The following is a 270,959-nucleotide window of genomic DNA, read 5'->3' as shown; positions in this document are numbered from 1 at the left end:
AGTAGGGACTGTCTCTGCCCCTTAAAACTGCTACAAATCTGTTAGACTGTACACATCATGGATCTAAATATACATTTAGGTAAAATATATAACACAGCTGCTAGGCAGTTTATTTTCACCAGTGGAAAGACTATATTTCAAGAGAGTGGTGAAATCTCAAGTGAATTATGGGGTTTGTCTCCTTACTTGTAAAAATAAATTGTATATTCTATAATCTGAACCAGACTAGGTTTTAATTATGCACTGTTTTGCTTTGATTTACTAGGCAGGTTATCTAGAGGCCAAAACACTAGCAGATATATTGTAGTAAGTCTGGAATGACTTAAAGGGCAAACATTAGACTGAGTAATTCATTTTCAACAAGCTACCATAGGGTTTTTTGCTAGGCTTTCTTTCATCTTTTGCCTCCAAATTTAACCCTTTTGTGGATTACTGTAACTTAATTTCTGCTTTGTGTTTTGGTTGTTGGTTCTGCATATGGTTTATCCCCATAGGGTTCTGGAGACATAGATGTAATTGAACTTGTCCCTGCAGGACTTTTAGCTAATTGACTGCTTTTTCTTGTGGGAAGGTAAGCCACAGGCACTGGTGTTTCAGTGAAACGTGCAGCACACAATGGGAGATGCTCACTGAAGTCTCATGTTACCGGTTGCAACACTGATGTCTAATCTTCCTAGATATGTGATACTCTAGCCCAACTTCAGAGATTTTATCATCTCGTTTTTGTATCATGCTTGAATTTTGGGTTCAAATCAAATGCCAGAAGGTTCTGCAGAGCAGGATGGATTTTTGAGTCAGACGAGCATTTCTTACCAGTGGATTTAGTGCCTGTGGTCAGTGATGAACAATTGAGTTTGACACTCTCCTGCATGCTGGTCATGGGTTCTGACAGCACACTGAGAGATGCTGTCTGTAGGATTTCAATGTTGCAGCAACATGTCAGCCTTTAAAATGGCAATGGAAAGGCTTCCTTTGGATTAGTAAAGATAAGAGCTGAGAAATGTTGAATACAAAAATCACCTGTTAACATCCCAAATCTGGACATCAAATCTAGTGGATTTGATGAAATCTATTAAACACAAGGGCTGAAAAACTGGTATTGGACCAGAATCTCTGTGTAAGGAACCCAGTAAACTTACCTAGTGTAAAGCAAAACAACAGCAACATGAGGATGGTCTGGGCTGATGTCTTGGAGGGTTTTTTGATGGCAGATATTTCAAACAAAAGCAAGGAGGTGCTAACCTTCAGTAAAAGCATTTTAGAGGAAATATTCCCTCAATAACTGGGCAGCAGTGGTTCAAACTGCAGACAGACCAGTTGTCCAAAGTCAGTGAGCACTGATACTGTGCTGGAAGAATGACTGTCTTCATATCAAGTGATGTTCTAGCCTGACCCTGCTTCTTTCTGGGATCCTAAGTATTTTTAGTCTGTTTGATGCCTCAGACAACTCAGTTGTAAAATGGACATATGGGCTTTCAGCTTGTGTACTGCAAAGTGGCTCCTGACATGAGATCAGGTGCTGCAAAGCAAGCTGGCATTTGTCAGCAAGCAGTGGGACTGGGTTTGTTCACTTGGATTTGTAATATTACTTACCTAAGTTAGATCTTTTTGGAGTTGCTTTTGGACTTTTCTTAGATCAGTGCAAAGTTTATAAAAAGATCAGATCTATCAGAAGAATTATGTAAGTAGAAAGCCAATTACTCAGGAGTAGTGCTCTGTACCCTAAGTGATGCCAAAGTATTTAGTGCCCATTATTAGTTGTTTGCAGTACTGGAGCAGAACAGCATCTGCCTCACACCAGACCCATGACTGTGCTTTCTAAATCAAGTTAGGGAAGAAAATTTGGCCCTACTCCTCAAATAGCCTTTTTGTATTTCACAGTCAAATATCCCCATTTTAAAGAAACCCCATAACTAGCAAAACTGGGTGGAACTCTTAATTTGCCCACTTTGCCTAGCAGTAAGTGCTGAATGTATGTACTGCCCCTGCTATAAACATCACCAGAGCCTACTCTGGCCAGCCCAAAGCACAGGCCATGCTTTTTTAATTTATTCCTGTAGTCAACATGCGCTGGCTAGGTTGTGGAGAGCTAGACAAATTAATAAAATTTAGCAGAGCCAGAGCTGAACTTTGTTATTTTTTAGCAGTAAGTTTTTTATTACCTTGTCACTTATACCAAATTTCTGACAGGCTTCAGTGATCCTGTGCATTGCAGTATAGCTACTGAATGTAGCACAACATGGTTGGTATGCTTTATCTTGTAGGTCTGCCAGAGAGGCTTTTACTCTTTGTATTAATATCAAGTTATTTGGAACCTTAGAATCATGCACTGCAAAAATTTTTCTCTTGTTAAAGTCATCTGTTGGAGAAAAAACACTACTGGTTGAGAAACATTTTACCATCAAGAGGCAATGCTGTGTTCATTGCCTCTTGTTGTCACAGGAGCTTCCCAGATTTTTTTAGGTTGTTTTTTTTTTTTCTGTTGTGGATGCTTGCTGTTAGAACCACATGATCAACTGCTGCTTAGGCAAATTATAGACAGGTACAGAAGGAATGGTTGCACTTCTCAGAAAAGGAGGAAATAGCAACAGGGTAGCTAGTTCAAGTGAATGCTAAGTAAAAGGGAGGGCTGATGAAAGATATTGAAAGCTGAAGTATAGAAAAATATTTATGGAAAATAGGAGGAGAGAAATACAGCCTTGTGCTCCATTTGGCCTCTGCCTGATGACTAAAAAATTAGCTGCAGTTGTCTGTGTAACACTACCCTGCCTGTGGCCTGACAATCACCATTTGTTACATGGCTATCTGTATCTCTCACAGAATTTCTTCTCCTGAAGGAAAACTGAGTGAATATTTATATCTGCCTGCATCATACATTTATTTTCTTGCTGTAAACAAGTATCTAAGTCAAACCTGTAACCTGTGTACAAGCACAACAATTAAACAGGAAGAAAAAGGAAGTCACTCTGTAGAGAATGCCATCTTGGAAAGAAGCAGTGGGCTTTTAACTTGCAAATGCTTCAGCAGTACATGGGAGGCTGCAATTTGCACCTCCTTTATTGCTTCACATGATTGTACCCACTCTGTTTTCCTGGGCATTAATTGTGTTCAACAAAAGAAATGGCATAAGGTTTTCACAGCCAACAGCATTACTTGACTGTGGTTTTGAACTTGCTTAACTTTAAAGTGAAGTTTCTCTGGGTTTCAGCAGATCCAGATGCTCCACAGTGCCCAGCCTGGTTTGCTTGACACTAAATATGAGCGAGTAAGGGGGTAATTCTGTGCTTCTGGAGAAAATCTGTACTGCTGGAATTTGGGAGGTCAGGTGGCATGATTGCATCTGTTTCTTGTAGATTTGAAATCAAGGAATCCATGAGTTGGAGGAAGTAAAAGTATCTTGCCTGTTTATCAAGACTGATATTTCAGATTTGCATATTCAAATGTAGCCATTGAAATTCTCAGTTTTGTGGTCATGGTTTCAGAGGCTGAAATATTTAACATCTGTTAACACGAATGCAGCTTAAGCATTTGCACAGCTGGGGATCATGCCATACATGAAACTTGGGTGTAACCTTGAAGAAAAGAAAGCTGACAATTTCCACTTAGCTGCATTAAAAAGAAAGTCCTGTTTTCAAGACTTGCAGTGTTTTTCTAAATACAAGTTACTGGGTTGTTGTTTGTGTGGTTGCTCTTTGTATCCTTTTATGAATGACTTATATGCTACCAAATATTAATCTGCATTTGATGGAATAACCAAATAAAGCTTAAGAAGCTGTATTACAAAGATTGATATCTATGTAGGTTGGTTGATTCATGTTCTGGTTTGCTTGAACACTGTTGGATAACAGACATGTGGTGTTACTTGTGGCTTATCTGAGTGGGATTATCAGGGTTTTCCAGCAATTATTTCCAGCTGTTTCAAAGATAAGTGTGAGAAATGGGAAGCTGTGGAGAAGGGCTGGATGCAGACATGCAAACTCTTCAGATCCTGTGTAATAAACACTAAGTGTGAATGTAAACAGTGCTGCTTTGAGGATATGCAACAGGGATTTTGAGGATGGTGCTGTGTGGCAAATGTACTGCGTGCAGGGAGAAGATTAATTATATCTGTAAAAGTAGTGATTGCAGTATCAGGGAAAAAAGTAGTTCTAGCTCTTCCTATTAGTGAGATTTCCTGACTATTTGGTAGAGTATGGTAGAATGACACTAAATCCAATTTGTCATTTGCTGCTACGATTCCTGAGGGTAGAAAACCTTTTTTTTTTTCCCCCCAAGTAATGCTTTCATATCTAAAGGAGTACATTGAGCTGAATGCTTCAGTGAGGCCCTGTTTTGATCCCAGATAGATGGGAAACAAACCACAGGTACCTCCAGAAATATTAAGTGAAAATGAGCAGCACTTAAACAACCAGGCACTGCATCTTAAACTGCAGAAGGGAGTCTAAGGATGGTGCAGTCTCCTGTGTCATGGTTCTCTGTTATGCAAGAATTAGAGGTGTGAAGTCCCAACTTGACTGCTGCTGGAGCCCCTGTAGGCAGGGAGCAGAGTTATTCTAGCTGAGCATCTGCCACATAGCCGAAAGAGAGAAGGAAAAGTGCTGTTCATGCATTTGCTGGTATTGATTACTGTTGATTTAGCATCCAGTACCTCAATAACTCAGTGACATGACCCACTTAAATTAATGACACCTTATTTACAGGCACTGCCTTTGCCAGTGGCCAAATGCAAATCATCCCTGGTCTTTTAGTCCCTTCAAAAGCTGGGCAAGTAATTCTCTCAATCTTCTGACTATCTAGGGAAATTTTCCAGAGCTGTCCAGACTGCAGTAGAAGCTGTTTCCAATCACACTGGAAAGAAGGCAAGTGCAAGGACATGTCCAAGATCAGCTGATATTCAACAGGCAGGTGTCAGGCTCATCTCACCTTCCACAGGCTTTATCTTGTGTCTAACTGCGTGGGAATATTCCTGCCAATATTAGAAATCTCAAGAATGGTTTTCTTTTTAATTGGCAAACAGGACAACATTCTTCAAGGTTTTTACAAGAGAGGATAACAGTTTGGTCTTAAATCGGAAACTTAGCCCCCATTAGTTGGTGTTTTCAGCTCCTGGAAAGGTTTCTAGAACAGAACCAAAACGGTTGAAGTACAAGTTGCAAATTTACTTTGAAAGAGAATAAATGTTCTATAAAAATGGTTTTTTTCACAATAGATTAAAAAAAAAACCCAAACAACAAACCCTAAGAAGTTCAGAGTAAATACATATTATTGATACACTGATAAGTAAGTTTTACCTCCTGTATGCTCATGTGCTAAATTTTATAAATGCTTTCACAAACAACTTAGCAGTAGAGACTTAAAATACCTCTTCTGCAGTCAGTCAAGTTCACAAAATGTGGTAAGCAGAGAAAGTTCTTAGTTCTTGGTTAAATTAAATGAAAAACATTTGATGTCTAACAGGGTCATGGCTAGAGTCTGTGCTTCAAATTATTTTTTTTTTAAACTTTTTTGTTCTGCTTGACTGAAATGCCTGAAGCACAATTATGGTTTCCCACATTAAAATGAAAGCTCTGAGCAGCCTTTCTAGTGGTGATTTTCTCTGGGATGCTATAGTATGACAAAAAGATGCACTGGTCTGTAATATCATCTGCAGTTCTGATGCAATTTCAGCTGTAAGCTATGGATTATAACTTGCTATGTTTATGTCCATGCTACTGATTCTAGGAAATGCTGATCAATATTTTCCCCTTCCCCAACAAGGCACCCAAACAAATATTTGAGCTTACCTTTCTTCTCCTAGAACACAAGGTAATTCCTGGGGTTTAAATGTCTGTAAGACCAGGTATGAATACATGGATTTTCCATCAGAATGATTTATCTGCTTCCACTGGAGTGGTCAGGTGATCTAATAAATTTTCATCTCTGCAATAGGAGAGTTAGAAAGGTACTACATTGCTGCCTCATTTTGAAAAGCAGTTGAAGAACAGCAAATAAGTGTTTTCATACTCTTTCATAGAATGATTTGGGTTGTAAGGGACCATAAAGATCTCATTTGTGCACATTGAGTGGTGGATTAAATGAATGCTGAAGCATTCGTATAATGGGCAGTCCTCAAGGATGTGCATGATTTCTCCTGCAGGATCCATGGGTCCTGTGCATTACCTCAGCTGAACTGCAGTCAGAAGGGCAAGGAGAAGGTGTTATTCATGAGAAGGGTTCATGGCCTGCTCACTGCTGGGGGCAGGTGAGTCAGATGATTTTGGCAATTCAAGGTGTTTGCAAAGAGAACGGATGAGAAAAGGAGTATATTTTAGAAGGGAACAGTCACAGAGTTCATGTTCCTGCTAGGACAAGTTTGTATTGTTCTGTTACTATAAATCATTCCTGAAGAGGTCTTGGGAATGCAAACAGGCAAAAATGTTGACACCTTAGGATATTTGCCCTGGATTTTTTCCTCAGAGGCTCTATATTATGAGACTGATCCTGATAAGGGAAAATCTTTCAAAGTAGAAAATTATCTTGCAGTTAAATGAACTTTGACTTTCATTATTCACTCAGCTCTGTGTTGCAAAGTTTAGTATTTTAGGAAGTTCCTTTAGAAAGATCAGCTGTGAATACTTATGTAAGCTTGCTTTTTCCCTTTTCAGCTGTTTCTTCTGCTTGGAGGAACTTGTCATTTTCTCACTAAGTTTTGTCAGGAATACCCTTCAAGGGCTTCATTGTTCATAAAGGAGTTTAATCCATTTGGAACAAGACATCTATGTGACGTGATTATATCCAACAGGAAGAGTAGCAAAAGTGTCTTGTGTGTATGTTCACAGCAACGCTCTGTGTGTGTCAGTTTAGCTGTTGGCATAATTGTGTATGGGACAGGGCTCCAGAGATCTAAGTTAATTTGACACACTCTCATAGCTTAGGAGAGATTATTTTACATGGAAATAGTGCTTCAAACCTAAGGTTTTTCCTTTCAGCATGAACAGGAAAAGGAAGTTTCTCAGGTGGTTGATATACACATATATATAGCATTTCTCTAAGATGGTGTGGTCTGGTGACAGTGCCAGCTCTGCTACATGTCTGCTACATCACCCAAAGAAAGTTGTGGGCCAGGCTTGTCTCAGTTCTGCTACCTGGAAAAGAGGGAGAGCCACTGACTGCCTTCTCCTGATCCTTTCTGCCCTGGTCCACCCCATGCTGGGAGGAGGAGGAGAGGGCTCCAACTCCTCAGGGAATTCTTGAGGAACAAGCAGCTGTGTTGCACTTAGCTGCCAGCTTGGGTAAAAACACAACATTTCCACATCTGTTGAGGAGAACACAGCATAAATAGGAGCAAGAAATATTTTTTCTTCAGTCCCGCAACTGCTGTTGTCACAATCCTCACTTGAAAGTGCCATCTGTGGAAATGTGCAGATCTGCACTCAGATTAAGGTTCTGGCCTATGCAAAGTAAAGGCTATCACTAATCCTGTTTTTTCTTGGGGAGAAATTTTCTCATGGTAACAGGAGAAAACACGTTTTTCTGTGTAGCAGGCTGCGTTCACTTTTGGAGACAACGGACAATAAAGGCTTTACTGTGGTGCTAAAGCAAATTTGAAGTTTCAAATTATTTCCTTTCAGAGTTGGTATCTATTATTCATCTAAGTGTAGCAGTTCTGAAATCAGAGACCTTCTCAGGGAGCACCTGGCTTTGGCTCAAGAAATAATCGAAAAGGAAGAATAAGAAGAATGGTTTCTACAATATATGGAGCAATGACACTTTGAGATGCTTCAGCAGACTTCTGTATCTTGAGTGCAGCCTTTTATGTTACCTCTGGCTGCACTCACTTATCTGCAACCTCTCCCTCTTTGTCCTGGTTTGCTATTCTTCTCTTTGAAAGGACTTTTTTGCTTTTTTTTTCCTGTATGAATTGTCTGGAATCCACTTCAAGGGCTTATTGATCTTGATGGAGTTTACTTGCTTTGGAACAAGCCTCTGAAGAGGCATGATCTTAAGGTGCTTCCTACACTTGATCTATATGGTCTATAGATCATATTCTTTCATCTGCTTCCTCTGTAAACTTGCTGTGGCCAGGTGTTCCCCAGTCTCAGCTTGCTCCTACACCTCCAGTGAAATGAGAGGGTGCAGTGACCCCCATCTCTGTCAAAGGTGACTGGAGAGCAAGGCTTGTTTTAAAAGGAGTCGTGCCAAGTTCCCCTAGATATGTGAGTTTTGGAAACTATGCAAAAATGCCTCTTGCCTCCTAGTACTGTGCCAGTAATAAACTCAAATAAGTTTAAGCTTTTTTTTCTGCTAAAGAAAGACAAGTTCTTTTTCATCTGTTGCTTCTTACTGAATTTTCCAGAGATTTCTCTAACTTCACAATTAAGAGGGAATTATCAAAGATTTAAAGAAATGTGACATGCAGTGGCAGATCCCAAACTTGGAGTCATGCAATTTCTTGTTAGAAGGAAAACAGGTTTTGCAGTAAATATTCAGAAACCAATACATCCCAAATGGAAACCTCAGAACTGCAGCTCAAAATCATCCTTTGGCTGGGCTGTGGCAGGACCTTGGTGCCATGTGGTGGGTAGGCAGGACTGAGGGCAGTGGAGCAGAAATGCTGAAGAAAATTTCACAGCACAGAGCTGGATGTGGACAGTGTGGCCTCTTAGGAAGAGTTCTGTGGCTGCTTTGCTGACAGCGAACATGTATTTTATATGTTCAATGTTAGTATTAAACTTCTTTTGGAAGGTAAAATCAAATAATGTGTATGATGAACAGGTAGTTAAGCAAGAGATAATAACACTATTATTGTGTCCAGATTTCAATTTTACTATAGAATAAGCAGTTACTTGGGATTTTTTAATTAATCAGAATTTCCTTATAGCAATACATAAGATGTATAGTAGTGAAGCACACATAACTGTGGGCATGCTGACTGACCTTGCAGCAATTCCATCAGCTGAAGATCCTACTTAAACTTCTGTTCTTTGGAAGTAACGAAGTTTGTCTCTTTGAGGTGAAAATAATCAGTTCTTTGGTTGTGATTTGCAGTGGATGACTCATTTGTGATGAGTGAAGAAGGCATGTGCAAATGTGTACTCTGCTGTGTTGCACTGCTGAGATCTTATCTGACATGTGATGTGCCCAAGTGGCAGACACTGGATGGAAAAATGTGGTGCTGTTAGAGATGAGCTCATCCTTTACTTGCTGTGGCTCACATCTTGTTGCTGAAATGGAATATTCAGTGTTTTTCTCATCTACATTTCTTTCCTTCCATCACTTTACAAATTGAAGACAGATACCTGAAAAATGTCTTTTCACTATCTCTGCTTCCTAAATACTTGAGTTTTTGTTTACTTTTTCTCTGGTACTGAGCCTCTTCAGTTGGAATTCAATAATTTCTGGACCATTCTTAAAATTAAATGTCTATGGTTAACCAGAACTGAGCTTTGAGGAGAAACTTTAATGTTAGTCTGCAACTCCCTGAAAGGAGGGTATAGTAAGGAGGGTGTAAGTAATTTCTCCTAGGTAACAAATGAGAGGAAGTGGCCTCAATCTGCATCACAGGGGGTTTAAATTGGATATTAGGAAAAATGCCATTGCTGAAAGGGTGGCCAGGCATTGGAACAGGCTGCCCAGGGAAGCGGTGGAGTTTTAGACATTTACATTAACATCAGAGCTAGAAATATGCAAGTTATTAACTGTGCTTTTTACAGTAAACAGACTGTTAATTTCATAGTTACTTTATAGATTATTTCATCGATGAAAAATGCAGCTATTGTCTAGTTCACAGAGCAAGACAAGTGTTTAAAGCCTTCCTGTTTTTCACACAGCAGAATGCCAAGTTACATCTAAGCTGACCAGTGAGAGGCTCCAAATCCCACTGAGCTTTGAGAGGTTTCATGTGTGCCTTTCATGAGTGGTAGTGAGAGATCAAGCATAATCCTACAATTACACATTTCTTGTAGTGGGCAAGTTGATGCGGGGAGGATTCTTTTGTTTTGCTGATAATCAGTTCTTAAGTTTTTACAAATGCATGAAGTATGAGAAAAGTGTGGATTTAGAGTGGTGGGGATTTAGCTTCACTTAAATCTCCTTAGTGCCTGTGCAGTGGTCATATCAGCAGGAGGAAATCCCAAGAAGCAGAACTCCATGACATCTAGAATGTCCTTAAAGCCCCAACTTGGCCAGAGGGGCTCTGCTAAGTCTTTCACCTCCATGGAAAATGAGTTATCATATCAGTCAGGTGTTGTGAATGCAGAATCACAACTGAGCTGTTTTCAGGGGAAGTGCAGTTGTTGTGTCTCTAACATTTATGTGAGAGTTCAGGCTTCTCCAGTATAAATCTTTATTCATCCTCTAAAAGCAGGTATTTAGGTGGACATAAGGAATTTGATGCTAAAGCATCAGAACTGGATGTTTGCTTTGCACAAAGCAGTGCATTCATTTAATGCAGCTTTAAATTCTCACTGGGTTTTGTTGGGGTTTTTTTGCCACATGTTAATATACATTCAGTCTTCCTCTCAGAAAGTGCCCAGTAGCTTTGGGGCTACTGGGGCTTTGTATTTTAACAGGGTCACCAAGAAGAGGAAAGGATGTAGATGGAGAAGTGAAAGATTTAGTTCTAGAAGACAGTATGTGAAATAATATCTTTACGTATTTTAAGAGTGCATGAGAAGCTAGAGTATCCATAGATGTAGCAAATCCTCCGTAAGTGCTGGAAGTAAATGGACCTGGTTATGACTGCCTGCTCTAATATTTGGATGGATAAGAAAGCATTATAATCAAGTAAGTACTTTTAGATTCAGTTTGAAGTACTTTTAGAATTGCAACAAATATCTTAAATTGCAATATTCACATATTAACTGCAGCATTTGACTAGTTAGGATTGTGAGGACTGCTGAAATGCAAGTGTCATAAAGTTCAAGTGTGGAATTTTTGTGAGGAAAGAAGCCTTTTTCTTCACATTTAGAAAACAGGCTAAAAAACCCTGCTCCAACCAGTTTAAAGACAAATATGAATTTGGAGCATACCTACAGCTGAAAGTGCAGTTTTACTCAGTGCAGCATTTTATGAATTTATTAAGTGACAATTTTATTTCCCTTGATGTTTTGAAAGTTATCTTAACACTGTAATGTTACTAGGCTTGTTTGCTTGAAGGAATTAATTTTAATTGGAAAAGACCCAGCTGTATCCTGTGGGCCTTCTCCCTGGTGGAGACTCTGTGGATTGTTCTGTGCAGCTGCAGAGTGATACATCAGTTATTAACCTCTGAGAAATGGAGGTTATGATAAGGGAAAGGCTGGCACACAAAGTTTAGGGCCACAAGGAGCACTACTGTAATAACAAGGTCTTGTTTTGTTCTGTGAATATTGTGAAGGGACACCTTCAGCTGCTCTGCTCCTTTTGCAAAACAAATTAAATTCATCACAGAGAAACTTCGGGATGGACAGCCCTTGAAGTGAAATACTGGGTTTATACATAGAAGAGATGCAATGTGGACAATAGAGGTGTGGATTTAAGACTGGTAACTAAAAGCTGTGAATTTTTAAGGTTAGTTCCAGAGTATCACAGAATTACTTGGGCTGGGGAAGACTTTGTAGATCATAGCTCGTGTCATGTCATTTCTATAATGACATGGTTTTAAGCAAAAATTGTTGTATTTTCAATTAAAATGCAATGCAGCTTCTCACTAGAAATGCTGCTTATGATCTGGTGATTCAAAATGTAAAGTGAAAAACAAGATAAGTTGATGACAAAATAAAATAAGGTTCCATAACATAAGGGAGGACTGCAAAAACAGAAGGGAGTGTGGTACACTAAAATGCAGCACAAACAAGTTTAGTTTCAATTTTTGATGGTAATGGAACTTTCTTTTTTTGGGAATTATGAGTCTCCTTAAGGTATACTTACCGTGAAAATTCCATGATTGCTTTTAATAGCATGAATTCATATGGATGTATAAAACAGTCTATTGCTAATACCAAGAAAACCTTTCCATTTAACCTAACTCCATTAAGATTTTGTCATCATAGAGGAGCAATAAATGCCTTCTGAACCTGAACAAAAGACTTTTGTCTTTTGCTCTGAACAAGGTTGGAGTGAGCATGTGCTGGCAATCCCTTTGAATTTCTCCTCTATAAAGAAAGGAGGGTGTAGCTGTATTTATACAAGTTCACTAGAAGCAGAATGTGTGTGTTAGTGCCACAAAACTGTCTTGTGATAGTTCTGAGATGTGTCCCCATGTTTTAAATTAGCAGACTTTCATGGAATGTTTCTGTGATAAATGCAGCTTTTCAGCGCATCTTCTTTTCCCACCACTTTTTTCCTGCTGGATCAAAAGTAGATCAAAGAGGAGACTTCTGGGGAGAAATAACATGGAAATTTAAGACAGTAGAACAAGGATCAGAAAAAAAGAGGAGGGCTGGGAACTGCCTTGGGGATGATGTCTGGACAGCAAACTGTAGCAAATGTTTTGGGGTTAGAAGTGAATGTGAAGAATGGGGACCATGTTATTTTTGTCTTCCAGCTACTCCAGGCAGCAGAAGAGGAGGCATTTAGGGTGTACAATAGAGCAACCCCAAGCAGCAATCAAAGTGGCTCCAGGCAGAAACAAGACTGGAGATGGAGAAACTGCCTCTCCATGGACTCCCCCTTGCTGCTTGGGGAGCTCAGGCCTGGGAGATGACAGAAGGGCTTTTTTGGGGAAAGCAGTCTCTCCAGCACAAAGGGGAAGGGAGCCCTTCAACTTCACACTCAAAGAAACACCCCAGGAGGGCTTGGAGGAACCTGAGCCAGCCAACCCCAGAGCCCTGAGGTTTTATTTCTCACAGCACAGAACAGAGCTTGGGCTTGCATTTGGGGCAAAATGAGAGACTACTTCAGATGCCCTGTAGCTCATTCTATGCAATGAATAGGAGTCAGGAAAAGGAGCCTTCTGCTAGACCAGAATACCAGAGCCCTGGATATTAACCTGATGAAGTCAATCCTACAGCTAAAGCTTTAGCAAATTAGCAGTTTGAAACATTTTTATGCACCTAAAGGTGAAATATAATTTTCCTGATGCAAGTGGCAAACAGGAGTCAAAAAATAGGCTTGCAAGATTATCAGCAGTGTGGTAATTGCTTCAGTTGTCTGCTTTGTGGGGTGCAGGACACTGACAACTGAATTGCAGACATTCTCTGAAATGCACAGATTCTGGCTTAGTCTGAAAGAGCTTGTCACTTTAATAACGTGTGCTTGTAATGGTTATCAGCATAAATGGCATCAATTAGTTAAAAAAAAAATCCAAAATTTAAATGAGAGTCTGGCCTAAGGAAGGTAGTTTTCTATAACTTTTTAAATAACAACATTTTTAGCAGAAGTAAGGGTAAATTGCATTTCAGTCAAGTTCATGTACAGTAATTTCACGATTATAAGCCACATGTCTTGATATTGACAACATTTCGGTTTTTGTCCGTAAATAAGCCACAATGGATTATTAGCCGCACTTTTGTTCGCAACTTTCACAGAGTTGCCAATTAGTAGCAGAATCGCAAGATCGCAGGGTTTACTGGCTCAGGGTGGGCTTGGCAGGCTTGGGGCTGCCGACGGGGCCAAGTGAGCCAGCTCAGTGCTGCTGCTTGGCGGGGCTGCTCGGGGCTGGCCACCACTGCCGGGCTCACTCGCCCCCACCCGCACTGCCGGCGTTGGGCGGGCTGACCCTGGGCTGGCCCTGGCCCGGTGCCGGTCCTGCCACCGCTGTGTTCGCTCCGCCCGGCCCCAGCTGCATTTGTTCCCCCCCGGCCCGGTGCTGCCCCGCCAGGGCCAGGTGGGCTCGACTTGGGGCTGCCGCGTGCTCGCATTTCCGTTTGGCAAATTTCAGAATTTTTTATCACATATTAGCCGCTCCGGATTACAAGCTGCACTCTGGGTTTGGACCAAAACTTTAGTCAAAATGGTGCTGCTTATAATCATGAAATTACTGTAATTAATTTCACCTTGCTCTCTGTGGGCTATTTTGGAGTTGAGCTGAGGGTCCAAGCTGAATTTCATATCCTGCATGTCAGGGGGCCTAAAGTCTGAGACATGACTGCTCAGCAAATTGTAGACACCAGCTTCTCCTGTAATAATTCTTGGAATGGAACTCATGTTTCTGTCCAGTTTAATATTTTGGCCCTGACTTTTCCTTCACACTGATACTTCTGATGACTCTGTTAACTCCAGAAAGTTGTATGTGGACCATCTAAGGGTGAGGACCCAGGGCACTGTGTTCAAGGCTGTCTGGACTGAATGGAAGTCACTTAAAATCCCAGTGGGCACATGATCTCAACTCAGTGGTTCCATCCAACTGCTCACAAATGAAAGCTGGTCTGTCTTGTTTTAAAGTAGAGGAACAGTGTAGGGAAGAAGGAAAGAAACCTGTTAACTAAAAAATAGCTTGACTTTCATCTTCAAGGGGTACTGAGGCAAAGGCAGAATCTCCAGTACAGTAATTTCACGATTATGAGCCGCACGTCCGGGTGTCGGCAACTCTCTTGGCTCACAATATAGAGTGTGATAAAAGGTATCTATTCTATCACCATCTGTACAGGGTGGGGAAAGTAATCCTTATCTCCACGGCAGATATTCTGCTAATGGGCCATCCATTGAAACCAGTAGGGCATTGTTCTTTATATTTTCATAGCCCATCCTTCCTCCAGCGAGTCATTTTCTGCTAATGGTCAATTGAGTCCCACTGTGTGACTGATAAAATTACTGCATCCCATTGGAAGTTGCTCCAGCCAGGGGGAAGAGCCCAACATTTCTTACCAAGATAAAAACAGAGGTTTTGGGACACGAAGGGAGCCCCTTTCTCCACTGGACTAGAGAGGAAAACCGGATTTCTCCATATCACCACTGGACCTTTAGAGGGAAACTGCACCTTCTACAGGAGCACTGCTCCAACTGAATCACATATGCCACTGCAACAGAATGCAGCCACCATGGAATGGGACTGCTACCAACACCCTGCCTGATAGGGTGTCAGGTTGTACTCTGAATTTGTCAGGGTTTGGAGTTTGTTTCTTTGTAGTACTGCATTTCTATTTTAATTTCCCTAGTAAAGAGCTGTTATTCCAATTCCCATATCTTTGCCTGAGAGCCCCTTGATTTCAAAATTATAATAATTTGGAATTACATTGTCCATTTCAAAGAGAGGCTGCTGCCTTTCTTAGCAGACACCTGTCCTCCAAACTAAGACACAAAGTCAGAGCACAAGCTGACAGCCCGTCAGGGTGACACCCGTCAGTCAGGGTGTTGGTAGCAGTCCCATTCAATGGTGGCTGCAGTCCTCCTGCAGTGACAGATGTGGTTCAGTTGAAGCAGTGGTGTGGTAGAAGGGTGCAGCTTCGCTCCAAAGGTCCAGCGATGATATGGAAAAGAAGTCTGGTTTTCCTCTGGAGTCCAGGGAAAAGAGGGCGACTTGGTGTCCCAGAATTTAATTTTTTATCTAGGTAGGAAAGGCTGGGCTCTCCCCCCTGGCTGGAGCAACTCTCAATGGGATGAAGTAATTTTATCAGTCACACAGTGGGACTCAATGGGCCCTTAGCAGAAGAAAACTCCCTGGAGGAAGGATGGGGGTTGCAAAGATAAAGAACAATGCCCTTCTGGTTTCAGTGGATGGCCCATGAGCAGAACATCTCCCACAGAGATAAGGATCACTGCTCCAGCTGGTCACAACAGATAGTGATAGAATAGATACTTTGATCACATCCTGCATTGTAACCCAAAACAGTACGGCTGGCGTGATTGTTACTAATTCATTACTTTGTTGGGCGCAGATCCTCGCTGCAAAAATAAAAGTGCACCTTATAGTCCGGTGCACCTTACATATGGACAAAGTTTGGAAATTTACCGACTCCCGGAGGTGCGCCTCATAATCCGGTGCACCTTATAGTCGTGAAATTGCTGTGATTTCCTCCCCATTACCTGCTGCCAGACATGAGGCTGCTTTGGAGCACTGGAGAGGCTGCTCTTGCTGAAGGGCAGCCCTGGGCAGGTGCAAAGGCAGATCTCAACATGGATGTCCTGTCCCTGCTCTCACAGGGACCAGCAGCAGAGCATTTGTAGGAGCGGAGCAGGGCCGTGACTCTGTCCCTACAAAGCCTCCAAGCACTTGGGTGCATTTGCCAGCCCCATGGGCATCTCTGTCAGAAGGACGTCATAGGAAATGACAAAAATGCCTGTGAGGGTTGAAACTGATACTTGCTCAGCCCTAAGGAGAAACAGGACTTTAATCAAATCAAGTAGTTCAGAATTCCACAGCATTCCCAGCTGGAACCCAAATTCAGCATTGAGCCAGTTCCTGGGAAAAAGGAGTTCTCTCCCAGTCAAATGCAGAAAATCAAAAGCACTCAGACAGTTCTTTGAGGGAACGCTACTTTATTTAACATCTATCCTAACTTATTAAACACCTATCCTAATTTATGTCCCCCTATCACAGAAGGGCTCCCCCATGACGTTGAAGACCAGCTTGGAGCCTGGGGGCCGTCTCGGGCGAGCCTCCTGGAGACCGTGCAGCCTCCATGGTCTCCTGGACACCGTGTGTGCCACCGAGCTTGGGCTGTCCCCAGCTGGCTGCGGCACAGCATCCTGGGAGCCCTGTGGTGGACACTGGTGGCTGCAGGACACTTGTGGCTCTGCCACCTGCTCCTGGGAATGCTCCTCTGGTTGCAGCTTGGCTCCCATTTCTGCCTCCCGGCTTTCCCTGGCCGTGTCAACATTCTGGGTTGTGCCGGTGCTGTCGATGTCCGTGGGATGTTGCTGATCTTGAAGGGAGCAGGGAAAGCTGTCCAGGCGTTCCTCGGTGTCCATAAACTGGAAGGGCTTCCCGAGTGGCTGGGGGGGATCGAGGCCTCCAGGAGTGAAACTCTGGAAGGGAGACGGGAACTTGGAGAGAAGGACGGGTCTTGCCAGGTGGAGAATCTTGAAGCAGCGGGGGCTCTCAGCGGGAATAATGGGGGCTGTGGGAAGCGGCTCGCAGGGAGGTGGGGTCTCGGTGATGGGGAGGTTCTGCGATGGAGGGAGGCGGTCAACATCAGGGAGGGTCTTGAGGCCTTGGCGGCTGTCAGAGGCAGTGGAGGCTCCTGGAGTGGTGGATCTCTGACAGCCTGAGCTTCTTGGAAGGATGGTTGGCCCACGACGGAATGTCCTCAGAGGTCTGGAGGCTGTCCCAAGGATGGCCAGTCTGAGTGGGAGCAGCCTCTTGGAGGGACGGAGGCGCCTGGAGCAGCGGGCTGAGGCACAGCAGGGCAGGTGGCCTCGCTTCCACAGCTGCTGCAGCTGTACCCAGAGCGCCTGCCACATCCCGGAGAAAGGTGACGCTGATATCCCACACGGAACCCAGAGCAGCAGCAGCCTCTGCAGCTCCTTGGCCATGCTCAGACAGGGGCCGCAGCCGCACATGACACTCGAGGAACTCACAGGACCATCCAGATGCTTCCAAGGGGTCGCACGAGGCCTGCAGGCCCTGGGAGCCGCAGGGGCTCCAGGGCTCCTCCGTGGGCCCCTGGCTCGGACTCTGGGGCACTTGCGCAGCTTCGCATTCCTGGCCTGCTGCCCCCGTGGTGCCCGGTGGCCAGTGGCCCACCAGACAGCCGCGGTGGCCAGCAGCAGGACAAGTGCAGCCAGCAGCACACTGACGTCGCTCATGGCTCCGGCAAGTGCCATTGCAACTGCACTGGCGGCTGTGGGGCTGGCCCAGTGTTTATAGGGATGGCCCTGTGATGTCACAGTGCTGGGGCCACAACACCGGGTACATCACAGCTCAGCCTCACGCTGGTGTCACCCCCTTTGTGCTGTCACAGCCCCGCCCGCCTCCGGACAGCGGGACAGGCTCAGCCCTGAGGGTGCTCATGGCCAGGAAAGGCCTGGAAGTGGAAAGGGGAGCCCAGCCCATGGTAGTGAAGCATTCCTAGGAGCAAGGAGCACATCTGGAAGCAACCTGGTCCCACCACTGCCCACCCCATGGCTCCCAGGACACTGTGGCAGTGCCCGCTGGGAACAGCCTTTGCCCTGTGCCTGAGAAGATCCTGGAGACACCTTACATACTGGATTAAAGATTTGGGCCAGCAGCTAGCCCTTCCAGAGTTTGTCATATTGAATAGAAACCTGATTTATTGATAAAGTGAGGACCAGGCAGTCCCTGCCTGCAGCATGATACAGGCACGGTGACACAGACATGGTGACACGGGCATGCTGACTGGCGTGGCCCTGTGGCAACCCAAGTACGGTGGTATAAGGCGCACCCTTTTGTCTAAAATTTTGGTCCGAATCCGGTAGTGCGCCTTATTCTCCAGAACGCCTTATATATGGACAGAGTTCGGAAATTTGCCAACCTGGAAGTGCGAGCTGCGAGCCGAACCGCAGCCAAAACCAACCCCAAACACAGACCAAGTGTCTTGGGTTACAATACAATTCTATCACTATCTGTTGTGGCCAGCTGGGGGCAGTGATCCTTATCTCTGTGGGAGATACTCTGCTCATGGACCATCCATTGAAAGCAGTAGCGCATTGTTCTTTATCTTTGCAACCTCCATCCTTTGTGCAAGGAGTTTTCTTCTGCTAATGGCCCATTGAGTCCCACTGTGTGACTGATAAAATTACTTTATCCCATTGAGAGTTGCTCCAACCAGAGGGGAGAACCCAGCCTTTCTTACCTAGATAAAAACTGAAATTCTAGGACACAGAGTAGCCCTTTCTCTACTGGACTCTAGAAAAAAAAGAGATTTCTCCACATCACTACTAGACCTCTGGAAGGAAACTGCATCTTCTACAAGACCACTGCTTCAACTGAAGCACATCTGTCACGGCAAGAAGACCGCAGCCACCGTTTAATCAAACTGCTACCAACACCCTGCCTGACGGGGTGTCAGGTTGTACTCTGAATTTGTCAGGGTTTGGAGTTTGTTTCTTTGTAGTACTGTATTTCTATTTTAATTTCCCTAGTAAAGAGCTGTTATTCCAATTCCCATATCTTTACCTGAGAGTCCCTTGAGTTCAAAATTATAATAATTTGGAATTACATTCTCCATTTCAAAGAGAGGCTGCTGCCTTTCTCAGCAGACACCTGTCCTCCAAACTAAAATAGCAACTTTTCGTTCTTTGTCATATATAAGCTGCACCTGATTATAAGCCGCACTTCCGGGTTCGGACCGAAATTTTAGTCAAAATAGTGCAGCTTACAATCTTGAGATTACTGTAATTAATTTCTTGAGAACCTGAGTTCAATACATTCTTCTGTCTTGGTTACATAATTGGTTTTCATTGACTTTTTTCCTGAATCCTTGCTGGCTGTGTGCTGCTCTGAGATTTATGGAAATGTCCATTGTTTCCAAGTCAGATTCCGGGTGAAAGTTGAGGTAAAAGGGAGAACTTTTAATGCAGGTAGATTCTGTAGGCTCTATTTGCTCTATATTCATGTAAATGTGCTGCTTAAATACTAGATTTGCTGAAATAAACATCCAATTTTTGTATTGCAGGTACCAAATTACAGAAATATGGAAAATATTGAAGGGTATGATCAAGGGAGAGTAGTTTTCTTTGAAAATGTGAAAATAAATGTTCTGTCCAGTAGGGATTATTAATTATCTTAGAAGGAAGCAGAAACTACTCAGCAGGGCAGGGAGAAGGAATTTTGTTAGAAGGTGAAGAACATCAAGCCTAAGCTTTCTTAGGTCGCTACCTGTCCTACACAGTCATAACATCTGCAGGAAAACACTAACGTAATTAGGTGCTTTAATGGAGTTTCTATCTAATCCTTTCATCCTATCATGTCCTTCCCTTTGCCAGACCAGAAATGAGTGTTAGTCAATGTTTTCTTGAGCTTATTGAGTCTAGTTTTTAAATGCTCAAGGTGCAGGAGATTCTATGTGAACTTAACTGCAGGTAGCATTTGTTGAGTAAGAAAATAAGGTCCTTTATCTTCTCTAAGTCTTTATCTTCTTTTTTTTTTCTAAGTGGTATGGTAAAATAATTGTACTTGCTGAATATAAGCGCAGCTGAAACAGTTGGAATATACCAATTTTAGTATTTTTTTTTTAAGTGCTTTTCCTCTTTCTTGAGGGAAGAATTTGGATTTAGCAGTAGAGTAGGGAAGCTCTTAATTGAACATCGCCATCTCAAGTTTATCCTGTCTCCAGATCAGAGTAGTGGTTAGTTTTATTAGTGTGTCTAAGTAAAGACTATTCAAGCCTATAGTACAAGAAAGTTTGAAAAGAAACCCCAAACACTTCTGTGTTGCCTGGATAGCCTGTGAGGCAGACTGCCCTCCCCTGTGAATTCACTAAACTCAAGTTTGTTTCAAGGATTTTGGAGCTTCAGCCTCTTTTCATACCTGCTGCTCAGACTGTGCAGTTGTACATGCCTTTACCTTTGTATCAACTGAGTCAATTGTGCAGGTCTTGGAAAGAGGCTGGAAGTGTTTCTTTCTTACCTACTGTGGGAGCTGAGACTTTGAGGTTGAATCATCTCTTTTGTTCTGATGGTTTTTAATCTACAAGCTTCCTTACCAAGCTTGACTTCAAATTTAAGAGTAACTGTTTTGTATTTAGGTAATTCAACTTAGGTTTTACGGGATGTCTTCTGAGTAATAGAAAATGTCATCATTTATAGGCACTAAAGGTGACAGAGCTAAATTGCTCTGCCTTACACTAGTGAAAGGGCAAAAGACAATGGATAAGAAATCTTTCTCCTGTGAAAGTGGTCAAGAAGGATTAGAGGTTTCTGAAAGAGACTGTAAAATCTCCATTCTTGGGCTATTCAAACCCCATATGAACCTGTTCCAGGACAGTCTGTTGGAGATGCTATGTTACATAGGGACATTGGACCAGATTATCTCCAGAGGTCTCTTCCGCTCAGTCTCTGCTGTTTTGAGCAGACTGTAACCATTCCCACTGTAAGCAGCTCTGTGAGGTTGAAAGCTCATCATTTTGTTACAGTTACAGGAATTTTTTTGCTCAGCTGTGCAAGAAAAAACCCCCAAAAAACTCAGTAATGCTGTCCTTTTTTGCAGAAACTCTCAATAATTAATTTCCTGTTCTGGGTTATAAAATGTGTTGAGGAATTCTAGGCTTTATAGTATTACCTGTAAAAATAGGCTGATTTGGTAAGATGCTGTACCTGCATGAAAAAGCCTATTAAGCACTGTTGTGATTTGCCACAGCCTGGTGCATGACACATTTAACAGTTTTTAACTTGTGTATTTTCAGTATCTTCTTACGCTGACAGTCCTGTTAAAATATGTGCATAAAAGCAGGTGCAACACTTGTTTTGATAAAAGTGGCACTTTATATGTATTACCTTGAAATGGCAACCTCAGCTAAAACCATACCAGCAAAGCTTGCTGTGGAGTTGATGCCTTATTACCAGAAAATTCCCCTCATGGATTTAAAATTCCCTTAGTACTGACTTGCAGCTTGTTTAACTTGATCTATAGCTAGGCTTTAACTCTAGAGCTGAAAATTAGGGATGGGTCTTTTGCTTCACTTGCAACATGTGTTAGAGATTCTTCAAATTTTCTTTTTGAGTGCTAGCAGGAGATTGTGTTCTAACAATGATTTTTGTTCTGGAGGGGATGAGTTGGGGAGCATTAGTTTAGTTCAGCTTACAGCAGCATCAAGTTCACTGTGGCATTGAATTTAAAATACATTTGAATTCCATTAACCTCAAAATAGAAGCCACTCTGTCTTCTGCTATGTGCCACTATTACTGGATTAGTACAAGTGTGATGTTCCCATATCCTATGGACAGTTTTCCTTCTGTTAGGGCTTGAGAACAGTACAGGCAGAGAAATGAATGCTTTTAAGAGCTTGTAATTGTGCCTTTTGCATGAAAGACTAATATTGTCTATGGTGCTGAATGCAAGTCAAGGGTCTGTGTTTTTTTTAAAATAACTGAGAAGGACAAGGGGTTACTTTTACATCTCTAATGCCTCTCCAAGTGAGGTAGGGTGGAGGTTAAGGTTTGCATTTTTTACAGACTTGGTAAAACAATTCAATAAACAAGTGCAAGTAATTAATTTACTTTCTATTAAGGTATTTGTAAGAATGTTAGTGTTGAGGGTTGAATTTGATTCTTAGCTTGGTAAAAGAAAGCACCTTTTCAGAACAGTGCAGGGCTGTCCATTTCTACATCAATGCCTCTTGCTACGAGCTCTGCTTTGGCAGAGAACTTTTAATTTGTAGTGTTAATTGTAGTTAATATAAACAGTATCTCTGATTATGGCAGGGTTCAGTTAAAGCTGCTCTGGCAGCACTGGCACACAGCTATCTGTTTCTCTCAGTTCATTTTGTGACTTCATCCGAAAAGACCTCCAGAATCAAGCACAACCTTTTGACCAAAAATCACAGCACTGAGTGCCATATTCAGCTGTTTCCCCAACACCTCCAGGAATGGTGACCCCACCACTTCCCTGGGCAGCCCATTCCAATGCCCAATCACCCTTTCAGTGAGAAAATTCTTCCTGATTTCTGACCTGAACCTCCCCTGGCTCAGCTTCAGACCATTTCCTCTAATCCTGTTGCCGGTTGCCTTGGAGGAGAAGAGACTGACCCCCACCTTTCCACAACCTCTTTTCAGGCATGTGTAGAGGGTGATAGGGTGTCCCCTGAGCCTCCTCTTCTCCAGGCTAAACACCCCCAGCCCCCTGAGCTTCCCTCCCAAGACTTCTAGACATTTCTCCAGGTCCATTGCCCTCCTCTGGATTTGCTCCATAGTGATCCCTTCAAAATCTCTCTATCTTGTTATTTTAAAGCCTGTTGCCTTTGGTATTAAATTGCTATGTTAAAACTGAGTATTTGGGAACATTTTTTAGTAGCAAACTGCAAGGCCAAGTATTATGTCAAAAAGCACTCTTCAGTTACTTAGTTTTTACAAGTCAGTAGACAACTTTTTGGGGGAAATAGATGAGCTTTACTTTTCTTAGGAAAGCAGCAGAAAGTTGTCACAAACCTTGCTATAAACAGTGGGGCAGGTATGTGTACACAGCCAAGTTATCGTGAATTCCAAAGAAAAACCCTGTGGAATGATCTGTAAACAATTTTAAGAGAAACTCGGGACATGTAGAATTTTATTTTGAAATAAACTATAGTAAATTATCTTTAGAAAAATTTAATTCCTAATGGTGAGTAACTTCTGTATTGGCTCCAAATTGTAAACAGAATGTGCATGCAAGGAAGCTGACATTATGGCATGAGAGAGGTGGAACAAAATGCAAGTTAGGCAGGGGTAAGACGAGAAAACTGGAACCAGCTTTATACTTACTGCTGTTTTGTTTGTTATAGCTGCCTCATTCTGTGGTCTTCAAGGTATCTGGTCTGATGTTTCCAGTGCCACAGATGTTAGGAGGAAACATGCAGCTGATGGAGGCCTGGACTTCTGCAGAAGTTCCCCACAAAAGCAAACTGCAGGAAGCATCATGCTGTGTTGCAAAGGATGTGATCTGGATTAATTTTCTGAAGGTTGACATTTAAGTGTTTGTAGGTCCTTAAGATAAGACAGAAAGTGAAACTGGATCCCAGCTGTTGCAGCTGGTCTGTGCATTCCTAGGGCCTGTGTGACAAAACCCACCAGGACTGGCAGTGGAAGGAGCTGGAAGAAGGGTTCAAATGACATTTAGAATAACAAAATTCCCCAGTAAGCAGAACCATTACACTTTTTTCACTAAATGCAACAGTGACAATTGTAGTTAATGGGCTATAAAGGCATGTGCCTCTACAGTGTAAGTTCTGTTTTACTGATCTTTTGCTTCAGTGATATTTGAGTTTTGTGATGGATACAGAAGTTTCTGGCATTGGCTGAAATGAATTATCCTTTTAGCTTTCTCAATTACTTATTGATTTTGATACAGAGCCAGAAGATACAAGGTGTGTTTTGAGCTGATTATTAAAAAACAAGCACTGAGAAAATTGATAAATGCCTCTTTGTTTTTCTTAATCCATGATTACAGAGTTACTTACCTTTATATTGCATCATTAGGTAGAACATAGAATAATGCTGAGGTGGGAAGAAAATTTTGCAGGCTTTTTTAGTTCTGGTATTACTCACAACCTTTTAGGTCAGTAATGATCGAGAAGCCTTTTCATGTTATGAAGGTTTGTTTAGCAGCTTGTGCCAGGCACAGGTGAAGATGTCAGAGGATATCTTTGAACTTTTTGTGGGCAAAATAACCAGAGCTTACCTGAAGTGATACAACAAAGCAGACAGGACTTTGTTCCTTCTGTCAAGTATTCCTTCCCAAGCTGCTGTTGTGGAACATGTTTGTATTTCCATGTTTCCCTTTAGAAGGTAAGGTTAGTATCTTGCACATCTGCCCTCCCCTGGGATTAAAGTGGGAGAGTTAAGGAAACAGTGAGCCAGGGTTCACTGGTGCAGAGTGTGTGAGCAGCTGCCTGCTTTGAGTGACAGAAAATAAACAGGGCTTGTGTTTACAAACCAAACACATGCAGGTGCTCCAGAATTCATGGTGCCATGGATGATGGATTTCAAGGGGATGGAGAGGACTCTTAGGATTACAAGAAGGCTATATATCTATTTCTTGAGATATTGAAAAAAAACCCAAAACTTGAGAAGTGAAACCTGTGTACTGCTTACAGTGATGTACTCTCCCAGGAACATATTTCTCATTTTGGGAAGCTGTACTAATGTAAGAGTTTGGCATCTGTAGTTCTAGACTGATTTTGAGGCTCTAAAATTCACAAACACAACTTAATCCAAGCCCAGCTCCTAATCAGTTTCTGTTACGTTTATTGCATAAGATTCATTCAATTGAATGCCCAGGAAAATCAACAGTTCTGCATACAGTTATTTGCTCATTAAATGTGGTACTCAGTGGCCAGGGTTTTTGTTGTCTGCTTTTTGGGCTGATATTTTAGCCCTGATGGTACTGTAAAAAATGAAATATCAGGCTCCAGTAGTTCTAGCTGAGGACTAGTGGCAAGGTCTGCTTCATTCTGGGCTGCAGTGCAGGTGTTACCATGGTAACTTCTTAAATATCAAAGAACCATGTGGGTGTGATGCCTATTGATTTTTGCCTCTTTTTTGTCTTATATATTCTCTGCATTCTTTACACATACATTTGTAACTCTGTAGTGTATATATTTTTAATATTTTTTCCCCCAGGACTCCCAAAATCTATCCAGTACCCCTCAAAATCCATCCATCACCATCCAAAATCCCTCCAGAAGTCCCTGACCTCCCCTCAATCCCCCCAAAACTGCCTCAAGATGCTCCAACCACGAATTCCAAAATTTCAAAAAAGTTTGGGAAAGTGACACTGAGTGGGGGAATCCTTGGGAATTTGGGGCTTGCAGGGTGTGGGATTTGGGAATCCCAGTGGGGTCAAGGGAATGGGGACTCCATTTTTATTCCACTTGACCTCGAGAAACTCGGCCATGCTGGAGAAATATTTCTGGTTGCTTCAACCTCTTTCTTCTTGGCTGCCTGCACATTCACAATCTCTGACCCCTGTAGGGGAGTGAAGGTTGTGCTCGAGGCCGTGCCCGAGCTGTGCTCCCAAATAATGGATTTGCATCCATACACGACACTGCCTCTGCAGGGCCCTCTGCAGGGTTTTGCTGATCCAGGCCTTGGTGCCTCCTTGGCTTGGGTTTGGCACACATGGCCGCTGCAGGCCTTGCCCAGGAGGCCCAGGCTGAACCTGAGGTCCTCCTGGTAGGCATCCTCCTGGGTTTTCCCAAAGCTCATCTTTGTGGCCGGTTAGTGGATCTCCATCAGTCCCAAGCGTTCCTTCATCTTCCAGCACCCCTCTTCTCCCTCAGCCCATCCAGTGGCGCTGGCAGTGGCTTTACCTACTGCTTGTTGAACTCGAGCTCCATCTCCTTCAGCTCCTGGCCCACCTTCCTGTCCTGGCTCTCATGGAAGCTGTCCACCTTGCCCCCACGAGCTGCTTTCCTCCTCAAATCCAGCAGCAGGGACTGGACAATGTTGCTGTGGTAGGTGAAGATGGTGTGGGGCAGGACGGAGGTGGAGGAGGATGCGGACAGCGTCTGGCACTGGGGCCAGCAGGAGGAGGTGGCAGCAGCTTGGACGGGGGCCAGGCCCTCGCCACCCCCATGATCCTGGCAGCCTTGGAGGCCCTGAGGATGAGGGAGAGGTTGGGGGTGATGAAGGACATGTGGGACTCCATGTACTCATGGATGTGCAGCTTGGCCCTGCTCAGCCCCAGCGCCATGTCATACGTGTCCTCGATCCTGCCCAGCTCCTCCTCTGACAGCTGCTGCCATGCTGATCACCATGGTGGTGGTGTTGGTCGAGATCTGCTGCACACTCTCCTTCTTGCATTTATCCAGGGAATCCCCCAATTCCTTGACATTCAGATGCAATCCATCATGCTGGGCACCAGCAATTCCAGCTCTGGGAAATGTTTGGAATGTTTGTCCTGTATGAAGTTGTGGATGATGTTGAGCTCGTTCTCAATCTCCACCATGAGGCTGTTGGTGTCCATGAGCAGCTGGTACTCAGGGGCTGCCTACACTGGTCCCAAAACTTTGTCTGCCCTGGGCTGTAACCAACAGGAAACCAAATACTAAGAACTTGGAACCAATGAGCCCAATCTCATTGGGTTTTAACTGTATGAAGTTTGTGAAAAATGACGTAAAATTCATGTGTCATGGAATGATTTTCTCAGCACACCTGGGCTATGTGTGGATGAAACAATTTGTTGTGCATCCCAAAAAAGTAATGCCTTGATTCTCTAACACTAAAAATATTGTTGGAGGGTTTTTGTTTTTCTCACAGTTTTGGTGACACTAAGAAGGTAATAGCCTTCCTGAACTGCCTACCACATATTCCCCTTTATACCTATTATTTTACCCCGAAATTCAGAAGCTGAGGTTTTTACAGACCCGTTAAACCCATTAAGACCCATTTCAAAGGCATTAACACCTACATCTTCACCCATCAAATAGTTTGTAAAACATGACCTTCCTCTCACTTCAACTGCATCACCCCTTGTGCTACTAATTGGTGTTTTTTGACAATTATGTAATTTATTAAACTTGTCAGACTATGTGGGTGGACTTCCGTGGACATTTCTCCATAACTGCCTCTGGAGGCCTCCAATGAAGACCAGCTTTTATATTACTTCCTATGTTAATGTTGTCTTGGAAGTGCATGTTTCATTTTGGTTGAAAAAGGCATCAGGTGCAGAAACTTTCCCAGCAGAGACCTGGGAGACACTTGGTTGTGTCCATTCGAGATACAGGCTCTGAGATGTATCACAACTGGGCATCTTAATGAAACTCAGTGGAATTAGGAGCTAAATGAGCTTTTTACAAGTTAATTCATTGATAACAAGGTTTCTGAGTAGTTAATGCAAGTGGATTGAATAATATGTGTAAGGGTGGCAGGACTGGTTCTTAACTAAAATAGCAGCGGAGAAAAGAAGTATTTATAGCCATGATCTGAGGGTTTCATTGTCCAATCACCTCTGTATTCCAAGTTATTCCTTGAAGACCTTCTGAAGGCAGCTGTTGAGGGAAGGATGAATGTTTCCAAACCTGTGCTATGCAAGACATTCACAGGGTGCCTCAGCTGACTTCCAGTTAGTTGTCACTGTAGTCTCAAGCAGGCTTGGCACAGGATATGGGTGGCTGATGAGAAAAGGCAGCACATCAGTCTTCTGCTGACTTTAACCCCTAAAGCTGTTTGTTTTTGGTGGAATATGAGACCTCTGGCACATGGAATCTGTGTTTGCTTTCCCAGAACACAGGAAAACTGGCTCCCTGGCAACTGTTATGGTTTCATTAACATCTGAGATTTTTATGGGGCAGAACATTTTGTGCTGGTTTTGCTGTCACTTGACACCCTGGTGATGGGACTGAAAAAGCCCTGATCTGTTTGTGTGTACACATGTCCTGTCCTAAAAGGGGATCGCAAGGATTATCTCCTTCAATATGGTAACTGACTACTAAAAAACCTATCAAAAAGAGAACTGTAGATGTTCCCACACACCCTCTCAAACGCCCTACCTGTGCAGCTCTCTGAAGGTTCTCCTTAAAGCAGGCAGAGCTGCTGTTGGAATAACACCCAGGCTTCTCCCTGGTCCTTCAAGGGGATTTATTGTGGTGTCCCTCCTAGACAGAGGTCAGACAAGTGAAATCCACGAAAGGATTATTAATGGTACCTGCCAGGACAGAGCAGAAGAACACAACAGAGGAGACAAAAGGCCACAAAATCCCCTCACATGAACTTGTCAGGCTCATGAATGAAACAGCTCAGCCTCTTGACACTTTTGACCAAATATAAAGCTTTCAGTTGTTCCAGCTTTCTGGAATAGCTGTATGACACAGCTGCTATAGAAATGACTTCTGTCTGGACACCCAGAGACCCCACAGAAAAATTATCCACAAATCAGAGGCTACTTCTGCAGACCTAGTGGGGAGATGGTTTATAGGACTTGTGGCTGGTGAGCTCATCAGGTGAAGTGCTGGAGCATGGAGGTGGCTGCCACCCGCTGTTTGCTGGTCATTCTCCAGGCCTTCATTTTTCTTCTGAAGATTTCCACATCAGATATTGTGGGAGCACTCTAAAGCTCAGGGCTTGTTTTTGACTGTGCTAATGCAAAGTGGTTTGACCACTGTATGTTGTGTATTGAAAACTGATGTATATCAGTTCAGGGACTTGTGTTTTGGCTTGAGTTCCAGATCTGTTTGCTTGCAAGCAATACAAATTCTGAAACCATATGAAATTATGCTTAGTGCCCTTCAGGTACAGATACTTTTTTACTACAGGTAAGAGAAGGTTATAGAAGGGAAGGAGATTTAAGTCTGGGGTATTTCAGGTTATACAACCAGCTCTACGTTGTTTTACGCATGTTTCGGCAAAAAATTCAAGCATTGCTGCTCCTTTATTAACTAGTATCTGAGTTTTCTGTACCAGTTATGTGGATATTATTTCAAGTGTCAGTTCACAGATAGGGTTTGTTTGCATTCATTCTCAAACTTGCTCTGTGTCATAATTTTCATACAGTTATAGGAATGAACTTGTTTGAGCATTCCTAGTTGAGCGTAAAAAAATATTTTCCCATGAGTATCATCTTTTTGGCAAACACTTATGTGAAAAGAAGCTGCTGTGGAGACTGTTCTGTGTGCTTGGGAGGATTTTACTCTGAAACCCCTTCATAATGCAGAAAAAGAATTTTCACTATCAGTCATTACACAGAAGGTCTGCAGAAATACAAACTTCACCAACTGTCTGGGGTATTGATGAATAACGGTGGATTTTCAAGGATTCTTGTGAGTGAGGCTGAAGTTAAGGGCCATCTTTTTCAACAATATCTGAGGACACCTTGTGACACATTTGAACAACCAGAATATGCTCCTTGGTTTTGTATGGGCCAATTACATCTTGTTTTGTGATGATTAAGCAATCTGGAAAATTTGATGCTGGTTTCTTGGGATGGAAAGAGTTCTGCCAAGTTCAATTATTACATGCTAATTTTATTGATGTAAGCACTGTCTTAATGACACTGTCAGCTTGTGACACTGTGACTGTAGCTGAAATCTGGTGTGCTTTCAGTTTTGGTGTTGTCAGGTAACATCATACTGAGGAAAAGCTGCATTTTGTCTGGGATCCTGAATGCAGTTTGCCCAGCTTTGTTTTCGATCTGAGGTCTGTAGGAGGTCAGTGGGGATGATGGCTGGGAACAAATGAAAGTGTGCCAGTACAGAAAGCTGCAGTGCTGTAATTGAGCATCTGTTGCTGTAATGTGTGAATGCCTGGCATTCTGGGAGCTGGGACACAGACTAGCTCTTTCCCAAGGTTATTTCGGAAGTGCACAGAGCAGCTGGCAAGGTCTGGGGCAGGTTTAACTCTCTCCTGGCTTCCAAGTACATGCTGCATTAAAAGTTAAGTACACAAGAAGCAGTTTTTCTTAGCATGAGATTTTTTTTTTCTTCTCTAACTTATGTTTGACCTCAACACTAAATCCCTTGGTCACCATCTGAATGAATTACATAGTGTGAGACATGCAAAACCAGAAAATAGAAAACTGCAGTAAGTTTTGATGGGGTTGGGGGATTGTTTTTGAAAGGGGATTGTTGAGCACAACTGAGCAAAATAGTGAGATGTTTATTGGGAGCTAACATTGCAGTATAGTGAGACAATAGCTGCCCTGGAAAAAACCTGTAGGATGCAAGGAGAAAAGCTTTCATCAGTCACCACTGTGCTGTCCAGCCAGATAACCGAGGATACAGCTTGCCATTCTTCCTACAAAAGGCTTACTCCACACCTGCACACTGTCTGCTAATAAAATGTAGACCGTAACACCTTTCCTTTACATTTGATCTGCACTTTTTAGCCATTTGGTAAACAGACCTAATATAATGAAATATTAATAGCAGGAGAAAGTGTCATTTATATGGGAAATGAAGTGCCATTGCTACCTAACATGCTGTTAGACCTATCTTGTTCCTCTACAATTCAAATGTAGGATTAATTGTTGAAAAGCTACAATGTGAAGTCATGGAGACAGATGACTAAGTAAAGTGAAATACACAAGTTAATAGTGACAGCATTTTTCATGACCTCTGACTTTATACTTAGCACCTTTGAAACTTGAATTTTCCTTGAAAAAATTTGTGACATTTTTTTATTCAGGTAGAGAAAAATGGATGAGTGTGGTGAGTCACGATGGTTGCTTGCTGTGCTTAACAAAGAATTTAGAGATGAGCAAATCAAGGTGTCTAGGTGTATACAGAAGCTGAGTAACTGCATAAAAGAGGTGAGGCCATCTTTCAGCACTCATGTGCTGGGTGCTTTTTATTAGTTGCTCATTACACAGCATCTTCTGCTGCCAAGTTTGCTTTGAGGCACAGCTGCAGTATGCCATCTAATTCACAAAAGGCTATTCATGCTGCTCATCCTTTAATGTTGAATATGGTCTTATTTGCAATGAGGTTTTTTTTTTTTTTAAAATCCTTAGATGTTTCCTGTCTTCTGACAGTATCTGTCTGAAGTGGTGTTTGAGGGAAGGGAATGCATCTTGGCTGATAATTAGTCTACAGTAATCGAAAGTGATTTTCTCTGTAGCTGTTACATAAACACAACTCTGGCCATGGCAGAGCTCAGTTTCCCCATGACCTGTCCTGTAGGTGTTCCTGTATCTGATGGAAGGCCTTACATCCCACAGCTCTCCATTTCCCTGGTGTCTGTTGACATCTGTGCTGACTGATAAGAGGCATGAGAATAGTGTGGTGCTGCAAATACTTTTGCAGTAGAACAGTTTATTTTTCACTTTTTCTGTCTCTAGAAGAGAAAGTTCCTTTCAGTGCTGTACATAGAAACATCGTATGTTCATTTTATGCCAAGGGCTTATTCTCTCCCAGGTACTCATGTTTGACTTGAGACATGAGAACTGGATCCCCACATGAGGAAGAAGTTGAAAGTATAAACCCAATTGTTCAGTCAGTGCAGGCTATGGTTTCTAAACCAAACTGCAACAACATGGTGGTTGTTCTCTGGTGGTTGATGGAGCTTTGTTTGGTTTTTTTTTTGGTTTTTTTTTTTGTTTGTTTGTTTGGGTTTTTTTTGCTTTAGGCTCTATTTCTCCCTGCTCTCCTTGTTCCCTTGTTCTCAAACCTTACAAATTGCCCACAAGTGTTTTTCTATTAAGAAACTGTAGACTTTGGAAAAAGAAAAAACATGAAACACAGTTTTTTTCACCCTGCCTCTCCTGTAAGGGAAGTATAAGCAAAATACACATATTCAGAGCAGTAATAGTAATTGTCAGCATATGTTGTCCAGAACCTCCTATAATGAGCAACTCTACTTTGTCCATTCATTTTTCCCTCAGGGAGTCTCAGGTCTACCTTGCCCATTAGATACATGTGTGATGTGTAAACATTTTGTATTGATATTTTTCCATAAACCAGAACTAAAAGAAATGCTGAGGTATTGGCAAGTCTCAGAAAAAAAATCCTCTGTTGACTTAATGCCGTGCTCAGTGATATAAAAATGTTTCCAGTGTACTTTCCATGAAATTATGTACTGGATTTCTTTCTGTAGGAACATGACAGAAAAGAAGAGGTTTTGTTTGCTAAAGGTCAAATTATATAAAAAAGATGTACTGTTTTGGGGGGATTCTTCTTGCACATGTGCACTTTTATTGGGTCAGATGTGGGTGGCCTGCGTCGATAAAATCAAATATCTGAGTAGGCTGCTTGTGGACTGCTCAGTAAACAGCTCAAGTACTGTGTCTAGAAGTGCCTTAAAACATAGTCATGTAATATTTTTGGCTCAGTATATTGCAAAATCTTTGGTAGTTTCTTTACAATAGTCTGTTTGCCCTAACCATACTGTTAGATCTCTGTAACATTATTGGAAAAAAGTCTCTTTTAACACTCAAAGTAATTTATTCTCTCTTGATCAACTTTTCCTTTCATCTCGTGTATCAAAACATCTTAAAGGGCTGTAATGGACCAGATTATCAGCATATTAATGCAGTGCTCTTCTTCAGAACAGCCTTCATGTTATTTGCTTCGCTTACATTTTTTTCGTCTCCCCATTCCCTGTGTGTACACAGGATGTTGCAAACAACAAGCAGCTCTATTTTTAAGACACTGAAAAGTTTCATAGTTTACACATCTTGTTTTCATGATTGATGTGATTATAAATTGATAGTTCCAGGATAGGTCAAAATACAGGTAACTTGGCAAGCACCTTTTTTTGTGAGAGAGGAAAGTACAAAGATGGTGTTTCAGAAAACTGTGAGAACACCTGGAATTACTTTTATATGTATTGGGCATGTCTCTTCTATTTTTTGTTTTGGCTTTGTGGGTTGTTCTTTGTTTGGAGGGTTTTTGTGGTTTTAGTTGTTGTTGGTTGTCTGATTTCAGGCACATGGATTTTATAAGAGCAGGCTGAAATTTGACTTGGAGCTCTGTATTTGATGAGCTGCTCCTCAACGGTGATATTAACACATTGGTGATGAAAGGGAGCATAAATTTTCCTTCCTGGTATATCAGCCTAGTACACTGGGCTACCAAGTTAAATATTAAAAAAATTAACTTGACAGCTTACTTTTTTTTACTCCTACCTACAGTTGAAATGTTTGATTATCCACATCTGATTAGCACAACTAAATTATTCTTATATAATCAGTGAAGAATAATCTTATTGGGTCTTTCACTGCATGCTTCCTTGCCACTGCTTTTTTGGGGTGGGTATTCTGTCTGGCACAGTGGCAGAAACAGAAAGTCAGGACTGGAAACTAAGTTTGGTATTCCAGTAGTGTGAACCACGTGACAGAAGAAAGCAGGCACACTTTGTGTCTATTTAGTGGCACCAGCTGGAATTAGTTTTAAACTGATGCGGTTTAAACTGACCCTAAGTGGATTTAGGCACACTGATCTTAAGTGAAGATCAAAACTCCTTATGTCACACCATGGTAAAGCTGGAACCATTTATCTAGGTTCTTACTTGTTTTGTCAGCCTAATGTTTGCAGCTGTTCTCGTTTTTCTGTATTTTGTAATAGAGCTCATATTCAGCTGTAACAAACTCGATTCAGTGTGGTTGCTGTCTTTCAATTTTTCTTCCACTCACACCCATTCTTCGGCTGCCTCAGAAGCAAGCCTGGGTTAGCTGGGACTGTCTGCAAGGAAGGTATTGTGAGCTTGGACAGGCAGGGGGAGCCTCCAAGAGGCAGGTGAAAACCAAAAAATGATTTAAAAAAGCTCACAGAAGGCACAAGTTTGGGCTGAGCCAGTATAAAGCTCTGTCTGGACCAGGATCACATCACAAGAGTTCTGAACACATTTTAGCTTGTAATTTAATGAAAACTCAAAGAGTAAAAGGAAGTTTAAAAAAATAATAATTCTTTGTATTAATAAAGTGTTTTGGAAGACGTACCCTGGAGGTAGCAGCCATCAAGAATTAAAGAATTAAATTAAAAACAAAAACTCAAATCAGTTTACCATTACTTTTAGAATAAAAGCAATGAAACTAATCCAAAACCCATCCTCTTTGATGCAAAGCTGAGCCTCAGGTGTGACATGGCTTAGTGTCATCAATGGAAAAAATAAATAGGAAGTATACCTGTTTTCATCATTTGGAAAATGGATGTTATCAGCTTTGAGTTTTCAGATTTCTGTTCATCAAGCACTGAGGCAGGAGCCAGGATGAAAATCTAACTTACTGGTTAAAGCAGCAATAACCCTCCCCATAGCTGTAATAATAAACTTCTGATTTAAAAGAACAGCATGTTGAAGCATTAAATTTTCCAGATGAAGAAAAGACATGAAAATAGAAACTTCTGATTTAATAATATCAATGGATACAAAGCTTTAGAAGAATGTCTTGTTCAGAAGCTTAGAATTGGAGTATGAGTTTTATTGTGGGAAACTGTTTCTTTGTAAAATCAAAAAGACAAATTCCTTACTAGTTGTATCATCTATTTATTTTTCCTGTTATGATTCAGACAAACCAAAGGTTAAAAAGTCAGCCTTTCATATTTGACAAGCTGTGACTCGGCTCAATTAAAAAAAAAATCATACATTCAATGGGAAATAGCACTCTAGACTGCCTTTGTTACACACAAGTCTTAAGAATTGCTGGTTCTCTTAATGCACACATGTGAAAATTTATCAGCTGGTATTTACTGTGCTTTCCCTCCAGAGCTCATTCCCCTTCCTGTGGGTGCCAAGCAAGAGGACTCAGATTAACTTTTTCCACAAAAAAAAAAAAAGTTGTGGAGCAGTAAGGTCAGCTGGACTGCTTGGAAGGAGGAGGGTCATCAGTCTTCTGTGAAGTAAATGTGTCTTTAAACTTTACTGCCTTCACAAAGAGCTCCATAGGAAATGTACAGCACCAATTCATGGTATTTAGCAACTGCTGCTCTCTGAAGAAATGTCCTGATTTATTTTCCTCTCTAACCAGTTTCTCCATTGTACATTTTCAGTAGCATGTCTGATTGCTTTGAATGAAACAGTAAGCAGGTCTTCTTCCATTTACTATGCAGAGTTGAGAGTATTTTATGAGCATGTAATTTATTATTTCCCTGTCCCTTTATTTATGTGTATGTGCTACAATAAGAAAACCCAACAAAAATGATATATAATAAATTTAAATATATTGTGTGCTGGATTCATTGGCATACAAACTTCTGTGTAATGGAAATAGGGTCAAATATTTTCTTTAGTAAAGGACATCTGTGTAGTTGCATGTATTTTATAAGCACACCTATTCAATTCCACTGATGTAGGGATTATAGTGCTGCAGCAGAATTCTCCAGTGTTAAATGTTGCTGGCATTTAGCCTGTAGAGGTTTTAGTGTGATTTAAGACTCCACTTAAATGTATTTTTTCAGAATGCCAAAATAATGTGCAATTTTAAAGTCTAAAAACAGTAGTTAGGACCCAAAATGCCAGTTTTAATTTCTAAAAGGACTTACATCTCTGAGCTGTTTTGGTAATTTCTTATATTCCATAAAAAGTCTAATAAAAAAAAAATCTAAAGTTTTTGTTGTGTAAAGGTAAAGTGACTCTAGTGACTGGAAAACAGAAAAGAAATACTCTACCTAGTTTGTGATTAGCCCAAGCGTACATCTTAACTTTCTAAAGCTCAGTGTTACTTGATGACAGTGATGTGTATTTGCAATCTACATCTTAGAAATAATGTAGTAGTGCTCTTCATATCCTTTCTAAGTTGTTTCAGAAACTGAGCAGACTCTGGCATTACAGTATAACTCAGCTTGCACATTAGTATCTAGTCTAACTATAATTCAAATATTTCCCTGGATTAAGTAGAGCGTGAATATTGCCCCATATTGGCATACCCAGAGACTGTTCCTGAGTTGTGTGCTCCAGTACCTGAGGGCTGCTTGGTTAGGAGGTGCAGGAGAAGTTTTTCAGTAGAAATGCAAATTTTGGGCCTCTTACCAGCTTTATTTGTGACCCTTTATCTTCTGCACTCTGCTCTTTCTGTTCTTATACCTGGAGAGTGCTGTTTGTCTGTGCTCAGCTGGATGTCTGATTTGTTGCAGGTGCTTCATGCCTGAATTTTGTATAAAAGTTTGACTGAAAAAAGGGTTAAGGAGACACTTTTGAGTTTATGCCTGATTTAGGTCAGCTCACATTTGGGAGCACAAGTACCAGCCAAGGGGAACCTTTTGTGTGCAGTTAAAGTATTTTTTTGCTACCTTCCCACTCTGATAAGCTGAAGTAGCTCTGATTGAACTTAACTTTTGCATCTTGCTCACATGCCCCTGTAGTTTGGCTCAGTCAAGATGGCCCTTTTTCAAAGAGTTCATGATTTAAGCTCCAGATACTGCAGTAAAAAGAAAAACAACTGAACAAGCGAGTGATGGATCCTGAGATGAGATCATTGGGCAAGATAATGAACAACTCCTTTCAGAGATGAAATACTACTGTAATTCTGGCAATGTTCTGGCTATCAGAGTTGAGTTACTATTGCCTTGGAGGTTTTGTAATCAGCCTGCTGGAGTGCAGCCTCTGTGCAGCCTCTTGTCAGCTAAAACACTCGGGTTAAGTGACTCTCTTGGCGCAGTTATGCTCCTTTATCAGACACTTGCATTCACTGTAGGCAGAGACATGAGGGCAATGCTCTGTGAGGGGATAATAACAGCTGGACAGGCAAGTCAGCTTTCATAGAGAAGACCAGCAAATGTGGAAGGGTGAAAAACACTCTCATGAGTCTGGCTGAGTGGCCAGTTTGTTACCTGTCTTTGGACCTGTTCCAGACCCTCAGTTTTCCTTCCCAAACTGAGATGCTCAGAACTGGACACAGCACTCCAGGTGTGGCTTCATCAGTGCCCCGTACAGAGGGAAAATCACTGCCCTGGTCCTGCTGGCCACACTGTTGCTGATCCAGGCCAGGGTGCCAGTGCCTGTCTTGGCTACCTCAGCACAGCTGGCCAAGTTCAACTGGTGTCAACCAGCACCCCCAGGTCCTTTTCCACTGGACCATTTCCCAGCCACTCACCCCTCAGACTGTGGTGCTGCCTGGAGTTGTTGTGACCCAGCTGCAACCTGACACTTGGTCCTGGGTAACCTCATGCTGTTGGCCTCAACCCATTGATCCAGCCGCTCCAGATCCCTCTGCAAAGCCTTCCTACCCTCCAGCAGATCAACACTCCCACCCAGCTTGGCGTCATCTGTGAATTTGCTAATGGTAGACTCACTCAATCCCCTCATTCAGATCATCACTAAAGATATTAAACAGGACAAGAACCACTGGACCTCTCTAGTCTTGTGCAGTCTGTTGAAGCTGCAGGTTCATCAGTGAAAATCTGTGCTTGAAATGCTCATTTTTGCTCACCCAAAGAACCAGTGTTTTTCATACCTTATGTTTTGTGCTCATACTTTGGTGCTGTGGGCTGCTATAACTCTAGCTCTCATTAACTCTAAAGTAACAACCATTTTCTGTATCTGTGGTGAAGTAAGACTGAAAAAGTAATACTACTTATCTAGATAAGGCTGAGGAAAAAAAGGTTATTCTCAAATTGTTTGAACTAGTGAAGCTGCTGCTTTTTGTCTGTATGCTTTGCATGAAGGACAAACAGTAGTTAGTGGGGCCAGACCAGGCCTGCAACAGTCATGGAATATCTCAGGTCAGAAGGGTCCCATAAAGATCATAAAGTCCAATTCCCTGATCCTCACAGGACTATTTAAAACTAAAGCACATAACCAAGAGAATCACCCAGACACTCCTTAAACTCTGTCAAGCTTGGTACCATGACCACTTCTCTTGGGAGCCTGTTCCACTGACCACTCACTGGGCCACCCTGTCAGAATCTTTTCCTGATGTCCAATCTGAAACCCCAGGATGCAGGCTCAGCATATGTTTGGGCAAAACAGCTGTTAAGACATACATTTGACCTAATTTAAAACACTCCTGTGGGTAGCAGACACACCTGCTGGGTTTCAAAAATTTGTCTAGCTATACTTGTTCATGTCTGTCTTGTCTTCACCAAGTACTTCCATTTTCTGTATTTTCTTTTGAAACAAGCTTATTGGTAAATATTTCCTCTCTGATGAAATAGTTTAGTCGTGACTGGATGTTGTTTAGTTTTTCTTCTCAGTATGCCTTACCAAATGTTTCAGATCTATGTTGTTTCCACTGTATTCTACTCTTAATGTAGTTCTTTTGCAAGATGATATTTTTTTCACCAGCAAATTGCTGACCCTTTTTCCAGTATCTCCTAATTTTTCCCATGGACCATAGTTCAGAGACTGCAGGAAATTCCTAATTATGGTTAGACATAGAACTGAGTAGTTCCTTAGAAGCTTCCAGGGTCAGCTCAGATGATTTTCAACCACGCTCTGAAACATTTTTTACATTTTCAGGCTTCAATTTTTCAGCCAGTTACTTACACTTACTTTATTATATCGATTTAATCTAAATATTAGTGTGAATGCAAGAGGACAGATGATTTCTGTAATAGGGATGGGACAAGTAATTTTGAAAACAAAATTAAGTGAGCAGATCAGGTATCCATGATGCAGGTCTACCTAAAGCCATTTGCTTGTATGAATATCACTCTTAGTGTGGCACTTTGTAAAGGATAAATCAGAAGAAAACAATTCAACATACTTCAGTGAATTCTAATATCTATGTTTTATTACATCTTTTCAGAACTGTGGATGATCTGGCCTCTAGCTGGCTGAGGCACAAAGGTACTACTAATTACTGAGGAAAATGAATGTCAGCGTGGTGTTGTAAGATAGCAAGGCTTTCAGGAGGTAATGTCTGAACTGTAGGTTCTTTTAAAAATATTTAATTTACCCTTCTCTTTCTTTAAACGTAGAGGCTTACCTTGGAGACACTGATATGAAGCAGATTCAGGCCGTGGCTCTGATGTTGGTGTTTTGTCAGTTTTCTACAGTGAAAATTGCAGTAGAGATAACACTCAGTACGGATAAAAAGAGAATAACCAAAATTTTACATAGAAAGTCATCAAATGCTGCTTTTGCAGAGCACAGCTTATGATGTGTTTTGTAGTTCCCTCTCCATTTGTGTGAGTTTCCTGGTCTGTCTGACCCTTCTGAAGTCACACAGCTCAAAATGGCCAATGGATGGATTGTGCTGGTCAAGTCAAGGAGATGAATGGCACTATTGCATTCATATGTGTGCCAGCAGCTCAGCTGAACTACCAGGCATCTGTATCAGCCCTCAGTGCAGCTCTGGAGGTGCTCTGTGTGATGGTGCTGATGGAGGGAGCCTTTTGTGCTGTGGAAGAAGTAGATCATAAAAATTACATGTGACAGCCAGTATGGAAACTGGGCTATTGCAGAGGCCCTGAGTAATACAGAATAACACTGGTGAAATATTGCTGCTGATACAAACAAGAAGCCTGGAGGCTGATCTTGCAGATACTTTTCTGTATATTCTTTTTAACACACAGAATTAATTTATCTACAGGAGTAGCTTCAAATGTGGCTAGGAGAGCTTTGCAACAAATGGCCTAGAATCCATGTGTTGATGTGAATATGTGCATGGAGTTTGGTCTAATTAGCAAACACAGTGTAGCAAGTTAGGGCAATTATTGCCTGAAAAGGAAACCATGGCCATTGAATGGTTTTTTCTTTCACCATCTGGAAGGCGAGGACATAACTTGAGCTATTGTTTTGCTAATACCTGTGAAAACTAAAACAGAGCACATAACAAATGAAAAAGATTTTGTGGGAATCTTGCCAATGTTGTCTGTTCTTGGAAAATGGTAAAGGAGTATGGGACTTCGGGCTGGGAGGAAAATTAGTTATAATTTTCCATTAAATGTTGCTTGAAGCTGGAAGAGGAAAGAAAATGTAGAGTCCTGACATCAAGGAATGTCCAGATCACAACATGCAGATTGCAAAGTTCTTAGGTTATTCTAGGTTATAAAGGGTTATTAAAGCTACATAAAATTATGTTCTAGTTAAACCCCCTAAAATCAGCTATTGGAATAGGCTTACTGCTGTGTTACCACAGATAAGGCAATTTCCATTGTTGGAATTTGTTCTAATTAAAGGTTAAAGGTACTGAGCTTTTAGGGGGGCTTAAATGTGATAGAGATCCCTTACAGAAGAGCTTCAAATAAGATGGTAATGATGGATCTAGAAACATGGAGATGAGGAATAGGTAGAAACATTTTTGATGGATATCTGAAATATTAGGTCATTGTTGTAAGGAAAAAGAAGTGGGGAGGAGTGTCTGTGGGAGAAAAGTTTTCTGCATTAAAAAAATAATAATTTGTATGCACTCTGAGTATTGGGTTTTCATCTTTTAAATTGCTGTCAGTGCTGTCAGAAATGTGAATTTTTGGCTCCTTAGTGTAAAGTTATGTCAGATGTTCTTCCTGACCAGAACAGCCATGTTTTGGTGCTTGGCAGAGCAGAGCTTGTGTACTGCTCCAGCTGCACAGCAGCCCTGGGCTCCAAGATCCTGTTTTCATTTTCTTCAAGCAGCACTGGATGTTCATAGTGAGCAGGATGATGAACTCATTGTCATTTAGTAAATGGACAACCAAATTATGTCCAGAACATAATCACATTGCTGTAACACATGCTTTAAGAAGAGCCTTTTACCTGTGCTGCTCTTGTCATGATACAGACAGAAGAGAGCCTTATCTGAAAGCCTGCATGATGCACTGAATTGTTTAATTCATTTTAGACTAAGGGCAGAGCTGCTGTGCAGAGCAGTGTTTTAGCATGTGGCTCAGAATGTATGTATTGTCCTTACAGTTTCTGTTGTAAGCATTTTGCTTGTTTGTACATGGCCCCAGGGTGGCACGTGGCTAACAGGGCAATATACCTGTCTAGGAAATAACTGTTTCCTATTTCCCAAAGCCCAAAAGCAGAAAAATGAAGTTTTTACCAAAGAATCATGACTGCATTTGTATTGGCTTTTAAAGTTGACTTTTTTGTGTGTCTGTAGCAAAAGAATACACTGCCTGTCTTGACAGGGGGGCTATAGCATTCAGGAGGAATGCTGAGCTGTTAAGTTGTATAAATGAGTAATGTCTTGCAACAGTTGGCCTTGACAGCCTTACACTTTCTTAAGCGGATTTACAATCATCTAATATTTGCACACCTCCTTTCAACACTTAAAGCATCAGCTTCTCTTTAGTCACCATAAATCCAGGGCTATTCTTTCAGGAGGAAGTTCCCCCCCAGTGATTTCAATGACCTGAAATGCTAAGTGAGATGGCTGCACCTTTAATGAGAGGGATATTTCTTAGTTCATCACCAGCTCTGTCATAAGAGAACACTGGTGTTCTTATTTGGTCAACAAGAGTCTCATAATAGCAATTTCCACATAGAAAAGAGCTGAATGCTGAAGCTCAGCTTTAATTGAGTGTGCTACATCTAGCTAGCTCCTCTAACAGGCTTAGATGAAGAAATACCAAATAATTAAAGGGATAAAGTAGAGTAATGACTAGGAGTTATAACAAAGAACCAAGTCTAGTTTCTTTTCATCATGCAATTTTTTCTTTTTTTTATATGTGGAACATTTCAGTCCTTGTGGCTCAGTTCACTCAGCTGAAGAAAAAAAATTGCTATAATGCTTCTGAAGAAGTGAGAAACAGTTGACAGAAACCTTACAAGACCTTTTATTTTTTATCTTGCCGCAGAGGAAAACATGATATGGTGATGGGTATGGATGAATTTTTGAAAGGTTAGCACTTAGATGGTTGCTCCAAGGACAATTATAGTTGCTGTGGGTTTGATCACAAAGAAATCTGGAAATTTGTTATGGTTCTGTGACAGTGCAAATTGTGGTAATTTGTAACCAGAACTCTCTCATGCTGTAGTTTTCACATTCACTCCTTCATACTGGAGTTGAAAATTACAACAAAAAGAAGTCAAACAAAAAAACCTCCAAATTAATATCAGCTGTAGCTAAAAGCATCATTGAAATGCTACAATTCTCAAGAATTTAGAGACCATGGAGCAACACCATGATTTGATTCAAATATTTCCAGACTCTGGACAGTGGACTGCTTCCAATCTTTCCTCTTTGTTATCCAAATTTTAATTTCATGCTTTGTAAAGTTGCTGTGAGATGCTAATTATTACCTCATGGTCAGCTTTGGACTAGCTCCGATAGTGCTGTGGTCCCAATGGTTTGCAGGAGCACAAAACATACTCCAGTGCTTCTTTCCATCAAACTAAGCTCTTGAAAGGAGCACATCTTCATGCTAGTGCTCCCACTGTATTACTATATTCTAAGCAGAAAATTCCCAAAGGAAAGCCACACTTCAAAGAAGCTGAGCAAGGGGTCATGAAACACAGATGCTATTGCAGGGCAAGATTCCATTTAGCAAAAAGGAGAACACCACCATCAAGAGAAGTTCAGCAGCATGGATTCAGCCTTTTTCTTATTTTTTCCATTCTCCTGGTAGTCAGATAATTGCAGTAGCTATTTAAATATGTACTATGTCTTTCCATCATGTCCTGAGGAAATTGGAGAAGGCTAAAAAACAGAGAGGGATAGTCCAGAAGAAAATGAACAATGGAATAGCGTGGAGGGAAGTCACTGCCTACTTAATTTCATTCTACTGCAAACTATTGAGGGCTTTATAGTTTGACAACAATGACAGAGCTGTCATCAGTCCCCACTGTCAAACCTTAGACTTGTGCTTTAACTAGTTCACCAGTGGCAACACAAACAGGAGGTTGTGATCAAGTCATGTGTTATGTCTTGTGACAAAGCTGAGGTACACAGAACACCCTGCAGCTGTACAATCACTCATGAAAATATAAAGAAAAGCATCCCAGATGAAATTGAGGACATGTTTTTTTATTTGCTTAGGAGTTAATTGTAGTATTTTTTTTTTTTTTTGCCTTGTGTGTGGCTGAATTTAAATGACCTTATGCACCAGCAATTTGCTCAATTTATGGATCTGAAAAACTTAGTTATGTGTGGAGCTTGGTGTGGCCGATTTCTAGTGATAAAGGGGAAACTCTAGTGTGAGGTTTTTCAGCACCTCGGGCTGTAATTGTCACCGGTGTGTGTTCTCATTTAATGAGGCATTGAGAACTTAATCACAGAAATGGGAGACTCGTGCACAGTTTGTACCACTGAAATAATTGTCAAACACGTTCATGCTTGGCAGCTGAATGCTAACTAGTGGTGACCTGTCCTGATGAAGCAAACAGCTGTCTTTGCTTGACATGCTGAAAAAAAATACACATTTTATTTTTGTTAAGGTTCAGAAATATCATTTAAGTGTTGCAAATGTGCTTGAGGCTATGAAATGGCCACTTTGATCTAGGATTCCTTGTTGTTTGGACTTGTTCAAGTGGTGAAGTTTGATATGGCCCCTTGTGGGGATAGCCTGAATAGAAATAACTGTGGTTCAGACAACAATTATTGTTTTCATCAACACACCTGACCATTGAGGCATAGGTTTTCATTTAGGTCCATTTCAGTGCTCTTGTCCTTTTTGCTTGATCAGTGGATTTATTTCACAGGGAAGAAATGGTAAAATACTTATGGAAGTGATGTTACACACTGGAATTGTGAGTTGTGTGGGAAAAAGCAGGATTGGCCTGGGAATCTTGGGTTTGGTCAAAGGAGGGTGAGAAGAGTTGGCAAATTTTGAGTCTTAGAAAAAAGGGTGTGTGATTAAGGTTTTGAGAGACCATAGGTATGTAAGTTGTATCAGTGACTTAAGTGGTTTCCTGGGATTGCAGCTTTAATGCAGCAAATTTGTAATTTTAGGAAAGAAAAATTGGATCTACAGAGAAAGGGTTGAAGAGGGGTGTGAAGGGAAAAAACAAACCTTGAAAGGGTCCAGGTGACATTGTAAACCACCAGACCATGTCTAAGTGCTTTATCATGTCACTAAAAACTCTCTCTTTCTAGTTTAGTTTATATGCTTCATGGAAATTGAAAATCTGGCCTTGAAGTATATTTAGAAATCTCTCAGGATTTATGGTCTGATATTACTGTAATTTTTTTTCCCTGACCTTGACAAACACCTCCCAAAAAACCCAACCCCTCAACTGCTTTAAAGCTTTCCATCCTATTCTTGTCAGTGAAATAAAAATCTTTTTATTTGACAGAAAAGCTGCTAAGTAAAAGTTCCCAAAGCAAATCAATCCTTCCTTAAAAAATCTGGAAACAAAATGGAATTAGATATTGAATTGTGGCCATCCTTCCCATATTAGGAAATCAATTGCAGCTTTTCAGAAGCCAATCTATTTAAAAGTCAATTAAATTGTTTACTTTTCTATCCATGGCATTCTGTCACAGTTATCACTGGTTGCATCTCACCCCATGCTCATAACAAAATGTGTCATACATCATCTCATACACAAAATGTTTGGATTTTCCATTAAAACTGAACAGCCAATATAAAATAAATGCTTGCTTTCAGCCTGCAAATAATATAAACAGTTAATATTTGACAATAATATTCACAAAAACAACTCACAGAGTTACTGACGTCTCAGCTTGTACCATCAAGTATTTTATATTTTACAAGTATTTACAAAATACTTGTAAAATGAGACTGCAGACTAAAATTCTGTAACAGTATATTGCAAGGTAAAGACCTGGTGAGTTTGCCTTATGATCTCATAAAGTTTTCCTGTGGACTGCTCCTGGTAATGTGAATGCTAATGGCTGTCTTTTTAGCTTTGAGTGATGAAGGTTAAGCAAGGACAAAAAGCTCTTCGTTCTCCTAAAAAGATTTTCATGCTTTGTGATGTCACTGTAGTTTGTTTTGCTTTTTCTTCCCCAGGAAATGTTCAACTGATTAATGTAATTACATTTTATTAAAATCAACTGGGATTCACTTGTATTAGATTTTTGTTTTGCTCATTCATCTTATGAAGCCAAAGCTTATAATTCACTCTCCCAGTTCTTCTCTTTACCAGTCCTGTATTTCTTATCCTGATGATGACACATGTTCAGTGTAATTAATAGAAACGTTTCCTGGTACAGAGGAAGGACTGCAAGTGGTGTGCAAGAGCATTTAACCTTTGAGTTCATTGGAGACAGGGTGATGGATAAAGTGATTAAAAATATTTGTAAAGTAGTATTAAAGCAGCAATAGTGCAGTGCATTTTGGCAGGAGATACCAGGCCTATCTAGCAGTACATATCTGACTGAGCAGATATGATTCTGCTCGGTCTGTGATTCTGCTTTCTCCTTTAAACCCTGATCTGTGTTGTGGATATCTATTTCCTCTTTGGGAGCCTCTTCCTATGTCCCTTTTGCCAGTATAATTTCAATAATGAGGAAGTTGTTGTAGGTAGATGCTCAGAGATAGGTCAGTGAAGCACTCTGGTGTATTTTAGTGGGGTTTTTATTGCCCTCCTGTAGCATATAGCTGCTTCACAGGCTTTGAAGGAGTTTAGTTACTGAGTCCACTTCTCATTTGCTCTTTAGAGACTGTTCACCCCACAAAGTGGGACCAATACTGCATTACTTTTTGCTTCCCTCCAGGCCATCTACAAAACACCAAATATGGAAAAAAAATGAGTTGTTTCTGATTTTTATGGTCTGGGTAAGAGTTGGCAAGGCATTATTTACTTGTGCTCCATACAGTTACTTGAAGATGCATTTCCTGATCTGTCAAGATGGGATTCACAGTCCAAATTCCTCTTTACTTTGCTTCCAGTGCAATGAGTGGGTGACTTCATCCTGTTTCCCTGCAGCAGAAAACACAGAAAATAAAATCCTGTGCCAGAATCTTTGAGAACTAAGCCTGGGTATCCTACACGCATATAAGGTTTTCATTGCTTCCTAATGGAAACACAACATGATGGGCATTGTAGCAACAGAGAGTCATTGTCCTGGAGAGCTTAAGTTGAAACAGATGTGTTAGAAGTGGGGGAGGAAGAAGAAAGACACAGAATAGCAGCATGGGTTTCCCAGATTTGCTTGGCTGGCAGAAACTTGGACTAGAACTCAAATCTCAAGGCCCCTAGCTCATTGCTTTTTTTGGGCTGAATACTGCTCTCTGTTTATACCACTCATGACATCTGTCTCATTTTTGAGACTTGCCAGGTAGGTTGAAGAAATGAAATTAACGGGACGTTACCACTGCAGTATCCCTAAGTTCCCAAAACCACAATTACAATTTTTTTTTAAGGGGGAGAAGTAACAGTGTTTTTTGTTGGGTTTTTTTTTTTTTTGAGCATACAGTTTTGCTGAAATATTTCAGTTACAGGATTGACTATGCATGACTTGTAGGCAAGCATCAGGTAGGAATGGTTTTACAGTCTGGGATGCGTTTTCCTACTCTGATTTTTTTCAGCTCTGTTATCACATTAGCAGCGTAGCAACTTGCTGGGAGTGGCAGGGAAGCCAGTCACAAGAGTATTGCGTTTTCTGTTGCTTCTGGTCCCCAAGGTCTGGCAAGCAGGAAGTCTCTGGTTGCTACAAAGCCCTGGTCTGTGTTTGACAGCCTGGTTCTGGCTGAGAGCTGGCAAGGGTTTTGGCAGCCTCTCTGAAAGGGATTTGAATCCCACTGTGGGCTAAATGGTAGATGCAGTGTGATCCGGTTCCACAGAAAGTTTCTTTCCTTGTGTAACCCATTACATTTTCTTCCTGCTCCTCAGTCTGTATTGTTTGATCACAATTAGATGGGTGATGGGGCTTGGGTGGGCAAGGGAGCTTGGGTGAAATGGGGCTCAGTAAGGAATGGGGCTCATCACACAGCTCCTCTGTCACTTACAGGGGGCTGGGCTGTTGTTTTTTGGCTGACAGCAAAAGTTTTACCTCAGAGATTCACAAAATACAATCTCATGGGCATTTATTGTAACATCCTAGCCTGGGACAGGGGGAAAGTGACTTACCAGGAAAAAGGGTTAAAAAGAGGAGAAGCTTTTAACTTGTTAGTGCTTGGAATTTCCTGTGAAAGGCTTGGTGTAGATGAAGCATATGATGCTATTCCTCTACCAGTCATTGTTTGCATGGAAAACACTCCTTGCAGGTCTCCTTCTAAGTGGGTAATTTCTGTTTGCTGCTGCCTAAAAGTCTTTCAGAACTGCTTCTCCCTAAATGGAGGTAAACACATCTCTAGCAGCAAAGACAGAGGATTTGCAGAGATACATTGAGATTGCAGAGGTGGTCAGACACAAAATGGAAGGAAACCTGAGGGTACTTTCTGAAGTCTAATTTCTGCTTAGTGTTATTTATCTGGTTTAGTCTCACTCACTAGCTGTTGAGATTTAGTATGCATTCTTATCCATTAGTTTCTGTTCCCCCATACCTGATACAGACAGTGATGCACAGCGCAAGGCAAGTGTGAATCACTGGGAGCCTCTGCCAGATCACTCCCTTGTTTTCCACATTTCTTGTAGAGTCTAAATGCTGGAATTGTGTATTGGCTTAGAAATGCTCCTGTCTTCAAAGAGTGAAAGGTGTCAGCTTTCCTCACAATGAGAAAATCTGCATGACAAAGGCGTTCTGGGAGCAGGTGCGAGTTTCTTAATTTTGGAGTTACCTGGTGTGATCTCAGTTTTGCCTTCTTGGATCTGGATGTCTGCCACAGGAGCCTTCTTCCACAGCACTGCAGAAGCTGGGGAGCAGCAAGGGTTTGACTGTTGTAGCTTGCTTGTGAGGGGCAAGCAATAATCTTGGTGCTTGTGGTATATACTGCAAAAATGAGATTAAATTCAAAAGAAAAAAACCAACAACCCAAGAAAATCTGTATGCCAGGTCTTTTATATATGTATTTAATACAAAATTCACCAGCACTGGTTAAACTGCACGATGAATTAGTGGGGCCAAAAAATGAGGGGTCTGTTTGTCATCTGTCCTGGATTATAGTGCATTAAAGTAGTAATCTCCACTGTTTTTGTGACTCTAAAGCATTATTTTGAGTAGTTAAGGAAGGGAAGCATTTTTTTCTTCTAGAAGAAATAGCCTTAATTACCTCATTGTTACAAGAAGTGACCCGTTTCGTTTCTGTGGCTGCTTGCCTAGAGGAGGAGGTCGTTTGCCATGACACTTTGATAAAATCTCTGGAATTAAAAACTTTGAGTACACAGGTCATCAGGCATACATTAGGTTCTGGAAAATACTCATAAAATTAAATGAGGCATGTGGAGATGAGTGCAGCAGCCTGTATTGCCATGATTAGGTATCCAGCTATGTTGCTTCATTTGACTCTCTGATTTCATGTAGCCTCTGCTCATGGCATCACCTCCACTCTCGCTGCATCTATTTTGTGTCAAGTTGAGGAAATTGCGACAGGGGCTTAAGATAGACCTCTGTGGCAAGCAGAATATTAAACTTTAAAACATTCAAATGTAAAAATCCTGTTCTTGTTGGAAGGGTTATTCTTAGGGAAAAAGATCTTGATGAAGAGGGGAGTATCCATAGGGAGCTCTAAAGGGATAAAGAACAGATGACAATGGTATTGCAAGAGAAACCTAAGAGCTAGTTGAGGGTTTTTTTCCTGCTGAAAGGTTTTTATTAAGCACCTGGAAAGCATAAAATACATCTCAAGTACCCGGAGTCAATTGACTGGCCTTGAAAACAGCTTGCATGTGGGAGAAGAATGGACAGTTACTAGAATGGCTTTTATGTATAGGATAGCTGAAAGAGATTCCTATTTATGCTTGATCCAAAGGGAGTGTGCTGAGTGGCAAATGGGGCTTTTTGACTTGAAAGGTAAAAGCCTTACTGTTGCTATTAAAATCAAATGGTACAAGAACTCTCCCTAGTATTGTAAATGCCACTGTTTGAGATGGAAATCTATCAGTCATGCCTCAGGATGCATCCAAAAGAAAGGGAGAGAAATGACTTCGGATTGCTGTGTTTTCTGTTAATACTTAATCTGTTGCTTGAATCACCTGCTGGAATTTGAAGGCTTTAATTGGGAGATCTTCAGGCTTTCCTTACCTGTAGTTCCTGTGAAATGCATTATGAGGAATGGCAAACACTGCTGCAGTACTTCCAGTCCTTCCAGGGGTAACTAAGCTTACCATGAAAATGTCATGAAACTAATTAGGATCAGCAATCCACAAATAGGAATGGGATTGTATTCTGTATTTTTCCAATGAGATAGATCTCATCTTCTTGCTTTCCTCTAGTGAGACCAGATTCACAGTACTGCAAAACAATGCATTATGAAGTGCAGCAAGAACTGCTAGTGAGACTTAGAAAGCAAATAGCACACTAGCAAAAGGCATCTGGGCTGTAACCACTGGAACTTTTATTTCAGTTTCTTCTAGTCAAGACCATAGTGGAACAGAAGCAGTCGTTCACTAAATCCAAGTGACTCATATTTTGGTGACACTGAACAATTCTTAACCATTTTCCCCCCTGGATGCCTGACTTGACTAACTGCAGAGATATCCCTTAATACATGGTTTAAAGAACTCCAGACATTTACTGATTATCAGTTATCACCAATAAAATAAAACTTTTAAAAGTAAAATGAAAGCAAGCAACAGCAGCCTTAATAAAAGCATTTCCAGTGCTAGGGTAATAAGAATGCATCATAACACTAACAGAAAGATGATGAGTCTCCTGGAAGGACTGAGATGAAGTAAATACTGTGCACTGCAGATGTCAGTCAGTAATGTTAATACATCATGATGTATTAGTCAATGGCACACTGATGGGGTATGCTATTCAGAGGGGTAGGAAACGATAACTTATCTGGAAAGATTTGTTCCAATAGTAAGATGCTGGATGTTATTCAGCCACTGACGCAGCCTAATTGCATCTGTCCTTGAAGGAAGTGCTGATGGATATTCCAGGATCTTAGGATAATAAATTATTGCAGGATATAGGTATTGCAGGCAACATCCTGCAAGAAAATAATCTGTGGATTTACCAAAGAACTGAGGTTCCTCTGATGTACAATGTGCTGGTGACAGAAGGTTCAGATTTTGTGCAAGTACCATATATTCAAGACACCCAGTCTGTGACAACTGGTATCATGATGATGCTGTCATGCTAGGAAGGATACTTGTACTAGGAAGAATGTCTGAGAAAAGGTGATATTTCCATGATTTGGCAAATGGTACGCTCCATTTGTAAGGCATTGTGCAAGTCCTGATAGTAGCAATCTCAATACAGTAACTTTATTGGATGAATTAAAGATATTTTGGTGCTCCTTTTTGACTCACTCTTCAAAATAATCCTTTGGTAATACAGGACAGAGTAATTTGTTTCCATCACTCTTGATTTTGCTTACTGATGAAAGCTGACACAAAAAAGCATTTGTTGGTTTTGTAAAAAAACCTGCCTTATCCAAGTCTTCAAGAATAACATTTCTAATTTCTCCCTGGTGATTAAGCCTATTGTCTTGTGCAGGAGAGTGTTTCATGGTGAATTGGGTAACAATTGTCTTTAGTTTTGGTTGGTTTTTTCTTTGGTGTTATTGTTTGTTGCCTTTTTTTTTTCTTTTATTCTGTCATGTTCATCTTACCTTTGTTCTGCTTTGCACCTTAAATGATGTAGTTCCTGCAGTGGAGCTTGTCACCTCAGAGCTTAAGTCCACGAGGCTGGGACTGATCTCTGGGAATCTGTTGGGGTTAAACATGGGTTTTGTTAGACCCCTCCTCCTCACATGCCACCAAGATGAAATATAACACAACGGTTGTATTGGTTTTCTCAACTAAAAAAATAGACATTTCCTAGTGCAAATTGTTTGAGACACTGACTTCCTACCCATCTGTGCTTGTTCTTTACTGACCTAATGTAGCAGTGACTGACTCAGAGGGTGATGTCTGGCTGCAGGTGTCAGCAGAAGTAATTGCTGTGATAGATATGGACTTGAGCATTTTTAAGCAGACACAAATTATGCCTTGTTCAGTAACCGTACCTGTACATTTTATAAAGGCTCTTTGTTGTAAGAAAGCATAGGAAGGAGAACATGGTCACCTGAGGAGGATGTGCTCTGTGGTGTTTTCATATTTCCTCAGAGGTGAGCCTTGACAGATGAATGAATGTCCTCTGCACAGGGTGTTAGAAATCATGGGAATTGCAAAGCACAGACACAGTGGCACATAATTTTGTTGTTTAGAGTTTTCTGAATTCTTTACCTGCTGCCTTAACTGTTAAATTCATCGCATTTGATGCAGTTATCCCTGTGTATTATTCCAGGTTCACTGTGGGCTGCTGCTTTTCCCTTGTACATTTACTGCTGCTTTATGGGGTGGCTGTTTCTGGTTTTCCATCCAGCCTATTGAGAGGCCACATAAACTGGAGCTCCTGTTTACTCTTGATGAGAAACATTCACTTCTTAGTGACTTGAGAAGATTGCTTGGCCAATGGCGAACTCCTCTGAGTTTTTAGGGCTTGTTTGTTTTTCCTACTGCTTACTTTCTACTGCTTTTTTCCTACCAGTTTTCTACTTCAGCTGCTGCTATGTTGCTTATGAGACTGAAGTTGCTCAGTCTGCATCTGCTTGCATTCTTGTGCATGTACATTTTAAGTGTATCACCAAAAATTAACCCTGACACCAGTGATTTTGGGCTTGCTAATTTAGTCTTGGCTGCTCCAGCTGCTCAATAGATAGCCAAGGAGTTTTCTGCAATGTATCGCAGAATATAAGTGTAGATGTTAATTTTTAAGGGGAAGAAATCTTGTTTTACCATGTCAGTGTTCCCAAGAGGTACAGGCAAAAACCCCTTTATTTCCATGTGAATTTCAGCTTCTAGGAAGATCCCATTATTTGGATTTTCAGCTTATTTTAAAAATACCCAACATTATTTTTGCATGGTACCAAGTATTCTCCAAAATGCCCATTGTCAAATTAGGAAAAAAACACATGTTAAGTTTGTATATTTGAGGGTTCTACTCTCTGTATAGAAAGGAACAGAAGTAAAGCTTTCAGTTCTAAACTGTCCTGTGCAAACAGGACCCAGAATTTGCTGCTTTGAGCTGCGTCCTGTAATAGTAAATCAAGATTCACCGATGGAATGACTAAATGAGGAAGGGTTTCTTTTATTTTTTCCTACAAGGAATGGCAGCAGGTAAAGATACATTTGCTTGTGTTCTGTCCTTCTGAGCAAAGACATGAGGTCAGTTACCTTCCGCCTGTCCTGTGAGTCCAAATGAAATTTATTTTATAGCTGGGAAAGAATAGTATGTTTATACTAGTAAGAGCTAATTCCAAAGTAATCTTGGAGAAAAATTGGAAGATGTTTAGGAAATCAAAGCCAAGTGGTGTAATCTAATCTGAGATCCTGGCAACAGCCTTGTGAAAGAGTCAGGTCTTGTAGTGAGTGAGTGCTTTAACAAAAACATTAGTTTTAAAGCCTTGTGTTGATATTCCTGATCTTGGTTGTCTTGTTTCTACATTTCTGCATCCATTTGCTGCACTTGATCATCACTTTATCTACTGAAGCTCTATTCTATGCCTTCTAATGCCTTCTCAGTTCCAAGGAATTAGTATAATTTGCAGCACATATTACATGGGTGACTGTCTTTTCCTCAGTCAGGGCACAGTGGAATCAGCTTCCTTCTGTGTGTCCAGAATAACCTTGTTTTGTTTTTCATAATAATTTTAGTACAACTCTAGACTCAACAATCTGAACTTGAAGGAAGTAGACCAGATAAAATTGTTTGGACTCTTATAAAAGGAGGAGAAATTCTCTGCTGAATACTGACATCCAACCTAAATACAACGTTACTCTGAGCACTTGCACAGAAAGAAAGAGAGAAGTGATGAAAAGCCTTTAAAAAAAAAATCAGTATTATCACAGTTTCTTGGGATTTGATGTATGACACACACATCTTAAGAGTCCTACATTAGTCCCAGTTATCCAGACTGGTAAAACAGAAAATGTAGCTAGGAATTCTGATACTGAGTGCAACTATTGTATGTGAGGTTCAGTTGCCAAGCACAGGGATGGAGTAAGTTATAAAGCAGGGAAAGCAGAAAAATCTACAAGGTAAGGAACAGTTTGCTGCAGCTGGGGGAAGTGGATATGTAAATGGTAGGATGCCCCTGGGTTATTTGAGATAAAGTGATTCCCAGTTGGACAGCTAGATCTTTGATAGATTTGAAGACCCAGAAATTATTTAAACATTCTTGATGACTTGAGTAGAAGTTTCCTGTATGTGGAAGGACCAACTTAACACTTTTCAAACCATTTTCAACATGTCAGGTTTTGGCCCTGTCTCTGAGCACATCCATGTCTATGCTTTATGGCTGTTAGCGTCAGCAGCTTTACTCATTTCTGAAACATCTTGCAGAATCTGTCCTTAGGGAAACAGTACAGATTTAAGCCACTATTCTGGGTGCTGTCTTAATTCTGAGTGTGGTTTGTCCTCCTCTAACTGAAGACTAAAGATAGAGGAGTATATTTATTCAGCGAGCTGTAGTTGTGTTTTCTATGTTGTGGCCTTAAATTTTGATGACACTTTCTATTTGAAATTCCAATTCTTTCCTTATTGTCAGCTGTACTATTGGATAAACAAAGGAAATAGTGGTGAGCCAGTACTCAAAAATATCAAACAAAAGTTAAAACACTGGTGTGAAAAAAATACTGCCTCTTCCAAAATAATCCAGGCACTGGGGGAATATGACAGACTTTGAGTTAATAAGATGAATTGATTTCCATGAAAATGAGAATAGAAAATTACTGTCCAACTTGTTCTGTTGAAGAATATAACCAGTGAGAACAAGTTGAGAAGATATTTCCTGAAATGTGAAGTGGATTTAGTACAGTCTTCTCTGTTGGTATTAGACAACAGAATCTGCAGGGGCAGCAGATGCCTTCTTTAGTTACATTAAAAAAAAAAAGGGGTGTTTTTTTCTGCTTGCTTAGACTTTTGCCGACTTTGCTCACTACACTGCATAGATGTATGCAGAGAAGTTGTGCTCCAAAGACTGTGTATGTTTATATGGATACTTGCCTTAGGAACATGTTTGCAGGGAGATTACCTTTGGAAATGCTTGCCAAGGGTAATCCATGCCTGAGCAGGGCCAAACTGTCTGTGGCAAATGCAGATTTCCTCCTTCCTGTTTGATTGTTTGGTAAAGTATTTTTAGTTTTTGTCATTAAATGTTCTGGCAAAAACCATGTGTTCTTCCAGAGCAAAGATTGAAAATCTTAGTTCCCTGTCATGCAAAGGTCAAGTCTTTAAAGAGTTCTCAGTCTTGGATTTGGTATCTAAGGTGTTAGGTAGAAGCAGTTCTGACATGAGCTGGTACCAAATGGCACCAAAGCAGGCTTTTCTTTACCTTAATTGTGCATTGCACGTTGGATAAGCTGTTTCCAGTTATAGGCCTGCTCCTACTGTTTTTTTCCCTAATGTAGCTAATGAATGACTGGATATTGATGAAGCACATGTAAAAGAGACAGCTCAAGCTGAAGGATTTCAGTTCTCATAAAACTGCAACTATGGATTGGTTTATGCTCTAAACCTCAACTTTAGAAGAGGTATCAGCTAGCAAACTATAAACAGAAAGAACAGGAGCAAGTGATCACCCATAAGCCAAATAAGGAAGGAAAACCGATTACAAAGGGTCTCCTCGTCGTTGTTTGTAATTTTGTATTGATAGCCGGACTTCACATCTGCAGTTGTTCAAGGACATGAGTGGCTTTGCAGCTCAGCTTTTGAAAGCACCTGCACTGTGGGCACAAGGCTGTGAGCTGCCTGTTGTGCATGAGCAGGTCTGGCACAGCACCAAGGGCTCTGTGTTTACCCAGTGCTGCAGCCAGCAGTTCCAGTTTGCCCTGCAGCTTGCTTCCTGTGTGTCCCTGTGCTTAGGAAGTGCATCGTACCACTCTCCTTTCCCTACGGTAGCTGGAAATTTCCCTGGGGTTACCTCTCTCTTAAAAGAACAGAACAGTAACAGAACAGTAATTTCCTATAATTTAAACAAGAGGTCTTATGTCTTAATACAGCTGTTTTTCAGATAAAGGCACAGAACTGCAGAGACACAAGTTACAGAAGTGCCTGGGTTAAATTTTTAAATAATGTTGATAACTACGATGCATAAAGTGAGGCTGCCATAGGTAGAGGCGCCTCAACAGAGCAGGCATGGTCCTTGATGGTGGAAGGCTTTCCATCCCACTAACAAATGTTTTTTCTAGTGTGTCATTCTGGCTGTTCTCCCTCTGAGCCTGAATTTGGCAACCAAGCAAACTGAAGGCCAGCATAGGTATCCTGCTGTGCGTGTGTTTAATTTTTTCCTCCTCACCATCTTAAGTTTGTGCACGTTTGTTTTCTCTCCCTGACCAGCCATGTATGATACACCCTGTTTATTCTTAAAAAATTACCTTGGCAGAGAGTCAGCAAAACTCAGTAGTTTGTTCAAATTGGTATGGCTCCTGGGAGCAGCTGAGTTTTGGTGGGGTGCAGCATGCTGTTCCAGATGCTAGGGACCTCTGTTGGACAAATCTCTCCATTTGGCAGAGAGATCACAGGAATGAGTTTGCTCTGCCTCCTCCTTGCTTTATCTCTGTGGATTTCTTTTCTAGAGGCGGGAGCAGGGACCAGCCCTCATGCTTAATGGCTTGTTTAGTTCTCTTTTCTGGCTGGCTAGCTAGCTCATGAAAAGCTGGGAAGCTGAGGAAAGTGCCTTGGGTATTCCCTTTTATAAATGCAGAGATATCTGGGCTGACTGCTGCAGGCCCCAACCCTTCTGCATTATTAGTGACAGGCAGAGCTCAGGTTTGTTTCAGTAGGGATAACCTGGTACATGAATGATGTGCTTTCACATTGGGTGGAGCTGGAACCAGCAAACACACAACTGAGAAATGGATATGGGAGGGAAGTTAGTGGGAGTGTGTCTACATCTGTCGAAGCTGCACTCATCAGATGCTGAGATTCTCATGCAAAATATTCTTCTAGCTTCTACAGATCTTCCAGCTCCAGTCATTAGAGGAACACCACGTGTCTGGTATGTGTAGCAGAAAATGTGCAATATTTTGTTGTTAATGTGTACAGTAGGCTGAACCCTGCTTGGGCTTCAAAATGTGGTGTGCCATCATCTGCAACTATCATTATTAGTAATTTTTTTCTTGTGACCTCATTGTGGTATCAAGTTAGAAACTGCTTTTTGTCTTGTGATGGGGATCTGAAAGAAGAAACCAGGAAACACAGCATCTAGGATTTTCCTAGATAAGAGAGAGGCTGTTTCCACCAAAAACCAATACTGTGGTGTGGTGGAAGGGAGGACGGAGGTTATATGTCATTCTCTGAGTATGGAGAAAAGCAGAGTGCAGCCTGATGATTCCTGAGTCACCCGGGAGCAGGCATCGCTCCTGCCATCCCGGGAGCGGACAGCAGCTCCCGAAACCTAAACACGCCTGCGGCTTCCATCCGAACTCCCTGATTTCTGCTGTGCACTCGAGTCACAGCTCGGCCTTTGGACCCTCGTTGTGCGGGCCCGTGGATGGGTAAAATCCCAAGTTGTTCTTAAGGAGAGCTAAGCCGTGCTGAAGTGCAGAGGTGATGGGTAAAGTCCCAAGTCGTTCTTAAGGAGAGCCAAGCAGTGCTGAGGTGCTGCTGGAAGTGGATGAGTCGGGTGCGTTCAGCCGCCTAAAGCTGCATCCCAGGCACAAAGGAGAAAGGAGAGGGGGCGGCAAAACTCTGCGCAGGATCTCGGGCTGTCCATGTGTCGCCCCGGAGCGTGGCGGGGTTAGGGACAGCACGGCTGCCAGCGGTGTCCCGACACTGCCATTCCCAAGGGATGTGAGCAGGCAGGCGCGTTCCTCCAGCAGCGCGCCCCGGGGCTGCCAGCTGCCCGTGAAACCCGAAACCCGGGGGCTGGCCCAGCGAGGCCGCCCCGGCCCCTCGGCCGGCGAGCGCACAACACATCGCACATTATCCATCACCCTCGCACGCCGGCGCGGCTCCCGGGGCACCGCCGCAGCCCCCGTGGGATGGTGGCGGCCCCGCCCGCGCACAGGTCGCCTGAGCGGCGGAGGGAGGGGGCAGGAGGAGAAACTTGCGAGCTTTATTTTGGTGAGCAGCCGGGCTGCGATCAGCTGGCGGCGGTGCGGAGCGTGCCCCGAGCCGGCGCCGCGTGCATGGGGGAGCGGGGCGGCCCAGCGTGAGGGCGGCAGCGCCGGGTGAGTACGGCCGGGCCGGGCACAGCGCCGGGTGAGTACGGCCGGGCCGGGCACAGCGCCGGGGCTCCGGGACACAGCTGCTCCCCGTGTCTGTGCCGGCATCGCCCTGTGCCTCTGTGCTGCTGGCTCTCAGCAGCGCTGAGCGCTTCCGAACAGGCTCCGCGTTCGGTGGTTTCAGGGGTGCGGGCTGAGCGTGGCTCGTCTGACTACTTGTTGGCTTGATTATAAGTCAAAGAGCTTTGTGCTTTCTGCGGTCTTGGGTTTGTGGTGGTCGTCTTAAAATCTTCCTCCTTCTACGTGTCTGTAGAGAGATAAGGTCCTCATCGGGGCAGGTTTTGAAATGAGGACTTGCCCTAACTCTTCTGCGATTACAGTCTTCCATAGATTTGTATAGCCACTGTGTGGATTTCTTTTTAACATAAAGGAGTAGTTGTCTTGTCTTTTTCCTTCACTGGGAAGGAAATTGAAGGTAATATTTGTCTCTATCTTCCTTTGCAGTAATATGCGTGTATGTTGTTAGTTTGGGAGTTTTCTTCTTCCAACAGGGTGGAGAGTACTAAATAATTAATGTTTGATGTTAGAAAAATTTTTGCAGCAGGTGACTGGAAGTAAACAGCAGGGGTTTTTTTTTCTTTTTTTTTTTTTCTTTTTTTTTCTTTTTTTTTTGATAGGTACCTTTGTCCTGTATAGGCAGAAATAAGAAAACAAATTTCCTGTATAGCACAGTGACTTCATAACAGAATTTATCACATATTAATCTGAATTCTGTTTGTCTGTGAAGTAGCATGATTGCTTGGAGAGGATGATGATAACTCTTAGATCAGCAGGTACTAAGATGCTGTTAAGTTGCTCTGTTGCACAATAGTTCCGTACCTAGGAGGTGACAGTAACTAATGTACTTTCAGGATTCTTCCTGAAGGAAGAATTAAGGGAGTGGGACTGAGCAGTACAAGGAGCAAAGTATCTTGTCCTAGCTAAAAATCATTTAAGTGGAATCTCATGGTCACAGAAGACGTGCAGAGTTACAGGCAGAGAGAAGGAAGGATTGGAAGTCAAGTGCCTGTTTCAGTCCCATGAAATTTTCATGTTGTGGCAGGTTTTGTTACTGCAGTAGGCATCTTCTAGTACGTGATAGTGACTTAACGTTAAAAATAAATGTGCTTAGAGTTTGTTCCTTTGTGCACGGTATCTAAAGTTGTTAGACTGCCTCTTTGATTGTTGTCCTGTCTCTCAGCTGCATTTTTTTCTCCTGTTCTTTACTTTGTCTTTAATGAAACTAACTAGGTTTAGTTTGGGATAAATGGGGTACTCATCCCAAAAATGCCAAAACAAACAAAGAATAAAACCAGCAAACAACATGATAATTAAAAAAAAATTATAAAGCCATGTAGGAAACTCAACTGAAAACATGATTCTGTGTAGAAGGCATGACTTGGTGCTGTAAGGTGATGTGGTGCTGGGGCCAAGTCAGAGGAGTTGTGGCTTGTTCTTTTGACATGTGCCTCTCCTGTGTTTGCAGACTGGTTCATGAAGATCACTTCTGTTAGTGACTTTATCACTGGGTTCATTTTTCTGAAGATGGAGTTTAGAAAGACAGATTAGGATCCCTTTAAGAAATGGACCAGGTAATAGTTTGAAGTCCTGTCTTCAGAAACAGCCAGAATGAAAACCCTCTGTGATCCATGTGCAGCTGTAGCACACAAGCGTGCCTTGCTGCTTGATTCAAAATCTTATTTTGTTTTTTTTGAACATACCAGGTGGAAGAAAAAAAAAAAGGAGTTGAAATTCATGGTGGGTAGTTTGAAGTGATTTGCATCTGCTAACTTTAACTGTCTGTGTAGACTTTTTTGTATTTATTGTGATCTGATGGCATTTGGAAGTATGTTAAATTCTTGGAACTGTTAATGGCTTTCTCTATATTGGACAGAGGGAATGCTTGATATAGTTTTTATTTTAAAACAATCTCCTGGAACTGAGTGTGATACTTGATCATACTGGGGTGGCATTTGTGTTGTACACTGTTTTGAGGCTTGAGTGTATGTTAGCTTTCTACAAGGGAGAAAAACAAAAGGTTGTCTTCTCTTGGTGTTGTAAACCAAGAAAGGTGGCAGGAGTGTATCTGGTACAGTTCCAAGTCTGGAACTTGGTCTTCTGTTGTGTCGAAGACTCCAGGCAAGGTGAGTGGCTGATAGTGTTGGATGATAAGGAAACACACAGCTTTTCATGACGTTTGCTGCTCTGCTGCCAGTCTTGGGAGAGATAGAAATTTAAGGCAATAGAGACCAAATTTCCAGTTTAGTCTCTTCATGCAAGGCTGTGGAAAGTTGCAAGAGTTAGGATTTAGTGTGTTAGTTTCTATTATTATGCTAAAGCAAGGATTTCAAGTTAGAATTGCTTTTTATAGTTGTTACCTGCATTTATTTAGAAAAAGCTTTATTAAGTTGCACTTTTTTTTAAATTGAAAACACTCAAAAATATATGAAAATATCAGGCATCTCAAAGATGGATGAACTTCAGCTTCAGCACCATAGCAGCTTCTTGTACGTTTCCTGACTCTTTCCTTCTGCTTCACCATTTTGCCAGTTAGGTTTGGGTGATCAAAGTGGGTATGGCTAGGACTGGAGTGAAGCTGTAAATTGATTTTATGTTTGACTGTGGATCCAGAATAAACCATAATGGTCCTTGATTAGCTTCCGTTATAAGCTAGATCATTTGGTTGTAAAGAATGCCCTGTTTTGCCAGCAAAGTAATTTGATAGACTCTCCAGTATATTCATTTGGTATAATCATCATCAGTCAGCTTTACTGCATGATTTTGGCTACCAGCTTTGTTAGCTCTGGTTCTTATTAGCTCTTTGTATGTTTAATAGCCTTATCTATCCAAATTTCTACTTTCTCTAGAGTCACTATTTTATCCTGTACCTTCTCTTTTTAGAAGTGGAATATATAGTTTTTTATTTTCTTCTCGCTTTCTCTATTCCAACGTCTTGTTTTAAGATGGTTTCTTAAGAAGATGCTCTCAGGTACCATCAGTTTTTCCCGACTTGAGCACCCTGGACGAGGAGACACAGACTGGTGCGCAGACAGACAGGCTGGCAGTGGTTTTTCCTCTTTGTGATTAACAACTTCTTTGGTATTTGTCACCTGCACAACTTTGCAGTCATGTTCTTTTTTTCTTCTTCATTTTTCTTCCAAGTCATTGGTTACACTGCAAAATAAGATGGTTGCTTGGAGACTGGAAGCCACCTGCAGTGTGGTGCTTTTTTTGTTTACGGTCATGGTCTTTGATTTATCTGTTAAATGAATTAATCTGTTAATCTGAATTAATTTGGTCTGCTTGGTTTAGCTCTAGTTTCATTGGGCTTTTCTAATGAAAATGTCATGCACCATCAAGCTAGAGGTCTTGCAGGAACACACGAGCCCATTACTTTTAACTTCAGCAAACTTTTGTTGTTTACTGTTGTACTTGTTAGTTTGGAAGGGCTTTCGTGCTCCATTGCTCAATGAGACAAACCTCAGCACATGTTGAATTCCTTGGCAATGTGGCACTGTGTCAATTTCTTGTCATGAAATACCTTTCATTTTCCTATATTGAGTTTTGTGTGATTTTATGTAATGTAAATTATGATTAGTAGCTTTTTAGCAAAGACATTTTTCATGTATGTTACTTCCAAGAAGTAGTTTGTGTGTTCCCATGGTTCTTTTCCCACATTTTCCCACGTGCTTTTACAACAGCAATTTGTTAAAAAAAGAAAAGAAAATAGAACTTAAATTTTAAGTGAACTGGTGTTCTTGGGCTTTCAAACTGAACAATCAAGAGGCGTTAGTAAAACACAGCAATTTGCCTCCTTGCAAAACAGGGAAATAGCTCAAAAGAAGAAAATAGCCAATGCATTTTGGCCCAGACCACACTAATCAAAGAAAAAGCATGTTTGGTTCTCCTAGTTAGTGATATCTAGAGGGTTCTTACTGCCTCCCAGGTACAGGCAGAGTGCTCCTGCAGCAGACAGAGAAAGTAGCCTTCCAGTTAATCCTTGCTTGGTTGACTTGACCTCAGGTCTGGCAACAGCATCCTGGATTTTCCATAAACTGCCTTTCTAGCTGTATCTTTGACCTCCCCCAGCTACCACATGCTGTGCTGTGAGAAGAAAAACGTGAAGGAGGATAGAGGTGACATCAGGGGAAGAAGGTTCTAGTAATTGGCAACTAAAGCTAGAAAAGGTCTTAAAAAGGATGAATAGAATGGTCAAGGGCAGCACAGCTTCTGTGTGGAAAAAAGTGCGGCAGGAAGGAACTTTTCATCCTGGAGATAAGATCACTGAGAAGACTTCACTAACAAGTGGCAGGAAAAGGGTGAACAGAGACTACTTTTTCCTCCCTTATTTTTCAGAAGTTCCAGGGTGTGTCCAGGAGTGATGGTGGCAGGTTCAAAACAAATGAAAAGAGGTAATACTGTGCACAAGATGGAAGTAAGGTCTAATTAATAAGTACTTGCAGTGTAGGGGTTAGTAAAAGGAAAACCCAGTTTTAAGGGATAGCTAGCCCAAAGTATTGCTGCTTGCTTGTCTTAGCTGTCCTGTTTCCCTGGGATTCTACTGTAGTCACAGTTGGAGATGGGATGCTGGACTGGATGGGCTCGTCCTGTCCCATTGTAGCCTTCCATTTGTTCAGTTCTGACCCTCTGTCGTTTTAGTATTACATGGGGAGAAACAAGATCTGATAGTCTGTTTGTGGCTTGATGAAAAGGAGCTGAATGACCACAGCAGATCATGAAGGCCTGCCTTCTTCAGCTAACAGTGTGTGGACACAAGGAAGGATAAGAGCTGCTGGTGCCAAGCAAGTTGTGATCTTTAAAAATCAAAAGATTCATCACCGTTTTGTTTCTAGGCAGTGCTGCAGGAATGTGTAGGCACGATCTTACAGGAGGAGTCTTCAGAGAATGAATACCAATGGTCACATCAATTCTAGTGGAGCAGAGAGCCCTGAAGCCTGCTGGAGTTTGGCCAAATAAGGCTTCCTCTGTGTACCCAGCTTGACAGCTGACTGTGTGTAGAGGTGGAAAATGAAGAAGCTCAAGTGCTGCAGTGCTGCAGCGATCCCAGTGTGCTAAATGATTGTTGAGCAAATGGGAGAGTGCTACAGTCAAGGGTGACTGAAAGTATGCTTAAGTATGCCCTCTCGAGTTTCTTGAGAAAGAAAAATGATGCAGGGTCTACAGGCAATTAACTTTGCTTCTCAAAATCCTGCTCTGTGGATCAGCTGGATGAGGTGACTTCCCTCCATGGCCACATTGGTTGAGAATTCTTTCCTTATTTTGGAGGGGAAGAAAGTTTCAGTAATTCCCAAATGAAGCTGTGCATGTACAGTAGCTTCGAGATCTTGTTTCTGTGTGTATTTAGAAACAGTGACTTTAATTTAGTTGATTATTACTGTAATGGAGTTTTAATCATATTCGCCTTACCTACTTGAGCATGGACTGAGAAATAAGAGTTGTGCAATTATCAATATATAGCACAAAACATGATAAAACTAATTTTTAATCCTTCCTGTTGGAGCATAACAGATTGCTGCAGTTCAAAGACAAGTATGTGAACACAGAAATGTATCTAGGAGATGAAGACAGACTTCTGGAAATCTTATTTATTTAATGACATCATTGCCTTATTTCAGAGTGTTGTCTTGGAAAGTGTTCTGAGTAATTTGGCGTCTTAGTGTTGTTGTTAAAGGTGAGATAACGATGAAGGGAAAAGCTGTGCTGTACATTTGCTTGTAATTATAAACTAGCTACCATGGAATTTTGATTGTCCAGAAGTTGGAGCAAGCAACCTACTTGCTGTATAAGCTTTTTTGTTTAGCCTCTAGACAATTCCGTCAGGAGTTTCGGTTTCTGGTTGTTTTCCCTGTATGTTTGTATGTCTGTGGTGGGCTGGTGTTGAGCTCTTGCCTCTTATCCGTGATTGAGATCAAAATTGTGTGTCAGATGCGTGGATAGTCACTGTGGTTATCCACTAAGTGTTCTTGCAACACACAAACCCAGAAATCCTGGATGCTAGAAAGAAATAATTCCTCTGGCAGTTGCAATATTTGTGCAGCTGTTCCCACAGATGTTTCTTCTTTCTTGGCTTTTTTTTCTTTTTTTTTAAATTTCTCCTAAGAAGTAAGCAAACTGAGGCAGAAATGTTAGAGGGCCTGCCTGGAGAAGGAGACAGAAAATGCAATACCTTTTAGTTTGGACATAGTAATTTACGTTCTTTCAAAATCACTGTGAATTCTTACTTTGTTTGCCAAGTCCAAAGCCTGCTTAGCTCTGCAGAGCTGAATGGAAGTGTCCTAAAATGAGAGCTTTGCAAATAGACTTTGAGAGTAAGAATCTGCTTGGGGTAATTGGGGATCTTAATAACATTGCTGGAACCCAAATGGACCCAGCTTCAATGTCTCATTTGCTCATTTTAGAAGTGAATAGGAAACATACTGGTCAGAAAATTTGCTGTGACAGAGCTCTGCCCTGTGGCTAGAAGTGAAATTTTGAAATGAAAACATGGTAGCAAACATTCCCCACCCTCCCAATCAATAACTGATTTCAAGATTGAGGACAAACTGTTCATATGTAAGATGCATTTGTTCACTGTTTCTAAAAAAGCAAATACGGTTCTGTGATACGGCAGTGGGAAGTCTTGAAGGTGCTGTTTTAAATACAGCTCAAGTAAAAAATTCTTTAAAAATCAACAAATTAATTGAAATATAAAACATTGTTAAGATTTAATACATGATGGTGAAACCCCTTCTCCTCCTAGGAGAATGCAGGGCTCAAACTGGAATCAGTTAACTTCATTGCCCAGAAATGTTTATTAAATAATATTTAGGAAATACGCATTTGTATAAATAGAAATCTGTCTCTTGATGCCAGTAGCTTTCTTAGGTTGGGTTTTTCTCTTGGGGATCACAACTGAGTAAGCAAAAAGAAGCTCAAAGAAGGCACATGTTGTAAGTAGTGTTTTTGAGTAATGAAAACCTAAGAAAAAGAATAAATATCTGTCTGTAAGCGCAGGAGACCTGGTGCTTTTGAGTTGTTCAGTTTTCCATGTAACCTGCTGTGTGTGTGATGTCTACCTAGACTTAACCAGCCATGCCTGAGTCGTCTTTCTTCAGAGAAATTCGGACCTGGCTTTGTGTATTTTGTGAAAGTGAGAAAGCAGCCTTAGACTCTACGCATAAATATGTCCCGTGTGTAAACACCAGGGAGAGAGCAGAGCTATTTTGAGGTGATAAGGAGTAAATTGGTGTAGCTATGAGTATGCTGCAATGAAAAAAAAACTCTGACAGGGTAAGGAGTTCCTGGAGAGCCTTAGGGCTGCTCGGTTGGGGCTGAGGGGAAATATTAAAATAGTTGTTTTGATGATGCTTTTTCTGTCAGAAAGTAATTCTATTGCTGGCTTCTATAGGGTTTTAGGCCTTGGGCTTAATGAGTAGGGAGATCCTTTCCTGTCCTGCCTGTTTGTCATGTGTAGACAGCTGGGAAAAATAAGTCTAGTTCTGAACCATGGGAATATTTTACAAGTATTGTAGGATGTGCCAGGACAAAAATATAATTGACATCAACATCAGTAGTAGGACCCTTATTTTCACTGTGATGATTCTGTCCTGCAGTGAGTCAACTCTTAATTAATTTAATAGAATCATGGAGCTATTTGTGTTGGAACTGACCTCCAGGATCATTGAATCCCATTTTTTAACACCAACCACTGTGCTGACTAAACCACAGCACTGAGTGCCACATCCAGTCAGTACTTGAATGTTTTCAGGGATAGTGACGTCAATTCTTTCTTTCTTTCTTAACAGTTTCTGTGCTTTTGAAGATTTTCCTAGTTTTTAGCACTGATATTGCAAGTATGACCATTTGCCATGGTGATTCAGCTCCTGCATTGATCAGCTGGTATTGCTGGTATTTACCACACTGGGAAAGGGTTCTTAGCTCTGCCCTTTGCAGTGGTCAGTGGCTTGCTGTATGGGAGTAGTGGATCCCTTCAAATGCTGCCTTCTGCCAGGCACGAGGGGAGAGGGACACTTCTGGGAAGGAGGAGGGACAGCTGTGAGGATGACGCTGTAAGCTGGGGAGCTTGGTGGTTTCTCATGCACACTCTTAAGTCTCTTGCGTTTGGCTGTTCTCCTGTTTAGTATGTGCTGAATTCCCATGTGCTGAATTCCTGCCTCTTGCTGTCAGCTGGGCTCGCAAAGCTCCCAGTGCACTCAGCTGACATCAGGAAAGGGCTAAAGCAGCCAGTTGAGCATGCAGCACGTGGCACGTTCAGTGACAAGACTGTTTATCACGTAACAAGATTAAGCCTCTGTGCAGCACTGCTGTACAGTGCAGTTTCATGAAGCTCTGACACCTTACCTTGGCAACTGGGAAAGTGCAGAAAGCGAGTTGGGCATAACTGTGATCCTCAGCCAGCATTGGAAATAAAATCCTAAATTCTCTCTGACTCACTTCAGGCATTTGTATCATGTTTGATGGTGTCACTCCTGGGACACTGCTTTGGAGATGTTCATCTCCCAGCACTCACAGGAAGGCTCTGAAACGTGAGTTTTGCCATTTCTTACTTTCGTAGGGACTGCTAGAAAAAATGGCATATTAGCCAGAACAACGTAATAGGTATTGTTAGTTCATGTATGACTACGCAGTATTTTTGTTAGTTCACGTATGACTACGCAGTATTTTGTACACTATTTAGGTCAGGTGAGCAGTGAAAAAGTACTGTGCAATACTTGGTGGAAATACCCAGGAAAGGAAATAATGTCTAGTCTGGCAAGGGTGGCAGGTATGTGCTGCTGGGCTGTGCACCAAGCCTACAGCCTTTTTGGAGGGGAAAGGAAGGGTTCATAATTCAGAAGAGATATTTTGTAGGAGATTGTGCGGCTTAAAATGCACACCTGACTCAAGCCTCTGGTGTCCCATGAGCTTAGACTTCTGAGGAAAAGTTAGCTCTGGTAACTGAGCTCACCATGGGCACTATGATGTACCTCCTTAAGAAGCTGAATACCTTCCTATGTCTTGAAGCTGTGTATCTCAGGCTGGAGGAATTGTATAGAAATAAGCCAAAACTCTGTGTCTGAGACCTGTAATACCACTCAGTTATGAACGTAAGTTAATTTATATTGATTTTCTAATACTGTAAAATATCCAACAGGCTTCCATACACCATGGCTCTCAGGGGAAAAAATATGGTAGCTGTCACTGCAGTGTATTCAATGAGTGGTTTGGTTTTGAGCTGCAAGAACATTGCTTTTCTTTTTGTACTCTCTCCTTGGAGAAAAAGTTTAAAGTTTCTAGTGTCATATACCTGAAAAAGAGAGTAATGTGCGTACAGTGTCGTGTTCTGTGCTGACTCATATGGTTCATTCTTCTCTAGCTGAGGATTAGAGGTGCATGGGGAGAGATGGCTTGTATGCATTTTATGCAAAACAATCTTGAACTCAGAAAATTCACGAGATGCTTCTTGTTAAATCTATATCTTTCTGTCATGGAACACTTTTTACTGTGTTACTGAGCTTTGTTAGGTATTAGGGAATTTCCTAGAAACATGAAAATCAAATAGCAGATTTGCATGGGGAGATTGCTGAGTTTCAGACAGTGTAAGTATTGTCCATGGCATGACAGCACAGCAATCTTGGGTGCTAACTTGGAAAATATTTAGTGTGGAGCTGGTGGTAGGAAGGTCCTCTGTAGATTAATGTGAAGTTAGTATCTGTGCTTAAAAAGTAGGATGAGAACTTGAGCTTGGAAACAAACTGTATGGCTGTTGGAGGTCTAGAAAAAGTAGATTTTTTTTTTGTGTTTGTGTATTTTCAGAGGCACTAAAAACACAGCTTTTTTGGCATCTACTATATAGATTGCAAGCAATGAAGGATTGAAGTCTTATCTCAAAACCAGAAAGATGATTTATTGGAAATGTCAGGAAATCAATCACAGAGCCTAATAAGCCAGTTAAACAAGCTTTTCAGTTTGGTATGTTTAAAATCAAGGAGACTTGAATGGTTCTTGTTGATAAACTTGGATGCCTAGACAGATTGCTTGGAAACTGATACGAGCAAATAGTTTTTTCTGAGACTCATTGAAAGTAGAACAAAAAGAAAATGTTTTTTGGCTAGCCTGTCATTTGCAGGTTTTTTTTTTTTTTAAGGCTAATAAAGTAGGAACAAGTCAAGTAGTGTGGAAATTGGGACATGATCCTGTTATTTTTTTTCCCCGCTTTAACGTGCCATTAAAATTTAACAGAGCTCTTTGGAGAATGTTTCTAAACTTGTCATATTTTTGGTGGTAGCACCACTGAAGCACCTCTACAAAACAAATGGGTGTTTAGCTGAAAGCTTGTGTAAAAATATGTTAGTATTGACCAAGCTGTCATGAAAACATTACAGAAATCTAAGATAGAAGATATTTATTTGCCATCCTGGGACAAAAGAGTACAGGTAGAGTTGCTGATGGCTTGGAGTGGTCCAAGTATCATTTTATGTTGGCTCTGTTAAATTATATATGCTGTGTCATACAGTATATTAAATAAAATTGTCAGTTTCATTTGTTTAAATTAACTTTGGAATAATAATAAAAAAGCTTTTCTGTTAAGTAGCATCTCTCATTAAGACTTTTGGGCTCCTTTGTAACATTAGAATTGTTTATTTTTCATCATAAACATTAATTTTGTGAATCAGGAAATAAGGGATGGAAAAATTTCTCGTAGGTGTTCTAGAGATGGAGGAATAGTACTAAAATACTTTCCTTTAAAGTGGAGAATGGGGAAGAAGGCCTTGGTTTTAGACATTTGCACATGGCAGCATTGAGTAGCCTTGATAAAGTCTTCTTGTTCATGTAAGAAGTCCATGGACAAGGTGACAGATTTTTGTTGCATGTTTTATATATTTGTAGATGCATCAGAGCCACTTTGGCTTAGAGAGTCTCAAAACACAGTCCTAGATCTGTTGTTGCCAGTTCCTGCTAGTTGTATCTAGGCTGAAATTTGGCTTTGTAAATTATAACTTCTTTCTTTGACTTGGCACCATTTCATCAGCTAACGGATGATGAAGCTGTTTGTGATGTTTGTGATTGATTCTTTTTGCCATATTATTATATTTTTTAGCATTATGTATTTTCTTATGTGCAGTCTGAAAGTGCTTAATTTTCTACTATTGTTTTTCTACCAATTTGTCTTTTGTCACCCATTGGTCTGCCATAGGCAAGGCTAGTTTACTGTGGGAAAACCTTGTAAAATTACCTTGATTTGCAGAGACATAAGTGAATGTGGCTGCCTGCAAAATGATATGTAAGAATAGGGTTCTACAAAACTCTCTGCTGAAAATGAATTGAGGAGTTTTAAACGCGTTACAGGAAAAATGAAACTTTGAGTTCTTGAGAAGTGTCATTGCTGAACTGTTTTAAAAATTGCTATTCTGGCTGTCCATACAGATGAGAAATTCAGATGGAATTATGAATTTTGTCATTTGCAGAGCTGAAGGTGGGCAGGAAACTTCTTGGTAGTAGAAAATCATTAATTCTGTGTTTTTCCCGGCTTTTGTACCACTTCACCTTACTCAAGCTGGCACTTCCTGCATTTGCTGCTTCTTAATTGTCATGCTCAATGTCATTTACTAGCATGAATGTTCCATACTCCTTTTAAAAAGTTTAGGTCATTTGTGGAAAGGAAATATTAAATATGAACGGTTTGTAAGTGTTCCCTTGAAAGAAAATAAATTCTCTGCAGTCAGCAGACACTGTAGTATAATGTTATTGATCACAAACACCAAGCACAACCAAGCAAAATACTGTATTTTGTCTTGCTGTAGAACTTGGGATAACACTGCATGGTTCAGGGTGTATTTTACAGAAATACTTCATTAATCTGAGCATGTGAGATGGAATGAAAAGTTAAATAAAGTGATTACAAATGATCTTAAGTGTTTAGTGCCTTGAGAATTTTCTTAAATGTTATGGTGAACTTGAAACTGCAGCTTTTTCTCGAGCAATGAGGAAAATGGGTTCAATTAACCACCCATAGTTTCCTGTTGCCAGTTAGGATATGGTGCAAAGTTTTAAAAGCCACATAAATAGGCTTAAACATGAAAAAAAAATTGTAAAGTACATTATGAATGGTTCAGTCACTTCTCAATTATTAATTTATAACTAAGATCTTGAGGCTAGTTTAGGCTTTTTTGCAGAGTTGTGCTAATTTTGTGATGGGTTTTTGCAGTTAAAATTGGCGAACTGTGTATGAACAAAGTTTTAGTTGCTGTCAAAGTACAAAAAACTCTTGCAAGCTGATGGCTGAATACAATATACTATAGTAAGAGTAGATTTTTACCGTTCTTGACTGTCCCATTTGTGGGTGTGAAGGGATGGCAAATGAAAAAAAGTCTTCTGCAGATGACCGAGAACAAGCTTCCGAAAGCTTTTGAGAGCTGGCTGTAATTGCAGACTCCATGTATGATAGAGCAGAAGAAATGATATTTCGTTACTGCGTGTGTTCAGCCAGGCACAGGTTTAAGACAGAAGAGAACTCTGAGGATTTCATTAGCAGGTTTAGGGTATATTTTCAGGTGTGGTGAAATTTTCCACTGAGCACCTCCTATCCTCTCTCTGCAGCAGGATTTTGCCACATTTGCATTCATGCAGGTTCTTAAAAATTGCCAACGACCCAGCAGCTGCTGTGCAGAAAACTGGGAACAGTTGGGTGTGGACACTTACGTGCTTCCAGCACTTTTTTTGGACTTAGTGTTGTTCAGCATGTTGACCTGCTGTAGAGGTTGATGGCAGCAGCTCCACGGACCATGCTATTTTACCAGCATATCTTGATGCATCTTTCTTTCAAAAGAAGGTATCACCATTTGACTTAGTATTGATTTTGTTAGCTAAAGTGTTGCTGTCACTGTCTTGGCATTCTGTTTTCATGAGAGATGTGGTTCATTACCAGAAGATCCATCTGCTCTGGGCTTTTGATAGCTGAGGTGATTTTTCCCTAAAGCAAGCTTCCATTTATATTGTGTTCAATATCTACTGAAATGAAATAAAAAGGGCAAAAAAAGTATTACTGATAAAAAAAGGCAACACATGCCAATAAAAGAAGAATCAGATGAACAGAGTAAAATAATCTCAGTAGAGTATTGAGTCAGTTGTGAGTTGAAAAATGTGCAACACAGTTTTATGGTAATTCCACTTGTTTGTGACAATCTGCAGACTGAAAGAGGAAAAATTCCTTCAAATCAAGTCATGCTGTTCATGGAATAAAAATTATTTTAATTGTTCACAGGTAGAACTATTTATCTTTACTACTGTTTTGTCTATCACACATCCACAGGTTTCTTCATGTGCTTAAATATTTTGGTTTGACTTGTACAGTGCAGGTGATGTCATAATACAAAACAGTATAAAAATGGGATGGTTTCTTTCTCTAGAGTGGATTTAATTAGTGAGATGGTTTGCAGAATTATTACTATCAGCTTTATGGAATTGTCATCTGGATGACAAAAATGTGTGAGTATTCAGGGCACCTTTTTATAGTACAAATTTGGATGCAGATGTTGTCTTGGGTTACAATACAGAGTGTGATAAAAGGTATCTGTTCTATCACCATCTGTTGAGGGTGGGGACAGTGATCCTTATCTCCACGGGAGATATTCTGCTAATGGGCCATCCATTGAAATCAGGGCAGGGCATTGTTCTTTATCTTTTCACAACCCATCCTTCCTCCAGCGAGTCATTTTCTGCTAATGGCCATTGAGTCCCACTGTGTGACTGATAAAATTACTGCATCCCATTGGAAGTTGCTCCAGCCAGGGGGAAGAGCCCAACATTTCTTACCAAGATAAAAACAGAGGTTTTGGGACACTAAGGGAGCCCCTTTCTCCACTGGACTCCAGAGGAAAACCGGATTTCTCCACATCACCACTGGACCTCCAGAGGGAAACTGCACCTTCTGCAGGAGCACTGCTCCAACTGAGCCACATCTGTCACTGCAGGAGGATGCGGCCACCATTTAATGGGACTGCTACCAACACCCTGCCTGACAGGGTGTCAGGTTGTACTCTGAATTTGTCAGGGTTTGGAGTTTGTTTCTTTGCAGTACTGCATTTCTATTTTAATTTCCCTGGTAAAGAGCTGTTATTCCAGTTCCCATATCTTTACCTGAGAACTCCTTGATTTCAAAATTATAGTAATTTGGAGGGAGGAGGTTTACATTCTCCATTTCAAAGAGAGGCTCCTGCCTTTCTTAGCAGACACCTGTCCTCCAAACTAGGACAGATGTTGAGCATGGACAAGCTGAATTTGTGTTGAATGGTGTACATGAATTTCTGGCTCTGAAGAAATAATCTGATGCAGGATTAGTCCTTGCTGAACTCTTGGAGGCTTTTGCCACGCAGCAGAAAGGTGTTGCTTGTTTTTATTCTCTGAACAAGGAGCTATTTGCTCACTCAGGCTTCTTGTCGGAAGGTAAATTTGGTTTATGTTGCTGGCAGTGATACTCCTGATGAATTTCTTGAGCCACTGATTTGTATGCCTTAGTGTACCATCCCTCTTTAAAGTTGTTTTTGCTCCTTGCTGTTTGCACCCATCCAGCATTTGTGGAATGTTTTGTGTTCTTGGCTGTCAGGGTGTCAGTCCAACCAAATGCTCATCTCCATTCCCTTGCCCTGAATGCCTGCCAAGCTGTTGTTGTTTCCAGTGGAGAAAAATGGAACTTGGTAAACAAGATGTTGAGGCACTGATATGGTGTGTTGTTTTCCATCTTGATTTGGAAAGAAAGTTTGCAAATAGCTTGTTATATATTAGCACTGTTAGGGAACTTAGTGGAGAAAAAATATTTATACTTATTCTGTATTCCTTCCAGGCTATGTTTATCAGAGAAGACAAATAGTATTTTTCAAATGTGAATCTTGCGAGAAATAGCTAAGAATTGCAGTGTCTTCTCTGTTTATTCTGTCCTTCAAATGTGATTTTTGCAGTTCTCATGAGGATCAGATTGTCTTATAAATCTTAAAGGCAAGCTGCCTATCCGAGAGCAATCACCTCAGTGCCTCAGGATAGGAAGGAAAAACTCATATTACTCTTGACATAATCTGAGTTTTGCAAATTGTTCCATCACTTCAAAATTATCACTATGTGAGCCTTCTTTTTTTCCTTCAAGGACACTAGTACAGGTTGTTATGGTTTTGCTTTCCAGATTTAAGCTTGAATGGGCTGCTTGAATGATGGGTTCTTCTGGGAATCTGGACCATGAGGTGAATTATGCCAGGATGCTCTCCAGGTCCCAGACTCGAGGTATCTTTTGGGAAGCCCCAGATTCCTTGGCAATCTCTCAGGAAATGTCATGGTACTGTGAGAGCTACTTCTATCCTTCCTTCCTTACAGGAAAAATAATATTAAGTTCTCCAGTGAACCATAATAAAGATAATAAAACCAGCTTTGTTCTGGAAGGCTGTGTTGAAATCTTAGAACTGTTTCTGAATTTTTTTTTTCATTACATTCTGTACTGCTTATCATGGGATTTTTTCCAGCAGGAATTTGCTCCACTCCCCACTTTTTTTTTCCCCTGGTGGTTGTGTTTTTTTGGTGTTTATTTCTAAACTAATTCAAATAACTTGGGATTAGAGTTTAGGACATCTAATGTACATTTGCCAGAGAGAAGAACTGGAAGTAATACTAAAAATATTTGGCTTTCATGATATCCAGATGTGTCTAGACCTTCTTTTGTCTATCAACTGTGGTGACAACATCTGTTTTCTTCTTTTCCTTTCACTTTGTGTTCTTCACAGTTGAGTAATTCAAAGGATAAATTGTGGCTTAGTCCTCCATATAAACTGTGACACGGGGACATGGTCAGGTTCCCCTCAACATCTGCTCTGAGTTGAAGTTGAGTTCTGCTTGCACAGCAGAGCTGTTGTTAAGTGTGTCACTTTTTCATGCTGTTGGGCTCCTATTTGTGCAATCATTGCTTGATTTTGAGAGCATGTTGTAAGCTAATGTAATAAATAGTGTGTGTTCACTTTGAAGAGAATGGAATGGATCTGAAATGATGGGTTTAAATGAAAAGTACGACTCAGATTCAAGTTTGAAAGGAGAAAAGCCTGAGAAAGGTGAGGGGTGTTCTTGACAATGTGTTAATACTCAGTAGGAATGCAGTCATAATTGCACTTTTAACAGTCTTGAAATGATGCTTCTCTTCTTCTCAGGAGCTCTTATGTGTACTTGAAGTTTGTACCTGGATTTGGCAGTAATTCACATACAGGAATTTACTACTAGGTGATTGCCACAACAAATATATCTGCTTCTATTTTATATATTGTTACTCAATTTTTGTTGTGCTGTTTTCTGCAAAAAATTGTGTACCTATGACTGTGGTGGATATTGTCACTCTTATTACAGGACCAGCAAATAAAATGTCCTCGTGGGACAGAAGGCAGGTTTTTTTGGTTTTTTTTTGTTACCCATAATGTACATTCTTAGCTGTTACCCTTTCTGGAGAAATTAACCACTTAGTGTGGACAGGAGGATTTTCTTACACTGCTTTTTCTGGTGTACAGACAGGTCTGTTAGGAAGTGGAGACAGAAGGTGGACTGATGTTAGCGTCCCTGCCACTGTTTGAGAGGGGCAGGTGGAGTTTTATCCCAACCTCCCTTGCATTTCTGCACTGTTGAACCAGGTGTGGAGCTGGGAAGGGCTGAGCACAGCTGTGCCAGTGTTATACTTGGATCCCCTGCGTGGGTGTTTGTGCAGGAAAAGCTGTGTGGCTGAGTGGGATAAAAGAGTAGTAACCAAATCATTGCCTAGTAGATTCCTGGGAATGTGTGTATTTCCCATGTACAAAAATATTTACAAAGGGAATGTTCATTTGCCGGTTTCGAGCAGAAGAAAATAAATTGAGGTGAAATTGCAAAACAGTTTCAACAGGGGGCAAGAGGAGGTGCTTTGCTTTGAAATCAATCACACACACACACTCCTCTTCCACCTGCAGTTTTGTGGATCCAAAAAATGAACTCAGGTCTCATTTCCACTCATACTAGTTTTTCAAAATGGTTTTACAATAACTAAAAAAAACCCCTACCAAAACAAACCTACCAAAACACTCTATAAAACTATTAAAAATAGTTTAAAAAATAAGCTATTCAAGTTTATAGGTTGTTCAACAAGCTTTAAGTAATAGTGTGAATTATGTCAAGTGTAATTTTTCAGTTATTTGCTTAGGGAGTAAAATACACCTTTTTTTTTTTTTTTTTAATTCAAACTGCTTACTGGATCTTTTCCCACTCTGCCAGAAGAAAGCATTGATCAATGTCAAGCCTAGGGATAACTTTGGTGCAGTCTCTGCAGAGATCTGATAATAGTGATGGAAATTGGGTAGTAGTAGTTCTTATGATTTAGCTCTCTGTCTTGCACTTAGCTTTAAAACTAACTGACTGTATTTTTCAGTGAATTTTGGTGAAGGTTCCAGATGAATATAGTCATATCTGTCTTGTCATTGGGGTTGAGAAGGAGAAAGAGTTAGCAATGCACAGATAAGTTTTCAAGGATTTTGGAAATAAATGTATGCAACTTCTTCATTAGCTGTCTGAAATCTGTCTCCATGTGAACAGGATTATCTGTATGGCTAAATCAGTAATACTAGTAATATTAATGTGTTTTGGTCATGCGAATTGTCCCAGTGAAGTGTTTATATATCTGATGAGAAATATTTGACACTCTTCAAACATCAGAGTGAATGTGTTCTTGAAAATGCAGTGATTGTGATTGAACTCTCAGGTTATTCACAGGATTTTTGTGCCACTGAAGGCAGAAATAACTGCTTCTCTGGAGAAGTTTCAGACGTTCTCTAAAGACCAAAGCATCAACTCATAGCATGGATAGACAAAATTCTGATTAATGAGCAAGTACTACAGCAAGGTATCTCACGAAAAATTTACTTCTGCTTCCAAGTGTCAAAACTACTTCCTGCAGAGCTTACAGATAAAACTAGTTCCTGTCAAACTGTGTACCAAAGGATGGAGCTCCAGAAGAAGAATTTGTTCACCATTAAATGACTTCTAATTTGTAGAAATATTTTCAGAATAGGAGAAAAAAAAACTGGGAAGCTGGGGCTTAGTTCTGCTTTTAATGTTTTGGATTTAGTCACTGTTATGTTAATATTTGAGGACAGACTAAACATTGAGAAAACTGAACATAAATCCTGCCTGCAACACCAGTTGAAGTAAGAAAGCTACCTACACTTGGTGGAGGGAATTTCTTGTTTTCACAGCAATAAGTGGATGTTAGATTAGCAGTGGATGTACAGAAATGGTTTTTTATGCTGTAACTACTCAAAAAATAAAATAAGTGAAGTTTATGTACTGGTGTCTGAGACCAAGGACTGCAAATGCTTGTGCTTTCGATTTCTGTCTTGTTTAACCATCTTGTAGGCTTGTCTGTCTTGGGGGTGTTGGGAAAGGGATGGATTTAGCGCTTTGGTCTTGGGTTTCCTGGGGCTTCCAGTACTGAGAGGTGTACATTCTTTCCCCTTTTGTCTAATTTCCTCCCTTTGAAGTGGAGATCAGGCTTCCATTGAAAACAGAGGTTGTGCAGATACATGGCATATGAACATCTGACTTTATTTGAGAGTACATGAAAGGCTTTTATTAGTTTCTTTTAACATTTCTGTCTCGTAATATCATCTTAAATCACACTCTGAAATGCAATCATAATAGTTGCCGCCCAGATTCCTTGTGTTGTAGAAAGCTTAATGCCTTATGTACAGGATCTATCAAGGCCTAGCTGAGATTTCAGCTGCATTGTCTTCCATATGTTTGGGGAAAAACCCTTCATCATCTGCATCCAATTTAGCAGAGAGCTGGAATGCTGGAAACATGTTTTTGGTCCTGATGAAATATAACTGCGAGCAAAAGCATCCCATTGGAGTTGTTCCTCTGTCTGTGCAAAGCAGAGGTGCCCAAGTTCTAGCTACTTTTATTTATCTGTGGGTTTTGGTCTACATCTCTTGGGTGTGGGCTGAGCCTGGAGGGTTGCAGTGAGCCCATGACAGAGCCATCAGGTCAGCTCTGGTTCCACTTGGTGCAGGACAGAGGAGCCCTGCTGCTCTGCTCCTGCTGCAGGTATTAGTGTGGGGATCTGACATTCTGAATGAACTGGCTGCTCCTGGAGTGTTCTCCCAGACCCTGGCAAAGGACTCTTGGTGATGCTTGATGTCTCAGTGACCGGTACTTGGACTCTTCAGCAGGCCTTGGTGCACAAGGTAGGTAGGTGATGCTGCTCTGCTATGGTGTCTAGTCACAAATAGCAACCGGATTAGCAATTTTCCTGTTTGTGTTGCTGAAACACGTGGCAAATTTCATCATCCTAAGAGGCAAAAAGTGTGCTGGTGCTTGTAGGCATTGGTGTGTTTTGTCCAGATTCCTCTACCCGCCTATTGCTGTGAAGCTGAATGCCTTCCACAAACAATGTCTGACATCTGTTATCTGTGCTGGACTGTTTTTCTCTGTGTCAACTTGAAAATTGTATGTGTAAAGCGATTTTTTTTATTTATTTGAAACTTCCAGGGCATTTGACTGTTTTGTTAGGAAATGCAAGGTCAAATAAATGTTTTTGATGAGTCTTGCTGTTTACACTTAACAGCTCCGAAGCGGCACCAGCAGTATTATGTCTTCAAAACAACAAAGGCCTGAGAAATAATTGGAAACAAAAAAGTGAAGAATTAGAAAAGCTTTGCCAGAGCTAATATAAGAAGAGAACTCAGGTCACAAGATAATCAGGGCATCTGCTCTGCAAACTCCCAAAGCAAAAAGTTCTTTGTGTTTTCTAGAAAACCCAACTGTTGCTACAGTGTTGTCTGTTTGCACTGGCTAATCTGTTTTGTTAAAAGGTTAATTATCTTTTTCCATTTGTAAAAGTTGAAATATTGTCTTGAGAACCACTGTCTGTTGGAAGAGGTTCTGAAAAATCCTACTCCATCTCCATCTGTTCTAATTAAACTTGGTTTCTAAGTTTGGGTGAATGATGGATCAAGCTGATAAAGCAAACTCTATGTAAAAATTGCTTTCTATAGAGGTGATACCTAGGGATTTTACCGTCCAAGTTAGAACTTTCAAAACATTACCTGACCAAGAGCAAATGAAGAAGGGTATAGTTAGGGTTGCAGATACAAATAAAAAAGGAAGTGTGAAGTTACTAGGAGGCTGGATTAATTTAATTGCCTTACATTGACTTTTCTGCTGTGTCTGTTCTATAGGTTGGTTGTGAGTATGATTCCTTGGGAAAAATTGTCCATAACTGGTGGTTGTAAAATAATTAAAATCACAATTGTAGCTTTCACCCATCTCTATTGACCTGGCTTTGCAAATGGAATAAACTGTGATGCTGATTCTTTGAGCAGTCAACTCATGTAATTAATGCTTTCCAGAATGCACGTTATTCTGCCAAAATAAATCCTCAAATAATCTGTGATGCTTGAGTTTGAGAGAGACTGATTTAAACTTCATTTGGTTTCCTGCACTGATGAAACATGTTGCTTTTGAAATGCAGGATGTTGTTGGTGCAGGTCACAGATAACCTGAAGTTACAGGCAAGTTAAAAAAGGTGTCCTTTTGTTCTTTGTGGAAATCAAAAAACAAAAAAAAAAATCAAGAAAGCAACAGTGCAGAGCCATAATGGTCATATGGAGAGAGATGGGGCATTTTTGGCATATGGGTGGCAATGTTTCTCTGCTGTTTTGACTACAGTAATGTGAAATAGTAAGGCCTGTCTGACTGGAAGTGATAATGTCTTTTCCCTTGGGCATGCTTATGTTCTCCTCTGCAGATAGTGACTTACATAAAACACAGACTCTCCATACTGTGAAGGGAGTTAATAAGAAAAGGTAGATTTTGTTGGTTTGTTCTTGATGCTATTTTATGCTGTTAATGACCTCTGTCATTCATTACAGGAGAAATTAATAGTCTCAGGATACCTTGCCTCTCTTAAATTACATAAATTGTATAAATTGAACTCTGTAAACATGAATATGCTCAGCACAGTCTCAAAGTGGCTACAGATCCAGGACCTGCCATCTTTGGATTATTTTTCTTCTGCTTTTGCATCCATTTTTTCTGAAGTGTTAGTCCTAGTTAATGTCACTCTCTTTTTGTAGCCTAAAACCTGGAGAGTGCCTTATGTTTGGTACTAGTTGGTGCTTTTTTTTAAAAAAACAAAATGTTTTCCTTAAGTTTTATGTATATACATGTTTGCTGGTTTTTAATACTTTTAGGTGAATAACTTAATTTGGTTTTCCCTTTTTTCATTTTGGGTGCAGCAATGTCAGTGAAAGATGCTTACATGGTTTTAGCTGGCTTTCAGGTCACTTAAGGTAACCAGTTACTTGCTCAAGTGTTCTTGACTTTAGTTCTGCTTCTCCTTCAGCTCACATAGCACAGTAGTGACCAGAAAGAAACACATGAACACAAAATGCTTTTAGGGAAGGTGTGTTCAGCTTTTAAATGTGGGTTATGATCATGGAGTGTGAAGACTGTGGATGCAACACAGCTGAGCTGGCTTTGCTTTTAATAATTCCTTCAGTATAAGCTGGAAAAGTACAGTAATTTCATGATTATAAGCTGCACCATTTTGACTAAAATTTTGCTCCTACCCCAGAAATGCGGCTTATACTCAGGAGCGGCTAATATGTGAAAAATTTTCTGAAATTTCCAATCCCGGAAGCGCAGCCGAGCACCTGCCAGTAAAACCTGGGATTATGCGATTGTTACAAATTGGTTATTCTGTTGCGCGGCAGTGGAGGCGGGCTCCGTGCCGGCAGCGCAGTCGGGGAGGTGGGGGGCTCTCTCCTTCAGGTAGCGCAGTCCAGGGGAGAGGCAGGGAGCTCTGTGCTGCCATCGCTGCGGCTCGGTGGGGAGGCGGGGGGCTCCCACCTGCTGCCGCAGGAGCAGCCAGGCTCCGTCCCCGCCTGCCACCGTGGGAGTGAAGGGGCTCCTTCCCCTCCTGATGCTGCCGCTGTGGGTGCCGGCGGGCTCCTTCCCCTCCTGCCGCCGCCGGTGCCAGTGGGCTCCTTCCCCTCCTGCCACTGCTGCCGCCGGTGGGTTCTGTCCCTGCCTGCCACCACAGGGCAGTGCTGAGCTGGGGTGAGCGAGCCCGGTGGCAGCGGTGGCCAGCCCCAAGAGGCCCCGCCAAGCGGCAGCGCCGAGCTGGGCCCCCTGGCCCCATCAGCAGCCCCGAGCGGGCTGAGCCCTCACGACCCGAGCCGAGCCAGTAAACCCCCTGATCCCGCGATTCTGTTACTAATTGGCAGCTTTGTTGCACGCGGGTCCTCTCTGCGAACGACAGAGTGGCTTATAATCAGGTGCGACTTATTTATGGACAAAGAACAAAATGTTGCCCACACTCGGAGATGCGGCTTATAGTCCGTGCGGCTTGTAATCATGAAATTACCGTAAGTGTTAGTATCCATGCACAGATTGACCTTTTAAAGGATAAGGACCCAATGATTTTATTCCATTCCCCTATATGAGTTCATTTTAGAGTCAAAGGACAGCATTGGTGTTGTTGCTGATTTAGGAATTCAGGGATGGTATTCACTTTGTGTAGAGCTTTACTGGAGAGGGCAATACCACAATGGTATTATTTTTCATTTACTAATGCAGGATAATTTTTCATTTACTAAAACAATTTAGGTGGCGTGACATACACACTGCTGCTTTCTGAAATACACAGGAAGGACTGTGGATTTTATTTTTCTGATGTAAACTTGGTTTTTAAAAAATAAAATGTTCATTAAGTATGAATTAATGCTTTTCCTGGGCAGAAGATGGAAATGTGAACTACAAAGTAATGGTGCTTATTTAGAGTTGGCTTTTTCAGTGGAAAGACACACATCTGCTTTTAAAAAATTTGACTGTATTGTCTCCAGTATTCTAGCATAGAAATTTATGTCAGTATGGTTAATGTTTTTAAGTGACAGAGGCAATTACCATTTACATAAAACATTTCTGAACAGCATTAAAACTATACTGATTCCTGTTTAAAAGTAGATCTATTTAAAGTTTAGGTCCTAGTGGGGTTGGCACGCAGAGAGGACACAAATCTTGGCTCTGGTACTAAGTTTAGTAGGAATGGAAGCAGATGCACCTCTGAGGTTGCCAAATTTGAGCCTTTGGTTCTGACTTGCCTGTGTTTATTTGAGTTGGGACAGTGCCAAGATACTGTCTGAGGCTGGGTGGGTGCTCACTACCTGTGTACAGTATGTGCCTACCTGTTTAATATCCATATACTCCTCTGGATGCATACAGGACAACTGGGAAATGGGCATGGTGATTCTGGATTTCAGTGCAGACAGGGGCTGTGACTGTCAGTTCCTCTGATACACTAGGGCAGGATGCTTACACGTGCACATTTGTGATGCCATGATCCTTCTGGGGAACACATGGAAGCGGGAGAGATTTGCTTTAGAGGGATCTCTCAGCAGATCACCAGCGCTGCTGTTACTTGAGCTTCTTTGTACTGAAAGGGATAAACATTACATTGTGCATAACAAAGCAGAGGAAGTAATTTTGCATGAAATGTTCTTAGCAAATATGTTCAAAATAAGTCCATGGATTTCTGTTTGTCAAACGTGAACTAATGTAAGACTTAAAAAGGTCATTGTGGGCTGAGTTGAGGTGGGTTGAACCTTGTGTGTTTCCCCTGAGGCTTTTGTGGAGGCACCCAGAGATAAGGTTCCTCCTGCTCTGAACATCTGAGTACCTGCAGAAATGTTGCTAGCCAGTACTTGCTGTTTTAATCTTTTGCCAAAATTGGGACTTTGCTGGGACTACATCTGTTCTGACCAAGAGAGGAGTTTGAAGTGTGGTACAGGCAGCAAGTACTTGTCTTTCTTCTTCCCACTCTCCAGCAACTACAAACTCTTTCTGCAGATCCTGTGAGCTCCTTTGATTTGCAAGTAGTGCAGCAGATTTGGGAGGAGGCTTTTGCTGCCATAGATAAACTGGAATGTATTTTTGCTTCTTGGCAGCATATTTAGTGAATGTCACTTGTAACATCTTAATTCCGTTGGTCAATTTTACAAGGAATGTGCAAGGCCTGAACTGCTGTGAATTGGACAACATGGAAAGTCCTGTTGTGTTGGATTTCCTAAAAAAACATTGAGCCTTGTTTCATTGTCAGTGTTTCACTGTCAGAGGGCTACTGACATCTGTACTCAGATATCTTTTTGCTACCAGTCTTTGAGAACAAAGAGCAGTGCTAGAGATTATTTTTATACTTTGAGACATCATCTGTTGAGACTGTGCTTGGGTACAACTCTTCATTCTTTTGTAAGTCAAGCCAGTGTGTGATGAAGTATTCACCGCTCACATGTGGGAATTAAGTTACTTTTAAGCTGTCCTTACAACCATTTTCTCCATGTGAAGTATGAAACTGTAAACAGGGTTTATGTATTTCCAGTGTCAGATATTCAGAGGCAGCAATATCCTTTGGTTGGAAGAGACATCTGGGGCTTAGAATGTCTTTCAGCTGTTCCAGATGCTGCTTTTGACTTGCTCCCTGACCTTTTCACTGCTCAGTATTTCAGATCCTGAGACTTGTCAGCTGTTCTGCATTTTTTGTCCATCTTGCACCACTTGACCCTTTCAGCTACCAGAGGCTCTTTATTGCCTTGTCTATAGTTTTTTAAGCTTCTCCAGATAGTCACAGCTGATCTTCTGCTGTGTGCAGTTTACCTCTGGCGTTGCCAGTTGTGCAGAGTAAGACACTTGAAATGGGAGTCTGGGCAGAAATCTGGAAGGTTAAGGACCGCTCCATTTTAATAATAGAACAGTTTTGAGTTGGGAGGGTCCTTTAAAGTCACCTAGTCCAACCTCTCTGCCAAGGACAGGGACATCTTCACTTTTCCAATTGCTTTGTAGCAGCAACCTTGTCTTACAAATGTGTGCAACCATGTGAGGAAAAAGCTGAGGGGGTATATACTTAATGGGTAACATGCAAAACCTAAGAGAGAGAGTGCTATCCCTGGAAGTTGTTTCTGAAGTTCTTCAAAGCCCTTTCCTGTGCTGTGCCATTTTGCAGCCACTCCTATTCAGGTATGTATATATCTGTACCTGAGAAACAATACCCAGAAAGATTGCGTGCAATTGTCTGCCAGTTACACAAGCCTTCCACAGGTGGAGTCCGTCTCCAAAAGAGTTAGTGGGGTTAGGAAGTAATGGTGAGAACCAAGTGTCCTTTCTAGGTGTCAGAAGAGAATCTGTGATCAACAAAGTGCTCTTAGCTTTGCAATTTTGTTATGGCTCCTGCTGCCACAGCAGTGGTGGGAGGACAAGAAAGGAGAAAGCTGCTGTGTGGGTTTACACAGAGTAGGACTGAATGGCAAGGGCAGCACAAGTTAAAGCTGTGAAAATTACTCCACGTGTCAATCTGACGGTGTGATGCTGCAGTAACAGAAAGGCTGCAATTGCTTTGCTTTTACAAAACTATGCACATGTTTACTAACACTAGTCATTATCACAATAAATAAATATACACATGCAGAAGTGGATGTTTTCAAAAGTACCTGATGGAATTTGTTAACTAATTCATGTTGTAGTTCGCAAGAACTTGAATGTCTTCTTATATTGTTTATAAATCCTCAAGTCCCATTTTATTTGGGCTTTTATAGCTGTATTTGAATTCCTGTAAGAAAATAGTAGGTTTGTAAAGGTTTGGCTGGCTAAGAATATATGTTAGAAGGTTCTGATATGAAAATGCAGATCAGGTACTGAAGAGTTGTATTTGACCAAGGCCTCAATTTTCTGTCAAAATTATTGGGTCTTGGTTTTTTAACTGATCCCAAAATGTATTGAAAAGTAATAGATGTCTTTCCCTCAGCTTCACTAGGCAGTAAATATCACCTGCTGCAGTCTGACTGCTGATAATGCCTCTCACAGTTTTTTATTGCCTAAGGAGTAATTATGAAGGCCTTGGAATTAAAATTCTTTCAAGCAAATATATTCAGGCTGTCCCTGTTAGGGGAGAGTGAGGAATGCAGAACAGCCAGATGATCTGTGCCTAGGAACGTTCCTGCCAGTGGTACAAGAGATTTCTCAGATGTCTCGGAAAACCTTTTGGATAAATATATAATGTCTGTTCTAAAAGTCTGTGGAGGAAAGCTGCTGGCAAAGTGCTCTGCTGCAGGTTTTGAAAAGAGCAAAACCAGAATGCTGTAAAGTCTCTCCTTGCAGTGACAGAAACTGAGACATGCTCCATGTGATGTAAAAATGCTAAGCACAAACAGAAAGCTCTCTCATTAAGTATGTTTTTACCTCTGACATGTTTTTCCTTCCATGTGCAATATCCCATTGCCACAGATGAGTAGCAACTGATTTGAAGTACCCTGATGGTGGGAAATAGGCCAGTCTTCTGCTTCCTGCAGTAGTTGCTTACAAGCTCATGCCTCTGTTGCAGCCGAGATTCAGTCTTGGGATGTCTTACGAGCAACGTGAATGCTGACAGTGTTTTCACATACTAAATGATTTAAAGAAGTTGCTACTCAGCAAGACTAAATCAAAAATAAATTGAAAGGAAACTCACTGTGTGAGGCAGCAACTCTGTACCTGAAAGATAGCAATAAACTCTGGCACTTATGCTCTGTATGGTTTGTTGTAAGCAAGGAGAAGGGAACCCAGAACTGGACATCACTTGGAAAGAGGTGTAAGATATTGAATTGTTAATCTAATTTTACATAGCACCATTGTGTCACAAAGACTTCTATGCATTTTGCATGTGTATATGTACGTGACAGATACATTCATCAGTAATCAAGCCAGTTGTTGCTACAACATTGCAGCCTCTTACTGGCTATCTGTCCATGTGTCTGGTGTAGAGAAGTCATGTCTGTGCAGTTTTGTGTGTGCCTGCTCTTTTGTGAGAGCAAGGAAATTAGATGAGACAGGCTGAAAGAGCCTGGATCTTGGGATCTGGGGTAGGCATTCTGGCAGCTTCCCACATTTATCCATTTTGTGCTGGGCTGACACTGGGTTGCAAAGAACAGCATTTGAGCAGTGGCAAAGATGAAGAGTTACTGGAAGTGAACTCTGCTGATGTTTTGCATGCTTGAAATGTGCTATCTTGGCCATGAGAAATTTTAGTGAGAAGAAAAACATTGACTGCAAACCACTGGGTTCCTTGCCAAACAGATCATCTTCGTGCAGTCCTGTGACTATTCTTGTAACTGGATTTGGTGTGCTTTAATGAGTTTCTCTGACTGTTTCTTGGCAAAATGCTGGGATCTGGGGGAGATGCCCAATTCCATAATTCAAGTACTGAGTGAGTGGTAGCTGAGGAGAAACACTTCCCTGCTTTCTGTGCCTGCCACCAGCACAGACCTTCCACATTGGCGGGGAGAACATAAGTGCAGTTAGTTGCCTTCTAGACAGACCAGTGAGAGAGGCAAGTGGCTTTATGGGAACAGAAAAATGTTGGATTGAGGCCAGCCGTGGTAGATGGTGATGATCTCCATGGACCAGGAGATGTTGATGCAGAGCCAATGTGTCAGGGAACATTTCTCATTTTGTTTGCTTTGCACTCCTGATGTCCAGACAAGCCCAGGAGTGTGAGCCCACAGGCATCCCCAAATGAATATATTGCACAGAATTTATTCAGTTCTGGTCATTACCTAACTGGAGGCTGGCCAAGTCAGTAGAGTTGACTCTGGCAGCAAGTACAAGTTGTGTTTCCTGTTGAGAAGATGAGTTTGAGGAATATTCTCATTTAGTGCTGAAAATGCATGGCTTTCTGCCTCTTCTTATGAGACTGAGAGGACTTGGAGTATGTTGATGTAATTCCACACTTTGTCATGTGTTGTTTACATACTGTTTGCACCTCGCTGTTCTCTGCATCAGTGCCAGCACCCTGATATTTCTGCAATTTATTTTTATGATCTTAGTGTTGAAACAGCTGTAAAAACAAGTAGTTAAAGTGAGCCAGCTGCTGGAATTTCTGATTCCAAGTCTGGTTTGTAGTAGGCAGACATTGAAAGGGAAGGATATATGAAAAACAACACATAAACTTAATCTCAGGACTAAATGCAAACAAGCTAGGTGGCTGAATTTTTAACTGCTGAAGAGAATTAAATCACTAATGAATGGAATAATACAGCTTTTGTACAGAGCATGTCTAAGTATGTACTTCTACTTTAAAAGAGATCTTACACTGTCCTGTGAGGATTTGGGAGCAGTGGACCTGTTGTCGTCTCCCCTACACCTCATTTGTTTTAGTATTACAGAAATAGTTAGAAATTTTACCAGACAAAGAGATGGTGATGTATTAAGACCTTCCTTGGCTAGCTAAAAATCCAGATACTTACTTTGTACACCGGTGTCAGCACCATTGGCATGTGACTTTGTGAAAGAAAACAAAAAGATAGTCTTTCATCCAAGCAGCTAATTGTTTTTGACTTTGGTATTTAGATTCTTGTTTGTGGTCCAAGTGTAATAGGGACCCAATGTCTTTAGCACTGCAGTGATACACATAGATGCTGTATTTAAACTCCTCCTTTGCCCCTGCCTTGAGGCTTGTCCCTGCAGCAGAGATGAGCTGATCAACTTAGCAGTTGTGCACCAAGGAGCACAGGGTAGCCTACAGGCGATGATTTTGTTCCTCTTTTCAGTTGCAGCATTTTACCTGCTGTTCACAATGCTTTCCACAGAATATTTGCTAATTCACTTTTTAAAGGTGTGACTTGGAGGGCTGCTTCTTGGCATCTGCTTTGGTCCAGCCAAAACCCAGTTTCATCCAAGAGATTCCTGCTTGTATTCAGAAAATGCCAATTAGGAGTCGGGTGCATTTCCTTTTGAGAGAGGGCAGTGTGATCTGAGGACTTGTCTGCTGGTTCGTTCTTGTTCTTGCAATTGTAACCACAGACACACAAACACAAAAATCTTACCTGCTCTGCAGAGAGCCAGACACGTTTATGTTTTGTGGTGACACTTGGCTCAAGGAAATCTCACAGTACAAGTGTTCTGAGTGACGCTAGGTGAGCCCTAAAGAGACAGGAGAAAGATTTCCTTTCTCTGAGAAGAATACCAGGTGATTTAAGTTTTGATCCTGCAATTTGTACTTTGCTGAAACCTTTGTGCTTGTGTTGAGGCCTGTTAGCCTCAGTGGCACTGGGCAGTGAGGAGTTTTAATCATGGCAAGCAAATTCCAGGATCCATTCCAGAACAGGGATGTGGGAACAGACTGTGTGTGGGTATTAAAAGAAAAAACTGCAAACACCCAACAGAGGTGGAGCTGGAGAAGGTGTTCCAAATGGGATGTGTGAGCCGTAGGACGAAAGGAGCCAAAGGAAAAAAGGGCTGAAAAGCACTTCTGATTGGAATCTATCGATCCCTTCTTATAGTGTGTTTTATTTTATGGTGGTGTAACACTGTCTATTAATAGTCAGAGGGATGGCCTCATCTGTCAGATGAGTGTGTTTTCTGCATTTCTACTCTGCCTTAGAAGCTGAGTACATCCCTTTGCAATGCTGATGCCCATTCACAATGTTCAGTGAAGGAATTGTTGCTGTGTAGGGGACTCAGAGCAGGAGTGCCAGGCTTGGACTCACTAACCCACTTTGCCAGAGTGAGAACATGAAGCTTCAGTCTCAATGTTCTTAGTCAGAGACGTCTGCCTGCAATGTCCAGAATATTAAATTATTCTCCCAACCTGATGTTTGGAAACAAAAAAGTACCCAAGAAGCCAGCTTCTCTGGGCCCTAACAGCTGTGCAAGCTCCTGATGAGGCAAGAAGAGATTGCCAGTGGTAGTCTGGAAAGAAGAGAAACATGTTATCCTTCAAGCACTTACAGACAGTGAAATCTCACCATTGGTTTTGCACCCTGCTGTGTTTGTGGTCATAGTCACATTTTATTCTGTTTAGGTATAAACTCTTTGGCACATGTAGATTTTGGTTTGATTTACATTTTAACTGGAAATGTCAGAACTTGCAACTCAAAATCCTTTGTGCTCTAGACTTAATAGAGGATCAGGAGAAGCTTTTTGATCATGAAGATTATGCCTATTATTACATGATTATATGTACAAAATCCATCAGGAACAGTCATGACTGTCCAGAAATGTTTAAAAGGTATAGTTTTAATAAGGTCAAAATGCTGCATGAAATTTGTCAAGTTTAGTTCCACAATTCAGCTCTAGTTTTGACACAGTTCTTGTGCCTTAAGGTGGGCCAGAATTCTTCATGAATTGCCAAATGTCTGTAAGAAGTGTCTGGGCACACACTCACTTCAGTCAGGTTTGTACAAGGTGATGTGCAACAGTTCTTGCATTTACTGTCCCCATTCCTTTAAACGGACTTCAGTAAAATGAGCAACAACAGCAGTAATAAAAAACAACAACTCTGCTTTTCTGGTGGGGTAAAATTAAGCTTTGGTGAAGCAGAGGCTTTTTTAAATGGGGACTTCCAGTAGTCAGCTGCTTTCCTTAGTCTGAGGAAGTAGTGTAAGTTCATTCCTTGTTACTGCCTGTAATCCAGCAGACCTCACCTCAGGAAACAGCTGATGTCTTCTTCAGTGCTCAGCAAAATGTCTTGCACAGCAGTTGAACAAAAGTTCTACCTCTTGCCTGTGTGTTAGCAGTTCATGATTATTTTAGTATTTTATAGGTGAGCAGTAATTCTCTCAGCTGATGGGGTGCTGGTATGAGAACAAGCAGGGAGATGGCAAATGCTTTTCTAACACGCTTTTGTAGCTGAGGTGTGTTTCTTTTCCAGCTGTGTTGAAAGGAGCGAGTTACTGCCTGAATAATAATCTAATTATTTTTCTTTTTCCTCTTGTTTGCCCAACAGGAGAGTTACCCATTCCCAGTATGGAAGAACACAATGGCTCTTCAGAGACTCCTGCCCTGAGCCAAGGCCGGCACGTTGCCATCAAGTGTGGGTGGCTGCGGAAGCAGGGGGGCTTTGTCAAGACCTGGCACACGCGCTGGTTTGTCCTCAAGGGGGACCAGCTCTACTATTTCAAAGATGAAGATGAAACCAAGCCCTTGGTAAGTGAAAGGAGGAGATAAGATGGGAGGTGAGGTAGAAAAGTAAGGTATTGCAAGCAGAGTTGTCTGGAGTATAAACCACTCAACTTCTCCATCTCTGTCACTGACTCAGTGTTGGATTTGGGATTTTGATTACACTGACTCAGGCCCTGGCAGTTAATGTGGTTTCCCCATCAGACTAATTTCTAAAACTTCCTTTCTCAAATCAGGTTTTCTCATTTCTTCATTTTTGAAGAAGTATACAGGAAGTTCAAGTAGCAAAAATCATCAGTCAGATGGACTTGACTGAGGCAGATGAATAAGCTGTATTTGACAAGCTACTGCTTGGGGTTTTTTGTTTTTTTTTTCTGCTTACTATGTAGAGTATCCCTGCTTTGTGTGTTCCTAAATAGGACCGTAGCCTGAATACATTGCCATCTGTAATATGGAACAAACTGGTGTCTGGCTGCCTGGTTCTATTGAGGTGATTTACTGCTCCTTAACCCTCATCTCTTTTCCTATTTAGCTTTTTCACTAGCATGCTTCAGGGCTGCCTATCCCCAGAGTACCCTAGGAGTAGAGTTAAATAGTGTTGCCTCTTGGGTCAGGGACAGGCCTGAGCCTCTTTGATAGTAAGGGTCTCCTGCTAGCACCTACAGGGGTATGATAGTCTCATGTGTTAATGATTTTCCAGATGTTTGTGACTTTAGGAAAAAAGCTTTGACATCTGTGAGTTGTGAAGGTAGTAAAACATGGCCATCATATAGCCATATTTTTATGGCTATTAAATTTCTGATGGTATACCTTCTGTATGGAATTTCACAGGGAGTTCTCAGAGATGTAAAACCCATCTAATCCAGCTTCCTGTCTGGAACAGATCATGACACTTGGCTGAGCTTTACAGTTTGCATTGTAGTGCATGTGTTAAGAAAAGTAATCAGTCTTGAGGAAATGGTTTCCAAAGTGTGAGGTAATTTTGAAGTACCTGTTTCACAGCCTTGGTAGCTGTTTTCCAATAAAATTCTCTGAATTAGTATAGGTTAATCAAATTAACACACTGTATATATACACAAATTATGTAATACAGTTATTACTTTGAATATGAAATAGTTAATAGCTTCAGGGAAATACAGCACATCTTCCACTATATATATGTTTTTAATCAAGAGTGTAAAAAGCAGCCATCAAAATAAAATGAGGCCAGATCCTGGGTATCCAGAATATAACTCTGCCTTCTAGCACTTGATATCTGCCAGGATGTTTGCATGCAAAGCCTTCATGGCTTTTTAAGAGGTGGCACAATGCTGTGTTTCATGGAACTTTCTACAGCCCAGAGCCCAAATTATCTTCTTGCCCACCTGCTACTGACCTGTGGGATGGCTTCAGAATATCTTGTTGACTTTGCTGCTTCCCTTTTGTGAAATGGAGGTGGTGATTCTGATCTGCTACTTGTGATGAGTTAGGTAGCAGCTTGTGAAATAACCAAAAACTTACTTGAATTTTTCACTTTAGTCTCAAGCAAGTTCATAAAGAAATATAAAGTAGGGTGGAAGAAATGTAACTTAAAATATGCCAATGGGTTTGGGAAATGAATGGACCTATCCAAATTAAGGTCAGTCAATAGTTCACCTTGATGTAGCTTTTGAAATGTTTCTGAAGCAAACTGCACAAGTGTCAGTGCCTGAAATATGTCCCAGGTTCAATGCCATATACAGAACAATTTTTTCCCATTACATTGAAGAGTTTGCTGCATTAACTGTGACAAGAAAATCACTATGACCTTCTGGGAACCCTGTTCTCGCTGTGGAGAGCTAAAGCCAAGAACTCTACAGATAACATGAATTTTCAGTGCACAAGGATATTAGGAAATGGCAAGCATATTTTGTTATATTGGATCTATATTTAGGATAAATATCTCTTTGTTTATGGCTGGATTGTACAGTCTGTACAATTTATGGTTGTACAGTAATTCTTTTAGACAATTATATAATGGAGGAAAGTTAATGAGGTTTTGTTCCAAATCAGATTGTAGTTTTTATTTTGCTTGCAGGTTGGTTGTGTTTGGAAGGAGGCAGAAAGCAGTGATTACTTGTGCAATTGGAATATTCCTCAGTACACCTTGTGTGTGTGTGTATATATATTTGTGGAAGGTGGAAGAACTACAGTAGGAGAGGACAAGACAAACCAGTGAGCTTATGTTCACAGCTTATATTAATCTTAATGTGAATTAGAGAAAAGCAAAATCCAGTTTCTGGTGCAAATTCTGCAGGTGTCCTGAGCACCAGTCTGTTTTAACATTTGGGCTTAGCTTCTGTTCAGTCTATAACAGATATTATGCCATGATGTTTGTGTTTTTGAAAGTGAGGAAGATGTGAATGGAACCAAATTTTAGAAAAATACTATGATCTGTCAGACCTTACTCTCCTGACTGTGTATAATGGGAGTAAAGAGAAGGAGGAACATTTTCTGTCTAAACCATCAGTAAATGCTTTGGAATTCCTAGCAGGCTCATTTCCTGCTAGTAACAGAGATAGGTACCACATATGCTTTAGTCAGTGTGTGTGTACATCTCCTTGGTGTCAAAGCTATTAAATTTAAAAGTCATTAACTATCAGTGTGAGTGTGGGGAATTGCCTCTGCCAACCTGTGCCTACAGGCACACAGAGCTAGGGAAGAACAACAGAAGAAAAAGCAATGCATAGCTGTTATAGTCAAGGTCAGTGAATTGTCATTGATTCTTTATTATCATCAAACACATGAATCTTTCCCTTGTAATGTTTTATCAATAAATTAGCATCTATCGTTTGCTCTGATATCCCTGAAATATCTCTGGGGATCTGGCAAAGATGGCATTTCTGTTTATTGAAGATGTGTATTTGGATAGCAATAATCTAGTTAATTCTACAGTACAAAAAAATCTAACAAATAAGTGAGCAAGCTATGTGAAGGAATAAAACCTGATTTCTGATAAATCTCTACTGCTTGTGATACTGGGTTTTGCTTTCTTAATTCTTTTTAGTATTTTGTGCTTTAGAAAGCTAGTAGTGTGCTAGATCTGAAGGTCAGCTCTCTGAGCTTGAAATGTGGGCAGCTGAAAGAAATCAGAATTTAGCATTCCCTGTGCCACAGTACAGCTGTTGTTTAAATGCAGCCCATGAAAATTCATTTCTTCCTTCTCTCCTATGGTTAACCTCTCCAGCTGTGTCAGGGTTGACGTGGTCTTGGCTGAAGGCGGGAGGAGGAAGTCAGTGCCAGCTCATGAGACATTGTGCTTTTTCTGTGGCTTGTGAGCAGCAGAAGGGAGATCTGAAGCATTATCTCCTTTTTGCAGTTTTGCTGTCTCACTCTTTGGGTGTTACTGAGGAAGTGGGAGCAAGCTTGGTAACCCATACTCAGAACATCATTGGTGTTAGGTTGTAAATGAACAAGAATGGACAAGCTCAGTGTAAACAGCATTTGAGTTTCAGACATCTCTTCAGTGTTGTTGAGACTCAGTTTGCTTTATGGACTTGTACAGCAGATCTTGAAAAGATCTCGAGAAGCTATGAATTAGCCTTCAGGAAACACTTTTGGTGTGTGTCTGAAAGCTGACAAGGATCTGCTGTTTCAGTTTATATCCCGTCCTGAACAGTTTGCCATGCAATTTTTTGTCCTCAAGATCTTAACTTGAACAGTTAAGAGCTTATAATGCTGGAAGCTATTCAGTTACTGACAGTATCTTAGACAGGCCCTGGGGTGGGACAGGAGATTGAAGTGGAAAAGTGTTCATCTTAAATGTGACGTTTGAATTGGTCGTTGACTGAAAGTGAGTTAACAGCAACTGCAGTCTTAAGTACAGGTCACTGTTCTGTCTGTAAGGGAAAGATGTTCTCTGATGTACAAACAGACTATATAAATATAATATATTACTTTCTGGAAAAATTTTAGAATGAATCATAGAATGACCTGGTTTGGAAGGGACCTTAAAGATCATCCAGTTTCAACCTCTTGTCAGTGATGACCATTGGGACTCTTGAGTCCTTGACCACCACCCTCTGAATGTGACAATCCTTATCCAGTTCCTTATCCTTATCCACCTAACAGTCTAACCATCAAATCCATTTCTCTCCGGTTTAAAAAGAAGGATTTTGTGGGGAACTATGTTAAAGGCTTTACAGAAGCCCAAATAAATGACATCTGTAACCCTCCCTTGTCCACAGATGGAGTCACTCCATCACAGAAGACCATTGGGGTTGATCAGGCAGGACTTGCCCTTGGTGAAGCCGTGCTGGGTGTCTCAAATCACCTCCACATCCTCCACATGCCTTAGCACAGCTTCCAGGAGGATCTGTTCCATGATATTCCCAGGCACAGAGGTGGGGCTGACAGGCTGGTAGTTCCCAGGGTCCTCCTTTCTATAATTTTTAAACACAGGTACAAAGTTTCCCTTTCTCCAGTCCCCTGGGCCTTCACCTGACTGCCATGGATTTCAGGATATCATGGAGAGTGTCTTGGCAACTGCATCAGCCAATTCCCTCAGCACTCTGGGATGGCTCTCACTGGGTCCCAGAGACACAGGTACATTCAGGTTCCTCAGTGGTCACAAACCTGGTCTCTGCTTACAGTGGGATGGACTTTGCTCCCCCAGTCCCCATCCTGCTGTGCCTCCCTGGAGAGGTGTGGGAAGAGAGCTTGCCACTGAAGACTGAGGCCAAGAAGTTGAGTACCTCAGTCTTCTCATCTGTTGTTAACAGTGTACCAGTGTTGTTTATTGGGGTGGGTACACCTTCTTTGACCTTGCCTTTTTTGGTAACCTACTTGTAGAAGCCCCTCTTTGTTAGTCTTTGTGTCTCTTGCCAGATTCAGTGCTTCCCATTTAATGCAATTTGTGTAAAAATTTCATTGACCAATAAATCCATTTAATAGCATTAATAGGCAACTTGATAAACTGCAGTTGCATTTTAAAATTAAAATCAAACTTCTAGTGAATGTCAATAGAAATCACTATGATAATTACATAATTTGTATCTTAGCCTTAGCAGGGAAAATCCTTCAGTATTAGTATTGAATATGGTTAAAGATTGAGCATCATAGTTTTTTATAGGTTTAAAGGGAGTGGAGAACATTTCTGTTTGGAGGGCAAACACCTAATTGTACATGCACTTGAGAACTGCATCCCAAGAACTGATCTCTCCTTGCTGCCTAGAGCATTTTCAGTCAAGGGAGATCAGAGTATGCTGCACTCTGGTCCTTCCTTGTCTCTGGGAAGCAGCAAGAGCCAGCTTTTGTGCAAATACTGATGAGCAGCACAGCAAGTGAAACACCTTCTCAGTACATTTTGCTTTGGTTTTTAAGAGCAGCCCCCTCAGTCTGGCTGAGGGAAGGATGTGAAGCACTAAGTCCATGCTTGGCTTCGTGGGCCTTGCTTGAAAATCTACAAAGCCAGTTCAGGGACTTGATGCGAAAACAGCAAGGAATGCCCAAGCCACTGATAATGATTATTTAAATTTTCCATTTCTAGGCTAAACACTTGTTATTAATCCAGGAAAGCAGAAACAGTTTGGGGATGACGTGCTACAGGGTGAACTCTTGCCTGTGCAAACTATTGTAAACTTTAAAGGGAGAATTTAATCAGATGAAATGATGCAGGTGTCACAAGAAATTGGGGTGGGGGTTGATAGAGAGATGTTTCTCAGGAATGTCACTAAAAACTTAATATACTGGATGAAGTTAAGCAGGGTTTTCTTGACATCAGAGTGATGTTTGCCAGATAACAAAATATTTACCAGGAAGACTTTCTGCTATTGGACAGTGGTGAATATAGAACTTAAAAAAAAAAACAAAAAGCCTCCCCAGAAAAAATGCATCAAAAAGCACACCTTAAATGGTTCATATGAATGCAGTGGAATGGAAGGTGAAGGGAAAGGCCCAGAACTACTTTGAGCTCTTTTGTTGCATGTTTCATGAATGGTTCCTCAATTATATGAATATAAACAGGCTTCTGCAACTAAAGCAGTGAAATTTCTGAAATACAGGAAGGATTATCAAAGGATAGGTCTTGGCCTTTATGTACAGTAGAAAGTTCTGCTATTTCTAATACCCTTATAAGTTTTTAAGTATAGTAATTTCATGATTATAAACCGCACCATTTTGACGAAAATTTTGGTCCGAACCCAAAGTGCGGCTTATAATTGGGTGCAGTTTATATACGGACAAAGAATGAAAAGTTGCTGTTTTAGTTTGGAGGACAGGTGTCTGCTGAGAAAGGCAGGAGCTTCTCTTTGAAATGGAGAATGTAAATCCCCTCCCTCCAAATTATTATAATTTTGAAATCAAGGGGCTTTCAGGCAAAAATATGGGAATTAGGAATAACGGTTCTTTACTAGTGAAATTACAATAGAAATACAGTACTACAAAGAAACAAACTCCAAACCCTGAAAAAGTCAGAGTACAACCTGACACCCTGTCAGGCAGGGTGTTGGTAGCAGTCCCATTCAATGGTGGCTGCATCCTCCTGCAGTGACAGATGTGATTCAGTTGGAGCAGTGCTCCTGCAGAAGGTGCAGTTTTTCCCTCTGGAGGTCCAGTGGTGATGTGGAGAAATCCGGTTTTCCTCTGGAGTCCAGTGGAGAAAGGGGCTCCCTTCGTGTCCCAAAACCTCTGTTTTTATCTTGGTAAGAAATGTTGGGCTCTTCCCCCTGGCTGGAGCAACTTCCAATGGGATGCAGTAATTTTATCAGTCACACAGTGGGACTCAATTGGCCATTAGCAGAAAATGACTCGCTGGAGGAAGGATGGGTTGTGAAAAGATAAAGAACAATGCCCTACTGGTTTCAATGGATGGCCCATTAGCAGAATATCTCCCGTGGAGATAAGGATCACTGTCCCCACCCTCAACAGATGGTGATAGAACAGATACCTTTTATCACACTCTGTATTGTAATGTGCAGCTTATAATCAGGTGTGGCTTATATATGGACAAAGAACGAAAAGTTGCTGGCACCTGGAAATGCGGTTTATACTCAGTGTGGCTTATAATCGTGAAATTACTGTAATTTACTGCTGCAGGCTTCAGCAACTTACTGAGACACATTTTTTTTTACTTCAGTGGCTTATATGAGTACTTTTAAAGGTGTAATAATACACTTTAGTCAGTAGATACCCATGGGAATTTTGTACGTGAGAGATTAGTGTGGTAAGACTGAGTTTATTTGATACCAGGGTACTTGTAGTGCCATTATTCTTTTGCTGGGGAAGAGTTTCTCAAATTCACAGGACTGAATTTCTTTTCTCAGCCTGAGACAAATAGCAACAAGATCCATCACTGAGGTACTCAATTTGGAGGTGATCAAATTCCGGCTTTAATCCCCTTTTCTACATTTTTCAGATCAAAAATGTGAACTTGAATTTTCAGTAGTTGTTTTTTGTTTTGTTCCTTTAAAAAGTCTTTGGGCTTGACCCAGTAGGAGTCTTACAGATTTTTCACAGGAATGGAAAAGGTTTTTTCCTGAAGCATTAACTACCACATTAATTACAGGAGTGTTACTAAACATTGTGCAAGATTATGGAGTCTGTGCCAAAATCAGGCAGTTTTTGCTCTGTGTTTTGCCCCATCTTATGCAGTTGAAAAGTCAGTTCCCCTGAGAAGATGGTTTTTATGTTAGAGTGCAATGCAAGGGGTATTCAGTGTCTCTTCTAGTCTGATTTGTAAGTAGCAGTTGTATCATTGCTGTGACCATACTGGCAACATCTGCAAGCTGCTGTATTCTGCTGTTAATACCAGTTTGTTTAAATCTATGTATGCTTCATTCCCAAGGGCTTGGAGTCTTTCATGCTTCCTGAACTTGACTGAGTTTTCAAAACAGCTCCCAGGTGCAATCTTTGTCCTTCTTGATGTTGTCTTCAGATCCAGCTCTGGTTCCCACTTGCCCTGGCTCTTCCTTTGCTTCTGAATACACAGGCTGGTGAAATGACTGTGCCCCTCTCCTCCCCCAGTGCCTGTAGCATTCATAAAGGGCCAGCTTGCATGGTCATTGCTCACTAACATGGTTCAGTGTCTCTGTCCCATTTGACAACTTGGAAAATAACAGATTGAATGGTTGCCTTCCTATTCCCCATGCCTCTAGCATGCTGGTGGCATGAGTAGATCTTCAATTTAAACTAAAAGTTGGGTTTTCCATAGTCAGCCTTTTTAATGCATTTTGACACCCACCTCCCCACAGCACTGGGCCTAGATGTGCCAACCTATGCCTAGCTGAGAATGTGCCTATCTCATTTTAGGCCTTAGTAAACAGTTTTGAAAGTGGGAAATGTGAACCTTCTACGGTGTTTTAACTTGTGCATTCCACGGGGACTTTTGCTGTTATAACCAAACTCAAAATGCAGGATGGTAAAGAAAAGATGACACCATTTGAGTCTGCCTGTTTGTGTGGCAGTCAGTACCACCCCAGGTCCTCTTTTCAAAGCTATTTGGGAACAATAAATACATGTTCCCAGACTTCTGTATCTTTAATCAATCCAAACTGGGAAATTAGTCCCAGTAAATATTTTTATAATAGAACAAAGCAAGAATGCCTGGTGGCACTGACTGAAAGTGCCAGCACCATTGACCCATGTGTGTGCATTCAGAAGCTCCCGAGTATGCCACCATGTGTTGTATAAACTGTGTGTGTAATTAACTCAGCCAACACCTGCTGTTAGATTGGAAAAGAGAGGCGCTCTAATAAGATGTAAACTGGCCAACAGCTTAATTTCAGGTCTTGGCTGTCAATGCATCTGCCTAGTCCAAATGTTCAGAGGGCTGCCCCCACCTTTCTCTTCCTGGGACCAGGGAACTGGTTTGTTTGTAAAAGCTTGCTAATGCTGAAGTTCAACCCGTGGTGTGCTTCCTTGCATGCATGGATGGGCAGGACTTCCAAATGTAAGAAGCTGATACATGGATGGATGGAAAGAGCTGCTTTTCCATCGTGGTGGGGCTGCCCAGCCTGTAGCTCTCTTGAGCTTTTTATTTCCCTTTATGCTCACACCATCTCTCCTTCTCTCCTTTCCTTTCTGTTTCTGACTTGTGCCAGGGTTTGGGATGGCAAGGAGAGATACTGTCTTTTTCTTTTCTCTTTTACTACCAAATGAAAAGAGCATTTCTGGTGAATGCTAATGAATGTATATTTAACAGATTAAGGAAGTTGTGTGGAGAGGAGTAAGGATGGTGTCAGGCTGGTTAAAAAATGCACCCGATGTTATGTTGGATGATTGTTACTGTCTTCTTACTACCACCTTCTTGTCTGAAAGACACTGATCTAAATTCCTAATGCTGTCAGTGGTTTCATGAACTCCAGTGCAGTGTGCAATGCCTTGTCAGTGGGGCACAGTATTCAGTGAGACAGCAGTGGTCTGCTCTAGATGTTTCTCTTTAGATTTCCTTGCTTAATAGAAGCAGTAAACCATCTAATATGAATACTGCTTCACAGCACATGTGAGACCATAGGATGGAATTCCATGAAAATCAGCCTCCAGATTAATCTTTAGGTTAACTTAATGCTTTTTCTTTCCAGTACATGTGGAACCTTAGCCATTGTAAAATTTGATCTTTTTTCACACTCCATAAATTTGGGCAGCAGAAGCTATGTAGTAATTCTTTCTTATTTAAGGGCAAACATGTGAGGTAAGAAATAGATGAGTATGTTTTGGAGTCTGAAAGTTGAAATTCAGTAACGTTTGATTAACTCATAACCTGAAGTTCCCGTTCATAGCTTTTAGTTTAGCATATGCTATTAAGGGAGATTTGAGGTGTGGAAAAGTTCAGTTGGTTTTGTTATCTTGTGTTGGCCACAGTTAATGTCTCAAAATAAAGAAATCCTAGGTGTGTTTGCTTATTTCCTTGTATATTGCTAAAGGATTTACTTGATGTCGTTGCTGCAGTAACTAAGAACTTAGTCTAGCAATAATTTTTATCAGCATTTGTACAAGTTCACTGATTTCAGCTTGATTCAGCTGGACTGCATAAATGCTCTTACATGGAAAATGACATGAATCCTATGCAAATTTGAACACAGCAACATGGTGAAGATGTGCCATCTAAAATGGACACTGTGGGCAAGAAAAAGCTTCCTGTGTTGGTTGTTAGAGCTTTTGGGCTGCCACGTGTTCCCTGACGAGCTGAGGCAGACATTTCAAATCCCTTTGCATGGAACAAGTTTATGAGAATGGCCTTCACAGGTGGTATTTGTTTTGGCAGCCTCAGAAGGGAGTCCAGGGGTTGAACAGTAACTGAAGCAGCTAAATTAACTTCTAATGCTGGAGGGACATCCTTTCCAGCAGGCTTGCAGCACAGAAGTTGAGCTAACAAGAACTTTTCTCTTTTACTGCTTGGACTGCAGAATAAAATCCATTAAAAGTCGATGCAGCTACCCACAAAGTGCTCCTGCATTGAGTGAGTAATTGCAGTGTTTCCACTCTTTTGCTCTTGAATAATAACCACAAGCAACTGAGGAGTACTAAGGACTTTCATAGACACAAACGTGTTTTGGAAGCTGGTTGACATGAACTGAGCATTACTGTAATGATCTGGTCATGCAGGTGATAGAAAACAGACACAAGGCTGTGTTTTTAAGTATATGAGCTGATGCTTTAGTAAGCCACTGTATGTGTATTTGCCAGAGTACAGTGGGGATCTCAGAAGAAGGTTTTTGAAAGAAATAAAGAATTATTTACATGTTTTGGAACCCAGTCGGAGTGAGAGACCCTTGCATTTTTTTCACACATCCTTCCCTTCCTTTTCCTCACTTAAAAAGCAATAAATAATGCTCCACATCTGAAGAAGAGGTTTAGTATTTGTGTGGGAAAGGATATTGTTAAAAACTTCAGCCTGTCATTTTTATTTAAGTTACTATTTGCCATAAACTGCCGTAGTGGTAAGATGCCAGATCTCCCAGTCCTTCCTGGACTTGGAAGTGATACCTATCCCACTGTGTACCAGCCATTACTGAAACAGTTGAGCTTTTTCAAACTAAGAATGTATTTAACAAATAATATGTATATTATTTGTTATATATTATTTGTGTTTCTCCTGTTTTTTCTGCAAATGTTGTTGCTCAGTACACTTCATTATAAAACCTTTAATTTCTAATGCAGAATCACTAACAGTATCTTGGAGTGAGCTTCACTGCTTTCCTTGGTATCTTGTGTTGACTGCAGTATTACCTCTTCATCTGCATACTTTAAATCCCGTGTAATGATCCAGTTTCATGTGGGTGAGACAAATGATGTGCTACATAAACTAACTTTTTATGTGTTCCCTTTCAGCAGGGAAAACATTGCCTAGAGGGACTTTTTGAGAAAACACCCCCTGAGAAATGCTAGCCTGATTGGTGTTTGGTACAGGTCCTGTTAGCACATCTCTGAAAAGGATAAAGAAAAACGGCAGACTGAGATAAATTTGTTTTCACAATTCCTTACATAAATGTTTGAGAGCAGAGAGTTTTACCATGGGGAGAGCTTGGATGAGGCACACAGTGGTGTTGGGAAAGGAGAGGAGATAGGTAACAGTGTGAAGTTTGCTGTGCTGTAACCTTCTTTATGTTTTTCAATAATGCCAGATCAGTCTCAGGAGCACCAAACTGGCTTCATTTCCTTTAATGAAATTGTATTAAATTCCATGCAGTATCCAGCCTCTCCTGTCACCAAAGCATCTTTCCTGGAGTGAAAAGCTCCACGTGGGGGAGTAAGGCTTAGCAAGATCTGTGTGGTGGTGGGCTCCTGAGGGGATGTTGTTGGCATGAGAGTTCATGGGTTAGTCTGGAAGAAGCCTAGTGTTAGATTTCATTCACAGCCTAGGCTGTAAAACACATTCCATTTAACTACCTTCGGATCAACAGAAGATCTTTTTCCTTTTGCTTCCTGGGTTTGATTGTTATTCCAGGTGTGTTTCTTCATTTTCTTTCAGGATTTATATAATGTCTTTTATATAACCAACAGTATCTGGGAAGAAGTGCGAGTTGTAACTGAAAAGTAAAACACAGATTTTTTTTTTTTTTGTGTCAAGTTTTTTGATGTACTGAAGTTTTTGACTTTTAATTTTCTGGCCAATTGCCTCAGTTTTTGATAGGTTAACCTAAGCTGAGAGTGGAGGGGACAGAGGGAAGTAAATCTTTGGCATTTATAATGAGACCATAAGAAGAAATGCATAAGATAATTTTCTACCCTCTGGTTCATACCAAGGTGAAAGTAAAGGATTTTATGAGTAATCAAACTGTTCTGAGCCAGCTAGGGACAAGGATTCATGTACTTTAGGCTGAAGATATGCTAGAGAGGAAATGGGGAGGGGTTTTTTGTTTAAAATAGTCTTCAATTTCTATTAAAGCACTTGTTTCAATAAAAAGCATAAGTCTAGCAGAATTCAGTGCTACCACTGGTGTCTATGGAGCAATTTTCACTGGGAAGATAAGGCCCAGTCCTCCTCACTTCTCCTTTTCAAGCTGGAGGTTTATATTTCCCAAGGCACTTGTGAGTTTGGACTGTGAAAAGAGGGATTTTACTGAAGTGTGAAATCATGATTTTAGGACCAGTGCATTATGACCCTTATTTTTTCTCACAAGGCCTGTTTGTGATTGCAACAGACTACAACCAATTTTAAAAACAAACAAGTGTGCCTGATGGCATTTGTTTTAACCTCTTTAGTGTAACAGTTAGTTTAGTAAACACAGTGATTATTTTGGTGCCCTTTTGTTACACTGGAAAGAAGTATCCAATTAACTGAGTGAAAAAAAGCTCTGAATGTTACAAAAGGCTGATTTAATTCTCATTCTGAGAGTATTTAACATTGTGAGTAGAGCTAATTAAGTTGCTAAGCTGACATGAGGAAAACACAAAACCAAGATCCCCATTCTTGGCTAGCATTCACAGCACAGCTGTATTCTTGGACTTTTTAAATACGATTCATAAATAGTTTTTTCTAATAAAATGTTTAATTAAACAGAAGGAAGGTCTGCTAGGTTACGTTGATGGTGCTTTTCTTGGTCTCCCAAAAGATGACAGCATTGAGACTTATTATGGTTATGTCCTGCTGAAAATACCCAGAACAGCTGTATGTGTGAGTGGTGGTTGTTTGACTTGAAGCAGTGTTGTTCTGGCTAGGGCAGTGTTGTGTGTGGAGTCTGTACTATTACAGGTGTGTCTCAGTCTCATCTCCTTGCTGGGGCTCCTGCTCAATTTGCTGCCTCTGGATATAACTGAGTTACAAAACCAGCAGTACCAGTACTGCTGTTGGAAGACACTGTGTTTCAGAAGTTAAAAGGGTTTCTTCAATTCAGTGATTCATGTTTGCTGTGTTTACAAAAAAATAATAATTTCTCTCAAATATTCTAATATTTCTGATACCTTTCATAAATATGCTTAAGTCTGAGACTTAAGTGCATTTAGTGCAGCTCTCAGAAGTGGTGCATGGTTGCAGGTGCATGATACTCTCTGTAATGGCAGCAGTCTGACTTGCCTTCAGTGCAGGGATCAGCAGCTGTGCAAGATGCTTTCCAGACCCTCTTCACTTACTCTGAAATTTTGAGTTCACCACAGGTGAGCTCATATTATTCCTTCTAAAGCTTTCAGAGTACCAAAAGAATGCACTACTGCTGAAGTGTACTTGACTGATACATAGTCTGTTACAGTGTCTATTTTGTAGTTTTAACTTATATTGCTTTTTTTCACTTTAAATATCCACGGTGTGCTGCTGCTCCTCTCCCTCTCTGTCGCACTGCGCTGTGCTTTGGGAGAGGAGCAGGGCTGGGGAAATAGGAGCCAGGCAAAGGTGAAGGGCCCTTAAATATTGTTCACACTTGGCTTCCTCTGGCAGCATCCATGTATCAGGACTAGACCATCTGAAGAGCATGGATCATGGATTTCTACCACTCTGTCCTGCCATCTCTTTGCTGCTGGGAATGGAGTCCTGGTGCAAAGACAGAGGAGATGCTGCCCAGTACCATGATTGCAGCAATAAAAGTGCTTTGGTGTTATAGTAGCTCAAATGTGAGCTAGTCAAGTTGGTGTTTGTGGCTTACAAACCTGAGCTGGCAAGGTTGAGGGGATGCAAATAGGAATAATTTCAGAGAGAGGTTAATTGCATGCATGTAAAGCTGTGCAGTCTCTTTCAGATCAGGGGCTTTAATGTGGTACTGTGGGAGGTTGGACACGAATGTAGCATTTGACCTTGGGAAAGAGGGTGATGTGGTCAGAGGGGGCTGTGTGAGAAAATTCAGCTGTGCTGTGTAGGCTCAAGGAATGTAACCAGAGATCAAGGGAAGAGTGTGTTAAATGAGAGGCTGGAGAACTGCACCAGGGCTTCACAGCAGGTGTGGAGAGGAAGAGCTGAACTTCCAGACCTAAAATATTGGCAGGACTTTGAATTATTTGTTATCCACTATTCTTGACATTCTGTGTTTTCTTCAGAGGATAATTATTTGCTTGCATTATTCTGCTTGGCTCACCTTGTGAGCACAGTGTGCTTCTGCAAATAGCATTTAGTTTCAGCATTTGGCTTGTAGTGTTTTCCCACAAAAGACTTCAGCTCTGTTGTTTTTAAAACCTTCAGCAACTCACAGTAGAGCTCATGAATGTATGCTCTGTGGAAGATACGGGGAGAAAAAGGCTTTTTTTGTAGAATGGTCTCTAAATCTTGATGTATAGACACTTCTGAATGAACATTTGACAGCAGAAAAATGGTGTTAAAGCAGACAGTAAAATGAGTTTTTAGAATAATATCCATGCTTCTCTCAAATTGGTGGTGTTGCCACAATGGTCCATAAGGCTGCTGAAGAATGAAACCAGCTAAAGGCAGCCCTGCTGCCAGTTTCCAGTGGGCTGTGTCCAGCAGGTCCCCAACGCATTGCACACATTCAGGAAGAGCATAAAGGCTTTTTATGTAGGGTGACTGTGAATAATGGATACTATCCAGAAAAGAATTGCTGTGATTGTGGAGTTTGCTAATGCCTGTGTAGTCAGCAGGAAGGTTCAATGATAGATTTCTCTATTAACTGCTTACACAGTTAATAATCCAGCCACTGTGTGCACGGCAGGAGCGAGGCAGTAATAGGTCCCTCCAGAAAAGAAAACTCTGATGATCTGCTTTGGGAGATACAATGGTCAGGGTTGGGAGAGGAGAAGAGATACCTGCAAAAGTAAGTACTGTGAGACAGCCTCTGACTTGACCCAAAAGGTGATGTTACAGGAAGGTAGAGTTCACTCTACCTGAATTATTTTGGGAAGAGATTACCTAAGGGATATAATTATCTATCTGAAATTTTGCAAAGTTGTCATGGCTGCATTTCTCTCATATAGTAGCAGTGTTGCAGGCAATGCTATTGTTGCCTGCCTTCTTCAGGGCAGTATGTAGAGGAGAGGGGGAAGGAAGTTTTCAGAAAGGGTTGCTGAGCTTAGACTGCCTGTGAGTCTGGCTGGGTGTTGGGCTGGGGAGAAGGAAAGAACCTGTGCTTCTTCGAGAGAATAACTCGCATGTTAAGGACTGTCTGAAAAGAAAATGCTTAAGACTGATTTAATGGAAGGGTGTTGATGTGTCTTTTGACTTCCTATCTGAAGTGAAAGTGATCCTGCATGATGCTTTTGAAGATCCAAGTTTGTGTTACTTTCAAAATGAGTCCAGTGTTTTTGTGGGAAGCCTTTCTAAGAAAACTCACATTTTTGAGACAACCCATTTTGTATGTGGAGCCTGGTAAAAAGACTAGAAATAGTTTTAGATCAGAGGCTCTAGGAACCAGGTAGGCAAGAAGCGAGCTTTGGGCTTTGGCCTTGTTTGTGTGCATAAAAGCAAAGGAAAAAACTGAGACATGCAAGTAAGAATGGGGGGTGAATGTCAAAATAGATCACTAGATATTTTCCTGCATACCAGCAAAGGGACTGGAGGAATAACCACTGGAAAAAGGTGTGGTTCAGGTGAGTGTGAGGAGAGTGGTCCTCTTTTCATGCCTGTATTTGTCCTGAGTGGCAAAAACTAGAATGCCTGTGTCATGTAGTTCTGGTGTCAGGTCCCATTTTGTGTCTTGCACAGTGACACAAATCATGCTCAGGATACAATTGTGTTTTACCATATAATTACTTCAGGTAATACTGTTCTTTCATATTCTTCCCACCTTTATGTTCTTTAAGTGGAGTGGAAGGACAAAGTGCCAAAAGAAGAGCTGGGGTTTGGAGGGTATTGGGAATGTTCAGAAAGAACAGAAGTGTCATGGGAGAGAGGTGGGCAGGAAGCCTAAGGGAGTAGATCTGGACAAATGTTCATCCTTAAATGCCCATCTGCCCTGCCTAACCTGGCAGGTACCTGAATGAACAGAAGAGTTTCTGAACTGAACTTTCAGAAAATTTTACCTATTTTGACTTGCAAAATATAAAAATCCTTGTGCAGTCTTCTGTGGGGAGGAATTCAGTCTCCCAAAAGGAAAAGCCTAGGCTTGTGGTTTTCAGGTATTTTCAATAATCCACAGTTAGTTTTAGTGTATGGATAATTTCATAAACAGTTTTTAGCCTAAAAACACTGCAAAATGACTAAAAGGAGGTAGAGATAATATTTTAAATACAATTTAAAAATAAGAGTCAATTGCATTTAATGTTTTGAAAATAAAGACATTTGTGAGGAGCTTATAGAATATTAAATAAAGAATTAAATGGAATTGATGATCACTAATTTAGTTTCATTTGTGGATTACATGCACAATAGGATGCACACATTCATGCGCTGTGTGTGGCAATGATTTTTGTTCAAGACAAAGCTGTGGATTCTGTCAGGGGGATGCTAAAACTTACCTTAAGTAAGGTAAGAGCTCTTCAAAACTGTCAGATGCATAAATAGAAAAAAAAAGGTCACTTAAGTCACTGGTGTTGTAAAAGCTGAGACACTGATTTTTAATCCCTGGGTTAGGATTGTCATTTCAGGAGAAATTGCAAATGCTAGGCTGTCTTCAGCAAGATAGACAAGTAAATATCCCTGGATTTTTTTTTTAGCAGTATTTTATACTGAGCTCCAGGAATTACGTTGTTGTTGTTGTTGCTCAAGGCCTGCCTTTTAGTGGGAAATGGAGGAAACACCTTCAGAAGAAGGAATGAGAAGTTTCATGCATTCAGCACTTGCATGCATAAGCAACCTAACAAGCCCTGTGAAAATGAGCAGAGCAATGAAGATTTTTTTTTATTCACTTGAAAGAACTTGGGGATACTACAGTTAGCTTTCTAGAAGAGAAGTGTCATTTTAAACCCAAGGAGTGTGTTTGGTAAGGGACAAAGAGGGTTGAGCTCCCTGTGGCTCAGAGAATGGGGGCAGTGTGTCACATGAAGACTCCGTGAAAATGGTAATTATTCATTGCAGCCTGGCTCTTACTATCCAGAATGTCACCATGGTGGAAATGGCCTTTCTAAACGTGCCTAAGAGCACAGGGATCTGAATGTTAAGAGCTTGGATGTACTTTGTTGACATCTCTGTGTTGACTTCAGTGTGTTCTTAATGGGTTGGTGAGTGTGCCAGAGCTCTGGAGGACAAATGGGGTGAGCTGGTGCTTTGGGATAATACCCTCTTCCACAGCGTGCTAGGGTGGCTGCTGCTGGTGACAGTTCTGTGCCAGCCACCTGTGAGGAGAGCTGTAACCATTTTAGGGCTGAGTAAGATGCTTGCTGTGTTCTCTAAATTAGCAGTATGTTGGATATAAGCACAGCTGGCAGGAATCTGTGAATTCACATTTGAAATTCTGTAGCTCTTCACCAGAGCACTTTCCTGTCTGATGATTGTTTCTTTGGTCCCTTTGCTTACTTCACTTATCTGCAGGAGGGAACCATAGGCTCTGTGTGGGGTTAACTGAAAAGAAAGCTTACTGTAAAGTTGTAATTCCTAATTTTTTGAAAGAAACGTTATCCACCCTGTCTTGAAATAACTGAGTAAGGGCCCTGTGCCATCAGCTGTGGGGCAGTAAAAATGAAGCACTTTTTATAAGTTTCTATGAGATTAGAAATTATTTTTTACTACAGAGTATAATGGTAAATTACATTGGACCTTACACACTCCACAGTCGTGGAGGGAGCTGGTGACACAGTGAAGTAATAGGTGTATCAAGTGTTTGCATATGGGCAATTATGTGAAGTGTTTTTCTAAGAGATGACATCTGTAGGAATTGCATAATAATACCGGGATGAATGCAGTCACTTAGCATCAGGTGAGGCCCATCTGCTCTGGTTTTGCCTCCTAACTTTATTGGTGGCTGAGTGACTGACTGCCAGTATCACATGAAGTGAATGAGCTGGGAAAAATCACATGAATGTAATGGAGCAGTGCCAGATCCCTTTCTTTGCCAAGTGTATCCACTCATTTGTGGAAATACGTGCTCTTCTAGTCCAAGCCTATGTCATAAATTAGAACGAGCCTCTTCCCATATGCATGGTTTGATAGATATTAGCAGTGTGATATTACAGGCTGGTGGGTGTTCAGTTCCTGTAGATTTTCTCATCTTGGCATGTAAATAGAATAATGGGTACTGTGCGAAAATGCTTTTTATGTAATGGTAAAGTAGAAGGGACATGGCTTTGGGATGTCAGCATGTGTGGTGCAGGAATATGCCCACTTCTTTTCCTGAGACTTGCATTAGCATTTCTCATCATAGGATTTTTCTCTATTTTTGTGTAGGCAAATACTGCTGCTGGCTATTTTATCAGATAGTGAAACTGAGGCCCGGTTCCTGCTTAAAGAGAGGAACAGAGATTAACATTCAAATTTATTAACCGTTTATTCCAACCATAAAATTCTTCATAACCTTTATGGAAATGTTGTCTATCACATAAAAGGATGGAACAGTAATTTTGCAGTTATTTTATACTGCAAGGTTCTCTGAAATACACTGAGATGTTTCATGACCTCCAAACATTTCTGTAAGGAATATATATCATCCCCTGTTGAATTCAGTGGAATAATTTCATCCAACCATTAACCACAGGATTTTTACTAGCACCTGCATGAGTTTTTCAGAAGTGTCTCCTATGTCCCATATTATTAACACACAGAAAATGAGTGAGCAGGTGACAGCTCCAAACAGTTTTGGATTGAGAGAATAACAGTCCCAATAAATTAGAGATGACTCGCCACCATTCATCATCCTGAGTATGAAATGAAGCTCAGTGGAGTAGAAGGGATGTCCTTGATTGTGGCGATGAGGCTCATGGCAGGGTTCCTAGGATAACAGAAGTGATGGGAAGAAAGTGTTAAAAACAAGGGAAGAAGCATTCTTCCATGTGACCCCCCTGCCCTGCGAGGAGGCAGCACAGGCACTGGCCCAGGTCAGATCACTTCTGGTCAGGTAAGCTGAGATAAAAATGTAGGTTTCAGACAGTGCTCACAGTTTGCAGGCTGTGGGGTGACTGCTGGTTTTGCCAGGTAGATTTTAGTAGGTAACTGCTGTCTTTTATCAGTTTGGATTTTGCTTCTGTTTCTACTGCACACCAGAGGCTGATGTTTTCTCACAGACTAATACTAATTTCTTACCATGTTTACACTGACTTGTGAAAGACTACCTCAGTAGCCTGTGCATTTGGGTAGGGAGATTTGCTTACTCAAAATTACTTACCTGAATGTGCAGATGAAATTTGGGATAAACTTGTGAAGGCATAGTTGATGAGTTTTCAGTGTTCAGGTGAAAACAGGCTATATGATGATGCTCCTTTCTCAGACAAGCTGAAAGCCTAAAACTATAGTTCACTGCTTTATCATCTCAGCCCTGATGCTGCAACAGATAATTGAAATACCTTAGCAAGTCATTAATGATGAAAAAGAAATTTTTGGTTTGAAGAAAGCACATGACCATGTTGAAGTTACTCTGTATAAAACTGGACTAGTAAATGCTCAGTGTCTGCTGAGCTGCCTTCTATGCTGGCTTGCAGAGAAGAGCTTGAGCTTCAGCAATGGCTTGGATTTGAAAAGGGAGTCTTTCAGACATTTGAATTTCCTTTTTACTATTTCTTGATAGGATGGACATTTCTGAGAATGGTGACTGTGCAGTAGTAGCTTTAGAGTCTGAGGCCTTTGCAAAGAATTTTATTATAGTTTTTTTTCCAGGAAAATTGATGGGAGTGGGAATGAGACGAGGCAGAATTGGTAGCAAAAGATTTCCAGGCTGTGTGAAGCAGCTGGGGTGAGATGGAATGGGGCTGCATTTCTGCCACTGGCCATCACTCTGCTCTCCAGTCTGTGCAGGCATCCTTCACAGGCTGCCACCTATGTGCTGTAAACAGCCACGAGGAAAAGAAAAAGTGGCTGAAGGATTTCAGGTGTCATGACTGAGCTAGCAGGAAATCAAATTAGACTCAGAGAGCCATTTTGTCAATGCAGAAGAGAGAGGAGGGATCTAGAAGCACACTGTATTGTGTGCTAGGCTAGCATTACATGAGGAACAGCCAGACAGAGCTAGAGGGGCACAAATCAAATAAGAGTGACTTGGGAAATGAAGTTTTATTTTGATGTCAGTAGCATGAGGTGTAGCACTGAATCATGGTGTCTTAATTTAATCTTTTTTTTGTCTGTTTGTTTTGTGTTTTCAGTAAAGCATTAAGGAGTTTTAGCAGCTGCAAAGGCCATATAATCACTACCTGGCTTAGCCAAGACTTAAATAAATTTGTTTGTTAGATAGAGTAATAGAATATAGAAAGTGCACAGATACTAAGAAAATAATAAGGTTTTCTTCCCCACACAAAATCAAGGCTGTCTCCCACCTTGCTTTCAAACATGAAAAATAACTTTGTGTCCTCAGGGGTTAGCAACCCTATTGTCTGTTTTTTAAAGCTGTGATTGGGAGGGTTGTGGCAGTGAGTCTTGGGTGGCCACAGAGGAGCATGCAGTGGGTGTGTCCTTTCCAGAGTGAAGGTGACATAGGAGTAACAGTGGTGCTGTTCCTTGTAATCTCCCATAATCTCTTGATCTTGTCAGATAGGAGCACTTGTGCATTAGACTAATCGTGATCAGGTTAGGATCAAGTGGCCTGAGAAAACCAGAATTCAAGTGTGTTCTGTCCCACACTCAGTCTAAATGCCGTAAAAATTCCCAAACATTTAGGGACGATAAGCAGTTGTGTGATAATCAGTCTTTTCTACAGCTTGACCTTTGTGTGGGTGATGGGCTTTTGATGATCTTCCTGTTTTCCTGTTTAATGGGAATTCCAGCACTGTAGGAGGTCTGTGTCCATTAAAAGGGCCGAGTCATGACGACTTTTTTCTTCCTTCCTTTTATTTACTTGGATGTGGTACAAGTGCACATGGCTCCTGAAGTAGCAAAATGAATAGCCCACAGGAGAGCCTCATTAGTCTTGAAATTAAAATAATTGAGTTCTTTTAGCTTATTAGTGCTTAAGAATAGCCTTCTCTAAGTCCATTACCTCTGGGATAAAAGCCGTATTTGCAGCTGAATAAGCAGCATGTACATGACTTGTTGCTAGGGAAAGAGGCTTTCTTACTTCTTCGCCAGGCTTGTGTAGTAGAGAAAAACTGAATGACCTCAAACTGCATTCCTGAAATCCTCTTTACTCTTCAGTTGGCAGTCTGAAAATATTTCCATAAGTGACTCTGGCTTTCTGGAGCTGCTCTCATTCCCTTTCAAGCTTGGACAGTCAGTGATGTGGGAAAAGAAGCTCCTTCTGCCTGCTGAGTCTGATTCTATGATGGCAACACTCAGTTTTAATGGGTTGAACCCTGGTTTCTGTGGAGTCATTGATACGAGCCTCCATCGAGAACCATTCCAAGGTTCTTCAAATAGACCAAGCAAGGTAAAAATGTGTTGAGAGAAATCTTGCCAGACTGCCCTTAAGCAAGGCATTTAATTCTCTGTCGAGAGAATATGTGCCTCTATGTACAAGGCACATAAAAATAATTTTGCTCTTTTAACAGATGAAGTTTTTGACAATTGTACAGAACACAGTGCAGTGGAGAAGAAACTGAGATGGTGCTGTACTGGTTAGTACAAGAAACTTGAATACAGCAGGTCAATGGCAGTGCCTTTATACAGCTTGGGTTTATCAAATGAGTTATTTTTCTGCACTGGGAATGAGAGTACTTCAGTTTAAGAAATAAAGATTAGTGAATTCAGGAATTTATTGTGGATGGGAGAAACAATTTCTAAAAGTTTAAGTGCCCAAAAGGGCTTGGTGGTTATTGTTCTGACATCTACTTCTTACTACGTCTTACTTTGAAAGGTCTGTTTCTAGCAAAGACTTTGCACAGGACAGCAGGGACCAGGACAGACTGCAATTCCCTTGATATTAATAATGAAAAGAGACAGAAACCCCAAAATCTTGACAGTGTCTATCATATGAAACTCTGTCCTTACCCACCCTCTGGATAGATGCTGTGACTGTCTCATTTTGGTAACAGAGGATGAGAATCCCACAAGGCTGATGGTGACTGTCATTTGTTTGGCTGGCACTCATATTTAAGTCATCTTGGTCAGAAATGCCTGAAGTCTTGAACAGGTGGTACAAAAGAGGTGTGAATCAGTTAAAAGGCCCTGGAACTCAGTGACAAGGACTGTGGACTGAATATTGGATGGGAGTGTTTACAGGCTTTGCTACTTGCCCTGATTTTTTTAGGTCATAAAGCTGTTTGCGTTTCAAAATAATTTTCTTTATCCTCAGTTCTTCTTAGCATTTAGCACTTGAAATCTTTGTATACATGGGAACACAAGCCTTTATCTTAATACTCAAGAGGGAGGTCATTAAGTTGTGGTACAAATTTGTGTTTCAAAATGAAAACCTACTCAATTCCCTGGAGTTGGAATATCATTGCATCAGTTTGTCTTCTCTGCCTTAAAGGGGAAAGAGAAGAGTCCTGGAGCAATCATTGATACAGATTCTTCTTAGGAGATAGAAAAAGAGATGGTTTAGATGTGGGTTTCTAATTCAGAGTTGTGGAAAAGACTTTTGTTCTGTAACATAAATCCTACTAAAATAGATGGATACTGTGGCTTAAAATGAACTTGCTGCTGTTTGTGTCTGAGTGACTGTATGTTTATCATCTTGCAATTCAGTGGTGCTCCCAGGAGAGCTTTCTTGTTCTGTTTTGCTAAGTGTATTCTACAGGTCCCACTTCTTGACTGGTACTCTGACAATGGATCATAGCAGTAGAAATTTTAATAATTTGCTTCATTCTGCATAGCTCTAAGTCTGTCTTCAAACACCAATGCTGATGTAGGCAGAAACTTAATCTGAAAGTTTTCTCTCTTAAGTTCAGGCTGTTGCTCAGTGGCACTCTCAGTTGGACTGGATTTTCATAGTATATGTATTTAAATGTTTGTTGGGCTAAATACCAAGTCTTTGTGAAAGGCTCCTAGCTGGATGGATGGGTTCTGGGATGTGAGACCCTGGGTTTTGTGCATCTGAGTGCATATAAAAATAGCAGTTTCTGAACAAAAATGGAAACACAGCAGTGTAACTCCTTTCCCTTCAGACAAATGTTTCTGAGGAGAGCTGTTCAATGAAAAGCCTTGGAATGGCTGAAATCTTGCCTTTCCGTGAAAGCAGCCCTTCACTTCAATCCCTCATGAAACTCCCAAAATCTACCTGTGAGTCTAGATGTCTTTTTTTGGGTTGCTATGAGATAGCAGCAGTGTGCCTGCTGTCTGCTTTCCCTGGGGTATCTGTCCAGCCATTTTAAATGATTCAACCAGTTTGTGTTCAGTACTTTCTTAACTATTGTAGGTCTAAAATGTACAGAATACCAAAACTGGAAGGGGAAACTAATGGAGAGAGCACCAAAGCTATAAATGAGATGGTGTTTGTCAAAATTGATGCTAACATTTTTACAACATGATTTGATTGATGTAACACTTCAAACAGCAGCCTTGATCAGGATGCTTTTGTGAACAAGATAATTTATCTCAGCAAATGCGTTCACATAAATGTTTTAAAATGAAAGGCGTGATAAATCTGTCTAGAGCCTGCATACAATAGAGCTGCCAAACCTGCCACCTGTTAAAGCTTTTAATGAACTGTTCTGTATTTCAGAGAAAAAGTTTAATTAATGTTGTCACTTCCCTTTGCTGAGACATCCCTTATCTCAGGCACTCTGAGATATCATGTAGCAAATGCTTCTGAGTGGAGCTGCTTTGGTGTTTTAATTAGAATTTCAGCAAACCAGTAAAGAAGCCATTAAATCTTAAATGTGGCTTTTGTGCAGCACAGGCCTTTTGTCCAAAGCCACAGGGAGACCATGTTTTGTTGGGAGTCAAAGGATGTCCAACCTCGTGTTTTGTTGTTAGATTAATGGGAAATCAGTTGCTCTGGATTTTCTAAATGGAAGATGATATTTCTCAGAGTAAACCAAAAATGTACCAAGATGTGTATGAGAGAGAAAGCCTTTGAGTACATTAAGACCTCTGAGGCATGGGTTGGTGGAGCAGGTGGGAAAAGTATTCACAAGTCTTTCTCCATCCCTCTTGTAGATCTTTAGGTACTGCAAGGCTCCTAGAAGGTTTCCCCAGAACCTTCTCCTCTAAGAAACCTCAACAGGATGCTTTTTCCTATGCTCTTCAATGAATTCCCACTCTTTGTTTTTTCACCCAGAAGCATACTGGATACTTGCTGTCTAGGTCCTTGATTGATTTCAATTTACTGTGGATGTGGAAAACATTTCTGGCTGAGTAAACAATACTCAGTTTTTAGTTGAGCTATGCGGTGATCAGACTGAAGCTCACTCACGTGGCAGAAGGGCAGAAAGGAGCTAGAGGAAGTAAAACCAGTGAGTAAGGAGGCAGAATAGCAAGGGAGAAAGCTGTGTAGAGCTTTGTGAGGTAGGTACATGGGCAAAGTTAGGAGCATGAGGTGTAATAGCCTTTGGTAGCAGCACTGGTGTTGTAAAATAATACCCTCTAAAAATAGTAATGAAATGTCATTGATTACCTTCATTGTGTATTCTGGCTTCAGAAAGGAGCTTGTGAAAGCATCCTCAAGCCAGTGACTCAAGTGGATATTAGAATTCAGGAGGTTTTCTGTTTTTTCTTTTGGCTGAGTTACATTTTGTCCCAGGAGACAAAATAGTGTGATAGTTTTCACAAACTACTCTAACCTTTCTTTTTCTTGCCACATCCTAATCGGTACCTGGGTTTCCCATGATGATCCCAGCTCCAGCTGGAGTCACTATACTCTGTAGCTGTGAACGTGCCAGAAAATGGGGCTACTTCTGGTTCAGCTCCAAAGTAAACTTTTTACTTGCAGATTGGTCAGCTGACTAATTTGACAGGTTTGCACTGGGTTTTCACTTTGGCGAAAACAAACGTGCAACAGAAATAAATGTGCATCTAGAAATGCTTAAAGCTTCTGGAGCTGTCTCTAAAAAAAGCAGATTCCAAAGTGTTGACAGCAGATGACTGGTATGAGCTACTTTTTCTTAATAGCTGGAAGAAAGGCCCCTTTTCAACAATGACTCCAGGCAGGGAGCACTTCAGTGGCCAAAATATTCCTGTGTTTGCCAGAAAACCTGGAGCTTTGTTTCTGTTCACCTGCTGTGTAAGCACTGCTTGGTTTCTCCTCTTCCATAAACTGCATTTCATCCTCTTGCTTTTGTAAAGGCTTCTGCAGTTTCTCCTGCAGACCATGAAGGCCTTCATGGTCATTTATATTTTGATAACTTATTAAAATAGCAACATGGAATCTAAGGTATTTATATTAATACGGTTGGAACAGAGCAGCTGCTGGCGTGCAGTTATTAATGCTGGCCTCTAGTCACCCTGAATCCATTTTTACTCCAGACTGTCTGGCACTCTGCAAATACACCCCCCTAGACAGGTCTGCAGAAGGCTTGTCACACTGTTCTGTGGAAAAGCAGATAAATGATGGTTTGATATTTAAATCTGTACAATTTTAAGAAGTGTAGTAAGCCCAAGTACACTCAGTTGTTCTTGCTGTGTTTACAGAATGTTGTAAAATACCTTTGGCGGTGGTATTCAGAGAACAATGTAAAAATCTAGATTGAGAGTCTTATTTATTCTCAGTGAAGTGCTATTTTGAGACAGCATAATCTTGAAAAATATTGGCTATTTTTAAAAGATATCTCCAATTAAAAAGGTCAGCCTCTCTGCAGACCCTGGTGAGGTGCAGGAGGAAACTTTTGCATACAGGGAGCAGCTCTGTGGCTCAGCTTTGGCTTTGGTATGATCTCCCCTAGTGTCCTTACAGCCAAACTGCTGAGATGAAAGATGGAAAAATGGACTTTTTGCTCCATAGTTATCTTTTGAATATAGCACCTTCCAGAGCCTGTTAGCCTATGACTGTGTGATTTTAATCATCACCTGGTAAATTCCTCCTGGAGTAGCAAATTATTGAAAGAGATATCCACGGGGAAACAATAGGTCAGTTAAACTAGCACTGAGAAGGAATTGTTTGTGGTGGTCCTTGAGTGGTTGTTGCCTTACCCTAGGTTGCTTTTGTGGTCCACATCAGTTCGTGGAGTTGAACTGATACCAACAATTTGACGCAGCTTGAAATAGTTCTGAATGCACGTTGTGTCAGTTGAAGATTATGAAGAAACCACGGGTGCACAAAAAACCCTCACTCACCCTAACTTGTGCAAGTAGAATTGCAGAAATGTGCATGTATTCTGCATAACTGAACTGATGCACTTGACTTGACCTAAACTAATTCCTACTAAACACGCCTTGATTTTGTAGTTATTTAAATTGGAGATTATCTGTCCCCTTTTGTTATGTAGCTTATAATTTAAGCCTTGTCCTCAAAATACATGTTACTAATACACTAATAAGACTAATATTAAGCATCCAAATCTCATGCAAAAGCTATAAAAGTGTTTGATTCAGATCAGTTATAAAGATGAAACTATCCAAGAACTCCAGTTTCAAATTGGAAACAGAATGAATGAAGCAAATGAAGATGCTGAACTAAAAGTAAAATGTGGAAATACCCACTGCACACAAATGGTACTGCAGGAGAACTAATTTGTAATCAGGGAATCAGAGTTTTCCAATTGTGTTAATTGTTTAGGTGGCACCTATTTTGTGAGATAGCACAAAAGACATGACCCTAGTCTCCCCCTGAGATAGGATCAGTGCTACTTAATGTAATCCCTTAAACAAGGACCAGCAGAGTATCTACACAGATGCCAGAAAGCTGAACAAGTTATTTATTCTGTGTGACTGTGGTATTTGTAGTGTAATAGCACTTATTAAGCTGTACTTATAAAAAAAATACTATATAGATTTTAAATGAAAACAATGTATAGATGTTAAACCAACAGGTAGTATAGTCCTTAAAAAACCTTGCAAAACAAATAGATAACCCTTGTCATTAATATCTGAAATTTTTCCATGTGAAACTGATTTTTTTTCTTCCCATAAAAAACTGCAAGATAACAACTTACCTAAGTTAGGCAGATTTCTCTGGAATGCTCTTACTAGACAAAAACTGACAAGAATATTTGCACCACAAAAAAAACAATTTCAGTGGAATTGTGGTCCCATTTCCATTTTTTTATGCTGTAAAAGTTGCACTTTGTGTGTAGTGTAATTTTTTAGGAAATCTGCAGCAACTTCAACCTTTACTACACATTGACATGGAAATGAACTGTCCTAGTTGGGATAATTTGCCATATACAGGTTTCCTGGAAAATGCATAGAGTTGGCCTTGTCCCATGGATCCAGCCTGTTCAGATCCTTCTTTCAAGTCTTAGTACTCTCCAGCAGATAACACCATTTGTACCCATCTGCCAGCATTTACACCATTCTCTGTGCCCAGTCACCCAGGCAGCTTTTTAACCCAATGAAGAGTCCCTATCCAAGCCAGGAGCAGCCAGTTTCTCCAGGAGAATGTTGTGGGACACTATGTCAAAGGTTTTATCCCTGTCTTAGATAAACAGCCACAGCCCTTGCCTCATGCATTAAGGGGGTCTCCTTGTCATAGACAGAAATCCAGTTAGCCAACCTGCCTTTCATAAATCCATGCTGGCTGGGTCTGATCCCAAAGAAGGGGTTGCGTACATCAGCCTTTTCTTCATCCTCTGTCACTATGTTTTATCTCACATCCAGTAAAGGGTGGAGATTTTCCTTAGCCCTCCTTTGTTGCTAATGTATTTATACAATCATTTTTACTGTCTTTTACAGCAGTAGTCAGATGAAGTTCCAGTTGAACTTTAGACCTTCTAACTTTCTGTATAATCTCACCACATCCTTTTAGTCCTCTTGAGTTGCCTGCCCCTACTTCCAAAGATTATAAACTCTCCTTCTTTTTCCCTCTCTGCCAAAGCTCTCTTCACCAGGCTGGTGGTCTTTTTTGCCAGCTTGTCTTTTGGCACATGGGGACAGCCTGCTTCTGCATTTTTAAGGTTTCCTCCTTGAAAAATGTCCAGCCTTCCTGGACTCCCTTGCCCTTCAGGAATGTCTCACAGGGGATTCATGTCAACCAGATTTCTAAACAGGCCAGAGTCTCTCTCACAGTGTCGCTGTATCTGTCCAGACTGTCACTGGAGAGCTTCATATATAAATGAGAGGTCATACTTGAAATTTTCCCCTTGTCAAATATTATCCTTTTGGGGAATAATTGCGTTGTTTTGACCTAGATGTGTTCAGGACTGGAAGTTGGTGAGCTTCCTTTGCAGAAGAGATCTGTAAAGCAGATCTTTGTGTTCTGGTGCTTTACTGGCTTTTTTATCTTGGGAAAATAGTTTTGTCTAATTAAAAGCTGAATTTCTTACTGACCAGAGCTACTGGAAGTGGTTTTCCTGTAAGTAAAAATCTCTAAAAATTCAGTAGTGTCCAGTTTCATTTTTGTATGTTGATCAAAATTTAATGAGCATTGTGAAGCCTAATTTTATCAAAACTTCCATGTGTGTATATAATGATGCTCTCAGCTTGTATTCATGAGTTCTTAAACTCAGTGCACTCTCTGAATTTATTTAGGCATCTCTTTGCCTTTGGAAAATACCAAGGGACATTTCTGTGAGGAATATGGCAACTGCAGAGTGGGTTCCACAGGAAGGCACCTCCTGCACCTGAATTCTGTGACCTGTCCTCTTCTCTTACCTGAGCTCAGTCTTATCATAGCTGTTTATGCTTTCTACCCCTTACTAGAGAAATCAAAACCATAGGCAAGCAATATGGATCTAGCCTCTGGGTTTAGGCAAACTTAATTTTTTGTGCAGTCGATAGCTTAACTTGGCATGAGCTTGCTTTCTCTTACGGGGCAAATAAAGGAGTATTTTGCCTAGTGGCTGCTCAAGCCAAGATTGCTTCATTCTTGAGGAAAGAAGTTTCTCTCAAGCAGAGAAGCACTCAGCCATTAAGTGAAATGTCTGGAAGGAGAAAAGTCTTTAAAGAAACTATAATCACATGGTAATAAAACTGTCAGCTCTGTCTCTCATGTCACAATAAATGTTTTGGTGCTCTGTATCAGGCAAATGGTATAGATGGTATTTGACACCACAGAAAGGAATTTCCTTCCTTTTTTTGGATGTTAAGCTATTAGTAGGTTTGAACATTGCTTTAGGTAAAGAGAAAAAGACCTCTTTAGGATCCTCTTTCCAGAGTTTCTGAGAACTAAACAATAGTTCTCATTCTTCAACAGAAACTCTAGAGATATGTTAACTTAGTAGGACAAGAAAATGTCAAATGCAATGCTGTTTATGCCAGAAAAATGTTTGCTGTAATGGCTTAATTTCATCCAACCAACCCTGTTTTTTGAGGGGTGAGGGGTTTTTTTTGTTTTGTTTTTGTTTTTGTTTTTGTTTTTGTAATTTCCCTTTGCTTCCCTTCCTTCCTGGCATGCTACCCCTAAAATCTGAAAAGTCACCTCCAGCCATTGTTTTCTCCTTGTACATACTGCAAAACTGTAAATGGCTGCAATAACTATGAGCCAAGGAGTATGTCACCCCCTGCAGTAAATGTACTTCTTCAAATGCTTTGGAATGCTTTGGTTGCTTAAGTGGTATAAAAATCCATTCTTATGGTAAAAATGAAAAAAAATCTGAACTGACCTGGGGTTTGGAGCCAGCTGGGGAACTTGCTCAGGCCCAGTTTGAAATACAGATATCTCTGCGTAGGCAGTCAGAGGAAAGGGCTGGCTTTCAGAGTTGCTGTGCCCTTTTGCAGTGAGTGATTTCACTGGAATTTTGGAAATGAATTGTAATAGTGGAAGCAGAGCTGGATTTTTAAAAAACCACTGCAATCAAAGTGCTTGTGGTGAGCACAGTGCAGGTTTCATCCATTACTGACCTCAGTACGAGGGGATTTCTATCTGTGATGTCAATCTTCCTCCTGACTTTGTCTGTAGGCTCCTGACAGTGCAAAGGGCTCACTTGGACTTGAGATCTATTTTTGTGGTAGTTTAAAAGCAGAAACACCTATGTGAGGAACAATAATTTGTAAGTAACTGATAACAACTTGCATGTTCTTTCTCCTTCTTTGCTATGCATCACTTATTTATGGAATCACAGGACATGTGCACATGTGTGTATACATACAGAAATATACTTGTGCACATGTATCACGTGTATTATTTAATTTACATTGATGAATAGGTTTCTCTGGGAAATACAGTAGATAACCTTTCTGGTGGTGACCTTGTAATGTTGAGGGTGTTATTCACTCAAAGTAGTATTTTTCAGTTTAAGATACCATCTGAGCTGAAGTCCACTATTGTTCCAAAGTTTGACAGCCCAGACTTTCCAGAAACAGCAGCAGTGACGAAACCACAGATCACTGCTGTGTTGGCTGTGGCTGTGAGTCATGCAGAAGACACAAGTACCAAAGATCCCTTCTGCCTCTTCATCTCTTCCATCAGCTGCCTCCTTCCTGGCTGATGACTTTCCTGCCTCTCTGAGAGCTGATGTGATGAGTTTTCCATGAAACCACAAAACAGATATGTAAATGCAGCACCTGACTTGAAAGTCAAAGTAGAGTTCAGTGATCTTTGATAAATAATCAATGCTGGAAGGGCAAGAAGAACATCTGATACAACTGCTGGTACTGTGTACTTCTCATTCTTTTTTTAAGGGGTAGAAGGACAAACCACAGCAAGCAAATAGCCCTGGGGAAGTGTATTAGGATAAAACCTGAAAATGTTATTTTGGCAAGAAAGCACTTAATTGCCTCATGTCTCTATGTACTTTTTGAGTAAAATCCATCCAGTCATGTATTTGTCTTCACATTTGCAATCAGTATCCTCAAAGCATTGGAATTCCTTGTATCATAAACTTGTGCAAAACCTGGTGTCTCTTGGACAAGGTGATAAGTCTGCTTCAGAAAACCAAGTTTAAATAAGGCAGAGGAGAGTGTGTACCTTGGGAAAAATAATGGAGCAGAGCCGTCAGGAGGCACAGGGTCGCTTCCCTGCTGCAATGTGTTACGTGGAGTGTGCAAACAGAAATACCATCTGTCAGCTGCTCCTCATGAAGCACTTGTGCAGTGGCCATCCTGTCTCCTCTTCCGTGCTTCCTCCTGAAGTTCAGCTGCTGAATGGTGCTGAAAATGTGTTGAGGGACCAGCATGGGATAAAACATCTATTTGAGCAAGACTGTATCCTGCTGTGAGACTAATCCAAAGTAGACTGATGTTATTCTTGATGCACTACAGTGTTTTATCAAGCACTTAGTTAACAGAGCTGTATTTTTTCCTCTAGTTTAACACTTCATATATGCAGATTTTTGATTTTAACAAACACGTTGCTTTGCTGTTTAGGAGAGCTCTGGTTTGAAGCAGTGGTGTGCTATAGAAAAATCTATGTGTGTGAGAATCTCCTTTGAAAGTAGGCTTGTTATTCAGTTAGGGAAAAGGCCAATGCTTCTTGAGCAATCCAGCTTGCTCCTGAATGCTGTGAGTCATTCTGAATGCTCGACTAGAGAAGCAGAACTGCCCTGGTAAGGACAGAAACATTGGAAATGGAGAAACAACATGGGCATACCACAGCAGGAGCTCTGCAAAATGCTGGTGACCTGGTGGAGGCACAGCCTCCAAACAGAATGGCAGTGGGAGCCCAGAGGGACTTGGGCCAGGGCCACATTTTTTTCCCACTTCCCTTTTTCCTGTATTTCTATAGACTGTATATCTTTATTCCTGCTGGTACCATGATGGTTATTTATTTTATTTTTATTTTTTGAAAGCAAAATAATAATCTGGTTCAATCTGCAGTCTTGGGTTGAGATTTTTTTTAAAAATTTGAATAAGATGAAGACTTCAATGAGAAGCAATGTGAAGCTGCCTTATTATGGAACATTTGCATGCACACATGCACTGATACCCAAGCCAAAACATGTATTTCCTCTGGAAATCACCTTCCTCTTTTGTATGCAAATTACTGTCTTGTTAGGTGTCTAAGGCTATATAGTCAGTTTTACTCTTATTTCCCCCTGGAATTAGATACTCAAGGCAGAAAGCAGAGCTTGAACTTGTTGAAGCTTTGCAGCTGACTGATAGTCCATACTCTTGGGACTGTCCAGGCTGTAAGACTGGCCTGATGTTGCACCTTAAGGGGACCTGCAGTGATCTGGGGACCCCATTTATATCCGATACCCCACAGCCAGAGCTTTGTTACAGTATGGATGTGTTCCCTGGGCATCAGCTACTGAGAAACTCAGCAAAGGGGCACTCCAGACAGCCTCAGTACAGTTATGCAGACAGCTACAAAACTTAGCAAGGGGGAAGTGTTGCTGTGTGGTGAAGGCAGACAGATGGGTGTGAAAGCAGACAGAAGGGGAAGTGAGAGATCTGCAATCGCTCTCTCAACGCTTTCTCCACTAGAGTTGGGCACCCAGGTGCATGTTGCACAAACAAAGCTATTTTTTTAATTTGAAAAAGCCCCTCACATATGTATATTGAAGTATTTCATGTGTACTGATGTATGCAATAATAGTTTTGGAAATAGTGAATTGAAATTATCACTTGAGGACATTTTCTTTTTAAACTACGGCAATATTCTGTGTGGTGTTACTGTCTGGTTTCTCCTCCTATTAACTTAGCTATTGTGTGTGGCTTTGGGCTTTGCATTTCAGTAGATAGAATAGGTTTTATCTATGAAACGAAGGTGATAGGGTTATAAATATAACACTTTTGTTTCTGTGTTCTCAAAGATCAGTCATTAAGAGAGCTCCCTGTAAATGGTAAAAGAGTTTCGCATCAAAGAATCAGAAAACATCACACTGTAATGAGTCCGCAGTGTGCCTGTTGCTAATGAGTTGACAGCAAAGTTGAATGCAGTTTTCATTTACTGCCTCATTAATTGATTTTAGTTTACAGTGCTGTAGCTAGGTCTCGTTAATTTTGTATTTTTGTTTAATTAAATAGCAAGACCTGTGAATATGCTGCATGCCCTCAGTGATGCAGGCTCCCTAGACAGTGAAACTCCAGCATATGAAGAGTGTGCTGGGTGGAGCTTCTTCTGGGTAAAACCAGCTCAGTCTGAAAGTGGGCAAGGAAGTTATACCAGTCTTAATGGACAAAAATACATGTAGTTAAAATGCCTTTTAGATATTCTTACTCCTGGTCTCCCATAAATTTCAGAAAAAAATGTATTCCTTATATTTCCTGGTTTTACTTTAAGTGTTAATATGAGAATTTTAACTATATTGTGACTTATGTTTTCCTGTTCATACAATCATCTTTGTTTATACTATTTTGTTTGCCTCAGAAAGTATTTCATGGAAGACTTTGGAGTGTGACATCTGTTAACAGGTGCCGCTTGTGGCAGGAATGAAGGAAGGTAGTTCCAAATGGAGCTAAGGGACCAAGACACTTAATGTTTATGATACATTTGTATATGCAGTGAGTGGGGACATCTTCCCAGAGCTGGTAATACCTGCTGCTGGCACCCCCTGAGCAGAAGGCTGTGCTGTTTCATCTGCTGTCAGCAACAAGCATCGTAGTGTTTCATGGAGGTGATTTTGTATGTTCTGATGAAATCCCTGTGCACCCTCTCTTTGCCTTCCTGTGATGACACAGCTCTCGCTGGCACGCACCACTGACAAGTTGGTATAGAGCCCAGACTCCACATCAGCTGGTGCAAATACTGATTTTGTGAAACATTTGTTACCTGTTGCTTCAGGTGACTTTTTCCTGTCTGTTTGTAAGGATTCCTCTGTGAGAAGACTGTAGTGTTTCCACTTGTCTCGACTTCCCAATAATTATAAATGGTTCTGTTCATAATGAAGGTTCCAGGTAATAGCAATGAAAACTGCATAACAAAATTGATGTTTTTTGTGTACAGGGATATCTTTAGGGCTATTTAAATTAGGGGTCTGACATATTTGGTTGAAACTACTATGGAAAATTATGCCCCATGTTGGACCCAATGACCTGTCAGGGGATAAGGACCTTACTTGAGGTATTCTGTGTTTAAAATACCTAAGTTGTGTCAGTTGTTTACTCTGGAATTGGGGGCCCCATTATGCCATAACTGGAGAATATTTCTAAGTAGATGTTATCTCTGATTTACAGTGGTGGAGAGCTTGTACCTAATACAATTCCTTGGATGCTGCTCTGAAAATCTATCCCTGGACAGCCATCCCAGCATAATTTCACAGAGGAGTGCCTGCTGACTGAGTTTGAAATGGTACTAGGAGGAGCTGTAATTTCTAAAAATGAATAAGAGCTCTCAGAGGAAAGGGATGGTTTTTCCATGCCAGGTGTCAGCAGACCAAAGGGAGGGGAATAAGCTGTGTCTTCAACCCAGCCCCAGAAATGTTTTGAGGGTTGCAGGGGATGTTTTTGTCTTCAGGTGTTACTAGAAGTATGCACAGCTAAAATTCCCCACCTGCTCTCTCAAGGTAGTGAAGTTGTAATAAAAACTTTCAATGCCTATCACTGAGATTTTCTGACATCTCTTTGCCTGTAGCAAACACATCTTTGGACAGGACTCTCTCTGTGCCTTAGCACCAGCAGCCTGGCACAGTGCAGCCATGGGGTGGGAGTGGGATGTTTTCTCTGTATTTTTTCCCTGGGATGCTATGGGAAAAGGGCTCAGAACAGGAACTGGGTATGCATCCCACAAACTGAGGGATTTTCTGTCCACACCCCCTTTGGCTTCAGCCAAGAAGCCTGGGTAGTGAGTTCACCTGCCTCACACCTGCAGCTCCCTAGCTCTTCACTAAACTTTGCTTTTAAGTCTTGATTTTTCCCTGCAGAACAGTGGGGTTAGTATATGTGATAAGTACAAAAAAGAGAGCAAAAAACCCTAAAGCTGTTATCAAATGCTTCAGTTAATAAAGGGATCTATGATGTTGGCTTTTGGGATAATCTCACCTCAATCTCACTTTGGAAATCAGCTGCTCAGATATTTACAGTGAAAAATTATGTTTAACCCAGGCCAAAAAGAAGTGTTAGCCTGTCAGAAGTATGGTAGCAGTTTTAATCCCATGTTTGTTCTTACTTTTTAGGGTGCCGTCTTTCTGCCTGGCAACAGGGTAATTGAACATCCCTGCAATGAAGAAAGTCCAGGAAAGTTCCTTTTTGAAGTTGTTATCAGCTGCTCAGATATTTACAGTGAAAAATTATGTTTAACCCAGGCCAAAAAGAAGTGTTAGCCTGTCAGAAGTATGGTAGCAGTTTTAATCCCATGTTTGTTCTTACTTTTTAGGGTGCCATCTTTCTGCCTGGCAACAGGGTAATTGAACATCCCTGCAATGAAGAAAGTCCAGGAAAGTTCCTTTTTGAAGTTGTTCCAGGTAGGATATTCTACTCCATATCAAAAGCCTTTGCAGTTTGTCCTCGGTGACAAATGGCCACATCTGTTCTGCCAGAACAGAAGCTGAAGGTGATTAATGATTCAATTTAAGGGAAAAAAAAGGGCTTAATTTGTTAATATGTTGGTTCATAAATTTTTCATTCACCCCCAGGCAGCATAGGAAAAGGATGTGTATTTTATTTGTCACTGTAAAGCAGAATCCTTCAGGGCAAGGAAGTGCCAGGTCCTGCTCTTGGATCACAACAGCCCCATGTGGTGATGTGGGTTGGCAGCAGAGTGGCCGGAAAACTTACCAGCAGAAAAGGACCTGGGGGTGCTTAACAACAGCTGAACATGAGCCAGCTGTGCCAGGTGGCCAAGAAGGCCAGTGGCATCCTGGCCTGGATCAGCAGCAGCAGTGTGGCCAGCAGGAGCAGGACAGGGATTGTCCCCCTACACTGGGCACTGGTGAGGCTGCACCTCGAGTGCTGGGTCCTGTTCTGGGCACTAAAGAAAGTCACTGAGGAGCTGGAGCGAGCCCAGAGAAGGGCAGTAGAGCTGGGGAAGGGTCTGGAACATAGATCTGAGGAACAGTTGAGGGAGCTGGGAGTGGTTTAGCCAGGAGAAAAGGAAGCTGGGTAGGGACCTTATTGCCGGTAACAAGTGATAGGATGAGAGGAAATGACTTCAGCTTGCACCAGAAGAGATTTAGATTAGATATTAGGAAAAATTGCTTCACTGAAAGGATTGTCAAGCATTGGGACAGGCTTGAGGAAGGAAAAGTAGGGCAGTCAACCATACCTGGAGTTATTTCAAAGATGTATAGACGTGATGCTTGGGGGCATGGTTCAGTGGTGGATGTTGCAGTGTTGGGTTAACAACTGGACTTGATTTAAAGCTTGTTTTCCAAACTAAACAATTCTGTTTCCACATTCAGTCAGCCCAGTGTATTTGTTAATTCCTGTATTACTTTTCAAATTACCTCCTATCATGGCTGTTTGAAAGGGCAAATAGATGGTAACGTCTGTTTTTCTTGGTTTTAAACTGTCTTAGTATCAGGGCACAAATGCAATTGTGTTCACTGATGTACCAAGTTATAATATGATGTAAAAGTGTAAGGAATATGAAACAGACTTTAAAGCTTGATTATGAAAGCCATGGGCTGTAAGGGATTATTAGGCGAAGACAGCCAGTGTAGTATCTCTGAGGTTTAACACTCACCCCAATCTTGAATCAGTCAGATTTGAAAAGTTTCCCACTGTCTCTCTTCAAAGTCTCTTTTTTATATGTTCAAAGTATTGAAAGAAGCCTATTTATTAATTAACATTGCAGGTTTGGAGTAGACTAAAATCTTGTTTCTGTTGGAAATTAAGGGTATTCTCCATATATCCTGATTCATATGACACCTTAATCTGTCTGATAATGCTGACCCTGGGGATGCGAACTCTTCATGCCCAAGTTAAGAGTGCAGTGGCTCTTGTGATTTCCCAACATGTCTGTTACACCACCTTCCTATGGAGTCAAGTTAAAAAGTAATTTGTAGTTACTTTTGAGCTGTGTTCAGTATTTGTCTGGAGCATCCCTGAGATTCAGGTAGGCTTTTTTTGTTTTGCTTGTTTTCAGTTCTGAGAATAGGGTTTGAATGTGTTTTAGGATAGCACCAGTGTATTTATTTCCCCCTGCTCCTTGCTAAGCATGTGGCCATAGAGAGTTCCCACTGGACATATGCCAAGGATTCACGACCAAAGAAAAGTTTTTTGGAAAATCAGGACGTTTCATGCCATAGCATTGGTCTTTAGGGGATGAAATTAAAATTAAGACTAAGACTGACTTTGGAGGAGGCATCACAGTGCAGATGTGTAGTAGTGAAGTAGAAGTGCCAACTGTATTTTATGCAAAGATGAAGTGAGCGTTGCCACTGTTGTCATGTCACTGTTGCTTCTCAAGGCAAGAATTTGTCAACCTTCTGTAATGGAGCTGTTTGTCATCTGTATCCTCTTAGTGACTCAGTATAAAAGTCAATTTTATAGGCTTTCAGCAACACAACTGAGCTCATTGAGTGGAACACAAAAATGTGTTGTAGCTAAGGTTCTGTTTAGCCTTTGTTAGCTTTCATATGAGAAATCAGCTATGTAGCAACAGGATCTATTTGCACATTTTAAAAAGTTTTGTCAACTGAGCATTGTGTTCAATGTATATGGTGCCGAAGCTCATGCTGCTCTCGCATTTTTTTCCCCTGTATTAAAAGTTGAAGCAATTTTAGTTACAATCCCAAAAGCAAAAGTGACAAGTCCTCTTTTTGTCTCTCGTGTCTGTGGGCGGCCTGAAAACTTGTGTGCGTGTGTTTGTTTATTGGTAATACATGCAAATTATTTTGGGAATGTACGTGGGAGTAGGTTTATACTATGAAACTAATAGTCTGTATGCTGCCATCTCTGAAGATGAATGAAAAAAATGTGTGTGGAGACAAGTATCTTGCAGTTTTGGTGCTGTAATTAAAATACAGATGCCTTCAATTTGCATTTTGAAAACATTCTGTTCATTCCCTAAGTCATTAGATGATTTAATACTTAAAATTTTTCCTTTTTTTAAAATTTGGTGTGCTGACAAAGTTAATTTACAGGAGAGAAACTCTTTCCTGTACAGCACAAGGCCCATGTCACACTTCTCTGTGTGGGAGTTTTCTGAGCTGGAGTCAGTGACTGTGAAATGATTAGTGATGCCTGTGCCTATTAACAGCTTCTCTTGCACTCAGAGGAATGTTTAATAGTCAACAAAAATCAGAAGAGGGTTTAAATGAATACCTTTTTAGTGGGAAATGTGCACACATGGTCAAGTTGTGTGATTAGTTTTGAGCTATTGCATTATATTTGCTAATGGTTCTGAGCTTTATAGAGTGTATAAACCCTCATTCTGTGCATTGGTTGCATTCTAAAGGAAATCTGAGGTTTTCCTTTTGGTGTGCAGGTGTAATGGGGGAAGGCACCTGTGTTACCAGGGAACTGAAGCAAGTGGCCTTGCTGTGTCTCAGTGGATTAGAGGACACCTGTAGGTGCAGGACAGGGGCACAACTGGGGTTTGCATGTGTGGTGGTTTGCAGACAGGATTCCTGCACCTCACTGGCACCAGGAGGAGCCAAGCACAGAGATGTGAGAAGCTCAGACTCATCCCCTGTTTCTCACACAAGGCTCAGGTATCCTTTTTAGAGTTCCCTGGGTTCTCCAGGGGTTGCAGTCTGAAGGCATTTTGAGCAAGTGCAGCATGAGAAGCCTTGCAGCAGGGGCCCGTGGCTTTCTCAGGGATGTCTGGATGCTTGTAGGAGCTCCAAGGACTTGAATCCTCATTCCCTGATGCTCTCAGGAAGCACTGCCAGCTCAGAATGATCTGAGACTATGTAGGCAATTGGTGTAAAAGAAATGATGGTTATTGAAGGGACAAAGGAATGTGCTTCATCACTGACTGGACTCTGATCCTGGAAACTAAGCTGCTCATACTGCTACCCTACCAGCTGCTGTTACTTGAAATCCCTGTGATATCCTTCTGATGTCCTTCTCTGAGTCTGAAAAATCATTTTGCAGCTTGGCCTCAGGTGGAAAGCCAAACCATCACTCCAGTGATACTTCACCATTTGGATGTTACCAATCACGTCTTCCTTTGTCCTTGTCCTGTATTAATGCAGATCTTATGAAAAATTAGCACAGAGGACAAGGTTACTTTCAGGACCCTGTTCACTAGCAGATGACCTGTTTGCATGCTCTGATCTAAAGCATAAGTTCCCTTAGAGACACAACTATCCTAAAGAGTTCTCTGAGTTTTGCAGTTGCATATTTATTTAGTACTGTTTAAACTAGAAGATAGCTTTCCAAATACTGATCTTCAATATTTTTGTGGAATCTTTTGCTTGTAAACTTCGTGCATCTGTGTTGCGTTTTTTACCATTCACAAAGTATCATAGTCCAGCATGTGCATCTGTGTGGATGAATTTGCACTTTGGTCATGCTGAAGTACCAAAGTCAGTTCATCCCACTAAAAACATTCTCTATGCAGCCCCAATTATGTGTCTGCAGCTTAAGTCAAAGTTTTGCACTTAAAGATTATTCAGACTGTTAGGAAAGAACTGTAATAATTCAGCAAAGTCACTTGAAGTCTCTGCTGATGCTTTGTTCTGCATTTGTGTGTCTGCTGATCTCTTGTGCCTGTGGATCCTGGACTATATCCCTTCCTCTTAGGCAACATGAGATTTTTGTCTTGAGTCATTGATGGTGGAGACTGCAGAAGGCAAGAATTCCCTTCAGCACTGTCCACTTTTGTTAAAGGTCAGTTTGTCAGGCTCTTAATTAAAATCTCTGTGAGGAAGTGAAATACTAAATTCCCAGAACTTTTAAATACTTAATGTTTTTTTCCATTAGTCAGAGGAAAAGTGGCATCCAAAGGCCTTTTTCTTGGTTTCTTAATGTATTTAATTGCATTCTGTATGGGAAATTACATTTCTTGCAGGTTAACTATTCTGGTAGGGAGTATGAGATGGGTTTGAAGATTGGGGTTTTTTTAATCTTCCTTTATGTGAAAGGTTGGATAATAAATGATTTTGCTGCAGTAGGTTTTCACTCCTTTCAGTCAGCTGAGATTTGCATAGGAGGATCTGTGCCCCATGGCTAAGAATCCAGTGGGCTCTGTTCTGCGTGTGTGTGTCACATTGATCTCCCTGTCAGTAAACAGCCCCTTTAGCCTCCACAAAGGTGTTGTGAGGTGTGAGAAAATAAATGACTGCCAGTTTTTTGTGAAGTTACCGAAATGTTTTGAGTTCCCTGTTGCTCTACAGTGTTTAGCAGATTCAGCCCTTTGATACTTACACCATGAGTTCTCACACATCTGAAATGGGAAGGCCACACTGGGTGCTAATTTTTGCCACCTACTGGTTCACAGTGGTTTTACTTAAGGTCCATGAAGGGCTGAAAAATGTGGATTTGGTAAGTTTGCTGCATTTTTTCCCTAAGGGACACAAGTAAGACAAAACAGGAATTGCAGATACATCTATTTCAGCTAAAAAAGCAATTTTCTTTGTAGTGCTCCTTAGCAGATTAGATACCAGGTGCTTACTGTAGCTTCTAGTTCAATACCCTTCTCCTGTGATATCAGTACTTTTTAGTCCTTTTAAGTCCTATTGACAGCCAGACCTCTGTGGGATGGGAAAGGTTGGACTTTAGAGTGAGACATCAAGCAGGGCAGACGATTAACTGCCACGTTTGACTGTGGCTGGTATGATGCAGCATCATGTCTCAGGGATAGAAATGTTTTAGAAGGTTTTGAGCCTGTTGTTTTGAAATAGAACTGTGTGTTTTCTGTAAAGATGTAGCCTTGTAAGAAATAAGGGGCAAGAGTTCCCTGCCTTGTCTTCTCAGGAGTAATTACCATGTTCTAAAGTGAGGATACACCCACACATACAGCAAATAGCTTTCCTTGAAGGCTTAGCAGAGTATTGGCAACACAATGCAATAAGCAAATTCTCTTCTGTTGACTTCAGGGAAAAAATTGTTTGTTTATTAAGAAGCTTCCTGCCCTGGTGCAAGAAAAGCACTTTCTACAGCGCACGTGTGCGCACACCTGAGCACCGAGGGTGCTCTCTCTGCCTTTGCTGTCAGGCAGATTCTCTGTGTTCCCTTTGCCATCAGCACAGCTAGCACAATTTATTCCCTTTTCTTCACAATATCAAACCCCAAACCGAGGTGTTAAACCATTCAGCTGCTCTTTCTCCTTCCTGGTGCTGAATTCCTGACTCCTGGTATGATGCAGATTTAGTTGGTGCTGCCAGGAAGATGAATGCCTCCCCCTGTACGTGCTGACAGCCAGCAGTGCCTCTTCATTAGTCGTCAGGAGCACAGCACCTCAAGGGCATTGCTGATAGCACCGACTGAGCTAATTGTACCTCTGATATCTTGTGGAGGGAGCAGACAGGCTGTTTAATCAAATGGGCACCAGCCTCGCTGCACAGATAACTCCGTGTTAATGCGTACTGCGCTAAAGCCGCTTTGAGCACCGCTCATTCCTTGTCGCAGATCTCCCGAAATCATTCCCATCCTTATTAAGGGTGATACATTTCTCAAAAATGTCTCTGGTAGAGAGCCGCCTCTCTGCACTTGAGCACATTGGCATGCACTGCCTCGTTCTCATGCTTTGAAAGGTGATTCAGAACTGATTTTCTTTTTTTTTGAGTCTTAGAGGTGCATGGAGTCAGCGAGCCAGGGAAAAGAAGCTGGCTGAAGCCTTGCTGCATGTTTTTCACAAGGTTACTAGGAAGGAATGCTTTTCCATCTTGAGCAGCAGCTCTCGTGATGCAGAATTAGTTGATGTGCCTGTAGCAGTTTTGTCTCCTTAGCAGAATTCGGAAAAACAAAACCTCAGCCATCCTCAAGCCTTACATCCCTGTGAAATGAGATGGTGGGTCATGCCACTGAGCTGTTGTGCTGCCACCATAAAATCTGCTCATTTCTGTATAAGTCAATGCATGCAATATCCCTTTTTACCTATGTTTTTGTGCTTTTCTTATCATAGCTACTGAGTAACAACTGGATGGAGACACCAAGTTTAAGAAACTTTCTTTTTGTTCCAGTGCCTCCTTCTGTGATATTGGACCAAGTCCTACCTTTCTGTGTACATATTTAATTGAGGTGATACCTGCAGTACAAGCCTTGCATATTAATAGTGTCAGTCTGAATTAATGATAACCTATATATGAGGGGTTTGGGGGAGAGAGGGAAGGCTGAGATTGTGACATTTCCAGAGTGACATGAGTAGTTTTGCCTCCTCTCCTTCATTTGGAAGATTCATTCATGGTACTGCTTCTGATTAAAGACTGAGATTGGTGTCACTCATATTTGGGCTACTAAAGACTTTCCAGAAAACGTCCTGTTTATCATGCAGGGGGAGATGGGGCACCCTTTCCCATTCAGAGGATTAGGTTGCTTTTCTGGTAGGACTCAAGTACTGGTATGTAGCAAAGAGCCTGAAATAACTGTTTTACACATAATTTCTTTAAATATGAAAACATTAATTCATAGGCTTTTTCAGCCCAGAATCATCTGATAGTAGAAGTTTAGGACTCCTTTCAGAGTGAAGGAATTAAATCTAGATGCAAGAACTATTTAAAAGAAAAATAAACGAGCCTCCTGAATATTTTCTCTGAGGAATGCAGCATGTGCAGAATAAACACATTTCTCCTTGCTCAAATGGCTTGGATGTGTAAATTTTTATTTAGTGGAACATCACAAGTTTTTGTATATAAAACCCATTATCTTGAATCCCTTCCATCTTGGTGAATGAGTGCAGACTATAGGCTAAAAGTATGTTTATATTAGAAGTGGTAATGTTCCTTGCTTTCTGAATGCTATTTCCTAGTTACAGTCTATTTTGAAAATAGGTGAGAGAGGTGACTAATTTCTGAAAACTACAGAACAATTGTACATTTAATTTTCTTTATTCTAAAGAATATTCATCTGTTCTCAGTGACATTAATATCAGGTGGCAGAAGACTGCACCGAGTCTATAAAAATTCACCCATACCCCATAAAAATACACTGTTACTCTAGTATGGTGTATGAAACTGAAGTTAAAATGTTATTTTTCACTTGTGTCTTTTAGCTTAGAAGTGGATTGCTTTTATTGATCCTGCTTAGCTGGTGGTGCATGTGATCTGAGGTGTGTTAAGTTAGCAATATTGATCATTTGTGACCCACTGCTGTCATTCTGGAGGTCATCCACTACACAGAAGAATTTGGAACATAATGCAGTGGCATCTCTGAACACTTGAGTGGCAAAAAAACCAAACTTAGTGGTCAAGTTTGTGATGAACTTCTTCCACTGTTGTTGTGGGCACACAGCATATTGGTTCTCACTGAGGGTGTAGCTGTTCATGAAAATTCCATTGAGGGATCAGGCTTATTCCTACCATATTTTAAATATTGCCAGTTGTAATCGCAGCAACAATGAGATGTCTTTTCTCTGCTTCAGCACTGCAGCCAGTACTGGATTTTGATGATCATTAATAATGTTGGAAAGTGCTTAAGTAGTGTCAGAAATGCAGAGTTCCCACAAAGTCAGGTCTGTGGGAAGTGAGAAAGGTATCTGGAGTGAGAGCTTGTTGGCTTGGACCATTTCTGATAGTGATTTGGGGACCAAATTATGTGTGTGGGAAAGCACAATGTTGTTTATTTTCACTGTTCTGTTAAAAGGTGTGAAAAAATTCCTGAACTTTGATTGTGCAGGCTCTGTGGGGCTGAAGCTAAACTGCACTCCAGAGGTGTGGCTGGAATGAGTTGGGAAGCTACAGCAGATCCTCAGTAAGGTCTGTGTCCATTAACCTTGTGTCCATGGCTGGTTTGTTTGCCGGTACAAAATCCTGTGTGTTGATACTTTCGGCATTCTGTGGGGTGCAAGTACAAACTTTGCCTCAAAAGAAGCAAAATGCATTTTTCTAAATACATTAGCTGCCTGAAGGGCATCTGTGACAGCTCATGGGGGTTTTTTGCTTGGTTGGTTGTTCGGCGGTTTTTTAGCTTCATGCAAGTCCCTCTAGTGGCAACATCAAGAACTCCAGTCAAGTAATAGATGTTCTTGTGACTGGGATACTCTGTCCAGGGCTTCAGTTTTTAGCTTCATTATTGCTTTTTGGAATATTCTTGACATATCATGAAGCACAATTTGAAACTTAGATTTCCAGACAGATCTGTGAAATGGAAAGAAAGTACTGGGGAAAAAGTGAAAAGTCAGAGGCAGTGATAGTTCAAGCTTCTTTTAGGAAAAGATGTTCCTAAATGCCCATACTGATATTTTTTGGATGGATTGTGATGATTGTTTTGCTCACAGAATTGAGGATCCATCCGTTTTAGTCAACATGCAAGGTTTTAGAAGACAATGTTTTCATTACAGCTTTTTGTATTTCGGTTGTTAAAAGACACTCTGTATTCGATTAAGTAATGAAAATAGCATTGTAGGAAGAAGCGAGACAGAAATGTGATGGAGGCAAGCTCCAAAGCATAGAAATTCAAGATGTCATTATTTGGTGGGGCATTTTCTAGTACAAATGTTTACCAGTCTTCTGTAATAATAGTAGTAATAATAGTAATAATAAAAACCAACATAAAATTCCCATGCTCATTACCATTTTCAGCAAGAACATCTGCAGCTGCAAAATGTAGCTCATTTAAGATGTGTATGTACTTCTTCTGTGATATAGCTGGTGGGATTCCAGTGTAAATGGCAGGAAAGACAGGAGGTGATTTACCTGATGCTGTCTGGAAAGCAGGTGACTGCGTCTGAAGGCAGATCTCACCTTGGTGCACCAAAGAGTTGTGCCTCTGTTGTGGGATGAGAAGGACACAAGCTTGTGAAGTTTTGTCAGCTCTGAAAATTGTGGGAAAATCCAAGTTCCGCTTGAATTGCATGATGGTTTAGCAAAGCATCCTCAAAATGCTTTACTTTGTAGTGCCTAGGTACTCTGAATAGGAGCTGGATTATTTTCCAGAAATTTGCAGACAACTCATGTTTTCTCAAGTGCTTGGGTGTTGCCTGTCTGAGCCCTCCACCCTGTGGCTATGGCAGTAAGAGGCTCCCAAGTCCCTTGCTCTCCATCCCACCCTTCTGCAGTCTCTTTTCATCTTCCCCCTTTTCCATTACTGCTGCCTGGGGAATACTGCTCCTTATTTAAAGTAAAGCATCATCTTTCTTCTTTTCCAGCCTTTTATTAAAAGGGTGGGAAAAAATGTTCAAACCCGTGGTGACTGCAAGGACCTCACTTGTTTCTCCAGCATGGGTGTAAAATTTAATGCTGAAAAGGCAGAATATCAGCCAGTTTCAGAGTTACATCATGTACTAGTACGTGGTGCTGATGTGTTATGCAGCATGTTAAAAGTGAGGTTAGGCGGATTCCTTCCCTCTGACAAGAAAGGAAAACCTTTCTGTGGAATGTGCACGTCTCTTCCTAGGCAAACATTGTCTCGTATCTTCTCATGAAGTCATAGCTTGTACTGCTATCTCTGGAGGTGGAAATCTCTGCTAATTAAACTCTGTCTCTTATAAATCTGATGGGCATAGCTTGTGAAATTGTGATATTCTGTGCTGTATTTCAAATCCCTGCTATATCCATAAATTCAGTGAGCACTTAAGTTTTATTTTCTGGAAGAAATAGCAAGGAGGAACATGTGATTGATGTGTGTTCGTGAAGAGATAGCGTCAAACTGCAAGCCCATGGCTGGCTGTCAGGTTTTAATGGAGCAGGCCTGCAATTTAGGTGGTGATTAATGAAAGCATGAAGTCAGGGAGCACTGTTTGATGGTATTGGGTTGATACCTGCTGCAGACTGAACTCCTCTGCTGTGGGAGCAGTGGGAGTACTTGGGCTGAAGCGAGCCATACCCATCAGCCAGCATTCCCACTCTGCGTGTGTCGGGAGCAGCCTGCCCTTTGTCCATGCGCTGCTGGGTCTGCTCTGCAAAGGGCTCCTTTCAGGGTGACAGTGGAAAATGTGACAACCATGTCAGCCACTCCGCTGTGTGCCAGCATGGAGGAGGAGAACACTCAGGGAAAGGTGGTTTTTGCAGCTTGCCAAGTGCAGAGCTGCAGCCTCGGGGTCTGGGGGGAAGGTGCCACATGCTACCATTTGGCACAGCGGCTGCGGGGGCACAGAGCACATCATTGTCCTCGACCTTGGCAGAAGGAGCTGGCAGTGTGCCTGCTGGGATGCTGCCTTTGGCAAGAGATGGGAGCGGGAGGGACCTGGTGGTGAAAGGGCAAACGTGGCTGTGCCTTGCGTGCCACCGTGGTCCAAGTGCTGGGGGACAGGGACAGGGTGCCAGGGCACTACATCCCTCTCATTCTGCCACAGAAGGACCAGCTGCAGCAGCAGCAAGTGGGGTCAGCACGGGCCTCCCAAACCATGGTGGGATAGCCTGTCAGTAACTGTAACCTTTCAGGCTCTTAATCTTAGACTGGCGATAACAGGAGGCTTACGCCAGCTGGTGAGCTGTCTTGGTGGAGACCTTGCTGAACTTGGATAAACATCTCCAAACCAGATTAGGTGCACCCGGGGCTGATTTCCTTTGGAAGGAAAACCTGCAGCTTCATGCCTTTCACTTTGTGTTGTGACTTACCAGGTGTGCCCCTCATTTTTTATGGACAAAGGAGAAAGCAGGAGCTTAAGGAAAAACCAAATAAACTGCCTAAACCACCCAATATATCTTTGCTCCAAGAACACAGTACTAATGGCTCAATAATGAGAAGAAAATAGTAGTGAGGTAGGAGAGTGTACTTTTAGCAGCAGGCAAGCCAAACATTAAAATCAAGGCATGCAATACAGTAATGGCTGAAGCTGAAGACAAAAAATTATGGAATTAAGCAGTGGGCTACTAAAAAGATATATGAAGGGGGGAATGTTTACATCAGAGGAACATGAAATAATTTGTGCCATACCCTTGTTATTTCCTTGCCTATTGAGAGTCAAGTTGTGGTAGAGGCTCAAGAGCAGCCCCAGTATAAAATCTGTTCCTGCAATGCACACATGCATGCCTGTGCTGTCTTTTCATTTGCAGTATTGCAGAGGAGCAGCTCTGGAACAACCAAAGAGAATTCTGGCAGGGAGGACTGCCTGCAGTTCATGATGGGCCTGGGATGCATAAAAGCACATTTAGCTTCCATCTGTTCTGGTTTGGATGATGCTGACAGAGGGGTCATAGTTTTGTCAGTGATGGATATCTGAAGTCATTACCATTTTTATCTCGTCCAAAATTTTCCCCCTTCTGTTTACTGGACATCTATTTTTCTTTTTGATATGCATTGCCAGATACACTGCAGGTGGTGATGAGCTACAGGTGTTACATGAAGGTAACCTCCCCTTGCTGTCTCTTCCTCTTTCACTACTGCATGTGGTACAGAAATGATGGAGAATGGGAGTAGTTAGGGATATGGTTTGGCACTGTTGACATAACTGTAATTTTGCCTTCCTGGAATCATATGCCTAATTACCTTCCAGTTTTTGAGATATTGTTAAAGTCTGAATGTAGCTTGAAAGTAATAAGGAGCGTAGATGTTCAACTATAATGCAATTCAAGAAATTGATTACCTGTCAAGTACTTTATTTTCTGCATACTGAAATGCGAACATTTCTCATATCAGTGCTGCCTTGTGATTAAATAAAAGCATTGAGGTATGTCTTAAATAATTCTCCTTTAATTAAAAATAAAAATCTGTTGATTATGGAAAATGGTGCTCCATACACTGAATACCTAATTATATCAGTAAGTAGTTCTTCCTGGAAAGTGGCAAGAGCCCAGCATTCTATTTTGGAAGGTTGTCATTATGACAGGAGTTAGGCCCATGGACAAGCATGTATTTCCTTCTGAGAGGTTTATCCTTTCTGTGTATCTCTAGAGACAGTCTGTAGGGACTGAAGGGTAGAATTTTGCCACAAAAGATTGCAAATCCATTTTACTGTGGTTCCATATTATTAATCCTTGTGAACTTTTGTGATACCCAACCTGCCTGTATTGAAAATGCTGTAATTACTGTCTTAACTCCAAATGCATATTTGTGATTCTCATTTAAAAACCTTGTCAAAGCTGAATTAGACTCCAGTATGCTAAAAACCTATTTTAAGAATCCCCAAAAGCTTTTTCTGTGGCAGACTTTCTAAAGCCACATAGATTTGCAGAGAAGTGGACTCTCTTAAAGAAGGTGCTCTAATAGGTGTACATGTATGTATTATTTTGTTTGTAATACAGCTTTGTCCACACATGCAGATGATGGGAGAAAAGAAACGTGAAAGTCACATCCCACTTGAAAGAGCTTTTGATCTTGTAGGACTCCTACACACTTCAGTGATAAAACCACAGTTCAGATAGGTTTGGCAGAGTGTCAGCACCGGAGCTGGGATAACTGAGATTTACATTCTCGGAGTACCATTAAGTACTGTTGGATCTGCAGCTGTTTTTTAATGCATCAGCTCTCTTTTAATTCCATGACACGTGTGACACCCCCTCAAACCATGCTGGCCATGGTTGAGTCCTCCTGTCTGAAATGCAGGCAGTAATGCAGAATACTTTTCCCAAGGTGTTCTGTGTTTTTTTCCCCTCTACAAGTGAGTTTGAGACAAGTGTAATGCTACTGAGTTATGTGAACTTGACCTTAAAAATGTACGTGGTCACCATACTTATTCCTTGATTTTTTTGATTATTCTTTGTTTTAGTATCAGTTATTATATTCTAAAGAAGATGAGTTGTACAATTCATAGTTAGCTTTACTGATCAGAAGAACTTGTCATCTCTGTAACACTAATGTGAAAATTTCTTTTTGTGAAGTGATGGGAAGATCAATATAATGTGAAGGGTGTGGCAGTTCTTTAAGTGATCACTAATTTATGTATTTAAGTGATTAAGGCCAGCTCTTACACAAAACAGGGTTTAAATCCAAGCTGGATTTTTTCTGCATCTGAGGCAGTGATGCATGATCTCTCCGTGTTCCAGAGCAGTGTTTTGTTCTGCAGTGTGACAGAGAATCCCTCTCCTATTAAACAGACCTGTTGAGTAGTTTCTCTGTGCTGAAAATTAATCTCAGTACTCACAGATCATCTTCTCTAAATTCATTTAGTATTTCTACTGAGGTGGATGACAAAGTAGTATATAAAGACCTCTCAAATGTAAGGACCTTGTGAACAGACTGAGCTGTGCCCTGGTGTGGTGCCAGCTGATGAGCTGAGAGCACCCTTGTTTGCTGCTCTTTCCAGTTTCCTTCAGATTTTGTATCCGGTGGCAGCAAGCAGTGGTATTGTCACCAGGCCTTTGGCTGTTCCTGTACTTTTTCCAGTTCTCTCTTTGTCTTGCTAAAGGGAAAGAAATGCAATCCCCTTTTCATCCCTGAGGAGTCTTTGCTTCCCCTCTCCTACATCTTCCTGCCTTAGAGCTAGCTGAGTTTTTGCCCTCTCTGTGTTCTCTGGGAGCTGTCAATGCCAGTCTTGTCCTGGTCACTCCATGCCCAAGCTCCCTTTGCAAACCACCCTGGTCTTTGTGACCAAAGCCTTCACTTAGCCTTGCAAAAAATGTTGCTCCTGAAAGTCTTGTAATGAGGCTTATGGGCAGGACTGAAAGGAGTGTTGTCCCAGCTTTTATCCTGAAATGACCAGTTATGGTTCAGACAGCATGAACAAAGTCTGATACCATTAAGGGTCCACTGGTTTTCAGAGAGATCTTAAAATCAAGGAAATTTTATGATCCATGCAGGCATGAAGTTAATAAAGTTAATGTTTCATTTTTCCTGCCTGTGCTGCACCAGGATGGGTAATGCAGGCCAAGTGCATGGCAGTGCTGCCCTCTGCAGCCTCCTGTTCTGTGGCCACAGCCATCGTGGGCACCTGTTTTAGGGCAGCTCTGCCCAGGTAAGCTTTCTGTCTGGAAAGCTTCCCACCCTCAGCAAGGGCTTCGTAATGCTGCTCCTTTTGTCACCCTGCTGATGTGCTGTCCCAGGGCAGGCTGCTGTACATGGCAGTGAGCCTTTCCTGGTGCTGCTAGCCAAGCTGCAATTGCCAGCTTTCTGTGGGATGCTCTAAGCCTTAGCCCATGTTAATGATGCTCCTCCCAGTTACCAGTGCAGACATCTGGTGAGTGTGGTGAGTAGGTACCCTCACACATAGTCACAGCTGTGTCTTGCTCTGTTTTTGTCTAAAAATTCATGCTTTTTGTGCCTGTCACTAGTACTGGCAACCCATGGCAAGAAGTATTGCTGTATAGATGGCATACTTTTGTAGAGTACACTTCTTTACTTTAAAACTTTTGATCATTTTTGGGAAATGGATGGTGTGTCCTTAGTGAGGTTTGTTAATTTGTCTGGATTGTGCACTAGGATGATGTTTTGAAGAAGAAGAGGGATTTCTGTGTATTTTTCACAGCAGTAATCTTGAGTGTGCTGCTGGTGATTAGTTAAATCTGTTGAAATAGCTTTGAAAGAGCCAAACAATATTTTCCTGCTCTATATTTGTTTCTGCATTGGATAATCAAGTCTATTTAATTCATTCTGTGTCTTGTGAGCAAAGCATGTGGTATTCTGTCACCAGATACACTTGGTCACCTCATCTGTTTGCTGGTGTGCATAGTTGTATTGGTCACTGAATGTGCCTCATTCAGCTACAGATGCTCTACTAAATGTGAAAGTTTTGTGTTTAGTCTTAGTTACAGTGTCTACGTGAAGTCATCCTTCATTTTCTTCATTGTGAGTAAGAAGAGTTTGGCCTTGGTGTAATTCATTTAAACTTATCCCAGCAACATAATCCACTTTGTAATAAATTATGTGAAGTCCCACAGTTGTCTGTATGATGACTTGGAAGAATTGAGCCAAGCCTTGACTTTCAGGCTGGGGAATTCAGTTTTAATCTATCCATCATGTCCTCACTGCATGTTTCTCAGCAGAAAAGCATTCAGTGTTTCTTGACTTTATTATTATTGTTCTTTCTTGTGTGACTATTTTATGTCCAAAAATGAAACATGAGCAAGGATAATCTTTTCGGGAAGCCAGTAGGGAAGCTCCAGAGATGTATTAAATTTAGTAAATGGGAATGATAACTCACAAAGCTTGCAGAACCAAAGTAGGATGCTGACTACAGTTTTGGTATTGACTTTATTGTTCTGTACTCTCAGTTGTGAGTGCAGCTGACAGAGAAAAACATATTTTGGTAGCTAAAATAAAACTGTGATGCTGTGTGCTGGAAAGACAGGAAGGATTGATTCCATATATTATGAGCTGTGTCAAAGTAATGTGTCTCAGCTGTGCCAGCATTTTACCAAGGTGAATCATCCCATTCAAAAGTTGCCATAGAGTATGAAGCAATCAAAAAAATTGGAGTTTTTTCCTTTAAAATGTTGTATCAGGTCCTGTAAGCAAAAGTAGCAAGAAAGCAAAGGCAGTGAATGCTTAATAGAATTTTTCACTAGTATAATCTCAAAGGTGGCAGATTATAAAAGGTAGTAGGTGACTGCATACTTGAGGAGAGACTGTTTTCCCTCTCTTGATAGCATATCTATCTGTCTTCAATATATGTATTACAGGAAGAGAAAATAAATATGCAAACACTTTCTTCAATTTGCATTGAAATTACAGATTATTTTGAAATTTGAAAACCTACTGATTTATGCAAACAAAAAGCTTTAATATATGTTCGTTTCAGTGGGCTGCTCAGGTTCTGCTCACTTGATTTGTATAAAATGCTTTCCAAATGCATTTCTGGTAGGCACTTGTACTCCTAAATGCTCTCTATGCTATTTTATAGCTAAAAATAATAACTTAATGATACTGTGCTAATGACACTGTAGGTGCCTTGTTGTCCAGGGTTACTTGAAAATTGGAGAGTATTTGAAGCAGTACAGGAGCTGCTGTAACCATTTGGTGAGATGAGCAGCTAGGGTTCAAAAAAAACTCAGTCTGGCTGCTAGCCTGAATTTCAAGAGGTGTTGGCAGACAACAGCTATAAAGCCCAATTCATGTCTATGTACAAGAAAAAATAAATCAGGATAATCAGAGAAAGCCCACCTTCTGGAAGGTGCTGTAGTTCAGCCACATAGCAGATGGAAGTAGTTAATGGAATGTAAGTACAAGAATTAAAAAGGATACTAAGAACAAAATTACAGAATCGGATGGTATTAAAGTGTATTCTTTAAAATCATGCACATAGATGCTAAATTAATTAAAACTATTTTAATATTTGTGCATGTGTTTATGTGCTGGAGATACTTTGCATTGTGAACAGTAGTCAAATAAAAAAATATGCTTGGTCTTTGCATTATGTTTTCATAAATTTTGGTTATCCCTTGCATTGTGTTTGGAAAAAATGGGATAGTCTGTATTTCTCTAAGGAACAGTTTTCTCCTTGTCCTTGATGGCTCTCAGTGATTTGAAAAAGAGCATTAGAGTTGTGGTGTTAGAAAAGCTCACCTGAGGTAGAATACACTGCAGACTTGTTTTCCATCTGCAAGGTGTCCTGAAAGCAGTGTTTTCTTTGTAGGCTTGTCCTTCTTGCATTGCTGCTCAGCAGATTGGCTTCTGAAATTGCTCTCAGCCTCCAGGGACAGCCCTCTCCCTTCTTCTCTGCTTTCAGGATGTCTGCAGGAGAGGCAGAAGCTTCCAAACTGTAACATAAATACTGCTTCATAATTGCCATAGAGCTTTGGGCCAGTGATCAGCAACGGGAATGGAACCTACACTGGCTCATGCTGAAACAGAGTGCCAAAAACAACCTTACCTTTACTTTTTGCATCTCTGTCTTACAGGATTTTCTACATCTAGGTCTCTCTGGGAGAATCCTGGAGGATATGCTTCCTCTGCTCCCAGCCATGTCAAAGCAGCCAGTTCTGCTAAGTATCTCCAGAAGCAAGGTCCCTGACAAATGCCAAGATTTTTGGGTTTGTGGTCCTCTGCCCAGCTCTAACACATCTTAATGCTGGAGCTGGCAGTGCCCTGCTCACTTGAGCTCGTCCTGGTGTGGTGCAGGCTAGCAAGCCAAGATGCAGTGGTGTCACAGCAATCACATGCAGTCTAAAGGGTAAATCTGGAATGATGATTGGATAAGGAATACCATTCTCACTCCTGAAACATGGCTTTTATTGCCATATTTTTTCTGTTAGTGCTGGGAAGAAGTTAGTATCTTGCACAGAATTGTGTATGCACAAGAGTGGTGCTGCACACTTCAGTCACAGGATTCCTGTAATTGTATCCATGTGGATGTAGATTCTTTACCTAGAATATACCTAGTGTGTGCAGCCATTTTAGAAAATTCTTTCTGGAATATCTGTGTACTAAATTTTGAATAATAAATAAAAATTGTTCTACCTTGTATTAATGTTTTTCAAAGTTATATTTCAAAACTAGCCTATGTTGAGGAGGATGATTCACTCTTCTTTTCAAAGGGAAGTTTATCCTCACAGTTACTGAAGGTTGCTGAATGTTAATTGTTTGTTGTGACACTTCACCTTAATGTCTGTGTAACTCTGCGAGAACTTGGAAGTCTGGCCCCAAATGGCCTCTGGGCACCTCGGAAGTTGTTTTGATTTTTGTTCTTTTCCCATTCCACTATTAAACATTTATATATTCAATGGTTAGGGTAAATGTTTCAGATGCTAGCACAGATACTGTGCTAACAAGTATTTAACCCATGTGATGTAAGGAAAAGAAACATAATTCCAAAGATGAGGAATTTAATAATCTTTTGGAAAGGTTTTTTTAGGAGGCTTCTTGTAGATTTTGGTTTTGGTTTAATGCTTTAATGCTCTGGTTACTGATGCTGCCTCAGGAAAACTGGAGAATTCTGTAGTCAGACCTGTCTCTGGCTGACCCCATTGCACAGACAAGTAACAGAAAATCCAAAGCAGAAAGGCTCACATGGCATGGGAGTGTTTCCCTCCAGATACCCAGCCTGGGGAGTGAGGAGAGCGTGCAGATCCATGGATGCAGGCATGGACTTGTCAGATGATTTGGGGCTACCTCTTCCCTGTGCACTCTAAGGGACGGTCCTGGATCTGTCTTTGGCAGGGCGGATGGGATTGAAATCTACTTCAAGCATACTACAACAGATTAATTAAAAATAAGCAGAGTAGATGGTAGAGCTGGAGGGAAAATTACAGTTCTCTGGAGGTGCTGGGATCAGGTTTCAGCCTCCGGTGCCCCAGCTCAGCTGGAGTTCTTATTCTCTGACATCCTTGCAATATAAATAAAGCCATGTGTTTAAAAAAAAGTGTGTGCTATAGTGCCCAGGACTGTTTAAATTTTAAGAGTAGATTTACAGAGCAAACTAAAATAGTTCTTCTTGCCTGTTCTTCTGTGGTGCCTCTTAAATCTTCTTGAGAAATTTTTACATTGAAACACACCACATTAAAAAAATAATCCCAAGTGCAATTGGAGTCCATCCTGGTTTACAAGGTTGGAATATTCAGCAAACTGGTTAAGTTATGCCAAATTCTTTCAAAGACAGTGGGATTTAGGCTTGAGTTTTTGAGTGAACTAGGTTAAAATAATGTAATAAAACTGTAAATATAGGCTTCCCCCTGGTGCAGGTTTAGGTTGAAGATGAGGAAAAGGCTCTCCACCCAGAGGGTGGATGGGCACTGGAACAGGCTCCCCTGGGAAGTGGTGGCAGCTTCAAGCCTGCCTGAGCTCAAGGTGAATTTGGACAAGGCTCTCAGGCACATGGTGTGACTCCTGCGCAGGGCCAGGAGTTGGACTTGATAATTTCTGCGGCTCCCTTCCAACTCAGAATATTGTAATTTTATGACCTGAAATTGGTTGCCTCCTGCTTCAGGTTGCAGAGGGATGGAAACAGAACTTGAATGAACATGAAGGCCATGCATGACTATTTCTGGTTTTTGAACTGCTTCTCTTTTCATGTAGTTTTGTAGTAAGTGATCAGATTTATCAGGGCTTGTTCTAGAAAGTCAGTATTTACGATCTGAGAAGCTGCAGATGTGTTGGTCTGTGCTGCTACATCTCATCTATCAAATACATGAAAATGCTTGGCAAAATTGACTTCTCAGTGGAGATGAATCTACATTTTTATCAGTACTGCAAAGATCAATAATAATAATAATAATGATAATGATGTTTCCCAGAAAGGAAAATTTGCGACAAATCAGAATCCTGTCACAAAATTGTTTTGTGGTTTAGCATCTTTCAAGAGAGTATTTGGCCTGCTTGTTCCTATGTTTAGCTGCCAGTATTTCAATATTTACTTGAGACAACATTATAAATAAAAGATGCAGTTTCATTAATGTAGAGGGACAGGTTATTTGTCAACACAAAAATGCTTTTGTGTTGATCCTACTTGTGACTAGCTCACTGATTCCTGTAATTATTTGACCAAATATTCCAAAAATCTTACAGTCTTTTTTTTTTTGGATCGATTGGAAATGACCTTTGCCTGGAAAACCACCATTTAGAATTTTGCAGCATTACAACTGACTCCTGATCCCAGTGGCAAAGTTCCCAGCAACTTAATATAAACAAGAAGCAGCCTAATTATGACAGGATATTATGGAAAATACTATAATACATTGAAATGGGAAAGGGGATTTTAGGTTGAAAACTAATTTGTATCAAATCTTAATTTTGCTGTAACAGCTATGTTTAAATATCCTCTCTCCTCCATTTCCCCATGAATTTTCTGGGGGGTAAAAGCTTTTCAAGGACTTGAGAAACAGCATGTGGTGAGGAAGTCTGTTCCAGATTTCCAGATTGCATCCAAAAGCCTTATATGTAATAAGATATACCACAGCTCTGAGAGTATGTTTTTAAGTGGAAAATCAAACAATAACATTGGAAGTTAGTCTGTTGTTCTTTGTGCAGCTTACTGCATTATAGAACTCCATGAAAAAAGAAACCCACACAACCATGCCCTTTCTAAGATGTTCCTTATCTATAATTTATTATAATAAAAAAGAAAAAGAGGAAGACTCTGTGGTTGAGCTACCTGTGAAATGCGTTGACCTTTAAATAAGAACAGTATCTAGGATTTCACTTTTGCTGGCTAGGAACTTTCTCTTGAACTTATTTAGAACAAGGTTTATAAAGATCAGGTCCTGTTTCAGCAATAAGCAACACAATTTTAATAAGGAAAGTATCTATGGGATATGTTTATATTCAGCAGAAGGGATGTGTGTGTATAAATAGAAGGATGTATACTTAGTATTGTTTATTTATAAACGTAATTATATGTTTAAAAACCCTTTGTCCTTTCTGAGGTCAAAATTTATGCCTACTATAGATAAAATCCATCTACAGAGTGATTGTTTTCAGAAACATCAAACAAGCAGTGCAACATCACAACTCTTTCACTCCTTCCCCTGTCCTCTGTGCAGGCATCCTCTTGGGAAGCTCTTTTGCCTTTCATGAATACACACCCAACAATTCAGTGTTGTATGTAGTGATTTATAGTGTTGGATTTATTTTATACAAAGCATTTTTTCCCCCTAAAAGATGAACTTTTACATACTTGTCATTGTATAGAAAAATACATTTTCAAGTGAGCAAGCAAGTGTGGTATCATCTCTAAAAGCTTTTGTCAGTTATAGAAATGCCACTTCAAAGACAGTGTGTAGCTGTTCTTTACCTTTTTTGCTTGTACCTAGAATTCAACAAGATTCTGGCATTGGATGAATTTTATTTTGGGGGTTTGGTGGTGCTGAGGAGGGTGATTGCATGTTTTCCCTTGATATTGCAGAATTTTGGCGGGGCTGATAAGGAAATACAGATATTTTTGTCCTATCCTGTCCTATCTAACCAGCCAGCATATTTGACAGTGTTCTGCATATTATGAAATCATATCAGTATGTCCCATGAGGCTCAGCCAAAGATGAACTTTGTGTTCCTTTAATGGGAGGAAGCATAAGGAAAAGGGCATTCATGTACTAATGCTTCCCATTCTGAGCTGAGTCTATTTTTTTCCCCCCCTCCCAGATGATTTAGTGGTGTAGCCACTTAATGACCTCAAATAGCACTAAAATAAACAGCTGCTTTCAGTACTCTCTAGCTAATGCAGCCTATCAGCTCAACGAGTCATGGCAGAGCGATTAGATCCACTTCATTACTGATGGGAGTAACTGGGAGACTGCAGGCAAAGGTGTTTCCAAGAATGGCAGGCAGTTTAGCATCAACCTGGTGTCTCAGAAGTCCTGGATGCTTTTCAGTGGATTTGTTTTGGGAATCAGAGGGAAGAAAATCTGGGAGCATGCCTAGCTTCTGGCAAGCACTGGGAGTAAATTATGATACCACTCTTGATTTTGTACAGTACTCTTTAGATCTTGGTCATCTTCAGAAGCTGCTTTCTAGAGCCAAGTGAAGACAGTTTCATCTGGGGAAGTGTCTGGGTGAATAAGGTCTAAGTTAAAGGGAAGGCTTCAAGATCTTCCTCCTCAATCTGCACTGCCTGGGAAACAAGACTGCACAAAGTTTGGGGGGAAAAAATTGGTAAAAAAATCTCTAGCAGATGTATATGCTTTTGTTCTCAGAACTCATGAATGTTGGAGCCAACACTTAGTTGGTGAAATATGCATCCTGGAAGCATGCCTTTGGACCTTTAAATTACTGCTGTTGGATACTAAATGAATAAAACATGCGGTTCAATACAATGGCTGCTCTCTGCAGCCTCACTAACAGGGAAGCTGTGCTCTTGCTGACATCCAGCAGGAGCTGGGAGCACTGCAACTCATCTACTGCCTTTTGACTGCCATCTATCAGTGCCCCCTGCTCCTGGGGCCACCTCTTTGTCTTGGACCTAATTCCTCTTAATTTTTGCTGGGAACATCAGTGTAGCCAAACCATCCCCAGTGATGACTGGGGTGCTCAGCTCTTCTCACACAGTGTGGGATTGCTGTGAATATAGCTTAAACTGTTTTTGTGCTGTCACTGAAACTTACTGTCAAGCAGCTACCCACTTGTGTTCTTAATCTTTCCTGCTCTGGAGACTGTCCAGCTCCCCTTAGCTCGCTCGTGTTGGGCAAACACTGCTGCCTTGTGATGCCGAGTGGCCCTTCTGCAGCTGTGCTGGGAGCACATGTCCCATTTCAGATTGCACAGGCTGATAGGAAGCAAAAGCCAAGCACATTGCTCTTTCAGGAATGGATGTTTGCTGGAGTGAAATAGTGTTGGCCAGATAAATGTAAAAAAAATTCCCAGTCCTGTTTTTTTCTCCTGCTACTTCATGTGGTCATCCTGTTCCAAATGCTGGTTGGACCTTGTTGTTCCTTGCTTGTTAATAGCTGTGGATGTAGGGTGGCACGTTTATCTTGGGGGTCAGAACATGCTTGGGAGCCATGAGAGTGTAATTTATTAATTTTAAGTCTCTAAAATAAAAGAAGAAAGTGGTGAATTGAAAAGGATCTCTAAACCCAGGAAGTAAAAATTGTGCTGTTTTGAATTCCAGTTGTTAGGAAGTCCCTAGAGTTTATAAACAGAGGGACAGTGCTGTTTCTGCTGACATATAAAAGAGTGGGTCTGAAGTATGCATCCAACCTGGATGATTATTCATTTGCTGCACTGAAGGAAATGGCTTGTCCTTCTAAATAATTATTAGCCCAGTTATTTTGACCTGCAGAAATGTATAACAGCAGTTGAAAAAACTTCCACTTCCAATATACATATTCTTCATAGCATAATAGTTATTAGGCCATTATCTGATTTTTGGGTCCTTGAAACTGCCTGCCTGTTATTTCTCCCAAGGAGGCATTTTTTTTCTGGGAGTAGGAATGTGGCATGGGAGAACATATTTTTCTTCACTGCCATATAAATGTTAGCTTGATGTCTTCCAAGACAAATGTTTCATGACAAATGGAAATAGTAATTCTGTAGTACAGGAGATTTTCCTAAGGGAGTTTAGGTTTATGAAAAAATGTTTTGATTTCTAGGAAAGAAAGTTCATATCTGCAGACTGTGGTGCCAGATGGACACTCGTGTTCCCCAAAGCTGATATTTTTGAAGGCCATTTAGAGGTTTTACATTAACTCAGAAAGTAAATAAATGAGAAATTCAACTAGCATTAGTAGCTGGAAAGTTAATTTCTTGTAGGTTTTATTGTTTCTTGACTGTGAGCCAAGTTGCATTCATGGGGTATTTGATATACCTGCAGATAATAGTTTCGTGCTACAGTCAGAAACTTGAATGTCTGCATGACTGGTATTGCAGACACATGAGCAAAACAAGGCTTAGACCATCAATTTTTTATTGATAAAGTAAAAGCGCACCAGTAAAAAGCTTTTATGCGGTATAGAAACCCCAGTTTATGCTGCATTATTAAGACAATAAATGTGAACGGGATTTTGTAATGTGATTTATTAATACATTTTTTCTTCTGAGTACTAGAATTTCTGAGGGATTTTATCCCATCATGTTTATTAATTCTATTCAGTGAAAGACTCAGACTTGGAGGGAAAAATAAGGCACATATCCTGCAAGTGCCTTTTCATAACTGTCTGGAATTGATCCTTAGAAGCCAGTAAGATTTGGATATGAATGTGCATTCAGTTTTAAAGATTATTTCATGGAGTATTGTGCATGCCATGAAGTGTGTTATCAAAAACACTGAAATACTTGTTGGAGCTATGTGGTATTTGTCACACATGAAAGAACAGGGGCTCCCAGTATGTGAAATTGTGAGTTCTCGGTGCACCTTTGGCAGGGTGGCTGCTGTGTGCCCACACTTGGAGAAGAGAGCTGTGTTGCCTTTATTCATACTTAAAAACTCAGTTCTATTAAACTTGAAGATCATTAGGTGTCACCAGACTAAGGCAGGGATAAATTGGTAAATAAAAGCACTTCTTCTGTCTGTAAGTCATAACCTTTTTGCTGCCTTATAGCAGTGGTATGCTAAGCCTGTTGTAAGCCTGGAATTAAATGGTATGATCCCTAAGTATTTTCCCTGCTATTAGCACGCAGGGAACAAGCCCTTCCTTTCTGGCACGCTACTTTCCTTCAGCATGGCTGCATGTGAAGCATGAATTGTGCCCCAGGATACTGGGATATGAGCACTGTGTGGAAGTCCTCAAGATTTGTGTACCATGAATAGGGAAGCCTTAGCACCAGTCAGGGCATTAGGTACCCTGAACAATAAAGGATTTGCCATAAGGTGTGGAAGAGAGGAAAACAGGAGGTAAGCTGGGATTTTCCGGTCTGCTGAGCCTTGTTCTTCCAGACTTATTCATTAAGAGATTTATAATAAAAGAGCTAAAAGTATCTATTAAAGGGTTTATTAAAGATTTATTAAATAAGAGAGAAATAGCCTTCAGAGACACTTATTCACTGCCTTTTCCCCTTCCTGTGCTGACTTTAAGGTACTGTTGTAAATAGCTGAGTGCACAACCAAGCAGTGGCTTGAAGAGGCTCCACACTGGGCTCAAAACTGTAAGCACGGGCAATTTTACAGCTGGGATTATGAAATCTGGCAGGTTTCTGCAGAGAGCAAGAAGGTTTGGGTTCTGGGTGCAACTATTTGTGCTCTGGGTGCTATTTCTAACTACTAAGACGTCTTAGTTACTTATAGACTGCATACAGCACAGGAGGATGAAATCATCCTTCTGGCAGCATGTCCCAGGGAGGTATGTTCCTGGGAAGGCTTCAGGGTTATCATCTTTATGCTTAGGTTTTTATGGATCTCTGTGGATGTGGTGTTAACTAAGTCTTTCCTACTTGGGAAGCCTGCATGCTGTGAAGACCAGAAACCCCTGAGCAGACATAGAACACTCCAGGCACCAGTTGGAGACTGAAAGACAATTAGAACAGAGTTAATAAATCTGGTGGAAAAAACAGTTTAAGGAGGTCAGCATGGAATGGGTACTTCTTCCCCAGAAGAAGCAACGAAATTGCAAAAGCCAGGAAAAGCCCACTCTTGTAATTGGAAGCCCAGGACCTAAAACTTGGGAGGTAATGTAGCTTGCTGGAGAACTCAGAATCAACACAGAGCAAGCCAAGATGGGAGATTGAATTATCTATAAAACTGCCAGCGTGAAATGGTTTGCTTTCTACTTCCAAAAATGTACCGAACATGTTGAAAATACAATTTTTCTTCTGTTTTTGAAGCATCAGGGACTGAAACAGTATCAGTTAAAATTCTCAGTAATGGGGAGACAACACTGTCATGGGTCTGCTATTTCAATTAGTTGAACTTATTCTGTTTAAGAAAACAGTGAAGCCAGGAAGCTTGGGAAATAAATGGTAAGCCAGACTCCCCTTAATTCCTGTTTAGAGAAATGGTTGCTCTTTTAGGCTATTAAAATGTCTCCAGAGCATCAGCTGTGCATTTAGTGTCTGAAGAGATTGGCAGTTAATAACTTGAATTTAAGAGGGGCAGAGATAAAACTGTCCATCTGTGTTGATAGTGTTATGTCTTCTGATTTGTGTTGAGGGCTCATATTTCCTGTGGTGTGTGAGGACAGTAGTAGTTCACACACATTTCTAAAGACATCAAAATATGCACGCGCTGGAATGCGAAAGATGATTGAAATACCACAATTTGCTACTTACTATAACTAATCAGCCCAGTCCACTGCATTTCTGAGTCCCTCACTGATGGAGTTCTTCTAATAAGGTTTTTAGTGAAAATGCTGATATGTGATTAAAAATCACTTATTTCACTACTGTACATTTTGTAAAGTCAAGTCATGGCCACAAAAAATGATGTACTTTCAGAGAAAGACTAATGCAAATTTTAAAAATGTATTTTTGCAGTGCCTGTTACCCTTCTTCTGCTATTGCTCTCAGTGGAGGAGGAAAGGATTTGAAACTTGTTCTATTTGCCTTCTGTTACTTTGCCCACTGTAGCCCAAGAGGTTCTGTTGGTCTGCATTTCCTGGATGAGCAATTAAAAAAAATAGTGCCTTATCTGTTGTTTCTGAAAAATTTGGATGAGAAAATACTGATTTATACATCTTGATGCCTGTGTTTGAGATAATGTAGAAGTTGAAGGGGAGCGTAGTTTGTCTTTTCAGGTCTGAGATCACTTTTAATTGTCATTTGCCAGGATTTTTTCCCCCCGCAATTTTTTTTGCCACTCTCTTATTTTCTATTTAGGATGGCCAGATATTAGCAACCTGGAGTTGCCTAACCCTGGATGCCAGTGGTCTGAGACTAGATCCTCTTCCCTCTATTGAAGCTGCTTGTGAAGGACATTAAGAAGACTAGGATGAAGTACTGACATTCATTGGCATTAATTTTGAAAACTTTAAATTATTCTGGACCTACAATGTTCTTGTTATGCCACCTGGTGCAAGGCAGAGATGAAGAGATGCAATTTAATGAAATGGTTCTGGGAAAAGGTCACAAGATCAGTGTGCACTTTTGCTGCATCCTGAAGTAGCAGGAAAACCTGGAGCACTGCTAAATAGTAATAAATTCTAAAAATCTGTGGTATTTTTAGGAATCAGAAATAGCATGGCATTATATAGCAAAAAGTAGCAGAAATGGGGGTAATTTAGTGTGTCACTATATTTTTTAAGGTCAGACAACCTCCCCGAATTCTTCTGCGTTAATGGGCAGTGCTCTGAGTGTTCTCCCATTGCTTTTTGAAATTGAATTAATACCACTGAGGGCTGCTGACATGAACTGTACACCAACATTTAGATGGAAATTCCTGCCTTTCCTCTGGTGCAAAGGGGTTTCAACTAGTCATTGTAAGCTTTAAAAACATTTATTCAATATTACACAACACAAAAAAATCTCCTAGAGACTCATGCACAACCAGCCTGGCTGGTGCTGCCTGGCTGAGCACAGCTTGGAGTCTGCATAGGCATCACTCGTTCTGCTGGAGTTTCTGTGGGACTCTGCACTTCTCACTTGACTTGGCAGCTGTTGTCTGCATGAACAAATCCATCTCCCCTTTTCCCAGACCACATCCTACTGGCATCCTGGCCACAGGAAGCTAATGAAAGGAAACATTATATACAATACCTCTTTTTCAGGATGCTCTGAGAGTTAGGGATTTTACACAAACTCCGCATTTATATCCAGAATTCTTCTTGTAGTAGAGAAGCTTTTGCCCAGATTTCTGGCCTGGTGGGCAAGGAACCCAGCAGGCATCAGCTGGACATTCTAGGGCCAGGGAGGGCAGCTGTGTTATGAGCAGGTGAGGGTGCCTGGTCCAGTCTGGGCTCTCCAGTAAATGGAAAACCCTGGTGTGCTAAATTGTCAGGGAAATGGCTGGAGCAGTGACAGAAGAGGAGAAACTGAGGGAGATTCCTCTTTTCAGCCCTGAGAAGATGAAGGGGGTGTTATTACGTTGCTGTCTGTGGATATATGCTGGAAGGAGGGTAGAGAGAAGGGAAGACATACAGAAATAAGCTTCTCCATACAGCTTCACCTAAATTTCCTAGGTGAGATTTGTATCTTGGTGACTGCTTTTACAGCAGATTTTTGATACCATGGGTAGCAGAACAAAAGTTTTACTGCACAGGGATAAGGCAAAGGAGATGCACACACTATTTTTTTTTTGCACCAGTATAATTGCTTGATGTTTATTTTGATCCTACAGCATGACACCAGCTCGGTGCCTTCCTCCTTTCTACTCTGACTTGCCCTTTCTTGGAAAGAGTGCTAATTCCCATTTGCATTCAGGGGGATAGCCTGCTCACATGGCTTCAGTGCTTCCAGGGATCCTTCTGGGTTTGTGCCGTGCCCCAGCTGGGGCTAGCTAGTGACAGGCATCCATATGGGAGGAATTTATATTGTTTGAGTGGCCTGAACACTGAAGTACTGTAAATGGTGTTTTGACACACTGCAGCTAATTCCCACAGTTTCCATTGCTTTAGGCTGCTGCTTCTGATGAAAAACAAACAGCACAGTCTGGGAGCTGAGGAATGCAGTCTGCAGCAGTCTGTGGTGGCCTCCGCTGGGGTGGACAAATGGGGCTGGGAAGGGATCTGTGTAATGCCTGGATAAAACAGGGGGTACAAGCACAGTGCTCCTCAGTGGCAGGGCCACAGTTCTTGGAGACTCTTGGAGCTTTATGGACTCAGCAGGGTAATTCACTTCAGGGCTGGATGCTTTACCCTGCCAGCAAATGGAAGGGATTCCTTGAAGGCACAGCATCTTCTAACCGTCCAGTCAGTAAAACAGTTTTCCAGTCAGGAGCAAGTAAATAGAAATCCTCACTAGTGCAGAGTCTCTCCTGAGTTTCCTAGTGATGGCAGGGTAGAGGCAGTTTTTGGGGGTACACTGAGCACAGTAAATACACCACAGGGGCTTTATTATGTTAGAATGACCATGGATATCATAATGATGCAGCTTCTCCGTTGTCATATTGCCTGCCTTTTGCTCAGGCCTTTGTGTTCCTCTCTCAACCTTGGTCTTTCCCACTGTTGCTTGAGTTCCCCTTGCCATTTGCATGCTGCATTTTCTCTTGAAGTGAAATGTGTGATAAAAAGCCAGTCTGGTTTGGACACTACTTAATAATTCTCGTGTGCATGACACATGGTTCCAAATGCTGATACTGGTGATCAGCACACATTTATCACACCAAGAAATAATGCTCTACTTCTTGCACAGGACAAACTCAGTCTTTTTTGAAGGCTGCCCATGAACAGCCAAATACCTTGCTGTGTGCAGTATCTAGGAATTTTTCCTTTGCTAATTCTGGAAGATCTATGGAATTGCCCTCTGTATAATACATACTGTCTAAGCACCATGTTGTGGTTTAACACAAAAAGTAATTGAATAATTTTTCCATGAGCCGCTGTTGGACATCAACCAAGTAATTTTCACAGTATCCATCCACCTGTTGGGAGGAATTAACAGTGGGTTTGGGGGATTTTTTGAGGAAACCCTTTCGTATTTTACTCAGATGCAAAAATAACATTATACACAAAGAGCTACAGTGCTACAAAGACATTTTTATTCTTCCCTGTGATAAAGTAGAGGTAATACAATGAAACTTTAAAAGCACAAATTGTATTGGCAGTGGAACTTCAGACAGTGCACATCCACCTTTGGTTATTTGAGTGCTGGGAAATGCAGGTAAATCTGTGTTATGAAGAGTATCACACAAGGACCAGACTTTGTTAGAAGTGAGTAATCAAGATTCAGCTGTGTGTTCATGACCTAGATTGGCTCATACCCAGTCACCAAATAGCTTATTAAGACCCACACATGCCCAAAAACCTGCAGCATCTTCCTGACAAACATTAATAATGTGTTTGCAGTCTTGCAGAAGGCTCCCTGTAGATGAATGCCACATACTTGTGTAGCTCATACAGCCTAAGCTGAACTGCATGGGTCAGCCCTGGGCCGAGAAGGAAACCAGTTTCTGGGTAATAATGCCATGAATGTCTCTGAGCTGTCTGGGAATGCCACAGCCAGCACTCTCCTTTCACTCCCTCTGGGAACTGCTGCAGCTGTGTGCATGCATGTCTGCCATAGAGGTCAGGGAAAAGGAGTGTGTGCAGCTTTGACTGGTGTGCTTCCTCTTCACTGCATTTTGGGAAGAAGGGATATTTTTGTCATGCTGACCGGATCAGATGTTACAGCTTAGTATTACCAGCAGTGCCTGGGCTCTGACCTCGTGAACGCAGTGCGAGTTCCCAGCAGGACAGCACAGGCTTTTAAGCAAGGAATCCCTGGGGACAGAGTATTCAGTGCTTAATACGTTTAGGAGTATTTCCCCTGTGATCTGTAACACTTCTTATTTTGGCCATGGTACTTGGAAATTTCATTTGAGGTCACAGAGGTTCCTGAGTTGTCTGCTTGGGATGGTTGAATTGTTTCAAGGAGCAGATGCTACTGAACAATCTCTGTGTAGGGCTGGCCTCCTTCCTTTTGTAGGTAAAAACAACAAAACCAAAAATACAGTTCTCTGAGATGGAAAGAGTTTGTGCTTTATAACGCAGCCTCTGTATATGCATCTATAAAACCTTGTTTTAATTAAGATATGAGTTTTGAAGAGAGGTAATGCCTTCCCCATGTCCAGGAGGTTGAGTTGGTAGTAATTACTGTTATGGAGTTGCTATGCTAAGTTCCCTCTCAGGAAAAGGTGATCTTGGTTTCCAAGTCAGTGCCTTTTTTTTTTTTCCCTCACAGCAGTGGCTGACCACCCTTGACACACCTGACTCTTATACAGGGAAATCGGGGTGGGGTAGCGGGGTGAGTCATCTGGAAATCTCTGCTGGGAAAGTAGCTGGCTGCTCCAGTGTAGTTGCAGAGTGCATGAATCTCTATTTGTGATGGCATTGCAGAGCACGAGATTGAAAAGTCAGTCACCAAAAACCCGAGTACCTCTTCTTGTGTATGCAATAAATGTAGTATTGTCCCCATGTCAATGAAGATGCAGAGCAGATCAGGGACAGTGCTAGGCTCTCTCCTCTGGCCTGTCAGTTCCTAGAACTGCTTCAGCTCTGCAGTTGTCATAGATGAAACCATGGCAGGCCATACTAAAGTGACCCAAGAAAAGGGGAAGTTATCCACTTGGAGGCACATTTTTTCCCATAAGCCTTCAACCTTTAATCCTACTAACTCTAAACAAACCCTGACCTGGAAAAAATCTTTTCAGTTTCTTTTTTTCCCCCTTCAAGTGTGGGAAGAGAAGTTCCACTCCTTAACCTTTGCACAACCACATATTAATCTAATTTCCTACTCATCATGACCTAGTCATTTGGAAATTGCAACTACACTTAATTTGATTTTTCTTTCTCTACTTTTATATTAAGTTTTTGTTGTTTCCCTGACTCTCGTTTTTTGATTCAGCACTGGTTCATTAAACTTCAGTCACAAATACCAGCTGGAGGGCTCACAGCTTGTTGTCATTTCAGCTAATCAGACATTTGTACATCACAAGGGGTTATTGCATATGCATGTGAAAACTAGGGCTCTTTCCTATTGTTGCTTCTCTTTCTTGGGAGACTTTGGCTGATCACTGCTTTTTTCTATGTTGGCCCACCAGGATACACTTTTCTGAGAGCTTAGCATAATAATACTCTTCTTTTCTAGCTGATTCAAGAAGCTGTGCTATCCTCTGCTCCCTGCTGCTACTGTTGTCCTTGTGCAGTATTTTGGAAGTTAGCACAGGCATTTTAGGATGCTAGATTGCACCTTATGTTTTGCTGTACTTCCAGTCAGCAGGTAAAGTCCAAATGTTGTATCTCATCACTTAACTGAGTAACAAAAAAAAAAAATTAAACTTTCTTCAGTTGAAAAATAATATTTTGTATTGCTGTAAGAAATACTGTAAGTTGCAGTTAAACTGTAATGGCAGTAGTTCTGAGTGATCAGTAGCTGCCACTAGGTTTGATTTAAACCATTAACAGCAAGTGCCCAGATCTGAAGAGATGTAACTTTCCTGTAGCATAAATGTAGTGGGAAAATCAGGAACTTACAGTAAATTCACGAATACAAGCCGCACTGACTATAAGCCGCATCTCTGGGTGTTGGCAAATATTTTGGTTTTTGTCCATAGATAAGCCGCACACGAATATAAGCCGCTTTGTCGTTCGCAGCGAGGACCTGCGTGCAATTAGTAACTGAACCGCGGGAGGGCGGGGTTTACTGGCTGAGCTAAGGCTGTGCAGGCTCGGCCCGCTAGGGGCCGCTGACGGGGCCGGGTGGCCCAGCCCGGTGCTGCAGCTCGGGGCCGGCCGGCGCTGCCACTGGGCTCGGTCACCCCGGGTCGGCGCTGCCCTGCGGTGGCAGGCAGGGACGAAGCTTCCCCTGCTCCTACGGCAGCGGCGGCGGGCGGGGACGGAGCTTTCCCGCGCCCGTGGCGCCGGCGGCGGGCAGGGACGGAGTTTCCCCGCTCCTGCCGCGGCGGCGGCGGGCGGGGACAAAACACCCCGTCGGCTCCCCGAGCCGCAGCAATGGCTTGCGCGGGGCTCCTGTCGGCTCCCCGAGCCGCAGCAATGGCGGCGGGCGCTTCCCCCCCCCTCCCTGGGCCGCAGCAATGGCGGCGCCGGCTTCCCCCCCCCTCCCCGGGCCGCAGCAATGGTGGTGCGGGCTTCCCCCCCCCCTCCCCGGGCCGCAGCAATGGTGGTGCGGGCTTCCCCCCCCCCTCCCCGGGCCGCGGTAGGGCCGGCCCGGGTCCCCCCTCTCCTCCCCGAGCTGCAGCAATGGCGGTGCCCCCCCCCCCCCCCCCCCGTCTCTCCCCTGGGCTGTGGCAGAGGAGGAAAGAGAGCTCTCCCGCCTCTCTCCCCGCCCCCCGTGCTGCCTACAGGGAGCCAGGCTCCACCCGCGGTGCAACAAAGTAGCGATTTGTAACAATCGCAAAATGCCGACTTTGCAGCTGCTCGGCTCAGCACTCTGGCAGGCACTTCTGAGGTTGTATTAGCCGCTCCTGATTATTAGCCGCATTTCCGGTTTAGGAGCAAAATCTTAGTCAAATTGGTGCGGCTTGTATTCGTGAAATTACTGTACTTCTTTTTAATTCAAAGCAGCATAATAAAAGTTGAGTTATGGATTATGATGGCTAGTTGACACAAGTATTTTTTTTTAGGCACATACAACTCTCCAAAGAGGGAAGGAGGTGACTTTTTTTTCTTATCTATCTTCCATTTGCTGAAGATTTTGCAAAAGATTTTTATTTGAAGCCTAATATAGCATCATACCTTTATCTCCTTGATACTGTACAGCATAACATCTTTCCCATGCCTGTGTTTAATTGCTGCAAATCCAACAGTTCCCACGACTTGTTACAAATTCTTTCCAGTAAAATTGCTGAATCTTGGAATTCAAACTATCAAAAATTGCATCTGTGAAAGTAATAAATCTTCCATCAAATCCTGAGTGATTTGACATCACTTCCTTAACTGTTTTCCATGTTCTCCCTCCCATTGCAAGTTTTTAGATTTTTGTTTTGTTTTGGGTTTTTTAGAACTTTGTTCTCCCATCTGCCAGCAATATTTTTTTTTTCCCTGAAGGCTTTACTGCTTAGATTGGAAGGGCAGTGTCATAAAAATATCTCTATAGGTCTTTCAAAAGTCCCACAGTTAGGGATTTCTTGTCACCAGCAGGTACAACCCAAGTGTGCCAACGGCATGCTCTAAGGGAGCAGGCTGCCTCAGCCAAGCTTCAATGGCTAAATTAGAAGAAAAGGAAGTATAAGTGACAGTAGAAATTGTGAACAGCTAAGTTTTATTGCAGTGGGGTTTTTTAATCATACCAGACATTATTTTTAATAGAAATAGTAGCTTTGCTGGGTGGTATTGTAATAATGTAGTACATGGCAGTTGAGATTGTCTCTGCACATTCACATTGCAGCATACACACACACAGAGATATAGATATATATATATATATAATGATAATTCAGTAGCCTGCTGGCTCCCAAAGGAGTTGACTGCATAATCAGATCACTGTACAGCTGAGCAGTCTCTAAATCCCAAAGTTCAGCAGATGTGTTGCTCCTCCAGAGGATGTGTACCAGAGAAAGAAAAAAATGTAGGGAAAGTGTCCTGACTTCTTTCAGTGGTGTGGGGATGTGCCTATTAGTTCTGAGAAGTAAAACAGGATGTCCCTGAGAGGTTTTTCTGTCCTGTCCTGTATTGACTTTTCTTCTTTTTTTTCTCCCTTAAAGTAAATGAGGTCAACTTGAGCTTTCTAAAACCCTTATTGGAAATCTTTTTCCCAGAGTTAAAGAAAGTGTTTGATAGAGTTCCCAATTAAGAAAAAAACCTTTAGTAATATAAATTAGTTAACACCCACTGAAGCAGTAAAAAAACCAAACCCAAACAAATGAACATCAAGCCTTTGAATGTATTTCTTCCCTTGTCTAGCATAAAGCAGGTGATAGTTGAGATTCTTGGTAACTGCAGACCTGGCCCAGGAGTTTTAAAGGAAGATACAGGTGGCTTTTATAGCAATAGGTCTACAAGATCAAAACAAGGCAATAATAATTCCAGTTCATTTTACTTACAGCTACATTTGAGGAGAGCTGTGTATGCTGTAACGTGCTTCCCTACACTCACATCTTCCTTGATTATCTCCAGTTATTGTACATTATCCAAAGAAACTGCTGCTCAGCTATTTCCCTGCAAGGGTAATTTCTGTGTTAACAGGCTTTGATTCAGATGTTTGTCCCTTGATCAAAGCTGGGACAACAGGGCACACATCTACTTAGAATTATCTTTATTATTAAATTAGCAAACACATAATAGCTTAAAAATATTTTTGAAACAACAGACTGTACAGGGAGCAAAGCTCCTGTACTGGGTTCTTACTACCCAGTATCCATGGTACTAACCATACCACTATACAAATGAATAGTTTCAGATGCTCCATCTGCCCAAAGTGCAAATAGATGCCACATTAAAATGGAGCAAGATTACATTTGTAATTGCTCACCGTTTATCTTTTTCTTGAAATATTTATGGTTCATGAAACATTTATACCCATTTATGCTAAGAAGCAAGTAGAAAATAAGTGATTGCACAGGGTCTCAGTTTTCTGAGGCAGAAGTACACAGATGCATTCAGTAAGCTTGAAGGAATAATTTACCCACTTTCTTAGAGAGATGTGGACATTTTAGCATTACCTCCTGTTCTTCTGCAGAGAGCCACTTCATCTTCTCTAAGAGCAGAGCACAGCGGGATTTTGTCGTAAAGTAACTAAGAATAAGTGCTTAATAAAGAAGTGCTGGTGAGATTATGCACAAACAGCCAGTCCCTAATTCACTGGGGAACTAACTCCATGCTCGTTCCCTTCACATTGGCCCTTAGGACATTACCTTTGAGCAGAAAAAAACCCCAAACAAACTGGGCACAACTGGAGGATCCATCATGGCAGAGTAACATGTGATTTGTGGATCCCCAGCACTGAATTGCTCCCTTATGGTGGCAGAGCATGGCTAGACCAGCCTTTTAGTCCTGCTGTTTTGCATTTTAATTCCCCTGCCTTGTGCACACAGCTCATCTCCAGGCTCCCTCAAGATGAAACATTTCCCTGGGCTGAAATGAAATCCCTTCTAGCTCCTGAACATGTCCACGACGTGTTCCTTGTGTGAACTACTAGGTCATATCGTCTCTCCTTGTGTTGTGGGCATGGCAGGCTCTACCTGCTGAAGGGAAGGGGGGCTAGGGCCAAGCCAAGGTGGCTCTGATGACAAGCATTGTCTTGAAACCCAAGTCTGAGAGAACCTTCAAAAGGAGGCTGCTCATTTTGTAGTTCTGTGTAAGTCATGCTTAAATAATGTCAAATGGTTTCCAGCTAAGCATGGTCCCAGGAGGTGTAAAAGGAAAAGTTGTGCAGTAATTTTATAGATGAGTTTTGTAGGATCAGTTCTGTTGAAAGATACTGAAGTTCCTTTTGTGGTTTTGATCCTCTTCTTTTTGCACCTTCCCTTGTGCTATAAAGCACATATTTAACTTTATATTTACAGCTTGTGAATCACCTTAGCATGGACCCAGGTTGTTTTTCAACCTCTCATTATCTTTTAATATGCACTTGATCAAGTGAGCCACTTACTGACTAATTGCTCTAATTTGCATATTGATAAACTGAAGTGATGGTAACTGAGCTTGAAAAACTCTCTGAGTAGTTCTTGTGGAAGACAGGGAATATCTCTGTTAATACTACTTTCATAAACTGTAGTTGTTCTCATTGTCTTGGAGCATCTTTGATTCAAAGGGCATTTGCATAGAATCACAAAAATGAGAAAACTTGCTTACTCAGCTTGGAGTGTATTTTGTTCAGAGAGGCAGATCTCTGGTAAGAGAGGATTGTACTCCTGCACGGTACCTCCGTTGACAGTGCCTGCTGGTTTTTTTGAAAGCCCTTTGCCCTTCTCCATTGTGTGGCTGACCCTGCAGCATTCCTGTGTGCCTCTGTCGCTTTGAGCAGTATTTTGAGATCAGGCTGTTCACTGTGATATATTACATATTTTAGCCTTTGGAAGTGCAACTTGCATAACTGGAAAAGAAACCATTACCCCATCAAAATGTACTATTTTCTTACATAATTCAGATTACCTGCTCCATAAACAGAGTGTAGGGTCACATTTGCTTTAAACAGCTGTGTGTCCCCTTGACATTGCAGGCAATTACTTTGCCTTCGCTGGTAACTGGATTGCTTTCTCTAATGCAAGCATTTAAAACTGTTTCATTAATGTGGTTCAGTGCCTGGGGCAAAGGCGTGCTGGCTCCTCTGCCCTCCCTTGTCCAGATGTGCTCTGCACAGTACAGGTTGACCACTCATGGGTTGTGCCTCTGGTTGGATGCCAGGATGCATGGAGAGACTCTTCCGTGCACCTGCAGGTTTAACTTTGCCCTGGGCACTCTTGATGCTATCAAAATGTGGATTATGATACCTGGATTCCCTTGTACAGGACTTCTCTTGAGTGGCCAAGCTGTTCTCCAAGTACATTTTTCCTGTCTTAACTCACAAGTGCAGATTTTCAAGGGAATTCTGAGCAGATAGGACAAAAGACAATATGGAGGAAGGTCTATTTCAAATTAAGGCATGCTGTCCATCATTAAAGGTTTTCCCCCTGAAATCTTAAAAAAGCTGCCTGTAATCATATGGTATTTTCTCAAAGCAGATGACTTTCACCAAGAAACTTGGCTTACGACTTCCTGTAGAGCAGCCAAAGGAGGGGTAATATTTACCAGATTTGACATGAGAGATCAGTAGGAATGTAAATAGAGTTGTCCTCCGAAAGACACTAAAGCCAGAGCAATCATCCTGCAGCTTTGACAAATTTGCTAACATCTGTTCTGGTGCCATTTCAGCTGTACAGACCTGCCATTAACCATGGAGATGAAAGGGCTTTAATTAAATGAGCAGATTGACATGTTAAACTTTGATAACATTGTGCCATCTGGGTGGGTTATATTTGCAATTCTCTCTGCAGCTTCTTAGATTTAGGGTATATTTCAGCGCTGCCCCAGTTATTTTCGGGAAGATGCATGACCCTACAGCTCTGGGGTTCCTAAGGCAAGGTGTCAGGCTCTAAGTATGTATACCAAGATGATAGTGCAGCCTGTCATTTCTGAGCTGCACATTTTTGTTTTAAAATTTTGGTTTTACAGTTAGGTCTGGTTTTACTAACATGTTACTACCTAGTCCTGTCTACAACTGCTTCTGTACATTTCAGATAATACAAAGAGCACAAAAATTACTTATTTATTGTAGCTAAACTTAAGTCAATGGTTGGTCAGATTAAGAAACCTTTAAGATGTGCCTTAAAAGCCCCACACTGTTCATATATTCATTCCCTGGTGGCAGTGTGTCGCTGGGTTTGTACAGAGTAGTCAGTTCAAGAGAAGATTGCTCTTAATTAAGGTGGAAATTGATAAGTAAAATTTTGCAGTGCTTTAGATGCCTAATGTGCTGAGTGTATTCAGCTTACACTGTAGTATTTGTCATCCCTTCAACTTGTAATAGATTGGAGCAGGGTGTTTAATATGATGAGATGCTGTTATAAATAAAAGGCTTTTATAGCTTCAGAGAAAATCTTTATACAGCTTAATTGTGTAGACAGGTTCAATTCCCAGGAAGGCCAAGAGGGAAATCAGTTGATAATTTTAATCCAGAATCAATTTTCTTTAAGCTTTTGAAACGTGCTCATCCAAGTTTTTCATGTAGGAGTTGGTTTCTGCTGAAGTAGCAGGTGCAGTGTGGCTGGTGTGTTACTTCACTGAGCTTCCCTTTATACAAAACTGAGTATCTGGTGAACAGATGAACCTGTTTGAGTTCAGATAAATACTTACCTGTCTGCCAGTACTTTCATCGCTGAGTGAGATAATCTTTCTGCTGCAACATATGAGCCAATGCTAAAAGTACTTGTGTTAAAGGCTGCCTTTCTGCCTTTTCAGCTGCAGGATGCTGTCTCCAATATTTCATGAACCTAAAGGAAAGGATTTGTCAGGACCTGGAGAAGTTTTAATGTCTGAACAACTGCACGGGAGGCTGTGGATAAAATCTAGTGGTCTGGGTAGAGTGCAGGAAAATGGCTTCAGACTCTCCCTGTTCCCCGATAATGACGCTTGAAAAAATTAATAACTTGGTACTTCAGTTTTTATGTATCTGGTTTCTTAAAAGCACAAGATGCAAGGTTGTCTTTGACCAGTTAGGCCACCTTTTATCCAAGAGGCAATAAGCTTCCTGACAAATTCCCATGACTTGCACTGTATTTCATCTCTGTCTCTGTGTCATCACTGTTTGAAGGAAAGATTCAGCTATGACAGGTGTATTTGTAAATGCTGATGATGTCAGATTGCAGCTCATTTAGTATGGGGAAGGGCATCAGGCGTTTGTAAGTGCTGTTAGTGTGTCTGTAATACTATGCCTGTGTACACATTCTGTCTGGATAGGCTTTAAAGAGAAATCAATACGGGCATCAAATGAAGGAGTTGTGCTACCAGATGTAGGTATAAAGGAAAGGGGAGAGGGATCCACAAGATATGGGATATTTATTCTTCTGATGGTGAACGCACATCTGCAGTTTGGAACATGCTGCATTTGTAGTATTAATGAGAAATTAATGAGAACTTTTGAAGTCCTCTTATTCCACTTGAAGTTCCTTAAAGGATTTTTGCAGGACATCACATATCCTGTGCATCACACTGTGTTTGAAGTTTGCCGTTCTACAACTGTACTGGTTGGAAACATTTTGATTATTTATCCTTCAGTAAATAACACTGGCTGCTTCCAAATGTTACTGAACATTTGTGACTCCTGGTGTGGTAGTGTGTAGCATATAGATGTATATAGAATACCTGAACCAAGGCTTGTGGATTATCTGTGTGTGCATGTGTTTCACTTGAGGAGAATGGTCCTGCTTTACAGACCTGGGGTTGATTTGGCTTTGTTCCTCCAAGTTCCCAACATGCTTGTAATTGACACAGATGCATTTAGGATGTAGCATGCTTCAGGGTGTTTTAATTTCTTAGTGCTCCCTAAGGATGGTATGTTTGTAAAGGGAAAACCAACTATGCTTTATCTCCTTTGAAAAGTGTGCAATTGTAGGAAGTATCTGAAAAGGTCATCTAAAGAGTGTAAGACCATGGAACTATACTGTATTCTTATAGGGGTGGTGATTACAGTCTAAAAAGTCACGTTCTTGTTTCCCAGAGGACGAGGCAAAACTGCATCTTGTGTTCCTGGCCACAGGCACCAGGGTTGCAGTGAACCTGCTGCACAGGTCAGGGGAGCACGGCATGGGGGAATGCTCTAATGAGCCCTGTCAAAGTAAAATGCTCATAAATATCACTGGAGCAGTGAATCTATCCCCAAGCCTCTGTTTGGGTGTAAAATAGATCTTTCATGAAGGGCTGGCAGCAAGCCTAGATATTTTCTGACAGGGCTCTGCTCTCAGCACGTTTTGATCCTGCCCTTTGGAAGATACTCATGACTTGTTTCTTGTCTAGCCTGGACTGACCAAGAAATTAGGGTTTTTTTAGTAGCTGCCAAAATTTGCTTAGTGCATGTGACAGCTCAGCACCAACAGCCTGCAAAAATGGGCTGCTCAGGTAGGAGGCTGTTAGGAGTGGCAGATTCCAGGATCCTCAGGGATGCCCACTCCATACTGCAGCTGAGCCAGCCAAATTGGAAATAAGCTCATGGCTATACCCTGCTATCACTCTGGAATGGAGGGTGTCTGCTGAGGACACCTCTACCCTGGGCAAAGCAAATACGTAATTTATTTTTTGCCTTACTAGCGAAGGAGTGAGTAGTGACAACAAATAGGGAAGAAATACACTACATTTTTGTTCCTGGAGCTGCCTCTCTCAGGTCTGTTTTAGATTCTGCACTGTTGCCCCATTACATATTCAGCTCTTTGGTCCCCAGCACGGGAGAAAGTCCAGAGGAGGGATACCACTCTGAGCTACCTGGTCTTGTGAAAGGTGTCTCTGCCCATGGCAGGGGAATTGGAACTAGATGATCTTTAAGGTCTCTTCCAAACCATTCTGTGATTCTACGATACATTCATTTTGCTATTTGTGAAAAGGGATAGAGATACTTCTTGCTTAGTGCAGCCTAGAGGAATAATCTGTTTATGCAACTGCCTTCTCAAATATATTTTATTAGCAATTAGCCATAAGAAAAACTATTCTCTTGTCTTGGTCCCTGGAAGACAACAGTTATACCTAGCAGACATTGATTATTTTATTACTTAGCTATGTGGGATATGGAAAATGAGTTTTAACTACTCTTTATTTGTCTCAGCTAATGAACTGCACAAAAGCCTCTGTGGACAGAAGCAAGATTTCTGCCTTCTTCCTGTATTTTCCCTTGACCCTTTCTCAGAGTTAGAGCAATGCAAAGCACAGAAACTTATCTTTACCTTCCAGCTTGCTGTTGAGTCTGTTTTTGGAATAATATACTGATTTTAGCTGCCAGGTAGTAGCTGATGTGCCTCTCTGTGAGTTGTGAAATGAGGGTGCACAGTTAATTCTTGCCCTGTCCTTGCTATCCTGTCCCAGGACATTTGGAGTAAACATAAGCTTATGGAAAGGATCAGTGATCTCTTGACAGAGCCCAGGTTATACAGGAAGAGACAGGTCTCTCATGGAATTGATGCTGTAACCTAGGAAAACTACTGGAGTCCATATGTGTGATTTGTGAATTATTAATATTCTATAAGTTAGCTGTAAGTCAGTCTTTTTGTAGGGTCTTTGAAGGTCCCACAGATGATATATAAAGACAAAGCCTCTTTTATTGAGCTGAACATCAGAGGTGCTCCTGATTACAGCCATTTTTATTGTGATAGTTCTCCAGCAGCCATGGGAGTGAAGTCATTTCCCTGGAGCTGATTTACAGGTGTCAGGCTATGGCAAGTTTCAATCATCTCAAGCTAAGGCTGTGTTTGAACTGATGACCCAGGAGGGAACAGCTTTAAAGAGCTGGATTCATAACTGATCTTGCAGATGAACTGTACCACCCTGGTGCACGTGTCATTGAACTGTTGGAAAAATTGTTGGGAAACAAACCCAGAGGATGTGCTGCTTCTCAAGGGCTAAGAGTTTGAAAAGTTTTTTTTGCCATCTAAGAACAAATAATGTGCTTTTGTGGCTCACATGGAGAGTTGTTTTTCATGGTCAGACCTCAAAACCATGTTCACCTTCAGAACCTGTGCTTATTTTTTGACTTCCTATCTGGATTTGAAACAACAAGATGTTGCTGTCACCAGCGTTTCACTGTGATCCAGAGGGAGGCACAGGTCCCATGTGCCCTCCTTGACTGAAAGTCATGATTGTGTAATAAGTCATGAATCCACATCTGAGCTTTCTGAATTCAGTGTTTAATTAATAAATTTTTATTTACTCCTTCTTTTTGTAAACCAAGGAAATAACAGCTGGTGTTTGCTTATGTCAAGTAGACAGATGCATCACACAAACACCATAGTTTTCCAGCATCAAAACTGAGAGTTAATATCTGAAGGGCAATTTGTGGATGCATCTGTGTTTATGAACCTGTTCATTCTAAATGTAACAACCAGATATAAGGGGAAGATAGAAAAGATGTTTTCCTTACAGATTACAATTTCACAGTCATTTTTTTTCCTAATGTTTTCTTGCAAACCTGCTATAATGTTTCTCCTATCTCCCATTCCCCTTAGGAGTAAGTTCTTTGAAAAATAGCATATTTTGGCAATTTTTTCTTGTGACCTAGCTCTTGGAGAGGGTTTCTCTAAGCTGCAAGGCATAACAGCAGCCAAAAATGTAATTGGGCAAGTTAAATAGTGTGCAGCTGAGAGCCCTTTTCATGGTACAGCTGACAGAAGCTTCCATGAGAAGATCTCAGCATGATATTCAGAGTTATTTGGGCATCCCTGAGGGCTGCATGAATATAACCAATTCAAAGCCCAAATACACAAACATATGGAGAAAGACTGATTTCTTACATACCAGCTGAACTGTACTTGGACTGCAGTGAAGTTGGAAGGAAATGGAGGAAAGCACTCTGGAAGATTTATTCTTGTACTGGAATCTGCAAAACCAGATGCTGCATCTGTCTCTCAGAGGAAATAATTTCTGTGATTGTAACGTCCTCTTTGCTGTTACAGTTGTGTGTGTGACTGACTTTTCACCTGTCCATGAAATGTGTCCAGCAGTTTTATCCAGCAGAGTAACTGAAAGGACAGTTCAGCTTCTCCTAGGAATGTCTTGTAATGCCTACCACTGCAATGCTGCCTTTAGTAATGTTGAGGGATAAGCTGATAGCTTTGCTTTCAGCAGAGATTATTTTATTGACAGCAGGAGACTTGCTGATAAAGTGGAGGGCAGATCCATATCTGGACATCCTCACATTTTCTAGGCACTTCTAACAAAGAACCCCAGGTGTTCTTGTCACACTGAATTCCCTAGAGCAGCTAGGGATTTATGGGTACTTCAAAGATTCCCCTCGTAGTGTTCTGCAAGTATGTACACTGCATAGCTGTCTTCCTCCATACCTCCTTCTTTAATATATTTGTGGTCATATTGTTAAACACGTGTCATAAAACACAAGGGACATGCTCAACAGCTAAATTTACATTAGCATATGATCCTTAATTCACATTTCTGGGTGTTACTCCCATTTTGCATGGGTGTAGCCCAGCTGGCACCTCTGAAAATGTTTCTGCCTTAACATACTAAAAAGTGAAGAGAAGAAGAGGCTCAAATCCCACTTAAGTAAGAAAAAGAAGAAAAAGATTTTGTTCTGAAGTCACATGAAGTATTAAAAATTATCCCAGTGTGCAAAGTTGCAGTCTCTCCAGGAATAAGGAAGAATCTTTTCAGTGGGATGTGAAGCAGATGCTTTAAGTGGCAGATCCCAAACCTTAGAGGCAGAGCAGAAATCACGAAGCAGTTGGTTTCGTCAGTTAAGAAATTTAATTTATTGCTGGTGGTGGTACTTGGGAAGAAAGTGAAATGTCTGGCAAAACAGCTCCCCTCACATCAGCCAGCTGGCACAAAAGGAAAACTTGTTGAATAGTCTGGATTCAGGGAGCTGCAGTCAGAACCATGACATTTGTAGGCTGCAAAGTTGCTGTGTTTCCCATCTTGTTGCCCCTCCCCTTGTTCCCTGCCCACCTACACACACAGCTGCTCCCTGCCCAGGCGGCCCTGGTGTCCACCAGTGTCCAAAAATTTGAGGAACGCAGCCCCACAGTGCTGTGGCCAGTGCTGCGCCAGCCACTGGAACATGTGCTGTTTACAAAATACTGCTCTAAATATTCCCTGGTGCCACGGAGAACAGAAGTGTGAGGCAACAAAGGCAACAGAAGGAGATTTCTTGCCTTTTTTATGAACTGTAGGCAAGGTAGGAGGCTATTTCTAGCATAATTTCTACTGGGAGCAATGACTTATCTAGGCAGTCATCACTTGCATTCAGACTTTGCTCCTCTGAGCCCTGGAGAGAGCAAGTGGACCCAGGGACCCTCGGCTTGTGGCACAACTTTTTCCTGGGTTTCTTCAACGTGCTCCAAAGCCCAGCTGATTCACTTTGGTACCGTAACAGAGAGGATTAAGGCTAAACCTGATTTGTAATAAGGAATGCTACAGCACAAAGCCTTGGAATTTTGTCTCAAACAGTTAAAACTCAAACAGTTAAAAAACAACTGCTGTTTTCCAGGGCATCGTTCTTGCTCATGTGCTTTTGACTAAAATATGCAGTAGTCTTGCAGGTTGGCTTCCAACCAAATTAAGCTTGTAGTCTCTCCCACCACTATATGGGACCACCACACTCTGATTTAGGTGGATGTTCAGAATGAATTTTCTGAGGAGGACAGAGAGGTTTAACCTCAGCAGTTCAAATGAAAAATGGTGCATACTTGCTGTGATGTGGTTCAGTTGTCTGCAGAGCCTTGGCAGTAGCAATCTCGTTGCAAGTCCAGTAGTGAACTCTAAATCTTGGCAGCTGTGGTCCAGTATTTCCATTCGTCTTTCCATGCATGGTGTCAGCCAACATCTGACTCTTTGGAGAGTGGCTGACTGTTGAATACTTACATCACTGGCTCACTGTTAAACAGGAGAGGTGAATTAGTCACTAACGACACTGAAAAGTTCTTAACACTCTCTTCACCTCCATCTCACCAGCACTTCTGGGTCCTAGGCTTTGGGAACAGCAATCCAGATTGGTGCGAACACAAACCCACTGCTGTTGGGGGAGGAAGACTCCATGTGTGAACTATTTCAGGAGCCTGACCCCACAGATCAATGGGCCTTGACAATATCCATTTGAGGGTGTTGAGAGAGCTGGATGGTTGCATTTTAAGTCTGCTCTCCCTAATCTTTGAGAAGTTCATGGAGATCAGGGGACATCAGAGAAGGCTACAAAAGAAGGCTAAACTCATCCGGATCTACAAGAAGGTTTAAGAGAGGATCCAGGAGATTACAGACCCATCAGTGACACTTCAGTTCCTAGGAAAGTTACCGAAGGAATCCTCCTAAGAGGTATCACAAGATAGAGGGGATTGGGAAAAGCCAAGATGGATTCACCAAGGGCAAATTGTGCTTGACAGAGCCAATCACCTTCTGTGGCAAAGGAACTGCTCGGCCCAAGTGGGGCAGGCGGCAGACGCTTTACCTGGATTTCTGCATCTCATTTCCCACAGCCTCCTCCTGGACAAACAGACACATTATGGACTAGACAAGTGGTCCTGGCAGTGGATGGGAAGCTGGCTGGCAGGAAGCACCAGGAGGTGCTGGCAAACAGCTCCTCTTCAGGCTGGTGACCTGTCACAAGTGGGGTCCAACAGGGATCCATATTGGACCCAAAAATGTTTAATATCCTCACAAGTGATCTGCATGATGGGACCAAGTGCACCCTGGTGAGGTTTGCCAATGATTCCAAACCAAGTGGAGAAGGGGACACTTCAGGAGGGAGACCCACCCTGCAGAAAGACCTGGATGGGCTGGAAGAGTGGGCAGCCTGAATCTTATGAAGCTCAACAAGGCCAAGTGTAAGGTCTTCCACCTTGGAAAAAAACACAATCTGGGGTGCAGCACAGGCTGTGTGTGATCTGCCTGGTGGGGAGCAGCCCTGTGGAAAAGGCCCTAGGGGTCCTGGTGGACAGCAAGCTCAGTGTGAGCAAACAGTGCTGCTGTGGCAGAGATCTAACAGGATGGTGGGAGGCACCCAAAAGGGCACAACAGCACAGATAAAGGATCATTATCCAGTTCTTCTCATTGCTTGTCAGGCCACACCTGGAATACTGTGTTCAGTTTTGGTCCCCACAATACAAAAATATGTAGGCACGTTGGAGGAGGTCCAGAGAAGGGCCACAAAGATGATCAAAGGACTGGGAAGGCTGCCAGGAAAGGCTGAGAAAGCTGGGTTTTTTCAGCACTGAGAAAAGAAGGCTTAAGGGATGCCTTATATCAGCATGTTCCAGTATTTAAAGGGTGGCTACAAAGATGGAGACTCCTTTTTACAAGGACTTGCATGGAAAAGGTGAGGGCTAATGGTCACATGTTAGTCCTGGGGAAATTCCAATTTCTGTGATCATTCCATGAACTCACTGGAGGAGAAGCAGCTGCAGAAAGCAGGCTGCTCAGACCTGGGGGACGGGTGATGTCTGTAGCTCTCTCATTGCCCTTCGAACTGGGCAGAATTGTGCATTATTCAGAAAAACAGTGTTGAGTGTGATACTTGCTCAACATGACTGCAAGAGGCTTTGACTTAGGGCTGTGTTCATATTAACAGCAGTGTTCCCATGGATTTTGGTAGGGAAGGAGCTGCTTTGTAACATAGGAATATGATGTATTAGGAGGGGAATATTTCTCTCCTACGGTGACTTCACTGGGTGCAGCTGGTCCTCAAATGTGTTTTGAAGTAGTTTCTCATTAGGATCAACTCATGGGAAGTAACAGATGGTGAAGTGAGACTAAATTAGTGGGAACGTTGTGCTCCGTTAATGCTCTTTCTCTCTATAAATAATAGCTGGGGAGTGGAGCAGGAATGAAGACACTGTTATGCTTGTGGCTACCTCTCCACTACGTAAATGTTATATGATGCCTTCCAGCATGTTAGGTCAGCACTAGAAAGGAGTAGAAGGAATTTGCCAGCCCTTTCACAAGGGCAAAAATATTGCAATTCTGCTGCAGAACAAATAAAATCCAAGGAATGCTCAAAGGCATATGAGGGGAAACAAGTGTGGGAGACAATTTTACATTAACCGACAGTCTTTTCAACTTCTATGAAAGTGAAACAAATCCCAGCGTCTCTCCTCTGATATTCCCAGTAAGTCTCCAACTTTTTAGTGTTTACTTCTATCCTAAAATCTTCCTTTTAAATATGTGTACCTTAATAAGACTTAACTTGCTGTGGTTCAGTCATCCATCCTGGCTTGTTGCCAGGTACACTTCACAGCTGGAGCAACTACCAGGAGAATCACTGTGGCTTTACCAGCCTTTTAGAATGCCACAAGTGGCTGCTGCCAGCCATCACCTGCCCCCTCTCATTTCTTTGTATGCCATAGTGTGAGTATGTGCGAGGCTGGCATCCACAGACTGGAAGCTTTACATTCAAATCTGCATCTGGCATCCCAGCTCAGATACTGGCAGCAGCTCTGGCATCTTTGTCTTGAATGACTTCTTGTGCAACTTTGGTCTTGAGTGATTTTTTTCAGGACCCAGCAACAAAAACCTTCGCAAAAGAATAATTCCTCCTGAGAATTTTTTTCTGGACTTGGCAGCCTGCGCTGTAAACTTTCCTTATGGGCCATTTAGTAGACTTTTCTGCAGACCTTATTCAGTGCCCTCCAGGACATATGCTTCTGTTAGTGGTAGCCAGGATAAAATCCTGCTCTGTTTCCCATACTAGTTCTAACTCCACAGTGGAAGCAGGTGCTTATACTATTACAAACAAGCAACACAAACCTAACAGTGTGAAACTTTGATTTGCAAGGGGACATACGGATCTCTGAACAGCTCAGAGACTAAGGAGATAGACTTCCTCCAGGGATCTTTTATCATAAAAGCAGCTTAAGTGACTCACTCTTTCCCGAGGATATTCTTAAAACAACCCCACTCAGTTCATCTTTTAGTGGTCAGAAAGAAGATTTATTTTGTGCTGTCTTTCAAAAAAAAAAAAGAAAAGAAAGAAAAAACATCTTACATCTGATGAAAAAAGTCAATGGCTGTATTTCCAAGATGATCTAGGCTGTATTAGAGGTCTGCACGTCTCTTTAATGCATGGGCTGACTGGCACTATCTTCACTCAAGCAAGTGCTCCAGTGAAAAATTCAGTGCTATTTTTAGTTCCCTTACAACAAACTGCTTGATTGTAAGGCCTGGGGAACCGTGTCACCGGGATCGTGAGGGGTCTGCTGGAGAAGGCAGAAGGACGAGGCAGGGCAGCGTGCAGGCTGCGCCGGGGAACTCCGGCTGATGCACAGAGGAGCACGCCAGGAGCAGGTATTTTAAATCGCCTCCTAAGCCTTGCTCTGCCCACCAAATGAAGCTGCTGGCCAGAGTCAGGGCATGAAAGCGTTAGCTGGCTGGCTCTATCTGCTCCTGCCCTTAAAGATTTCATTCCTTAAATTCCTGTCCTGACCGTCAGCTTTTAAGTCGTCTCCTCTCGTTTCCTAGCCTTTTCGGGGATTTTGCAGGCTCTTTAGGCAAGTTAGCGAATGGCAGTAGCGGCAGAGAGATAAGTTTCCCGAGCGGAAGGCGTCGTGCTCCGGTGGAAGCCCCGCCGTGGCAGTGCCCGGGTGAGTAGCCGGCAGCGAGCAGGAGCCGCAGCGGGCAGAGGACGCGGCCGGCCGGGGTCGCTCCGAGCGGCCGGAGGGGCTGGAGCGCTGCCCGGGCCGTGTCCGAGTGCCAGCGGCCCCCGGCCCGCCGCCGCCCGCAGGTCGGTCCCCGGCGCGGGCAGCCGGTCCCGGGGGGCTCAGGGGCTGCTCCTGGGCGCGGTGGTCGCCATTCCTGGGCGCTGCAGTCACGGCGGGACGGGCGCCAGCGGGCGGGCAGGGCCGCGGCTGCCCGGGCTCGGCCGCCGTGCCAGGTGAGCGCGGGGAGGCTCCGCGGCGCTGCTGCCCCGCACGGACGGGATGAGTCCCGCCCGCCTCCAAGAGCTGGGGCTGTGTCACACACGGGCTGTGTCACACACGGGCTGTGTCACACACGGGCTGTGTCACACACAGCCTCTGCCGGCGTGCCTCAGCAGCCAGGATCCCGGCCTGCTGGGGACGCGGTGCCGGAGCGGCGGCTGGGCTCGGCAGGGAAAGTTGTGTGCGGGAAGTGCCGTGGGGAGCGGGGCAGTGCTTTGCCGTCTCGCATTTGCACCCTTTTGTTTCAGCCCGGCTGAACCGCGCTTGCGAATTCCTGGCTTCAGAGTCAGACCCAGGCTTCGGAGTGAGCGTTGATGCAGTTTAGCTGCATTGCTGGGTTTTAAAATAACTGCATGTGTTTCACCCGTAATGATACCATTATCTTAAAATAGCACCGTGTGCTGCCTCCCTTGAGTTACTTGGTAGAAAAAACAAGGAAGGGGAACTGCTGAATTCCCACGAACTTTATGTTTAGAGATCCTGCTAGGCTTTCAGCATGCTGAGCTGCTGTAGCAGCCTTCTCCGTGTACTACAAGTGTGTATTACCAAATTACTCTCTGCTGCTGCGGTCACCTTCTCTGCCTGAGCTGTGCTGCTTAAGGTGCTTCTGAAAAGGCAGGTGAAGTATAATGGGGTTTCATAATGGTCCGTAATGGGGTTTTTAGTGTACTGCTAGATCTGTGCATTTGTATATTAACAGTGCACATGGTGCAACCAGAGTGTGTAATGTTTATAACATGTGTTGGCTTACTTTTGCATTAACTGAGTTATATAATTAGCTAATAATCAGTCATGCTCTTGTGAGATGAAATAGTTAATGTTTTGGTGCTTGTCTAAAAAAAAATAATCAAAGATTAAAATTTAAGTACCTTGTTTTGTTCTCACTGGTTCTGGCCAATCCAGATTTTTATCCTCCAGAAATAGTCTTCATCACTAGTTGCCAGTTTCAGCACTAGTTACTAAAACAAAGGCAAGTAGAATGAAAAGTCAATTACTCCATGGCCTGAATTCAGGAAACTGAGTCTGCGTGGTGTAGAACTTGTTCTACTTTCAGAGTAATTAAGATGAATTGGTTGGGTTTTCTTCTGGCAAAAAGTAGAGAGGTGGATGAGATTTTATTAAAACTTCTGTGATAAATGTTTTAGTATTAGGGCACTTCTCTGGACATGCTGTACATGTCAGTGTAGATGAAAGCTCCGTGTTTGCTGATGGTGATCCAATGCACAAATTCTACCAAATTGCTGGAAAGGCTGACTGGATATTTCTTAACCAGTGTTGTGTCTTCCCATCTATTCATCCTGTTATCCCGACTGTTTCAAGGGCAGGTACCACAGAACCCACTTCTAGAAGCCCTCACTGTAGTGTTTGTGTTTGCACAGAGGATACTTGTGCGTGGTACATTCCTGATACCTTTTAGGTGAGCAGTGCAGTTCGTGTCTGGCCTGTGCTGGAATCAGCCTGGCACAGGGGACACTGTGTGACTAACTGCATTGTGTGATTTTGATGCTCTGCTTCCTCTGTGTTGGAAGGACACGTGGCCCTCAAAAGGCAAACTCCATGACCTCAGGGGTACTGCAGTTCTCAGCTACCTACGATGCTGTGTGCTACCCTGCTTGAGGATGGCTCAAAGTTGCAGCAGTTCACTTTGTGTTTGGTAGTGAGAGTACAAGGTAAGGAGAAGGGAGTTGCAGTGCTTCTGAGAACTGTTAAGAAGTGAGTATGTGTTTGCACAACATTTAGGTGTAAAACCGCTCTCTTCCCTCACACCCTTAAGCCTTTTAATTAGGTCAGTGGGTGAGATGCTGTGCTGCTGGTCATGCATCACACCCTAAGCACAGGAGCAGGTGGCCCTGCAGAGGGTGTGTTGTAGCACCCTGATTCTGGAGCTGCTCATGCATCCCTTTCTCTGCTCTGCAGGATGGCCTGCTGCTGCCTCTGGGCTTCTCTTTCCTAAATGGGGTTACACTTTCACTTCAGTGTCTGTGCAGGTCCTGAGACAGGTCAGAAATCCCATTTGAAAGAGGTGAAGTATCTTCTGGCTTTATTGTACCAGCTGGGAAGTGATGGATTGCACATAAGCTCTGCACCTGATGTCTCTTGCAGGCCATAAATCCAAGCAATGCAGCCCAAAAGCAAACTGTGCAGTCCAGACTGACACTGTCATTTAAATGTCTATTCAGAGGAATATGGTTTCTAAGCTATGGCTAAAGATCAGCAGGTGTCAGATTCATTCTCATGTCCTTTAAATGCATGCAATAAATCACAGTTATCTGTTTCAAAACAGCTTTCTGGGTTTTTTGATTTTTTCCTCCCAATCTTTGTTAGTTAATTCAAGTAGAAGTGGCTTATAAATTAAACATAATTTTCTAATGAATCCAGCTCATCCTTCTTAAGCCAAGTCTAATACAAAACCAAACTCATTTTAATCATTAAATGAAGTAATTGACTTTTTTGTCTGTGAATGTCAGATGGTAGCAGATTACTGAGGTACTTAACCTGAACATTATCCATAGACTGCAGCTCCCTTTTCTTCCAAGATATAGTTATGAAATGTGCTAATACCATGCATGTAAAAAGTTGCAGGTTCTCAGTGTTCATTCCTGCTGAGACGAGCAATTAGAACCTTGTCGTAGCAACAGATTTTGTGAATAATACAGGTTCCTTTATTTAGTGATGAAAGTAACTGTCAGACTTTCAAAATGACCAGGAACACATTGGGGTCATTTAGGTTGTCAGAAGAGCTGCTCTGTCTATGATGCCTCTGAAATCTTTCTCCTTTCCAGGTATGAAGCTGGGTCCTGGACCAGTGCACTTTTCAGCCTATCTGGCAGCAGGGTAAAGAGGGAGCCTTGTACACAAAACTAAAAAACTCCAGTTTCTGTGGATGAGAAAGGTGTCAGAGGATACCTGAACTGACATTTTACACTTAGCCATAAATAAAAATGGGGCAGCTAGAAGCAGCAAAGAATGCTTATGAAAAATAAGCATTGTATGTTTAGAGATGGGATGGGCTAGAACAGAAATAGAATAGAATAGAATTTTTCATTTGGAAAGGACCTATAAATGCTCATTCAGTCCAGTTGCCTGATCACTTCACTTGACCAAAAGTTAAAGCTTGTTATTAAGGGCATTGTCCAAATGTGTCAGTCTTGGGGCAACAACCATGTGTCTGGGAAGCCTGTTCTAGTGTATAACATCCTCTCAGTAAAGAAATGCTTCCTAATGTCCAGTCTAAATGTCCCCTAACGTAGCTTTGAATCATTCTCATGCAGGAAAATACAGGTAATAGACATCTGTCTATGTGCTAAGAGTGTTTCCTGAAAATGTGTGGAAGAGCTAACAACATCCAGCAGTTGTTTCAGCTTCCTTGTTTGCAGTCTGCTTCAGGCTTCATTTGGTTTCCTTTATTCTCCCCCTGGGATATCTCCATTGCAAATGTGTTGGATTTATAATGAGGAGCACTAGATTTAAGTGAACAAACCCCAAAATGTTTCCTTTAACAGTAAAAATTCACCATGCTGTGGATTTTAAACTTCAGCCAGTTAGGAGGCCAGTGGATGGTGGTTTTTTACCAGAGGAAAGAGAGAGTGTATTTTGGCACCATTTGTTCATGTCCTCCTGTGGCCTACCATTGAGGTCTTTGTTTCAGTATAAAGGTGTGTTAGTGGCTTTGGATATCTCTGTTACTGCATGCTGCTAACATGAAAACTAATAAAATGATACGTTGAAGGTGTAAAATATGACCCAGAGTGACTTAAAGTGTGGGAGAGATGGCTGTACGACTGGGGCTTGCAATAAATGGTCAAAGATAAAATGGAAAAATCTGTCCTTATTAAAAGTGGTGTATGCAATATATTTATTTAGGCTCTTAGAATCACGAGAGTTGTGGTTGCTTCAAATGAAAAAATGTGTTCTAAGGAGATACTTTTTTAATTTAAAATTAATTTGAGGAGGTTTGAAAGTAGAATTAATTTTTGTGGAATTAGATTATGCCCTGCTTGTTATATTTCACTCTTCTGCATCGTCTTGTCTTTCTTAGTTCCACAAATAGCTTTTTCAGCTTGGTTGCTACTGGCAAAAGCCTGCAAGTAGGATTTTTGGACACATCCGAGTGAATCAGAAATACTGTGGTTGGAAGTTTCGCAGTCATTAGGAGGAGGCGCCGGAGCAGTAGAAGGTCACTTGGCCAGATTTAAGCAAACTCGAAGTTTTGGGGTTTTTTTTAAGAAACAGCATGATAATGGTGAGGGGATGGTGCCAGCAAGCAGCCTCAGTGCTGAATCACAGGATCATCTGCCTTTCTGCAGCCCATGGAAGCTCTACCTCATATGCTCTTCCTTCAGAGATCAGGGTGTGTGCCTTAGATGACACTGTGGTCACACTGTGATCACTAGTACTGGCAGAAATTAATCTTGGGCCACAACCACATTTAAGTACTGACATCCTTGGGGGAACAAATGAACATGGGCTTTGTCTTTTTTCTCCCTCCAGAAGATAGGAGGATAGACTGGGAAAGGCAGATCTTGTTTTGTCTTTCCCCTGGGGTACCCGGATACATGGCACAGCCTGTGTCTTTGTGGCTGGGAGAGGTGAGGGGTAGGAGAGCAGAAGAAGCTCATGGGAGCAGTGGAGCAATAGAAAGAAGATGCTGAGATCCTTCACCAAAGAAGTTCTTACCTTAAGCAGTCCTTGTCTGGTCCAAAAAGGATGTGAGGCCATTGGTGGGATTTATCTGCTTTATAAAGGGCTTGAATACCCTGGACACTATGATATTCATCAGGCAAAACAGAGGAAGGGCAGCTGTGCATCAGCCTTACTCCTGTACTCCTTCCCAGCCTTACAAAACCTGACCTAACACCCTGAGGCTCAGATGTGGAAGACAGAGGACTATTAGGGGAAGGAAACAAATGCTGTGAGGATTTGGGGCAGAGAAGATGACAAATTGCATAAACTCTTGGTAACCCTAAGGGCACCTAAGTGAACTGTCAAAAGCATTTTGTGGGCCAGCTTTCCAGCAGGAGTGCAAGTGCCCAGGCTCTCCTGGGAGGGTTATCCTTGCCTGCCAGCCCTCCCTCTCTCAAGGTGGTCAAGTTGTGGTCCTGACTGCATTTGAATCCTTCTGCTTAGCAGGATCCCGAGGCAGCAGTGGGTACTTGTGAAATGCTGCAGTCACTGCTGTGTAATTATTACATCAAGGCCTTGAGGTATTTGTCCTGATCCGTGACTTGACTTGTGATGCTGGCTGGTCCGGCTGGCAGCTGGCAAGTTGTTAAGTCGGGGCATGGGATCTTGCTTTAGTGTGAAATCCCTGGGGGGCAAAATCTACAACTAACCCAGTGGTAGAAGCAGCAGCGTGTCCCCTGCCCTTGCACACACCCCCTGTCCCTGTCTGCCTGTTGTTTGCTTCCCTGCAGCTCAGGAGATCCTTCAACCCTGTAGGAACCCAGGCACTGGCAGCTTTCAGCTTCTCTACTGAAAGGAGCTGATTTCTGCTTGTAACACCAAAACTGAAAGGAGGCTTTTACTTAAAGATAGCAATAAGTAGTAGTGAGAGACATTTCTGCTTGTGTGGGTCTTTTTAAAACAGATAATAAACCAATTTTTATAGTTAGTGGTTTCTGACAGTTATCACTGATTGCAAATCACCTTATTTATCTATTTAGATTCCTTCCAGTTCACAGAGTTGCACGTGAAATTACTCCCTTTCTGATGAATGTCATGTAAAATCTCAGTTAAGGTACGGTGGGAAGCATGTTGTAGTTATTTAAATTACAACTTTTTTTCTTTAAACGGGATACTTACTTGACACACTTCACTTCAGGTATGACCTTAGTGTCTCTGCCGGTACATTTTCTGAGTTTATGATGCACTTCACATGCCTATAAAGCTTTCACTGGGTGCTCTTAGAGTATTTACAAGATATAATTAACAGAAATACTGTGTCTCCCCTGTGTGTTCAGTAAATATTCTTAATTGCTTTTTGCAGAAAGAGGAAAATTGGGTAGAGGAATTTTTAAGGCATTCCCCAATGCTGGGTGAAAAGCTGCTGAAGAGGCAGCGGCAGAAGCTGTGATTCCTGAACCCTCTTTGGTGTGCACCATTTCTCTTTCTTACATAAGCATGAACAGGAGCCATGTAACCCAGCAGAGTGAGGCAAGATGTAGGTCAGGTTTCTTTTGTCAGTATATCTTCTGCTTTTTGACCTGTAAGTTGCTGAAAGCAACAAAAGCCTATGGATGAGGGAGCCTTTTCAAAACCGGTTAAAAAAGCAACAAGCAGCCCCCAAAAGCCTCAATCCCCTCTGAAGAGCTATTTTTAGGAAGCTAAATCAAAGAAGAGTTCCCCCGGGGGGTCTGTACACGAAGTTTCTGTCTGGCTGCCTTCGGATAGTTTAAAGTTTTAATGCACTTGTCAGGCTGTCGCCTTTTGTGCCTGGTGAAAACAAACCAGACTGAGCGGGCTGTCGGGGGGACAGACCCTTCTTCAAGGCTGCTGGTGCCAGGCCCAGTCACTGGAGGTTTGGGAAGAGGGAATGTACAGTGTTAAGGTGACTTTCAGTCCCATTCTGGTCAAAAGATGTCGTTCACTCTGTCCTGAGTTAAAGGGGAAACAGATTTCCAGTGTGTTGTTGTTGACTGCTTCATCAGAAAAATGGCAGCACATAGAATCTTGAGCAGATTACCATGTGTGCTGATAACAGTATAAATGTGATGCCTAGTTTTAGGGACCACCAAGGAAGGAAGCTTAACAGGGCGTCATTGTCTTTTCACAGCTGTGTGAAAAAGTTGTGTCTGTCCCTTCAACCATGCTCCACACCATGTGGAAGTTCTTTTTTACACTTGAGTACCTGGTGGTTTATTTTTCCTGAAAGCAGAATGACTCTACTGACAAGGTTGGAAGGACTTTGAGGCTTTATTCTGCATTTGAACATCCTGAATGCAGAGGCAAGAGGGGACAGCACAAGCTGCTCTGTTGTTCAGAGGAAAGGGAATAAGGTGCTGGAACCAGTGTCAGAGTGGCAGTGCAGAAGTGCCAGAGGAAGTCAGTCCTTGCTGCTGGTGCTCTGAAACACTTCACTGGGAGCTGAAGCACTGCTGGCTTTGTACAAAGCAGGCTCTTGACTGTGAAAGTTGCAAAGAAGCCGGGAGCAGCTGGGGCGAGGAAGGCAAAACCTTCATTTCCTGAAGCCCTTGGCAATGGTTGTACCATTTTCTTTTACCCAGCGCATGTTAAATAGATATAATAGTAAATGCAGTTGTGCAACAGCAGACTGGATGAGTTGATTTAGGTGAAATGAAAATCGATGTATTAACTCTAATGTATTAACTCTAGATTATTATTGGTGTGATGTTTTTAGCTCCCATATTTTTTTCCTAGAAAATAAATCACCTTTTTTTTCTGCAGGGACACTATAAATTAGGCTTTGGCACAACTCATTTTTATTTCAGCTCCACAGATCAGGAATAAAAGCATTTCCCTGTCATGAGAGTGGAGCTGCTTCATCCCAAGCAAGCCTCCTTAAAGCAGGGAAGGTTGGAGGCACTAGAGATTCCTGTGGCCTTGAACTGTGCTGGCACAGGATAGTTGTTGAAACAGCAGTTATCGCTTAGAATTGTTTGGAATTCTTGCCTAGAGACTTTTAACAGAATTACCAACTGATAAGTCTGTCTGATAGTGAAGAACTGTGATAGGTCAGGGGGTGACTTAATATAATCTAAAACAAGAGCAGGTGCTGGTGACACTCATTTAAACCCACAGGAAAGAAGGGACACAGTGAAGAGGGGCAGGCGCACCATCTGCTGTGTAAATACTGGGAAGCACTTACTAGCAAGCAGACCATCCCTGTCAGCCAGCTGAACCGAAGGAGGCTGGAGTGGGGACTCTATCACCTGTGGCTTGGGAAGAGACTGCAAGGTGAAGCTTTCAGCCCATTGTTTCACAAGACATAGGTTTGGTAGGTGTTGTTCTGTGTAAGAAATTGGTGTGGTGATTTTGCATTAAGGACGTTCTCCCTTATCTCCCGTGGTTATTGCTGTTAAATTTGGAATGTGAGAGTGATTTAGTTGCTTAAATGAAACTTAGAGAGCTGAAGTGACTTGGTGCTTGCTGTAACACTGTGCATCCGTAGCTATCTTATGATGCAGCAAACCCAAACGAGGCCCTGCTGCAACCAGGCATTGGGAGCTATGGCCTCACACTTTACCATGCCTCCAGTGGTACTGAATATTCTGAAAGTACCAGAAGCTTTGAAATTTCCCTTATTGTGCCAGAAAGGAGTTGGTAATACAGGCAGGGGACCTTAGTGTGAGAACTCTTCGAGCTTGGAAGAGCTTGGGGTTTTTTGAAATGGGAAAGTCTGGTGCTTATCCCTTTTTCCTGTAGTCTGCCTGTGTTGTGTCTGCTGTACTGCAGATGGAACCAATGTTTCTCTTGCATCTTATTTTGAACTAATGAAAGTTCATAAACAGCCAGGAACTAGGGTCAGGACAGAATGGACCTGACCTTTATTTTTGATGGCTTGTCTTCAGAGTTCATGGTACCATTACTAGTGGTGGAGTACCTACATAAGGATAACACTAATTCCTTTTTTCCTTTTTCTGTAGCTAATGTGACTAGAGCCATCATTTTACAGCCAAAGACAGTCTGGATCAGGAAGGGTTTCTTGGCCTGCTTAGGCAGGCAAGATGCAGGACTGCATAGCTGATTAATAAATGGATCTAGAAGAGGGAATGCTGAGATGTCATTCTTTAAAGTTTTCTTTGGTGCTTTGTTAGCTTTGAGTTTGGGGAGAAGTGACAGGCTTGAGGATAAAAATGTAGCTTTAGTCTAGGAAATGTAATTTACTGAATAACACCCTGTTGGTGGTAGATACCTGAGCATTTTCAGCGCCAAGATCCAAGCATTACAAAACCAGATGACAGGTATGTTCTTTTTCTGTAGTCTGTAGGATTGACCTCAGTGTTACAATAACAAAATCATTGCCATACTGTCCATCCCTTCTGTTATTTTCTAGCTATTTCATCTACTTCTGCAGCTACCAACTCATTGAAGTACTGGCTCGTATTGTGGCTAACTCAGAGTGCATTGTATATATTCAGAGCACTCAAAATAGTCTCCTAGTGCAGCTGAAACCACACTGTGATCTGAATTGCATAACTAAAGTGAAAGAATCCCCTTAGATTCATTGCTTGGCACTTAATATCCAGAGAAGATGGTGGTTGTGTACTCATATGCCATAAAAGAAGTAAGTATATCTAAACTATATAACACTGTGGAATTAAGCAGTTTGCCATTCCCTCTTGCAGGCCACTTTTACATCTGACAAATCAAAGCTGGGATTTAAAACAGCCTCAGACAGCAGCCCCAAAGGAAAGACTGCTGTCCTGTGGCTGGCAGCCAGCTGCCTGGGAGGCAGCCCCATCCCAGTCCCCCTGCCCATTTCCAGGGCACAGGGCTGTGTGGAGCAGCTTCACGCTGCTGCAGACATGAGAGGCATTAACAAGAAATGGCTCTTCCGTGTAGAAACCGCTGTGGCAGCGTAATCTTTGTCCGGGGCTGTTTAGGCAGCAGTCTGAGCTGCCCTAATGGGAATAAAACATACATTGGACCAGGGCTGGAGAGCTGCATGGATGTGGTCTGTTGGTAGCTGAAGGTGGGGCTGAGCTGGGACAAACCAGTGTGTCCACACTATCCTGAAACCTGGGAAAGAGGTTGGGACTGGAAAGGAGCAGCAGCAGTAAGGAGCAGAGGTACTCCATGTGCTCTTTGGTTTTGTACTGAGCAAGTGAAAGCAGCAGTTAAAGGGATATTGTGTTTGTGGTGAGGTGGAAAAGTCCCTTTTTCAAAAATTTATACTAGGAGTTCTCCTAGCATAAATATCACCAGATGAAGTTTGTTGTATTTTGTTTTGTTTGTTGTGTTAATTTTGAATGGGTTTGCCAGCACTGTGATCTGCAGTCTTACAAAGATGTTTACATCTCTGCAGCACATGCTAGAATCTCTTTCCAAAAGCTTGGATCTGCTGAAACTTTCCTGTAATGTGGAAATTTCAGCTTTGGTCAACTCCTTGGAGTGAGTATGTGGGACCTGTGGCTATAATGCACCTCCAGCTGAAGGGCTGAGCAGTGCTTCCTGATGAGAAATTTCCACTATGTGTGTGCTGGAAAAGCTTGTGAATATGTCATCATGTGCTATGAATTAATTCCCACTGGAGCTGACAGAAGAGAAGTCCTGTTCTGGAGTTTCAGTTTTTTAGATAGCAGAAATATAAATTATTTTTCTTTCTTGGAGAGAATTGTTTCAGTAAGTCCTACAAGAAGGCAGGATTATTTATAGATGTGTTTTGAGGTGGTTTTTCCCCCCATCAAAAATGAATCAAAAGGTAAAGGAAAAAGCCTCTCAACTTCCCCAAAATAAGATCAGATTAGAATAAATCAAGGATGTGTTAAATTTTTCTGTAGCCATGCTCTAGCTGTTAAACATCACAGTGGCATAGAATTGTGGTAGTTTGGAAAGTTGTCAGCAAACAGGAAAATTAATGTAACTCTCATACTTCAAACAAAATACCAGCTTCTTTTGTCAGAGACTTCACAAAAAATCACTGCTTTTTTAACACAAGCCTGCTAGGAGACAGGTTTTAATGCAGCAGAAGCAGATATGCCCAGATTTAGAAATGGATGAAGTGAAAAAGAATTACAGGGTAAACTGTTGTTCTTGTAAATAGACAGGAAATAACATACTGAAGTATGATAGTGTTCCAGGGTATTCTGATATATAGCTCTGAGGAAAAAGCTGGTAATGTAACTCAAGAAAGAAATTGGGATTTACTGTGATTGTCTCTCAGAGACAATTTTCAGATGACCTGAAGGTTTATTTGTGGCACCTTTTCTTTCCAGTGCTATAGTTCAGCTGTCAACCTTTTTATCTAAATAGAGTGGTTGGTGAGATGGGAGCTGTTAGAGAGGAAGATGGGAGAATAACCTGGAAGGAAATGGCTGTGTCTGTATCAGCTCTGTACCTGGCTCTGCCAAAGGTCAGGACAGTTGCCCAAAAGCATAGCTGCAGAGGTTTGGGAAGAGGTAGAAGTGGCAGAGTAATTTTCAGGGATGATATTTTGTATCATTTCAGCAAGATTTACAAGTCTCTTGACAGATGGAATTAGAGCTGTAGCACTCATTCAGTGTTTGATAGTAACTTGTTAAGTCTGGATGGAAAATACTCTTTGCTTTGATAATTAAATTCTCTATTTTTTCCATTCCGATTTTCAGTCTTCCTTCTGCTGCTTTTGGTATTACACTGGTATTCCATCCTCATTGCTACTGCCGAGCTGGAAGGAACTGGCTCCTCCAGTTTGTTCAGCCAGCTGTGGTCGTAAAGAACTTTGCTTCTAGCCCAGATGCTGAGGAAAGCAATTCTGTTCATGGGTCAGCTCCCTGAGCACCGCAGTCTGCAGGGGGACTTGTCCTTGGTAGCTCCTTTGGTATCTCATGCCTGGGTTGCCTCATTTTCAGGGGCTTGGCTGTACAATGTGTGCAGAGAGAGGGCAGTGCCATCTCACATCTCACAGCCCTTACACAGTGGGAACTCTAAAATGGGATCTGGATCAGCTGAGGCCAGTCCCTCTGGAGAAAACAGGATCCCAAGGTGTGTGAAAGTCATGTAAGCACTGATAGCCTGAACAGCCTGCCTTCTTGTTGTTCTGCTCTTTGTTCTACAGTGTGGTGTAGTTTGGTTGCAAGATTTAGCTCACCAGATCTACTAAGAGCTAGAGGAGTTTCTCAAGTAAAAGATGGGATCTAAAAAATATTCCAACCATTTTGAGGCTCAACTTAAGTGCTTGTGGTATTGGAGGCAAAAAATGTCCTGCTTTGCCTAGTGTTCACAAAAATGTGTTTTCTCTTTCTATTTATCAGGCCTTTCAAGCCTTAGCATTCTATAAACCACATGTCTACCAAATCCAATTTTTAATGGCTCATTTTTTTCATAGCTTGATAGCACAATACAAGGAACATATGGGATGTCTGGGACAAACGAGGTTCCTTACAGCACCTGCACAATTTACTTTCCTGCCCCTTTCCTACACCTGCAGCTTTTTATTCCTTAGTTTGTGCTTGTTTTGCTGTGAACAGAAGCTCATGTTCAGGAGCTTGCTGTTCAGCATGGCTGTCCTGGAGAAATGTGAACGTGATGAGCATCCCTGACCTTTTTGTCCTTGGCCATAAAAATCTTTCCATTGTATGCGGCCGCATGTACAGCAGGTTGGTGTTTGCCTCCTAGAAACACGTTAGGGATTAACCTTTTGCAAAAGCAAATTGCAGGCAGCAAAACCTGCCCGCCAGTGAGGCTCTCACTGCTCTCCTTCCTGGGGCAGATGTTTGCCCCTGGCTTGGGACTCCATTTGTTTTTTGGCAAATCAAAACATCTGTCTTGCCCCGGCAAAAGGAGAATTTTAATGAGGTTCTTGGGGACCTTCTGCACTCTCCCTTGAAATGTAATTTTACCCAGGGATGGAGATTATTTTGGAAGAGCGGGAGCAAGAAAGTGATGCCTTTGTCACAAAGGTGGAGAAAGCAGCCTGGTGGCTATGTTAAAATGCCTGTCCCCTTAATTAATATCGACTGAGTCTGCTCAGAAGAGAATGCTTGTATTGTGTGCTGTGGCTGAGGAGATGTTGAAATACAGGCAAGAATTATCAGGCAGGTTTCTGTCAGGGCTGTCATCACTGTTATGTTTCTCTTTGGCTTTTAAATCCTTTCCCTGTTTGTTAAAAGAGCAATTCACAGAACACCTTTCCTGGTGGAAGCTTGTTTTACAGTCTTGGGATCTAACTTTCTATTCCCAGGTGAAGAACTTCGGAAAAATTGCAAGAGATGGATGACTGCAAGAATAACAAAGTGTAAATTCGTTAAAAATAAACATTTTGCAGTGTGTTAAATACTGTCTGTGGGCTAAGACACAGTCTCCGTGTAGTGAAGAGTGATGGAAGCATTTCTGAGGAAAACAGGATTGGGTTCCTGTGGGGAAATGAGTGGGAGACAGGGAGAGGAGAAATGAGAGCAGTAAAAGCTATGAACTGCCCAAAGGTGCCTTGGACAGGCAAGTGCAGATAATGGGGCAGAGCAGAGGGAAAGGGGCCGTGCTGCAGATTGTCTGCATTAGCTCTTGAGGTTGCATCTGAATGCCAGAATTGAAGGCCCAGGTGCTGCAATTTTGGCTCCTGTGGCTGCAGGTGACCTCCAAAGAAATGCCCCCCAAACGTGTGGTAGTGCCAGTCCCTGGAGCTCAGCTAGCAAAAGGCACTAGTTTGGGACATTAAACAGTATTTGTGATTATTTCCACCTCAGTGATTATGGCTTTGTTTTTAGCTTGGCTATTAAGTATACATTGAGTTCAAAGCTGGGACGGCAGAAACATTTGTTTGCATTATGAACAGAAAGATCATTTGCAAACATTGAGGATTCAGATCAGCTTTCATTCTGGCAGGTAGTTGCTTGACCCAGGTCAAGAAACTGGGCAGCATTTCATGGGCTTGAGCCCAGACTAGCCCAGCTGGCGCAGGGAATCAGGTTCCATTCCCCTTCTTGCTGCTGGGATGCTTCTGCTAAACCAAACAACACAAACACATCTGTGTGGTTCTGTGCAGCAACAGACCAGAGAAATTGCTGCTGCCCTTTACACCTTACATTTAATTCCCCATATAATGTATTTAATTGCCCGTCTTAATGGTTTGTTACTAGAATTACAATATGTCATCTTGCTTACAAAATAAGCAAAATGCCACAGTTGCCAGCTAGGTCCCAGGTAATGCATTGGCATGGTGTCAAAGCGAGTTGGTAGCAATCAGTGTGCCCATGGACAAGGTATCAGTGTGATAATGAATGTTTAAGTGTTTACACTCGTTTTACTCTGGTCAATAAAACAGGTGAGGCTGGAGGAAACAGAGGAAGTGAGGAATGGAGCAGGTGGTGGCTTGGGGAGCTGCACTCAGGTGTGGGTGCTGCCTGCAGCCACAGAGAGCTTTGGGCATTGCCCTGACCACACAAGACCAGATGAAGTATTTTGTGTTACCCAGGGCTTGGATGCTCTGGTAAGAGGTCTGGGATGCTTGACTGATACTCTTGGTTAACTGAAGCCATACATTATGTGCATTTGAATTTGCCAAATGGGTCAGGTAAAAAAATAAAGAGTAGATTTTGTATGATGTTTTCAACAAATAACAGGTTAGGTGTTTTTCCTTTTCAAAGAACCTCATGCTGCTTCTAGATTGCTATTAAAATATGGCATTAAATGAACAAAATACTTTAAATATTGCATTATGGTGTATTTTTACTGCTCTGAAGCAAGCATTTGCAGTTTTGTTTTACCAAGGAAGCCAAAAAGCTTGTCATTTTCAGTCAGTGAAAGGACTGTTTGGCTTTCTTTGGCCAGCACTCCACAGACTCACTTATTCACATAGCTATAAATACCTTAATATTTTCCTATCTACACATTTTGATTTATAACAGCAGCAGCTAAAGAAAATAACTGCTTTCCCAGTCTACAGTAAACTGCTGAAAAATACTCTCACATATGTGTCTTTTCCTTTCTTAACTGAGTTCTACACATGACAGAAAAAACCTGATGATATGAAAATGTGTGTTGTCTTTGGGCCACAGCCTGTGATAGATATACAAATAAAAAGATTTATGTGGGGATCAAAGGTATTTGTTGAGAGAGATTTTCATAAACAACAGCAATTGAAGGTCAAGGTCCCTCAGGGTGCCCAGTGACACAGAGCAAACTGAATCCCCTCCCTAGGTGTGGGGTGAGTTATGGAAATACTGACTTCACATTCTCAACCTCTTCTTCAGGTTCAATTAGAAGCAGATCTGGTTTCTGTAGTTGCCTGAACTATGTTTTCCTTCTCTTGTCCTCCCCTTTCCATGCAAATGTGTGTGTGTGAGGGACACAGAGCCTGAGAATCTCTCCTCAAGTCTCCCTTTATTTTGCTTGTCTAGGCAGGGTTGTAGAGGAGTCTCAGTGACTGTGTTTGCCTTTCTACCTCACAGCCTTATTCAGGGAACCTGAAAAGTTGGCTGGGCTGCCAATGCATTTCCAAAAGTAAAAGCATAATTCTCTTATGTATCACAAGTTGCATCTTCCTGTGGAGGGTTAATTTACAGATCCTGGGACAGGCTGGGCAGAGGATGAGGGAAAAGGCATGTTCATGCTGCTAAATGTAACCAAAAGAGCTTTGCTTGGGATGGAGCCATTTGTTATCTCTTCTTTCATATTTTTCTTAGGTAGGCAGAGGTTTGTTTCCTGACTCTTGTTCTGAAATAGCAGCTGATAGTTAAATTAAAATGAAGCAGCAGTGTTTCAAGGACAACAGAGATCTGATGTGTCCTTTTAATCTTTGCAGCCCCCGAGGGGATGAAGCACTACCTGGGTGGGTGTAAGGCTGGCTGGACAGCATTGCTGCCACACAAAGGCTTCTGTCACTGGGGCAGAGCTGTGGCTGCTTCTGGTGCATCCCCTCCTGTTGCTCCAGGAGAGCCTGGCCCAATGGCATCTGCTGAGGCTATTAGCTGGTTAAGCCCTGGCTCTGATTTCATCTCTGTGGGGTCGTTAGCAACTTGGCATCTGCTAGCAGCTAGCGTCTTCACCTTCTCATAATGGGCTTTTGTTATCCTTACGGTTACAAAGGGCTCTTGTGAAGGGGAGCTCCACACGTGCATTACAAAATATAGCTGTGTGCCAAAGCCATGCGGGATAGTTGTTGTCACCCCGGGAGCTGAAAGTTGCCTCGTATTCTCTTCCCTATGTGATCACAACACTTGGCTTACAAGTGAATGTTATGTGAAAAGTAGCATGGGCTCAAGGCACAAAGTCCTGGTTCACATCTCAGCTCTACAAAACGTTTCTAGGCGAAGGGGCTCAGGTGCTGCTCTCTGGTGCAGGGCAGTCACTAATGAAAATGCTTCACTCGGGTAGTTTCTGCATTTCTGTCTCTGTGATTTCATCTGCCTTGATGCTCTGTTGTTGTCTGGGTTGCTATGGCTGTGGCAGCATGAGGCTGGCTCCCCTGCAAGGAATCGTGAAAAGAAGTGGCTGCCTTTCTGCTCTCTTATCAGAATATGCCAGGGGTGCTCAGCAACCTGGAAGGCCTGTGTTTGTTAATAATCCATGTCTGCAGCAGCCAGTTGTTCAGCACCTCTCCGTGCCTTTTCCCTGTGCTAGTTGTGATGGTTGCTAATGCCTTTTGCAGGTGCTGAGAATACTGTTGTTCAGCAGCTCTTTAGAAGTAATCCCTGTGTGAGGCAGCCTTGGCTATTTAACTTGTTTTCGGGGTCTCTGTTTAGGAAGGACGTCTCCAGTAAAGCAGCAGTGCTGACAGCAGGCTGCCTGGTTCACTTGTTGTGACTGCAGTATTTCCTTGGGGTATCACCAGCAGCACAAGGTGCTATTAAAGCCGCTGAGTTCATGGAGAGAATGGAACATCTGCTTCCTACAAAAGCTGTTGCCATAGCAGCTGTGTGCCTTAAGAATGGCTTCCTAATACAGTCGAGGTGTTTAATGTGTACCATAAGGGTTAAATGCAGTACAAACCAATCTGTTTAAGAGCCAACATAGTTGGGTCTTGTGCTAAGCCAAGAGCATAACTGGAATCAGGCCCTTATGGCCAGCAGTCCTCAGCCAAGCATCTCCACACCCATCACATCAGCAGTAGGTAGGCATGTCATGTTCAGAGTTGCCTTCTGTAAGCTGAACTTAGATGGAAGCAGAAATGGGGATGAGGAAGCCAAGACAGAGACTGGTTTGCACATTTTTCTGCTGCGCATGTAGGAGAAATGAGGCTGGAGCTGCAAGTGCAAGCCACAGCATGGCTAAATTCCTGAAATGACTTTTTTTGGTTTTTAACTCTATGTCATGTATGATTGATCTCTAATTTCTGCCTACTGGGAGAAGGAATTTCAGTGTCAATGTGTTTTCATTCTCCTCTTGCCGCTTTAGCCTGGAAAATGGTAAAATGTCATTTGTTTGTATAAATATTTTACATTCTCATTTTTCATTCGTGTTGTCTTAAACAAATCAAAATTGCTTGGGACTGTAATAGCCTCATTTTACTGAGGCACTTTTATGAATCTGTAATGAGAGGCTAAATGAATAGAGAAGAGGGGAAACAAGAGTTTTGTCAGATTCTTGCACATAATGCAAGTTCAGGACCATAAATCCCAGTGGTCCATTTGAGTCCAAGGGCTGGATGCAGTGCAGGGTTTCATTCTGACTAAAATCTTCATCAAATTAGAAACATCATCTGTAACTGACTAATGGGATGGAGTGCTGCTTCTTCTGTGTGCCTTTGTGTACCAGCTTTGGGCTGAGCACCACAAGCACTGTCTCCTGTTAGCCCTTGTTGTCATGAACAAGACCAAACCATCCACATGCACATATTTCTAGGCCAGTTTGTTTCTTCCCCTGGTTTCTGTGCTGTAGTCAATAGGTTTTGGAGACCCATCTGCAATCTTTATGGCTGCACATGTATATCCAAATGCTTTAAAGCACCTGGTAGAAATTGCAGCTGACAGTTAATGTTTGTCTTCAGTATCTTGAATGTAGAAACACTCTTCTCCTTCCTTCCTCTACCATTAATTTTAGCTTTGCAGGTAAAATCTGTGATATACATAGTGCCAGAGAAGAGTTGGTGCGCATGACCTGTGCACTGTCCTGTGCTGGTCAGCAGCAGATAAACTGCTTTGCCACCATGGCACTTACAGACCACTTACAAGTTAGAGCTGGGAGCTGTGAGATGAGGTACATTATTACATTTCTAGCCCCAGGCACTCAGTCTTCACTCTCTTGATCTCACAATTTACCAACTGTGTGTTTTTCTCAAATATGTGAGAGTAAATTTGTAATTCCATCCCATTTTTCTTTAGCAATTATACCTCTGTATGCTCAAGGTTATATGTTACCAAGTTGATTTGCAGACACAGTGTGTTGAGTTGGAAGTATCATTGTCAATAGATCCTGCAGTTACTGTGCAGTAATAACATACCTGTCACATCAAGACAGGGAACCATAGGCAGCCATTAGGGAATCATAAAGCATGGTTTAAAGCCTTTTTCATTGTGCTCCTTCTACCAGAACTTAGTGTAACAATTACATGAATCAAAACTGAAGCAAAGTGTCTCATGATGTAAAACTTGGCAGACAACTATACTCCAGCTTGAAATGCCATCTTGGTGTGTTTTAACATGTGCTTTACATGAACTGAAGGACTGGAAATATATCTGAAAGAATGAGTTCTGAATGAGCAGAGGAGGGAAGGTCCTTTTTAATAAATGATAGCTAAAAATCTGCTTTCTTCTCTTCAGGGCTTTGCATGTTAGTGCTGTCTTCACGGCTGGATCCTTGCTGCCCTCTAGGAATTTTTAATGAAATATTGTCAGCAGTACCACCATACCTGTATTGCAAGCTAGGGATTCCTTTATTAGTGTTCAGTAATAATGTTATTGAAAATACTTCAGATTTCTACAGGGACTGCTGAATTATCATGTCTTATTTTTGTAAGACCTTCAGGAGTTCTGCAGAGCCTTTCCATTACTGCAGTGTTCCTCAGGGCACTGGCAAAGTGATCAGAAAGTGACTTTTAAATAAATTAATACTTAAATAAGATTTTTCATGCATTGAGCAACACTCAGTTTCAGATTTCCAGTAGATGATGTGCAGCAAATCTAATAGAAATGTAATTTCTATCATTAGAAAGGTGTTCTGCCCTAAGTACCCTGTAGCAGGATATTTAGCAGGGATAGCATTGGACATAATGGCTCCATATGTTATATTGAGATCTAGATTCAAAGCAAAACCCAAACTGGGAAGGAAGTTTAATTGCAAACTGGCATTTTGTAGCTCTGACAATTAGGGTCAGTATTGATGCCTCATCATCCTTCTTCCTCTCGTAGGAGAGAATAAGTGGTATGACAACACTGTGTGGGATCCGGCCCCTGTTATGAAAACAGTGGATTAAGTAATTGTCTGTGGTTAATGAATGCAGCTTGGTTAGCTGGGATTAGTCCAGAGAGAAGTGCAATGAAAATGCCTAACCCTGGGCAACTGAGTATCCTGGAAGGTCCTTTCTAAAGGGTTACAAATTTCAGTTTAAATTAAGAATTACGCTGGAATACATTTCAGGGATAGATACTCAACTGGTTATTCAAGAAAGTATTGTAATTAATACTTAAGTGGAAGAAACTCCACCATGGTTGATGTGAGTTTTAAAGGCACAGAGCCTCAAATACAAGACTTGAATATCCTGAATTCCCTGCACAGGAATGGTACATGGGCAGCAGAGCACAGCCTGGCTGTTGACAGTGCCCATTCTATCCTTACTGTCCCAGCTTTTCAGGGCAGCAGGAGAGAGAGGGGGGATCACAAGGTAGAGTTTGTGTAGTGTAAAGATGAGGGATGGATCAGCTGCCTGGTCTCCAGCCCTGGTTTCCCAGGATTCATGCACTGAAATCAGCTCAGCGGTACACAGGTGCTTCTCAGCAGCAGGAGGGCTTTCTGGAACAGGTCCTGACACAGTGTGTAAATTGAGTGGAACTGCAAGAGCTGGCTGCAGTCTTGCCTCTGACTGCTGGATTCATTCTCATAGTTAAATTCATTTTTACAGGTGATTAAAAACCATAAATCTGTTTATCTTTTATGAAGACCAGATGAGAAGGACTGCAATGTTTTCCATAAAATTGAAAATTAAAGATGTTTTGAGTAATGTTTTTTTCTTCTAGTATATTCAGTTGTGCGTTCTTTCATGACATGATTACCATTGATATCAGTAGTTGTTTGAGAAATAAACAGGAGTGAGATTTGCATTTTTATCATAAGTTAAAAATCAGCTTGCAAAAGCCTACTATGAATATGTTTGGACAAGTTTAACCCTACTATTCTCAGTGGAAAACTTGCTCTTCATATTGGGGTTAGGATTGGCTGGTTACTTCTTGTGTAGTCCCATAATGTATATGTCATCTTATGCAATACAAAAAAAGTCTTGATGCAGAAACACGTTTCTATTTATATGTTCTAATCAATGAAACAGTGATGTCTGAGGTGAAATAAGCAGCTTAAAGTCAAGGCTGATGGAGGCTAATACAAATCCCTGTAGTGAAATTAGGGATTTAATTTGCTATAGACTGATTTATAGGAAGGAAAATACTGTCACCTACCCAGAGTTGGTAAGACACATAATGAAATTATGCTTATTGCTGTTAATGGATGTCCTGAAAACTGTGTGTCTTGCATTTGGCTCCTGCAGTCTAGCACTTGAGGTTGTTAGGGAGGGAATTTATTTGTTCAGGAGCAGATTAATCCCCAGCACCTCTTTGAGCAGCTGGGACAGATTTCTGGCAAGTCTCAAATCGAAGAGGAACACTCTGGGCAGCAGAGCATGGTGTGGGGACTGGGTCACAGGGTCACTGCAGCCACTGACGCTGTGGTTGTGGTGATTATGTGCCCCACTGATTATCACTGTTGTTTCTGTGCAATACTTTGAGATTTCTGTCCCGAATTCCCCACGCTGCAGTGTAGTGTCATTGCAGTCTTTGGTTCCTGGGGGTGTAGATAGATTTGGGTGAATGTTTGTCTCTTTTTTTATTTATTTTTTTTTTTTAACTTGAAATATCCCCATGTTGTTGTGGTTGTCAACCCAGACAGGTTCTCTATGCCCAATTTTATGTTCACAGATTTTATAAGCATTACTTGGGACCTGCTCTTCTCTGCCTTTGAGGCTGTGGATGCTGCCACCAGGTCTCACCTGGTCAGTGATTTTGGAAACCTCAGGTGCCTCCTTTGCTCTCCCACAGCTGTGTTTGAGTCCTGACTGTGTTTTCAAGGGGACTGCAAGGACTTAGGTCGGGTTAAGGGCACAGAAACAAGTCTTAGTCCACTGCTGCTGTGCAGGTACAGCCTGCTGGAGTCTTCAGGTCTGTCCTTCAGGAAACACTGGGGTCTAAATGCCGTTTATTCCCGGTGTATAAGGAGCCAGATGCTTATCTTCCTGTGGCACATACCTGAGGCTTTTGTTCTCACAGAAGAAATTAATGCTGCTCCTGATAAGTGTGGCTCCCTCCTGTTGTGTGGCCATGCACCCCACCAGCCAGGGGGGAGTCAAGCTGTGTTGATTCCCAGCTCAGCTTTCCTGTTGAAACTGGATCCTGAAGCTAGGAACGGAATGGACGATCCCACTAAGCAACTTGAAATGCCTCCACTGCTACTCGCTAAGGGAGACATGGAGAGCTGCTGAGTCAGTTCTTTGCAAGATTTGTCACTGTTTTTAGGAGTCTGTAATTTTATTAATTTCTCAGATGGAGGAGTTATGTTTTGGATTTACTTGGAATTTCTGCTGTTGTTTGAGACTCTTCGTTTCTATTTTATGAATCAAATAATTGTTCAGTTTGAACTTCAAGCACAGACTGTTTGTGTATGATGTGTTCACAGTATTTTCAGCAGAGGATTTAGGCTGAGAACAGCTTAATGACCACATGCAATATGCAGTTGTTTCAGAAGGCAACGTATGTGCCTTGAAAACTGATGTGTCAGTAAATTTATGTTCTTGTGGTAGGCCAGTGAAAAGTCTATGCTTACTTGATGGGGTAAATTCTGCTTGATTTGCTCTCTGTGACCTCACAGACCACTCATGGAGCTTACTTTGATCAGCAGGTGAAGTAGCTGCTGCTTTTCTAAGTAGTCACAAATAATGAAGTAATTCATTAAACATCTCTGATTATCTTGGACCATTTGCAGATCACATGATACAAAAAGTATTGAAATTGTGTGTAGTAAAGGCTGTATTGCACATCTGTATAGCACCCTTTTTTTTCCACTGAACTTCTGGTAGTGCCATGGGGAAAACTGTACTGCCTACAGCAGTGTGTACATGCAAGCTATGGAAAGGACAATGTATGTCTTGGGTAAATGTACCCAAATGTCATCACCAGATGGACAGGATGGCAATATACTTACTCATCACACTGGCATCTGAAATTTTATTAAGTTGATTTTCTGTGTTTTGACGAGTCTTTCATAAATTTCCAATGCAATGAAGTTTCTGGGTCCTGGCATCCACAAATGAACAAGTAAATTCCTGGTTCCCAAAACCTGGCTGTGATACTTCTCTGTTTCTCCAGTACCTCTTCCAAAACCAGCTCTCTGAATAATTTTTTTTCTTTATGGAGTCCGTGGTCAGGATCAGGAACTCCTTTATGCTTAAATTAACATTTCAGGGACTAAAGATAGAGGAAGTGGGTTTGGATATAGAAAACATGTTTGCTTGGTTTTTAAATAGTGTCTCTACACTTGCCCAGTTGAGAAAATACAAGGTTTTCTTTCAGAACTTGAGCATTCTTCCTCCCTTCCCTGAGTGCATCCTGGGAACAATTTCAGTGCGGTTTGTCCTCAGAGAGGATTTGCTTTTTTAAGTGGTTGGCTCCTGCAAATCCCACACTCTCCCTCAACTTGCTTCTTTCTACAGCAAGGGTTTTGGCTTCCCCTGGACACTATATGCACTGGGATAAGTTCTTTGGATAGCATTTCATTCCTTTTAAAAAGATCCAAATGCATGCACACCAACAAAATACTCAGCAAAGATGTTTTTAGATTCTGACAGCTACATTTCAGTTCCCAGATGGGTACCATAGTCCCAGAATGAAGTTCCTCACTTCACTCAGCTGAAGTGCTTCACCTCACCCTCTGACTGCAAAGAGTGTTTAACCACTGTACTTGGTGATGCAAATGACACCAACCTGCCAGTTTCTTTTTAGCCTTTATGTTGGGGTAGGTTTAACAATTTATCCCAAGTGTAGTCTGGAAGCATAACTCTTCTCTAATGGATATGGGTAGCCCAGCACTGGAACCAGGCACTAAGGCTGGAATGGCAGGTGACCCTAGTGATAGGATGGTATGCAGACAGCAGGTTTGAAGATGTAGCCACCACCTTTCATTAATTAACTCTTGCAAATTTACTCTTGTGAATTTACTATCGGATTGTTTTTCTGTGTGCAGGCAAGATTTTCTTATGTGCAGTGAAGGTACTTCTGTCTCGCCATGTTAAGTGTCCTTCCAACTAATCAGATACCCATGCTGGGAATGAGATAAGATGTGATTTTGTTTTGACTGCCTCCAAGGTCAGAGCTGTTGTTTGCATGGCTTCAAGCAGATTTAGTAGGCTGCTGATATCCAGGTCTGTCTTCTTTTGATGATAAGCCTCCTTTGTCCCTTGAAAGGGAGGGGAGAAACAGAAGAGGCCAACGGCAAAGAAGCATGTGTTTTGCAAGGCACTTCAGGTGAATTCTGTGGATATCAGAGCAAAAAACTGTGGAGCTGCCTGAAAGGTTGCTTGTGACCTAAGCTGCAGGCAGCACACAGCAGTGTTTCCCTGTTCCCACATGTAAAACAGACAGGGTTTCTGGGAACTACACATCCAGACTGGACATGAGCAAGGGCCAAGGTGAGCTGTTTGCAAGGTATGCAGAGCTTCCTGTGGTGTGTCGTGGTAAGCTGTGCTGTGATGGTGATGGGAAGTGGTGGGAGCAGCCCATCCTCTGTACAGAGCCAGGTTCATCTGGGGACCCTGGCAAGTGACAACAGGCAGTGTAGTGTGTTCCATGGCTGAGCTAACACAGGTGACACATCTGTGTCTTCTGCAGTAGAGTGGGCAGCAACAAAAGGGCTCTCTTAGCACATACCAGTACACATCAACTGAGCTGGCAGAGCACAGCCTGCTCTGGGGTGGCTCTGAAGTGCTCTGCAGAAATGCTGTGCTGTGACTTTTTCAGTGCCTTTAGAGAGAGGCCACATGCATGAAAGTCACCTGAGAATTACCATCTCCTGGAGGTGTGGGGCCGGCTCTTCCTGCAGCAGTCTCTGGGGGAAATCTAACAGTCACCAGCCTCTGACACAGCAGGTTTGGTGCCCAGCTGTGGGTTTTTCCCAGTTTGTATGCTTTAAATGCTAATGGGAACTTGAGTGGTTCTTTTGCCATCTCTGAGAACAGACATGCTGTCTGAGAGGTTCAGTTTTGTTTGGTAGTGTCCCAGAGAAATTCAGTTTGCTTTGTAAACAAACTCTTGTCCAGAGGTTTTACTGAGGCAGCATGCAGCTGCTTCCATAGGCTTGAAGCCTTATTTTAAAGCTTAGCAAAAGCAAATAAATGGATGTGTTGGTCAGCTGTGCCTGTGTTGTAGCTGTCCCACACCCGCAGACAGGGAGGTGGAATGTTTCATTCAGGCTTGTGTGTATACTGAATTTGCTGATTAAGTGGAGCTTCGTGAGGCTAATGCAACCATAGCACGTTGGGATGTGCAGTGGCAGTGTGCTGCTGTGTAGGTGATAGTGTTGTACCTTTTACAGTGAGGTGGCACATTATTTTTATGTACATTTTATGTATTTTTCTATAATTATAACTGGCATAGTTATTTGATGAGCAGATCTCTTCCTGAGCTGATGTGATTTATGGAACTGTAAGGGAGGTTTTTTGTGCTGCTGTTGGGAGGGGATTGCTGGAAGGAGATACTCCTCTCCAGTTTCAGTATGATACCTCTCTCCTGATGCAGCATGAATGGACTGTGTGCATCTCATGGTCCTTCTGTGAGATGCGGGGTTTTGTCATGTCCTGGGAGGGTGAGCGAAAACTATGCTGCATGTGCTGTCGTTGATTTCAAAATGCTTCTTTCAACCTGGGAAAAGTAATGCACTAGCAAAGTTAAGGGAAGGGAATATTGCAAATGGTTGGGTTTATAGGATACCTGAGGGAAATGAAGCAAAGCAAATTTATTGTTGGCTGGTTGTTCACGTATAGGTATCTGGAGGCTTGGTCCAGAGTCATCCTGGAGTGGTTGGAGAATCCCAGGTGCTTTCGGTGTCTGGAGCCTAAACAGAAAGTGTCTAAGTCCTGCTGTCATCCACCCCTCCCTTGGCATTTCCAGATGTGTATCCTTGTCTACTAAAGCCTCCTTGGAGGTGAAACTTGCATCCCCATTATCCCATTCCCAGACATCACCCCTGAGATCTATCTTAGCACAAACACAGTCTTTAGTGGCCTCTCTCCACGGGTAATAACCTTGCATTTTATGAGTTACTTCTTCAGATCTGGGAGGTCAAGAGAATTAATCACATTTTAAAAAAAATAGGTGACTAGGCCTTGTATGGAAAAAAGGTCTCTCTTATAAACATGGAAGTATCATTCCCCATTTTAGCTAAGAGTTTAATTTTTTGGTGAGGTCTTAGGCTTCAGGAACATCATGTGGTAGGAGACTTTTCCTTATTTATGGCAACTTGGAAGCCTCCAGTTTTGATGTCTGGGTGGTGTGTTGGGATGTCACCCCACGAACAGGGATCCATTCCTCCCCACCTGTACATGTGCAGATAAACACCTTCCTTTCGTCACTGCCTACTGGAGCAGAGCTGTTGGACATGATACCAGAGTCCTGCTGAGAAGCAGTTACTGAAAGAATTAACCTTTCAGTGACCCAGCCTCTTTGGCAACAAATCTGTCTCCCAGACCTAGGAGTGTGGTGTATATTTTAGTACAATCATGGGAGTTGCCCTAGAAGGTCAAGAGCAGAGATCTGTGAGCTTAGTTACATGGCTAAGCAAAATCTATTTTAGGGAGAAAAGCTATTAAACTGCAGAAATCTTATTAGCAGTCCTAAATGGTGGACTTTGCCATCAGTTTTTTGAATTGCAATCTTGGTATGTTTGAGTTCTTCAGATTTATTTGAGGCATTCTTCTGAGAATTATGCCTACATGGTAGGAATGCATAGTGACATTTAGTTTAATAAATTGATTCATTACCTCTAGATTTGTTTACCAGTCTTAATTGTATCATTATATTTCCACTATCGTTTTGAATTAACTTACACTGTCCCCTCAGATCGTGCTGCCATTTTCATTTTCTCTTCCACGGGATGCTGTCTCCTTTATAATTATTTTATCAGCATTTAAATAGTGTTTATGCTAGAATAATAAGCAGTGTAAGGCAGAAGCATTTGTCCCCATTTAGAGTATCTGAAGGTCAGGAAAATGACACAACTTCTCTGAGATTCCTGAGTATATAAGTAGCAAAGAGCTCTGTGACTGTGGAAAACAGGTTTTGCTCTTCTATCCTGTGTGTGATTATTGAAATATTCACATGGCAGTTCAGGCCTACACAGCATAACTACAACAGAAACTGAGTTCTGGGGAAAAGGACAGCCTGGTCACTGGGGCACAGGGCCGAATCTGTGAGCCTTTGGGACTGTGTTAATCCATTTGTTGATCTGTCAGTGTCCTGCCAGCTGGAACAGAAGTTATTTCTGTAAGTAAGTAGTCGGGCCCCTAAGAAGGAAGGCTCATGGATTACTGCTGCCAGATGCCTTTCATGGCATTGATGGTTAATCCTTCATTAGAGGAGAAAGCATCATGTTCTTTTATGTAAATGAAGTTTATTTACTCTCTGCGTTTCAGTTAGAGAACAGATGAATCTGAATGTCGAAAGGGCCACTTCCCCAGTCTCTGTCCAAGGGCTAAAACCTAATTCACTGGGAGTGATTCTGCATGAGAAGTGAGTGTAGGCAGAGACTGTAAGGAGAGAAATCACAGCAAAAAATGCACTCCTCTGCCACAGCAGACTCGGGGAAGAGCTCTATCCTACAGCAGGTGAGTGCAGCATTTCTCAGAGCCTGAGTGCCCTTAATACAGGAATGACTTTTCCTGAAGTGTTGTCCCTGGAGTGCCACAGGGGTGTAGCCGGGTGAGGTTTTGCTTGGCTCACTCAGGTGTGGCTTAGCAGCTTGGCCACAGCCAGCACAACTCTCATTGCAGCCTAGTTCTTGTATTATGGACCCTGCTTCCCACGTGGGGATTTTTAACCTGGTTTGAGTTACTTCTTTCCTTAGTCATGTCACTTCTTTCTCTATCTTTGGGTACTGTATCAGCTCCAGGTGGAGAAATGTGGCTTTTTTGTCTTTTTTAGCCCAGTGTCCTTTGGTCATTCAGCTCAGTTTTCATGCCATTAATTTCAAACAACTCTTTTCTGCTCAAAAAAAGCATAAGTTTCTCCCTTTTAGTGTTACGTAGTCACAGAGTAATTTGCAATGCTGGGCACTGGCTGATGTTGTATTTAATATGTAAGGAACATGATGAGATTAACTGGATGTGACCAGCTGTCGATCTTCAATAATTAAGTTGTAGTAAGTTTTAGTCTCTTTCCCTGTTTAATTAGCCCTAATCAACTTGAGTTTTTCTTTTTGTAAGATTTTATTATGGAATAAAAGGTTGTCCTCTGAATTTTGTGCTTTTAACTTCAAAATGTAGCGTGTGTGATGGAAATTGTATTCCTGTTCAGCTTGTGATCAATAAGTGTTTTTACAGTAGAATAATCACAGGAGGCAACACAGAACAGAGTTCCAGGGAATTTGTTTAAATGCTTGAACATTCAAAGTGACTTTGTATCCAATTTACTTTCTTGACAGTTTGGAAAGTGACAAGGGGAAGTATGTTTGCAAAGGATCACAGAGATGTTTTGAAGAGGAATTCTTTGAAAGGAAGTGAAATTTGCAGTGCAGGCACCAACATGTGATTAGGTCTCATCTAAGCATCCTCTTTCAAGTATTTTCCTTTGCTCTCTGTAATTTTTAATTTTGAAAACCTTAGCAGATGCTGGTACCTGGGAAAACACTTCTGCATCCTCCAGCAGTGGCTGAGCAGCCCTTCAGAGAAGGGTTTGATGAGACTGTGGTTGCACTTGTGTACAAACGAGCAGACCCCCTAAGCCACAGCCATTCCCACAGGATGTTCTAAAGCTGCTGTATGCCAGTATTTCCCACTGGACAAGGTAGAATTAGAATTGGAATTTAGCTCTGTGTGACTGCATAAAACAGCAGCCAACTAAATGTCTCATTTTTAGAGAGGAAACTGCAAGGGGAAAGTGGTTTTGGACTGGGTGCTAATTGCTTTGTGTCTGATAGATTGATCACAAACTTTGAGGAGGTTCTGTGGCACAGGAGAGAAGCAACTCCACTTTCAGTATGATGGGGAACTTCTCTTTGCCTGGCTGTATCATAAAACACTTGCAAAAATAAAGTGCTGTGTCAGGCTTCCTGGGATTTGTGCTCAACTCTTGGGAGTACAGCTGTGCCTCTAGTGGGGCTGTGCTACCTTAAACCACTGTGTTTCTGAGGGTGGCCTCCCTCTCTCTCCATGGTGAGTGTCTGGGTACACTCCAGAGACTCAACAGTTCAGCTTGGATAAGCATCAGAGTCTGTGTCCCTGTCAGAAGACTTAATGTGGGAAACCTTACAAGAGCTGGCTCTCACCCAGACTTTGTGATACTCGCCAGTTCTAGCTGTGCCACTGATACTGAGAGTCTTTCTGAGATACCAGAGTCACCTTTCCAAAAAATCACTCAGCATTTGACAACTTTCATGTACAACATGAAATCTTACAGTTCTCTCTATATTTTGAATAGGTGATAAATCTTGGTGATGCGTTTAGTAATCTCACTGGCAAATATTTCTCTCTTACTTCTATCTTATCATACTTTTTTTTCGTTCTCATTCTTATAAAAATATCTTCTGCCATATATGCTGTATGATTTAGGGACAGCTGCTTGCTATGTCTGTGTTCAGCACACTTAAAAAAATATTCCATACCTTCTATATACAAATAACATCCTCAGTGAATAGTAGCCTCTCAGTGAATGGATTACCTTTCTTTTGAATGTTTAAACTTAGTCTAAGCATAAGGCAGAATTTTAAAGAATCTGCCATAACTTGGTGTTCAACAGTTTTGTAGATTCTGACATAGATAGAGAATCTTGTTAAACTTCAGTGAAATCTCTTTGTCTAACTCCTAGCTAACATTAGCATGGTCTTCTATTGTTCTGTGAGGACATCAGAAAGTTGTAGCAGCTTCTGTAGAGTGGCCTTAGTTTGCAGTGCTCATGGTGGTTATGAACAGTAAACTTTTCAAAGGAGAACTAATGGGAGTTAAATTCCTGTCTCCTGTTTTGTCAGTGGTAGGTATTTGTGTGTCAGGTCCTTTATCCTAAGCTTATAACTTTCTCTGGGTTAAGGCTTTGTGTTTCATGAGAGGGCAGTGATTACCTAGAGAATAGGTGCTATCTCTTCAGTATTAGCTAATGTCTGCTGAGTGTGTGGTTTTGTTGGTTAATGCATTGTTGTTGTCCAGGTTGTCAGTGATGGATTTTTTTGTTGCCTTTGCCATTATCGGACTTGGAATCCCTTTACTGATGCGCAGAAATTTGCCAATACCTCTCATGACTTTACTATAAGAAGTCTTTTGTTTCTTTCATACTAGAAAAATCAAACATCTTGATTAACTTTTTCTGCTTAATTGCAGATTATTTCATAGATCTCCTGATGTTTCTTAACAAGTAAATGGTTTGTAGATACTGTATAATGTCCTTTAAAAAAGAGTACTCCGAAGTACACTGGTTTTCTCCTTGCAAGCACTTTCTGTTAGTGCACTCTGCCAGAAATGAGACCCAAGTGATTTTTGTGTGAAAAAAACATTCTGTGGTATATGGGCTCCAGCTGTCAAGGCAAAGTTACACACCTGCCCAGATGAGAAGTACACTCTGGTATCCTTCTGTGCTCATTAATGAGAGGGGAAATGCAGACCATATTATGGACATGTCTGTGTCATAAATATAGCAGAACAAGGCTGAAATGAGGTTTCTGTTCATCCTGCTCTTTTACAAGGTATGGAGATGTACAGAACACTAAGCTCTGTTTGTGGTTTGCAGATAACTGGTATTTGATGGCTCTTTCTACATGAAAGCTGTGCTTGAATCTGACATTTCAGAGGCTGAAATGTCTGAAGGACTGGAGAGTTAAGCTGATAATTTATTAAGCAGCACACTTTTGTTTGAGTCAATATTGACTTGATATCCCAAAATAGTGCTGAGAGGCACAGTGTTCCTGGAGATGGTTGATTTTAGATGAGCTGTGGAACAAATGTCCTGAACTGATGACTAAAAACTCCTGCTAGTTTAGATAAGCATAATTGTCTTATGCTGAGACTTAACACTCTATTAGGTAATTGGTTTCGGCATATGTCAATTAGCCCACATGCTTTATTGAATAACTTATTCTTGATTTATTTACTGAACTGCTAAAACACAAATTTGCATTATTAAATAAGTGATGCTTCAATAAAATTACATGTATGCATGCATAATATATACCTGCTCATTTAGGATATTTGCATTCTTAGTTTTGTGTCTATGCCACAAAGAGCTATTATTTTTATCTGTGATTGAATTTGAAGTCAGATATGAGCTAAGAGGACTGGCTGCTCTCTGAAGAAATGAAGTATTTCTGTGTTGGGGTCTAACTATGCAGGCTGGAAAGCACCATGTCCAGAAGCAGGGAGGAGTACGGTCAGTTCCTGATGGAGAAGAGAAACTGCTTTTCTTGGAAGCTGTTGGAAAGACATTATCTTCTGTCTGTTTGCAAAATAATTGTCTGTAAAATTAGAAGGCATATGATCAATGTTTTCTGTGTTTGGAGCAGATCACTTTACTTGTGAATAGGCCTCTGTGTGAAACAGAATTTTAAAGACTGTCTCAAGTTATGACTTAAACACAATTCACTGTTCTGGGATACTGGGATACCTTCCTGATGAAGGTTCTTTTTGGCTGGCCTCTCTGAAGAAATACTACTTGAATTTAGCTGTTTTGTACTGATTTAATTCCCCACCTTGTGTTGTACACACAAGAGCATGTTTAGACTGATAAAAGAGCATCTCGATTTTTATCTGCTGAAAGCTCAGGACATTCCATATTCATGAGGAATGGAGAGCTTAATGAATGGATGCTGAGAGCTGGAGAGCTTAATGAGTAAATGCTGAGGGCTGAAGTGAGCATGTGCTTTGAATGTTCTTGTTAGTCTCTGAGGACAACCTTGCTCTGACACTCTGGCTTTGCAGCCTGAAGTTCACATGGCAATGTATATATAGGCAAGTCCTGCCAGTCCCAGGGTGAATTTGCACTTGAGGACTTCCATTCAGGTATTGATCCTTTCTTTCTTAAAATCATCAGAAGTTTTAATTTCCTGCTAGATCAAATGCCATACAAATATGTGCTGTGGACCTGACCTTTCAGAAAAATCCATTTCAGGTTGAGTGTTTGCACTTCAGTGCAATTCATGATGAGAGGCTGAAGAGCAAAGAAAGAATTCGGTAGCGCACAGCAGTCGTTGCCCCAGCAGCAAAAGCTCCAGGATCTTGTTTTTTCCTTAAACAGTCAAGTTTTTTCCAAAAACTGTTGGAGTTCTAACAGTCAAATTCTTTTGAAGCATTTTTTGCATGTTTGACTATGACTATGCCAGCAAATGCATGGGGCTTTTCCCTATCTTTCCTTAAAAGCAGAGATATGTTTGCAGAGACTTCCTCTAAAATCAGCTTGGAGATCAGCCAAATTTCAAATAACGTAATGATACATTTTGGTGTCTAACTTGAGATACTTCAAAGAAGGTTCTCTCAAATGACAGTAATTTAGCTTCAAGATGTCATGTAGAGCAGAGAAAATAAGTTGCTGTAATAATTGGAATTTTTTTTATCTTAGAATAAATTAGTTGCAACAGGTAACAGTGAAGTTGTCCACAAGTTCTACTACTAATGTTTGACATTATGTGACCCTCAAACTCCTCCCTTCACAGGTCATTAAAAACCTCATGTTCTTCTTTCTCTGCTGTTTGTTCTAGAAGGTCCCAAACAAGTTCTGCTGTCTGATAGGAACACAGCTATTGTTCACAAAGGAAATCTCTCTTGTCTCTGTCCCAGGAAACAAGCCCTGACAGTTTGGTATCTTTTGTGTGTACAAGCTTTAAGTAAAAAAGCCACAGTAATAGTTTCTAATAGTTTGTGGCAGTAGGCAAAACTCTGTTTTATTTTTACTTTCTTTAACTCAAAATTTCAGAGGAAAGCTCTTTATGGTTGAAGTTTTGGAAATAGGGGACTGTAGCAGCACTGTACATTTATATAGACAAGTGTGGCATGCAATGTATTTTTTTTTCCTCTAACTGAATCAATATTTTATATGTCTCAAGTCCTAGTAGTAATGAAGGATATAGAGGAGTGGATTTCTTACGGCCAGACTCTGGGCTTTGGTTTATTTATGCTTTTCCCATCTTTCTATCAAAAAAAAAAAGCCCACATGAAATTCCGTTGCAAGAGGCAGTGTGTGCTCAGGGGCTGGTAAAGTGTAGAGCTGTGATGGGGTCCACACAGATTGATGGACTTCTATTAAAACCTGTAAACAAACTGTTCTGTGTGGTGTGCCCTGAGCAAGAAGAGAGATGAGATTTTTTTGAAGTGAGAATGGCACTGGGAAAGGGCAAGATATGAAAGTGAACTGTGTTGGCAGCAACATCTTAGAGACAGGAGGGGTAGGACAGACTCTATAAAATAGGTACCACTTGGGATCTGTGGCTGAGGATAAGGTGGAGCACGGTGAAATCTGTTTGAAGCATAGTAGAAGTTCAAATTAGGAATAAAGGAAGGGCAGCAGAAGTAGGAGGGAGGAATGAGACATGCCTGAAAAGATTAAAAGACTCTGAAAAAATTGGAGCCCTTATGTTGTGCAAAGGTTGGTTTGAATTCACATCTTTTTCCTCATTAATGATCTCTTTCTCACACAGTTATAACTGCCGATGAGCAAGCATCACAGTTCTTTGCTCAGGTATTTAAGCCTAATTACAGCTATGCAAATGCAAAATGCTTAAATATGGCACTTCTTTTATGCTTTTATTGTGCAAAACACGAGAAACTTGCAGACTGATGGTGCTGCAGTTGTAGCCCTGCAGCACAGGAGAGACCTACCTGTACAGGGTGTTCATTGTATTACACACGAGGAATTCATTTCCTGAGCCTGATTCCAGGCTGGTTCAGTGCTTCATGAAAACAGCTCGTTCTGTGTAAAAAGCCCTGCTGTCTTGCAGGCATTCTGCAAGTGGGGAAATTGTGCTAGAGCACAATGCCCACCAGGGAATGTACTTGTGTTAGCAATCTTTTGCTACTTAGCACTTAAATTAGGCTTCAGCTTTTATGTTCAAAAGCTAATATGCCCCGTTCAAAAATATACACCCACAGTTTAGAACACTGCTATTGCGGATCATTAATGCAGAAGGTTGGCTGGGTATGAGCAAGAGAAAATAACATTTGTATCAAAGTATTTAAAAAGCAGTATCCTCATTACTGACTTGTTCATAGTTATGTGATTCCCTTTCTAGGAAAATGTGTTAATTCTTTGTGAAGAGAGAAATTCAATAGGGCACCTGATGTGGTTTACTAGTAAAAATGGTGATTCTGATAGTTCTCTATTTCAAAGCTGAGATTTCTCAGTGATGGTGGCCTCAGTCAGTTAAAGAACAAATGTTTCTCCAGCCACATTTTTGTCCTTTAGATGTCTAAGCAACCTTGAGCCTGATAATTACAGCAGATAGAACAGGGCAGTCCTGGGAAATTGTAATTGGAATTGTAGTTTGTAGATCTCTCTCAACCTGATGTATTACCTGTCATCGAGGCTTTAGGGGTAATGCAACTGTGTAGTATTCCTCTGATGATATGAGTTTTTGCATGATCATTAAGAACTTGGTTGTCCAGACTTTCTTTCTTGTAGTAAAGAAGAAGAGAGCATGACTTGAACTTAGGCTATGTACTCCTATCTTCGTTCTCAGATGAACTAAGAGGGAAGGCTGTAAATTCTTGGTCAAGTTTTACACAGTCAGGAAGAACAATTACCAGGCATATGCAGAATAAAGAAGCTTTTTAGAATTATAGATAAACAAAAACACAGAAAAAAACCCCAAACAGAGAGCAAGTTTCAAGCAGCTTTGTCTCTTTTGGTTTTCACATTGGTCATGTGAGATATAGCAGTTGCTCAGCCTTCAAAACAGATTGTCACTTGCTATGAAGATTCTCAATGAATCCTGGACCCAACAAGACATTAAAATCTCATTAAAATACATTTGCATTCTGTAGCTTAGCTCCTTTGCTTGTCTTTGCTCAGCCTATGCTCTGACCAAGCTTTTTGCAGTTAGATTTTTCAGCTGTCCCAGCTGGGATGGGCATAAAACATTTTAGTGTTTAAACTCATCTACCAGTTTGATGGCAGTTTAAAGGATAAATTGTCCCATGTCAGCTCAATGCAGGTACCCAAATCACCCTTGAAAGAAGCCATGTGTGATTTTCATCATACTCAAGGTGCACGGGGTTCATGAACAGGAGTGGCCAGCAGAATAGTTCTTACATTTCAATAAAGTTGGGCATGATGGTAAGTTTAACAGCTACAATGGAGTTCCTTGTCTCACTTGAGGATGGGTGGATCCCATAGTTTCCAGCTCTGGTATAAGGAAGACAAATGTGAGGTTGAACTGTAGCACATCAGTGTGTCAAGTCAGACCTGTGCTTTAAAGCAACAGTGCTTAATGCTATTCTCTTTAAAGCAGCAGTGCTTAATGCTGTTCTGCTATGAAGGTTGAGTGACCACAATTCTGAAGAAGTTTCATTAGGAAAAAAGGAGAATGAGTTGTTCATCTTGTTCTCTGATACTCTGTCGCTGCAATTTGCTGAGATAATTTCTGCTTCAGATTAAAATGCCTGAATACAAATGCTTTAAATGAAAGTTGATGAAGGAAATCTAGGTGGGTTTTTCTAGAGACATAGATTAAGTATGTCAACTAGTGTGCAGTTGATTTGCAATAAAAGGAAAAATTTAAGAACGCAAGTGTAGTGGAAGAGCTGTGAATTTTATCAAAATTATTGGTGTTTTGTTTGTGAAGAAATGCTAACTGGAGTCCTGATCAGGAATGGGAAATCACACAGTCTTACCATTCATCTGAACAGAGAAGAGTGTGCTGTGAGGTGATGAGTAGCCAGGAGTTTCTGTTTGAATACCATACTGAGGTGCATTTAGTGTATTCATCTAGAACATCAGAAGGCTAAAATTTTACTATTTAGCATTTTCCTGAGGAGACAAATACAAAGCATCGAAGCAGGAGGATGTTTCTAAAGAAAACTCAGTGAGTTCTGTTGAGAGGCCAGTCTGCCTTCCATATTGATTCAGTTCCCAAGCTGAAGAGAGTGTGAGTTTCAGAAACTGTGGCTAAGAGAAATGCACAGGGGAGTAGGAAATGGTTTCACTTTGAAATTTGTCCCAAATTTGTTTGTTTATTTGTTTGTTTTTTCCTTTTCTTTTGTATTGTTTCGAATGTGAATGTTCTTGTGAGGCTGGCCATTACATTCTCAGCTCAGAAAAATCGGATTAATCCTAGTTTTTTGATGTTACTCTTGGGAGAAAATTCTCTCTTAAACAGTTGGTATTAATTTAATCCTTTCACATTCCATTCTCAAGAAATGCTGGAACCAGTGTTCGCAGGAAATCCAAGACACTTTTAAAAGGACAAAGGCAATACTTCGTTTGTGCAGAGTTCAGTTCAGGTACATCCAGGTAAAGGAAAGGTGTTGAATTAGACAGGAAGAGTCTTCTTAGTAAAAACACCTTTTAGGGACTGAATGCCAGGATGTCTGTGCCTTCTCCTGTAGTAGATGGGCAATAAGGAGTGCAGAGCTGTTGAGACTGGTACTTGAGGAAGCAGTCCCCCCTGAAATCCAGTCCCTGCTCCCAGTGCCTCTCTGAGTGTGAGCTGTGGTGCTGCATCACCAGCACAGCCTGGTCCTTCTCTTTTCCCCTGAGGAGTGGATCCCTGCAGGAATTGGCCTCTCCATATTTTAATTGTCGTTTTGGATTGTTTGTTGTTATTTTTTTTTTCTGGATGCTAGCAAGAGTTCTTAAAATGCCTTGCTGGTACTGGGGGTATCAGCAGCATCAGTGTGTGGGTCACTGAACCCCTGAGCAGGCAGGACAGAGCACTGGGCACCCGGATGGGTGATATGCATAGATTTCTTCAATAAATAAGGGTTCATGTGTGCTACTGCCAAGAAAATAATGCAGATTAGAGTCTGCTTAGGGGTGCAGGAGTAACATTATGTGATGGTACATTGTAGTTCTGAGACTCCAAACAGTGTAGATCCAATTACTTTTGGCCGTTTCCAGTGGCTGGAATGTACAGGATATACACGTCAGTTGTGCAAACAGCAGTCTTTCATCTCAAACATACCAGAGTCAGCTTCTTTGGTCAGGTGGTCTGGGTTCTGCTCCTTCCAGTTCCTGTGACACCTGCAAAGTAACAAAGGGAAAAGATGGGGGAAAAAGTGGAGTTCATATTCCAGCCCCTTGAGTTGGCTGTTCACAGCCAGGCCACATCAGACAGGCTTAGGCATTTCTTGGACTACGAATGCAGGCATGGAAATTTGAGAAGGCACAATCTGAGGCTAGAAAACAATATAGGTAAAATAGGTTATGGTTTGCACACAGAAAAGAGTATGGATTCACATCTGCAATGCGACTTCATGCTGAGCACCATTTTCAAGTTGATGTTCTTAATGCTGGTATCAGTGTTATGAATAGATGTCTGATTTTTTGGAGATTGTGATCCACTCATGCTTCATTGTAATAATAAAAAAAGTGTTAAAAGGAAAAAAGAGTGAGAGTGGATATTCCAAACAACATCTTTAACAAGCGTCCTCACAGACCTACTGAAGATTCAGAAAGGTCCTAATTCTATTTTTGTTTTTCTGATATTTCTTATCTGAGATTCTTTCCCAAATCATGGTTGTTTCTTCTTGTCTCATCTTGTAAATTTTGCATTTAATATGTAGTCTCACTAAAAATTAATATTTGCAGTATAACAAAAATCCAAGTGGTATTGTGTCCCAAAAAATCTTTTAATGAGGCTTTAGTTAATGAATAATATCTACATTAACACAGAAGTAGGAGAACCCTGCAAGATTCAGTATTGTGTTGTGAAAGAAAGGGATATGAATTACAAAGTAGATCCAAAATTGCTATAAAATGATGAAGCTCTTTCTGTTAGGAAAGCTTCACTTTCTCATAACAAGGTAATGTAACCAAACAAGCTCTCCTTCTCTGCAAAATCAGCCTGTGTATCGGCTCACTGCATGTTTACCTGAGCTAAAGTACTGCTCTGGAATTCACACTGTAAATAAGCTAGCTAGACTTCTGGGATTAATGCAATCTATCTGGAGAACACCCTCCAATTTGTCAAAACATGATAACTTGGTAAATACTACATCATCTGCTAAGCAAGTATTACATAATCTGTTGAATGTGCAGGCTATTAAAAGAATATGGATCAATATGGCAGCACCTGAGAGGACCATCACATGTCATATTTTTTGTTGTCTCTGTACTGAAAAAAATCAAGTTTTCACTTCTCTTTTTATTCCTTGATCTGATATATATTATGTTTATGCAGGTTTTTGTTTTTGTGAGGTTTTTTTGTGTGGCACCTTGCAGGATTCTAGTCCACTGAAATGAAAAGGAGCTACAGTTCAATATGATAAGATAAATAATTTTTTTCAGGTTTTATAAGTCACAGGACTCAATTGTGGTGCATTATTTTTCTCTATATTTTATTCTATTATATATTGCGGTTTTATGCTTGTATCCTTATTTTTTGATCTTTTAAGGGTGAGAACTCTAGATGATGTGTAAAATAGGTCTTTTGAAGTAAAGTAGTAAAGATAGTATCATGTCTCCTTTTTGTCCTTGAATGAGAGGTTATGAATGGCTATGTAAAAGGTGAAAATGGGAAGCAAATTGCCAGGGCCTGACTGTGTGTTTTCTGCAGGGCAGGGTTGATGAGGAGGGCTAAGGTCTGGGATTCTGATGCTTCCCTGTCCCCATACCCTTATTTTCTGTGCTAAAAAGGATGGAACATAGCACAGAAGTAAGACCCATGTTTTGTACTGATCTTGGGCTAGTCACTGAGAAGATTTTTTTTTTTTAAATCTTGATATTTCTCTAGTATTGACACTTAACATACTATATCTTAGAAAAAAACAACAGTGTTCTTTAGACTTTTAAACTGTGGTATGATCTAAAATACACTGTAGTTCATGTTGTTGCATTGCTTGTTGCCTTTTTGGGGAGCATAGGGCATATAAATGGCTCAGTTTTCACCGTAGAAAACTGAAATCTTTGTTTACCTCCAAGTTAAAATTTAAATTTTGAATAATGATGCAATCCTTAAGAATCAGCCCTCAGTAGAATCTGCCAATGGCTTTTGCATTCATCAAGTTTCAGTTAAGTCCCTTTTGCAGTTGTGTGGCCCAGTTCTGTTAAGTGTGGTCTACAGGAGTAGAATTAATTCAGAAAACCTGTGCTAAGATTTTCTAGTCCTTAAGAAATTTCTCTTTAAAAACCTAGCTGTTTCAATGCCCAGCACTAAGCATGGCACTTTTCCAGAAGCAGTATTCCTGCTGTAATGAGCAGAGATATTTACTTTAGATATCACTAAGATAAAAAATGGGAATGTAAGAAGCTGGAAAGATGTGAATACGGGACTGACAGGATTTCTAGGTGCATTGCATTGTGTGTGGAGTACTTGTGTATGCCCTTGTCTCAGTGAAAGGGTGTCAAAATGCCATTTTTTTACTGGAAGGGTTTGGCGTTCTGCAGCGTGGAAAGGTGGTTTGAATCCTCAGTGCCCGTGCACTAACGTGGTACCTTTTAGAATGGAGATGAAACAGTACTGCAAGTCTGAAAACGTGGAGCTGTTGCAAGCCAAGTTCTGGCTTTGACCTTCTTAGTGTGGGCCCATCCTTTAATGAACAGATAACAAGGCAGTGTGTTCCCTTTTAATCTAATCCTCATCAGACCTGTCCGAGGCGGTGGGTTGTACCGTGCCGTCTGCCTTCTCCTTAGGGAGTCACAGCAGCACTTGGGTCTATCAAGTGTTACTGCCTTCAGTGTGGCACAGTGTGTTCCTGAAAATAAGAATGGAGTCATCCCCACTTGTTCAAAGCACGCTTATCAGTCTCTGCATTTATTCTCTCCATCGTGGTACAGTAACTGCTGCGAAATTTCCAGTGCGTGTATCAAGTTACAGATTAGTGCAGGCCCCTGTGGTTCTTGGAACAGCATGGGGCTGTTTTTGTTTACTGATGACATTTATCCTCTCATTTCCTTTTGGAAGCATGACAGCTTCTCACTGTCTCATGGGGAACATATTACAGGACCTTCTTTTCATGCCATGTCTGACAGCAAGCGCTGCACTGCACAGTATCCGTGTCTGCTTGCTGTGGAGCTGCTGCTTCCAGCAGTCAGGCTGGCAGGAGCTTGGCTGGGCACAGAAGCAAAAGGGTTTCTAAGAGCCATTATCTTTTCTTGCAGGAGGAGACCGAGAGCGGATGACAGCTAATCATGAGACCTACCTCCTCATGGCGAGCACGCAGAATGACATGGAGGATTGGGTGAAATCCATCCGCAGGGTTATATGGGCACCCTTTGGAGGAGGTGAGTCACTGGGGGAACATGCAGTGCTCACAAAGACTCACAGGGCTTCTTCTGTTATCTCTGAGTCCCAGCCAGAGTTTTGAAGTAAAGAGAATGGCCTAGGTCTTTCCAGAAAAGTGGAGTAAAGATGTTTCCATGTAGAGGGCTCAATTAAAAGACTTTGAACTGTCTGGAATTGCTTCCCTTGATGGGGACAGCTCTTGATAGTGCGAGGGGGAATTTTCACAGAAGATTGGTCTTGTATGAAATGGGCTTTCCTGCAGGGAGAGGCAGGGTAATTCCTTTGGTCACCAGCTGAAAAACCATCCATGGTGTTTCTTAAATGCCTGTTTGAAAAGCTGTCAGCAATTCTCCTGCCAGTGACAGCTAAGGTCAGTAATAGTATTATATGAAGCTGTGCCTCAGAATATTAGCACTAACAGTGTGGGAATTTGACTGGCATCTACAATGATTTCAGTAGTACTGGACCAAAAATTTATTGTTGGGGATCTAATTGCCTTTTTGAAAAGCTCTCTTATGTTGAATGGGCTGCAAATTATTGTAATAATTTTCATCGTTACTATTCTGGTGATAATATCTTTATTATAATACACTTGCACAAAATGTCTGTATGTTAATCAGTCTGTTCCTTGGAGCTCTCAAATCTCTAAGTCTGAGGACAGGACAGAAATATTTTCCTACAGTGGAAGACCACCTGTATTGCAGCAAATGGTTGTTCTTATCTGCAAGTTGCTGGAAAAAAAATAAGGAGAACAAGATCATCTGTGCTGTTTCACAATCAAGAAGTGCAGTTATCAGTGAAAACTCTTATTGGTAACTCCTTTCTCTTGACTACTGGGTAGAACACAGGACAGAGGAGGGAGAGACTAATGGAAATTTTAAAGAAAACTTTCCTTGAAAGCCACTCATCTTCCTTTGTGCTTTATTCAGTCACACAGTATTTAGGAGAGGACTTTGGCCTCACTGGTGGGCTGCACTGAGGGACTTGGTCAGCTAGGGCCTGCCTGCATCTCTGAAACATGTCTGCCTTCTCCTTGGCTTCTCCTGGGAAAAGGGGCCTTGAAAAGATGGTGCAAAGCAGTCATGTCACTGGCATCAGCCCCTTTATGTTAAATAAATAGTGCTGTCCTGAATTTGGGAATGTGGGTCTTAGAATGCTTAGGGGAAAAAAAAACCAAACATACCAAAGAAACCCAAAACTTAAAAGATTTGTCTTAAAAGGCATGAACTACTACAGGTATATGGACTTGATTTGGGAAAGGGAAGGTATGAGTAATTCTGTAATTAGGCTAGGTAGGAAACTCGGGTTTTTATATAACACAAAGATTACCCATCCCCAGCTTTCTCTTCAGAAAGTAGGCCTTGTGTTGAGCTCCTCAGCACTCTCCTACTCCAGTCCAGTAGCAGCATAAGCTGCTGTGGCAGTAATAAATTTGGAGGCTTAGCAGAAGTGGATTTTTCAGAGAGTATCTTTGTGGATTTTTGCGCTTGGCTTCCTGCACCACAGTATCTTTCTGTGGCAGATAATAGGGAAAGGCAGCCTTGCTGTTCTTCTGCAAGTGGAGGTGTCTCTACATGTCACAGGCAGGGAGCTGCGATTAGGTGAAACTAGATTCTAGCCCAAGTCAGTGTACAGAGCCACAAATAGAAACCAAATCTCTCAAGTCCTGACCCTGTGCTTTCTTCACCAGCTCTTCATTTGCTTTTATAGGGCAAGAGCTATTTCTGATTTGCCGCTGGGAATCCTTCCAGCCACCAAGAAAATTCTCAGGACACCATCGTTGTTGTAGGAATGTTTAATGCCAGTTACTGAGGGAAGCACCTTGCTGAGGATTTTGGTTGCTGTTTTACATAAAACTAGAGGGTGCAATCCTTGTATTACCTTTTCAATTCATTTGCAGATAAAGCACTTCAAAGTATGTTCTTATTTTTCTTGTTGGGTTTCTTGAGCAAATATACTGATTCAGGGTTGTTTGTATTGGGAAGCAAACATTAACTCCCTGGAAAATACAAAAATGGCTGGAATATAATTTAAGTGTAGTGTTCATGGAGAAGGTTTGACTGTGATAACAAAGCAAAGGCAGTATCATGGGATGTGTCACCGTTAAGAACCAATTTTCCAACATGTCCCCCATTTTATTAACTACTTGATAGTCAGAGCTATCTTAACAAGGATAAACAAATCCTATTAACTGTTCTGTAATTATGAATGACCAGACACACTCGTATTATTATCCCCTGCTATGTGGATGTTGCTACAGCTGCTGCAACAGTCTGACTCTTCTTAAGACAGACACTTGTGGCTTAAGATGTCTTAAGAGCCTGCCTTTATGATCTGTAGCTATCAAAGTTAAAAATGGTGTTATGTATTATAATAGGTGTAAAAAAGATACAGAAAAGTTGCAATCACATGATGATGACTAGCCAGCAACAAGTAATTACTTGCAACACAAAATTATTCCAGACAGCTAATTAATCAAAACACTAGTTTTATATCAGCTTCCTGAATTTCAGTACTTAGTGGTAAACCACAATAGCCTGGTGTCACACAAGTCAAGTACCACTTTGAGGAACATGTGAATTTTCTGATTCTTTTAAGCATTGTAAGTAAGCTCTCTGTGTGTGTATGTGTGTGTGTGTGTGCAGTGGATGTCTACAAGCCTTGCTGAGCTACTAACATTTAAAGTTTGGCAGTGAGAGAGGACTCCTGGTACCAGAGTGAGGAGCGCTGTAAATAATTAACTGGATCATTAAATTGTTATTTGTTAACCCGTGCTAGAAGGAGAAGGTGGGAGGGGGGCAGGTGGGAATCTGCTAAGCTCATCAGAAATACGTTGTTTTTTGCACCAGAAAAATAAGGTGACTGTGGAAAGAGAAATCTGAAAGGGAAAAGAAATGTAAATGAGGCAGGGCATGTAATGCCTGTTTGCACATGAAATTCCCTTCCTGATTAGATTAAAAAGGCAATTTTTTACAGAGCCTGCAACTAAGGGGGGGAGGGTGGAGGCGAGAAGAAGGAGATTTTAGCAGGGGTAGTAGTGTAAGGTCTGGCACCTCCTGCAGGAGCCAGGCACAGCCTGCTCGCTTTCCCAGCCGCCGCACATGACAGGCACAGCCTGAAGTCAACTCAAAGTCACCCGAGGAGACACAAACCTGCGCTGCGGCTGCCGCACCTGCTGCACGCAGGCGGGGAGCAGCACAGCCCCGCTGCCAGCTCCGCTGCTGTCCCTGCTGCTAGCCCTGCTGCCAGCCCTGCCCTGGGGCCACCAGAGCATCCCCCGCTGCGGGCACAGATTCCTCAGCAGCTCCCGGGATCCTGCCGGCAAGGATGCGCCGCTGCCGCATCTGACGCGCCTCTCCCCAGAGAGCTCCCGGTAGTTGGAAGGCAATAAAACAAGCGAGAAGCCCATGAGAGCATCGCACGAGGAGCCGGCTGTATAAAAGGACTTTGGAGAGGAATCTGGTATGGACAAAGAGCCTTTCGGGCGAAGGACTATATTTTTGCTTCTCGGTTGCAGAAATTAAGGGTGTCAGAGAGGAGATTTGTATCCTGAAGGATTCTTCCGTGGCCTTTTTGGTATTGTTCTTCTCTTTCCCCTTGCACACCGCACAGTGCTGAGCTTTTGCTGTGGAATTAGAGTCTCTGCCACTCAGCCTCCTGTTCCAGCCGGGAGGAAGAGGTCTTTCTCCCCCTCCATCTGTGCAGGCACTTCTGTTTGAGTGGAGGATACATCTTTTTGCTGAAACTCTTTTGTTGTGGCATTGCATAATAGGCAGTTGTCTTACTGCAGGAAATAAAAGAAACGAAAGGAAATAGATGGAAGGAAATTGTTCCCCAAAGCAAAACTGAAGCAGAGAAGAGAACATCGAAATCATTTCAAGCCCTACCCAAGATCTAGAAGACCACAGGTCTCCTAGCTCCAGAGGAAAATACACTCTTACAAAAACTCCTCAGCAGTCAGTGGTGATGAGTAATCGTGGTGTTCTGTTTGGATGCTGCTGGTGAAGGGGAGCTCTGGAGGGACGTGGGGGCTCTGGCCTGTATGATGCCTGAAGACAGAAATGCTGGAGTCCGCAGCCCAGGTGCCTTAGCAGCAGCTCCCTTCATTCCTAAAACTACTTACAGGAGAATTAAGCGGTGTTTTAGTTTCCGCAAAGGTAGGTCTGCTCTGTCGCTGTGTTCTGCTGTGCTGCTGAAGCCATGGCTTCTGAGAAGTCAAGGGGGCTCTGTGTGCAGGGGCAGATGAGAGCACCGAAACAAAAGGCATGAAACAGTGCAGATGCCAACATTCCACCAATGATTTATTTACTCCTTTGTTCATTTGTTTGTAGCTGCCCAGCAGATACTGTCTCCTCTATATAATAGCCCATGAATGCAGGAGTGAGGTGGAATGAGACAAGATTGTTGCGGTGCCTCTGAGCAGAATTGAGTGAGAACACTGAGGGAATTAGACCTTCCATGCTCTGAGTTGCCTATTTGGCAAAACATCAGGAAAAAGAGTTTATATTTGCATTTTGTCTGTGTGGGAGGAGGGAGGGAGAAGAGAGGGAGCAAAGCAAAGTGATAAATGTTCATGTGTGCAGAAGCTTGAGTCTTTGATTTCAGAGGTTTCTGGTGGAGTATAGCTCTACAATGCACTGTCCTGGTGCAAGAGCTGCATTCCCACTTCATTGTGCTGCCCTGCAGCCTGCATTTGGTTTTTCACCTGCAGCATGGAGAGGTTTATAGCCAGTTTTGTTTTGCATTGCACATACTCCTTTTGAAGCAGAGAATGGAAATACTCGGGGTAAAAGGGCAAAGAGGAGGCTGGATGTCATAATATGTCAGCTGAAAGCACTGGAGGGGAAACACATGTCTGAGACAGAGGTACAGGGAGTGATAGTAAGGTGGTAGGGCATTGGGGATGAGTGGGGAGAAACGGTTTCCATGACAAGGAAAAAAACTTTGTGTGGGGGAACAAGAAGAAGATGGATATTAGTGCTGTTTTAAAAGCTCTGCTGGACTGAGAAATCCAAGTGAAAGGGCTAAATTGTCATGTTTTTCTGAAGTGTGAGAAATTTTTTTTACAAATTATACAAATTCTTATACAAATTCTGTCACCTTCTTCCACTGCTCCTTCCTTGGCTGTTCCTCCGTGCTGCCACTTGCCCTTTTGCAAGACCACGCAGCTCTTTGCTCCCAAGCCTCAGCAGCAGTGTGGTGACATCATTGCTTTCGAGGGCTGGCGAGCCGGCAGTCAGGGGCGATGTCTTGGAAGGAAGGATCACAGCCAGCGAGGGGCTCACTGCGGAACTGCTGCAGAGATCAGCCAACACCTGCAGCTGAGGTAGCACTGGGAGCTGTTTCCCCCTGTGCCCCCCTCCCCAAGTCCCCTGGTTGCTGGAGTTCAGTCCTGCTGGAAGCTGGCCAGGAGGATGTGCATGTGTATTGCATTTCAAGGTGTCGGTGTGAATTAGAGCTGCCTGTGCCCCCTTTTACCCGTAGCTATTTGAGAAATGTTTGGAAGTTGAATAAAGGATTAACTGATAATTTTGCAGACAGCTGCCTTTGTGCCTGGGTACAGCCTTAGCTGCTCCAAGAAGAGCTTCAGCTGTTGATCCTTCCCCCATATGTTCTGATACAGAGACTCTCTATGTCTGAAACTCCCAAGTGAAGAAGCAGCTCTTGGGGCAGAGAACGGAGTGATGGAAGTGATGCTGCTAATTGCTAATCCTCTATGTAAAATTTGTTTTGGTTGCTTTCCATATACATTTTCTGTCAAGGCCCCTAGATCAAAGCTGCAGAATGCTGGAGCTTGTATTTAACTTGCTTGTGTCCCATTGGAGTCAACAGAAAGAAGGACATTAACAATCAAGCCCTTACTATGGTGGCACCGGTGCATTAGCTAACTATACTTGTATTATTAATTGGTTTACTGAATTATTGCAACTTCATTTGCAGATTGTATACCTAAGTATAAAAAAAGGCAAAACTAGCCTGCTGTAAACCTAATCCATAATTGTATAAAGCAGATCAATTAGATCTAAGCTGTGAAACATGATGGAGAAAATAAAATCAGCAGGGAAAACCAGTGGCTAGTCATGGGAAGAAGTACAAAAGAATACCAGAACCCTTTGGAAATCCAGATCAAAGTTCCACTGTGATTTGCACCGAGAAATTAGATGCCAGGCTTCTGGGGTTTGGGGGTCATGTCATAGGCGAAGTCAAAGCTCAGAGGGCAGTATCTGAACAGAGACAGAGCCAAACATCTTTAAACTCCAGCTTGAAGCAGATGCTCTCTGTTTAAGTACCACGGGAACTTCCATAGAGAACATGCAGGGTCAATGGAGAAAGCAGTATCTGAGGAGGCATGCAATGGTGAGAACATTCAATAATATGGTGAATTTGGATGGAGAGAAGGAGGTGGCATTGGCTGTGGCTGGAGAAAGAGTGCAGGCTCTGATGTGATCAACTGTGACAAGTTCCTGGTGATGTTTCCAAGATTGTCTCCTTTCCTTTCCCTATTTCTAATTCTGCTCTTGTATGAGAGTTGTTTTTGCAGGCAGGTATTGGGGTGTGGAAATGTTCTGAGCTCCAGGATGGAAGTTTATCTTGCATTCTCTCTGATCATGGGGTTGGGAGAAGTGTTAAGGAGAAGAAAATCATTCAGGCAGGAACAAAGTTCTGCTGCCACTGGTTTTGATGGGTTTTTTCCTCTCTACATTCCAAAATTCTGTAGAGAAGAAAATACTCCCTGTCTTTCATCCACTCAAAACAGCACTCACTGCTGAGGAACATGTGAGCAGAAAGCTGATGGGAAATAATAATTCAAAACTCCTTATTAGGTGTTACGTGGCCATGACAGCCAGATACGTGTTATTCCAGAACCTTTGTTCCCAGCCCCACTGTTGAAAACCATTCATCTGATCTGTTATTTTCTGTCGATGAGTTACTCATGAAGAATTAAGAGCTGTTTAAAATTCGCATCCAGAAGCTAAGATGAGATCGGTTCCTTTAACCTTAACTGACCCTTTCTGATCAGTACAGCCCGTGAAACCAGAACTTGTTTTGGAAGCACCAGGATCCCTTGATCTTTGCTGCACATGCACAGGAGTGGGCCATGTATGAAAACATCAGCCCTCAGTGCCTTTTGCTGTCTGAAACCTTCTGGCTCACTGAGTGTGTGTGCTGTGGTAGATCCAGAGTGGCAGGTGGACTTGTTTGAGATACTCCTTATTTCAAGCTGTTCCTTATGGAATGGCTACCTAGATTTTTCTCTTTTTTTTCCTCCTGAATCAGAAGTCCATAGACTTTAGATGTGATGCCTGCCTGTGTTCAGTTATCTGAGGAAATAATTGACTAATAGCATTCTTAGATTTTAAAGCCATGCTCTGTGGCTGTGTACCGTGACAAATAGCCTCAGTGCTTCCACAACTCTTGAGAAGACATATACAGAATTTGCATATAGCACTGTGGTGTTTTTCATAAGATTTCTGGGTATCTTTAAGCATAGAAACCCAGTTTCTCAAAGTGTTTACAAAACTGGCACGGGAATGTTCTAGTTAATGAATAACTGCTCAGCGTGCCCTTTACTAGCATGTGATTTTCCTCTTTGATGTTATGCGTGATCTTGGCTTAATTGGATCTAGCTTTACAGACCTGCAAGGGCTCTCTGAAAAAGCAGTTCTGCTGATTAAATCTAATGACTGGTCAGAGCTGGATCCTGTGCATTTCTCTGCTTTTCACCAGCTGTGGGGAAGCCAATGTTATTCTGAATCTCATGGTTTCTTGTTGATTTATTTGTTTCTTCTTTGGCACCCTGTCCCAAGGATAAACCAGGCCACAGGTCAGCTCTTGCGCATCTGTGCATTTCTGGATTTTGGAGACATTGAGATTTAGGAGGAGTCACTTGAGTTTGGATTACAACATGAATTATGAAGGGTCTCTTTTACTTCCTTCTCCGACAGAGATGTTCTTGTTTTGCTACTGTAGTGGAAATGTACTCTTAAGACACAACATTTGAGATTGTCTCCATGATTTTGGTTATAATCTAGTCTCCATAACTTGGACTGTCTTTTCCTTTCTTTTTTGTAAAAGAGGTGCAAGTAATTACCAATTACAGCTTATAGTGTTCATCATTTTCTCTGCCAAACATTATGGAACTGCAGTTTTCACAGGAATGCCTTTGCTTCCAATAATCAACCTCTTAATGCTTGTAGACTGTTCATCTGCAGCATCTCTGTAGCAGTTAGTTGTGACATGAGAGGGGATAAAAGCATTAGAGAGGGGCAGTGGAAGAAGGTGTGCCTTACCCAGGAGACACCAGAAGGATGATGAGCCAGGTAGAAGCTATGGCAACATGATGTGGAAGCAGAGTTGTCATGTTTCTGTCCCTTCTGCTCCTGGCAACAGAGCACCTTTGCCATAAGGCATCAGCAGGTCTGTAAATTCAAGTCAATATTTGTGCAGGTTTATCATGGCTGATTCATTTCATGGCCAAGTGCTACCTGGTGCAGTGTTCTGTGTTTGTTAGGTGGAGGAAATGCTTCTTTTGGAGAATCTTGTTCAACCTACACTTAGACACCAACCCAAACCTGCCTGAGATTAATGCCAATGCCAAACAAATTGAAAAGTAGTGTTTAATTCCAGTTACAGACATCTTAGTGCTTTCTGGTTCCTGCTTGTTTTCAGTACAATTTGTGTTGTGGTCCATCAGCAATTTGTAATAATATAGTAAGGGTTTTTGCTCCCACTGCAAAAATTGCCCTTACTCTGATTTTATTCAGTATCTATGAGATGGGGTTTGAAAACCAGTTTTAAAATGAACTGAAAAACATCCAAAAAAAGTATTAATAGAAAGTGATGTATTTTGGCTGTATTGTCATTACTAATAGGAGTTCCAAGGTATCCCTGAGAACTTACTCTTGCCTACAAATGGAAGCAGCAATGTGCACATTACCGATTAAAGAAAGTTAGCATGTTGAGAAGGAGGTATAGGCAGTAGGAGAAAGCTTATTCCTGCTAATTGTACTGTCAGTGGGCATGAATTATAATTATGTGCACGTTGTAGTGGTATAATATCCTATCGTATTTTGTTTGAAAAGAGGCAAAAAGTCTTAACTTGGAAAAATACAGGAAACACAAATTCAAGTAATACTCATCCCATCCCCATTGTCAGTTTTTAGGAGCTTGGGAAGGTGTGCAAGAATTAAGAAAACATACTTAGCATACTTAGCATACTTAACTCCTCTGCCAGCCTCAAGGCCCCAAACTTTGTGGATGCTACATCAGCAACTATTATTCTAAACTTGACTCTGAAATTACAAAAATTCCTTCTTTAACTGCTTATTGTTGGGCTTTGGGTTTTGTACAGCATGAAGAAAAGAGAGCTAATAAGGAGTGACTGTGTTATGTTCATTCCCCTTACCTACTGCTGGTTTTGGCATCCCCAAGTGTGGGTACCATGGAAATCACAAAATACACTGTTATGCATCTCAGAGACTCTCTGGATATCTTAGCAGGACATCATTTACTCTCTCCAGTTGCTTCCTGTGCTACAGTAAAAACAATTGCTTTTAAGTACAAACCCCAGACCTTCCATATGGTTAACTTGAGACTTGTCCTACATCCTTGAGCATTTTGCAAGGCAGCTGTCCTGCCTGCAACTGAGGTGTAAGTTACCTTTCTGTTAAAGGAAAAATGTACACATTAAAGGTTACCCAGATGGATGCTTCAATCTGAATGTAATCTGTGGGTGAGTTAATTTTTAGATCAAAATCAAAAGGTGCAAAAGCTGTCTAGTTCAATTTCGGGCTTTTTTTAGAAAAAGCAAACCAAAGCAACCCTGTTTTTCTTCTTGAATATTGTATATTTTTAAACCAGCAGTGCTCAGTGAAGGGCACAATTTACTACCTCTTTTTTTTTTTAATTTTTATTTTTATACTTTACAGTGTATGTCATTGCAAAAGCAAAGTAGTCATTTGGTCTTTAATTTCTGATTGTGACTGCCTTAGAACTATTCATTGTCTTGCTATATATAGAAATTGGATTGCCTTGCTTCAGCCCTAGTACTGTTCAGCAAGTGGTGGTCTCAAGAGAGAGCTTCCAGCACAGATGACATGCCTGAACATTATTGTGCTGCTCTGCACTTGGAAAGGAGAGGCAAAATCAGCTGTAAAGAGTAGCTGTCGTTCCAGTGGTAGCACTGATACCCTCAGATCAGGGTTGAAATTAATTCTGTCAAAAAGCCTCCATTTTCTTTGAGCTTCAGGATGAATTCGGGTTTCCTGCAGTTCATCTGACATATTTCACCTTTCATGTCAGGAACTTCTTTTCATATACAAAATTTGTTATTGCTAAAGCAGATGGTGATAATGCAGTTGGCAATGCATAATGGATTTATCATTGTCTATTTGGAGAACAGAATAATAATTTCATTTAGTAGTGACAAAATGGTGAGTTACATTTATAAATACTTTTCCCTCCAGATAATGTTTATATCTCTTTGGAACTGATACAGGAGGTACTGATAAATTAGGCATAGATTAACAAAGATGGAGATGCATCACTTTTGAATCAGAAGTTTTGTGACAGAAAATCCTTTTTGTTTTATTTCCCTGTTTTCCATGCCTGTGGTCTCACAAATAACAGTGTTTTATCTTAAATAATATTTTTGAGCATTGTTAGAAAATATGTCAGCACTGTATTTCCAGGACAGTGTCAATGGTGAAATTGAGCATTTTATTCTTAAGAAAGGAGTAGGTTGATGTTGGAACTCAGAAGCTTGGGAGTTTGGAGCTTCCTGTGCTTTCTGACACTGACCCCCAAGAAAATACAGCTTTTGACTTAAGGCCTTAGAGAAGGCTTCCAAGTTTGGGTGATGGAGTTAGAGTCATGAGTGTGTAATTAGAATAGAAGTGTGTAATTTCACATGGCAAAGGGTTTTAAATTTGAGTCTTTAGAATATAGTAGTAAGTATGGAACAAAATGGAAGTTTTTGGGTGTTGTCTCTTCCTGTCTTCTTCCTTCTTCTTCATAATTTTAAGTAGCAGTTTTTAGTTAGATAGTACTACACTGCAGGTCACAAGAATTTAGTTACTGAGTCAAAAGTATAAATAATAGAAATGTTAGTTCTTTATTAAACTTTGTCCAAGCATTTGAATGACCTGCAAATTGTGTGGGTTGTAACAGAAGGTGTGGGCTTGTCAGATGTGTTTATGATGCTGAGCTGAGTCTCTTTCTGATGCAGGAATTTTTGGGCAGAAGCTGGAAGACACCGTGCGGTACGAGAAGCGCTATGGGAACCGCCTGGCTCCCATGCTGGTGGAGCAGTGCGTGGACTTCATCCGCCAGCGGGGGCTGAAGGAAGAGGGCCTTTTCCGACTGCCTGGGCAGGCTAATCTCGTCAAGGAGCTGCAGGATGCGTTTGACTGTGGAGAAAAGCCTTCTTTTGACAGGTAAAGCCCTCCAGCTGTTCCCCACTCGCGGCAGCCAAGGCAGGACGCGGTGTGCTGGGCTGGCTGACCCACAGTGCTGTAAAACACATGGCAGCAACAGATAGAATGACATGTTTTTGTAGGTTTCTCTGTGTGTTTCCTATTACTGCTCTGAAATGTCTTCTTTTTTGTTCTGACTTTGATGTCTGATTTCAAAGCGTTTCTGGAGAATTTCCTTTTGTGAAAAGTTGGTTAGGAGAAGTATTGCTAATGTTTTGGCTTAATCAAAAGTATCTGGATTGCCTTGATCTTAAAATCATTTGAAATGCAGTGGTGATGCTGGCATTTAGTCAGTTCCACAAAGGAAGAATTTCTATTATCACCAGTCTTGGTGTGTTCTGTTATCTATAAAACTGACTGAAAGGGAAGTATATTTTCATGCATTTCTTTATAATTTTGGGCCTTTGGTCTTATAATGAAAGTCACTCTGGCCATAAAATCAAACCTATGTGGTCTTGAAGGTCCAGGTCTGATTTGTATTCCCATATTTATGCAGTTTTATAGAGTTAATGAGAGTTTCTAGGCCAAGGAAAACCTGGTCCTGTTCACACAGCTGTCTGACTTCACTCTCCTGTAAGTAATTGTAGTCTTCTGTGATTTTTGTATCTTCCTTTAAGCATTGACAGCAGTAGTCATACACCCAGAGGGTGCAGTCAGAGAACCAGAACCAGTAGATTATGAGTGCCACACAGACTTTTTAGCTCTGACCAGAATTAGTGTGATGGTCATGAAATTCCAATTCAAGAGGCTGTTTAACAGTGGTAGTCCTCAGTATATGCCCTGAGTGACATCCATAACGCACCCCCATGGTGGCATCAGGATGCTTCACTGCAATTGTGGGCCCAATGGGAATTAGGAGGAAGAGGCAGATTGCATTTATTATGTGAGACCTTTGTCTGATATCAATCCAAGCAACAGGAAGGAAAGTGTAGCTTGATCTTTTAGTGCAAAAACATACCATAATTCAAACCTGATTTCTGGAAATAATTTAGGTGCCTCAATTCCCTGTTCCTGTGAAGTGAGCAGATTAAACTTGAAGGTTTGGGCATCAGGTGCACAGAAGGCAGACACCTGTAGTGCTCTTTCATCTACAACAGTTTCTCAGTCCCAGCCCTCACTTTAAAAGAAAATAATTTATAATGCTCTGGAAAAGTGACTTGTCTTCTTATGAGCTTTATTCATTTCTCATTTGAAGGTGAGTTAGGATAATTGATGAGTAAATGGCTTTATGGAGCCAGAGGACTATGGGAAGTGGCTGTGTTAGCTAATAAATGTTTATGGCATGCTCACTCACTGTTCAAATACCATGTAGTTTATTTTAAAATGATAAAGAAGTATCTACTGGGTACATTTCCTTACTTGGACATGATGATAAATAGTACTGATAATGTCTGTTTCTACCAAAGAGTAGGCAAGTGGCAGAAACAAAAGGTTATTTTTTTTGTGCCTGTAAACTAAATAATTGTGGAGGAAATGCTTAAAAAAACAAGCCATCCTGAACTGTGGGAAGATGATGTACTGAGCACCCCACTGAGAGGTACAGCTTGAAGGAAGTGCACAAGTTCTAACCACTCCAAACAAATGAGACCAGGGCTCAGCCACAACTTATTTTTTCAAGGTTATCTAGCAACATCTGTAGCCCAGACTAATGAGCCCCATGAACAGGTATGCTGGCTGAGCTTTAGCAGATGAAAAGGAGGAGAGATTTTATATGCTACCGCTGTGAAGGATGCACGTAATTTCTACTCTAGCAATTAGAAACATCAGCAGGAGCTGCCTATAAATCGCTGGTCCTGCAGTTCTGCTTCTGAAGCTCAGAATTTATAGAACGCTGACCTTGTACGTCCCCATGTCTTGCACAGGGTACTTTTCCTGTTTACTTTTTCACATTTGAGTTTGGAGAGGTATGATTCAGGTGTAGGAGAGGTCCAGAAGTCACGCAGACAAAATCTGCTCTGATCTCTGTGTAGTTTCCCTTTGGCACGTGCTTTTTTCCTCCAACCTGTTGTTCCATTTGTAAACTCTTGAGGTGAAGTTCATGTCACAGTGTTTATAGAGTACCTGTGTGACGACCTTGGTTAGGGATAAATATTCGTTGTGCTGAACAGCAACCTGGACTCTGGTTTGATGCAGCCTCTTTGGCAAGCTGAGCTCTTGGAAAGTGGCCACAGTATGAAAAGTGCTGTAGAGAAAGAAAAAACCACACACATTAGGGCATCCATGCTTAGTTTTTCTTATGAACCTCGAGATCCACTGTGTTTAATATGTAATTACATGATATTATTATCCAAAAGTACCATCATGTGAAATCCACCCAGGTTCTCTCTAATTTACATCAATGGTAATAGAGATTTTTGCAGTTAGAACAGAGCTGACATTTTCGTTCCTGGGGCATGGAACACAATGGGATACAGGTCACACTTCTGTAGCAGTGCTGGGTCACTGGCTCTTACAGGGAGAAAGACTGGCTGCTGTCATCAGTGTTGGAACTAACACAAAGAGCTGATGTTTGAGGAGTTTGCCATTTTTCATACTCACATTTTTTCCATCTGCAAGTGCACATAAGTCAGACAAACACTTGAGAACATGCAAAGATGCTTTGAAATATATGTGTAAACTTGTGTATTTTTATGTGATAAATTGTTGTTAAATAATTATTCTTCTCTTTATGCCTTCATAGCTGATTCAGTCAAATATGTAACATAGAATTAAAAGCAAAATCAAAGGTAGGATCATACACCCATAGTTAGTGCTCCTTAAAATGTCAACTTTGTTTTAAAATGGTTGCACACTTTAAATCACTGTACAGCTTCTGGGAGGTGGAGTTCAGAGGGATAGATCTGTTCTTTGCCCCAGAGTTCAGCTGCTGTCCACAGTTCTGTGGAGACCCTGCCCTTATTTCTCCCCTCTTATCTTCCTGTCTGCACCCCCTTGGCAGAGAAGACCACAGAGCAGGCACAAGCAGAGTGAATATAGCAAATTAGAAACCAGAAGGGGAATAGCTTCACTCAAAAAGAAAATGCAGCCATATTTAGAAACATAAAACATGTCTGAGAAATGGTTGTTCTCATCTGAGTTAGCAGCTGGGTGTTCCAATGCTGAAGTCAATTATAAAAATGCAGTGGAAAAAACCTTCACTTACTAATTTTGATCTTGATCCTATGGTTGGAATAAGATGTTGCTGAAGAATTGTGTATGAAAATGGAAAAAGTGTTTAAAATTTTTCTATCTCATGGACGAAGAAAACCCTGTGTCTGATCTGAAACATCCAACACCCCAAGCCCCCTCTTAGAAAAACTAGAACATAATCATTTTGTTGCAGTATTGGAAAAGTGAGTTGCAGCTGCTGCAGCTGAAAACTGCTGAGGCCTTTAGTGGGAAGAAAAACACAACGCCTCAAAATTGTGTGTCAGTTTAGAAACAAAAATCAATAAATACCTCACTCCCTCTGAATCTATCTGCACATATTGTGAAATTTGCTTTAAGGAACTAGCAGTGCAATTAGGCAATCACTCATGCTTGCTTCTATTTGAAATATCCATGGTATTTCCAGTACAGCTCCACCTCTGTGTAAAATTGCCCCCCTCCAATGAATCAATTTTTTTTCCCCTTGGGGTATTTGCCTCTTTCTTCTTGTGTGACTTTTACTTACGAAGTCCCTCATCTCCTTTACAAATCATACATTTGTAATGACACAAAGTGAATTATGACCATTTGTTCTGTGAAATTAGCACAGAGAATATGGCACTGTGTAAGGAAAATTGCATAAGGATTTGTTTTTCAGTTTTTACCTAGGAGGGGTACAAAAATGAATTTCTTTTTTTATATTGCTTCTTTCCATCTGTTGTTCATCACAATTACTACCAGATGACATGTGAGATAAGATTGCTCATGGAGAAAAAAATATATGAAATGTCACTGAAACAAATATTAATAAAAATAATTGTGATTGATGTGTGTGGCTTGGATTTTCAATACTATTACTGGTGTACATAGTTCAGAGAGTTTAAAAGTTACATAGCTCATCTGCCAGCATTTGTGTGCATGCCCAAGAGAGAAGGAAGGCAATAAATGCATATTTAGCAAAACAAAATCCCCAGTATATTCTCTTATGGGTATAAATTGCTCTAAAGAAGGACCAAAATGTTACTGCTCTGGTCACCATTGCAGTCAGCTGAGAAAAAGGTACCTAAGTTTGTAGTATGTGATAGCTGGCAAATGCTTATTCACTGGAGGCAATTAATCCAGAATATAAAACTGCTATGTTCCTGTGTATTTAATCACTGGCATTGTTGAAGCAAAATAAGACAATGCCAAGGTGAGGTGAGATGGAGCACATGCACAATTCTTTTTCTCCTCCAGAGGCAAAGAATGCTTTAAAATTTTGGTGAATGCAGGAAACTCTTGGTGGGGCTGCAGTTCATACTGGCACTGTGCAGATGGCAAGTAGAGGACACTTGTTGTAAACATTGTTCTTTGCTTTCCAGATCCAAGCCTGTACTTAAGAAATTTGTTTAGAAGCAGATAGTTTCCCACAAAGAAGGGGCTTTGTGTGCCTTCCTGCTGGCAAAGTGCAGTAATCCCTAAAACTCCACATTTTTATATGAAATGAAGTCTTTACTCAAAAGCTTGTTCCTGCCAAACACAAATGGCCTTAGGCCTGTGAAAATTCCTGTTTCTGCTGGTTCCAGGCTTTGTTCCCTGATCCTCTCAATCTGCTCATCAGTTATGCCTCTGGACCCACTTCCATGTCCTTTCCAATTCCAGCCCTTATTCTAACCAGCTAACAGAAATAACCTCTGCATATGGCACAACTTAAAGACCTAGTCTAGCAATTAAATACACATTAGGAGACATATCTAGTGTGATGCAAGGGTCATTAAATCAGTTTAATTGGTGTCCTGTTGTGTTTTTAGTTAGGTTTGGTGTCCTCAGAGTGTTTTTAGTTATTGGCAGTGAATGAACATTTGTAGTTACTGTGCATGAATTTCAGTTTCAGAAATGGTTGGTTTGTCAGCTCTGATTAAAAAAAAAGAGTAAAAAGAAAAGGCAGCTGTGTATTCCATTTGCCAGAGACAAATGATTTCCTAGACGGCCATGGTCACCTTTAAGAAAGGATGACATTTTGTTACTATGTGCAAGGTCTGAGAGAGTGATTTTTTTCAAGCATTCTTATCTGGGTTGCAAAATTTGTCAGTTTTCTTGCAGTAAACAAGAGCAGGTAGGTTATTTGTTTTGGCTTTCCATGTTTTTACATATGCTTGAAATCCCTGAAAAATCTTGAAGAAACGTAACAGTTTTTCTGAGCAATCTGTCAAGAGAAAATAATTACCAGCATATTCAGTGCAGGAACTGGTAGATCTTTTTCCTAGAGGGAGCCCATCTGCTTTTCAGACCTCTGCCCACCTTACCTGAAAGCACTTGTGTCTCTTTCTTTAAGGATCTGTATTTTTGGAAGTAATTTTTAACATCCTTCCCCACGGAGTTTGTCTTTTTCCTTATGGTAAATTGCTGTCTTCATTGCTGTTTTTAAATCCTGTATAAACCTGCATAAATTGGCTGCTGTTACAATTACTGCAGTTGGTATTTAACTTGGAAGTAGAATCTGCCAGTCTTCACTATCCTTTGTGGTCTGTGGAAGGTAGCATGCTTTGTAAAAATGATGAGCACAAGGACAAAGAAGCGGGATAGGTTTGGTTTATTTCTCTGTCTGTACCAACAAAACAAGAATAGAGATCAGTTGTTAACTTACACTAGAGCCAGACTGGTAAATACTTTCATATATGTTTCACAAGTTGTAGGCAAAATTCAATCTGGTACTTAAATGAGGCACAGGAGTGCTTTTGCTAGATCCCTACATTATGTAGGAAAATTTATATAGCGTAATGCTTTGAAGATGCTCACACAGAGGAAGAAAAATCACATAGCACATTTAAGTTAACCTGACCTTTGAATTTCTGGACCAAAGCCTCTCTCCCAAAATCAGTCAAACTGGTACACAAACTATAATGTTCTCCTTTGTTTTATTACCAGGACTCCTAAATTGAATTACAGCCTCACAGCTTGTTGTTCCCTACTGTTTGTTCTTCGTGCAAACTGTTTATGTGCCATCATGATCTAGAGCTATTTTTGGCACGGCATTAATCTTTTTGTAATGTGACCTTGCCTTGTTAATACTTCCTCTCGCAGAGTTTATGAGGGGCTTGTTGGCTTTGTGCTCTGAAGCGCTGACTCCAGCCCTGCGAGCACTCTGTCTGCTGCTCCGAGCGCGAGGGTTATGCCTGGATTTCTGGTGGCCTGCTGGGCTTCAGGGATATTGTTTATGGTGGAGAGAGTGAAAAACTCCAGGGAGTGTAATCGGTCTGACAGCCACTTCCACGATGTCTGTGGTATCACAAAGGAAAGTGCTGTCAAAAACAGCCACGCCATGAGATATTGATGACAAAGTTCAGATGAATGGGGCTTTGAGTATGGGCAGTCTGATGACTAAGGAGAGGCTGGGACACATTTGCATTTGTCATGCCTGTGCATGAGCAGTGCTGGAGTGGGGGGATGCTCCTTTGGAAATGCCACCATGAATGCAGTTTAGTATTTCGGTGAGATAAGTCATTTTTCTCAGACCTCCCACCACAACATGCCAAAATAGCTGTTTCTCAGCTTGCTGATGCTTTTTATGTTACATTCAATTCCCCACTTTGTGCTTTGTCATTCCCATTAAAAACTCGTAATTGTGCACTTGGAGAAAGTCTGGCTTGGCTAATGAGAGTTGTTCTAATTTAGATAACAGAGGATTTTCTGCCAGAATTGACATACTGTATTTTAATAAAAATTAATGAATGCTTCTAATCATGTTAATTATGAATGTGTAATCACAAAACACTTTGATATTACACAGTCAGATAGCAAAAGAAATATGAAGATAGGTATAATCATTAAATTTGTGTAGCTGTAATGATTCTGGAATGTAGGCAAGGACAGTGCTCAAGGGGGAAATCTGCCCTGTCTTAATCTGATGAGTTCTAGCTGAAAAAAGTCCATGAGGAAAAGGTCCTCCATAGGTCTGCAAAGCATCCATGTTTTAAAAACTACATCAATCTTCCTCAAGGCAGAAATATAAGTACTGTTGTTTGACTTAGACTGTGGATGAAACACCACAGACTAAAAAGGGAAATAAATGCCCCCAGTCCTCCAGTTCAGCAGTTCTTTGAAACCTACAGCTGTCCTTTGTGGCTGAAAAGTGCTTAGTGGTATTTGTGGACTGAAACACCCAAAATACAGATGCATTAGGACTGGATTCTGCATTTTAAAAAAATTCCTCTGTAATTTAAAGGAAAAGGTAAAAAAAACCAAACACTGCATTGGAAGGTCTAAACCAGCCTCTGAGAGACAGTATTTTAGTTACATTTTTAATAAAAAATGAACATTTTTATAGCCACAGTTGCATTCAAAAAAAGTAAGTTACTAGCTTTGGTCTAAATGTTGATAAGCAGAATTTAAAAGTGCAATTCTTAAAGAGCTTGGCAAGTAGTATGTCTGTGTATACAGACTGTATATATTTTGTTTGTGCTGTATGGTAATGCATACTCAAATCTGTGTGGTAATTTCTGTACAGATAGATTAAATCCTAAGAAGTGGTCCTGTACAGTTAAGGAAAAAAATAACAGATGTTCCAGAATCTTACTTTGCAACCCCACCATCTCGTGGCAGTCTGTGGTATTGCCTTAGAAGAAAATAATAATAATAATAATGATGATAATAATAATGATAGTAAATGATGATGATGTAACAATTAGCCTAAAATATTCTGTACCTGTCTCTGTCTGCTGATTGTGACCTGGGTTTGTAATCTCATTTTATGAAACACCTTTCTGTATACTTCTAAATACAGCATATGCTTCAGGAAGTTAATGTGAGAGCTTGAGAGCATCACTTTCCAGTTTCCTTCCTCCTCAGCGTCCTGCCTCCTTGTTTCTCTCTCAGTTCTGCCGTGGTAGACCCACAATTTTTGGCACTCAATTTACCTCTTGCAGTGATAATCTAACAGTACTTCACACCAAAAAAAAGAAAGTTTATAAATTGCATTAATTTTCTATGCTTCTATCCCCTTCTTCAGCCTGTTTATCCTTCAGCTGCTGTGCCCTCTAGGAACAAGCATTCCACAGCAAAGACTGGTGCAAAATTATTCTAACACACTGCATGAAGCATGATCCTGGCAGTACAAAGAAGGGAAGGTGTTACTGTGAAATCCCCTTACTGAGAGACCTGTGTGCCAACTTCTAATGGCTCTTCAGTAATTTCCCTCACTTAACCTGTTTGATTCTTGTATTTTGGAAAGACCTCTCCAGTTTTATGCAAATAGACTCTGTAAAGATGTAGTTAAGTCCCTCAGCAAGGTGTGAGGAGTTTCGTTGTTCAAGTAACAAAAGCAATAATAATAAAATCTTAAGAAAGACAATCAGTGCTGGATTGAGAGTAGGTAGTACAGAAAGATTACAGGCCAAATCTCAGCTAGCATTTAAAATCTCATAAAAGAGTACAATCATACCTAGATTCATGCTTTTAGTTACCCACATTTGTTATCTATCTATCCAAAAAGTGTGGGGGTGGGTAAACACTGTTTTGAATTCAAGCTGCTCTACAGCAGGGGGTTGGAATCAAGAGATTAGAATCTGAACTTTCTTTAGAAATGTGGGTTTGCATTAGTGTTTTATAGAGTTTCTCTAGAAAATGCTTTTTGGAATTTGGGCTGGGAATTATTCATGTTGGAGTTAGAAATGTTTTCTGTGCATTTGTTTTGAGTTTGGTGGTGGTGAACATTTAAACATATACAATTCTTTATCATCTCTTTTCTTCTGACACACCATACCACATTACTCTAAGGTTGTTCCCACCATTCCTGTTAAGATTTAACTTAGTAAAAGCCATTACTGTTTTAACAGATTATTCCAAAATAATGATTAACATACCTCTAGCAAAGCTTAAGTGCATCAAATACCAATGGCACCCTTTGAGGCACTGCGAGTTAAAAAAATACTCCATGTGTGAAGTCTTCAAAGAAAAAGAAAATAAATAATAATGCATATTGTAGGCACGTGTGTGCGTTTTCTGTTTCTTATTAATGAAGTGAGCAGAATTTAGTGCCCTCTTCTGTGATTTTTCAGAAATCAGAGGGAAAGATAGCAGCTTGCAGTACAATTCTTTATCTGAACTAGGGAAAACATACAGAACATTCCAGTAAGGATTTGAATAAATGCCCAAGTAGCTAAACCCAGGGTTGGAGCCAGACATAATGCTACAGAGATTTCTTCATGCTAACTTGTGCCTTATATCTAATTTCGACTTACTTATTTTCAGATAAGTATTCCTAAGTTAGCAGAGTGTAACTTTACACACCACAGAAACATGGAAGCAAGTGTGATTGCATTGTCTGAACTTCTGATTGCAGCCCTTCTCCCTGTGTTACTTTTAGTGTGCCTGATAAACAGCTGAGGCTCCTATTAGCTGTATTCAAAAAAAAATTTTAAATTTCTGCAAATGCACTTATGGGAAGCACGTGTTATATCGGGTCTTTGACTGTTGGCCCTGTGATGTTACCTGTTCTGCAAGCATGCAGACATTTTCTGTTTGGTGCCTCAGCTTATTTGGTGCAGGATAGAACTATAACTAATTTGCCATGGATTTGTGGTTCTGAGTATAAAGTATATACAGGTTTTCAGTGTAAGAGTACAGCCAAAAGGCACAGTGGTCATTTAGTGGGAACCCATAGGAAAAAGATGCATGTGATGCATGGAAGAGCTGTGATTCCAGTAGATGGACTTCAACTAAATACCTATGGTATATGTAGTTTCCTTAAAAACCTGCTTCCTGAATACTGGTTACAGAGGACATGGTGATAAAATGGGATTGAGACACTCTGGGCGTGTTTTGGGGGCTGGGGCCATCTCTGGCAGGAGAAAAATTCCCAGTGTGTGAATGCCTTGTTTCTAGCTCAGGTGAAAATGAATAGTGTTATTTAAGATGAATTTTGCATGTCTGAAGGGAGTTGCTTGTCAATAAGAGGCAGGATCTATCTCCTCCATACCTGCTTCTGTATAATTATTTATGGTAATAAATCACTGGAGTTGACAGACATCTGCCTGTGGGTATCCTGAGTTCTTTATAGGACAAAAAAAAAACCCAAGAAAAACTAGATTACAGGTGGAGTTTGTAAATGTATGTATTGCTGATGAGTAAAATGTGGGGTGACAGTGGAAAAGTGGCAGGTTTTAGCTTGTCAGTCTCACAGTATCATCCTGATTCACATTAATGACTTCTTGTGTTCCACCCCAACAGCAACACAGATGTGCACACCGTGGCTTCGCTGCTCAAGCTGTACCTAAGGGAACTCCCAGAACCTGTTGTACCATATGCAAAATACGAAGATTTTCTTTCCTGTGCCAAAATGCTCAGCAAGGAGGAAGAAACGGTGAGTTGGTAACTCAAGTAGGCTGAAATAAAAGGCTGTTCCACTTCTCAGGAGGAGAGAAGCTGGTGGTTGTCCTGATTTAAATGAGCATCTATTAATTGAAGCAGGTTTTGTATTGAAATTGTTGCCACCTGGGTCCTTAGGAATTCTTAATAAAGGTGTGTAGCATAACCTTAGCTGTATTTATTGCATGTAACTGAATCCAGTTCAAGTAAATATCATTGTAGTCAATAGCTTCCATTTTGCATAGAAGAGATATTTTCATGGATTAGACTCTGAACTATAAAAAGGAAGGGTCTTGATGGTTGCTGTTCAACTCCTGCTGTTAAATCAGGAGTCATTTATTAGTCAAAATCTGGTATGGACCAGAACTGGATAAAATAATCGAGTAGTTTCTTGTAGGAAATACCTGCTATTTCAAACCAGAACTGTTCCTGGAAGGCTTAGCCTTGTTATAAGCAGGAGGAATGGAGCTGCTGGTCAAAAAAAGAAGGAATGAAAGAAAAAGGTGATGAAACAAAGATTTTTATTTTCTTGTTTTTCCAGAGCTAATCCATGCTAACCTAATCCAAAATGGGTTCTACAAGCTGTTCCTGATCGTAAACTGTATTTAATGCTGCAGTTTCAGTGGTGTGTCTGTTGTCTTGTAATTGGAATTGCTGACTTTTAAAAAAAATCTCTGATAAAATATTAAAAAACTGTACTTACTCTTTTATTTTTCCTTAAACCTCTTAAAGGGCCTGAAAGAACTGGTGAAGCAAGTGAAGAGCCTGCCAGCTGTCAATTACAATCTGCTGAAATACATCTGTAGGTAAGTGCTCTTGCAAGAATATCACAATGGCATTTATAAGTGTGAGCTGACAGACAGACCTGTCTGTAAATGTGCCCTGAAGGAAAAACATTACTCACACTTGTAGGACTGGAGAACTCAAGTGAAGGTACTAAAATGGTAGGTTTACTGCATGGCTAATTAGTAATTTGCTCTATCAAGATTGTGATTTTTCTATCATAAACAGGGAAGGAGTGCAAGAAAATAGAAGTGAATATGGTCTATTGTCTTGATAGGACCTTGTTTTTTTCCATTTCTAACTGCAGTTATTGGCTTTGTTTGCATTTGGAATGCAATTCTTCAACTATGTTAGGAAACAATCACATGATTTGACTTTTTCTTTCCTGATTTTCCTCCTTACATGTTCCTTAAGGATCTCTTTCTTCCCCACAGATTCCTTGATGAAGTCCAGTCGTATTCAGGTGTAAACAAAATGAGCGTGCAAAACCTGGCTACGGTTTTTGGCCCCAACATCCTGCGCCCCAAAGTGGAAGATCCTCTGACTATCATGGAGGGTGAGCTTTCTGTATATAACTTGTAAGAGAAAAGAAAAAATGTCTTTAGGTTTATTACCAGCACATACCAGTCCAAGCAGTATGTGCAGTAAGTTCCATATATCTTTTATATAGCGACAGAAATTTCCAACCTGAAGGAGATCTTGGGTTAAATTTTGCGAGTTATTATGAAAGGTACCGAAACGTGCAGCATTGCAAACAGACTTTGCACAAGATTGTTCTGCCTTGGCAGCTTCACTAAATGTGGATCTTCTCTCTCAAAACTTCCTGCAAGCATGGCATGTTCTTACTCAGCACATGCAGTTGGAGTGCAGTTAATATTTTGCCTGTGGTTCTTGAGGACAAGGAAAAGCTCAGGTTCACACTGCAGTGACCCATGTAGAACCCCCACAAGGCAGTTGTGTATTGCATGCCTTCTTGAACAACAGGAATCAATTTACCAGTTGCATGCTTTCACTTACAACCAGGTTCAGCTGTAGCATTTTGCTGGGATGAAAACAAAATATGGAATGAATTCCTTCCAGTCTTAGTCTTTGTGACTTCAACTCTACATGAAGTATGATGCCTTTTCTGCTGTCAAACTTTTTTTTTTTTTTTAATGTGTAGGATTTACTCAGGTTTCTGGAAAATTAGGGCTGTACACAGACTGTGCACTGAAAATTCAGAAACTGCAGTTTTCATAGTTTATTCAGTAGTGTATAGTTTATTTGATAGTTATCTTTCCCTGTGAGTATGATGCTTTTTCTCTTCCCAGATACAGTTCCCTCTACTTTGTTCATTCACTTGTTTTTCTGAAGCCTTATTTTTTCTCCACCTTCTTTTTAATTCTTATGACAATGACTGTGTTGTGAACAGAAACATGGCATTTCCAAATCATGTATGAAATCTGTAAATGCTGTCTGAGCAGCTGTCCAGCCTGCTTAACAACAGCCCTAGAATTAACATGATGGTACCTGTTGTAGGAAATTAGATGGATACTACATTCTACTACATACACATACATACATTTTTTTTAACTAATGAGAAATGGCTTTGATTAAACAGATTTATGACCTCTTTTAAGCATAACTATAAGATTTGACATCAGACAGTGCTGTTTGCAATTGGGCTATATTTAAATGTATAGGGACTTCGAACAAAGACCACACATTGATTGGTGCTCATGGCCAGCCCTTATCATTTCTCTTTGCCTTTTGGAAGATACAGAGTGCTTTTCTTGCACAATCATTCAAAATAAATGCAGCTATGGGAAACCATATCTTCATGATGGGTATGAGGAGTTGGTTTTGTTTGATTCAGCAGAGATCTCCTTCAGAATTCTAGCTACAGGGAAATTTTTTCCTGTCAAAGGCAATCATAAAAGTTGCCTGAGGACAAAGCAATGTTTGTAGTAAAGTTCTGCACACAACAGGTAACGTTCTCAGAAGGAATGCAGCTAAGCGTGCCAGGGATTAGCTAAGTGACTTTTCCTACTGCCTAGTTCCAAAGTATCATTTTACCTCAGCAAACAAACAAGTGAGAACACCTAAAAAAGATGTTAAGTACCTATGTTGAATTGACTCTTGGCACTTGTATTTTAAAGGGGTGGGATATAAAATCCAGAGTATTTCAAAGGAGTTGATGTGAAATGGTTTTACACAGTGGGAATTTATTGATTAGAAAAGCACAGCATGCCTCTGAAAGCTTTGTAGCTGTTTAAAAATGAAGTGGTTATTATAACTACCTTGACCTTGTTCCTGAAATATTCTTAATAAACCTTAATGAGGGTCTGCTTAGCAAAATAGTTGCACATCTTTATCATGCCAAGTCAAGTTCTAAATGCTAGTGTGTAAATTACAGTGCAGTCAATTGGTGTGCACACCAAGGGACTGTTTTATTAGAGGAAAGCTGGCCATCTATTACAGGAAGCAGCAAGCTGTGGTCCTGCATTACTTCCATAGTGTGCTATAATGTGGCAGAGTTCTCTGGCTGCATACAGTTCTCACCATGGAGTGGTTAAACGCATTCACATTAAATTAATTCTGTCTCATTACTGCACTGTTTTGCTTCAGAAGAGTAAAATGTCTGTTCCAGCAGTGAAAATCCCTTGCCTGCCCATTTACTGTTAAACTACCAAACACAAGTGCTGTGCCAGAATGAGACTTTGGTTGTAAAACGTTTGCCACATTGAGTGGAAAGCCATCATTTAGAATGATGATACCATGTTCTGCTCATTATCTCCTCCTGTGGTCTTCATGGGATGCAGTTACTGTCACGGTAACAACTTCTTTGCAAATGTTCCTGTTGTTTTTAAGGGTCTGTGAGGCCTTGCTGCTGGCTTGGTGTGATGGAAGGAAGAGAGAATGCTGAAGTGGCCCTGTAGCCAAGAGGCATTTCAGCCTTGTTAAACATTCAGGGTGTTACACAGATGAATGCATTGTGTCAATGTTTGTATAAGCTGAATGTTTGCTAAGTATTTGTGGAATCTGGTAGATAAAATATATTTATGCCTTAAATAAAACGGGCCATTCACAACCACGTGCTTGGTGTCCCCTTTCAGGTACAGTAGTAGTCCAGCAGCTCATGTCTGTGATGATTAGCAAACATGAAGAGCTGTTTCCCAAGGATATAGACCCTCAGATGGGACCCGAGGTGTGCAACAACAACAACGAAATTCCAAAGAAAACCACTGCAGGGCAGCTACAGAACAAAGAGAACAACAATACCAAGGAGACGGCAGTGAGGCGCTGCTCTTGGGACACACCCGAGTCTCCCCAAAGGGGAAGCATGGACTGTGAGTCTCCAACTGCTCTGCCAGGCAGCAAGACAAACAGCCCCAGGAACAGCATCCAGAAGCCAGATGTCACCAGGAGCCCACCACTCATGGTGAAAAAAAATCCTGCGTTTAATAAAGGTAGCGGCATAGTCACCAACGGGTCCTTCAGCAGCTCTGTGGAAGGACCAGAGAAGAGCCAGACCTTACCAAACTGCTCCCTGCAAGCCAGGAGAACGTCGTCCCTGAAGGGGCCGGTGACCAAGATGGGGACCCAGAGCGTGCAGAACGGAGGGGTGCGGATGGGCGTGTCCAGCACCGACGGGCACAGCAGCACCCTCGGGAACCGGAGCCCGGGCTGGGTGCCCAATGGCTACGTCACCCTGAGGGACAACAAGCACAAGGAGCCATCAGTGGGCGAGTCAGGCCAGCACAACAGGCTGTCCACCTACGACAACGTCCACCAGCAGTTCTCTATGGTGAACTCTGATGACAAGCAGAGTGTGGACAGTGCCACCTGGTCCACGTCCTCATGTGAAATCTCCCTCCCGGAGCACTCCAACTCCTGTCGCTCATCCACCACCACCTGCCCCGAGCAGGACTTTTATGCGGGTAACTTTGAAGACTCTGTGCTGGATGGGCCACCACATGAAGACCTCTCTAACCCGGGTGACTATGAGAACAAAAGTGACAGGAGGAGTGTGGGGGGCCACAGCAGCCGAGCCACCAGCAGCAGTGATAACAGTGAGACATTTGTGCCCAGCAGTACCAACAACCACAGTGCTTTGCACAGCCTGGTGTCCAGCTTGAAGCAAGAAATGGCCAAGCAGAAACTAGAGTATGAGACAAGGATAAAAAGGTAAGATGGTTCTGTGCTCTACCATCTCTCTGCCTTCTGCAGAGTAAATCCAAGTTTTTCCTCTTGTGACTTGCACTAGCTGCAGTCACTACTGTGTCACTCACTAGCTGCTTGCCAATGGGTTTGTCATCTTTCAGTGTTGACATTGCTTCAGTGATACTGTGATCCAAAGGAGGTTTTTCCAGAGCAGTTGTTTGCCATGGCTGTGACTGCTCTCCTCTTGGTGTCAAAAATAAAGCCTGAACCTTGTGACTGTCTGTATAAAATCTAATGAACAAAATCAGTAGGCTCTCAGTGTTGCCATTAGTTCATGCCTGTTCTTGAGAGAAAGGCAATGGAGTGTCACCTTTCAGTGAATGTTGTGGCGTATTCCACTTGTGGTTTTTGGGGCTGGGGAGACTGCTGAACTCCTTTGCAGTCCTCTTTCCTCTTGGGAAAGTGCAGCATCTGGGAGTTACCTCTACTCACCGTGCTGTCTTTGCTACTGAGCCTTTCCTTCAAAGCTCAGAGCTGTTAAAAGAGGGCAAGGGAGGGATGTGTCTTTGTCTACAGGCAGTGCAGACTGCTCATACAGAGCAAGGTTGCTGGGGTGGGTGGTTGTAATGATCAGTGAATAACCTCAAAGTGTGGGTTTAGCATTAATTAGTGCACTCAGCAGTGCAGAGCTGAATGTGCTCTCTTTGTTACAAAGGTTCTTCAAGTCAAGCTGTTTGGGACTTTGTGTTCTCACCTCTGTTACACAGCAGCCCTATGCACTGGTACCTCTGGCACTGCAAGTCATAGATCACAACATGAGAGCTGCTGGCAGCAGCAGCTGCCAGTCAAAGTGCAGCACACAGTGTTGCAGCCTTTCACCCACATCACTATTTCCAGCATAGTGTGCTGTGTAGCAGAGCACTTCATGTACAGTTTAATATATGTGCTGACTGTGTTTAGTACTACTAACATCATAGGATGGTTTGGGTTGGATTGGGCCTTAAAGATCATTCAGTTCCAGCCCCCTGCCATGGGCAGGCACACCTCCCACCAGACCAGATTGCTCAGAGCCCCATCCAGCCTGGCTTTGAACACTGCCAGGAATAGGGCAGCCACAGCTTCTCTGGGCAAACTCTGCCAATGCCTCAACACCATCACAGTGAAGAATTTATTTCAAATATCTAAAACACCTAAACACCTAAACCTACTCTATTCCAGTCTGAATTCTATATCTATTCTGATACTCTATCCAGTCCATTCCCTGTTGTCCCATCACTACAGTTCCTTATGAAGGGCCCCTCTGGCTTCCCTGTAGGCCCCCTTCAGATACTGGAAGGCTGCAATGAGATCTCCATACAACCTTCCCTTCACCAGGCTGAACAGCTCAAACTTTCTCAGCCTGTCTTTGCAGGGGAGATGCTCCAGTCCTCTTACAACTTCATGGTCATCCTCTGGACTTGATCTAACACAGTTCCATGTTCTTCTTATGCTGGGGGCACCAGAGCTGGACACAGTATTCCGGGTGGGGTCTCACCAGAGCAGAACAGAGGGGAAGAATCCCCTCCCTCACCCTGCTGGCCACGCTGCTATAAATGCAGCCCAGGATACGATTCTTGGCTTTCTGGGCTGTGGGCACACATTGCCAGCTCATGTTGAATTTTTCATCAACCATCACTCCCAAATCCTCCTAAACAGGGCTGCTCTCAGTCTTGTCTCTGCCCAACCTGTAGGTGTGCCTGGGGTTGCCGTGACACAGGTGTAGGACCTTGCTTTACTGAGCTTCGTGACACCCATATTTACAGATACGTACAGGTCCATATTGGCAAATAGATACAGCAGGCAGGTCAGCTGAAGAAAGGAGATTAGAGTGAAACAAAGGCATGCAGGGTGCTATTCTGACCTTGTAGGTGACACCAGTGCAACTAGCAGCAGCTGGATGTCAGCACTTTGGAAGTAAAGGGAATAGTTAGCCTTCTCCTGGAGAATTAGATGGAGCTGTTTGCTTCTGTGCCTTTTGCTGTTCAAAGGCATTTTCCAAATGAGCTACCAAAGAGACAGAGGTATTTTATAACAAACTGCCAAAGAGCTTGCCCTGTGAGAACAGCTCATGGATGAAGCCATGGTTTGTAGATATACCCATTAGAAATTGAGTCTAAGCTTTAGAAATGAAAAGACGTGTATGAATTTGTTGGTGGTGTGCATTTCTGCTTGAGTGAGTTAGGAGTGCTGCTCAAGAGCTGTCTGCTTTTATTTCCTTCATGCAGCCTGGAGCAGAGAAATCTCACCCTGGAGACTGAAATGATGGCCCTGCATGAAGAGCTGGATCAAGAGCGGAAGAAGTTCACAATGGTAGAAATCAAAATGCGTAACGCAGAGCGGGCGAAGGAGGATGCGGAGAAGAGGAATGATATGCTGCAGAAGGAAATGGAGCAGTTTTTCTCTACTTTTGGAGAACTGACAGTGGAGTCTCGCAGACCAGAAAGAGGCAACACCATCTGGATCCAGTGAGCTGTGGAGGCATAGACTGTGGGACTTGAGGGAAGGGCGTGGGGGTATTATACTGTATCAGGTGGCTGGTCACCTGTCTGAGGCTAGTACTCGACAAAATGTTACAAACCCTTGAAGAAAGAAATCATACATACATTAAGCACTCATATCTACAGTGTGTACTTATCAAGTTATACTCTTTGAATGCTTCATGAGACTACTGTCAAGTGTTACAACTGGATATGTGTATATAAATTTAAAAACCACCTTAGAGCAAGAGATGTATCCGAAGAAATATTTTAATGCAAGTCTTGTATTTAAGCTGGTAAATTGAGATGTTGTTGCAATCAAGCTTTATATAAAGGCTTTTCTCCCTTGCACTTAACATAATAAGCTATTTTTGGCATTGTGTTACCATCAGCTTATTTTGTATATCAAATGGTTTTTTTGTTTTTGTTTTGTTACCCCTTTTGCTGGGGAGTAAAGATAAACAGATATGTTAAGGTAAATGTGTGGATGCTTAGCCCTGATTTGCGTCGCTTCCAACAGATTTCAGGATTGAGAAACTGAAGCAAGTCATGGGCAAAATAAAGCAATACTGATTTCACAGAATTGATGGCGAGGGGACGAAGTTCCAGGGCACCCCTATTGTAGAATAACAAGTGAGGATGTGAAGTCAGCCTAGACTGGAGACAGTGACAAAGGGGTAAACAGCTGCTTGCTTGGGAGCAAATGTGGATGGGCAAGTAAGAAGTTGGGAGAAGGGAAGGAGGGACTTAAGGAGAAGTTAATCACATAACCAGAATTTTTTGTGTACCCTGAAGAAGTTCTGTGCCTGATCACTGCAATTCTGAGCAGGGCTATAAATCAGTTGTTCAGACCATATTTGCATCTTACCTCTGCACTCTGGGTGAAGGTAAGTCCTTTTTGTAGTGCTGGTGAAGGGACACACGGGGAGGTTTAGCTGGGGGTTGTGGTAGCCTTATCAGTGTGATGGGTATTGAAAAAATAAAAAAAACCTCCACAGTAGAAGTTACTGGGGCAGCTGGCAACAAACAGAAAATAAGGAAGAAAACACACCAACATATTCACCACTTGTGTTTACAGTGTATATTAGCAAGTATCACACTGTCTGAATACTGCAAAAGATTACTGTCAAGTGTTACAACTGTGGAAGTTGCAGGCTCACCAAGGGAGCACCGAGAGGGAACAGCCTGGGGCATCACAGCATGCAGAGTGCCAGTGGAAAGGAAACAGCAGGACCATCCTGTAAATTAATAATTTGTTTGGCATCTTTAAACACAGTAAGTAGAACTGATATTTTCTACACCATGCTAAGGATGTTTGGTTTTAGCTTAGTGTTTAGGCCTGCAAGCAGTATGAATAGGGAGGGTTGTTGAGACACTTGGCTTCCCTCTAGTGTCTCTTAAATATATTGCAATTATTTTTTAATTCTAGCTGAAAAAGAAGGATGAAGGTGGCTTCAAAGAACCTTCTTGGTTATAGTATGGATATTAAACAAGTATTAAATTGGGTGTGGGAATTACACTGGGAAGCAAACATGAGGTTTTAAATTTCAGAGAAATACAGAGCATTGTATGTGGTGCTTGTGGATGCATCATTTGTATCTGGTGAGGTTCAAAGTCCTCAGGGCAGCTGTTCTTTTGATTGCTGTGAACATGTCCAGTGCACCTCCAATCTATGTATAAATCAGAAAAAACTCAGGGAGAGATCAAGGTATGAGTTGCATGTTTTAGATCAGTTAGCAGCAATCACAACGTTACACACAGTGGTGAGAGAAGGAAACAGATTGCTATGCTGATTCTGATTTTTTAAATTGAATGAGAGACCTTGATAACTGATGCAGTAAGCTTCACAATTTAAGTAGTGTCTGACATCTGTTGACATGACATCAAAGTTTCTGAGATAAGTATTTTCTTAACTGGAATTCCTTTGTTTATGCTGGATGTACACAGTAGCGAATGCTTCTGTCACACCTTGTGTTAGGCAGGATTTGTGTCTTTGAAGCTTTACTTTGCCTGCATTTGAAACTTTTCTTCATGTTCCAAAAGTTACTTCAGGCAATTCCTCAAAAAAAGTTCAAATTCCAGTTATGTAGCTAAGCACTGACACCCAAATTTCTTGCTTTGCAGTCCAGAACAAGACTTCTCACTGTCTTGGAAAAGTCATCTATACAGAGGAGGAACTTGAACAGGCACAGCAAACTTAGAAAGTATCACTGACAGCAGATGTCCATTCTCATCATGATCCATCCAAAGTACCCCATCCTCCTGTGAGATTGCAGCAGCATACAGGCTGTGGTGATAAAGTTTATTTGTGTCCTTTAAATGGTCATCTTCATGCTTCTGTTACTGTCCTAGTTGTTCAAAAGCACAAAGTCCTAACAGTTGTCACTTCTCAGCTGTATGGTACTGTTCCCATGTGGCCCTCAACTCATGTGCTGCCCTGTTCCCTTGAGCATGTCCAGCCTGTGTGTGAACGGATCTGCTGGGGCTAAGTGCCCTGATGGTAAAATCACACTCCCTGTTACTCAGCGCAGTGGAAAGGGACAAGATTTATTCACAAGATTAGGGTTAATGCAGCCCAAAGGCTGTGGAAAAAACTATAAGGATTTCACGCAGTGCATTTGTAGATCAATGTATCTCCTAAAAGCAGTTTTTAGGATTCTTAACTGCTAAGGTATTGAATATAACTGAGGCAACTGGTTTTATCACCAGTTATGTGTAATGAAACCAATCAAGTCATTAGAGGCCAAGCTAAGAGTGTTACCTGCTGCAAGAGAGCACTAAGTTTCAAGTATCCGTTAAAATAAGGTTAATAAATTTGCTTTGAGCTCTTCCTCACACATCTGTGAACTCCCCAAGTTAATAACCTGTTGTATGAGTTCACTAGCCAGCTCCAAGCTGAGAGTGGTAGAACAGCGGAGTTCTTCTAGCACATTGGCCCTCCCTCATGCACAGCTCATGAGAGACAAGGCTTTTACAATTAATCAGCACAGATGGTGGGAAAAAATCTCTTGAGCTGATGATCTTCTGGTCCAATCCCAAGGCTCACATTACATCCAAAAGTGTAATTTCAAGACACACGAGCAGGCTAGAGTTGAGGGACGGAGAGTAAGAGAGTGATGCACACTCGCCACTGTTAATCCCATCTCCAGCTACTTCATGGGAGCACTGGGATGGGTGCTCATACCCTTATGTGCCTTTGCACAGCAGACTCGAAAAGTGGCAGACACACCCCATAACTCTTGAGTATTAGATTCTGGTGTTCTGTTTTGAGAAGCATTTGTCTCTCCTTCTGTTCATGAGCGTCCTGCTACACTGTTGGAGTATGCTCTGGTGCAGCAATAGAGTCACTACACATCTTTGCCACATGTTATTTTAGCATCTCAAACTCAGCAACTCAGCATCAGTTTCCCAAACACAAAGATTTAATAATAAAATGCCGTGTTAAATGATATGCAAAACTGGTGTGTTAGGTTTTCATAAGAACAAAGAAGAAAGGAGCTTGCTGAAATTACTGCTCTTAAGATCTGTAAGCAGTACTTCATCTAGTAGTTAAGGTGCTGGTCCAGAAATTTTTGAGAAAGATACAATTTCCTAAAGAAAATTAATCTTTAACAAATATTTCTTGTGTAGCATCCCTAGTGGGATGGAACAGAGGCAGGGTAAGGAGAGAATGAGTAAGCAGGTACAATGATTTGCACATTTTGACAGCCCAGTCAAAACAGAGAGTTGCCTCCAGCTGCTGTGCATTTGAATACTTCCTGGATGAGTGAAACTCCTAATTAATTTCCTCTCTTACTCTGAACTCCCTCTGGAGTCTGTCCATTGAAGAGGAGAGTACAGACTCTGTGCCCCTGGCAAATCTGCAAGGAAGTAAAGGAGATGGAAAGGGGAGATGGGCAAATAGAAATTAACACATACTTGTGATGTGGGCAGGCAAAAATAGAGGACACAGATGGGAGAGATGAGGAAAACAAGGAAGTTAATACACCTGGAATTGCCATGTGTAGGTGGTAGTAATTTGCCCTCAGTGAAGAGCATTCTTTCTGCGAGCTTGTCTCTACAAATGGGCTACTGTAGTTAATGTTGTGTTAGTATTCAGAGCATTTTTTGGCTCTGAATTGCTTTGTGGGCTGACAGCAAGAGCTGACTCAGCTGTTTCCCAAGTACCTGCCTTACTTTTGTCTGTCCTGTGGGGAAGCACCCAGCAAAGCCATTGCTGTGGGAGTGATGGGAAGGAGGGAGCCCAGCAGGTCGGGCAGTTCCCGTGGGTTGCCAGCACTTGCTCTGGAAACAGCCACTGTCCCTGGATTCTCATCCAGCATCTCTGGAGCAGTGCTGCTCAGGAAATGAAATGCCATGAAATTCCATGCAGCAGATGCAAATTGCCGTAGCTCTGCAGAGGTTTAGGAAGCAGTGGGAGACGCTGAGAGCTTTCCCTGCCAGGCTTTTAGAAGCTGTCATAATGTGTGTAATTACAATTAGCACTGGTGATCTAGTTTTATTGGAAAAAGGCTTGTCAGCAATAAAACAGGTTTCTTTAGTATGCCAGTAATAATGGAGAGTGCAAAAAATTTTTTGAGGCCAGAAACATGATCATGATGCAAATGTATTCCTTGCTTTTTCCCAGAGGGATCCAGGCTAATGAGCTTTATATGCAAGACAATTCCACTTCTGAATCTTGTAAATGCAAGAATGGAAAACCCTTTCTACCTCTGTGTATTACTCTCTTCATGTGAAAGAGGTTTAAAGTGATTAATGTTCAGCAGGACTTTGTGTTTAAAATGCTATTATGAGCATGGCTGTAATTTTTGAAGTGTGTGGTATTTAGGAGGTGACTTGGCTTAGGACCAAAATAGGTAGTTTTGAGCACCAGTATTTTCTCTGTAGTTCATGTGACAAAGGTGCCATCTTGGTTTTTCGACCTTAAAAGTTAACATTTGCTGAAATATAGTCTACAGTTCTGTAAAAAGAGTAGTGATTGTTGCATGTAGCACTACTTGCAAATCAGTTTCCCGAACTGTAACAAAAAATGTTCTCCAAATCTTCAGCATTGCTGAGCTATGCCAGTAACTGGCATTTTTAATAGTGCATTCTGTGTATCAGGATGAATAATGGAACCTGGGCTTTGGCAGAGCAGGATGACAAATGTAGTGCTGTTCCCACTTTTAACCTAGACTGAGCACTCTGATGAGATTTTTCTTAATTTCCTCTTGCAGATGAGTGCCTTGTGCAACAGTGAGACCCTGCTCAGGAAGAAAGTTGTATGTGGAAAAAGTTAGAAATTTACACCTCCCTCATTCCATGGGAGTTCCCATGAGTAGACATGCCTTAATACTAATAGTGCATGTGGCTAATGGATGTATTTGTATAGTTTAATGGTATTAATAGTGAGTGTATCACAATTGACTTAATTTATATTCCTCTGTCTGACTGGAGGGACCTACATCAAAGGAGGCTGAAATGGAAAGTAAGCAGGGTATGAACCATGGCAGAAATGGAGCATCTCTGGAGGCAATTCCAAAGGCCATTAAGAGAACAGTTCATGAACTATTAATGTATGTCTGTGCTGCCAGCTAGGCCTGTTTTTCCCAAGGCCCAAAAGCACACTGAGCTATTAAAAGCCTTGTCTAACAAGGAAAGAGGTGGAGACCTGCTGGTATCTGCTCAGGAGAATATGCTGAGTAAAGATGGGCAGCTTTGGATGCACTGGAGCCAGGGGGAGCTGGATTGATTTGCAATAGTTTGCAGCACCAGGCACACGTCCCAGCTGAGGTTCTCAGTCCCCAATCCAGCCAATATGCCCAAATGGCATCTATTTTAGGAGTAGTTGTTCAGAAGAACTTTCTTCTTCAGTATGGGTTCTGTGTTCTTCTGTATCGATTACACACACGTTGGAGGTGTGTGGTGCCAGTGGTGTCACAGGTTTTTGTTTCCTGACAGTTTCTGGGCAATTTTTAAGAAAATGTAAACAAATTACTTGTATTCTACTTCTCTATTATTCAAGTTCAACTGTCAAGGCAAACAGGAAGAAAGAAGGGGGGAAAAAAAAGAAAACCTACAAGCTACAGTTATAGTATCTTTTTCTTTGTTTAAGCCTTATAATCTCAGTGGACCTATATAAACACTATTCTTCTCAAATTTGTAATGCCGGTGCACTGAAGCACGCCTCAGGCAAGTCCTGCTCTCTGCCACTTTAGTTATGCATTGCAATACTGAACAATAAACCTGATTTTTACTGTGGGGAGCCAAATCCACTGCAACTCAGCAAAGGCAATTAAAAATGCAGGTTAGCAGGAGACTAATGTCCATACTGATGAACACAAATCAACAGACCTGTTGCAAACACTGATTTACTACTTAGGAATATAAAAAACCAATGAAATAGTCAGTTGTGAATGTTAGGTATAAATTTTATATTGATTTTGATTTACAGAAGAGGGGTAGATAGTTAAAAGGTGTGTGCTGAACACGTTAAAAGAGGTCAGCAGAATGATTTTGATTTGGCTTGAGAAGCTGGAATCAAATCAGTGACCCAATGCATCACCTTCCTGTGATGGCTGACACTGAGGGTGCTGGTGTTGAACTGAGAGTCTGTGATATTACAGAAAAACAAATCTACTGTTGTCCTCTCTAGAATACAGTCTCCTCTAAGTCATGCAGGGCCTAATTAAAGGCCTTAGAGACTTATTAAAGACTTGAATTTGGCATCAAATGTGGCCTAGTATCAACAGAAGATGGTGACCAGAAACTTCTTGGGAAAGTTCCAGAAAATGGGCCACAATCTTGACAATTTAGTGGTTGTTCAGTGATTAATCTCTGGGCATCTACTCTGTTGGATTTATTTCCTTCTTCCTGATTCACTTTAGCTGAACTCTTAACACTGAAGCACCACTCAATGAATATTCCCTAAGTTCTGGTTAATGCACAGGATGTGTGAGATGAGAACACAGAAGGCAAGAGAAATGTCATCCTGCTAGAAGCAATGTAGCCACAAACCCCTATTCTTAGCACTGCAAAAGCTTTCAGGTGGATTATCTTGCACTCTGTGTGTACAGAGTGCTGTCACAACCATGACAGTGCTGTGCAGACAGAATGTCTTCATTTTTGCCAAATATTCACTGCTGAATTGGCTGATGTGGTGAAGGAGGAGGTGCCAGTGCATCACAGGGGCTTGTAGATCAAGGAATAAAACTCAAGAGCTCACTAATTCAGAGGGCAACTGCCCAGGAATTTAGACATAAATGCAAAACTCTCCATCCCATCTTTTTTTTCTTCTTTGTGGATATGGAGGGACAAGTGAAAGGCAATAAAGTGGAAGAAAGATACAAATTTGTATTAAGACTGAAATGTCTGAGATGATACAGTATTGGGAAATTTCTGTGTGCTGAGCACTGTGGTCTGGTAAAACAAGCCCTTTAAATTCTTCTTGAAAGATAGCTCCAGTCCTAAGTGCCTACAGGATTGACTCAGGAAAACAAAATCCGAGTGATTGCTGTGTGACTGCCCAGGATTGCAGAGAGGAATCAGGTAAACAATGGCCTGTGTCTCTTTGTCCAGAGGCTTTGAAGTGACACCAAGGGACTCAATGTCAGAGGGAGGCTTTCTTCCTCCCTTGGGAATGTGTGTTGTGCTTGGTCACACTGCAGAACTTTCTTCTTCTTGATGAGAAGTGCTTGGCAAGGACAAGTTCCATCTTCAGTGTAGATTCCAGACCTCCTGCTAAATTGTTTTGGCTCCTGAAAAGGAAGGGCATCTTGAAAGTCTTCCATGAAACTTGATGGCACTCTTGGCAGTGACCATTTCTACTCTTATAAAATTTCCTCTTGGGCAATTGTAAATATCTTCAATGTCTTTCCCCACAGGGTCCTTTAGCCATTGCTAAAGTCTTCCTGATCTTCTTTTCACCTACTCACACAGTTGATTTCTAAGGTTTTCTGTGGACCACTAACAACTCAGACCAAGTATCTGCACCATGTGGCAGAAAATTACTAGCCTTTGAAGGAAAGCAGTCACAGAGTAAACATTCAAAACGTTCCCAATCCAGGAAATGTGTGTGTGGATAAATCCCGAAGCCTTGAGCTTTTCATATGTATATACATTTTAGGAAGGATTGACCTACTCTATCAAAATGTGAGCTTACTATCAGGTCAAAAATCACCTAAAATCCCAACAAGAGAAGCAGAACCAAATAAATCATGACACCAGAACCTGCATCTATCTCTAGATGCTTTCTCACATGCAATTCAAGTCTTTCATCCTAACACTGAATGCCATTACTTGGCATATAAAACTTGTTAAATATGTGAATTACTAGGTTTTTTAACTGATGTAGTGGAAGGAAAGACTGGACTCATCCTCTGCAGTCTCAGTAAGAATTGTGCTTTCAGAATAACCGTGAAGGATGGCAGTGGTTTCAAGATTTAAGGACTTCTTTAGAGGAGTAGATAAATACATGGTGATATATAAACAAATTGTACTCCATCTATATCTGAAAAGATAAGTGAGATTTCCGGAGACACATATAACATATATGTTATATATGTTATAATATATACAAATGCCTTTATAACAAAGCATTTTATTTTTTCCTATTTGACTGCAGTAACCCCAGCATTTCTTGCTTGTAACCGTCTATTCTTACTCAGAAGCTAAGGTTATCTGTAAGCAGCCACAATAACATAAATTTTGTTACCAGTGAGGCAGTTCCTTTGAATGCTGATACAAAGAAAACCCTCACAGCCTGTAATGCACATTAGGGAGTCATTTTTGGTAGCAAGGGTCTTACATGGGCTCTGTGTCTCTCCCTCAAGGCTTCAATCAGTGCTTACACACCTGTTTTTGGAGTGTTTTGTTGGTCCTTTAGATCAGTGCTGTGTAAATATAGAATATTAAGTTTATCTGGAACTACTGCAGTCTATAAATATTCAAGTGTCTGCTGCCAGTTTTGCGTTGCACTAATGGAAATTATAAATTCAATCACAAATGAGGAGGACTTTGGAGAGACACTTAAGTACATTGAAGTATTAGATATCTAACAAGCAAAAAATCCTAATAAGGAAAATAACTGTGGCTTTTCAGTTAAACTTCACAGCTACAAATATTCTTTCTCTGCACCAGAATCTCAATAACTCTGAGAATTAAAAAAACCCAAAAAACTTGTGTTTTGTATGTTTTGTGAAATGTGATTGTTTAGTTCTGCCGCCATGTACATGCCACTGTGTGTTCAGAGAAAGGAGTGTTGCTTATGTGGTTCCCTTAATCTCTCTGCGAAGCCAGGCAGTTCTCCTCTGTGTCCTTCTCCTTGGAAAAGAAAAATGGAGTGGAGCCTGGTGTAAGAGCTGCCGTATAAGGACTGAGCCATGCCTCAGCATTCTCTGCTGAGAAGTCCAAAACCTTTTCAATCTCTTTTACACAGTTTTTAATTGTGTGGCCACTTTATTCTTAACATTGTTATGTCTCCTTGTGCCTTCCAGTGATTAGGAGAGATGGGACTCAGCCATATTCCCACCTTACCACCTGTGCCAAGAGGTTTTCAGCATCAGTGCAAATGCTTTTGTAAAGGGATTTCATTTTACTAGCTATCAGGTGTTGCAGTAGGTGCTTGCATAATAGCATGACTTTTTCAGAAAGCACATTGCAGTGCAGGTTTTTAATCTGGGTACCAGTATCAGTGAAGAAGAACAACAATTTCCACACTCTGTAGCTTCCTGAGGCTGTAACACAGGTTCCATTTAGCACGGCACAGCTCACGTGCCAGTAATGTTCAGAGCTGTTAATTACAAAGTTATTGAAAGTTTATATGACCGCATGTGAACACAACTGATAAAGCCTACATCTAATCCTGACTTGATGGGTGATGATCACAGACACTTCATGATTGCCATGCTGGTATAGAAGTTTAGGAAGCACATTGCTATTCAGAAATAATTCCAGTATATCCTGAGCATCTTTAGGAATTTACCAGACAGCCAGAGAGGGATTACAGTAATTTCACGAATAGAAGCTGCACTGAGTATAAGCCGCATCTCTGGGTGTTGGCAAACGTTTCGTTCTTTGTCCATACACAAGCCGCACCTGAGTATAAGCCGCTCTGTCGTTCGCAGGGAGGACCCGCGTGCAACAAAGTTGCCAAATAGTAACAGAATCGCGGCACGGCGGGGTTTACTGGCTCGGCTCGGGCTGTGCAGGCTTGGCCCCCTCGGGGCTGCCGACGGGGCCAGGTGGCCCAGCCCGGCGCTGCCGCTCGGCGGGGCCGCTCGGGGCCGGCCACCGCCTCTGGGCTCGCTCGCCCTGGCCCAGCGCTGCCCCATGGTGGCAGACAGGGATGGAGCCCCCCTCGCTCCCACGACGGCGGTCGGGGATGGAGCCCCCCGCCTCCTCCCCGAGCCGCAGCGATGGCGGTACGGACCCCCCCCGCCCGCCTCCCTGAGCCGTGGCCATGGTGGCACAGGGCCCCCACCACCTCCCCGAGCTGCGGCGATGGCAGCACGGGTCCCCCGCCTTCCCCCCGAGCCTTGGGTTTGGTGGGGCTCTAACCCGGTGTCCTCCCTCCATGACCTCGCCATCCCCCCAGCTCGGGGGGCTCTGGAGGATCTCTGTGTGTTCAGGGATGTCGTGCCCGCTGTCCCCCTCCGTGACCCCCACCATGTCCCCCCCCCGACCCCCCTGCCCCCCCTGAGCTTGGGGGGCTGCGGGAGGTGCTGGAGCAGCTCCAGCTCTGGGCGCTGTCGGTGATGGACGAGGGGGCGGCGCTGGACCAGCGCTGCATCGGGGGGACGTTCTGTTCACCGGTGAGTCTGGGATCCCCGGGAACCCCCCCGACCCTCCGGAGGTCCCAACCGCCCCCTGCCCTCCCCAGGCTGGGAATTTTTTGTGGGAATCTCGCCCTGGACCAACCTGCGAGGGGCCGAGGCCATGGCTGACGCCTTCTGGTTGAGACCCCCGGGGGCGTTTGGGGGGGCTCAGATCCCCTGGGGGGGTTTGGGGGGCTCTGGGTGGGGTTTGGAGGGAATTTCGGAGGGAATTTGGGGGTTCAGACCTGCAGAGGGTTTGGGGGAATCTTGGGGGAAATTCAAGGGGCTTTGGGGGCGGTTTGGGGGGCTCTGGGTGGTTCAGACCCCTAATTTTGGGGTTCAAAGCTCTGGGGGTTTGGGGGGAAATTTGGCGGGATCTTGGGGGAATTTTGGGGGGCTTTGTGGGGAAATTTTGGGGAATTTAAGAAGGTTTTAGGGGGCTTTGAGGGAGCTCTGAGTGGTTCAGACCCCCAAGAAATTTTGGGGTTCAGAGCACTGGGGGCTTTGGGGGAAAAATTTGGGGCACTTTGGGAGGAATTTGGGGGCACTTTGGGAGGGCGTTGGGGGAAAAATTTAGGGCACTTTTTGGGGAAATTTGGGGGAAATTTGGGGGGGCTTTGGGGAAAATTTTGGGAGGGCTTTGTAAGGGAGTCTTTTTTGGGGTTTTTTGGGGTTTTTTTGGGGGGGGTTTCCTCGGTGATTGCAGCAGTTCCAGGGGGTTTCTGGGGGTCCTGACACCCCCTCCCACACCCCCTCCCCAGGACTTCACGGTGTCCACGGTGCCCGTGGGGGGCCGGGGGCACCTCAAGGGCTTCCTGAGCATGGCTGACCCCCAGACCATCGCCCATGGCTGCAGCCACGGCACCCGGCGGGTCCTCAGGGTGGGGAGGGGCTTCGGGAGCAGGGAGGGGGAATCCCAATTTGGGGAGGGGGCTCCCGGAATTTGGGGAGGGGTCAGCCAGGAGCTGCATGTGGCGAACCACGGAGCCGTGGATGAAGCGGTTCTTGACCAACAGCTGGGCAGGGGGAGACCCCCCCAAGGGGGCCCCAAAAAACTCAATGAGACCCCAAAAACTCAATGAGACCCCTGAAGGGGCCCCAAAATTCAGTGAGGCCCCAAAAAACCCAGTGAGACCCCAAAAATCCGGGTGAGAACCACCCCCAAAAATCTGCTGAGACCCCTAAAAATCCGCTGGGATACTCAAAAACACACAAGCAGCCCCCAAAAACTCAATGAGACCCACAAAACCCACTGGGATCCCCAAAATCCTGGTGGGACGCCTGAACAGCCCCCAAAAAACCCAGTGAGACCCCTAAAAAACCAGGTGGGACCCCCAAAAACACACTGAGACCCCTGAATTCCCCCCAAAATCCCACTGAGACACCCCCAAAAACCCCAGAAGACCTCCGAAGGGCCCCCAAAAACTCACTGAAACCCTCTGAGAACTCCCAAAACCCCCCTGAGCCCCCACCCCGCACCATGTGCGGGTATTCTCGGGGTCCGTGACGCTGTTATCCATCAATTTGATGTTCAGGTACTGGGGAGAGAGCAAGGGGGGGGTCAGAGGGGTCTGAAAACCCCCATTGACCCCCCCCGGGACCCCCTACTCACCTGATCCACCGAGTGCAGCATCCCACAGATGCTGGGGAGAGACACAGGGGCATTTGAGGAGGGGTCTCAGAGGGGCTCTCACAGAGACCCCGCCTGCCCAGCAATCACCGCACAGAGATCCCGACCAATCCCCGGGACTCCCAAAATCCCCCCTGACAATTCCAGACCCAGAGACTCATTCCCATCCCCACTGTGGGTTGAACCCCTGCACTTATCTGTCAGAGATCAAGGTATTAGAATCCAGGTCAGGTGAGAAGAGCTGTTCCACTCTCTGGGAAACTCCTGCCATCACTGGGTTGTTGTCTCTTAGCCAACTACAATAAAGAAAACCAGGCATCCGTGCATTCTCTCAGCAGCATGCAAGCCAAACCCTGATAATTTCACTGCTCACCATCTCCCAAGAACGCGCGGAGCCTCAGGTCACATCCTGACACTGTCCTAGCAGGGTAGGCCTGGTTAAAGAAGAGACAAGGTGATGTGGCACGGCTGAAACTTGGCTGGATCTACACTTGTTCTCCCAAACTCCCGGACTCACCGCAACTGCTGGATCATTGTCTCATTGTCTTCCCCCCCGACCCCCACCGACGACAGGGCACAGACAGAGCGATCCCCACCCCGGGCACCTCCTTTGTCCATGGCCCATTACCTTCTCCATGGGCCGTTACCTTTGCCCATGGCCCATTACGAGCTGGGTGCGGCCCGAGGAGCTTTCTTTAGCATGATAATGGGAAGAAATGCTACAGCGAGAAAGAGTAGGGGGGAACAAAGCCCCCAACCCCCAAAACCAGGGCAGCACCAGAAAACAACGTGGGAAAGGCAAAATGAGCGTGTTTTCTGCCAGAAAATGAGTAATAATATTAATCAGAACTTCTGGAGAAATTTAGGAACATCACTTTCATGTGATAAATACAGGCCATGCCCGTCCTTCCAGCCCAGGTGAAAACAGGAAGGAAAACTACAGCAAAAGCAAAGTCTCTTAGTCCCTTATTTGGATGTATTTCCTAAAGGCTCTGTACTGTACCCTGCCCAACTCAGGAGCTGGAACTGCTCTCGCAGGACACAGTGTCTGAAGGAACGCTGCAGCTGTGACATTAAAGCCACCAAAACCAACGACTAAATAGAAACAGATCCTTACCTGGTTCGATGTCCCAATCTCTGGCTCGTGCTCACGGGGGTTCCCTGCTCCAGCACACAGCCCCCGAGACCTGGGCTAAGGCGTTGCCCTACCAAGCAGAAGACAAGGGGTTAACAAAGCTTTGGACACATTCTGTCCTCAGAGTAGTTAGACAAAACATCCATCAATGTGGATCTTTAATAAGGACAGCTTGTACCTAGGCTTGCAATGGACTTATAGGCAGAGTAGTTATAAAAGCATCCCCAGATTCATCAACTGAAAATCAGATTTTCTGACAATTAAAATCAGCTTTAAGCAAAAGAATTGAGTTATATCCATAACTATAAATGAGCAAAGATGCAACGTCTTTTATCCTACAGGCACTTTACAGCTGAGAGTTTCTAACACAGTATGACACATACCTTGTAGCTTCAAGAGAACTGAAACAAGCCTTTAATAGCCATGTGGTACGGCTTCTTAAAGCAGCCTGTAGAACATTAAAATATGGCCGTGGCAGTTATTGCTTTTTGCAGCCTTTTTAAAGGACTGAAAGTTTTCAGATTCAGTGAGGCTGATCACCAGTTGCAGAAATAAGTCTGTGGAATATGAGCAGGAGCTTCTGTTCAAGGTTTGTTATAAAATCAATTATGGTAAAAATCAATGTACTATGCTGGCAGTGCTGTGTTCTGCAACTATGTTCTCACACACACTCGGAAACACCTCGACACACACGGACACAGCCGGACACGTGCACACTCAGAAACGCTCAGACACACTCATGCACACTCGGACACTCAGAAACAGACACACATGGACAGAATAAATATAAAAAGCGATATACGGCTCACCCTATATATAATAGGTGATATAAAACATGCCCCCTATGTAATAAGTGAAATATCACATGTCCCCCATGGAAAAAGTCATAAATCATATGCCCCTCATATAATAAATGAAATAATTAACATCATTAAAAGAATCTAAAGTACTAGAAAATAAAAAAAACACTACCACAGGGGAAAAAAAAGACCAAAAAACAAACCAAAACCCTACTTTAAAAATCCACCCTATAAGTATCCATGTTCCCTAAAATAAAGCTAATAAAAGATACCAAAACAGCCAATCAATCAATCAAACTACAAAAATAAAAATAGCACAAATAAACCTAACAGCACAAAATTAAAATTACTCCTAACTCAATGAACTCATTATGCCTCAAACCATCAAAACAAAAATACCACTGATATATAAACACAAAATCAAAAGATAAATTTAACCATAAAGAGTATCTCCGAAATTATCCATAACTATAAAACATGTATTACAATCAAACAAACCAAATAAATAAAACCCCTATGATATAATAATAAACCAACATAAACATACAATAACCTCCCATATATAATGTTCCAATTATATTATTAAAAAAGCCTAATAAATTAGCTATGACATGACCTCAAACCCACCAAAACAACCGCTACATATTCACAATAATAAAAGCTGTCACAAAATAATTAAAAACCCATCCTCCGCCTTATGCTACAGCCCATAACACCATCGTAAACCTTATAAACATATCCTTTAAAAACAATACCCCACCAAAAAAACCCCAACAGTAAAACACAATTCAAAGAAAACCTTTTCAATACCAAAACTAAGACCTTATCATACACCATGTATAAACAAAACAAAACTATACATTATATTATGGAAAACCATCTTAAAAGCACTACATTAAAAATACCCTTTCAAATATTAAAAACTGCATCTAACAAAAGCCGTCTAATGAATTCACAGCCAAAACTCCACCAGCAGAGTCAGTCCTACCCAAAATCCCCATCATACATATCAAAAGTCTATTTTAAAAACCTACTTCAATTCATCCTACTTCAAATACAAAGCCATCCATAAAGTGACCTTCATTCAAACCCAAAATTGCACATAGTCAATAACACCAAAAAATAAAACAACACACTATATACCACCAAAAAATAAAATACTGAATTAAAACCAAATATAAATACCACTATTTATTAAAGAGAACAGTCACCATCTATACTTTACTGGAACTAAAACTAAATGTATATATACAATTAAAATGCATTACTTTCGGCATATACCTGATTATATAAAATAATAAAGTGTACTAGAAGGATATTATAATATAATATCCTCTATCATCCTCCAATAAACTCTCTCAACTATATAGGCTAACACACACACACACACAAAAAAAAACCTTTAAAAAAAATCTAGTTTTTACTTCTCTTTCATTAGCTTTTATAGACAATAACCAAATCAAGCCGATTTAAATAAATTGCCTTTACTGCCCGCCCCTCCCGCTCTGGAAGTGGAGGACACAGGGGACCCGCAGCTGTCCCCCACTATTCTCCAAATCTCTATGCAATAATGGATTAATTTTTCTTTGAATTTATTTCTCTAATCGGGACTCCCCTCCCCGTGTTCTATCATTTAACCCAGCGGGCTGTCCCTTGTTATTTCGGGCAACTTACCTTTTTTTTTAATCTTTTTCGGTTTCTCTGGGGTTTTCCTGGGGTTTGTTCATTTTCTGTCTTACGCTGATCTGACCTCTATGGCATCAGATCACCCTGTGTTCTTACTGCCATCCCGGGAAACCCAGTTTTTATACAGATCTTCCTGGCCTGAGGCGAGAGTTCCCTTTGTTTCTGCTGAGGATTCTCATATCAGAATAAACCTTTTCGTGGTGGTACCCGGGACAAAAGTCCTTCTTGCGCCTCGATGAGGGCTGTGTCTGCTCCCTATTCATGTGTAATTTCCTTGGGAGTGCTGGTTTCTCACTTACGGGGACCGGTGATCGGCTCTGATATGTGGTACTTGACAGTCCTTTATCGATGATCTTTGCTGTCTGGTTGTCTCAGGATCGTTGAGCTCGGTTTGTTGAGATGCTAATTAAGACCTTTGTCTATGGCTTCGGGTGTGGGTGGCAGTGGCTGAAAAGTTCCATTACTTTATTTATTTTATACAACTTTCTTATATATAAACAGGAATTATAACAACATATATCACAATCCCTCCCCTTCTATATAACCAAATTAATTTCTTTCCCTTTTTAATTTTCTTCAGATTTATCACTGCTATTCCATCCCTTCATTGACTCTTCTCGATAATTTATGTAAGGGAGATTATTTTTTCCTATTTGTTCTTAAAATTTTGTAAGTGCCTTTACTGCACTGGTATTTACCTTTCCTTCTCCCGATTTCAGTAATTTGGATGCTTTACTATTCACTCTTCCAGATTTAAATTCTGGGTCCATGGGCATAGCGGCTATTTGCATGCCCTGCACCACTAAGTGTATTAATTTGATGAAACAAGGTATCAAGCATGGTAGGAAGATGACTCCAGCTACTGAGCACAGGATAAAGAACACAATTTTTTTCCACTATGCTCCCGAGAATAACTGTTCTCACCAAGATGCCTGGAGAATGGAATTTCACTTTTGAATTGGGACATGTGCCACCCTTTTTATTTCTATAGCAAGATCCCTTACAGTTTTTCTATAATCAATTTCAACACAACTTTCTGTTCTAAGGCTATTTGTTCTATTTCGCTTTCAGGATCCATGCCTTCCTTGTTTCTGGAGAAACAAAAAGTGTTATTGAATTGGGCACAAACCCGTTTGTCATTTTCTTCAAGTAGGTCGATGATGATTGGTTTACCGTCCGAGATTAATCCATTCTCAAATTTAAGATTTTTGCCCACCCAATGCATTTTTCCTTCTATGACACACATATTTAATCGGGTATCGTCATAACATAACTCATTCACCTGAAAATAAGCTACATATACCGACTTTTGTTTTCCCCCTACCCACACCGAGCGATTGGCATTTCTCTTCTGGATATTGTGAGCAAATGTCTCTGACTGTCCTTTCTCATGTCTTGCCTTGAGATCATAGCATATCATTTTCTTTCCCCATTTACACCTCACATACTGAGTGCCGTTAAATGTTCAGTCTCCTCCTTCTCTTTACGGGTGCAGTTGGCCAGGACAGAGTGAGTCGGGGTGCTGATTAGTGGGCATCCCCCACACTCATTGTTACGGCTTTGTGCCGCAGAGCTCGTAGAATTCCTTGGGTATGGGTTAATCGGTTAATGCGTACCTCTCTGCCTCTGCCTACGCCCACTAGTTTGCTGCTAGCGGCGAGGCAAACCATCTTCTTGGCAGCAGAGGTGTTCTTTAGGGGACCAACGCAGAGTCCGAGCTGCATATCGTCTCTTAAAGACATCCCACCTCGATAATTTTATCGTGTTCGTCCAACAAGGTACTTTATTTGTTCTCTGGCACTCTACTCTTAAAATTTCAGCCCTGCAATTTAGTTTCCCACTACCCCGTGTTGATATAAGAGAACCTACTCTACAGAATCTAATTCAGCAATATTCAATTCAGTGCCAAGTACTAGAATTCCGTCAGTCAAAGACAGCTCTTTTCAAAACACTTAGCACAGAGCCCTTTAGGTCAGATCTCCCGTACGCAATGTGTAACCTAAACTTCACAACAGATTTGGCACTTGAAATGAACAAAAGGAAAACATCTGCATCCAGAAGCTATTCACCTTATCTGATCTAGGTTGATCATCGGCTTGTTCGGGGCAATTTTATCTTGAGGTCTCCAGGGGAGGAAGCCACTTTGCACTTGGGTGTTTCCTGGGTTGTCTCTATCTTTTTCACTCTGGAGGCGTGTGTCCAGCCTTTTTCTGCTGTCCGGACTGCTGTGTCTGTGGTTAGAAGGACAAGAAAAGGACCTTCCCAGTGAGGAGAGAGAGAAACCTCTTTCCAGGTTTTAATGAGGACCCGATCTCCCAGCTGTATTTTGTGTATGGCGACGAACCCCAAAGGAGCATTTTGTGTGACAATTTCTTGTTTTCGCAATTTTTGTAAATTTTTATTTATTGTTATTAGGTAGGGTTGTATTTGTCCATCTTCTATTTTTGGATGTCCCACTGGCATCCCATGGTCATAAGGTATCTCGTGTAACATTTTAAAAGGAGATAGCCCTGTCTCAGAGTGAGGCATCGTCCCAATATTTGATAATGCTAAGGGGAGATATTTTGGCCAGGACATTTTTGTTTATATCATTAATTTTGATAGTTGAACTTTTAAGGTCTGGTTCATTTTCTTAACTTGTCCAGAACTCTGGGGATGCCATGGTGTATGATATTCCCACCGAATTCCTAGGGCTTCAGCCAGTTGTTTAATAACCTTTGAGGTGAAATGTGTTCCTTGGTCTGAGTCTATATAGTTGATTATACCATACCGGGGGATGATTTCCTCCAGAAGGAATTTAGATACTGTCTGGGCTGTAGCCCTCGAGCTTGGGTAAGCTTCTACCCAATAAGTTAGTTTGTCTACTAGTACCAGCAAGAATTTATGCCTCTCAACCTTTGGTAACTTAGTGAAATCCACTTGGATTCTTTCAAATGGACGATAGGCTATAGGGCAACTACCCCAAATTACCTGTTGTGTCCTGGCTTTGTGAACCTTTTAGCATATCAGGCACCCCTGTACTTCCTGTTTAGCTAATTCATAAATCCCCTTACACCTGAAGAATTTCAGAAATTGTTCTGCCAGAGCCTGTGATCCCCAATGTGTTTGCAAATGTAGTCTCTAGAATTTTTCTGGTGCAATCCTTAGATATTAATTCCCTCTCATCTGGTAATTTCTACTTACCTTCTTCTAATGTACTTCCTATCTTTTTTTTTTTTTTTTTTTCCCTTCAATCTCTTTTTGGGAGGGACAAGGGGGATATCCCTGAGTCCCGCCTTCTCCAAGTTCTGGGGTACTTACCGTTAGTAGTGCTGCACTTTTTGTTTCTTTATCTGCTGAATTGTTTCTTCTAATCCGAAACTGTATTCCTGTTTGATGTCTCTTCACATGCACGACCGAGATTGCTAAAGGTTCTGGGGGGTCCTGAGGGGGTCTGGAGGTGTCCTGAGGGGGTCTGGGGGTCCTGAGGGGGTCTAGGGGGCTCAGAGGGATCCTGGGGGTTCCTGAGGGGGTCCTGGGGGGACTCTGACGGGGTTCAGGGGAACTCTGGGGGGGTCCTGAGGGGGTTCAGAAGGATTTTGGGGGGCCCTGAGGGGTCCTGAGGAGGTTCAGAAGGGTCTGGGGGGGGGGGGCCTCTCCTCATTTACACAAGTGAGGGTTTCTCTCTGGCTGAGCTAAATTTTGGCTCCAAGCATGGCATTTACACTACTGGGAATAATATCCAAGAAGTCACGACTGACAGGAAACTTCTAATTGACTGTGATGTGATTCATTGGGAGGCTCATACTCTCTGAGTTAAAACAGCATCACTAAAAAAAAAAGAAATCACTGAAACCCCCAGGCTGTCTGGCAATCCATTGCCCCAGGAGCCTTGATGTGCTGCTGCGATAACCATGGAAATACATTGTGTCATCTCATTTTGTCACAGAAGGGAATAAATTCCCGAGCTCCACCGCAGCCTGCAGGGATGGTGGGGGGGAATCCCACTTTTCCACCTCCCTCTCCAGCAGGGCAGGGTGGAGATGTGACTCAACACCACACTGTGCACCCCTGGGAGCATCCTGGGAGTGGGGTCAGGGACCACAGAGCCCCTGCTCAACTCTTCTTCCCAGGGGATGAACCTGAGGCAAAACAGGTGCTTGACCCACAGCAACATCAGGGCGACAAAGCTTGCCCTGCTATTTCCCAGTGTATTGTTTTTGGGTTTTCAATACCCCTTTGAAAGCGGTGCAGCCAGCTCAGCTCTGCCCCTTGGATGCTGGCAGGCTGCCAGGCTCTAATCAAGCCTGCTGTTATGTCTAATGCTGGTGGCAGTGTTTCAGGGCACCAGCACAGAGGCTGTGGGAGTGGGAGCAGGAGATGAGGTGGCTGCAGAGCTGTGTGGTGACTTGGATGTTCTGGCTAACACACCAAAGAGTGTTGGTTTTATCCTCCTCACTGGTCAGATCAGCTCGTGAGCACAGATCCAGCCAGGCTGTATAAAAACTCCTTTTCCTGCAGGGAAGAGGACAGCTGAGAGCAGAGAGCATTGGTTTGAAACCCCACTCCTCACTTTGTGGCACAAAAGTGCTGCCAGAGAGCTCTGAAATTCCTTGGTACCCAGGTGAGTGCCCACAGCACAGAGCCAGATCTGCAGGCTCGTACTGCACTCACCCACAGCCTGTGCCAGGGGCAGCCTGCACCTGGGAATGGGCCTGAGCTGGGCTCCAGCCAGGGGACAGGAGCAGGGACTGAGGAGGGGACAGCTTCAGCATCTCTCCCTGTGCTCAGGTCACACTGCAGGTCAAGTCTGGATAATTTTCCCTCCGCTTCTGAATTTGAGCAGCTCAAATTCACATCATCCCCCATCATGTGCATCCACAGAGTTGTGGCCAGGTACATCTCACTGCTACAGAGCCTCTTTTGCTGCAAGTCATGACTTGATTTCAGTGCATTCTTCGGCCTCACTCCTCCTCACACAACTCCCAAGAGCACAGCTCTGTTCCTCTCCTCTCCACGCAGCTGCTGCCACCTGTGCAACCACAGCACTGAATTGCAGTGCCACTGTGCAATGCCCATGCACAGGACAGGATAGCGAGGCACAGCCAGGAAATCCAATCCCAAATCCAGGTTCCTGCAGCTCCCTGTCCCCCCAGCCAGCTGTGGATGCTTTGGAAAATCAGCCTCACAGTGCAGAACATGTTGGGATGCTCGCTGGGATGTGGGACTTTGCCACCACCAAGTGATCAGTAGAAAAAAGAGAGAACAGCACTTGTTTAATCCCAGACTGGTGCCCTGTGATTTGTATTCTGCCTCTTGATCCAGCAGCTGTGCCCTGCTGCCCCTCCTGATCTCCATCAGAGCAGTTCATCTCTCCCTCAGCCCCACAAGGCTGAGCTGCTCTGCTCTGCTTGCAGATAATGCCATGGACAGAGCCATGTTGCAATTAAATACTCTCCTGGTTCTATGCTACTGAGAAGCAGGAACAGAACGCACAATGGCAGATAATTACAGGTGAGCAATTACAGACACAATCTTCCCTCTTTCTTGTCCTTGTTTGTTTTTTTTCCCACCGTTCCACACTTGCTGAGAGCCTGACACAGTGCCCAGAGCTCTGAAGATGATGAGCAGAGTAATAAAAAAGTCCTTTGAAGCACATCCCTGAAGCTCCCTGAGCCCTGATCATCCTTCATGCCATGTTTCTGCAGCCCTGCTGGCCAGGGTAGTGAGCAGGAGGTCCACTTCAGGTGGTCTGAGCTGCTAAAAGCTGTGTCATTAAAAAACCCCAACTTAATAATGACAATTGAATTGAAGGAATATTGTGGAATATTTCCTGCTTGTTTTCAAGAGGGCTTGTAACTTGCTAAAACTTTTTGAAATCCAGCTGCTGTAAATAGCAACTCATGTGCTTTCCCAATCACTTACCTTTCTTGCTCGATACCGAGTATCTATTTAGGAACTGGTTTTCAAAACATTGTGCACTTTGCACAATTAATTTGGGGAAGTCTGTGGTGTGTCCCAATGCTCAAAAAAAGTGCTCTGAAAAGCTGAGGAGATCACACGTGCAAAGTCAACCTATAGAAACAAATAAGCACATTTTCATACATGCAGTCTCTGGCAGGATTGCTTAGAAATCATGAAGTGTTTTAAAACAATGCCATAACATTCTTAAATGCCAAATGTCACATGAAATATTATTCAGAATCACTTCTCTCTCCTTCCCAACCTGCCTGCAAACAGGTGGGATCTGCACAGCTTGGCTGTGGGTGCTGGGAACACCATCAGCTGTGAGTGGAGCATTATTAACAACTGGAATTATTAACTCCGTTTCAGAAAGCTGTTCCGTGCCTCTACACACGGTCGTTTGGAAGATCTTTTGGAAAATTCATCTTGCACCTGATCCCTCCCTTTTTTAATGAACCACATCATGCTGTCAGACAATGCTGATGGACAGCATAAAGCAAGGAGAAAGGGAAATAGCACCTGAAATGACAGGCAGGGCCAAAACTTTTAGCCACCAGGAAGATTCTGATGGTACCTGGCTCCAGTTTGGTCCCCTCCTCTATTGCCAACCTTCATCAGATAATACTCCCTGCAAAATTTTAATACTGCAAAATTTAAATGCCTGCAAAATTTTAAGCCAGGGATTTTTGTGTGGTTGACATTCATTTTCAAGCTTCACAGTGTCTTGTAGGTCCTGTGAAAGAAAGAGAAGAGAGATGTGGGAGTGCTTTCATGCTTCCCCTGCCCTGCTGGGGTGATGTTTCTCAGTCTCCACAGGGAGGAGATGTGTGTGAAGCAAAAGGGTAAGAGGAGTTAATTATAATAATTTGGAGGGAGGGGGTTTACATTCTCCATTTCAAAGAGAAGCTCCTGCCTTTCTCAGCAGACACCTGTCCTCCAAACTGAAACAGCAACTTTTCCTTCTTTGTCCATATATAAGCCGCACCTGATTATAAGCCGCACTTTGGGTTCGGACCAAAATTTTAGTCAAAATGGTGCGGCTTATAATCGTGAAATTACTGTACTGTTTTTACATGTTGAAGATTCTCCATTTTAATCTGTTAGCATTTTTAAATGGGGTACAGGAATTGGAAAAATTCTGTTTGTGAAATACAGTAATTTCACGACTGTAAGGCGCACCCTTTTGACTAAAATTTTTTCCTGAACCCGGAAGTGCGCCTTATAGTCCGGTGCGCCTTATCTGATGTACAAAGTTGCGACATTTGCCACCCCGGAAGTGCGAGCCGTGGGGGGAGCCGGAAGTGCTGCGGCAGCCGGGTGGAGGCAGGCCCGGGGGCCTGCGGCACCGCCCCTCTCGGGTCCAGGTGGTCCCGGGGACCCGCGGCGCCACCCCTGCCGGGTGGAGTCAGTCCCGGGGGCCCATGGCTACCGGGTTGAGGCGGGGCCTCGTCCAGCAACCGTGTGAGGGAGATGGGGGCGGAGCCTCGCTGCAAAAAAAAAAGTGCGCCTTATAGTCCGGTGCGCCTTTTCTGATCTACAAAGTTGCGAATTTTGCTGTCTCCGGGGGGGGTGCGCCTTATAGTCCGGTGTGCTTTATGGTCGTGAAATTACTGTACATGTAATCCCTTATTTAAAAAGTGAACGATAACTTCTGATTATCCTCAAATCCATAAAATGTTTCACTCACAGGACATGTAACGCAGGGCAGCAATCATCACATTTATCAAATTCCTTGGAAATCACCAATGAGTGCCTCTCAGCCTTTGTCATTCAAAAAGCATACCACATTGCAAAATTCCAGGTTTCCGCCATCTGTGGAAAGTCAAGTCATGAGCTGAGTTTGGAATTACTAGAGGCAACACTCCAAGTGAGCTTTTTTAATTGACCGTCTCTTTTTATCTCTCTGTTACCATTGTATCTTTCCTTATTCCTGTTGTTTCAAACTTGGCAATCTGATACGCTTTTGCTATGCAAAAATTTACTGGATTGGAGCGATATTACTGTCAGAAATCCCTCTTGCAGTTTCTTCTACTTCATTTTGCAGAAAGTTTTCCATTAAATCATGTTACAGCTCCCATAATCAAAAGCATGTTGAGAGCTCTGTACTGGTACCAAGAGTTTTCACAAGGTGTTAATATCAGAAAGAAGAGTTCAGTACTAAATGCCATGCAGAACACCTTCCCAGAGTTGCTGAAAAAGCCGTTCTAGGGAAGGTGTTTACTGCTCAGCTCAGAGATTCACCCACTGGACTATGAGGAGGAAATACTGCTTTTTGTTTGCTTGTTTGTTCAGAAGAAAGGAAATTATGTTTGCTGTTACAACAACTAGCAATGGCTGCTATGTGAACTAAAATTTGAAGCTTCTCAAATGGAAATGAGACTTGCAATCCCAAACTGAGCCCCCATGGCTAAATCTTTTTGATGCATTCATTAATTAATTACCGATAGCTGAAGGAGATTAGAACAGAGTTCAAAGCTGAGAAATATGCAAAGGAAAATACTGCATTAGACAAGAAAATTAACTGTAAAAATGTAGTTGAGTTTAGAGTTTCACCAGCCATTCTAGTGGCAATTTAGTTTCACTAGAATTTTAGGTCTAGAGAGTGTTGGAGTCTCAGATATTTGTGCACTGTGCCTTTCAAAACATGTGATGCCACAGCTAATTTAGTATAGCCTTCTGAAGTTTATTTATAGCCAACCATACTTTTGCAGGGTTGGGATAGACTGAAGCTTTAGGGGGCTGAAGAAGCCCTGGAGCTTGCCATTCCTTCTGGAGTTTCTGGGTGCATATAGCTGTTGTGGTGCATTTAACCTAAGTCTGAAGATAATAACAAAATATTACTTAAATTTAATTTTCTTTGTAACCCATAAAACCAGGCACAGACCCCAAGCTTCTAAAGTAAGTTTACGGGTTAATTAGGATATTAATCTTTTCATGTGTAATTTCTGGTAACTGCAGGTGAAGCAGAACTATACAAAGGAAAGATGGATTACAGTAAAAGCCATACAACACAGCCTTTTGTTCTATCATTTTGCCAAATAAAAGAAGATTAAACAAAGAAAACTAGCAGCGAAGCTGCAGACAATGAAGTGGTTTGCAAATATGTAATGGCTTCACTGAATAATCACATTGGGCTGAAACCAGCCAGCCAAGCAATGAAAACTTAAAATCAGGTTTCCTCACTGTGGAATGGGCAGTGAGTTTGAGTTCATTGAGCTATATGATTCGTTAAAGATAGTTTTACAATGCAAAGGATACAAACCCCATGTACTCTAGCCTCTCTTCTAAATGAAGTGCGTTGGCCTATGCCTGCACTTACTGAATTCACTTGAAATAATTAAATTCAGCTGTGGAATTTCCCAGTTTCCTTTTTCCCAAGTTAAGAAGGGGTTGGAGAAGTAGTACAACAGGTGAGTGTAATTTCTCTGATAAAGACTTTTCTCCCTTCCTTGTCTCCTGTAACACTGTGTTTCCTTAACTTCTATAATTCATTCAGTAGTAAAAGCAGGAGTATGTTGGCTTGAAACGCAGTGCAGAAGACCATCTTACTTCCTTATGAGTGTGTTTCCTGCAAGATTAAAAATGCTGTGACTTATGAAGCTTCCAGAGAGGAATCCCATAAGGTAAGATTAAACAGAAAGATGTTCTAGGGTGTTCCCTGCTATAATGAAAAACTGTAGTCAAGAAGTCAAGTCTCATGAATTCTGAGACCACTGGAATTAGAATTTAGAGTGTTAGGGTTTTTTTAAGGGAGAGTTAATTTCTCACTTAGTGAAGGGTTCATCAGCTAGAAAATGGACACTAAATGGTTTGAGACTACTTGCAAAAGAAGATTGTGTCTGCCAGGTTTGAGAGGAGGAAATGCTGTTCTCTGACTGGAATTCCTTCCCTCCTGCTTGTGGAAGTACAGACGGGAGGCAGGTGTGGAATGGAATATATCCCTGAGCAGATTAATGTTCCAAAAGCACCACAGACATGGCAGGTGCAGGCTGGTGCTGCCGCAGGGCTCCTGCTCTGTGCTCTTTTAAAGGTGGTTGGTGCTTCAAGGGACACTGGAGGAGAGAATTATGGTTATTTTTTAAAAGCTTTGACAGTACAGTTTGAAAAATAGCCTGGGAGTTGGGCATAAGGAGAGAGAAATATACTGAGGACCACATCTCTAATGAGGTAATGCCACCAGAGAGGAGATTGAAAAGCCAGCTCAGGTAGAAGAAATTGAGACCAGGGCCACGGGTGAGCTGCTTTATCCTTGCAGATAATGGAGTGTGGATGTCAAAAAGCTGAACCAACTGCCTGGGATCTGAATAAAATTTAAAGCATTTTTTTAAATACACACATATATACGTACATATAAATATACATACACATATATATATCTCATATAATTTCTGAAGATAAAAATCTTGCTCAAGTAACTGAGATGTATTTAAAGGAACTAAGATTTATGCTTTGCATGTGTGTCTAAGAGGTGTGTGTTTCTTCTTTATCACTTCTATACTAACAGAGGAAAGATTTCTCAATTACCCATTTTTTCCTAGCCTTTTTAACAAAGGCTCTCTGAAGAGTGGAAGTGTAGCTTTTTTTTCCCCTTTGAATATTTGCTATGCAATTCTATTTTACAGTAGTTGTGAGCTCATCTTAATTTAGGATTTGTAGGGGGAAAAATACAAAGGACTGGTTTCTAACTCATAGTGTGCTGCTTACTGACAACATAGTAATGGTTCTGCAAGCACATTAATTTCCCTTACCTGTTCTATTTTTGAGTGTGTGTGTGTGTTCATTCAGCAGCTGGAATTTATGGCTGAATATGGCAGCAGTGCCATAGAATATTTTCAGGTTAAGAAAGTTATGTTTACTGGCTCTTCTGATGGAAATAAAATTTAAAACTTCGACCAAGCCCCATCTTACAAGCTGTGCTATGATACAGCTAACTCATGAGAGGTCAGAGCTTTCTCTTGAAACGACCTAAATATTAAAAAAAAGGGAGAAGTGTTTAGTTTATCTGAGATGTGTTTTCCAGTCCAGAGTGTAGAAACCATTAATTCAGGGCTCCTACAGCATCCCTGAAGTGCCACAGGATGGCAGCCTTTCAGAGAAGTGCACTGTTATTCTGTGGAAATCTCTAATTCAATTTCTGCCTTAAAATTGATGAGCGTTCTGGTGTACTTCTTTGTTACATAAACCACTGTCCAGCTACATCATATTGTGTTTTGTCTGGATGGGCACAGAGCTTAAGGTTGTTCTCTGTGGTGCAGTCTGCATTTTAAGCCTAAAGCTGAGATTAAAAAACAAGGGCATTCAAATATGGGTGTGGAATTCTAGTTCTGAGTTTTCTTCTTTAACCTACACCATGCTTAACAGAGTCTGGAGGGTTAATCTCTTTTTCTTCTTGCATATGATTGGTTCATCACTCAGATCCCACAAGTACTTTCAATTATATTTCATATTATTCAATTGACATTTTGTTTAAGGAGAGATTACAACCTTAAAAAAGTACGTTGAATGAGGACAGCTATTACTGTGGGTGGTATATGAAAAACAGTTATTACTGTTGGTTGTTGCAAAAGAGACTCCTGCATGTGTGCAGGTCTCTAAGATTACCACAGAGAGTGAAGGAATTGTGTTCAGATGGAGCTGACTGTCTCCATAAACTCTGCAGGAGTGTGTGACCTCAAAATGTATACAACTTTAATACCCATATAAAGAATTAATCAGTTCCACACAAGTTTGCAACTGTGCTCACAGGACAAAAATTTCCAACTTTTTTTAAAAATCTTTATATGAGATTCCTTTAGTACATGATTGTGATGTCAGACAACAACTTTGAGGTTGCATTGGAGTTGATGATTGCCTCAATTGTGAGAAGTTGGTCCTTATGAAATGATAACAATAGATACTTCCACATCAATCAGCCGAAGTACCAAGAATTGAATTCTCTTCTGGAGCAGCTGCCTGGATCACATCTAAAAATGTGTGACCAGCAGAATGAGGGAGGTAATTCTGCCCCTCTACCCCACTCTTGTGACACCCCACCTGGAGGGCTGCATTCAGCAGGTGTGGATTAGATACTAGGAATAAATGTGTTAGGAGGGTGGTGAGGAACTGGCTTAGGTTGCCCAGAGAAGCTGTGGGTTCCTCATCCTTGGAAGTATTCAGGAACAGGTCAGATGGGGCTCTGAGCAGCCTCGTCTAGTAGAAGGTGTCCCTGCCTATGGAACTGGATGATCTTTAAGGTCCCTTCCAACCCAAAACATTTTGTGATTTTATATTGGACTCAAGCCTCATGCACATTGATCTTGTAATTCTCAAAGTCATCTTATATGTATTTGATCTACTAAATACATAACAGTCTTAAAAACAAACCCAGAATTTTTCCCCCTCTTATAGGGCAGGACAGAATATTGCCAGCTGCATACATTTGTTCCAGCAGAACATCATCCTGTTGTGTAAAGCTTCCTTCACAGGCCCATCCTGAGCACCTCAGCATGAGTGTGGAGGACAGTGTAATGAATCCATGTGTATTCAGCAGGAACTTGTTGCCCACAGCCAACCCCTCTGTGGGGAAACCTGCTTGCCATGGATTCTAAAATAAGGCAATTATTTATGTTAATGGGGATCAAAGGAGAAATGGGGCCAAATGCACAACTGTAATATATAATGCTTTCCTGGGCTTCATGGGATTATTTTGATTGAGCTATTCTAACCACAACTTATGAGCTAAAGTCTCAGTTTGCTTTGGTGCACCAAAGGGTGCAAATCATACTTATGCTTACAGTAAGCACACTCTGCAAGCATGGACTTGCAGGCATAAAATCAGTGTCTAGGTTCACAGCAAACAACCAATGCTTTATTAAAATAAGGACATCAAAAATTAAACAATCCCAGAATTTTTCCCATTATTAACATTTTCTGTGGAGAAACTCTCTCAGAAAGATGACTGCTTTTATTCTTTGCCAATTCAGTTATGCTAATTTTGATGTAATTTCTTGCTGTTATGACTACTATCTGTGTTAGGATGGGTTTCTTTCTGTACTTTCCTTTGGGATTTGTTTTCAAGTGGTCTGCAGTTTGAAGAGGAAATGCAGTGAAACATTCATAGGCTGCACTGGAAGTGGGGCAACACACAGTGCCATGCTGTACCAGCATTTGGGTTTTTGTTTTGTAGTTCTTGCTTCCATTTTGAGGAGAGATGGTAACCAAAGTTGGGCTAATGGTGCTCCTAGTCTAAGAAAAGTCTAATAAATCTCAGTATTTAACCCAAATAGGAAGAAGCTTGTGCTGCAGCACAGTTCTGTGACCCTACATCTCCTACCACACAGAAAAGCAGGACCTTTTAAAAGCATGAGACAGCTGCTCTGCCTTCTCCGTCCTGGTGATTTTCCAGATCCCCAGCTCAACTACCACCCACATGGGAAGGTGGCTCACAATTTGTTGCAGCTCAATTACCAACAAACCACAAGCCTTTCTCAGCTTCCAAGGCTTTCTGAATGCACTCCTGGGTCAGCTGAGACTAACTGTAAAGGCAGGATTTTCTACCTTTAACTTCCTGCCTTCCTAAGAAAAAAAGGGTTCTCTCAGATGAGGAATGTTATGAGAGGTGGATATTTCTGGCCCAATCTTCTCCCAACTACTGCTGCATAAATCCAGGTGCTGCATTCCCTGCAAGCACTGATTATATGATAGGAATAGGATCATTTTTAACAAAACTGAATTGGTTCTTCCCAAGTAGCTCAGACACATTTTGAATGACTAGTTCAGCCCTTTGCTTACATGATCAAGAGAAGGAAAAAATGAGTCATCTCATTTTGAGAGCTTCTTCAGAGAAGGAAAAATTCTGCTGTCCTAATGGTAGTGTATATATTATCCTCTGTGGACAGGCAAAAGAAAAAGAGGAGTGTTAGAAGGATTCAGTGGCTGGGATTGTTTCATAATGTGAGGGAGCTTGAAGAGAGCATATCAGAAAAGCCAGAAAGTCAGAATCACTGTTTTTCTTTTCCTATTTCTGAAGAATTTCATGTAATGATGGTTGACACAGTCTATCCTATAAGGTAATACCAAGTTACAGTCTGTCCTACAAGTTAATATCAAGTTGGTTTTCCCAC

The 270,959-nt window shown here is 41.8% G+C and overlaps 1 protein-coding gene and 1 pseudogene across 4 annotated transcripts; one reads left to right on the top strand and one right to left on the bottom strand.

Moving 5' to 3' along the window:
* Positions 1-24,272: 24,272 nt before the first annotated feature.
* On the bottom strand, positions 24,273-55,124 carry LOC116996408 (annotated as a pseudogene).
* A 1,627-nt stretch (positions 55,125-56,751) lies between these two features.
* ARHGAP24 (Rho GTPase activating protein 24) lies at positions 56,752-241,350 on the top strand. Of its 4 annotated transcripts, XM_033060521.2 has the most exons (10): positions 56,752-56,848; positions 87,791-87,990; positions 123,534-123,621; positions 211,361-211,483; positions 222,712-222,919; positions 233,291-233,423; positions 234,161-234,234; positions 234,646-234,767; positions 237,307-238,378; positions 240,619-241,350. In XM_033060521.2, the coding sequence occupies exons 1-10, from the start codon at positions 56,767-56,769 to the stop codon at positions 240,860-240,862; spliced, it is 2,346 nt and encodes a 781-aa protein (XP_032916412.2). In that variant the 5' UTR covers positions 56,752-56,766; the 3' UTR covers positions 240,863-241,350. The 4 variants fall into 4 exon arrangements, with proteins under 4 accessions (XP_032916412.2, XP_032916415.1, XP_032916414.1 ...); XM_033060524.1 differs by lacking the exons at positions 56,752-56,848; positions 87,791-87,990; positions 123,534-123,621 and adding an exon at positions 171,366-171,435; XM_033060523.2 differs by lacking the exons at positions 56,752-56,848; positions 87,791-87,990; positions 123,534-123,621 and adding an exon at positions 171,587-171,731.
* The last annotated feature ends 29,609 nt before the right edge of the window (positions 241,351-270,959 follow it).

Source organism: Catharus ustulatus, chromosome 5, assembly GCF_009819885.2.
Source record: "Catharus ustulatus isolate bCatUst1 chromosome 5, bCatUst1.pri.v2, whole genome shotgun sequence".
NCBI lineage: Eukaryota > Metazoa > Chordata > Aves > Passeriformes > Turdidae > Catharus > Catharus ustulatus.
The sequence above is the reverse complement of the archived record's forward strand: the minus strand, read 5'-3'. Positions and strand labels throughout refer to the sequence as shown.

Coding starts and splice junctions, on each gene's coding strand:
- ARHGAP24 (XM_033060521.2), top strand. CDS start 56,767: ATGGTGGCGGCCCCGCCCGCGCACAGGTCGCCTGAGCGGCGGAGGGAG. Junction 211,484..222,711: donor ATGGGCACCCTTTGGAGGAG/GTGAGTCACTGG, acceptor TTTCTGATGCAG/GAATTTTTGGGCAGAAGCTG. Junction 238,379..240,618: donor TATGAGACAAGGATAAAAAG/GTAAGATGGTTC, acceptor TCCTTCATGCAG/CCTGGAGCAGAGAAATCTCA.